The following is a 288,358-nucleotide window of genomic DNA, read 5'->3' on the forward strand; positions in this document are numbered from 1 at the left end:
TACAAATTTGAGCTTTTTTACATTTTTATAATAAAACTTTTGGCTATTTTTAAATAGTTTATCTAATAATTACTATACTATACTATATATACTATAGCAAAAACAAAGGTTTCAGCTGTTTTAGAAAAAATGGTTCAGCTTTGTTCAGCATTGCTTGTAAAATCCTTTCAGTGCTAAAACAGTCACAGTGCATTTTCTTTTTGAAGATGCTTTTGATAGTGTAACTTCATATTATCTATTTTATGAATAACTTGGATGGACAGATTTCAGCCCTTGTGAATCATGTGATTATTTGGGGTCAAAATCATACACATACTTGGTAATGAAACGGTAATAATCCCTCTTAACTTGTTCATTCATTTGTCAAATACTTTAAGTTGCTGAAATGTATAAAAAAGGCTTAACAAGAACGGCAGAAAAATATTTAAATTATCTCAGTCCCTGTTATTTAAATTCTAATGTTTAACAAATCCTGGTGTTAAGGTTAGGGTAAAATTTATTATTATTATTATTATTTTTGTATTTTAAATTATTCTTTATTCTAAAACTTATGCATTATTACTCTATCATTTATATTAATATATTTTCTACTGCCTGGGATGGATGAGAGTTTAAAATCTACTTATTAATCCTGTTTGTTCTAAGTACTGAAAAAAAAATTTTCCAGCCGAATTCTGGCTCTTCCTTTAGTTGCATCATTTGCACTTCCGTTCTTTATTTGCACTTTGCTCGTTTGTAAATAAAGTTTTCTTAAAAAAAAACAACTTCCGGGTCAAATCTCATTTGGCCATAGTCTGTTATTATTTAATGTGGTAAAACCACGTCTGCGATAAAATAAAAAAAATAAAAGCACTGCAGAATCTAATCGACCACAACCTGAAAAGACAGCATGGCGACCACTATCAGCACTCAGCGGGGACAGGTACACTGTGGTCTCGGGTTTAATTTCTCGCTATAGTAGCACTCATAGACAGAAAGCTATGCGGAACTAGCTGGGGTGTAAATTGTCAACATGTCTGATAACTAACAAAGTTCAGTCATTAAACAGCAGTATATTGCAGCACACGTAGGCCAACATCGCTGACATGACCAAATCCAGTGACAGTAAGTTTAATATCCTGATGAAGTTAGCTGGCTTGACATTCGGGTTTAACGTCAGTAAAATGCCCATTTGTACAGAATAACGCTGAGCAGCCAAAAAACTTCCTGGGGTTCTTCCTAACTCTTAATCTCCGTTTGGTAATTCGGTACTCCAGCCTCGTTAATTTAAATTTAAGTTAACTGACGTCGATGCTTTTAATTAGAGACGTTTTCATTCCATTTTCGTTTTTCATCAAAAGCTTCACCTTTTCTTCACCTTCACAAATTCTTATCAGTTCATATTTCTTTGAACAGCCATTTTATTAATTTATTTTGTTGCCGGTATTCCAGTGTCATCAGTGATAGAGCGCCATTTATAATGGACAAGACAAGGCACAAAAATGTAAACTATGTAAGACAACGCTAAAATGGACTTTGATTCGTCAGTTAAGAGATAAGTTGCGTTATAAAGCGACGTTATTGCACAGATTATTCTTGTTTTTGTGTTTAGAAATACCCAAAACAGTCTTAGCACTGTTTTGCATTGTTGTTCATAGTAAAATAGCTTACTTTATAGTTCAGTTTTAACAGTCGTAAAATTTAAAGCCATCTGGTAAAATGTTAATATCCCAGATTTTATGGATGTCTTTGTGAACATGGAGTTGACACAGATGACGTTTTGGACAGCTGCTCACATTGAAGACTTTTGGGTTTATTTCAATTTACTAGTTCGATTTTTTGGTGACATTTAAAAGCACTATGTTGTAGAAGAGTGTGTTTTATTGGTGAGATGATGAGAAAAATGGTTTACTACTCATTAAAATTAAACACAGTACAGGTGAATTGCTCGGGGGGTTAAATATAAAATAATCTGGTTAAGAACAAAGTTCAGGCAGCTTCTTTCTACTGCAGCAGAGTTTGATCTTTTAGAGGTGAAGAGGTATAAAGTCTGTGTCTGTTTGTTTGTTGATGCACCTTTCAGTTCTGTTTAGTTATTTGGTTGTGTCGTGAAGTTATGGTGCTCTACAATGAAATAAGATTTTAACCAGTTTGTGAGCATAAATCAATGTTTGGGGAAACACTGCAGATCATCATATTTAATTTTAACTTGCCAGATCAAGTGTACTTGTCAGGCACACAGGCAAGGGTAATGTCAAGTCCTGCCCCTTATTTTTTGTGTATTGAAAAGACAGAAATACTACAGTGTTATAGTGGAGCATAAATACTGATCACAGGTCATGACAAAACAATTAAATTATTTGAACATCAGTAAAATATAACATGTTTATTAAATGTGTATCTGACAGATTTGTAGTTTAATATCTGTACATCTGTAATAAGTTATATACAGGCAGAAGTGTTATTCCAAATTATTATTAGATGTACATTTAATGAACATCTACATTGTGATATTGTTCATCTTGCTAATACAATTAGCTGATTTATTTGCAGATTTTTCGTTGTTACAGATATCAGTAAATAGCAGACAGTCACTCACTGTACACACCAACAGGTGCAGAGTGCCTGCAGGTAATGTCAATGTTTTGGATGGTTATTCATGGTAACAAATTCTACTTTATAGTTGAGTCAGAAGATATTTAGCCATCTAGTAAAAATGTTGTTATACCAGAGTTAATGTATGTTGTTTGAGAACTTTAGGAGCTTTTACGTTTTGGTTGTGTTGACACAAATGAGAAAGGTTTAAATCTGTGTCTGTGACAATATATGCTGATTCAACTGTATGATCTTCTTGTTGTGTTGCGTTGATTATTTTTTTATATCAGTAAAGCTGAGCTAATTACAGTATCACCTCTCTGTGTAAGACAGTACAGGTCAACAGAAGTTTTTTTTCACAGTGATTATATATCAGCATGATCAACTCCTCATAAATAAGATTTAACTGTTTTACTTTGATTAACTAAAATTTAGATGAAAAATAACTCTGACATGAATTAATGGTTAGGCTTTAACAAGACTGAAGGGTATAGAAATCAGTAACTATTACTGACACTCTGTCCTCTCTAGTTTTTCCTCTCCACTGTTGCCTATGGCTTGCTCCAGGGGGAATTGTTGGGTTCTCTTTATATATCTTTATAATCTTTACTTTATTCTGTAAAGTGCCCTGAGATGACTTTGTTTTGAATTGGCGCTATATAAATAAAGATGTTACATGAAAGTATCACTTGAATGTAAACATGCCAGGTTGTAGGCTTAGGCTAATTTCCATGTGTTGTTTCCAAGGATCTCATGTTATTCTCTGCTGAGCAGATAGCTATTCTTGGCAGAGGAAAGGGTTGGGTTTGGGAGTGTGGGCTGCTGTCAGACAGAAAGTCCACCAGAATTTGCTCAGCTTTGAGATTTGTGCTAAACTGGGCTAAATAGAGACCGTACAGTAACCTACATACAGTCAGCTTTCGCTTTAGTGCATTAATGTTAATACTCTTTACATTTTACAGCTTTACATTTTCTTAGCTTCCTTCATATTTCTTTTTTTGTAGGTATGAAATAGGTTTTAAATTACATTCAAAGTTATTTTAAACGGTCGTAAAGTCATTAATTTAACCTGCAGAAACCCTGTTATACCAGTTGTGGGAATAAACCTGTTAATGTTTAAGTAAATTATAAGTCTAGTTATCTAATAATTAGTCTCTAGTCGTTTCTCTAGTCATTATTATGCATTAATTTCCCATGCCTAGTCTGAATCCCTGTATGTATATGTGTTCAGGTTTATATTGGGGAGCTTCCCCAGAGTTTTCTGAGGATCACACCAACCCAGCAGCAGCAGCAGGTTCAGCTGGATGCCCAGGCAGCAAGGCAGATGCAGTATGGAGGCTCCATCGGTGCTGTAGGGCGGCTCAGCATTACTGTGGTTCAGGTAAGTGTCAGTTTGGTAAAAATATGACAGTTTCTTTACAAGTCTCTTTCAATATTTTTCATTTTGAATTTTGAATTTGGCTGTAAGTTGGATTTACTCTTATATTTTTATACCTTGTGCCACCTCATTAGTCTTCACTTCTGTAGAAAAAGAAATAAAAACTTAAACTAAGGTTATAGCTAACTATCTGTATTCTGATTTTGTTATTAAAACTGTTTTATAAACAAGACTACCTGTGTATTAACATGAGCATCTCACCTAACTAAAGTCACCCTGTTTGTCTTGCCGTGTAGGCCAAGCTAGCTAAAAACTACGGGATGACTCGGATGGATCCATATTGTAGGATCCGGTTAGGCTATGCAGTGTATGAGACACCGACTGCCCACAATGGAGCCAAAAACCCCCGCTGGAACAAGGTTATCCAGTGCACTGTTCCTCCTGGTGTGGACTCCTTCTATCTGGAAATCTTTGATGAGGTGAGGTTTTTGCAAATGACAAAACGTGGAACTGTGTCAGTTTTTCAAATAATTTTTCCAATATGGCTTATTGCTGATGAAAGGTTTTAGATGTTCTTAATTATAGTGTCGGAAAAAGTTGGGGAAATTTAATGTATATAATGTATAATCCTAGCATAGTGGACCTTTTTATATTTTTTATATTTGATGTCTCTGCTTGAATGTGAAACAAGTTAAAGTCTTATGGCAGGTTGCCAGAATTCTGGCCTGGACTGTTTCTGGAAATGGTACAATTATGCCTGTTTCACATATGAACTCTGGACAGCGTTACGAGAATTCAACCTCAGACATTGTCCGGAATGGCATTTCACACGTAACACACAGCAGAAGATTGGCCGATTACAAAAAGTCCTCATGTGTGAAACTCTGGGGGGAACATTGTTTTGCTTGCAATCCTTCGAAGATTCGGGACAGACCAGGATTCTATATGCACAAGCTCATAGCTATAATACAGACATTGTACTAGAGGGCTCAAAGGATAAAATCCAGATAATGTTGGCAGCATCTCACTAGGAAATTTGCTTTCAAAGACTGTTAAAAAAGTTTTGCATTACTCTACCCTTAGAAACTATTTCTTGTCGTATTAATAGCTGTACTGTAAGAATAACTGCATTTTAAGAAAAACCTGTTGCCTTCTCTAGCGTTTTTCTAACTATTGGCACTCAAAGCACTTTACACTGCTTCATATTCATTCGCACTGACAATCACACACACAGTGGCTAACACTCACCGCAAGCAACTAAGTTGGGGTTGAGTTTCTTGCTCAAGGAAACTTCGAAATGCGACTAGAGGAGCAACTGGGGGATTGGTGGACAAAGTGAATATGGCATTATTTATTTATTTTATGTAGCCTACAGTCAGAGCAACCAAACAGACACTACAAAACCCATCTTTAAAAGATGTTTAAACCTATGAAAACCAAGAAATCCAACACATCTAATTCGGCAAAGCAGCATGCTGCCAGACATGCTGACCTTAAAGAGCAACAGGTTAATACATAATACATCAGCATTTTTTCACTCTGAAGTTTAACCATGTTACAATAATATCAAGTTTGCACTTCAAATTTGTAGGCTTTATTTGTAAATGCCAGAGAAAACCGGAACCAGGCTCCATCTCTTTTTCTATGGTGTGAAAGAATAGTTGTCCATTACTGTAATTGTTTGGTGTAGTTCTAATGGTCACATCATTTCAAGACCTTTTCAGCCTTAATTCTAATGTTTAATATTGTATCATTTCACTACAGCAGTGTAAAACCAAAAAAAAATACTGTTGGAAAGAAGTTTCCAGGCACATGGGAATAATAAGACCTGGTAATCTAACTTGTCTGGTTTTACAGGCAGCATACTGGGTTCTAAACAATGTGTGGTTATTTTGTAGTTGCCTGTTATTATTTTCTCACAATTTAATCAAGGTAAACACAGTAAATGGTTGCACGTAGTTGCCTATTAAAAATCTTACAAACTGCTTCACCAAGATCAGTAATTGTTTGCATTTATTGGTTATAAAGGAGTTATTATAAAGCATATATTCACAATTTAGGTATCGTTCTATTGTTTCTGTGCAGTGTTTTTTTTTTTTTTTTTTAGTTTGCTTGTTTGCCCAGCAGAGCGCAGCAGAGGCGCTGCTTCACAAACAGATTTGGCTCTTTATATGTCAACGCAGTAACACTGACAACTCGCTTTGCACTGCTTAAGTTAAGGAAATTTGCCACCTCTTGCAACAAAATTGCAAACACACAAAGGACATTTCAAGGGCAGGAAATGATGAAAGTATTAGTTATCTGCCATGCAGATGGTCTTCACTCACTCGGAGCAACTACTTCAGTGGGGTTCAGTGTCTTACTCCAGGACACTTTGACATGTGACAGGAGGAGGTGGGAATAAAACCAGCAACTCAGGAATTGGGGGTCTGCTGCTCCTTCTCCTGAACCACAGTCGCTTTCTTTCAAGCTTGACTTTATATTTTTGTCAAATTTGAGCTTTTCTCTTGCAAAAGCCGTAACTATGTGTAAGCAATAGGGACTGAAATGACTTATTCTTCCACTCAGTCCTTCGGCATCAATCAGTTCAATGGTCTATGGACAGTTTCATCTGACCTGTGCTCTCTTTTCTCCTTTGCAATATTTCAGTAAGTAAATACAGTTTACCATCTGTTATCTCCAACATGATTCAATTCAATTCAACTTTATTTATATAGCGCCAATTCACAACAAGGTCATCTCAAGGCACTTTACAGAATAAAGTCAAAACTATAAAGATGTATAGAGAGAACCCAACAACCTGCAGAAAGGGACAGAGAGAGGGAGACAGAGAAGGACAAAGACAACTATGGGAGAAAACACACAGCGTTAATGTCAAAATAGTCGTGACAATTGTGGGCTGAGAGGAGATAGGGTCAAGATGAGGAAAGGAGCTCAGGAGCTTAGTCCACCAGCAGTCTAAGCCTATAGCAGAATAACTATAACTTACTATAAGCTTTATTAAAGAGGAAGGTTTTAAGACTAGTAGAAAGTAGAGAGGGTGTCTGCTTCCTGAACCTGAACTGGGAGCTGGTTCCACAGGGGAGGAGCTTGATAGCTAAAGACTCTGCCTCCCATTCCACATTTGGAAATTCTAGTAACCACAAGTAGGCCTGGATTCTGAGATCAAAGTGGTCTACTGGGATGATATGGAACTATGAGGTCTTCTATATATGATGGAGCCTGACCATTCAGAGCTTTATATGTAAGAAGCAGGGTTTTAAATTCTATTCTAGATTTAATAGGAAGCCAATGGAGAGAAGCTAGTGAAGGTGAAATATGATCTCTCTTGCTGGTTCCAGTCAGCCCATCCTGAAAGTAGGGAATTACACTAGTCCAACCTAGAAGTAAAAAATGCATGGACTAGTTTTTTGGCATCACTTTGAGACAGGATGCTCCTAATTTTGGCAAATTTTCCGTAGGTGGAAGAAGGCTGTTCTAGAGATTTGTTTTATATGTGAGGTAAAGGACAAATCCTGGATAAATATAACTCCAAGGTTTCTTGCAGTAGTACTAGTGGCCAGACTTATGCCATCTAGAGTAACAACATGGTTGGACATCATATTTCTGAGATTTTTGGGCCCAAATACTATGACTTCAGTTTTGTCTGAGTTTAGAAGTAAAACATTGTTGGACATCCAGGCCTTTATGTCTTGTAGGCATGCTTGAAGCTTGATTACCTGATTATTTTTCGTCTGGTTCCATAGATAAATATAGCTGGGTATCATCAGCATAGCAGTGGAAATTTATGGAGCGTTTTCTAATAATGTTGCCTAAAGGAGACATATATATATATATATATATATATATATATATATATATATATATATATATATATATATATATATATATAAAGTAAAAAGTATTGGTCCTAACACAGAGCCTTGTGGAACTCCATAGCTAACCTTTGTGTGCATGGAGGATTCATCATTTACATGAACAAATAAAGTCTATCAGATAAATAAGATTTAAACCAACCTGGTGCAGTTCCTTTAATCCCAATTTCATGTTCCAGTCTCTGTAATAAAATGTTGTGATCAATGTTAGCGAATGCAGCACTAAGATCTAACAGAACAAGTATAGAGATGAGTCCATTATCTGAGGCCATGAGAAGATCGTTGGTGACTTTTACCAGTGCTGTTTCTGTACTATGATGAACTCTAAATCCTGACCGAAAGCCTTCATACTAAATATTCCTGTAAAGGTGATCACATAATTGTTTTGCAACTACTTTTTCAAGGATTTTAGAAATAAAGGGGAGATTAGATATTGGTATTTTTTAAGAGTAGGGTTTTTTTAAGTAGTGGTTTAATTACAGCTACCTTAGGTAGGCCTGTGATATAAAGTCTGTTTTTAAAGATAGATTAATGACATCTAATACAAACTTATCTATTAAGGGTAAAGCTTCCTTGAGCAGTCTAGTTGGAATAGGGTCTAGCAGACAGGTTAGGGTTGGTTTAGATGGGGTAATAATTGAAGTTAGCTCACCGAGATCTATGGGTAAAGTCTAAGAGGAATTGGGGCCTTATTGATGACTCTAGCACTGTTGTACGTGAAGATCTATCTGTAATATTTGGGGGGAGGATTTGGTGAAATCTTTATCTTATAGCTACAGTTTTATTCATAAAGAAGGTCATGAAGTCATTGCTGCTCAGAGTTAAGGGAAAACTAGGCTCAACAGAACTATGGCTCTTAGTCAGCCTGGCTACAGTGCTGAACAGAAACCGGGGGTTGTTCTTGTTTTCCTCTAATAATATGCTGTTCTGGAATCATGGAGAGCTTTTTTTGTACATTTTTAAGATTTTTTTTCAGGCTAAATGAGATTCTTCTAAATTTCTCGAACATAATCCATTCAGTTTTACTGACTGTTTGTAGAACGCCAAAAAAACTCCCTACAATGGCACAGAAACCCCACAGTCAACTACCAGTTTGATGGTGTAATTTCAGCGTGACACAGACACAGCAGTGCACAAGTACAAATACTCATAACAGCTAAAGCCACTTGTGGAGCCTACAGTGTTTACTGAACTTTATAGCAGCGGCATATAATATTTCAGAGAGTGAATGCAGAGGTGAGACAGGTGTGAGATGAAGTCAGGATGCTACAGTGGAGAAAGAAAGTTGGAGTTACAGAAGATTTCTTAAGCACAATGTAAATAAAAACAAAAAAACACAAATGATTTGAACCATCTATAAAATAGTTTAAGGATATTTTAGAACAGGAAGTGGAACTGTGTTTTATTTATTTTGATGTGCCATTAAAGGTATATTAATAAAGTTGGTAGTTATGGACCAAATGTGTAGGATACTCAGCATTACTACATTACTACTTATGCCTGCACTGAATTTGAACTAAAAAGTCATTAGTGTCCAATATTTTTACATATTAACTTGCGTATTAATTAGCACTGACACAACTGCTTTGATCCTGTTGAAGCTGAAAAATTCCTGGTCATTTGATACCAATGTTCAATGTTATAACACCCCATTGTGTGTAAATGTAAAAAAAAAAAAAGTAGGGGTGTGCAAGGACTTGGAATGCTGACTGATTTTCAGCCTTTTATAAGCACTTGAAGCAACCAGGGAGTGAGATTAGCAGATTGGAAATTATAGTTATGGTTTTAATGATGCAGTCTGTTCTCTTTGTGTCTTCACAGCCTTGCATTTTGGGGTTTGTTACTTTTTGCAAGTGTAATTGTATCTTCTTTTCCTTTCGGCTGTTCCTTTTCAGTAGTCACTACAGCGAATCATGCGCCTCCATCTAACCCTATTCTCTGCATCCTCTTCTCTTTTACCAACTAACTTCATGTCCTCTCTCAATATATCCATAAATTTCCTCTTTGGTCTTCTTCTAGACCTCCTGCCTGGCAGCTCTAACCTCAGCATCCTTCTACCGATATATGCATTTTCTCCTCTGAACATGTCCAAACCACCTCATCTGGCCTCTCTGACTTTATCTCTGAAACATCTAACATGAGCTGTCCCTCTGATGGACTCATTCCTGATCCTTTCCATCATCGTCACTCCCAAAGAGAACCTCAACATCTTAAGCTCTGCTACCTCCAGCTCTGCCTCCTGTCTTTTCTTCAGTGCCACTGACTCTTTGATCACACAACACACCTGACACTTTTCTCCAACTGTTCCAACCTGCCTGCACTCGCCTCTTCACCTCTTTTCCACACTCGCCGTTGCTCTGAACTGTTGACCCTAAGTACTTAAAGTCCTTCACCTTATTCACCTCTGCTCCCTGTAACCTCACCGTTCCACTTGGGTCCCTCTCATTCACACACATGTATTCTGTCTTACTGTGGCTAACCCTCATCCCTCTGCTTTCCAGAGCAGACCTCCATCTCTCTAGATTTTCCTCCACCTGCTCCCTGCTCTCAATACAGATCACAATGTCATCTTAAAACATCATAGTCCAGGGAGATTCTTGTCTAACCTCATCTGTCAGTCTGTCCATCACCAGAGCAAACAAGAAGGGGCTCAAAGCCGATCCTTGATGCAGACCCACCTCCACCTTGAACTCCTCTGTCACACCTACAGCACACCTCACCACTGTCTTACAGCTCTCATACATGTCCTGCACCACTCTAACATACTTCTCTGCCACTCCAGACGTCCTCATACAATACCACAGCTCCTCTCTCGGCACCCTGTCATACGCTTTTTCTAAATCTACGAAGACACAATGCAACTCCCTATGACCCTCTCTGTACTGCTCCATCAGCATCCTCAAAGCAAATACTACATCTGTTGTACTCTTTCTAGGCATGAAACCATATTGCTGCTCACAAATGTTCACCTCTGCCCTGAGCCGAGCTTCCATTACTCTTTCCCACAACTTCATTGTTTGGCTCATCAGCTTTATTCCTCTGTAGTTGCCACAGCTCTGCACATCTCCCTTGTTCTTAAAAATTGGCACCAGTACACTTCTCCTCCATTCCTCGCGCATCTTCTCACTCTCCAAGATCTTGTTAAAACAAACTATAAGGAAACTCTAATGACACCTCTCCTAGACACTTCCATACCTCCACAGGTTTGTCATCAGGACCAACTGCCTTTCCACTCTTCATGCTCCTCAAAGCCCTCCTCACTTCACTCTTTCTAATCTTCGCTACTTCCTGCTCCACACCAGTCACTCTTAGTTCCCTTTCATATACCTTATTGATCAACTCTTCGAAGTACTCCTTCAATATTCATTGTATCATTCAAAGAGACCCAGAAAATCCAGCAATATGCTGTAGACAATGGAGAATTTTCTGGTCTACTGTATCAAATGTGGCAGTGACATCCAGAAGAATGAGAACTGATGGGAAGCCCTGGTCAGCAGCCATTAGGAGGTCATTGGTGACTCTGACCAGGGCTGTCTCTATGCTGTTGGAGGGGCGGAAGCCAGATTGAAATTTTTGAAACAGATTGTATCTTTTCAAGTCCAGTCAATTTTTTTTTTTTTATATTGTCATTTTTTCCACATGTACAGTACATACATACAGAGAATTAAAATTGTGTTACTCTCTGATCCATCGTTCATACAGATAATACTAACAGTAGACCCTAAAAATCTAAATCAAATATAAATGTATAGTTGTATAGTTCGGGAGCGAGTTCCTGACAGCCTGATGAATGATGCTGTCCTTCAGTCTGCTGGTCCTGGCCTGTAGACTCCGCAGTCTCCTCCCTGATGGCAGCAGGCTGAAGAAGCTGTGTGACGGGTGAGTGGGATCACCTGCAATGCAGAGGGCTTTGCGGATGAGACGGGTTCCATAAATATCCTGGAGGGAGGGGAGAGAGACACCAATGATCTTCTCAGCTGCTCTCACTATGCGTTGTAGAGTCTTCCAGCAGGAGGCGTTGCAGGCCCCATACACAAAAAGTGATGCAGCTCGTCAGAAGGCTCTCGATAGTGCCTCTGTAGAAGGTGTACATGATGGGGGGCGGAGCTCTGGCTCTTCTTAGTTTGCGGAGGAAGTAGAGATGCTGCTGTGATTTTTTTTTTTTTGGCTAGTGCTGCAGTGTTTTCATTCCGGGAGAGGTCCTCTGTGATGTGCACACCCAGGAACTTGGTGCTGCTCACCCTCTCCAAAGTCGCACCGTTGATGGTTAGAGGAGCATGCTAAGTGTGCGCTCTCCTGAATTCAACAACAATCTCCTTCGTCTTCTTCACATTGAGAGAGAGATTGTTGTCACTGCACCACCTGGCCAGGCATCTCACCTCACTTCTGTAGTTTTTCTCAACTTTGTTGCTAATGAGACCCACCACAGTCGTGTCCTCCGCAAACTTAATAAAGAGGTTGGAGTTGTGAGACAGTGTGCAGTCGTGGGTCAGCAGAGTGAAGAGAATTGGGGGCTCAGCACACATCCTTGGGGGACCCCAGTGTTTAGTGTGATGGTGCTGGATGTGTTACTGCCGACCCAAACTGCTTGAGGTCTTCCAGTTAGAAAGTCCAACAGCCAGTTGCACATCAAAGTGTTGAGGCCCAGCTGCACCAGTTTGTGGATGAGCTGTTGAGTGATGATAGTGTTGAATGCTGAACTGAAGTCTATGAACAGCATTCTGACGTATGAGTCCTTTTATCTAGATGTGTGAGTACTGAGTGGACAGCAGTTGTAAATAGTCGCTTATGATCTGTTGTGATGGCATCCTCGGTCGAGGTTGGACCAATATGCAAACTGGAAGGGGTCCAGGGAGGGGGGGAGGGCAGACTTGATATGGTGCATGACTCAAGTTCAAAGCACTTCATGATAATAGGAGTAAGTGCAACTGGACTGTAATCATTGAAGCAGGATGAAGACGACTTCTTCTGGACTGGAATGAGGATGGTAGCTTTGAACCATGTGGGTACAACAGCCTGACATAGAGAGATGTTGAAAATGTCTGTGAAGACATTGGTGAGTTCTGCTGCACAATCTCTCAGTACACGCCCAGGAATGTTGTCAGGACCCAGAGCTTTACGTGCATGATCCTGCTGAAGGATCTCCTCACACTGTCTGGGGTCAGCGTCAACACCTGGTCACCGGGAGGAGGTGGCGTTTTCTGTACAGTGGAGAAGTTTTGTTTCTCGAAGCGAGCGAAGAAGGTGTTAACCTCGTTCAGCAGAGAGATGTTGCTGTCACAGGTCCGCGGTGGGGGCCTGTAGTCCGTAATGGTCTGTATCCCCTGCCACAGGCTCCGGGTGTCTCTGCTGTTGCGGACTTGATGGGCTATCCTCCTGGAGTACTACAAACTCCACACAATGGATGATCATGCTTCCTCAGCAGCAGCTCCACGGCTCTGGAACATTTTGCCTGAGAACTTGAGGGCACCACAGACCGTGGACTGTTTCAAAAAAAGTTAGACTTTTCTGTTCAGAAAAGCATTTTAAAGTGATCATTAAGTTTTTTTGCTGTTATTTTATGTTTTATATGCTTTACACGTTTTACTTTTATATTTTGTTCTTGCTTTTAATCTACTTGTGTAGCACTTTGAGATATGTCAACAAGCTTAAAGTGCTTTATAAATAAAATGAATTATTATTATTATTATTATTATTATTATTATTATTATTATTATCGTCCTATCACACTCCTGGCACCTGTCAATTCATTTTCATCCATATCTTTAATCACACTAACCTGCTGCACATCCTTCCCATCTCTATCTCTTTGTCTGGCCAACCTGTACAAATCCACCTCTCCCTCTTTAGTGTCCAACCTAACATACAAGTCCTCATATGCTCTTTGTTTGGCCTTTGCCACCTCTACCTTCACCTTACGCTGTATCTCCCTGTACTCCTGTCTACTCTCTTCAGTCCTCTCAGTGTCCCACTTCTTCTTAGCTAACCTCTTTCTCTGAATACACTCCTGAACTTCCTCGTCCCACCATCAAGTCTCCTTGTCCACTTTCTTCTTTCCCAATGACAAACAGAGTATCCTCCTACTTGTCTCCCTGATCACATCAGCTGTAGTTGTCCAGTCATCTGGAACCACCTCCAGACTACCCAGAGTCTGTCTCAGTTCCTCTCTGAAAACTACACAACATTCTTCCTTTTTCAATTTCCACCACTTCATCCTCTTTTCTGCCTTTGTCCTCTTCATCTTCCTCACCACCAGAATCATTTTACACATCACCATCCTGTGTTGTCTCGCTAAACTCTCCCCTACCAATACTTTACAGTCACTGATCTCTCTTTTAGATTGCAACGTCTACATAAGATGTCGTCCACCTGAGTTCTTCTACCTCCGCTTTTATATGTCAGCCTATGTTCCTGTCTCTTATGAAAGAAAGTGTTCATTACAGCCATTTCCATCCTCTTTGCAAAGTCTACCACCATCTGTCCTTCTGCGTTCCTGTCCTGAAGACCAAACCTGCCCATCACATTCTCATCACCTCTGTTCCCTTCACCTACATGCCCATTGAAATCTGCACCAATCACCACTCTCTCACCTCTGTGGATGTTCTGCATCACTTCATCTAACTCACTCCAGAATTTCTCCTTCTCTTCTAACTCACATCCTACCTGTGGGGCATAACCTCTAACAATGAACATCACGCCTTAAATTTCCAACTTCAGACTCATCAACCTGTCTGATATTTTTTCACCTCTAGGACATTCCTCACAAACTCCTCTTTCAGGATAACTCCTACTCCATTTTTCTTGCTATCCAACCAATGGTAAAACACCCTTGAACCCTGTTTCTAAGCTTCTAGCATTGCTACCTTTCCACCTCGTCTCCTGGACACACAGTATATCCACCTTCCTTCTTTGCATCATGTCAACCAACTCTCTAGCCTTCCCTGTCATAGTCCCAACATTGAAAGTCCCTAGTTTCAGTCTTACAGTCTTAGCTTTCCTCGTCTCTTTGCCTATGAACATGCCTTCCTCCTCTCCTTCTTTGACCAACAGCGGCCCAATTTCCACCGGTACTCTGTAGGTCAACAGAATTGGTGGCGGTTGTTGTTAACAGGCCCCGAACGATCCAGTATGGGAGTCATTTTTGGTGTGGAAGTTATGATTCGCATGTTTAATTTGGCATGTGTTTTACACTGGATGCCTTTTCTGACAAAACCTTCTGCATTTATGCAGACTTAGGACTGCCAAAAGAAGACACTGGCTTGTGTCCCCTAGAGGTTGCATTTGCATGTGTATTGTATGTACCATGAATTCTTATCACCATATATTTTACATGTGTTTGCTGACCCAAGAGAGCATTCTCCATGGATGACAGGATAGCGTGGACTCACGTCACCATCCCTGACGTCCTGCGGGAGGGCAAAGTGGTGGATGAGTGGTTCAGCCTTAGTGGCAGACAGGGCGATGATAAAGAGGGCATGATCAACTTGGTGATGTCTTTTGCTGTAAGTAAAACTACACATGTGTCACCCTTGGCACACAGCCGTTTGCAATTTCCTGGTTTTGTGCATAAATTGGTCATGACATGTGATCTGATCTGCTAACAAACGTCAACAAATACAATAATTCTAAATAACAAAACACAAAAAGTCATAATCTTTCATGTCTTTACTGTACACACCCACTAAACATACAAAGTGATGCTGGAAAAGTAATAGCCGGACTTGGAGTCTGATTCCACTGAACGTCAACTGAAGTCACATGTTAGCAATATTGTCCAATCAGTCAATGAAACATTGTCAGCTGGTGTGAATCATGCCTCGCAACAAAAGAGATCTCAGAATACCTATGATTTCTGAAGCAACCATTCAAAGAACATTGAATGGGCACATTGAACATGTTTAATGGCAGGACACCAAAGAGGACTCTCCACGACACTACTGGAAAAATTTCTTTTAGACAGATGAAACATGAGAATTGTGTGCCAACAAGAAAACAACCCAGCAAGTACAGTGGAGGGAGAATTATGATTTGGAGCTGCTCTGCTGACTCTGGAACACTTGCGATTAATTCCCGAGTTTTGTGTTTTTCAGGATCATGTAAGGGTGGCTTTCCACAAGCTGAAGCTCAGAAGAAGCTGGGCAATGCAGCAGGAAAAATGCTGTAAAAATCCAGTCCACCTTTCTGAGTGGTCAAGTCAGAGCCCAACCCCAACCTTAGCAGAATACTGCTACGTTCTAATGCCAAAAATGGTTCAATCAGTTATTAAAACAATGTGGCCATTACCCTTTTTACTAATCAGCCAGTTTGTTTAATGGGTGTGCTTGATAAAAATATGAAATATCATGACTGCTGTGAGGAACATGACAGCTTAGAAATATTGTATATGTTGATATTTAGGATCAGATCACAGATCTAGTGAGACCTACAACCAACTTCTGTAAAGTTGATTTAAAAAGGGAAAAAAAGCCATCTTGTTAAGATGGCACAATCAGGGGAATTTCCAAAAGAGATGATGAAGAAGTTGACTGAAAAATATCTGTCTAATAAACCACAAAGCCATTTTAATGCTCTGGGAGCCAAAAGCACGGTAATGACTCATTCAGATAATTACAAAAGAGCCAAAGAAAAAACAAAACTTGCAGACCTTTCTCACCTACTTAGTTTGAATTAATTGACTGAATTTTACCAAATTGGAATACCTTTTTTTCCTTGTACTTTCCATACTTTTAGAGATAGCCAAAAGAGAGTCATTAAATCAAACAAAATAATTTAATAATAAAACATTTAATAGAGGATTAATTTATCTGACAGTGTGTCAGAGAATGATCTTATGAATGCATTGAAGTGGTTTGCTGCTGAGTGTAAAGTGTTTGGAATTACTGTTAGGACTTTTACTAACTGAGCACTTCATTAGGTACACCCGTTCAATATATTACAATCCAATATAGCTGAAATAAAATTTAAATTTACAAGGTTATAATTCCTTAGTTTATAAATTGAGATGGTCAGAAAGCTTCTAATCCTACTATGTGTTTATTATTGAGATCATAATAGATGGCAGAGTTGTAGAATGGATTAGGTAATGAAGTGGCCAGTGAATGTAGATATTGCATGTTAATACACATTCAGAGCATGCTGTAAATCTTCTAACCTTGTCGCCTCTTTGTGTCAAGTCCTTGCCAGCAGGGGTGATGACTCAACCTGTTGTCCTAATGCCCTCTGTGTATCAGCAAGGAGTAGGCTATGTTCCTATTGCAGGTCAGACACTCTCTCTCACACACACACACACACACACAGTATATTGTGTTCTTTTGTTTACCACAGTGTATGAAAACAAGCTATGGGATAATGTAGCAATTTCTCAGTTCAGCCTTTTTGGTGTCAATACAGATCAGTTTTTTTTAAAATATCAGCTATTTACCAGTGCAAAACTACCAGGCTGAAATGGACAAAACACATTAGTGTTAAATAAGGTAAGGCACCAGGAATAACCTGTCAAATAACAATCAGTGTTTGAATGAAGGTTTAGGTGTTTGCCGTGTGACTGATTATCATTGCCACAGCTGATTTGGGATGCTAATCGAGACATTTTCTGGTTTTGTTGTAAGTGCACCTATAATTTGACTATGTGGATGGGTTTTACGTTAAAAGTAAGACTGCACATTCTGCCTCTTTATATCAGAGGTGTACCCTGTATTTGAGGCAGAGTGTACATTGTCCATGGTTAGGGACACATAAACCCAACTGATAGTTATCAAAAGACTTACACCTTTATGCATCCACACACCTGGAGGGCATACATATGCTTGATAACAAACCATATACAATAGGGCAAAAAAGTATTTAGTCAGCCACCGATTGTGCAAGTTCTCCCGCTTAAAATGATGACAGAGGTCTATAATTTTCATCATATGTACACTTCAACTGTGAGGGACAGTATGTGGAAAAAAAATCACATTGTAGGTTTTTTTTTAAGAATTTATTTATAAATTCCTGCGTAAAATAAGTATTTGGTCACCTAAAAGCAAGCAAGATTTCTGGCTCTCACAAACCTGTAACTTCTTTTTTAAAATGCTATTCTGTCCTCCAATTGTTACCTGTATTAATGGCACCTGTTTGAACTCGTTATCTGTATAAAAGACAACTGACCACAGCCTCAAACAGTCAGACTGTAAACTGAACCATGGCCTAGACCAAAGAGCTGTCGCAGGAAACCAGGAGCAAAATTGTAGACCTGCATCTGGCTGGGAAGAGTGAATCTACAATAGGAAGCAGCTTGGTGTGAATAAATCAACTGTGGGAGCAATTATTAGAAAATGGAAGACATACAAGGTCATTGATAATCTCTCTTGATCTCATCCCGTGGGGTCAAACTGATCATGAGAACAGTGAGCAAAAATCCCAGAACTACACGGGGAGACCTGGTGACTGTACCATCAGTAATACACTACGCTGACAGGGAATCAAATCCTACAAGCACATGTCCAGGGCCATCTAAAGTTTGCCCGTGACCATGTGGATGATCCAGAGGAGGATTGGGAGAATATCATGTGGTCAGATGAGACCAAAATAGAAATTTTTGGTAACAACTCAACTAGTCGTGTTTGGAGGAAGAAGAATGCTGAGTTGCATCCCAAGAACACTGTGAAACATGGGGGTGGAAACCTCATGCTTTGGGGCTGTTTTTCTGCAAAGGGGACAGGACGTGTTAAGGGAAGAATGAATGGGGCCATGTGTCCTGAAATTTTGAGCAAAAACCTCCTTCCATCAGCGAGAGCATTGAAAATGAGACATGGCTGGGTCTTCCAGCATGACAATGATCCCAAACACACCGCCCGAGCAACGAAGGAGTGGCTCCGTAAGAAGCATTTCAAGGTCCTGGAGTGGTCTAGCCAGTCTCCAGACCTCAACCCTATATAAAATCTGTGGAGGGAATTGAAAGCCTGTGTTGCCCAGCGACAGCCCCAAAACATCACTTGTTCTAGAGATCTGCATGGAACAATGGGCGAAAATACCAGCCACAGTGTGTGCAAACCTGGTGAAGACCTACAGGAAACGTTTGACCTCTGTCATTGTCAACAAAGGTTATATTACAAAGTATTAAGTTGAACTTTTGTTATTGACCAAATACTTATTTTACGCAGGAATTTATAAATAAATTCTTTAAAAATCCTACAATGTGATTTCCTGGATTTTTTTTTACATTCTGTCTTTGACAGTTGAAGTGTACCTATGATGAAAATTACAGACCTCTGTCATCATTTTAAGCGGGAGAACTTAGACAATCGGTGGCCGACTAAATACTTTTTTGCCCCATATATATAACGGGGCAAAAAGTATATACTAACTACACATGTGATGGTGGGTCCTTTAAGCTATAAGAGCGAGGAAGATTAAAAATTAAAAAATCTGTTCTGCTATGGCGTTTCTGGTGTTTTTGTCCTCCAGGTATCTGTGAAAGTCTTGTGACTGAAAGCTATGAATAACCAAAGTCAAACCAGATTAGGTATATCAGCCGTAGGCTGCAGAGGAGCAGGCAAAGAGCTGCATGTGGCTCGTGAACTGCACCATTGCCTTTCCAGCTCTACGCTAAAGCTAGCTCTTATATGACCAGTGTGTGGATTGTGTTGCTAGGTGTGCCTGCAGTGTACAACCAAGGCATGGTGCCCATGGCGATGCCTGCAGCCATGCCAGCTGTTGGGGGCCAGGGACCAGCTTGCAGCGAGGAGGACTTGAAGGCTCTGCAGGACATGTTCCCAAACCTGGATAAGGAGGTGGTTCGCACTGTGCTGGAGGCACAGCAGGGCAACAAGGATGCTGCAATCAACTCTCTTCTACAGATGGCTGAGGAGCTCTAATTGGAGGACACAAGCTCACAGTGGACATGTCAGCTTTACACACACATATGCATGCACACAGATGTATAAAATGTATAAAATGTTTCCTGCTGGGGCATAGACAGAATTCTTATTTTTTGCATTCAAACATGTTGGTTTATTTAGTTGTGAGAAAACTAATTGACCTAATGTAGTCAACTCTAACCTTACCCATCCCAAGGATACAACGGCTTGCAACAACCCTTGCCCTATTCATAACCCCTAACCCTGATTTAAACTCTAAAACCATGGCTTAACCCAAAAATAGCCCTTTGAAGTTAAGGACCAACCCCATTTGTGTACACAGTGTCAAAATAAATACTCACAGTATTAAAATAAATGTCAGGCAAAAATATGTTCCCTTCTAAGTAGGTTACATAGTGAATTTGCCATGATAAGTTGGTGCAAAAAAGTAGTAATAACAGTATACAGCTACTAACCAACAAAATCTAAGTTGGCAATAGTGTGAATTCATGAGTGATGTAAATCTTACTAGCCCAAAGGTTTTTTTGTTGTATGTTATTTACTGTATGCATGGTAACCCAGTCTGTATATCTCTGGAAATTAAACCCTGTGATCAGCACAGTTTTGTTTTTAGAGACTAATCTAGTAACCTAACTAATGTTTGTATTGATGTTGTTTTTGTTTGTGGAAACCTGATTGTAGTAACCTGCAGCCTCTGTTGCTTAAATAGCTTTCAAACGTTGAGTGCATCCAAAATTGAATAACCTATTATGAATGTATTTAATTATAAAGAACTATATGTTAATGAATAAAATGACCTAAGAAAATAGAGGTTTACAAAAAAAGATTCCTGAAAGCTACATTTGTCCACACGGTTATCTTTCTAAATGGAAACAGTGTAACACAGCTACGCAACACAATGTAATAAACTCTGTCAATCGCTTTCAGGAGCTTTCTTAAAGCGCTAAGATCTACATTGCTAGATCTGGATCAACTTTGTAATTTAGATGAACTGACCAGATCTTCTAAATCTTAATGTTATGACTTATTTTGCCCTTCTCATAGAATATACACTTTATTGTGTTTTTTGTTAATATTCATTATTCCACCAGGCCCAATAACAACAGTGACACAAGTGGTCATATTGCAGAAATATAATTTTAATAATTAGCATTCAAGAAACCCAAGAAAGTTTAATTTACAGTAACATCATGGGAAAAGGGAACAAGGGGAAAAAAGAGCAACTTAAAATAAGTTGAGGCTACTTAAAATAAAACCTGAGAAGAATATAAAGGTACAGGGGTCATCTTCCCAAAGGGTTTTCAAACAGGTGTAACATGGTAAGTGGGTGATCAGCGTCTTCTGCGGCGCTGTGGTAGGGATGTCATTCCTGCCGCACACTCTGCTTTGCTGCAGCGGCACGTCTCCACTACAGTGTAGCTATGCTGGATCTTGGAACCATCTGGGCAGGTCAGTTCCACCTGTTTCTGACTGGTGGTGCCTTCTTGGCAACACTCACACTGGTGCATCATCATGTTAGCTGCTGCCGAATAACTGCAAGTACAAAGACACATAAATACTTGAGCTCTTACACTGTGCCTAAATCTAGTTTTAATACCTAGTTGTAAAGTTGTTATTGCAGTTTTTTTCGAATTCTAATTCTTTTTGCTCATGAAATTCAAGATGGTATTTAATGCTCTCATTTAAGTCATCTTACATAGATGAGCTTCCACAGTGTCCAACGCAGGATGTCAGGTCGACCTTTTGTTTGCTCTTACAGCCATTAACCTCTATAACTGATGGCTTACTATGCACCTCACAGACACTCTTCCGCTTGCCTGAAAGACAAAGCAACTCAACCAATAGCAAAACACATTTTTTTTTGTCCTCCAAATTCCATTCTTTCATAAAATATCTTCATGGTTTTAGAGTTAGTACAGTACAACTTACAGGTTTGGCAGCATCCATTTGCATCAGTTGTCTCAGTGCCCTGGAGGAGAAGGATATATCAAGTTGTGTGTTAGACACGGATAGTATGTAGTAGGTCAGTGGACATGTAGAGGTGGAGGTTTGACAAACTCACAGGTTCACAGTCCAGGGGGTTAAAGGGAGGACAAGAGGACTTTGTTTCCTTTGTTAAAAAATGTCCATTGATCTCCTCACAAGTATAGTGCACACACTTGTCATTAGAAGGTATGAAAGTATTGTTGACCTGTACCAACAAAAAACAGAAGCAAAGTCAGTTTTAAATTTTTTTTTTTGGTCTTGTCCTAAATTCTATTACTTATGCTTACATGCATAATACCTACATACCTACATTTAAAAACAAAAGCAAACACAACCGTAAATAAGCTAATATTACTTTTATTATGTATTTAAAAATTATTATACTAATTAATTTAATATCAAATATTCATTTTAATTAATTTGAATTTAGTTTGGTTGTTTTTTGTATTTGCAGTGCAATCTTGTATTTAGTTTGTTAGTTATATATGTACTTTCTTGACTTTGCAAATGCTGCAAATATGTTGTAAAATTTATGAAGATTTTCTTAATTTTTACTTTTAAAAAGTGATAAAAAGACTGTGTAGCTTGAAGTAACATCTAATATTCTTGAGTTAACACACAGCTGTAATACTGACCGCAATGATATGTGTTGCATTGTCAGGTGTTGTGAAAATACAACTTTTCTGGACACAGGTTCCACAGCACATGTCAGGTAACATCTGATATTCATAACCCTAGAGACAGACATGAGTAAAAGTAGGTGAGAAAAAATGTTTTAGGATATATGTTCATACATTCTGTCATTGTGCTGGACTGTATTTTTGAACACCTCATCATTTTACCAAAACAGTAAGATAATGCTTTAAAACAATCCATGTACAATAGTTCAGTACTGTAGAAGATACTCCTTTATGCAAGATTATGGACAAAATAAAATATATGTATTATATTTTGTCCATAATCTTGCATATCTTTTATCACATAAGACACGCAAAGAATAAAATGCACTAAAAACAAAATAAAAGAAGAGTCAATCACATGCATGCATCAATTTAATAGGTACATGTGTAGAGTTGCTAAGACAAGATAGCAAAACAGATCTGTCATGCATTTTCTATTGAGTGAGTGAGTGTTTGTGTGTGTGTTTCATTTGTATGTTCTATGAATAAACTTACTTCAGAGCAGCTTATGTTGCAGATAATAGGTTTGCAAACAATAGTGTTCAGCTTGGTGACAGGATTCATTTCAGGACCACAATAACACTGCTGGCAAGGCCCAGGCTTAGAATCTGCTCCTGATTGAGGTGGTTTGGTTGTTGATGTATGTCCAGGTGCTTCTAATGGTGGTTCTGAAGGTGTTTCTGGTGTTGGTATTTTGGCACCAGGCTATAAAATATACAATTATGAATACTTAATTCACAAACATGCAGTATTAAAAGAAGCTTTTACACCAGCACTTAGGTAATTTGTTTCGGACCAGTTAAAATAAAAATCATTGGTTCATTGTTCTTGTTCTCTCTAGCTTATATTTAAGTTTTTATATAGAATTAGTACTAATAAAACTGTACCTTAGCTTATATTTGTATGTTAGACTGTTGTTTGATAGTAACTATTATTCTTGACCTGTTTCTACATTTCTCTACCATTATCTCTGTATGTGGCAGCAGTCAAGTCAAGCGTCAAACTCAAGCTCATCTGTCAGTGTCTGTATGTCTTGAACTTGGACTGTGTGCTTACCTGGTACTCAGTTTTGTCATGGACACATACACCTTTTGGAACTGTAAAGACAAAAAAGAGACACTAATTTATCAGAAATTTTAGTGGGAGCTAAGACTAAATAGTCATTTTCCTCCAAAGTATGTTTGCGAAAAAGCTCTTTAAACTGACACTTTATTGCTTCAGTATAACTATCTAAAAATAGTGAACCAATATTAATACTCCAATAAATCACCTGTACATTAGCAGATACTGCTATGTTGAAAAACTAGATTCACATACCACACTTGTAGGATTGGCAGCAAGTGCCGTTGGTGACACTGAGTTCAAAGCCCAGAGAGCAGGTGATGGGTGGTGGACACAGGTTTACATTGCATTCTGTTAGGGATAAGGATGTTAATATAGAGATTTGCCTTGAATTCTGACAAATAGAAACTAAAGTAAAAATGAATAACATAAGTTCTTTGTTTTTAGATGTTTAGATGCGGTTTTCCTTTATAAGACAATGTACAGATAATACTGAATGTGCAGACACAAGTAGAAAATGGTAATAAAATTAAAGCTTTTACACCAGTCCCATTAAAATAGAATTAGGTGCTGTGTGACTGTATGGGAGGTGCAACATTTTCACTAACTAAAAGCATGTCCAGTTGCCACTGAACAGTACTTTTGGAATAACAATGACCTTGAGGACTGAGAAGCGTTCCTGAGGGTTAAGGACAGTATGATCAGCAGCCGCTTCCACTGTCACCAACTATTCAATTGTATTGAAAAAAAATGTAAAATTAAATTACAATACAACTGACCACAAGTCTGCGTTGTGCAGCAGCCGTCTGTCTTATCGACCACCTGCTGGCCAGGCTCAGTGCAGTTAAGGTTTTGCACTGAGGGACACTTAATGGGCTCACACTGGATGCTCATAGAATCCTTGTCACACACACAGGTGTTGCACTCGCTCGTCCATGTGTCACCAGGCTGCCAAAGAGAAAGGAAGCAATTCAGACTTACAGCTAACATTTTGGTAGTGTGCATGAATGTATGATGAAAACAGATATCTCACCTCTTTGGGTTTTCCATCAGGTCCAACACAATCTAAAAAGTTAAACAAAAGCATTGGTAGATTTGTAGCGGACAGCAAATGTGAATAATATATGTATTATATTAACCAAGACAAATTTTGTCTGCATACCGCAGGAGGTAACACATGTGTCATAGACTGTGTTAAATAAGGTGGTGCCATGACGACAGAAACAACCCTCCTTAGTGTAACTTGTGGATTCGTTGTCATCTGCCTGAAACTTTTTGTTGTACCTGATGTGAGAAATGCATTCCTTTGTCATTTTTAATGATGAGGAGACTTCTGAACTTTTACACAAAAAATAAAGTAAATACAGTTTTTGATAGTATAGTTTTGTGAGTGTAATCAAAGAAAGAACATATAACATTTAAAGACATCCAGCTCATACACTTACAAAGAAGAAAACAACTATATTGCTCATCTTATAAGTCATTGCTTCAGTGACAACATAAATGCAAGATACATTTTTGTGCATTCATGCATAATTACGACATATTTGGTTAAAAGCATGACATATACTTTACCTGTCATTGCATGTAGGCTCTACAGAGGGGCCACAAGCTATGTACACTTTGTTACTTGGACACTTTGGCTCTGTAAGATGAAAATAAATTTATGTACACATTTCTCAGAACTTTTTCCATCTCATGTAACGTTTCACACTATCATATTTCTTACCACACTGCCCATTGGTAGCATTCCTCCAGTCAACACAGACTCCAGCATTAGAGCACTCAGTGGCATAGGCCTCTAGGCTGGAGCATGTATTATTGGCATCGTCACAAACGTCAGACATACAGGATTTAACAAATGGTCCAGGGGATATGACTGCATGGCATGGTGCAAATACGCTGGAGGAGACACAGATACCAGGACATTATATCATAAAAAGTGATGACATGAGTTTGCTTACACATGAGAACAGAAAATAAACATCATCTAAGATGTAATTTAAAGCAATAAAGTAAGCATGCTATAAACATCAACATTCATCTTTTAATTTCTACTTTTACTTTATATTCTTTAGTCTCTTTAGATTCTTCGGCCTCAGTTTAAAAACATAGTTATTTTTTTCTAGTTCCTTTTAATGTCATGTTTTGTATCACTTGTTTAATCATGTAAGCAGTGTATTAGACTACACTTAAGACCTGCACTCTCTACAGTCTGAACAGGTGTGTGTGAATGTTGATTAAATCTGTATCTGACAGGCTTAAATAACAGTATTATCCAAGTTAATCTGATGCACCATATTTTTCAAGAGCTATTTTCCTTGGCTTTTACTACATAGTGGAGTTCGATACTTTCCTTTTAGTAATGGTTGTATTTCTTCTGCATTCTTTTTGATTTTACTCCTTGTAGTTAATCTTATTTTACTTTGATTTATTTTAATTGTTGTGATTTTATTTTGTGTATGTACTTTGGTACTTTGGTCAACTGGATGTTCTTTATGTGCTCTATAAATCGGTTTGATTTAACCTTTAAGAGGAACACATTTGTCCTTAATGACAAAAAATTTCACCAAATACATTTCACACCATCAATCCAGCATCAGTAGTGACAAAGATGTATAATTTCATTTCACATTTTTCTGCACGCTTTGAACATGAAAATGTAGCACCATTTGGTGGAGAAGTATAAAATTAAAAAAGGAAGCTTGTATTCCAAAATAAACTCTTAACATAAATAATATTTAACATAATAGAGAATTGTTGGGGTTTCTCTATATATCTTTATAGTCTTGACTTTATTCTGTAAAGTGCCTTGAGATGACTTTGTTGTGAATTGGCGCTATACAAATAAAGTTTAATTGAATTGAGTTGAATGCATTAGTTTATTTTAAGATAAATTTGGGATCAAAATAGCATTTTCAATGGTTTTCAATAAGTAATTTTTTGTCGTTAGGATCAAATGTGTACACTTTTCTGTAGTTTAGCAATTTTAAACTAATTTAAGGAACTGACATGACAATTCTACACTTTTTATAAATGAATATCCTATATTCATTCAACACGGCCAAAATGGCTTAATGCCTCCTAACAGTTAATTTGATTCTATATTTTGAAGAGAATCTGGCAGAAACTTGGATGTGATGGTGTGCATATACAAATAGTATTTTAGAAAATTCAAAAGTACTTTCTTTCTGTAAGGAACTGTATAATAAAATACACCTAAGAAAATTACCTAGTTATTAGGAGATCACAGATGGCAGGTTTGCATGTGGGCTTTACTGTTGAAGATGGTGGTGTTGAGGTAGCAGTGGGTGGAGTAGGTGTAGGGGTGACACAGGGTGTATCTGGGACATGCCATTGGCCTGCAGAGTCTGAGCAGCTTTCCACTTGGCCATTGGGGGAATGGCACTCATTGTCCTTGGAGTTGTCACAAGTTCCTGGAAAAAGAAAGTCAGCAGGTTCAAGCTTTAGTATGGCACCTCAGTAAAGAACTAGCCATACCAACAAATTTTAAATTCAAAAGCAGCTTTGCTATAAAAAAATTATAATTGTTTATAAAATATTTTAAACAAAAAAGTGATTGTCAAATACAACCAGCTGACATCACCACAGTAACAGTTTTGGCTTGAACAAGTGATTTACAAGAAGTTTGTAAAGAAAGTCTGGTGAATCTGACTTGGGACACTTGAAAGAAAAAATGGAGGAGAACTGTAGAATAAGAAATAACTGAAGAAAATGTAATTTTTAAGAAAAGTATGAGGGAGAGCATCCACACTGTAACTTTAGGACTCTTCCGGCTCCTCACATCAGTTGCCTTTAAAGAATTCTCTTAATCATTTTAGAATATAAAACATTAGCCTAGCAGGGAAAATGTAGTGACAGTGGGAATCCTGGACATAACTGCTGTTTAACTGTGTCTAAGGTCTTTCCACCAATGATTTAAATTTCCTAAAGGTCACTGAGAGAAATTAGTGTTAGGATCACAGCTTCTGGTCACTCACCACATTGTCCCTCAGTGTTCCCACCAAAGAGTGAATAGGGAAGATCAATGCTAAATGATGAGCCCCTGTAGACCACTTCAGTGTTGATCCCAAATAGCTCCAATGTGATCACCATATCTGTGCCAGTCACTTGCAGAACAGAATTGGTGTAGGCGGGATAGATGCGTTTCTGATTTACATAAACCTAGGACAGAGATAGAAAGATCACAATTGAGAAGTACAGCAGCATCTCCTACTTTGTATTGTAGTTTATCTCTGATGTCTGGTATTCTAGGTGGGCACCAAAATCCTATGTTGCATGCATGCACTGTATAAAATGCCACACATTGGCCATTGGGAAAGCAGTACGCGCATAAAATAATCTCCCCAAAATTCAAATACTCAAAGAAAACAATAAAACCTAAATAAAAATCTATCCACACAGTAACATTTATGTTAACATATGCTTTGAAACACTCAACATTAAAACAGTTATCTCCAAATAATAATCAAGTTACATACTGAGACTGAAATGACACAAATTTCAGGCAATTTGAATCACTGCTTACCACATTAGATGTTGTTCCTTCAGTCATCAACTGAGTCAAAACCACACTGTAGTCTTGGTATATAACAGTTAGACTCTGGGGACAGAATGTGCTGTCTGAAGGATCACAATCATGCTTATTTACTGTAATAATTAGACCAAATTTAGCAATGATTTCTTTGACTAGGTAGTACGAGCAATTCTCATTGAAGCTGTATGATGTTCCATCAAATGTCATGTAGTGGGATTCACTCCAGACACTGCACACACCTGTAGGATAACAACAAATTATGAGTCACAGTGGGTAAAATCTAAAACAATCTGAAATTTTTATTTCCCCAACCAAAAAGCTTATGCTTCATTTTTGTGTCATCTCGTAATTGTTTACTAATACTCGAGCCATTTTCATTTAATGTAATGGACAGTCAGTTAGTTTTAATACTGTACATACAGTATATTAATCCATTAGTGCCACTGGAGTATGTGGAATGCTTATACCTGCTGAAGAAAAAGTCGTTATATATGCACTTGTCATTTTTATCCAATACTTACCCAGTTTTTTAAAAACATATTTAAATGAAAACATTTTATTCTTATTGTTTTTTATATATTTCAAAGCACTAAATAATACCAAAGTCATTTTACAAGGCCACCTACAGCCTGAAGTCAGACATTTGTAAACCTGTTTACAGGACACCTGTGCAAACAAGGTTGGAATTTACCCCTGCTATTTTCCAGTTTTAGTCAAGTAGGTTTTTATATTTGAAAAGATGTTTCCAGAGCATTGATAGTGGATTTTGGGCAAATGACAATATTGATTTCAAGCAAAACCAAACTGAAGCGCACAGTGTGTTTAGTTTACTGTATGGTGTAAATCTCATTCATCATACTTTTGTGTATTACTGTTAACACTGCTGTGTATAAAAATCCCTTTGTATTGAAAAGTTTAATTGTCAACTTACATTCACATTCATAGTGGAAGCAGCAGCCGTCATCATCATAGATCTTGGCAACTTTACGACCATTAGCACAGATTGGTTGTTGTACTGTAGGACAAGGAACAGGTGTCTCTGTGACCTTGCCATTTGAGCATGTAGCAATGGTACAGTTGCTGATCATCCAGGTCTCTCCATTCTGGATGTGGATTGAAAAGAAGTAAATCATATAAAAATCCATAGGTGTTTAAAATAAACAACAACAAAAAAGTAAAATTCAACAAACTGTTCAAAAAGTAGGGGTATGAAAATAGTTTTTCTAAATACAATTATTGTGTGTAATTTATGCATTGTTCAATCCGCAGACAAATATATTTTTGTATGATAATATCAGTACATAGTATAAAAGTGAATAAACAAGCTAAAATTGAAGAAAGAGGGTTATGTATTTTGGGATATTAATATGGGTTTGTCTTTTCCAAATAAAAAATACAAGTGCATGAAACTGGGTAAGGCACTTCCATTCTTGGCACTACAGGCCACACTATCTACCACTCCTCTTTTCTCTATGGACAACACACCAACCCACAAAAATAATAAACCTGTGCAGTTGAAGAAATGACTTCACTGTGCCATACAAATGTATGCACACCAAATGTTATGAGAGAAGTATCCAAGTGTGTTTCTGAACACTAAGCAGCTACTGTCTTATGCAAACACAGTCACAACTAAAACTAGATAGATATCACACCTTTTTTGGTGGATTGACATCATTACAATCCAAGGTAGTTGTAGACTCGATTGTTGATGCAGTAGAAGCAGAAGTTGGAAATGTTGGGCTTGAAATTTCAGCTTCTGTAGTGGTGGCAAATGCTGCTGTAGTAGAATGTGCAGTTGTAGGGGGTGTTGGTGTTGTAGGACATGGAGTGGAGTGTGTCTCCACTTTACAAGATGAATTGCAAAATGCAACAAAACACCACCCTAAGCCATCAGTTACATTGTACAGCATGTCCCCTGTGGAAAAAAAAACAGATAAATGTGTAGTACACAACAGTAAATGACTACAGATTCATAAACACATGTATTTACTAAGAGCAAAAACATTAATGATCAGACACTGGGCAAGTAATGTGGCATTATTAGTTCTTCTAAAAGGGGGTCATTGTCCTATTCATAGATAATTGTGCACTAATAATTATAAAATAATAATAAAATAATAATAAATATAGTTTTTTCCAATCTAGGTTCTAGAAACTCATCATTACCTACACTTTAGTTCTCAATTTAGAACACTCAGGATACAGCTAAAAACAATTGAAAAAAAAACCTATTCTGTCTAAGCAAATTCAATTCTGTTTGTGTGAGAGACAAAGCCTAGTAAAGGTCTTGAGAAGAAAAGAAAGTTTGGACAGTATCATGGCTATTTAAATGTTTTTAAACAATTTTTATTTTCGCTAATGAAAACAAAATGCATCTGAATAAGGGCTATGGTCAAACCTTTAAAACAGAATATTTGGAGTGTAGACTAGCTAAAAAACATTGCTTTGTTTCTATTACTTAGGTCATACACTACATCATGCAAAATGAAATTGATTATTAAAATCTACTATCTATCTGATGAGCTCCATAGCAGGACAGATAGCATGACAAAAATCCATGCACCTCATCTGCTGACTAACCCAAACTAAAAACAAAAAACAATTAAATGCAAAAAACAATTTTTAATTCACTTACCAGGATGGTGCACTGTACTGTTGAATTCACAGATGCACAAGGTTGTACTTGTGGTAAAAAGTGAAAGAGTAGAAACAACTGTTATAGGTTCAGTAGCGGTTGGAAGAGTAGTGTAAAAACTTGTGGTTGGTGGAAGTGTTTGTGTTATTGGACCAATTGAAGTCGATGCAATAACTGTTGTAACTGTAGTTGCACTTGATTCCTCAATAGTTGTGCTCAAAACTGAAGGTTTTGTTATTACAGTTGATGTTTCTTTTGTTCCTGTGACTACGCCAACTGTTGTTTCTTGGATTGTAGTGGGGAAACTAAGTGCTGATGTTGTAGATTCAATAAAAGGTGTGGTTAATGTTGTCTCTGGGCCTGTGGTGGTTTCTTCAGGTGACGTTGTAGTTGTCTCAACCGCAGATGTTCTTTCTGATATAGTGGTTTCTTCAGGGCTGGTTGAGGTTTGTCCAGTTGTTACCAAAGGTACCTCACTTGTTGTTGTACTAACGGATGGTGCTGATGTTTCAACGGTTGTTTCTGGAGATGTTGTCTCAGGACCTGGCACTACTGTGGTAGTTTCAACAACAAGTGTGGTTGATGTTGTCTCTGGACCGGTGGTGGTTTCCTCAGTTGGTTTTTCTGTTTCAACCTTTTTTGTAGTTGTTTCTGATATAGTGGTTTCTTCAGGGCTGGTTGAAGTTTGTCCAGTTGTTACCAAAGGTACCTCACTTGTTGTTGTACTAACGGATGGTGCTGATGTTACAACGGTTGTTTCTGGAGATGTTGTCTCAGGACCTGGCACTACTGTGGTAGTTTCAACAACAAGTGTGGTTGATATTGTCTCTGGGCCTGTGGTGGTTTCTTCAGGTGACAATGTAGTTGTCTCAACCGCAGATGTTCTTTCTGATATAGTGGTTTCTTCAGGGCTGGTTGAGGTTTGTCCAGTTGTTACCAAAGGTACCTCACTTGTAGTTGTACTAACGGATGGTGCTGATGTTACAACAGTTGTTTCTGGAGCTGTTGTCTCAGGACCTGGCACTACTGTGGTAGTTTCAACAACAAGTGTGGTTGATATTGTCTCTGGGCCTGTGGTGGTTTCTTCAGGTGACGTTGTAGTTGTCTCAACCGCAGATGTTCTTTCTGGTATAGTGGTTTCTTCAGGGCTGGTTGAGGTTTGTCCAGTTGTTACCAAAGGTACCTCACTTGTTGTTGTACTAACGGATGGTGCTGATGTTACAACGGTTGTTTCAGGAGATGTTGTCTCAGGACCTGGCACTACTGTGGTAGTTTCAACAACAAGTGTGGTTGATATTGTCTCTGGGCCTGTGGTGGTTTCTTCAGGTGACAATGTAGTTGTCTCAAACGCAGATGTACTTTCTGATATAGTGGTTTCTTCAGGGCTGGTTGAGGTTTGTCCAGATGTTACCAAAGGTACTTCACTTGTTGTTGTACTAACGGATGGTGCTGATGTTACAACGGTTGTTTCTGGAGATGTTGTCTCAGGACCTGGCACTACTGTGGTAGTTTCAACAACAAGTGTGGTTGATATTGTCTCTGGGCCTGTGGTGGTTTCTTCAGGTGACAATGTAGTTGTCTCAACCACAGATGTTCTTTCTGATATAGTGGTTTCTTCAGGCCTGGTTGAGGTTTGTCCAGTTGTTACCAAAGGTACCTCACTTGTTGTTGTACTAACGGATGGTGCTGATGTTACAACGGTTGTTTCTGGAGATGTTGTCTCAGGACCTGGCACTAATGTGGTAGTTTCAACAACAAGTGTGGTTGATAATGTCTCTGGACCAGTGGTGGTTTCCTCAGTTGGTTTTTTTGTTTCAACCTTTTTTGTAGTTGTTTCTGATATAGTGGTTTCTTCAGGGCTGGTTGAGGTTTGTCCAGTTGTTACCAAAGGTACCTCACTTGTTGTTGTACTAACGGATGGTGCTGATGTTACAACGGTTGTTTCTGGAGATGTTGTCTCAGGACCTGGCACTACTGTGGTAGTTTCAACAACAAGTGTGGTTGATATTGTCTCTGGGCCTGTGGTGGTTTCTTCAGGTGACAATGTAGTTGTCTCAACTGCAGATGTTGTTTCTGATATAGTGGTTTCTTCAGGGCTGGTTGAGGTTTGTCCAGTTGTTACCAAAGGTACCTCACTTGTTGTTGTACTAACGGATGGTGCTGATGTTACAACGGTTGTTTCTGGAGATGTTGTCTCAGGACCTGGCACTACTGTGGTAGTTTCAACAACAAGTGTGGTTGATATTGTCTCTGGGCCTGTGGTGGTTTCTTCAGGTGACAATGTAGTTGTCTCAACCGCAGATGTTCTTTCTGATATAGTGGTTTCTTCAGGGCTGGTTGAGGTTTGTCCAGTTGTTACCAAAGGTACCTCACTTGTTGTTGTACTAACGGATGGTGCTGATGTTACAACGGTTGTTTCTGGAGATGTTGTCTCAGGACCTGGCACTACTGTGGTAGTTTCAACAACAAGTGTGGTTGATATTGTTTCTGGGCCTGTGGTGGTTTCTTCAGATGACGTTGTAGTTGTCTCGACCGCAGATGTTCTTTCTGATATAGTGGTTTCTTCAGGGCTGGTTGAGGTTTGTCCAGTTGTTACCAAAGGTACCTCACTTGTTGTTGTACTAACGGATGGTGCTGATGTTACAACGGTTGTTTCTGGAGATGTTGTCTCAGGACCTGGCACTACTGTGGTAGTTTCAACAACAAGTGTGGTTGATATTGTCTCTGGGCCTGTGGTGGTTTCTTCAGGTGACAATGTAGTTGTCTCAACCGCAGATGTTCTTTCTGATATAGTGGTTTCCTCAGGGCTGGTTGAGGTTTGTCCAGTTGTTACCAAAGGTACCTCACTTGTTGTTGTACTAATGGATGGTGCTGATGTTACAACGGTTGTTTCTGGAGATGTTGTCTCAGGACCTGGCACTACTGTGGTAGTTTCAACAACAAGTGTGGTTGATATTGTCTCTGGGCCTGTGGTGGTTTCTTCAGGTGACAATGTAGTTGTCTCAACCGCAGATGTTCTTTCTGATATAGTGGTTTCTTCAGGGCTGGTTGAGGTTTGTCCAGATGTTACCAAAGGTACTTCACTTGTTGTTGTACTAACGGATGGTGCTGATGTTACAACGGTTGTTTCTGGAGATGTTGTCTCAGGACCTGGCACTACTGTGGTAGTTTCAACAACAAGTGTGGTTGATATTGTCTCTGGGCCTGTGGTGGTTTCTTCAGGTGACAATGTAGTTGTCTCAACCGCAGATGTTCTTTCTGATATAGTGGTTTCCTCAGGGCTGGTTGAGGTTTGTCCAGTTGTTACCAAAGGTACCTCACTTGTTGTTGTACTAACGGATGGTGCTGATGTTACAACGGTTGTTTCTGGAGATGTTGTCTCAGGACCTGGCACTACTGTGGTAGTTTCAACAACAAGTGTGGTTGATATTGTCTCTGGGCCTGTGGTGGTTTCTTCAGTTGACATTGTAGTTGTCTCAACCGCAGATGTTCTTTCTGATATAGTGGTTTCTTCAGGGCTGGTTGAGGTTTGTCCAGTTGTTACCAAAGGTACCTCACTTGTTGTTGTACTAACGGATGGTGCTGATGTTACAACGGTTATTTCTGGAGATGTTGTCTCAGGACCTGGCACTACTGTGGTAGTTTCAACAACAAGTGTGGTTGATATTGTCTCTGGGCCTGTGGTGGTTTCTTCAGGTGACAATGTAGTTGTCTCAACCGCAGATGTTCTTTCTGATATAGTGGTTTCTTCAGGGCTGGTTGAGGTTTGTCCAGTTGTTACCAAAGGTACCTCACTTGTTGTTGTACTAACGGATGGTGCTGATGTTACAACGGTTGTTTCTGGAGATGTTGTCTCAGGACCTGGCACTACTGTGGTAGTTTCAACAACAAGTGTGGTTGATATTGTCTCTTGGCCTGTGGTGGTTTCTTCAGGTGACAATGTAGTTGTCTCAACCGCAGATGTTCTTTCTGATATAGTGGTTTCTTCAGGCCTGGTTGAGGTTTGTCCAGTTGTTACCAAAGGTACTTCACTTGTTGTTGTACTAACGGATGGTGCTGATGTTACAACGGTTGTTTCTGGAGATGTTGTCTCAGGACCTGGCACTACTGTGGTAGTTTCAACAACAAGTGTGGTTGATATTGTTTCTGGGCCTGTGGTGGTTTCTTCAGGTGACGTTGTAGTTGTCTCAACCGCAGATGTTCTTTCTGGTATAGTGGTTTCTTCAGGGCTGGTTGAGGTTTGTCCAGTTGTTACCAAAGGTACCTCACTTGTCGTTGTACTAACGGATGGTGCTGATGTTACAACGGTTGTTTCTGGAGATGTTGTCTCAGGACCTGGCACTACTGTGGTAGTTTCAACAACAAGTGTAGTTGATGTTGTCTCTGGACCGGTGGTGGTTTTCTCAGGTGGTTTTCTTGTCTCAACCTCTTTTGTAGTTGTTTCTGATATAGTGGTTTCTTCAGGGCTGGTTGAGGTTTGTCCAGTTGTTACCAAAGGTACCTCACTTGTTGTTGTACTAACGGATGGTGCTGATGTTACAACGGTTGTTTCTGGAGATGTTGTCTCAGGACCTGGCACTACTGTGGTAGTTTCAACAACAAGTGTGGTTGATATTGTCTCTGGGCCTGTGGTGGTTTCTTCAGGTGACAATGTAGTTGTCTCAACCGCAGATGTTGTTTCTGATATAGTGGTTTCTTCAGGCCTGGTTGAGGTTTGTCCAGTTGTTACCAAAGGTACCTCACTTGTTGTTGTACTAACAAATGGTGCTGATGTTACAACGGTTATTTCTGGAGATGTTGTCTCAGGACCTGGCACTACTGTGGTAGTTTCAACAACAAGTGTGGTTGATATTGTCTCTGGGCCTGTGGTGGTTTCTTCAGGTGACAATGTAGTTGTCTCAACCGCAGATGTTCTTTCTGATATAGTGGTTTCTTCAGGGCTGGTTGAGGTTTGTCCAGTTGTTACCAAAGGTACCTCACTTGTTGTTGTACTAACGGATGGTGCTGATGTTACAACGGTTGTTTCTGGAGATGTTGTCTCAGGACCTGGCACTACTGTGGTAGTTTCAACAACAAGTGTGGTTGATATTGTCTCTGGGCCTGTGGTGGTTTCTTCAGGTGACAATGTAGTTGTCTCAACTGCAGATGTTCTTTCTGATATAGTGGTTTCTTCAGGCCTGGTTGAGGTTTGTCCAGTTGTTACCAAAGGTACCTCACTTGTTGTTGTACTAACGGATGGTGCTGATGTTACAACGGTTGTTTCTGGAGATGTTGTCTCAGGACCTGGCACTACTGTGGTAGTTTCAACAACAAGTGTGGTTGATATTGTCTCTGGGCCTGTGGTGGTTTCTTCAGGTGACAATGTAGTTGTCTCAACCGCAGATGTTCTTTCTGATATAGTGGTTTCTTCAGGGCTGGTTGAGGTTTGTCCAGTTGTTACCAAAGGTACCTCACTTGTTGTTGTACTAACGGATGGTGCTGATGTTACAACGGTTGTTTCTGGAGATGTTGTCTCAGGACCTGGCACTACTGTGGTAGTTTCAACAACAAGTGTGGTTGATATTGTCTCTGGGCCTGTGGTTGTTCCTTCAGTTGACATTGTAGTTGTCTCAACCGCAGATGTTGTTTCTGATATAGTGGTTTCTTCAGGGCTGGTTGAGGTTTGTCCAGTTGTTACCAAAGGTACTTCACTTGTTGTTGTACTAACGGATGGTGCTGATGTTACAACGGTTGTTTCTGGAGATGTTGTCTCAGGACCTGGCACTACTGTGGTAGTTTCAACAACAAGTGTGGTTGATATTGTTTCTGGGCCTGTGGTGGTTTCTTCAGGTGACGTTGTAGTTGTCTCGACCGCAGATGTTCTTTCTGATATAGTGGTTTCTTCAGGGCTGGTTGAGGTTTGTCCAGTTGTTACCAAAGGTACCTCACTTGTTGTTGTACTAACGGATGGTGCTGATGTTACAACGGTTGTTTCTGGAGATGTTGTCTCAGGACCTGGCACTACTGTGGTAGTTTCAACAACAAGTGTGGTTGATATTGTCTCTGGGCCTGTGGTGGTTTCTTCAGGTGACAATGTAGTTGTCTCAACCGCAGATGTTCTTTCTGATATAGTGGTTTCTTCAGGGCTGGTTGAGGTTTGTCCAGTTGTTACCAAAGGTACTTCACTTGTTGTTGTACTAACGGATGGTGCTGATGTTACAACGGTTGTTTCTGGAGATGTTGTCTCAGGACCTGGCACTACTGTGGTAGTTTCAACAACAAGTGTGGTGGATATTGTCTCTGGGCCTGTGGTGGTTTCTTCAGGTGACAATGTAGTTGTCTCAACCGCAGATGTTCTTTCTGATATAGTGGTTTCTTCAGGCCTGGTTGAGGTTTGTCCAGTTGTTACCAAAGGTACCTCACTTGTTGTTGTACTAACGGATGGTGCTGATGTTACAACGGTTGTTTCTGGAGATGTTGTCTCAGGACCTGGCACTACTGTGGTAGTTTCAACAACAAGTGTGGTTGATATTGTCTCTGGGCCTGTGGTGGTTTCTTCAGGTGACAATGTAGTTGTCTCAAACGCAGATGTACTTTCTGATATAGTGGTTTCTTCAGGGCTGGTTGAGGTTTGTCCAGATGTTACCAAAGGTACTTCACTTGTTGTTGTACTAACGGATGGTGCTGATGTTACAACGGTTGTTTCTGGAGATGTTGTCTCAGGACCTGGCACTACTGTGGTAGTTTCAACAACAAGTGTGGTGGATATTGTCTCTGGGCCTGTGGTGGTTTCTTCAGGTGACAATGTAGTTGTCTCAACCGCAGATGTTCTTTCTGATATAGTGGTTTCTTCAGGCCGGGTTGAGGTTTGTCCAGTTGTTACCAAAGGTACCTCACTTGTTGTTGTACTAACGGATGGTGCTGATGTTACAACGGTTGTTTCTGGAGATGTTGTCTCAGGACCTGGCACTACTGTGGTAGTTTCAACAACAAGTGTAGTTGATGTTGTCTCTGGACCGGTGGTGGTTTTCTCAGGTGGTTTTCTTGTCTCAACCTCTTTTGTAGTTGTTTCTGATATAGTGGTTTCTTCAGGGCTGGTTGAGGTTTGTCCAGTTGTTACCAAAGGTACCTCACTTGTTGTTGTACTAACGGATGGTGCTGATGTTACAACGGTTGTTTCTGGAGATGTTGTCTCAGGACCTGGCACTACTGTGGTAGTTTCAACAACAAGTGTGGTTGATATTGTCTCTGGGCCTGTGGTGGTTTCTTCAGGTGACAATGTAGTTGTCTCAACCGCAGATGTTCTTTCTGATATAGTGGTTTCTTCAGGGCTGGTTGAGGTTTGTCCAGTTGTTACCAAAGGTACCTCACTTGTTGTTGTACTAACGGATGGTGCTGATGTTACAACGGTTATTTCTGGAGATGTTGTCTCAGGACCTGGCACTACTGTGGTAGTTTCAACAACAAGTGTGGTTGATATTGTCTCTGGGCCTGTGGTGGTTTCTTCAGGTGACAATGTAGTTGTCTCAACCGCAGATGTTCTTTCTGATATAGTGGTTTCTTCAGGGCTGGTTGAGGTTTGTCCAGTTGTTACCAAAGGTACCTCACTTGTTGTTGTACTAACGGATGGTGCTGATGTTACAACGGTTGTTTCTGGAGATGTTGTCTCAGGACCTGGCACTACTGTGGTAGTTTCAACAACAAGTGTGGTTGATATTGTCTCTGGGCCTGTGGTGGTTTCTTCAGTCAACATTGTAGTTGTTTCAACCGCAGATGTTCTTTCTGATATAGTGGTTTCTTCAGGGCTGGTTGAGGTTTGTCCAGTTGTTACCAAAGGTACCTCACTTGTTGTTGTACTAACGGATGGTGCTGATGTTACAACGGTTATTTCTGGAGATGTTGTCTCAGGACCTGGCACTACTGTGGTAGTTTCAACAACAAGTGTGGTTGATATTGTCTCTTGGCCTGTGGTGGTTTCTTCAGGTGACAATGTAGTTGTCTCAACCGCAGATGTTCTTTCTGATATAGTGGTTTCTTCAGGGCTGGTTGAGGTTTGTCCAGTTGTTACCAAAGGTACCTCACTTGTTGTTGTACTAACGGATGGTGCTGATGTTACAACGGTTGTTTCTGGAGATGTTGTCTCAGGACCTGGCACTACTGTGGTAGTTTCAACAACAAGTGTGGTTGATATTGTCTCTGGGCCTGTGGTGGTTTCTTCAGGTGACAATGTAGTTGTCTCAACCGCAGATGTTCTTTCTGATATAGTGGTTTCCTCAGGGCTGGTTGAGGTTTGTCCAGTTGTTACCAAAGGTACCTCACTTGTTGTTGTACTAACGGATGGTGCTGATGTTACAACGGTTGTTTCTGGAGATGTTGTCTCAGGACCTGGCACTACTGTGGTAGTTTCAACAACAAGTGTAGTTGATGTTGTCTCTGGACCGGTGGTGGTTTTCTCAGGTGGTTTTCTTGTCTCAACCTCTTTTGTAGTTGTTTCTGATATAGTGGTTTCTTCAGGGCTGGTTGAGGTTTGTCCAGTTGTTACCAAAGGTACCTCACTTGTTGTTGTACTAACGGATGGTGCTGATGTTACAACGGTTATTTCTGGAGATGTTGTCTCAGGACCTGGCACTACTGTGGTAGTTTCAACAACAAGTGTGGTGGATATTGTTTCTGGGCCTGTGGTGGTTTCTTCAGGTGACGTTGTAGTTGTCTCAACCGCAGATGTTATTTCTGGTATAGTGGTTTCTTTAGGGCTGGTTGAGGTTTGTCCAGTTGTTACCAAAGGTACCTCACTTGTCGTTGTACTAACGGATGGTGCTGATGTTACAACGGTTGTTTCTGGAGATGTTGTCTCAGGACCTGGCACTACTGTGGTAGTTTCAACAACAAGTGTAGTTGATGTTGTCTCTGGACCGGTGGTGGCTTTCTCAGGTGGTTTTCTTGTCTCAACCTCTTTTGTAGTTGTTTCTGATATAGTGGTTTCTTCAGGGCTGGTTGAGGTTTGTCCAGTTGTTACCAAAGGTACCTCACTTGTTGTTGTACTAACGGATGGTGCTGATGTTACAACGGTTGTTTCTGGAGATGTTGTCTCAGGACCTGGCACTACTGTGGTAGTTTCAACAACAAGTGTGGTTGATATTGTCTCTGGGCCTGTGGTGGTTTCTTCAGGTGACAATGTAGTTGTCTCAAATGCAGATGTACTTTCTGATATAGTGGTTTCTTCAGGGCTGGTTGAGGTTTGTCCAGTTGTTACCAAAGGTACCTCACTTGTTGTTGTACTAACGGATGGTGCTGATGTTACAACGGTTGTTTCTGGAGATGTTGTCTCAGGACCTGGCACTACTGTGGTAGTTTCAACAACAAGTGTGGTTGATATTGTCTCTGGGCCTGTGGTGGTTTCTTCAGGTGACAATGTAGTTGTCTCAACCGCAGATGTTCTTTCTGATATAGTGGTTTCTTCAGGGCTGGTTGAGGTTTGTCCAGTTGTTACCAAAGGTACCTCACTTGTTGTTGTACTAACGGATGGTGCTGATGTTACAACGGTTGTTTCTGGAGATGTTGTCTCAGGACCTGGCACTACTGTGGTAGTTTCAACAACAAGTGTGGTTGATATTGTCTCTGGGCCTGTGGTGGTTTCTTCAGGTGACAATGTAGTTGTCTCAACCGCAGATGTTCTTTCTGATATAGTGGTTTCTTCAGGCCTGGTTGAGATTTGTCCAGTTGTTACCAAAGGTACCTCACTTGTCGTTGTACTAACGGATGGTGCTGATGTTACAACGGTTGTTTCTGGAGATGTTGTCTCAGGACCTGGCACTACTGTGGTAGTTTCAACAACAAGTGTGGTTGATATTGTTTCTGGGCCTGTGGTAGTTTCTTCAGGTGACGTTGTAGTTGTCTCGACCGCAGATGTTCTTTCTGATATAGTGGTTTCTTCAGGGCTGGTTGAGGTTTGTCCAGTTGTTACCAAAGGTACCTCACTTGTTGTTGTACTAACGGATGGTGCTGATGTTACAACGGTTGTTTCTGGAGATGTTGTCTCAGGACCTGGCACTACTGTGGTAGTTTCAACAACAAGTGTGGTTGATGTTGTTTCTGGGCCTGTGGTGGTTTCTTCAGGTGACAATGTAGTTGTCTCAACCGCAGATGTTCTTTCTGATATAGTGGTTTCTTCAGGGCTGGTTGAGGTTTGTCCAGTTGTTACCAAAGGTACCTCACTTGTTGTTGTACTAACGGATGGTGTTGATGTTACAACGGTTGTTTCTGGAGATGTTGTCTCAGGACCTGGCACTACTGTGGTAGTTTCAACAACAAGTGTGGTTGATATTGTCTCTGGGCCTGTGGTGGTTTCTTCAGGTGACAATGTAGTTGTCTCAAACGCAGATGTACTTTCTGATATAGTGGTTTCTTCAGGGCTGGTTGAGGTTTGTCCAGATGTTACCAAAGGTACTTCACTTGTTGTTGTACTAACGGATGGTGCTGATGTTACAACGGTTGTTTCTGGAGATGTTGTCTCAGGACCTGGCACTACTGTGGTAGTTTCAACAACAAGTGTGGTTGATATTGTCTCTGGGCCTGTGGTGGTTTCTTCAGGTGACAATGTAGTTGTCTCAACCGCAGATGTTCTTTCTGATATAGTGGTTTCTTCAGGGCTGGTTGAGGTTTGTCCAGTTGTTACCAAAGGTACCTCACTTGTCGTTGTACTAACGGATGGTGTTGATGTTACAACGGTTGTTTCTGGAGATGTTGTCTCAGGACCTGGCACTACTGTGGTAGTTTCAACAACAAGTGTGGTTGATATTGTCTCTGGGCCTGTGGTGGTTTCTTCAGGTGACAATGTAGTTGTCTCAAACGCAGATGTACTTTCTGATATAGTGGTTTCTTCAGGGCTGGTTGAGGTTTGTCCAGATGTTACCAAAGGTACTTCACTTGTTGTTGTACTAACGGATGGTGCTGATGTTACAACGGTTGTTTCTGGAGATGTTGTCTCAGGACCTGGCACTACTGTGGTAGTTTCAACAACAAGTGTGGTTGATATTGTCTCTGGGCCTGTGGTGGTTTCTTCAGGTGACAATGTAGTTGTCTCAACCGCAGATGTTCTTTCTGATATAGTGGTTTCTTCAGGCCTGGTTGAGGTTTGTCCAGTTGTTACCAAAGGTACCTCACTTGTTGTTGTACTAACGGATGGTGCTGATGTTACAACGGTTGTTTCTGGAGATGTTGTCTCAGGACCTGGCACTACTGTGGTAGTTTCAACAACAAGTGTGGTTGATATTGTCTCTGGGCCTGTGGTGGTTTCTTCAGGTGACAATGTAGTTGTCTCAACCGCAGATGTTCTTTCTGATATAGTGGTTTCTTCAGGGCTGGTTGAGGTTTGTCCAGTTGTTACCAAAGGTACCTCACTTGTTGTTGTACTAACGGATGGTGCTGATGTTACAACGGTTATTTCTGGAGATGTTGTCTCAGGACCTGGCACTACTGTGGTAGTTTCAACAACAAGTGTGGTTGATATTGTCTCTGGGCCTGTGGTGGTTTCTTCAGGTGACAATGTAGTTGTCTCAACCGCAGATGTTCTTTCTGATATAGTGGTTTCTTCAGGGCTGGTTGAGGTTTGTCCAGTTGTTACCAAAGGTACCTCACTTGTTGTTGTACTAACGGATGGTGCTGATGTTACAACGGTTGTTTCTGGAGATGTTGTCTCAGGACCTGGCAATACTGTGGTAGTTTCAACAACAAGTGTGGTTGATATTGTCTCTGGGCCTGTGGTGGTTTTTTCAGGTGTTGTCTCAACCGCAGATGTTCTTTCTGATATAGTGGTTTCTTCAGGGCTGGTTGAAGTTTGTCCAGTTGTTACCAAAGGTACCTCACTTGTTGTTGTACTAACGGATGGTGCTGATGTTACAATGGGTGTTTCTGGAGATGTTGTCCCAGGACCTGGCACTACTGTGGTAGTTTCAACAACAAGTGTGGTTGATATTGTCTCTGGGCCTGTGGTGGTTTCTTCAGGTGACGTTGTAGTTGTCTCAATCGCAGATGTTCTTTCTGATATAGTGGTTTCTTCAGGGCTGGTTAAGGTTTGTCCAGTTGTTACCAAAGGTACCTCACTTGTTGATGTACTAACGGATGGTGCTGATGTTACAACGGTTGTTTTTGGAGATGTTGTCTCGGCACCAGGCACTACTGTGGTAGTTTGAACACCAAGTGTGGTTGATTTTGTCTTTGGACCAGTGGTGGTTTCCTCAGTTGGTTTTCTTGTCTCAACTTCTCTTGTAGTTGTTTTTGATGTAGTAGTTTTTTTAGAGCTGGTTGAGGTTTGTCCAGTGGTTATCGAAGGTACTTCAGTTATTGTTGTGCTAACGGATGGTGGTGATGTTACAAAGGTTGTTTCTGGAGATCTTGTCTTAATGGTTGATAACACTAGTAAAGAAATTATATATATTAATATTTTCTCCACTTTAAACAAAAATTCATTTTGCCATTTCAGCTTTAAATAAATATGTAAAAATTTAATTGTTTATTTTTTGGTTTGTAAAAGAGTCAGTAGCAACATTTGCATATGACCAAATAATATATATAATTTTTATGTTTTTGTTTTTTTACAAGTTATCAGTAATATGAAAATAGGTTTCGTTTTAAAGTGCAGATTTATTTACCTGTTGTTTTTGTAGCTGTGCTGAATGTAAAGGGGGTTGTAGCAGTAGTAGGACTCGGGGTGGTATTAATGGGACATGGGTACATGCTCCTTGTCATGGTTCCATTAACCCCACATTCAGCTGTGATGCAGTGTCCTAGCCCATCTGTGGTGTTGTAGATGGTTTCCTCATATTTGTAGGTTTTTCCATTAACAGAGCATGTACAGGCTGTTGGTAGAGCACAATCTTTTAAGTATTACATAAAAGGAAAAGTATGTATAATCTGTGGTATGAAATATGTGAGCACATGCTGCACACTGTACATGTACTTACAGTCAACATTGTAGCTACACCTTATTCCAGATTCTGTACAGGAGCTTTGAAATAAATGATAAGAGAATATTTAAAATAATCATACATTTGTCATTGGCTTATATAATTAGCCCCAATATGTGCCATGAGCAAGCACAAATTGTTTTTTGATGTAGCAATGTTTTCTTAAGATGTAAATCCAAACTTAGTTAGTTTGTTTGGCTTCTGTTCACAAAGGAAGAGAGACCATTAGTTTCACTCAGCTCCAAAGCAGGTCTATATATACACAATGGTTGATAAAAACAATTAACTGACATAAAACATCTACAAATAATTGTCGTTATCGTTCTGTATATTGTTCAATTCAAGATCTCTAGGAGTCTGTTCTATGGTGTTAGCTGTGATGGTGAAGCTACGTGTTGACATAGTGCTCCAGGATCTAAACTCAGGCCTTATGAAGTAAAGATCAGGATGTCATGGAGAAAGTATGAAATCACTGTTGGATTAAAGTTGGAACACAAACTGTAAAGTTGATTTTGAAAGTCACCGTCAAATTCACCACCACATGCGTTTTTGATAGGAAAAGACGCAAATGTAATGATGAAAATGTATTAAAGGAACTGATCTGATTAGACTTTATGGAGCCTCACCCCAATTCTACCTGTTCATAAAGCATTCTTTCCAGTAATGTAGTACGGCTGTCAAGTGACGCCACCACAAGTGATCATGAAAATGTACACACACATTAAGTTTTAGTGTGAAGATATACAGTATGAGACATACCAAGTGTAACAGTTTTTCGATGGAACCTCATCTCCAATGCTGTAATGGGTGCCCTTGTCATCATAGCAACCACACTCATTCCAGGCAACACATTTCATGGTGTCTTCATCAAAGTAGGGCTTTTTTGAAGGACACTGTGGATAGCAGCCTGTGAAATCATTGTGGTATTTAGATGCCATGAAAATGCATGTTAAGCAAAATAATGAAATGCTTCATCCATTCATACATAGCCCTCATTATTTCTTGAGCCAGTGTTGCCTCAACACACATTCTTCTGGCAAAATCTCAAAGAAAACCGTCTCCATTCTATATATAAATCCAAGATATTAAAGTACTGCTGGGTGAGTGTTCAAAATGCTTTTTACTGTACCTTCCAGGGCAGTGATAAGGTTGGAACAGTTTCCCGATGGATTTCTGCATGTCTTCATACATGCAGCTCCACAAGGCTTATAGTGCCACTCACACCCATCAGGCAAGTTGTAGTAGTCACAGAAAATTGCTGTGAAACCAAACAAATACTGTTTCAAAATGCCCTAAATCTTCAATCAGCAAAGATTTCTTGTGATGTTTTCCAAACTTACGACACAGCTTTGGAGTTCGCCATTTAACACAGGCATGAACTTCATTACAAGCTTTGGCATAGGCAGCTACAGCTGTGCAGAAACACTCACAGTCCCCACCAGTGTCACATGCACAAGAATCTCTCACGCAAGAATCAAAGTATGGACCAGGGTCAACCTTGAACACACAATAATCTCTTTTTAGACAAATTATAAAACCTAGCTGGTAGCTATAGTAGTAAATTCACAAGTTTGAAGGTTAATTTCAACACTTGGATGGGTAAAGCAAAGATGGAGGCAAACAATTAATTCATGTAATTTTCTAAATACCACAGCAGAGTAAATATATAATGCTATCTATGTATATTTGTCTCCATGTGAGTTTGTTCGCTGTCACCATAATTACCTTGGAATGACAGTTCTCGAATGTTTTACTGGTGATGATGCTACACTGTTTCTGGGACCAAGCTGCCCGGTAGCGGTTGGAGGAACAGGGATCACTGATTAGATTGGCATTTTGGCAGCTGGATGAAACCTTCCAACTGTTTCCAAATGCTAAGACATCTGTCACAGTCTCCTGGGTGCGTGTGGTGAAGTCATTCTTACTGTTGCCATCATAATTTCCACAGAGACCACAGACATGACCCTGAGAGGAAGGAAACCAATGTGACAATTTATTAATCCAGCCATAAGTTTGCTATCAATGACATATGGTAAATGTTCTGCACTTATATAGCACTTTTCTACCTATTGGCATTCAAAGCACTTTACACTGCTTCTTATTCACCCATTCACACTTACAATCACCCATTAACAATCAGTTAACTGTAACAATCAGTTAACAACTCACACACAACTCACACATGACTCACACACAACTCAGACATATGACCAGAGGAGCCAGGGATCGAATCAACATCTGCAGGATTGGTGGACGACCACTCTACCTTCCTGCACCACAGGCGCTCTTAGCCTTCATCCTTCATTTATAGGTTTTATACATCTTTCAACTGCCTTTATAAAGTGATTGCACTTTTATAAGTTGTCCTTAAAAGTATTATAAAAAAGTAAGTACTATTTTTAACTCACACTTGCCAACCTTTCTTCAGTTTTTTGCAATAGATCTCACCTTTAATCTGTAACCTCTGGCCTAATATTTTAGATTTTTTAATTTAGACGCGTTGATTAACTTTTTGCCAAAACTAGTTGCAAATGAAGACATGCGAACTTAAAAGTTTACCTGGAACTGTGGTCCAAGTTTAATGAAAAGACTGGTCTTCTGGTCCCACATGAGAACAAGTCCCTCTTTGATTGTCACCACCAGGTAAATACCCATCTTGCGTACCTGGGCAGGGAGCACTTGGCTGTTTCCCTTTACCACATGGAAGCTCTCATCTGTAAGTTGGAATTCATTATCCTGTGGGTACACAAATTAAATAAAAATACAGTTTTCATTTAAAAGTTACATGATGGAGTAAGCATGGAACAGAATTCTGTTGTTTTTATTCGACATTGAATTATGGGCAGTACAATAGTGGAAGCTTAGTGGAGTTTATGTTATGTTCTCTACATGGTTGTGTGGGTTTCCTGAGGTATTCTGATTTCCTCCCACAGTTCAAAGACATGTGGTCAGGTAAATCGGTGTGAATATGAGTGGGAATGGTTGTCTTTGTCTCCCAGATCTCTCTGACCTATCTAATTCTTGTGTTCATTCACTAACACTGCTTACTGTTATCAATAATAAAGTGATACGTCTTGTTATGATACTTTTTACCATGATCCTAGTCTAAACTTGCTGTATTAACATCAGTATAAGTTTATTTTCTCTTGAATATATAGTATTTGAGGTGGAACATGTGCTTGTGTAAGTGTGTTGTGTTACCCCCACGAAGATCTTGATTGTCTTGGAACACGTGGTTCCTGTGGTTCCACATGGAACATTCTCAGTAATGATTCTGAAGGATCCTTCACCCTGACCTGTACCACAGTAGTCCTGAGGACGACACAGAAACATCATGCAATTACTGGTCGTCAATACTTTACAATTCATACATTTTTTATAAAATCAAGCCACATTGTCACTGATCAACTTTTTCTGTTGCTATTAAATCACTAAACGTTCCCACTTTAACTGTTCATCTGACATCTGACACTTTACCTGGAGGAGTGTGTATTCACACTGTCCATTGAAGTCAAACCTCTTGTCATCGAATGTGATATAGTGACCATCACCATAGACCGAACAGACTGCGTCACACTCATTGGTAGTACATGTAAATTGCCGTCCACTGCAGTAGCTGCAGAGACAAACACTTTCAGTTAAACTTTTTATGTAAATTTGCACCTAAATGGAAAAAGGAATTTTTTATACTGATGCTAGGCATTCTTTGGCCAGGGCTGGGGTGTGCTTATGTGGGTTTGTGGTGCAGGCCAAAATGCTCTCTAAGAAAGTTTATTACTTGTTACAATGCAAACATAATTTCAATGTAAAAATATTTCTTTACTCAAATATTTTGGATTTGAAACTATAGTTTTTAATGACTAATACAGTGCATCCAGAAAGTATTTACAGCGCTTAACTTTTTCCAGATTTTGTTATGTTACAGCATTATTCTAAAATGTATCAAAGTCATTATTTTCCTACAAACAATACCCCACAATGACAACATGAAAGAACTTTGTTTGCAATCTTTGCAAATGTATTAAAAATAAAAAAATGAAAAAAATCACATGTGAATACTTTCTGGATGCACTGTAAAAGTAATAGTTTAGCAAAATTTGAAACCCTGAAGAAAATTATTACATTAAGGCAGAATTCTTTATAGTATTGTGACATCAGGGTTCATTTTTTAAATTTATTATATCGTAACAAGTGAAATCAAAAGAAGTATAAAAGTACCTGAAAACACTGAACTGAGAGAAATATGTAGTGTGTCCATTTCCATGCAGTTGCGTACTATAATGGTGTCTATGTAAATCACTGTACAAACCAGGTATTGCAGTCCACAGTCAGTGTCTGTCCAGGCTGGTAGACCTGTCCATTGTGCAGACACGGACAGCTGGTTTCTTTGATACATCCTCCTGCTCCATCTGTCACCAGACCATCAGGGCACATGCAGCCTGATATACAGCCAGTATTGTACTGTATCCAACCAGAGTGGAAAGCATAAATAGGGGTGAGCCAGACAAAGTTCATATATTTACTTTAAATCTTTTGACTTCTGTGTGTGTGTTTGCTAAACTGTGCATACACAAGCCATGTCCAGAGTGCCACAGCTCTTTTGGCACTCAGTCCCAGTGGCCCCAGGTGGAGCAGTGGAGCAGTCAAAGTACACCATGGGGGCAATGCATGACGGTGAGGCTAAGTAATAAATAAGAAATTCAACTTCAGAGGAGATTTATTGGAATTACAAAGTGTATAATGATTATGTCAACATTTTCCATCAAAGTTCCATCAAATAAAAAGTTACAGGCCTCTGCAGTAACAGTGTTTGTCAACTAGATGTTAAGGAGATTTATATCAATATAAAGTAGCATTGCTTTGATATAGTATTGTGATACATCTATTGTGTGTCCATATGTGAAGACCTACCTAGTAATTCTGTTCCTCCTGAGCAGCTAAGAGCTCCTTGTTTGCAGATACTGTGAGAATAGGTGTGGAAAGGAAACGTGAGAAACAGAGGTAGTGTTATTAGCTTGCAACCAAAATGTATTGTTTGTCTATCTCTCTAAATAACATGCTGTGTGGATGTAGGTTGGTTATAATTACTTTTGAAGCAATTGTTCCTGATGTCTCAGACTGATGACTAACTGATAAATTATTCCAACTTGGGAGAATTTGCACAGTTTCCATTGTGTTTCAGTGTAAAATATTTGTTATGTATTGTCATAAAGTGGATAAAAAAAGTGTATCCATAACCTATATTTATTTTTGTGACCCCCTAATGCCCAGCTCTAGATCTCACTGTATTTACCATGTGGTGCCATCTTTAGTGACAGCCTGTCCAGCAGGAATAATGGTGTCTTTATCATAGCAAGGACAGTTTGCGCTCGTCACACACGTTCCCTCTTCATTCATGTAGGTTCCTTCAGCACAGCCACAGCCATCTACTGGGGTGGTGTTTTCCTGGCAGGAGTAGTCAGGCTGGCTGAGGGAGCGGCAGGTACGACCACAGCAGGTCATGTTGTACTCATATATTGTTTCTGCTGGACATGATTTACTCAGTTTGCCTGGTGAGAGAAATAGGATCTTAGTGGTAGCACGATTCTTCTGAATATTAAATTGTTAGTATAAGCAGAAAGGCAATTTGTGAGATTTATAGTAACTGACTCATGTTTATGAATCAATAAAGAAGTAATTTTATACATTTCAAAAAAGCACCCATCCCCAAGCTCTCTTGGTAAAACTAAAAGATTCTTGGTGTTTTGCTCACCACAGACTATTTCTCTCCAGCCACTTATCTGGATTCCTAGAGCTGCACAGGCATAGACGTAGGTGGAGACTGCAGCACACATGCAATCCTCACTTTTATCACAGCCACAGGTGTCATACATGCAGTTCTGTGAGGAAACACGGTGGACATGGTCACATTAACAAAAAATGTGGCACTTTATTTGTTACTACAGCTTTGTGTGTCTAGACTTACATCTTTGTATGATGTGGGACAAATGACAGAGTGACAAGGAGCAAACACTCCACTGGGATCTGTTAGTTTAGAGCACCAGTACTGGGCATAGCTCTCTATGAAAGAAATAAAGAGGTTATGAAAACATAACATGGCATTTACATGAAATCTTTTGAGATAAGGAAGAAGTCTAACTGTACCTTTGCTGATGCCCTGGCTGCAGGGATGTCCAAATTGTGTTGCAACGTCATCACATGAGGCTGTGGTTTTCAGTGTGTTGACAAATGCAGCAGGGGTTGCCTCCACCAGCCCACTCATTGTCTTGAAGTCATCACTCGTCATGTTGTTGAAGTTACCACACAAACCTGTTGGATTGAATGATACACTGATACAAATGCAACCCAAAACCAAACATTTTCAGTGCTCTTTTCTCGTGACTATGATAGAGGGGTTTTCCAGATACTGAAACAGTAAACTTAAGGCATACCAGCAGTGGTTCCCTTGAGTGATGCATCAGCTGTAATGAAGACCTGCATCATAGGGTTTAGCTGGACCATAAGTTGTATGCCCACCTTGGTGCTTATGGAGGTGTAAAAGGATGATGGTTTGAAGACACTCAGATCCTCTAGAGAAATCAAAAGGCATTGAAAAAGTCAACGTTAGCAGCAATTTCTACAATAAATCACAAACATATACAGTAAATATTATTACTGGGCAGACATTCCTTTGTCAGTGCTGACTAAAGTACAAGTGCCAAACTTTTCAGTGTGGGTCTGCATATGTACAGTAAGTGCATCTATGGCAGCAATACAAATTCTAAATTATTATCCCCCCTTGGAAGATGTGACCTTTATTATTAAGCAAAACTGAATTATAGCTAAATTAAAAGTTAAAACACAAAATGTACATAATGATCTAAATTAAAGAAATATGTTTGCACAAGTATTACCAGTAAGTGAACATTGCAGAGAGAGGTGTATTTTCATTAAAGTTCACTGCACTCAGGTGATCTCCATGTATCTAAATGTGTGACTTTTGAAACCAATTGGCTGTGCTGGTAATGATTTGGTGAGTTAGGTGAGTTATTTTAGTGAGGAAAACCCAGATTTAGTTAATTTCAATTTTCTGTTTTTTATCCATTTAAGTTACATTGTAGAGATTCAATTCTACTCAATTGAGCTCTATTTATAAAGCGCCAGAGAAGATGAACAAAAACAAACAGCAAGGGAAAAGGAGAGCAGAGGAGAGGAGAGGAGAGGGGAGGGGAGAAGCTTTGTGGGACTAATCAGCCTAACCTCACTCTTTAGCAGTAAGTAAGTAAGTAAGTAATGCAGAGCATGAACTCCATAACTAACATTTATGTGCCTGGAAGATTCATGAACAAATTGGAATCTATCTGATAGATCCAGTCTCTGTAATAAAATGTTGTGATCAATGGTATTGAATGCAGCACTAAGATCTAACAGAACAAGTACAGAGATGAGTTCATTATCTGAAGCTTAATAAAAGTCTTCAAACCTATTATTTCTGTACAGGGGGTCGAATACTTGCTTTGCAACTACTTTTTCAAGGATTTTAGAAATAAAATGGGCCATTGGATTTCTCTTTTTTAAATTGTTGTCAGAAAAGCCAAAATAAAGTGACCATAAATAAAAAGATTAAATGTGAAAAATTATAAGGGACTGAACACTTTTTATCACTGAAGATAACACTAACTGCTGACACTGAATTGACTTTGAGAATTTCTAAGAACATGTTTTGGCTGCTTTTGTAGTGTTGTGTGTATGTTTTGGTGTAACCTACATAGCAAATACTCACGTGTAAACAGTGGAAGCTGGGAAAGAATCTGGTTCACATATACATGCCCTGATGCCTGAACTTTAACGACCTGTCATTTTGTGGAAAAATTACAAACAAATTTTAGATTATAGAAAATATGAGTTAAGCTACAGTTTTTTTACACTACAAATTCATAGATTTTGTTAAAACCTTTAAGTTGATGTTTGGCAGATCATGTTCATGATCATGGACAGTACTGGGCAATTCTGATATTATCAGGTCAACCATTAATCACAAAACTTTAGCATTGTCAAAATAGAATTAATACAAAACATGAAATAACAGGCAATAACATACATATTTGATCTGGATCAATTCATCAGTACATTTTTTGACCAAATAATGAAAAGTCTATATGTGTGTGACCGTATGTGTGCACGTGTGTGTGTCCAAGTCTGGAATTACCAGAGAATTGTTGTATAGGGACAGAGTTACACTTCTGAGGCAGGTGCTTGTGTCACTCAAACCACACTTGACCAACTCCACCAGTACAGAGTATGAGGAGCCATAATTGTCCTGCAAACCACAACCGGACAAAAAATATCACCAACTACAAACGCTGTTTTAGGAAGCACTAGAATATATATTATATATATGCATTTCTGTAAGGAGACACAATGGGCACATTCATTAGACCATATTAAGCATGAGGTCAGTCATATTTACATGGTTCACGATACATGTTACGGGTGTGAAATAGTAAGCTTTAATGTGCAATATCAGCAGTGTTGCAGATGATGATGTGTACTACTGTACCTTAGCCATAACATAGGTGCAGACGCCATGGAAGGTGTATTGTTTTCCATCAAAAGTGCGGACATGAGTTCCTCCCTCCACAGAGCAGGTTCCTGCACAGTCATCCTCTGAACACTCCCACTTACCACTGTAACACGTACTAAAATGCACACACACAAAACAACAGTCACTCTTTTTGCAAAATTATGCATTACTTTTTTTGCATTATTGTAAAATACAAATTTTGGTGATAATTTTTTTTCTACACATGAACTATCCTGGAAACATGAAACACTAGTTTATTTATGGAAATTTAGATGAATTACAAATTAGTAAATGTAACATTTTGAATATAAGATAAGGCTCATCAGTTGCTGAGAAAGATCATCTGAATCAGATGATTTGAGTCAGTTCAATTTATCATTTTGGGTTTGAGAATAATCAGCTCAATAAACAAACTCTTATCTTACCAGGATTTACATTTGTCAGAATATGACTGTCCTGACTTGTAGACCTTTGAGTTGTGCACACATGAGCACTTTTTCAGTGGAATACATCCTGTCTTAGTGATGTCATCAAAGACAGTTCCTAAGGGGGGATGAAGAGATAGTATTAATAATTACTGTCTTGTTTTATATCTATGAATGAAATAGTGGATGAATGTGATGCAAATAAAGTGTAAAATGTGTGGATACCAGCAGGGCAGCTGCAGCCATCATGGCAGTGGCTGTCGCAAGTCTCACTGGTGTGAGGGGTGGAGCAGCTGTCAGCACATGAAGTGGTACACTCCAAGAACTCCATGTTGTATGGACATTCCTTGTCTGTGTAGACAAACACTTTTAATGGTGCTGTCGCAGTGGCAATCAGACAATTTTGTAAAACATTGGAGAACCATATCTATTATGTCTGTAATTTAGGACAGGAAAATACGAATGAATTGTTCTTAAGTGTAGTTATCTATGGCTGCTTACAGCAAAAAGTTGCATTCCTCCATTGTTGGGGCTTGCCACCTGCATGGGCACACTCTCTGGAGAACTCAGAGATGGTTTTGCAGAGGACAAAGTTTTTTTTTTTTTTTTTAGGTTTGCATGTATCAGCCATACAGGCTTTCTTGAAGGACTCCATGTCCAGAAGGTTTTTACAACTGCTGAATGGAGCACTGGTGAAGATTTGGTCGCAGAAAGCCTGAAAAATAGTAAACAATTTTGAAACATTCAATTTGGAGTCCTAAGAATTTAAGTGTTTTATTATGTTCTCATACTGGTCTCCAATGAATACACAATAAAGTTTTTTTTAGCCAAGTACTCTAAATTACTTTATCCAAAAACATCTGTTTTTTATCATTAGATCAAAACATAAATATTAGATTCGTCATTAGATTATAATACTCCTACTAGCAGTGTGGTCATCTACCGGAAACAAGTTTGCATTATGGAAAAATGTAGAACTCGTTTAATTTTCCTTAATATTAAAGTAGTACATTTTGTTTAGAACACAGCTCTAAGTCACAGGGTTCTTTTTAATCTTGGCACCTATAAGTAAATTTTGGGTATCCCACCCTTATCACTTTGTTAACTGTTTATATCTCATACAGGTCAAGGCAGATGGTCGTCCACCCTGAGCCTGGATCTGCTGGAGGTTTCTTCCGTTAAAGGGAGTTTTTCCTCTCCACTGTTGCCTATGGCTTGCTCCAGGGGGAATTGTTGGGTTCTCTTTATATATCTTTATAATCTTGACTTTATTCTGTAAAGTGCCCTGAGATGACTTTGTTGGGAATTGGGGCTATATAAATAAAGTTGAATTGAATTGAATAAAGGTATTCAGAGCATTAGAAATAGTGAAGATTTACCTTATTGCCACAGTTGCTGGGTGACTCTGCCTCTGGCTCTGCCTCTGACTCTGACTCCTCACAGCTTTCTGTTGGCCCGTTCACCTTCCAGTTCTCAGCATAGTTTACCACAGACAGTGGAGCTCCTACAGCAAAGGTCAGTCACACAGCAGCCGTTACTTTGATTATGCAATGCAGTTCTATTTGCTGAAATATTTTAATTAACAACTACTTTGCATGCATTCATCTATTATGTTTTTGAAGTTACTTGGGTTGCATTTGCTGAGTATGCTATAGGTTTAAGATACAGTATGGTACCTTGATTGCAGTTGATATAGCAGAAAGCTTTAAACACTTGCAGGGTTTATAAATTTCAATTGTTGCCCTTAAATGCAGCATTCCCAAAGTGTGACACCAATGTTAATGTGAAATTTATACTTATAGGGTAGTTTCTAGTACTAGTTTCTTTTCAGTGCTAAGCATAAATATTGTACAAAATAACTATAGTTTATCCTTGTATCATATACATTAGAATATCTGCATTGTACAGCAATGGATCTTACCATCTTTAAATAAATCATTGGATGTGCCGTCAAAATTTCCACAGAGTCCACATGTCTGGTTCTGGTATTTGTCATCTATTTCAATCTGTAAACATACCCCAAACAAGGTTGTTACTGTCAAAATCTCACGTAATTCCTCTTTAGTAATTTAAGAGAGGTTATATCACTGCAAACTAATGTCAATGATGCATGCGTAAAATCAATAGTTACTTAGCTTTTTCAAATGTTATCACACTGCCATTGCAAATTCACTCTCAGTCTCACTGTTTACAGATGGTTCTTATCTGTCAATAATGTGTCTATTTTAGGATTATGTCTAATCCTAAAATCTTTTAATCAACTTCCATCGCCATTAAATAATGCTCTCAAATGTTTACTTCAAGCAGCAACATTTGCATTGTGGTTTTCAGGCTTAGCTTATTCACATCGTTCACTATCTCTGCAGGACATGTCTTTATCCAGTGACTCACTATTTCATAAAACATTTATTAGAAACATTTCTTGAACACTGGAAATCCTTGAAGGTTGTTTGACTTTAACAATAAGCCCAGCAGTTATAAACAGTATTGGGGGTAATGTGATTCTTTGGTAACATGAATGTTGGATTTGAACCCCCATCATGAGTAAAACAATGTAAGTGACAAAGATAAAGCAGCCTATAGCTAAAAATGTGGTGGAGGATGATGTGCAGCCAATATCAACAGTGAAATCTCTAACTTTGTGTTGAGTTCATTAAGCTGCAGAAGGTTGTTGCAAAACCCAGGCCTAGTGTGTGCTGGTCATTTTTTAAATAGTTGTGTGCCCCCTTGCTAAAGATTGGCTCATGGATCAGTACAGATGTTGTACAGTGTTTACATATAGTAACTATCTATAAAGTTTTGAAAGAAAAACAACAGCTAATCTGGAACAGAGTGGGAATCTACATACACAATATATTCCAATTTATTAGGTAAACCTACATAAAACTAATGATGCAGCCCTGTAATAAATGTTTTGTAAATAAAAATGTTTTGTTACTGTGTTTTGCTGTGTTTTTATGTTTGCATATACACCTGATCACAAATCTCAGAATGTTTGCGGATATGTGAGTGTGTGCTTCATACATCCAGGGAGTCATCCAGGTTCCAAATAGCTCTGATTCCAAGCTTAGCTTCCACAATGATACTGGACGTGGTCCCTTTGACATTCACCCCGAATCCATTGAATGGCAGAGACACCCTGCAGCAATCACACAATTTGAAATGAGACAGAAAACAGCAGTTGGCACAGGATGTCATACTGCACTTACAGACAAAATACTAGGTCTTCTGTGAGTACATTCCAAAATAGCAGATAGTCAAAGTCAAAACAGAAACTCTGTAGGTGAGGAATTTAGCTTCATATGGAAAGCAGCTGTGGTAAATGGCCAAAAACTGCATTCATGTCCAAAAGACTTCACTCCCAGAGTGATGCAATGGGTCAGGAAAACATAACTATTGACTTGAACTCTTAGTTTCCCCAAATGTGTTTTTTATGCAACAAAATGTTTGCGAAAATGTTTATCTTATTTTGTTAGTGAGGTCACAAACAAAGAAACAAACATACGGGTTTTAGCTCCATTAGTGCTCGGACCCCTAAAAAGAAATGAATAAACTTACACTAAATCATTAACCCATCTTCACCCCATGACCCTTAAAAAGTTTAGGGGTCTTTTTTTTAATTAAAGGTTAATATAAATAGTAAATGGTCACTTAGTGCTTTTATCCAAAGTGCTTTACAATGTTGATTCCCATTCACCTATTCACACACCGATGGCAGTGGCTGCCATGCAAGGTGCTCACCTGACCCACCGGGAGCCACTTGGGGTTCAGTGTCTTACCAAAGGACACTTTGACATGTAACCAGAAGCGGGGATCGAACCACTGACCCTGTGGTCCATGGGCGACTGCCTTACCAACTGAGCTATGAGGTGAGATTTAACCTGACCTTACCTAACCTGTTATGCTGTTGTTAAGCTATTGTTCCACATTTGTTATTTTTTAATCATTGTTTTGCAGTTGTGAAGATTGTGATTTTTTTTATATATAATATAGTGTACGGAATAACTGACGGTAAAATATGTCAATAAACCAAGAGTGGTTGATAACCCTTTTTAATAGTAAGCCTTTGTGGCTTATAAAAACATTCTAATGTATTACAGTGTTCTCATGCAGCCTTTGTTTGCATTTCACACTTATCATAGTGTGAAAATGAGCTTGCAGCTTTAAACAGATATTTCTAATCTGTCCAGTCCATTGTTGTCTGCCACAGTTTTTAAGTTTTCTTGCCTCCACTGGGAGACAATGTATATTTAATATTATAATTTAAATTTTCATTGACATTAAATATTGAAATGTAACACTGAGGGGCGGCTATAGCTCAGTTGGTAAAGGCAGTTGCTTATGGACCACAGGGTGAGTGGTTTGATCCTCAGCCCTGGCTATATGTCAAAGTGTCCCTGGGCAAGACACTGAACCCCTAAAAGCCCATTCCCCCCTCCCCAGCAATGCAGTGCCGGTCTAAGCCCGTTAGAAATTGGGGAGGGTTGTGACAATGATCTGCTGTGGTGACCCAGAACTCACAGGATAAGCCCAAAGGAGAGTAGTGAAATGTAACACTGACAATCTCATAAGGTAAAGGCTAATAAGGCTACAGTCACACACTTATACACCAATGGAGCTGGGCAACACTGACTGGGATCAACTAAGTTGGGGTTCAGTGTCTTGCTCAAGGACACTCTGACATGTGATTGGATGGAACCAACAATTGTGAGATTGGTGGACAACTGCTCTACCTTCCTACACCACAGTTGCCCTGGTGTGATGTTGAACAAGGTCACTTTTATGCTTTAAGGTGTCCAAAAAGTAGTTCACACATTTACATTTACATTACTCAGGGACACCACACCCAAATATCACCCAAAGAAGTCATCAGCATTATATATCAAAGACTACCCCCCATACTTTTACAAAAAAGATCAACCTACAGGATAGAACAAGGCTTCTTAAACCACTGTGGAATGAATAAGAAGAAGAATCTGAACTCAAAGTCCATTTAGCTTTTTCACAGGTTAAGAAGGTGTTTTCAAGTTCAGCTAAATTGATTAGAACAAAATTGCAGATTGAGGTATAGTGTCTCAATGATAGTTGACTGGTCTAGACTGGACTTACATCTTTCCATTGACAATCACTGAGCTGCCAGAGAGCTCCACCACAGATCCTTCCATCCTCATCATGATGTTGCCAATCATGGGGATGTCGTTGACTACCTTGCGCCTCATTTGGATGATAAAGCTTTCATAGCTGCTCTTACACTGGGAGAGCAGGACATGGTTACAGCTGGTGGGGAGCTGAAAGTAATCCCCATCAAACGTCTTCCAGTGATAGTTTCCCCAAGTTGTGCACACTCGACCGATGTGGGATGCATTAACTACAACAACATTACCATATTAAAACATCATTTTGAACTGACATTAAGAGAAAACAGATTTATTCTTAATCCTTTACATAATTACCTGAATTCAGGTGCAGGGTGTTAAGTGAAGGAATGATGGTTACTGCTGTAAACAGAAGACATTAAAGTTTAGCAAAACTGTTTCCCACAGTATAAATTGTTAATCTGCAATTGTTCTGACCCATCACTGCATGTTATGCTAATGATGAGTGAAATAATCAAACGAGAGATACCACAGCCTTAAAAAAAAGTCAAATGACATTCAATCTATGTGCTTATGAGACCGGTCAGTGAGTCGATGTTGAGCTCTGTCCACCACAATATTAAAACCACCAGGAGGATTTAATGTTGTAGCAGATTTTTCTACATCTTCTGTAGATTTACATTTACACTTAGTCATTTAGCAAACTTTTAGCTTTAAAAAATGTGCTTATAGGTTTAACAGTACTTGACATTGTTTGCATGTAATGTGTCAGATTATTGATAATCAGCTGTAGTTTTGGATTTAGGTTCTGATTTTTTACTAAAAAACTAAAAACTGAAATGTGAAAATTACCGTCACAATATGTAACCACATAAGTTAAAATAAAATAGGTACTTTTTGACATTAAATGATCTGCGATATCAGAGTCCATAAGATGAACAAAATAAGTACATTTCACCATCCATCAAAATCATATTTGGTCACACAAACAACCTCCTTGCTTTTTATGACTTTTTGCCTTCCCCTTTTAGTATTTTTAGTAAATGTGGAGCAGTGAGCAGTATTGAAGTCATGACTCACCAGTCTGAGAGAGTGAGCCGACCACAAGCATCAGGTAGAGGAACCATAATGTGGACTGGAGTCCTGTGGTCCCCATGTTGGTGCTGAGGACTGAGAGGACTGACCAATATGAGAGAACTCACCTGTTGAACATATCCCTTTATACCAAATCAAGGTGGAGCTACACTAAGTAAGTGTTTGAGATAGAGGAGGGCGGGGGGAAGGCAATTCCATTACACCTCCAAGCTTCATGGAAAATATCCTCTCTGTGGTTGGCCTGTGACATTAGCTGTTAAATAAATACCTGACATTGTACATGAGGTTAATATTTGTTTGATCACCAAACATGTCCTCAACTCCATCACTATACTGAGCAGCTTGATCACACCTCCGGCCTCCGTTGAACTACTGAGCTGACTGATCAGCAAAAACACCAACAAATACTGCCAGCTTAGAAATAAGCATGTTGGCAAAAAGGCAGGAAATTATTTCAACATGATATGATGGGTAAATGGCATTTTAAGATGAAACTTAGCCACTTAGTTAAATGTTTGATAAGTTTCTGCACAGTTCACTTAACCTCCATCTTTCCAAACCTTAATCAAGTCTTAAAGTAACATAAAATGAGCAGTATCTGTGGCAGGGAACATAAACCCTGGTCACTAACAATAACCTACAGGAAGGATCTTTGTAGCTGAATGCCATAAAACTAAACTCACACTGTGACTCTGTCTGTAAACCTTTGTTTGTACTTTCTCACTATAGTTGCTGTTTGCCTCCTTGTTACTGTGTAAAGTTACTGTGACAGTTGGGTTAAAGGAAACTGATCCACATTTTTGGGCTTAAGATAAGACCTTCCGAAACTCTCCTATCTCAGTTAATATATGTAGAGTCTTTAAAAGTGACAAATTGAAAAGGGTAAATGTTCTGCACTTATATATCGCTTTTCTACCTATTGGCACTCAAAGCGCTTTACACTGCTTCTTATTCACCCAATCACACACACACTCATACACTGATGGGGGAGCTGCTATGCAGCTGGCCAACACTCATCGGGAGCAACTAAGTTGGGGTTCAGTGTCTTGCTCAAGGACACTTTGACATGTGATCGGAGGAGGTGGGGATTGAATCAAAAACTGCTTTACCTTCCTGCGTCACAGTCAGTTATGAACCTTTAAAATAATACTTGAATAATGACAAAACCAGGAAATGAATGCAAAGAGAAATAATGTTTTCTCACTTTACAGCTGTCTTGATGATCTGACTGTAAACTAACCAACTATATTAACCAATCATTTAAATAAACCAAATAACTAACTAAGTAATTAAGCATCTATATAAAATTTCACTAGTGTGGCTAAAATCCAGTTTCTGTGGCTACTGTGTTGACAGCTAATCTTAAAATTAGGTTTAGTTTAATCTTTGTTGAGGATTAGGTATTTAGACAAGACAGCACATATTAGTTTCTCAAAACTTAAATAAATTTGAGCTTTCTGGCTCATGGTGCAAGTTCTTTTTTTCTATGATATGTTGCCAGAATGTTACTAATAAAATCTGTGCAACATGATATTATCTCTGCAGATATACATGTGATAAATCACCACTGTTGTCATTAGTGTCTTAAAGCAGTTTGTCATTGTTAAATTGCGAAAAACCTTAAATATTTAAGTAACACAGTACAGTAATACTGGCATTTATTCAAGTTAGTTGTTCCTATTTTTAAATTAGTTTTACATTGGGATTGTGAATTAAAAAAGTATTTGTGGACCACAAGTGGGCACCCTATAAAATAAAGAACTCTCTAGTTTTACCCAGTCATCATGGCTGATGCTCCTTCCCTGGATGCTGTATGACCAAGATCAGCTACACAGTAAGGTCAATAGGTGATGTAAAATAACCCTTTACTTTGTAGACAAGACAAGTAAGAGAGAGTAACCTCTTTCCTCAAGTAAAAATGAAAAAGACAGTCTCACTGGATCTCAAGCCATATTAATATAATTTGAAGGTTATTAAACCATCTGATGTGAGGTGTTGCAGGAGGTAGAGCAGTTGTCCACCAATCCCACAGTTGTTGGTTTGATCCCCGGCTCCTCCAGTCACATGTCGAAGTGTCCTTGAGCAAGACACTGAACCCCCATTGGTGTTTGAGTGTGTGTGTGATTGTGAATGGGTGAATGAGAAGCAGTGTAAACTGCTAAATAAGTGCAGATCATTTAATATTAAATAACATTAAAAACACATAAACAAGAAAGAAAATAGTCTTAAGAAATAATAAAATTAATTACATCATTTAAAAAAAGTATAAGCTCATGTAAAAGTTGTCAGAAGCTGCTGCAGCAAAATGACAAGCCTAAAGTGCTAAGACTTTAACAAGCCCCCTGGCCACCCCCTAAAACTGCCCTTGGCATGTGCATACACTCATTCACACACACATACACAAACACACACTGCAACAAGTCATTATAGGGAAACCAGTAAAAACATATGCATTTAATTAATCTCACGGTTTCTCTCATACAACACACTAATAACACTTAACTGTGAAAGGCTGCCTGTTGCTACCAATCATGGAGAATCACAGAGAAAACATATTTAAATTCTAATTTCTAAGCAAACGTGCAAAGCTTTTTGCAGTTGGTGAGAACAGCTAAGTTCACGTTAGAATACAGCTTGGCTGTCAACACACTGTACTTGGCTACTAGTCAATACCATAAACCAATAAAATTGATCTCTGTGTTAAATGCATTAATCCAAAAGTAAAGAGGCTGTTTAAAAAATGTAACAAGTAGAAAGTAGAGATATTTACTTTTACAGAGTAAGAGTAACAAGTTGAATTTGTACTTCTTTACTTGATTAAAAAGATTTTGTACTTAATAACTTCCTACACCTGATGCTCATTAAACACATACTCAATGGCCACTTTACTAGGTACACCTGTAAAATCTAATGCAATCCAATACAATGTCTCTAATTCTACTTTTACTATAATTTCTCAGTTTTTAGGTTGAAACTGAAAGAAAGGTGAAAAGTCTACTTTCAGTCTACTTTCAGTCGTACTAGAACCACCTTTTCCTATAATGCACTACAATATGGCTCCACTAAGAACTTTGAGTTCAATACTAAAGAGAGAGTAGAATTGTCACCGGTTTCAACTTAAAAACTAAGAAATTCTATCATTGTAAAACAAGAATTTCTAGCAGTGCTGCTAGGGTAGTGAATTGTCTGTGAAAAATAAAGCAATTTTTAATGAAAAAAAAGAGAAGAAAACTTTGGCATAATACGAACATGATACACAAGATGCTTGAAAGGAGACTTTTTTGTAAAGGGGTCCTTTCCATTAGTTTGTTTATGTTGAAAGTCAATCTGTGCATTTACATCTTAAGGCAATGAGGGACTATGAACAGACCACCAAATGCATACGTGCCTCTTCTGTAGTTTAAATTATTATTACATATCAAGTTTACATGTCAATAAATAAAAATCACCCAGCAGTCTAAACATGTTGAAAAATGACAAATGAATGACAAATGCAAACATTGCACACAGCAAACATTACTTTGACAGTGAATATCTAATCAATGCCTTATTCAGAGTGTAAGACGTCTCAGTGTGCACCTCCACACCCATCACTCAGTTATCTATGGAAACAAGCTCAATATGGCACATTGTTCAGGTGACTTGTGTTGCTCTAAGGAGGAGAAGGATTGTTGGTATTGATGCAAATAATCCTGCGTAAATACACTTCACTGACTCAGCTGCCTCAGTCCAGGATATGCATCCTGTACTACTGTGAATTAAAACCTTTGTTCTGTATTACTAACTACTGTATGTGTTGTAGCATAAAGAACTGAACTGTGTGAAGGTAGAAACACTACATCCCCTGTATATTATAGCAAAAATTAATACATTTAATAAATAATAAACGTATACAGTATTTGCATGGACAAGCGACTGTGGCGCAGGATGATAGAGCGCTCGTCCAACCAATATCGCAGTTGTCACATCTCAAAGTGTCCTTGAGTAGGACACTGAACCCCAACTTAGTTGCTCCCAGTGAGTGTTGGTCAGCTGCATAGCAGCTCCCCCATCGGTGTGATTGTGTGTGCGAATGGGTGAATAAGAAGCAGTGTAAAGCGCTTTGAGTGCCAGTAGCTAGAAAAAATATAAATGCAGACCATTTACAAGCATGGATTAAATGACTTTTTTTGCAACAGCGTGATATGCTGTAAACTGTCTATTTAGATGTTAAGATTTATTTAGATTAAATTAAACATTAATTTAGTCAAACTGTTAGAGCTATTATTGACATGTACATGATACATTTCGTATGTGATATGTTCACATGGAAGATAGCAACAGAATTTCAGACTTTGCAATTGTATGTCCACACAGAAACTGGGTTGTTGCCTCAATCTACCAGATGCACAATTTTTGAAAAAAAGACAAAACAGTTACAGTGCCTACATGTGCATGTGTTAATGCTCTATTCTTCGTAAATGATATCATTCTGTAAAGTCTGAGACTGGGCTCTTAAGAGAAATGCATCTGAAAATGTTTCAGAATATTGGAGATTGTTGTGAGTCTTTTTGAATTACAGTCAACAGTCCCACAACTTGAATGAGATGCCACACTTTCAGAAATTAAGTGACAATATTGTATCCATAGGGGTTTGTCACTGGGGCTGTAACCTTAAGAAGGCCAAATTTATCCCCTTCACACTGGGTACTTATATGTACACTTGTGGTGTCATTGCTTTTGATTTAACAATGAAAATAGCATTATTGACTTGATTATTGTAATAACAGATTTTCATATCCAATAATTCTCTTTAGAACTGAAGTGTGTACTAAACAGGACCTAATATTTGGTACACATATTAACCTTTTTGGCCCTCAAATAGTTACCTTGAGGTCCAAGCTAACTAGCCCTAGTAGGTACATTAATGGAAAAAGTACCTTGGGGAAAAAAGTTACTCCTGTAGCACTATTTCTGAGAGTGTAGGTCTTTTTGTAAGTTTTTGTAATTGAATGTGAAAAGTGAATTTTATATGAAAATTCTATTGTCTGGAAGTTGGGTCATGTGACTGGATGTCTTTCTTAGTTATAAATGGTTAACTGATTTAGTAACTTTAGAAAATCTGTACTGTGCCAGAATACATTTGAGCCCAAAAGTCCACTTCATATGATTAGTGAGATCACTCTGTTCAGTGCTTGGACCCAGATGAGACTGCATTGACTTCAGTTCCACAAAGGTCTTGGAACTGCAGGGTAATGCTATTATGCCTCTATTCAACACACACACAAGAATCACATCATGATGATGTACACATACTCTGAACAGATTGCTAAAGGTACAATGTGAGCGTAGGCCAGCGAGGGCAAAGGAGAGGGGAGATAAAGTGAGAACAGCCTAATAGTCAAATGCCATCTAAAAACATGTATTAGAATAGTCCAATCACAGGTTTTAAGATGTTGAAATATGTGCATACTTGGAAATGTAACTGCTTGTGATTTAAGATTGTATGTCCTGCTTAACAGGCTTGAATGTATCACTGTAAGTAAAAATATAATCTCTACTGTACATTAACTTAATATGGACCATGTGCAACCAAAAGCTCACAGTCTTTGGTTTGTATTTATGCCTAATTTATTTTATATTATTTAAAGTAAGGAACTATTATCACATAGCACACAATGCCTCTAGAAATCAATTTCATTAGTGCTTTTCAGTTACTGTTTTAACATTTAGGAACTAATTGGGTGCGTCTTTAAATCATAGTGGTGTTGAGAGATAAGCCATAGAAATTTGCTATTATAGACCTAAATGTTTTGACAAATGTTTAAGTAAACATCCTTGTTTACCAAGATTTATATGAATACCTGTTTTCTCCACCCATTTATCTATGAAAGATCTGTCTGGGAATGTGTACTGTGCTGTACCCACCTAGCCCAAAGGCACTGTGTCATTCTGGGAGTGTTTGCAGTGACTCTGTGTGAAGCTGTTTGCTTCCAGGTGCAGTGTTTGGCTTCTCTGTCATGACAATTTTGCCACGATCTTTCTGTGAAACCTTTATCTGAGAGCTCCTGGGCAAATAGTGTTAAGAAGTAAGCTTGAAGCAGGATGTGGACACAGGCTGCATGTGTGAAGGTGATATACTTGTCACACAGCTAGTAAATTGATGGGCTACCGATGAATGAGTGATAGAGGCAAACGCAGCTTAACACACACAGACACACACACGCACACACTCATACACTCAAACAGGTCCATATTTCCATCCCCTCTCATATCCATAATACATTCCCAAGGCCCTAACCCTTACTGTGTGTTGAAAAAATGGCACCAACTTAGAAGCGACTGTGGTGCAGGAAGGTAGAGCGGTTGTTCACCAATCTTGCAGTTGTTGGTTCAATCTCCAGCTCCTCAGGTCACATGTCAAAGTGTCCTTGAGATAGACACTGAACCCCAACTTAGTTGTTCCTGGTGAGCGTTGGCCAGCTGCAAAGCAGTGGAAAGCGCCAATAGGTAGAAAAGTGCAGACTTTACCATTTTATTCTCTCAATATATTTTTTTTCCTCCATTACTGCAATTTTAAAAGTTCTTAATTTTCATTCCATAATTTGCCTGTTCCAAAACTTAACTAACTTTTTTTTTCAAGTTCTAGTTATGTATTGGATTTATTACAGATAGATTTTTTTTTTAATTCTTTTGATAATAGTCAATCACTTTCTCTCTCTTTTCTAACTAGTTTCTAACCACTAACTACGTATCTAAATATCACATTAACTACACTAATAGTTAATGTGATATTTAGATATCATACTAACTACATTCTAATATCTAAAACCCTAAATTCTAAGTTAAAACCTAGTCACTTACACTAAATTAAAAGACTTGGACACAATCATTCACACGATAGCAGACATTCCAAAAATTAACGTCCTTAATGGCAATTATGTGTCAGTTTTCACTGATTCAGGAGCTTCTCAGAACAAGCTGTATAAAGGAATTATTATTATGCCACACCCAAGACTAGGCCCCACTAACATTGTCTGCTAATGAACGACATCTGATGGTCCCAGCACCGCACAGAAGACACCAAGCAAAACTTTTTAGCTCAATGATCCCACAATGGTGATCTTGTCTATTACTGGTTTGATGTAAAGAAAGGACAGAACCACTGTGTCAGGTCATTAGAAAAGACACACTATGTCTGTAGAGTGAAGAACAGAAAACTGTGGGAAGACTGAAACACAGTTTGAGTAGTGACAGTGTCATGTAATCCTTTTAAGAGACCAGCCCTGATGGCCTGGGTCCAACTGTCTGCCAAAAAGAGTTCTGTGGGAAGTGTTAGTATGTAGCCAGAATCCAGCTCATCACAGATAAGGTTTTGATTTTCAGCCAATTAACTGTTAATGCTGCTAATGTTAATCTATGCTGCGATCTCCTACTAAAAAAACTAATGCAACTGTGATCAAATTATGAAATTCTGTTCAAGAAAGACAGTGTTGAATGGTAATGGGACCTATACACCCTTATAGTGAGGATCCAGCAGATTAGCTGAAGGTCAAATAATTGGATTTAAAGTATATGTTTTCAGATCAGAAATTAATTCCAAGAAATATTCACTTGTTTAACTGGAATCCCCAATAACATAGCATGATGAAATCACTGTATCAATGTAAACATTTTAATATAGTATTTAAAGACAAAAATAGCCCAATTTTTCTCAGAAGTCTCAAACCTTGCCTATGTTTTCCTAAACTGTGTCCTAATTAATAACACCATTAATAACCCATTAAATTGAACATCACCTGCCCCAACATTAAAGGCTGCTCTAAGCTCAAAAGCCATTTAGTGTCAGTTTTGGGGTAAAGAGATTGTCGCTTGTGACTGGATGGCTGTGCCACACTGTAATAATTTCTCCTCTAGTTTTGTTTCTGAAATTTGTATCACAATTAAATATTCAGAAGTAATACATTTCAGATCTTCAGTGATTCAATCTGTGATTACTTAGACACAAAACAAAGGCTTGGCAGCCTTTTAAGACAAAAACACAGATGCTCAGCCTGCAGCTACAGAATGATCTTTATTTTTGAGTTATTTCTGAGTTTACAATCTTAACAAGCTAAATCTATGTGTGCTAATACATTATATATAAATAGAGGACTTTTCTGTTATGTCCGCAAAGTAAAGTTTATTACAAGTTCCCTGTTGTATCTGTAACCCAGTTGTTTGCCTTATCTCCTGCGTCGATGTGACTTCTTGGGAGAGGGAGTGGTCACCATTTCACTGCGCCCAACTACAGAGCACTCACTCTTGAGGCACCCACATGCATCAATGTGTGTGTAGGTGTAGGTAATCTCAGTGTTGTCAGGGCAGAAGAGCTGGATCTGCCTCTCAGTTGTGGCCAATTCCTGGCAACAGGAGCAACTGTGCTGCAGGGATCTCATTTTGGTGGAGTACCTGACAGCCAAGAAAAAATGTATTATTTATATAAAAAATGATTATAAGAATTATTATATGATACTTGAATTTTATTTCACTTAATTCAAACTGAGACTTTAAACAGGAAGAGCTTACAAAATCTTAGATCATATTGCAAAACACAAAGAGGATTTGTAAGGACCTGCAAATATGATGGCAGCAACTTTAGGATGGCCAAAGGTCAGTTAACCATATTTGACATAATTAATTTCCTATTGTAGTGAAGATAAATGAAATTGGAGGGGAACTCACATGGTGAAAGTGCCACACGCTCCACTACAGGATGTAACGTTGACAGGGCCTTTAGAGTGGCAGCCCTGGCTCTCCAGTTGCACAGCAGTGGTGGACACACTACATGGACGGCCCTTTAGAATACCTGAAGAAGTCAGGAGAAACATGGCTAATAAGACACTGAATATGCTGAATGCTAAATAATAGTTTTTTGTAAAATTCGTTAAAAAAACAAAACAAAACTAAAACTAATGACAAACTTAAACTCTTCATTGTGTTTATTACCTTAGACTACACAAATCACTTACAGTGCCACCTTGTGGTCAGTTTTAGATTTGTTTTGTTGCATTTTGTTTTTTTGGGAAGAAAAATATATTTTAAAATTTTTTTTAGGATCAATAATCTCTACAAGAATAAAATAATGTATTATGGGTTACATGGATGCCTTTTATTCTAACATTAACTTCAAACCTCTACCAGACTTTGTTTAACCACAGAGAGAGGAGACTGTAACTAGGCAACAGCAGTGTAAAAATTAACTGAAACAATACATACAGATATGGCAACATCCATCTGGAGTTACGGTTTCTGTCCCCTGCAGGAAACACACATTTACATTAGGGCTGTTGGCAAATATTGACATTATAAAGTAGAAGTTCCTGTATAGATTCTTTTCCTGAAACAAGCACACTGAGAAGGACCAAAATCTTAACCCTAACCATGAATAAGAAGCTACAATGAAGATCTTTTGATTGTTTGTTGTGTGTGTCTGTCTATACCGGTATGCATTCATTAGGCTTGTAGGGGGGACAGGTGGTCTTGGCCTCAACAGTGATGAACTGATTGGCAATCTTGACACACTCATACTTCACACACGGGTTCCCAGGAGGGGTCCAAATGGTGCCAGGCTGAAAAGTGGAACAACAGGATTTTTGAACCTATTCCTCCAATTAGAGTTGTTGTTGTAATGGCTTTAAAATAATACGATCACTCCCCATGTTTAACTTTTGCTATTATTATTTCTAATAAACAATTATTATATAAACTGTTTTGCACTAAACATTTTTGCAAGGCTAAGGCTGAGCAAAGACTATAATCAATGACCCTTTGCCTATGCCAGGCACACTCTGGCACAACAGTAGCTATGCTATAGGTCCAAACACACACACTTCAAGCACACACACATACTGACCTTTATTGTGTGTGTGGAGTTGTTATACAGCTTGACAGTGCAGTTAATTTGAACACATTTGCCACAGCACTTGTTGGCGAGGATCTGGTACTCATAACCCTGAATAGAGGTACAAAACAGAAAAATCCAAAACATGTAGTAGATGAGAATACTGGGTTCAGTCAAGGGGTAGGCTTACAGTAGGGTTTTATTAAATGTGTAACTATAAATGAAAAGTTATATTTAAATAGACTTAGTAGGCAGTTTCTTAGGCATACTTAGCCAAAACTAATGCAGATTATTAAAACAGATTTAAAATGAATTGTCGCTCTTTTATTGCATTTTATTAATACTGTGTGTGGTCAAAAGACAAATCTGTATTCAAGAACTAATGAGTCGGTTTGGTATTGTGATTGATTGTGATTGATTGATTAACAGGACATTGGATGTATTATTTGCGAGTTCCTCGAGGGACTGATTAATGACTTAAACTATGCTTAGACCAGTAATTCAGAGACTAAGCTCTGGATTTTTTTAAACTGAGAAAGTCATCATGGAGAAACTTGCAAATTTAAGATCTTTAAAAAAATACATATAGATGTGGTCAGTCATTGTGCTCATTAGTATAGTCAGGATCTCATGTATGTAACAAAGAACAATGATATGTAGGAGTGTATATGTGTTTTAGAGTAGACTTACCAGAGGGCAGTGTGTCTCACACGGTATGGGCTGACATTCTATTATATGCCACTGGCTTCTGGCATCTGTTTGGTTACCACAGATGCACGTCTCACATGATTTCATGGGCACCTGATCTCCAACCTTATTGGACAGGGTAAGAAGATAAGCTAACATAAGAAAGATTAAGGAAAACTACTAATCACTTCAGCATATATAGCATCCTTTTCCACTGTGCCACAGTGTAGCATGCCAACTGCACTGCACATTGCCTGGTATTAAAAACAGCCCGGCAGACACACACACACACACACGCACACACACACACACACACACACACACACACACACACACACACACACACACACACACACACACATATACTTTCGCACACACACTTTTGGGTCAAAATATTCTAACCATATGACTAAATTCATGGGAATTCAGGGATACATCTATAAGTAACAAAGCTCTAAATATCACACCCACATAATTTCTGTTGCACTTTAGTCACACTAGAGCCCCTTTCAGACATGGACTGGAATTTTTCCAGACTTTCTTTTCCAGACTTTCTTTGGGGTGGGTGCATGTGTGAACACAAATGCCCAAGTCTGTTGCCCCTTTGACATTACAGATTTTACCTTCTGGATTATCTCCAACCGAGGTCATTTGTGAATAGAGGTAATATATTGGAGAATTCACCATGAGTGGGCATGTTGATTACGTCCATTTCCTGCCACTGTCACAAAATCGGGCAAATACAAACACCCAACGTTGGAAAACCCATTCATTCATACAAACACAACAACAATGTCATACTGGAAGAAACCAAATCTGGAAATCATCAAACAAGGAACAGCACAAGATTCTGTGGTATACGAGCTTTGTTTTTTTGTCATGTTCTGCCCCCTGCTCAAAATGCCAATGCACCACCCCTTGCCCAATTACACGGAGTGTTTCTTCAGAAGTGAGAATATCTTACCTGATATTCATGGTTGTTAAAAACACATACATTCGTTTTAGGAACTATAAAAGAAGAAGGAACAATCAGTGAAAGCTACAACAAACATAGTGGCAAAATATGGCCATGCACTTACAAAAACATAAAATAACTAAATAAAAACACTTGAGCACACTCACCACAGGAGTAATTGTGACAGCAGACTCCTTGTGTACTTTGTAAAGTATAACCAACAGGACAGGATGGCACATCACTGGAGCAATGGTTGCTATCACAACCTATTCAAAATGGTAAAGGAATGATTATCTGATACAAATTTCTTCCAAAAATTTCAAATTTTATTTTACACTGACACCAACTACTGTGGTTGTTTTTTCTAAAAGTTGGTCAGTTTTAAGTACTTTAAAATGCTTAAATAGACCCCTGCCTTACAGCCAACACAGCATGGTTTCTGAGTAAAATGTCCTGGCTGTTTTTTTGTGACAGCCATCACATGAGCTTTGTTTTTTTACATCAGGAAAGAGAAGGGCAAAACATCGTTATTTCTTTTTGTTTTCTTATTGTCATCCATACTGTATGATGTTTCTTATTTACCGTGACCTCTTGCAACCAACCTCAATCCTTAATTATCATGTGAATTTATGGTTCCACATTCTGTTCATTAATATTCACTGACATAGTTACTGTATATAAGAACTCTGGCTGCTTGCATATACTGTGTTAAATATCTGGTAAATAGAACAGTATAATTCATAAATGCAAAGTATGCTGAACAAGAAAGCAGTATCAAGAGTTGCTACATTGTTTGTGTTCACTTACGACACTCCTCAATTGGACAGCAGCTATCAGTGTCAGTGACCGGGACCTTGATCTGACCTTCTTCATCACAGCTGAGGGGTGGTAGTGTTGGACAGAACACATGATGGCAGGTGACCTGAAGTGTGTCCTCTTCACATATACACTCCTTACAGTCTTCTATCCATGTTGTATTTGCCTGTGGATACAATGTTTATTGTAGAACAGAAGATGTGGTGTTTTTTAGGCTTGTCAAGTGATTAAAAAACAAACTGGCAGAAATACACCTTACCTTAGTCCATTTTCCATTTGCCAGACGACAAATTTCTATTTGAAGAAAAACAAAGTTATTTCCATGCATTTTTTTTTTAACTATTCTTTGGTATTGCTTTCCAATTGTGTTGTATTAAACATTCATTTATAATCCCCACCCCTAAACAGACAATGCATTTTGCAGTAGCAAAAAGTGCAGGTTTGCAAAGATGGTTTAATAAACACAGTTTTAATGATTGATAATTCTTAAAATTGTTCATTTCAGTTACCCTTTTCAAAGTTGTGTCAAAGTTATAAAATACTGCCCAATGTCACCATGGCACAAACAAATAAAATTAACTGCTGGTCAATGATAAAGTAAAAAGCTGAGTTATTTGTTATGTGAATAGTTACAGTTCTTTAACCCATAGGAGTCTTGAATATTTGTTTTTCTGAATACGTTTTATTTTTACCAAAAAATGTTAAACCAGCTGTATGATCTGATCATGCTGGTGTGATTGAGGACTTTGTGAAGCCAAACCTTCACTTCCTACTTTGCTACAAATACTGTACACTTAAACTAGCTATTTCGATTACATGGAGTCTTATGGGGTCTTAGGCCAACCAAAAGCAGAAGACAGTTTTTGCCATAACTACAGATATTATAGTTATTATTTTCATTTAGATAAACAATATACTAGGAATTCATTTGATTGTTTTTTGCCTGGTGAATTTAACAAGCTATAAAATGGTTTATTGAGTAATTCACATTATAATTATTAGATTGAAAACATATGGTACTAAATTACTGAGTGCTTCTTTCAACACTGATTTCTTTTCTTACCACATGTGGGGACACATTCATTGGAGTTTGATGAGAGGAGGAAGGTGTCATCTGGGCAGTAGCAACCCTCCAGCTTTACATTTAACATTTCACTGAACTCATTAACAGCATAGATGAATTTCTGATTGTACCTGCAGAAACAATAGCATGCAGTTGAAGGCCACAGCTTTTCAATGCATAAATTAAAGAAAATAAATTGATTGTTGTGAGCAACAATGTGTTGGTGAATTACTGTACCAGGAATCACAAGTATGCTCCACCAGAGGACCACAGGCCTTATACACCTTATGGCTTGGACATTTAAAATCTATCAAGAGAAGAAGAGAGAATAGACATCACGTTTTAGTTGCAGCAACTGCTGCAATATTGTTAATGAGCTGTGAAATTAAAAGTATGTAATTGTTTTTGCCATAGATATTACATACCACAGAGTCCCTTGGTGCCACTTCTCCAGTCAATGCATATTCCAGCCTGAGCACAGGCGTCAGCATAGGTTTGTATACTGGTGCAGCCAATGTCATCAATGTGCATGTGACACACATCAAACTCACATGCCACAACAAATGGATTGTAGTCAATAATCTTGTGGCAAGCTTCAAAAATACTGGAGAAGATGAGATTTATAGTCAGAAGGAACACTGGACACAATTTGAATGCATCATTGAACATTATAAAGCTAAGACAGATGAAAAATTGTGATGGTTTAAACTGATTTCATTTTCCGAGGTTCCCATTCAATGGGTAAGGCTTTCCGCTTGGAGCCTATGTCAACCTCTTCCAACCCCTTAGAAAATAAAATAAAATCAAAACCTAAAATTTTGTAATTAAATAACAATACATGAATGGTGCAATTTTTGATATATTTTCCTCCTACCTGCTCTTAATGACCTCACAGATGGTTGTATTGCAGATATTGGGCACTGGCGTAGGTGTGGGCTGAACTGGATGTTCACACTGACTGTTGTTAGCATGCCACTCATGTGCCATATTAGGACATGAAGGATCAATTTTGCCACTGGGCAACATGCAGTCATCTGTTCTGTTGTTATCACATGTGCCTAGAGAAAACCTCATCATTAGCTAAATCAATATACAATCAGTTCTTTTTACAAGAACTAATTATACTGAATGAAGTATGTGTGAAATTGTTCTATGTTCTATGTAAGTAGTAAAATTACTTTAAGTATTGATTTTCATTTCATTAGTTGACCTTTGTCTGCTGATGTTCAAAATCTTCATACAGTTCATACAATGCTACTAATTTCTGCTGCATAACTCACCACACTGCCCCTGTGTGTTGCCACCAAATTCACTATAGGGCAAGTAAATGCTGAATATGAGCCCTGAGAAGGTGATCTTGGCATGGATTTTAGGGATGAGGAGAACTGTGTCAATATTAGTGGTGGTGATACGGAAGTCCCCATTCTGGTATGCAGGACTTACAGCCTTGTCATTCACAGAAATCTACAAACAAACAGTATTATAAAATTATTTCAGAAATAATCACCTTCAATAAAATAATTTGTAAGGTTGAACATAACTACAGAAGTGATATGACATGTTTCACAAATCATGCTCAGGTAAGGTCTACATGTACTGAGTTAGGTTTAGGGTCTTGTGCATCTTTGGGCATTTACAGTATTTAAATACATGTACTAATAACAGATATTACACAATGAGTCAAATGAACTTTGTGTTTAACTAACCTAATTAACTATATATAGGTAAATAAAGTGATAACACTAATTGTAACATGCCAAGGTTTAGGCATGCTACTTACCCTGTAATCCTCTACTGGGAGAGATCACAGCTAACAGATTTTTTTTTTTTTTTGTGTTCTATATTTAGGAACTTTCCCCATTGATTTTGTGACTGGTTACACTTAAGGTTTACTTCTAATGACTTCCATTTAGAGACTATTACTCCATTAAGACTGCACCGATGCTGTAAATGTAGTGAAAATTTAGATTTATAGCTGATTCCTTTTAAAGTCTCCAATGCTTTGTTGAAACAAAGTCAGCTTTATTGTCACTGCTTAAAGGAACCTACACCTGAGTGTTACTAGTTTAAAGGATGAAAATTCTTAATTATGATTCTTAACTTTGCCTTCCAAGAGCCAATAAGTATATTAGTGAAGTTTATCTTTACAATATTTTATAAAAAAAGGGTGCCCAAATGTTTTTACATGATAAAATTTCTGATTTTGTCCCCCTATATTACACATTAACATTTGAGAAAAGGCCCAAGATGTAAGCTTTAAAATTACTTTGACCTCCCTAAAAATTGACAAAAAACTTAATTTGCCCAGAGATGCCTAAGTGTTTGGATTAAATTTAAACTATTGCATTTGCAAAGAAGTGAAAAAAATGGTTTGGTGCTAGGATAAGAATTGAAATTGAATTTGAATTGAAAATTGACAGTGATTATGGTGGGATTAAAGCCTCTTCCACACATGCACTGGAATCTTGAAATTTTCTGGACTACACCAGAATTGGTGTAGGTGAGAATGCAAATGCCAAAGTGAGACGCTCCCTAGATTACCTGGAGTTTATAGTGTGAACCCCCTAGTACAATGTCCGAATTATGTGCGTGGAGCATGCTGTTCTGTCTGGAATTATTGTTTGGATTTAAAGCAAAGGAATGGGCAAGTTAATGACATCAATCTTTTGCCATGGTCATGCCTTTCTTTTTAGATGCAATGCTATGATATGCTGTAAAGAAAACACTGAAGACACTGTTTTCTGCAGCCTAATTGATCTATTATGTTGTGACTCACTGAATCCTCACTAAAAATAAGTTTTTCCTGTAAAAATGCTTCTTGCACAGATAATTTCCTACTGTTTCTTACATGTGTGAGAAAACAAACTCTGGGTAATGACCAGACCATATTTCTCCAGACAATTTCTGGGATCCATATATAAAAGAAGCTGTAGTTACCTGGTTTGAGAACATTCCATTGATATCTTTCTGCGTAATAAAGATCTTGTAGTTTTTGTAAAATACAGTAATGGACTGAGGACAGGACAAGCCATCCGGTGCTCCACAGTAGTAGTTATCAATCATAACACTGAAGTTGTATTTTGGCAAGATTTCTTTAACCAGCCAGTAGGAACAGTTGCCTTGAAAACCATAGTAGGTTCCATCAAAGGTGACATAATGAGGGTCTCCCCAGCCATAGCAGACACCTTTGAATATAATATAGGTATCACATTTTTGCAATGATATTTCAAGCCATCTGATGATTTCACTCCATTGTTAGAAATAAAGAAAAAATGAGACAAACATTGCTGAAGTGCAAATGCTTAGTAAATATGGGTATTTTATGACCTAACATTTTAGCAGGTAAGACTTACATTGGCATTCATAGTGGGAGCAGCATCCATCATCATCCAGCACTTCAACAGGTGGAAAGTTATTTGCACACACTACAGGCTTCAAAGGTGGACAGGGTATGTCATCATAGGTCACTTTGCCATTATCACATGTTGCTACACGACAATTACTTTCCTTCCAACTTTCACCATCCTATGGGGGGTATCATAGATTGGAATTAAAGAAGGACAGGGTTGTTGTCATACATTTCCATCTTAAAGCTACAACAAGGAACTCTTTTAGAATAGTTTTTAGTTCAGTTAGGATGGATAAGTTATTTTTGGAGGGGCTGTCAATGCCTGCTGTGACACAGACTAAAATAAATCACTGAAAGCAATATTCATTTCTGAAGATTTTTGATTTTTGAGCAACCAATCATGGAAAGCCAAAACATGAATCACAATCTAATGTGAAAGGATATCCTGCACATATCTATGAGATGCCACAGATTTTAACATACTATCAATATAGGATAGATTTCAAGTCTGGTGTTACAGCTGGCTTGATTTCCAATGTTGCATATTGTTTTTTTTTTTCTTGTACTTGTATTTCTCAAGTAAAAAGCATGACCTATTTAATAATAGCATTTTAAGGATTGGGAGATATTACTCAACAATTGTGAACAGAAACAAAATAATAGAAATTAAGAGTAGTAATTAAGAATTACCTTTCTTGGAGGAAATACATCAACACACTCCCGTGATGGAAGACACTTTTGCTGTATTATTATGTTACAGTTCTTATCGCAGTAACCAATGTAACAGTAGCCATCATGGTCTGTCTCATTGTAGACTACAGAGCCTGAAAATCACAGAGGTCACAGGAGGATTGCTAAAGAACTGTAGGCCAGATGTCACATATGTGATAGCATATACAGTATTAAAAAAGTTAGCACATTCCACAAATGTGTAATATATACTCACACATTTTTTCACATCAATTACTTTTACTTTAATATTTGAGAGATTTAGCTTTGAATTTAGCTGACGGAGCAGCTCTATACTCTACAAACTCATTATGATGATGATGAAGATGCTTTGGTAAATTACTGTGGCTGTTTAAACCTTTAACACACAAAGGTAGATATGGAGATATGAGGAATGACTGTGCAAATGAATAAGATAAAAATGATGGTAAACAAAGAAAAATCTATGAGCTTGAGGATGTACAAGTCTGGATGACAAAGAAAAAAATAGTGACTGTTCAGCAAGTCAAGGCTCTCCAAGCTGTAGATGAAGATGTTTTCTACTGTTTTTTCTAACGATCAAGACCTGAGAAGAGAGAATTTCTGGCAGGACACAAACCCTTGAAAGCCTCGAAACCATATTTCAACCAGAATCAGATTTTGTTTTGCAGCAGCATAAAACACAAAATGTTTTGGAACAAGATTCTACAATTTTGTGTAAAAATCAGACTTAACACCTATAATGTCACTACTAATCACTGCATAGAAAAAGTTTGCATAATTTACATAGTATTGTTTTTTTAATTATTTTAATTATTTCATTGTGTAATCTGTAACCAAACAGTTGTTTGTGTAGATGACAGATGACAAAATTAAATAAGTTACCATTAAGGGTGTCAGGTTATGTAGACCAATAATGCCTTTGTGTACCTGTACAAGTACTTGGAAAACTTTTCAGATACTGTGCATGAAACTGCGTTTACTTCAAATTGGTGGAGCAGATTGACTATGTATATCTGTGGTTTGGAGCTGTTTTAAGATAAATGACTATGACATCTTTACAAAAGTAAAGATGCCTGCCAAAATCAAATTCCTAACAGCTGTTTTTTAATTTCTCAAGATTATTTCAAACATGTTTATTAAGAGTGATTTTATTATAACGGACTTCTGCACCAACTAAGCGAAATCTACAGAGATAAGAAATATGTTAACTGTTTGTGAAAACAGTGGTTAGGTGTGAACTGTCTGGTTTTTGAAAGTCTTTGTTGGTCTTTAGGTGTGTCCCCACTACCATTTGGACCGGTAGCATCTGCCAATGTCTCTTGTAAGTTTAACTGTGTAGTGGAATGATGAGGACCTTACTGTCTAGCAAGTCATACTAAAAACAAAACAGTTTAATATTGTTATCAATACTCTGTATCATCAAATACTGAAATCTAAGTATTTGTACTGGGAAACAGTTGTTTTGGGACAGTCCTAGATACTGTAGACACAAGATACTGGAAAATACACAGCCCCAGAATGTTTACTATAACATTATATTCTTTATATTGTAACTTTCAGTGTTATATTATTGACATGTTATTGGCTACTTTTAGTTATGCTTGAAAAATTATGGTGCCAATATTCTATCACTGTTGCCTGCTTGAGGTAAGAAAAACAACAACTTTGAAATGGAACATTAAATGGTTCTTGTTATTATGTGACTCATCTTTAAAACAAATCTTAAAAGCCTATGTTGTTTTTTTCAGAACTTACCTGAGGGGAACTTTGTACCATTATGAACGCACTGGCATTGAGGTAAAGTGAAAACTGGTGAGGTGGATCCGGTCACTACAGGTAATTCTGGTGTAGTTGTTGCATTAGATGTAGTAGAAGTAGCAATACTTGTAGGTAGTTCAGTTGTTGTTGTGGATGGAGGTATAGTTAATGTAGTAGTGGTGGTTGGCGGCTGAGTTGTAGTTTCTGGTGTTGAGGGTGTAGTTGTTGTAGTAGTAGTTGTGGTTGTTGTCTGAGTTGTAGTTGGTTCAGTTGATGTCGCAGGTGTAGTTGTAGTAGTAGTAGTTGTGGTTGGTGGCTGAGTTGTAGTTGTTTCAGTTGTGGTTGAAGGTGTAGTGGTTCTAGTTGTAGTTGGTGGCTGAGTTGTAGTTGTTTCAGTTGTGGTCGAAGGTGTTGTGGTTCTAGTAGTAGTTGGTGGCTGAGTTGTAGATATTGAATGTGTTGGAATTAGACATCCACAACATTTAAACTTAATCTCATAATCAAAACACTCTTGCTGAAGCCCTTGTTGTTTGTTGATGCATATGAGACCAACATCTTTATTGCAAGTTACATCCTGTCCGACCTGTGAGATGGAAAGACCTGGGTAGAGAACTGATCTACACTGGACTTCTTCAGGATTGGAGCAAATGTGATAGCCTGCAGAAATTATTTTCTGGATGGATTCCTCTTCTCCACCATTAGGGCCTGGTGTGGGTTTTCCCAGATTGATCCATTCTGACCAACTACATGTCCTATTGTTTCCACCAACACAAGGTGTAGTCATCGGAAGGTGTGTCGTTGTCATTGGTTCAGTTGTGGTCAAAGGTGTAGATGTAGTAGTAGTTGGTGGCTGAGTTGTAGTGGTTTCAGTTGTGGTCGAAGGTGTAGTTGTTGTAGTAGTAGTTGTGGTTGGTGGCTGAGTTGTAGTTGTTTCAGTTGTGGTCGAAGGTGTTGTGGTTCTAGTAGTAGTTGGTGGCTGAGTTGTAGATATTGAATGTGTTGGAATTAGACATCCACAACATTTAAACTTAATCTCATAATCAAAACACTCTTGCTGAAGCCCTTGTTGTTTGTTGATGCATATGAGACCAACATCTTTATTGCAAGTTACATCCTGTCCGACCTGTGAGATGGAAAGACCTGGGTAGAGAACTGATCTACACTGGACTTCTTCAGGATTGGAGCAAATGTGATAGCCTGCAGAAATTATTTTCTGGATGGATTCCTCTTCTCCACCATTAGGGCCTGGTGTGGGTTTTCCCAGATTGATCCATTCTGACCAACTACATGTCCTATTGTTTCCACCAACACAAGGTGTAGTCATCGGAAGGTGTGTCGTTGTCATTGGTTCAGTTGTGGTCAAAGGTGTAGATGTAGTAGTAGTTGGTGGCTGAGTTGTAGTGGTTTCAGTTGTGGTCGAAGGTGTAGTTGTTGTAGTAGTAGTTGTGGTTGGTGGCTGAGTTGTAGTTGGTTCAGTTGTGGTCGAAAGTGTAGTTGTTGTAGAAGTAGTTGTGGTTGGTGGCTGAGTTGTAGTTGGTTCGGTTGTGGTCGAAGGTGTAGTTGTTGTAGCAGTAGTTGTGGTTGGTGGCTGAGTTGTAGTTGTTTCAGTTGTGGTCGAAGGTGTTGTGGTTCTAGTAGTAGTTGGTGGCTGAGTTGTAGATATTGAATGTGTTGGAATTAGACATCCACAACATTTAAACTTAATCTCATAATCAAAACACTCTTGCTGAAGCCCTTGTTGTTTGTTGATGCATATGAGACCAACATCTTTATTGCAAGTTACATCCTGTCCGACCTGTGAGATGGAAAGACCTGGGTAGAGAACTGATCTACACTGGACTTCTTCAGGATTGGAGCAAATGTGATAGCCTGCAGAAATTATTTTCTGGATGGATTCCTCTTCTCCACCATTAGGGCCTGGTGTGGGTTTTCCCAGATTGATCCATTCTGACCAACTACATGTCCTATTGTTTCCACCAACACAAGGTGTAGTCATCGGAAGGTGTGTCGTTGTCATTGGTTCAGTTGTGGTCAAAGGTGTAGATGTAGTAGTAGTTGGTGGCTGAGTTGTAGTGGTTTCAGTTGTAGTCGAAGGTGTAGATGTAGTAGTAGTTGGTGGCTGAGTTGTAGTTGTTTCAGTTGTGGTCGAAGGTGTTGTGGTTCTAGTAGTAGTTGGTGGCTGAGTTGTAGATATTGAATGTGTTGGAATTAGACATCCACAACATTTAAACTTAATCTCATAATCAAAACACTCTTGCTGAAGCCCTTGTTGTTTGTTGATGCATATGAGACCAACATCTTTATTGCAAGTTACATCCTGTCCGACCTGTGAGATGGAAAGACCTGGGTAGAGAACTGATCTACACTGGACTTCTTCAGGATTGGAGCAAATGTGATAGCCTGCAGAAATTATTTTCTGGATGGATTCCTCTTCTCCACCATTAGGGCCTGGTGTGGGTTTTCCCAGATTGATCCATTCTGACCAACTACATGTCCTATTGTTTCCACCAACACAAGGTGTAGTCATCGGAAGGTGTGTCGTTGTCATTGGTTCAGTTGTGGTCAAAGGTGTAGATGTAGTAGTAGTTGGTGGCTGAGTTGTAGTTGTTTCAGTTGTGGTCGAAGGTGTTGTGGTTCTAGTAGTAGTTGGTGGCTGAGTTGTAGATATTGAATGTGTTGGAATTAGACATCCACAACATTTAAACTTAATCTCATAATCAAAACACTCTTGCTGAAGCCCTTGTTGTTTGTTGATGCATATGAGACCAACATCTTTATTGCAAGTTACATCCTGTCCGACCTGTGAGATGGAAAGACCTGGGTAGAGAACTGATCTACACTGGACTTCTTCAGGATTGGAGCAAATGTGATAGCCTGCAGAAATTATTTTCTGGATGGATTCCTCTTCTCCACCATTAGGGCCTGGTGTGGGTTTTCCCAGATTGATCCATTCTGACCAACTACATGTCCTATTGTTTCCACCAACACAAGGTGTAGTCATCGGAAGGTGTGTCGTTGTCATTGGTTCAGTTGTGGTCAAAGGTGTAGATGTAGTAGTAGTTGGTGGCTGAGTTGTAGTGGTTTCAGTTGTGGTCGAAGGTGTAGTTGTTGTAGTAGTAGTTGTGGTTGGTGGCTGAGTTGTAGTTGTTTCAGTTGTGGTCGAAGGTGTTGTGGTTCTAGTAGTAGTTGGTGGCTGAGTTGTAGATATTGAATGTGTTGGAATTAGACATCCACAACATTTAAACTTAATCTCATAATCAAAACACTCTTGCTGAAGCCCTTGTTGTTTGTTGATGCATATGAGACCAACATCTTTATTGCAAGTTACATCCTGTCCGACCTGTGAGATGGAAAGACCTGGGTAGAGAACTGATCTACACTGGACTTCTTCAGGATTGGAGCAAATGTGATAGCCTGCAGAAATTATTTTCTGGATGGATTCCTCTTCTCCACCATTAGGGCCTGGTGTGGGTTTTCCCAGATTGATCCATTCTGACCAACTACATGTCCTATTGTTTCCACCAACACAAGGTGTAGTCATCGGAAGGTGTGTCGTTGTCATTGGTTCAGTTGTGGTCAAAGGTGTAGATGTAGTAGTAGTTGGTGGCTGAGTTGTAGTGGTTTCAGTTGTGGTCGAAGGTGTTGTGGTTCTAGTAGTAGTTGGTGGCTGAGTTGTAGATATTGAATGTGTTGGAATTAGACATCCACAACATTTAAACTTAATCTCATAATCAAAACACTCTTGCTGAAGCCCTTGTTGTTTGTTGATGCATATGAGACCAACATCTTTATTGCAAGTTACATCCTGTCCGACCTGTGAGATGGAAAGACCTGGGTAGAGAACTGATCTACACTGGACTTCTTCAGGATTGGAGCAAATGTGATAGCCTGCAGAAATTATTTTCTGGATGGATTCCTCTTCTCCACCATTAGGGCCTGGTGTGGGTTTTCCCAGATTGATCCATTCTGACCAACTACATGTCCTATTGTTTCCACCAACACAAGGTGTAGTCATCGGAAGGTGTGTCGTTGTCATTGGTTCAGTTGTGGTCAAAGGTGTAGATGTAGTAGTAGTTGGTGGCTGAGTTGTAGTGGTTTCAGTTGTGGTCGAAGGTGTTGTGGTTCTAGTAGTAGTTGGTGGCTGAGTTGTAGATATTGAATGTGTTGGAATTAGACATCCACAACATTTAAACTTAATCTCATAATCAAAACACTCTTGCTGAAGCCCTTGTTGTTTGTTGATGCATATGAGACCAACATCTTTATTGCAAGTTACATCCTGTCCGACCTGTGAGATGGAAAGACCTGGGTAGAGAACTGATCTACACTGGACTTCTTCAGGATTGGAGCAAATGTGATAGCCTGCAGAAATTATTTTCTGGATGGATTCCTCTTCTCCACCATTAGGGCCTGGTGTGGGTTTTCCCAGATTGATCCATTCTGACCAACTACATGTCCTATTGTTTCCACCAACACAAGGTGTAGTCATCGGAAGGTGTGTCGTTGTCATTGGTTCAGTTGTGGTCAAAGGTGTAGATGTAGTAGTAGTTGGTGGCTGAGTTGTAGTGGTTTCAGTTGTGGTCGAAGGTGTAGTTGTTGTAGTAGTAGTTGTGGTTGGTGGCTGAGTTGTAGTTGTTTCAGTTGTGGTCGAAGGTGTTGTGGTTCTAGTAGTAGTTGGTGGCTGAGTTGTAGATATTGAATGTGTTGGAATTAGACATCCACAACATTTAAACTTAATCTCATAATCAAAACACTCTTGCTGAAGCCCTTGTTGTTTGTTGATGCATATGAGACCAACATCTTTATTGCAAGTTACATCCTGTCCGACCTGTGAGATGGAAAGACCTGGGTAGAGAACTGATCTACACTGGACTTCTTCAGGATTGGAGCAAATGTGATAGCCTGCAGAAATTATTTTCTGGATGGATTCCTCTTCTCCACCATTAGGGCCTGGTGTGGGTTTTCCCAGATTGATCCATTCTGACCAACTACATGTCCTATTGTTTCCACCAACACAAGGTGTAGTCATCGGAAGGTGTGTTGTTGTCATTGGTTCAGTTGTGGTCAAAGGTGTAGATGTAGTAGTAGTTGGTGGCTGAGTTGTAGTGGTTTCAGTTGTGGTCGAAGGTGATGTGGTTCTAGTAGTAGTTGGTGGCTGAGTTGTAGATATTGAATGTGTTGGAATTAGACATCCACAACATTTAAACTTAATCTCATAATCAAAACACTCTTGCTGAAGCCCTTGTTGTTTGTTGATGCATATGAGACCAACATCTTTATTGCAAGTTACATCCTGTCCGACCTGTGAGATGGAAAGACCTGGGTAGAGAACTGATCTACACTGGACTTCTTCAGGATTGGAGCAAATGTGATAGCCTGCAGAAATTATTTTCTGGATGGATTCCTCTTCTCCACCATTAGGGCCTGGTGTGGGTTTTCCCAGATTGATCCATTCTGACCAACTACATGTCCTATTGTTTCCACCAACACAAGGTGTAGTCATCGGAAGGTGTGTCGTTGTCATTGGTTCAGTTGTGGTCAAAGGTGTAGATGTAGTAGTAGTTGGTGGCTGAGTTGTAGTGGTTTCAGTTGTGGTCGAAGGTGTAGTTGTTGTAGTAGTAGTTGTGGTTGGTGGCTGAGTTGTAGTTGTCTCAGTTGTAGTCAAAGGTGTAGATGTAGTAGTAGTTGGTGGCTGAGTTGTAGTTGTTTCAGTTGTGGTTGAAGGTGTAGTTGTTCTAGTAGTGGTTGTAGTTTGTGGCTGAGTTGTAGTTTTTTCAGTTGTGGTTGAAGGTGTAGATGAAGTAGTAGTTGGTGGCTGAGTTGTAGTTGTCTCAGTTGTAGTCGAAGGTGTAGATGTAGTAGTAGTTGGTGGCTGAGTTGTAGTTGTTTCAGTTGTGGTTGAAGGTGTAGTTGTTCTAGTAGTGGTTGTAGTTGGTGGCTGAGTTGTAGTTTCAGTAGTGGTCGAAGGTGTAGATGTAGTAGTAGTTGGTGGCTGAGTTGTAGTTGTTTCAGTTGTGGTCAGAGGTGGAGTGGATGGGGGGAGAGTTGGTGTAGTTGGTGTTAATATAATCTTAGTCGATTTTGGTGTTGTATTGCATTCAGCTGTTTTGCAACATTTGACTTTTATTTCATAATCCAGGCATATAGGAGGATACTGCAAATCGTTGTAACAGAGGAATCCTACTTCATTGTTGCATGTTACTTTTTGTCCTAGATGGCTTAGGGGAACCTCTGGATAGTGTACAGCTTGACACTCCACAGCTACTGGGTGCTCACAGATGTTATATCCTTTCTGGATGATTTGTGTGATGGTTTCAGTGTCACCACCTCCAGGACCATACTCAGGGTAATCTGAATTTATCCACTGTGACCAGTAGCATGTTTCTTGACAACGTATTTCAGTAACAAGCTCTGTTGTTGTAGGTTTGTGGGTTGTTGTAGGTGGAGGGGGTATTGTTGAGCTTTGTGGTACTGTCGAGGGAGGAGACTTTGTTGAGCACACACTATAGTCACAACACAGAAATCTGACTTGGTAGTTAAAGCATAAGGCCAGAGGTCCTGACTGGTCTTCATTTTTACATGTTAGCCCTTTAGCCAGATCACACTGCACTACTTGTCCAACATTGTCAGTTGTGACATTAGGGAATTTTTCAGCTCTGCATTGGATTTCACTCGGCTTGTCACATATTTTGTACCCTGCCTCTCTAATCTTTTCGTAAGTTTCACTGTCTCCTCCTGGAGTTCCCAGTGCGGGAAAGCTGGTATCATACCAAGGTGACCATTCACAGGGACTGCATGTGCCTGTCACTGGCTCTGTGGAGACACATAATTTAGGTGTTTGTTATCTGGCAAATGATATATTGTACAAGTGAATCTGTCTTTAGTTTCATAAAAAAAACAAAAAACATGGCACATACCTGGCGTGGTTGATGTAAAAACAAAGATGGTTGAAGGCTGGCTGGTTGTAGGAGTTGTTGCCGGTGTAGGTGCCAGGCATTTGTATGAATTCTTGTCAATGGTACCATTCTTTCCGCACACTGCTATCATGCAGTTACCATGTCCATCAGTTGTGTTATAGATTGTATGGCCAATGGGATATGTTTGTCCATTATATGTGCAAGTACAGACTGTAAAGAAAGGAGATGTACGGTATTATTAACATATTGACACAAACACAAATATGTTTTAATCCAAAATTATTTTTAAATCTTGGCTTACCTTGGGCATCATAATGACATTGGATAGTCAATGAACTGCATAAACTTCAGGAGAACAAACATGAAATAGATGATCAGTTTTATAGGTTTTTATTTCATTAGAAACCACAACAATGTTCTATTACCTTAAATGGCATATTTGATATATGCTAGACCTACCATGTATGACAGTTTTCACTAGTTGGCACTTTCTCACCACTATTATAGTGTCTCCCCTCTTTATCATAGCAGCCACATTGTTCTTTTAAAACACATGTCATTGTATCCTCATCAAAGTAAGGCTTAGCAGGAGGACATTTTGGGTAGCATCCTAAATAAAAAAACACAGCAAGGTACATGTTAATTTCAAACAAAATGTGCAGTTATCAAGTTATCAAGTTATTTAAGCCTTATCTTGTACCTTCTAGGGGAGGTATTTGTGTAGAGCAAATGGCAGTAGGGTTCCTGCAGGTTTTCCTACAAGGAGATCCACATGGCATGTAGTGCCATTCACATTCACCAGGGGGGTTGTAGTAATCACAGAAGAGAGCTGGAAATAGTAATAACAGTTACTTAGACTGAAAAACAGAAAAAGCATAATGGTATTCTTATTTGTAATTCTATTTATGATTTTTAGAATATTATGTTAAATAAAAACATTCCAAATCAACACAGGAACCTCTTTTTGTGGGAATGCCTATTTTATAGTTACACAGTTACACACGTACCCAAACATAGCATTTACCTGTTGTTTATGGGCTTTGCACTTATCACACTATGAAATTTTGAGCTTTTGGCCCAGTCAAAGTTAATCATAACAGCACAATAGGGAGGCACTAAGAACCAGATCTACACACACGTTATATCACACATGACAGCTTGCACCCCAGGCTCAGAGATAGCCCAACATATAGTGGAAGACGATAAGATACACACACCGAATGACACAATCAAGTGGATGGCATTATGTACAGCCATACACTGAGTATGGACTAAATAAGTCTCCCTCTTCATGAAGTCGTAAGGAAGAACAAGGCAAATAACCTATGGGACTTGCAGATTCAGATGGAGAGGAAGGTGCTGGCTTACAAACCAGATTGCAGTAGACAAGGAACAGATGATGGCAAGTGTGCTAGACTTAGCAGTTCCAAGTACGCAAAGAAGAAGAGTATGAAAAGCTGGAGAAGTACTGGGGACTGAAAGAGGAATTGGAGAGCATGTGAAAAGTAAAGGACAGAATTGTCCCAGTAGTGGTAGGGACACTCAGAAGTGTGAATCGTAGACTGGAAGAAGGGCTTCAAAATATCTCAGTAACAACACCAGAACCCTAAAAATTTGAGGAAGACACATTACTCATAAGATTGAGAAGGTAATCTATAAATAAATTATTACATTATTACATTTAAAACAAAATAATGCAGACCACCAAAATCCCATCCAAAAAAGATAACTGCTCTGTCTTCTTATCAGGTAAGCAGGCTGGTCAGTCTCAGTTTCTGGCTCTGTGTATATAAGGAATGGGTCCTATAGTTTCCAAGGGGCCTAAAGTATTGAATTATAGCTCGATGGTAAACGTCTCCTTTCCTGGGTTTAAAATTTTGGACCTGAAACACTTAAATTGTATTAAATTAAGAAAAACAAATATATAATATCCAACACAATGGGAACCTGATCCTGTGTAAAAGTTACACCTGGCTTCATATTTAGCTCTGAAGCATTCTTTATTTTTTGGACACAGCTAACAGAGCTTTTAAATGGTGACATCTTCTCAAAATCAACGTTTTTTTAGATTAGTCTACGTAAAAACTATGCCAGATGAGTACTTGGCAGTGCCTATAAAGAGTGACTAAGTAAGTGACAAGAATTTTTTGACACACAGTAGCTGGTTAAGAGTTTATCATCGATTGCCCATTTAGAAAATGGTTATTGTTGTGATTCATAGCTATTTGTGATTAAATCGTTATCTAGTCTGTTCTTTAGTAACTCATCCTTTTTTGCTATATGTTATAAAGGAACTCATTAATAATACATCCATTAATGATATTTGATCCAATCCTCCTTATAAATTCATAAAAAACCTTTTTTTTTTAATTCATAAAGTGCTAAGCTAGTGGGTATTTAGTTAAAAATGGGATGTTGTTGCTCTATCTTACCCACGATGCAAGAAAATGTTTAATTCTGCTTACTTACGGCAGATCTTAGGTGTTCTCCATTTTATACAAATGCCAGCTTGATTACAGGCTTCAGCGTATGTGGCCACAGCAGAGCAGAAACATTCACAGTCCCCACCAGTGTCACAAGCACATGAGTCAAATACACATGCCTCATAGTATGGAGCAGGATCCACCTACGGACAAATATATAACAATACATTAATTGGATAAATGCAAGAACAACTTCACATTACAAAATCTAGATATGCAGATGTTCAATAACACATCAGAAATCTTAGTACATTATGTAAGTAATTTTGAACGCAGGACTTTTGCAGAAGAAATGTATGACACCGTATATAAGAGAGTGGTTACACGTGGTTACGTGTAGTATAAAGCCTAACGGAAGAGCTCAGTGTGATGGAAAATAAAGTATTATTAAATGCATTTAATTTGCATTTTACTCTTAGCATTTTACCAAGTTGTAACAGCAACTTGTACTTAGTGTACTTTTGAAGGATGTTTAAAAGATTGTATGTTGTTCAAACTTTGTCTCATATATTTTTTTCTCTTGAAGTGTTTGCAGAACTGCTCCAAGGAGAGTTATTGTCTAACTTCAGAGTATCCCACACTGCTGTGACCCAAAGTCACTCCATGATCACGGGTGCTTATGAAAGTGCTGAAAAGGGAAAAGGTTTCCATAAATGGAGAAATGGGCTGGGAGCAGTAGCCTGAGGGTGGAGAATGTTCTGCCCAGTAACAGAAGGTTATAAAACTAATGTGTGAATGTATGAAGGTTAGAACTGCATACGATGGAGACTTGAAACTCTGTTGATGTTCTTCTCTCTTGCAAGATAATAAAACCCTAAAAGACATCCTGGATGTTGAAGCTTCTTTAATGATTACACTTGAGGTGTCTAAGACCAGAGATTGTCATTTTTGTCATGACATTCAGTCTCAAATGGTCTGATAAAAATTTAGGTGTATCATATCTACTGGTGTGAAATATCATATGCTACTAGAAAACATTTAGCGTTTTAACACAAAACAATGGATTAATTTCCTGGGGATCAGAAAATAAAATCTATTGTTTTGTCTTTGATACTCAATTTAATGGACAAAAATGACAAGTATAAAGCTTCAAATTGGCAATCTTATGCATTAGTTCCAAAAATAATAATCCATGTCTCTCATAATTTGCCTATCAGTTGGCATCTTCTTATTCTCAGTCTCTGTTGGATGAACAGGTAAAACAACTAAAAAACTCACTATAATTGGCATCACTAGATACTGCTGTTTGCAGTGTAACAACAGAACACTTTCACAGAAAAATCTTAAGTTGGACTTTAACTTACAATGGAGTGGCAAGCAGAGAAGATGTCACTCTGTATGATGCTGCATTGTTTCTGGGACCACGACTGTCTGTATGGGTTGTCTGTGCATGGGCTGGTGATGCTCTGAGCATCAGGGCAGCTTGGTAAATCCTTCCAGCTGTTGCCAAACACCAGAGGGTTGACCACCACAGCATGGCATCTTGTAGTGAAGTCGTTATTTGCATTGTCATCATAGTTGCCACATAGCCCACACACACGGCCCTGAAAAAGTAGAGCTCCTGTATCAGTGTTTAGTTTAAGTATCAAAACAAAACTTGTATTTGTTTGCTTATTTAAAGCAATACTGCTTTTTAAATATTGTGGTGCTACCTTATATTTTGGGCTGAGCTTGATAAACAAGCTAGTCTTCCTGTCCCAAATGAGAATGAGTCCATTGTTGGCTTCAATTACTAAGTAAATACCCATAGTGCTGTAATGAAATGGAATTGTTTGTTCATTTCCACTTGAAAGCAGCCGGTAGCTTCCCTCTGTTAGAATCAGTTCTGCACTCTAAACGAAAAAACAGAAATTGTTATTGATCATGGACTGTTGGTGAATTATACCTATACATAAATATCATGTCACCATCTACATTTTAACAATAGTTGGTTTTTAAAATTTCTGTTGCATTACTTTGAAACCTTGAGTGGGCTTTTTTTTAAAAAACATTTCACTACTTATTCAAGCTGCTTCTTCGATCTAAATAGGCTTGTTAAGTGGGAGGTGGGAACAAGGTGGAGACATCAAGATGTAATGATTACAACAATAACTCTCATATTGCTGTGAGTTAAAAAAGGATTTATGTTGATGTTGATTGTATATTATTGTGTTTACCCCTAGAAAGATCTTGATGGTCTTCGAGCATGTAGTTCCAGTAGTTCCACATGGCACATTCTCAGTGATCACTCTAAAGGTTCCATTAGTCTGAGCACTGCCACAGTAATCCTGAGGAAGAACACACACATGCATATGTACATAGTAATATCAATGTAGTTTTTTGATTTGACCATTTGTTTATTGTGTTTGTTGTATTCAAATAGCATTGTCTGTTTGGTTTATCCTTTTAATGTTTAACAACATATTAAACCTTAACATGGTGGTTTATGGTTGTTGTTGTTGTAATTTTTTTCAGGCTGACAAAATAATTAAATTGTATTATTGTATGTATTGAATGTATCCATTGGCGTTACAGATGTGGTACGATTGTTCATTAATTCAATTCAACTTTATTTATATAGCACCAATACACAACAAAATCATCTCAAGGCACTTTACAGAATAAAGTCAAAACTATAAAGATGTATAGAGAGAACCCAACAATTCCCCCTTGAACAAGCCCTAGGCAACAGTAGAGAGGAAAAACTCCCTTTAACAGAAGAAACCTCCAGTGGAACCAGGCTCACGGTGGACGGCCATCTGCCTTGACTGGTTGGGGTGAGTGGAAAGTGGAGAGAGAAAAGAAAAGAGCAACAAAAGCAACAACAGAACATTGGGCAGGTTGGTAGGACCAGTAGCTGCAGACTGGAAAACACACAGCTCCAAAGCCGGGGACAAGTGCAGAAAGGGACAGAGAGAGGGAGACAGAGAAGGAGAGAGACAACTACGAGAGAAAACACAGACTTAATTTCATACAGTGGTGACAATTGTGGGGTGAGATGAGAGGAGAGATGGTCAAGAGGAGGAAAGGAGCTCAGTACATCGGGGAGGTGGGTCCCCCAGCAGTCTAAGCCTATAGCAGCATGAGTATAATTAACTATAAGCTTTATTAAAGAGAAAGGTTTTAAGTCTAGATTTAAAAGTAGAGAGGGTGTCTGCTTCCTGAATCTGAACTGGGAGCTGGTTCCACAGGAGAGGAGCTTGATAGCTAAAGGCTCTACCTCCCATTCTACCTTTGGAAATTCTGGGAACCACAAGTAGGCCTGCATTCTGAGATCGAAGTGGTCTACTGGGATGATGTGGTACTATGAGGTCTTCTATATATGATGTAAGAAGCAGGATTTTAAATTCTATTCTAGATTTAATGGGAAGCCAATGGAGAGAAGCTAGTGAAGGTGAAATATAATCACTCTTGCTAGTTCCAGTCAGCACTCTTGATGCAGCATTTCGGATTAATTGCAGGCTCTTTAGGGAGTTACTGGGCATCGTGAAAGTAGGGAATTACAATAGTCCAACCTAGAAGTAACAAATGCATGGACTTGTTTTTCGGCATCACTTTGAGAGAGGATGCTCCTAATTTGGCAATGTTCTGTAGGTGGAAGAAGGCTGTTCTAGAGATTTGTTTTATGTGTGAGGTAAAGGACAAATCCTGGTCAAAAATAACTCCAAGGTTCCTTGCAGTACTGGAGGCCAGACTTATGCCATCTAGAGTAACGATATGTTTGGACATCATATTTCTGATGTTTGGGCGCAAATACAATAAATTCAGTTTTGTCTGAGTTTAGACATTATTGGGCTTACTTTTATTATATTGATCTGAATAGTATATACCCAGTTGATTTTGGGACTGCTAGTTCTTCATTCTTGACTTAAAATTCACTTCAGTTCCATTATTCTGCTCACTGACTGTGGGTTTATTTGTACCTGAGTGAGGATGTATTCACAGCTGCCATCAAAGTTGAAGCGTTTCTGATCAAAAGTCATGTAGTGTCCAGCACCATACACAGAGCATGTTCCATCACACTGTTTGGTAGTGCACTTCCATTTTCTATCTTCACAAGTGCTGTAAACAGACACAGTTTAGATGACACTGGGTTTGTAATAAAATACATATTTATGTTAATACATGTGAGTTGCAGATGTATGGGTGTAACTAAAAAAAAAAAAAAAAAGTGGCCACATCTTTCTTGCGTTGAACATCTAATTTTACTTGTTATTCAATTACCAGGTGTTGCAGTCCACCTTCACAGTTTCCCCAGGCTGGTAGGTGATGCTGTTATGAACACAGGGACAAGCCACTGGTTTGATACACCCTCCTTTATTGTCAGACACCATCCCAGATGGACACATACAACCAGAGATGCACCCTGTGGTCACCTGGAGAAAAACTTACGAACTTACAATTCAGTTATATGAAAACATTTTTTACTTTACCTCAGACCTCAGATTATCAAAATTTTTGTTCTTAGATATAAATGGGTTATTCATTTTTGCCTGTAAAATCTTCTTTATTGATAAAAAGTGACTTACACAGGTCATATCTAATGTGTTGCAACTCTTCTCACACTCAGATCCTTTTGCAGCTGGACCATTGGCAGAGCAATTGAAGAACACCATTGGAGGAGCACAGGCTATCAAGAAAAGACAATAACATGATCTGACATGATCTTGATAAGCATTTTTACATGAACACACCTCATTTTATCCAATTAATTAATTTGCTTACATTTCTGTGCCAAAGTCTCTAAACCACAAATTATTAAATTCTACCATTTGTGCTGTAAATTGCATATTTAAAGTCTTACAAGGAACTGTCACAGGCCATTCCAAAATATCACATTAAGGACACTAATTATATAGTGATTCTGTATCATGTTACTTACATGGCTGTATAAAAGGCTCCCCAATGCAGTTGAGCTTGCCTTCCTTACAGGTGCTTATGGAAAAATAGGCAAAAAATATTTGCAATCTATACTGTGTGTAATTTAAAAATATAAAAAGTTGTAAAACAGTTAATATGTGTCAAATTGGTTGACAAGGCACTAAAATTAGGTAGTAATGTTAATTATGATCTGTTTAGAGCTACACAAAATGCTTTTTCGTGTATGAGGTAAACATTTTATTGGAAAATGTGTAATATTTATGTCATAATAACATGTCATACCACATCCAAATAACATGTAAATGTCTGAGGGATAATGTATAATGTATAATATATTATTTTTATACCAAATGACTCCTTCCTTGTTAACAACCTGTCCAGGAGGTACCACTGAGCCTTTGTCATAACAGGGGCAATCCTTAGATGGGACACACTTCCCAGAGTCATCCAGATAGGTGCCCTCTGCACAGATGCAGCCATCGATAGGAGGGAAAGTGAAGTAACAGCTGAGATCTGTGGTGCTGATGCAGTGGCATGTGCGACTGTTGGATGTGATGTTGTAGGAGTAGACCATGTTGCTGGGGCAGGAATTAGCATATTTCCCTGCAGAGATCACAGGACAGAATCCATACAAACTGTGAGACTACACACTCACTACAGGTGCCAAATTTAAACATGAAATTTTATGGAAAATCAACCAATGCACAGACTATATTGACTTCTGGTATGGCTGATGATGATCCCTATTCTTTTGGTGAAACAAATCAGTGCAAGCAGCAAACAACAGTTTTGTGTTTTCCTAAAAGCAAATTTGCTTTGCGTGGTACTGTAGTATTCTAATTCAATTCAATTCAACTTTATTTATATAGCACCAATTCACAACAAAATCATCTCAAGGCACTTTACAGAATAAAGTTCAGTACCCTAAAGATGTATAGAGAGAATGCAACAATCTCCCCTTGTGCAAGCCATAGGCAACAGTGAAGAGGAAAAACTCCCTTTAACGGAAGGAACCTGCAGCAGAACCAGGCTCAGAGTGGGCAGCCATCTGGCTTGACCAGTTGGGGTGAGTGGAAAGTGAAGAGAGAAAAGAAAAGAGCAATAAAAAGCAACAACAAAACATCAGGCAGGTTGGTAGGACCAGTAGCTGCACACTGGAAAACACACAGCTCTAAAGCCGGGGACACCTGCAGAAAGGGAAGAGAGAGGGAGACAGAGAAAGAGAAAGACAACTACTGGAGAAAACACAGACTTAATGTCATGCAGTGGTGACAACTGTGGGCTGAGAGGAGAGGAGAGAGGGACAAGAGGAGGAAAGTAGCTAACTAACAATAATCTTTATTAAAGATGAAGGTTTTAAGCCTAGACTTAAAAGTAGATAGGGTTACTGGTTCCTGAATCTGAACTGGGAGCTGGTTCCACAGGAGAGGAGCTTGATAGCTAAAGGCTCTGCCTCCCATTCTACTTTTGGAAATTCTGGGAACCACAAGTAAGGCTACATTCTGAGATCAAAGTGGTCTACTGGGCTGATATGGTGCTATGAGGTCTTCAATATATGATGGAGCCTGACCATTCAGAGCTTTATATGTAAGAAGCAGGGTTTTAATTGCTATTCTAGATTTTATGGGAAGAAGCTAGTGAATTTGAAATATGATCTCTCTTGCTAATTCCAGTCAGCACTCTTGATGCAGCATTTTGGGATAAATGCAGGCTTTTTAGGGGATGCCCTAATACCCTGTACTGTTTTGGTTGGTAAATTTGCACCACTGTACTTTGTACAAATGCCATCCAGCTGCTTACGAAGCAAAGATATACAACTCCAAAAATTAGTACATAAAGCACTTTGTTATAAACTATTACAAAACACAGTAGTATATTTTTAGAAAGCAAACATATCATCAACATTTCAAATTTCCCTTTTTGAACAGTGGCGTAAAAATAAACGTAAGCATTTTGAAACATGCCACTATTAGTCTGATACTGCCCTCCAGTGGAGTTTCTGTGCATGCATTAGAATCTCTATTATGGGTTGAGTCACTACAGCCAAAGGTGATCCATTTAGCTTGATTCATTTTCTGTTGGTGTTTCAGGTATGTAATAAACAGTGTAATCTGATGAATGTATACTTGTTGAACACTGTTGTGTTTACATGTTGTTCCTTTTAATGACACATGTTGTGTGTGTTTGTGCGTATGAGCGGTTGGGTTGATGTGGGTGTTCTTACTCTATGTGTATCACATAAAGTCCATTAATAACTTATTGTAAAAAGCTCTTTTCATTTCTTCTAGACAGCTGGTTTAAATTAAAACCTTACTATAAACAATGCAGTACTATGTAGTACTATGTAGGCCCTGCGGCGCCCTGTAGGGCGGTTGTCCACCAATCTTGCAGTTGTTGGTTCAATCCCCGGCTCCTCCAGTCACATGTCAAAGTGTCGTTGAGCAAGACACTGAACCCCAACTTAGTTGCTCCCTCAACAGTGTATTAGTGTGGGTGTGAATGGGTGAATAAGAAGAAGGGAGCCAGAGATGGAATTTTTAACTGCGAGATTGGTGGACGACTGCTCTACCTTCCTACGCCACAGTCGCCCCATAAAAGGGAAATACATGTTTCAACAACGCAAAAGCAATTATTTCTGTTCTTATTTTGGTCAAATTATTAATCTTTGCATTATAACAAATTTGTAAAAGCCAACAAAAGTGGACACTGCAAGAAATAATTCTTGTAAAGTGCAGTCCTCAAAGAGTTCAAAAAAAGCCCTGATAGCCACAAGGGGAGAAATCATTTTGACAACCAACAGCACCAAAATATGCATAATACAAATACAAATTTTTATCCAGATTTATAAGGTGTCCACATTATATAATTTCATGATATTGTGTTTCATTGTTCATATTCCTAAATTAATTTGTCTTTAATCGAATTATGACAAACTAACATTTAGATGTTCATGTAGGGTTTCTGGGGCTATAGATGCAATATTATGAATTTGCAGACCACACGTCGAATTATCCCTTAACAAGACACCGAACCCCCAACAGCCCATCCCCATCCCCAAATGCACAGTACTAGTCCCGAGCCTATAAATTTGGGAGGGTTCCATCAGGAAGGGCAGCAAAACCTGCGCCAAATCAACATGCAGATTAAGGATCCGCTGTGGCTACAATGAACGTACTTGATAAGCTGACAGGACAAAAAAAAAAACAACAACCTATGAACATGAGAACTTGAAGGAGAAAAGGTGCGAAAACAATGGTCAGCGAGGTTGCGAGGTTGTCAGTCACTGTAGGTCTCTCTGTGTCAGTGCTGAGATAGACTGTCCAGGGTGTATCCCACCTTTTACTTAATGACAGCTAGGTTTGCACCAACAATAAACATATTTGTCTGAAATTTTTGAAGTGGTGCTGCTACTGTGTGTGAGCAGCCTAGTTTAACAAAAAAAGAGTGCTCACTAGCACTTTTTCTAATACTCCAATAAAAGAATCCAATTGGTCATTTGGACAAGCTAGTGACATGCAAATCAAATGGCATGCATGACACTCATTTTTACTGCTTACCACAGATTGTGTTCCTCCAGTTGTTGATCTTGATTCCTGCAGCTGCACAAGCATGGACATAGGAGGAGACTGCAGCACACATGCAGTCCTCACTTTTCTCACAGTTACAGCTGTCATACATGCAATTCTGTGAGGAAGCAAATTAAATAAATGGCACCATGAGGTCATATTGTAGGTCTGGAGACTGATCTGGGTACAGATCACAGAAAAAATTTAAACTTGTAGTTGTGAGACTTACGTCTTTGTAAGGTTCAGGGCTGATTTCTGGATGACAAGAGGCAAACACTCCCTGAGGATTACTCAACATGGAGCACCAGTGCTGGGCATACTTTTCTGTCATCAACAGATAAAGATCTGCATCAGAGGCACTGATCAGCAACAGTCATAATAAAGAATCTAAATAAGTCAGACCTACCATTATCCAGACTGAGACTGCATGGTTTCTCAAAGTTACTCTTAATATCTGGGCAACTACCATGTGTCTTCCAGCTGTTGACAAACCCAGCTGCCGTGGCATCTTGAACACCACTGAGCTTGAGAAAGTCATCAGCTTGGTTCTTGTTGAAGTTCCCACACAGACCTGCAGGCAGACCGCAACAGATCTTTTAAGGATACAGTGGTGTGAGACTTTTATTTGTTGCATGATTTAGAATTGCCATTGCTATGAGAGTATGTTATTGAGATGAAAGAGACTGCTGAACTAAATATGCTGGCTGGAAGTGTACTCCAGTTGCTGGTAGAGTTAGAGACCAGAGTTCTACCTGCATACATGCCCCTGTTTTAAAGTGAGTTAATCCTCTTTGGCAGGTTCATAAATTATAATAAATGATACAAAGTCTCTAGTTTATTAACATTTCAAGCCACCTGTGATTAGAAAAACCTTTTTAAAGTACCATTTCTCAGATAGGCTATAAATTGTAGGATGTCTGTAAGGTTCTCAATACAATTGCTAACTTTTTGTTGTGCTTTATCATTGTGTTATAGTGAGTAGTATTCCCAATGTTTATACTTGTGTTACTTTAAAATAATGTTTTTAAATAGAGAACATTGAATATAGTATGTTCTAATAATAACACCGATTCCTTTTATAACCATTAAAACAGTGGGTATGCTGTCTGTGGAATGACTTAGTGCTGTGTTGAACACCTATCGTCTATATTCTAAAATCACATTTAAATTATTTTAGTGTACAAACCACAGGTCTTGGCTTTGTAGTCAGTGTTCACTGTCATGTAGAGCTGCATGACTGGCTGAAGTTGCACTTCCAAAAGAACACCAACAGACGTCTGGACCAGTATGTAGAAAGATGATGCTCTGATGGCAGAGATCCCAGCTAAGGGTTAAAAGAAAGATTAGTCACTGACCAAACAGACATTGCTCATGTTGTTCCCAGCACCATGCTACACCCTTACCTATGTTTTGAGTGCATTTTATCTTACCCTCAAACATTACATCATAATGTGTGTGATGCAACAAGTAACTGAACAAATGTGTCAGATTTATGGTGGAGTGTTTTATAGTGTTTCACTACAGAATTAAACAGCCCATGTGGCCACACTGTGTGGTGACTGTGGCACAGTAAGGTAGAGCAGTCGTCCACCAATCCTGCAGTTGTTTGTTTGATACCTTGCACCTCCAGTCAAATTTCAAAGTGTCCTTGAGCAAGACACTGAACCCCAACTTAATTGCTCCCAGTGAGTGTTGGCCCCTGTATAGCAGCTCCCCCATTGGTGTTTAAGTGTGTGTGTGTGATTGTGAGTGCGAATGGGTATTTACATTTACACTACGTCTTGTTCTATATGTAAGATTGTCTAAGGTGAAGACTGTACTGTGGAGGGTTGCTCACCAGCTGCAAATGGTAACTGAGCGAAGATGCCATTCACAAAAACTTTGCCATTGGGCTGGATGGTGATCACCTTTATTTGAGACATGTTATTAGTGAAACTTTTACTGTCAGAATGTATGTTCAGGAGTAATTGCATCACGATCAAAAAATGCATACAAACCTGATTGACTACCTAACTTAATCGAGTTCCAAGATGCTAGTTTGTTTAAACTACATAGTAAAATAAACTGAAATCAATGGCTATCTGGAAATAGAATTTATAACTCTCTTTTGGGCTATGCAATGGAAAACTGTGCTTACCAAACTTCTAATCGAGAATTAAAACTAAAACATTTTTTTACTTGGGCAAAACACAAACAGAAGTTCCATCCACTGCGCTTCATGCTCCGGGCAAGTTTAATGATCAAGCAACGATCTAACACAGATTATTGTCAGGAACTGACAGTGCAGAAAGCTTAGTGTGCAGATCTTATGTTTGTTTTTTTGCATTTGGACTGTTTTTCCGTCAGGCACCAGCAGAGGTTTGTTTGGAAATGCAGGCTTTCTTTTCTATTTATTCTCCTTTGTTTTTACAGAAAATGCTAAATACACATGAAGTCATATAACACATTGATCACATTATACTATATATAGATAAAGGTTAATCTATATAAGATGTCTATTTTCTTCAAGGATCAAGTATCATACTCACATTAGCCCCTCCAGACAATCCTAAGGTGACAGACTTGAGGCAGGTTTCACTTTCAGTCAGTCCACACTGCACCAGTTCTCCTAGTACCACAAACCTGGTTCCATTGCATTCCTAAAAAAAAGTCAGAAAACGAATGAACTGCTATTGCATGGAGAAAACATATCTGCAAAGAGCAGTGCAGAGGGAAAACAATAAGAGCAAAAACGTGGCAGGGTACTATTAGCACCACTAACAATACTTTTATTGCAGTAGTGGTAATATTGATTTTACTAGTAGTAGTAATAATCATAATAGTTTTAGTAAAAAGTAGTTGCAGACTATTTCCGCCTACTTCCAGACTGATTCCACATTCCTGTTGTTTTAATCTATGTTCTTAAACTGGTATACAACAGTGTGGTAAAAACGAATCCGAGAGGCTTTCTGCATCCTGACTCATTACTCTTCCAGTAAGCCACCAGGCCGCCTATCACTGTTTATGAATCAACCCTTAAGAAAACATTGAACAGACATGACATACGCGACAGGACACCATAGAGGAAGCCATCGCTCTCCAAAAGACAGGTTTGCCAAAGACCACCGTGACACTCCACAACACTACTGGGAAAATGCTCATAATGACTTCAGAGAATCAAGATCTGACCACTGCTGCAGTGGACCAGTCAGAGCCCAGACCTCAACCCAATACAGATGCTCTAGATGCTGTAACCTCAAGAGAGCCAGTTAGACCAGACAACCTAAAAATATGGCTACATATTATGTCTAATCAATGATGTTTGCATTTTGTTGATTCATAAAGGGTTCTTTTTTATCTCACTCATCATTCTACATTGTGCCTCAATGCAGAATGTCACAATTCCCCAATATTAAATTGTATCTATTTATGGACAATATGTCTAACTGTGGACTGATGAATATCTAATGTGTTGAAGATTACTTTGTAACCCTTTCCTGCTACATGAAAATCAACATCTCTCGATTGCAGGTCTTCATCACCTGATGCTGCTAAAAAAAGCACCTTGACGTTTAGTGACATAAGCCTAGTGGTGCCATTATATCTCCCACCATCACTTAGTATAATTAACGGGTGTGTACAATAAAGACATTTCAGATCATGAATGTTCATGATCATAAATGTGTTTTATTAGCTTAGAATTAAGATTTTTGTTGATATTTGTGATTTTTGTGAAACTCAAATCACATGTAGTGATTACTTTATCCAGAAAACCAGAAAATGGGAAACAATGCCAACACTTGTTTTTGCCACTGTATATGGGATGTTACAGAGATCACATACAGTACATGCCTCCACAGCTCTAAACATATCCATCCCATATCTTTAACCACTCATAAGAGTTGCAGGAGGCTGGAGCCAATACCTCTTTGGGTTTGTATTTTGGTGATGTGCATTTTTACCTGTGTACTTGTGTGGTGATGGTGTATTGTACCTTAGCCAGAATGTAGGAGCAGTCCCCATGAAAGGTATAGACCTTTCCATCAAATGTATTGATGTGTGCTCCCCCCTCCACAGAGCACGTTCCTGAACAGTTCTCCTCCACACATGTCCACTGGCCATTCTCACACACGCTATTGGGACACAAAAATCAATCTTACTTGCAAGTGGACAGTTGATTTAGCAATGTCCAACTATCTTTAAGCCATTACTTTACATACTAGGCTTAACTATGCTTAACACACTCTGGACACACTGATAAAACATAATAGTTTTCTTAATAAGTTTTTTTAATCAAACGCATATATTTCCATAATACTGAGTTTTTCTTTAACTGCCATACTGTATATCATACCATTTTTTGCAGTTATTGGAGTATGACTCTCCAGGTCTGTAATTTTTACTGTTGTAAGTGCAGGAGCATTTGCTCAGTGGGACACAACCTTTCCCATTTAAATCATCCAGCACCATGCCTGAAAGCAACCAAAGTGTTATTGTAGTGAAATACGTTGTGTACATGCAATGCAATTGTACATTTGTACAGTGTGAGTCACTATGCTTTACCTGCTGGGCAGAAGCATCCATCGATACAGTGGCTGTCACAAGTTTGACTGGCCTCTGGATTGGAACAAGTATCAGTGCAGGGACTTCCACACTCGCTGTAGTGCATTTCATGAGGACATGACTTCCCTGTAAATACACAGGTTTTTTAATGCAACTTGACTTATATGATCTCTGTGACCTGTTTTTGGCTGCTGAATATGGCCTGCCCCCAGTTCAAACATGTTAAGGATGACCGTTCATTTAGTGTGATATCACTGTTTGGTTAATGAGGCACTAGGTGTGTAAGCGACTGTAAAATAAAATATATTGATATTAGAGCTGATAATAAAGCAAATAATAATTTAAATTCCAATTAATTACAGGACTGTCCATATTTAATGAATGGATCGTAAATTAATTGCACAGTTTTTTCTACTCAGAATTTATTGGAAAGGGACACTTTTCAAGTGTTAATATTCTTCTCCCTTCATCAAATCCCTGATCTCCCTGAAAGTCCTAGGAATTAAACAGCAGTTGGACCACGGCTTCATGATGAGATGCCTTTTGGAGTGGATCTGACTCCTATATTTTTTAAATACTGTTCAAAAACACAGTTTTGGTTATTAATTAGTTTTTATTGAGAAATGAACAGGCTGAGTTTATGAAATAAAACTACTGCGACTGTGGCGCAGGAAGGTAAAGCACTCATCCACCAATCTCGCAGTTGTTGGTTTGAACCCCAGCTCTGCTGGTAATATCTCGAAGTAGTTGCTCCCAGTGAGTGTTGTCCAGATGCATAGCAGCTCCCCCATCAGTGTGTGATTGTGAGTGCGAATGGGTGAATGAGATCAGTGTAAAGTGCTTTGAGTGCCAATAGGTAGAAAAGCGCTATATGAGTGCAGAACATTTGCTACAATAATTTATATGTTAATGTTTGGATTTTTATCAGGTTTATATCAGATTCAAACTTAAAAATCCCATAAATGAAATACATTAATTTTCCCATGTTTAAAACATGATATTTAGTCATAGCACCAGACCAAATATCAGTGCCTTGTAAACATTACACGCCTCCAGCTTCAGCTCTTTGTGTCTTTCTGATCTGTGGGGACTGCACACACACCTTCAGAGCAAAGAGGCCAATTGGTTTAGTCTAGCCTGCACAGGGTCCACTTGCGCATTTATTATTGTGTGTGATAAATAAGTCTAAATGGTATATGGTCTGCACTTATATAGGGCTTTTCTATCTATTGGCACTGCTGCTTATTCACCCATTCACACTCACAATCACACACAGACTCATACACTGATAGGGGAGCTGCTATGAAGCTGGCCAACACTCACTGTAAGCAACTAAGTTGGGGATCAGTGTCTTGCTCAAGGACACTTCTACATGACCAGAGGAGTTGGGGATCAAACCAAGAACTGCAAGATTGGTGGACGATGGCTCTACACCACAGTTGCGCCAATGATTGATGTTAGTGTGTTTGTGGAGGAGCTGAGCCCCACCCTTTGTCAGACACAGAGAGCAGAGAAACTGCATGATAAACACTATAACTGTAACTTCATTAGGGTTCTCACTCACTGCATTCCTCAAGAGCAAATACAATAGTGAGAGTAGGACAGCATTGCTACTTAAAGCCACTTGCACTATCAAGCCCTGCACTGGTTATTATAAGCTGCAAAAAAAAAACTAGTATGGTTCTAATTGTTTTAACACTGACAGCCCTAATTACTATATATGAATACAACAATCTACAAATAATAAATTAACTTGCGTTAATTAACCCTTAAACTCCACTTTCTCACTAAACATCAAAGGAGGAAAGGCACAAACTGCACAATGTGTAAAATATACACTGTATTCTGTACCTGTTTAATTAACATCTGAACATGACAACACATTTTAAAGGCGGAAAATTCTGACTGCCTTAATGAATACTTAATGACTGAAGCATTTTTATTGCATCTTTTATGTTATGTTGCTCAGTGTAGTTTAGAATTTCTTCCAACTTTAGTTTGATTTTTTGTGTTTCTGTCTTTAGATCAAGGGATTTAATATTTAAACACAATTTTATATGACTGTTAAACTGTACTCACAGCAGAGTTCTTTGGTTCTCCAGTTGCCTGGTTTGCCACCAGCATGGACACACTGTCTGGAGAATTCAGACACAGTGTTGCACAGGCAAAATGCGTCTCTATGGTTATCTATGCCATCGCCACAGTGGCAGAGGTCTGTAGCACAGGCAGAAGTGAAGGAGACAACATCCAGCAGACTGTGACAGCTGTTGAAGGCCGGTCCAGTAAGGATCTGCTCACATAGTGGTTTCTAAAGGACAGGGAGACAAGCAATACATTTATTTTGCAGTAATATATTGTAACAAAGACCATCTACATTATCCAGAGGCAATTCCTTCCGGTGGTGGCTGTTTACCTGGACACAAATTGTTTTGACTCTAACTATAAGGGGCTGTTGGTCAGTCACTGGATGAAGTTTTCAGCATTGACTGGAACAATTAGTTTTGATTATGACTTCCACATAATGAAATGAATTCTCACCATGTTATTGCAGCTTTGTGAAGATTCTGATGTGTGGTCAAAGCAGTTTTCAGTTGGCCCATCCATTTTCCAGAAGTTGGCAAAATCCATGGGAGATATTTTCACACCTGTTAGAATTACATTTACAGAGACTGTCTTCAGTTCTGTGGCAATGCCCTATGGGCTGAGGTTAGCAGAAAGGATCAAAGAGTACCATGGCTGTAGAACTCATTGTAGAGCTGGACCCCATTAAAGTCTCCACAAAGACCACAGGTTTGATTCTTGTATTTCAGATCTAGTTCCACCTGGAAGAAACCATGTCGCACATATAACACAGCTACACATGCTTGTCACTTATATATATAATTTATACATATAATTTTACCAGAAATGAGTCTTCCTCATTCCAGATAGCAACCAATCCCAGGTTTGCTTTGATTTTGATGTAGGTGGGGCTTTTCTCTATGAACACTCCTGCTTGACTGAATGGTAAAGTGACTCTGAAAAATGAAAAGTAGTCCCATTATTGAACTTTCTGCTCCTAGAGTCAAAGGGAGATACTGAAAGTAGCCTATTGCATTTTCCCAATGTCTTTAATTTTGAGTGTTGTAAATGATCTGCATTTATAAAGCGCTTTTCTACCTATTGGCACTCAAAGCACTTTACACTGCTTCTAATTCACCCATTCACACTCACAATCACACACACTCATACACCAGTGGGGGAGCTGCTATGCTGGTGTCTAACACTCATCGAGAGCAACTAAGCTGGGGTTCAGTGTCTTGCTCAAGGACACTTCGACATGTGACCGGTGGATTGAACCAACAACTGTGAGATTGGTGGACAACCACTCTACCTTCCTGCGCCACAGTCGACCCTAAAGATTTTCATTTCTGTAGCATGAGTGCCTGCAAAAAACTCTACCAAAACAGACAATTGTAAAAATCAACTTTAATCAACTTTAATTTATTAACTAAGTTACACAGTGTTACTGCAGTGTTTAAAAAAACGCCACAAATAGAAGTAACATACTGAAGCTGCTATGGCATCTCCCTAATAATGTAAGCAGAGTGGAAAACGTATATTGTTTATAGTTTATATCGTTTTTAGAGCAAACTTACGTTTCGCCATCAATGCGCACCAAGCCCTTGGAGAGCTCCACCACTGAGCCCTGCAGCTTCATAATGATGTTTTTGATGGTGGGGTGACTGTTAGTCTCCTGTCTTCTCATCTGGATGTTGAAATCCTTGTAACTGCTCCTGCATGAAGAAGTCAGGACATAGTTGCAAGTGGAGCGCAACTGGAAAACATCGCCATCAAAGGTCTTGAAGTGGAAGTTGCCCCACGTACTGCAAACCTGCCCATTGTGGATGGAACGCACACCTACAAAGGCAAATCAGGACATGATTTCACCAAAGCCACAATAATCTCCACACAAATAAATGTTCACACATTGCCTTCTTAAGAAACCAAGAAGTTTATGGTTACTACCAACACTTAACATGCTTACCTTCAATCTCTTTAGCAATATGGGACATGGACGAGAACCCGTTTACCGCAGATTTTGCTTCTGTTGAAAGAAATCACAGTTATTTGTCAAGTAATAATAATGAAATGTCAAACTACATTAAAACACAATAAGGCTCAGCTTTGCTGTAGTCCACAGGTAAACATTTGAACTGTTAAAACCCTGTTAGTGGTTTTGTCAGGTTGCCTAATGGAGTATAATGTATGTACCGGTGTGCCAGACGCCAACGATTGCAGACAGCATCAGCCATAGCAACCACTCTTTGGCCATAGCCATTTGCTTCTCCACAGGAACACTGAGAAAGGTCGGTGGGAGGTTCAACTTTTTATACTGGGGACAAGGTGTTAATGTTGCAGGTGAGGGAGTGGCATTCCCATAGCTGCACACTGTGTGCATAGTGCACTGTGATTCATTCAGCAGCTGCTGGTCTTGCCCTATATCCCATTTATTTCCATGGTCCCTGGTTCACCAAAGGGCTAATATAAGGAACATCAATTGCTTACAAAGATACTCCACTACAAGTAAAAGTACCACTTCACATTCTTTAATCATATTGAAGTACTGATTTTGAGACTTGGACACGTCTACTCCAGATTTATTTAATAACTAACAAAATTCTCCAATACAGAGAGACATAGACAGACAAACATTCACACCTACAGTCAATTAACCTAACGTGTATCTGTTTGGACTATGTGAAGAATGTTTGGAGGAATCTCACGCAAGCACAGGGAGAACAAACTCTACACAGAAAGGCCTCAGCCTTTCTGGACCTGAACCGGTAACCTTCTAGCTGTGAGGTGGCAGTGCTAACCACTCATTTAACATGGCCTGATCTCAAACTAAAATGGATACTTTAATTTGACTTGGTTTGTTTTTTTATTAATAATAAAGTGTGGTCCTGGTCATTGCTTCATTTTTAAATAGCTGCATGTTGTTGTTTTTCATTGTGCAACTTTATCAAGTGTAGCAGAACACCAATGGAAACGTTGAAAAAGTTTAAAAAAAGTAAAATCTCTATCACTAAGAAAAAGAAAAAATGCCAATTGAGAACCAATGATATTCTTTAATAAAGCACAAAAACCCATGTACTGATGGAGGGAAGGCATAGCAGCCATCAACAAACAATGGTGTCAATGCTTTGACTTCAACTGTGGCGCAGGAAGGTAGAGCAGTTGTCCACCAATCTCACAGTTGTTGGTTCAATCTCCGGCTCCTCTGGTCACATGTCGAAGTTTCTCACTTTTAAAGTGCATGCTAAATTAGTAATTTTAAGGTAATTTTTAACATTTGAACAGTCACAGTATGTCCTGTATTTCAGTAGATGTAGTTAGATTTTACATGTCAAGGAAAGGTTCTATCTTTTCAGGCTCAGAGACTCAGATTGAAGTTTCGCCATTATTCAAGCTTTAAGTAGGAACACCCACAACTATCAAATCTGATTTAGATGTTTGGGTATAGTAGACTCATATAATGAATACATAGCTTTTGATAAACAAAGACTACAACATGCTCTTCTGAGTTATTTTGTTTGCTTTGCTTTATCACATTGTGACTCCAGTGATAAGGGATAAACCTATTAAAGGTGTGTGAAGGTGTCTTTATTTTCTTATCACCACCAGTCATCTTTAACAATAGCAAGACTGAACAGTGACTCAACATGAATGGAAGGCTGAGATTATTTAAATTCACTTACGTTCATTATAGGTCCATTAGTATTTTAATGTCCACCCAAAATGAGATATTGTGGCTGCCTAAGTTGGTCTCCTGGATGCTGCACAGCCATGGTTGTATGTATGCTACACAACAGCACTAATGAGCAATTGTTGTCAGTCATGCTGTTGTTTTAAAGAAAGGTCTGTAAATAAAAATATATCTTATGTTCTGGTGATAAAAAGGTGAAATGGTTGTTTGACAATAGTATTTCCAAGGTGGCACAATGTATGTCTGAAGCCTAAACAAGAAGACAAAATGTTTTTTAAATTATGGGACAGGCTATTTTTGTATATTGGTATCTTGTAAGCCCATGAAGACTGGGCATTTAAAAATGCATAAAATTTTAAGAATAATCAATCAATGATGTAACGTTCACTGCTGTGAGCCAGACAAACTAATATTCACTAACTGCTGACACATATTTTATTTAAAGAGAAACACCTAAGCCTTAGTGAGGACCAAGAAAAGTATTTTCTTTACAAAGAGAGGACATTTTGGGCGGTCATAACTTGTTCAAGGCACAGGTTTAAATGGTAAATGTTCTGCACTTATATAGCACTTTTCTACCTATTGGCACTCAAAGCGCTTTACACTGCTTCTTATTTTACCCATTCACACTCACAATCACATACCTATGCAGCTGGCCAATGCTCACCAGGAGCAACTAAGTTGGGGTTCAGTGTCTTGCTCAAGGACACTTTGACATGTGACTGTAGGAGCCGTGGATTGAACCAACAACTGTGAGATTGGTGGATAACTGCTCCACCTTTCTGCATTACAGTCCCTAGGGTGACTTTTACGGTGGTTATATCAATAAGTGTCATCACATTAATAGTATAGTATATTTATGTATGTATTATATTATGTGTTTAGTATAGTGTGTTTGTGTGCATGTGCGTGTGTGTTTGTGTGTGTGGGTATGAACAACAGATGGTCCCCTGCAGCTGGTCCAATTGTTTATTGCCTCCAGTCGGGACAGTAAATGACACAACCCTTTGTGTCCGCATCTGAGCCAATCAACCTTATTGTAATATTGTTCTACTTTTTATTTGTGGAATTCTGTGGAACAAGTTTCCCATCAAGTTCAATAACAGTAACCCGGCTGTGTAGAAAATCAGTCCTGACCTGCAACTCAACAAATATTGCTTCAATTTAAAAATTCAAATATTTTTGTGTGGAAATGAACTGAGACCATTTTGCTTTGACATTAAACAACATTTCATTGTTTAATATAGTGTTACTTTCACCTTTACATTTACATTTACAATTAGTCATTTTGCAGACGCTTTTATCCAAAGCGACTTACAAGTGAGGTACAAGGCAGCAAAAATCTAAGTCAAGGAGAAAACATCAAAGCAAAGTCCTATCAGAAAAGTCTTCACAGTTCACGAGATGCAAGTGCATGAGAGCAGAATGGTTTTTTTTTATTATTTTTTTTATAAAGAGATTTAAGTGCATAGAAAGATGCGGAAGAGTTCAGTTTTCAGCAGTTTTTTGAATATTGGGAGAGAGTCAGCTGAACGTGCAGAGTTTGGTAGCTCGTTCCACCATCGTGGGATCATTGCGCTAAACAGTTTCGCTTGGTGTCTTCTATGTGGTGGTGGGACCACCAGACGTCGTTCGTTGGCAGACCGCAGAGGGCAGGAAGGATTGTAGACTTGAATGAGTGAGTTGAGGTAAGCGGGAGCTGTCGAGTTAACCACCCTGTAAGCAAGAGACAGAGCTTTGAACCTGATGCGAGCAGCTACAGGAAGCCAGTGTAGAGATCTAAAGAGTGGTTATATCCTGCTGGCTGTAAATGTTCTGCAATTATATAGCACTTTTCTAACTATTGGCACTCAAAGCGCTTTACGCTGGTTCCTATTCACCCATTCACACTCACAATCACACACACTCACACACCGATGGGGGAGCTGCAATGCAGCTGGCCAACACTCACCGGGAGCAACTAAGTTGGGGTACGGTGTCTTGCTCAAGGACACTTCAACTTGTGACCGGAGGAGCCCGGGATTGTCAAGCTGATCACACAAAAACATGCTTATGACTACATCTCACTCAAAAGTCTAATTGGGATTGGGAACCAACAACTGTGAGATTGGTGGACAACTGCTCTACCTTCCCGCGCCACAGTCGCTGTGGCCTTTCTCTATTGAGTTTGCATCTTCTCTTCCTCCCACAGTACAAAAACATGCATGTTTGGTAAATTGGTGACTCTAAATTGCCTGTGAATGGTTGTTTGTGTGTGTTTCTCTGTGTTGGCCCTGAGATAGACTGGATAGGTGAGGAAGCACTGGTGTAAGCCAGTATGATACTGGGTCTGCCAGAAGTGTGAAAACAGTGAAACGGTGTTACCTAGATCTTGAAATTTCTCTCACAGCAGCCAGTCCAGACAATATACAATATGAGTGTGATAGTGCATCTTATACAGTAGGTGCAACTATAGGTTGAGTAAAGCTCTGGACAAATACAGAAATCGATTGACCATTGACTAAATAATAAATGTAAAACCTTTGGCTGAGCACATTGAATAATAATACATTCTTATGATTTAGTAAATATGAAATGGTCTGCATTTATACACACTTTTCTACCTATTGGCTCTCAAAGCATGTATACTTTGAATGTTTTTTTTTTTATTTTAGACATGAATCTGATGTAGTCAATTCAATCTGGCATGGGTCTCATTCATTCTTGCTTTTCTTTTTGTCTTGGCTACTTGTGGTTTGATTCCTGTTTCCAGTATAGCTTCTTCATATGGGTTTTGGCTCAATCATAGAACAGATGCAAAAAGCGATCAGAAGCTTGTGCAATTAGAATGATAAATATAAACACCCAAGATTATGTTGAAAGTTGCATTACTGTAATCTAAAGGAGTACCATGCTGTTATGTTTCTATGCTGGTGACTGCCATTGCCAAAGGCACAGTGTTTATGGATTGTCTGGCTGGTTATTTTTAACACAGTTTCTCAGAAATAACTTGAGGGAATTTCTTTATAAAGAAATGTTCACCACTGGTCTTGGTATCTTGGTAGTCAAGCTGATCTCACAAAAACATGCTTATGACTACATCTCACTCAAAAGTCTAATAGGATAAAATGAAAATGTAAAAGGTCAACATATATTTAAATACAATATAAATATTCTGTAAGTGTAGACAAAATAATCCTTGATGAAAATTCTTCACTAAACCTATACATACAGTATCCATATAGGTATGAGTTCAAATTCATAAAAAACTAATAATATAAATGATATAATATGTAATAAGTAAAATTACCTCACATCCTTACTAAATTTATGAGTCTGGACAAACATCTATGTACGTAAACCCAAACTGCACTGGTTGGAAGAGACAATTTGTTGTAAATAATATAAGGACCACACTGAAAAAATAAATAAATCTCAGAAGAAGTAAATGTAGCATTAAATCTTTTATTTTAAAAAGTTTCTACATTCACTTAGAGTTAGAAGTTAATCTGAATTTGTTCAGAACACAAGACATTGTACATTATTTTCTTAAAATGTTTTCATGTAATCCCTGCCAATCTTCTTAGGTGCACGCACACTACAAGCAATCATGTTGTTGATTTTACTCTTTTTAAATAAAACTGCTATCCCACTGGGTCAGGTGTGTTTAGTGAACCAGAAGCTAAAAGATGTCAATTCACATTGTCTTTGCCCAATTGAACCTTACTGGAGATGGTATCTTACAGCTTCTGATTTACTGAAAACACCTGATCCATGTAATCAGTCATTCAACCATTGACGTTCACAATCTCACACACTAATGGGGGACACTCATCAGGACCAACTAAGCTGGGGTTCAGTGTCTTGCTCTAGGACACTTTGAACTATAGGAGCCAGGGATCGAACCAAAAACTGTGGGATTGGTGGACGACTGCTCTACATTCCTGCGCTACAGTCGTAGTTACTCTGTCCATGTGATTGTAATATATCAACCACCGGACCAGCTGGGGAATTTCTGTGATGAGCTTCACATGTTGCTGTCCCACTTCCCTGAAGATGGTCCTGCTCTCATCATCATGGGAGACCTGAACATCCAACTGGTCAATCCTGGGGCAGCTAACGTGTTTGCTCTTTTAAATTTGACGTGAGTTTGGTCTCCACTCCTCTAACCCACAAAGCTGGCAACAACCTCAGCCTCATCCTTACCCGGAACTGCACCACAGACAACATCTTGGTCACTCCTCTGCATTTATCAGATCACATCTTCATTCAACTCTCAGTCTTCATCCCTAGACCTTCGCATTCTCCCACCACACTTGTTACATTCCGCTGTAACCTGAGGTCTCTCAACCCGGACCAATTCTCTTCGCTGGTCTCGGCAACTCTGCCCCCAACACAGGACCTCTCTATCCTCGATGCAGATGCAGTCTCTGCAATATACTTTCATCTTGTCTGGATAGTCTCTGCCTCATTTCTTCTAGACCTGCTTGTCCCTCAGCTTCTAATCCTTGCCTCACCGACAGGATGCAACTCACCACGCTCAGGAGTGCTGAGAGGAAGTGCTCAAAATCCAAGACTCCATCTAGTCTGAGTATCTGCTTAGATCTTTTTCTCACAGTGTCACTAGGGCAAAGACTGATTACTACCAGGAGAAGCTCAGCAACACCACAGACACCAGAAAACTGTTTTCCACTTTCAAATCACTCATCTACCCACCTCCACCTCCGCCATCTACCTTTCTCACTGCTGAAAATTTTGCCGGCTTTTTCACTAACAAGGTGGCAACCATGAGCTCACAGTTCTCTCCTCAAGATGATGACATCCTGCTAACTTCTTCAAACACTGCATTGCTCTCATCATTTTCAACTCTGACTGTGGAGAAGATGATCCCCCCCTAACCATCTGACCACCTGCTCTCTGGATACAATCCCTTCCACTCTCTTTCAAGCAGTTGCATCCTTCACTCCACAGAAACGGCACTCCTGACTGTCGTGGAACCTCTTCGTGCTGCAAAAGCCGCAGGTCAGTCTTCTGTCTTAATACTACTCAATCTATTTTAGGCCTGTGACACTGTGAACCATCTGATCCTCTTGTCCACACTCTCTTACTTGGGTATCTCTGAATCAGCTGTAGTTTGGCTTCGGTCTCACCTATCGGGATGAACATGCAAGGTATCCTGGCGGGGGCATGTTTCTCATTCTCATAGCCTCTATACCGGTGTGCAGAGTTCAGTTCTTGGTCCTCTTCTTTTTTCTGTCTATACTAGTGGGTTCTATCATCCACTCACATGGCCTTTCCTATCACAAGTATGCTGATGACACACAGCTTCCTGTCCTTTCCACCGCACGACTCCACTGTCTCATCACGCATTTCTGCCTGTCTCTCAGATATCGCTGCCTTGTCCTTGTCTTCCTAGCCAGATCTTCAACGCAACACAACATCAGCATGAAAATTGGATCAACAGTGATTATGATCTGGGGGTCATCATTGACAATCAACTGAACTTTAAAGACCACATCTTCTCAGTCTCTAGGGCATGCAGATTTGCCCGTTACAACATCAGAAAGCTCAGACCCAACCTAACGGAATATATAACCCAAGTCATTGTACAGGCGTTGGTCGTATATCGTCTACCAAACTGTCCACGCTCAGCAAACTCACTCCCAATATTCAAAAAACTGCTGAAAACAGAACTCTTCTATATATTCTATATATTCTTTCTGCTCTTTTTTGCACTTGCATCTCCGGAAATGTAAACACTTTTCTGATGGGACTTCACTTTGATGTTTTCTCCTTGACTTAGATTTTTGCTGCCTTGTACCTCACTTGTAAGTCGCTTTGGATAAAAGCGTCTGCTAAATGACTAAATGTAAATGTAAAGTGTATTTATGATGCAATGTGTTGGTCTGATCACCACTCTCCAGCACATAGCCTGCAGTTCAGCACGGAAAGGACTCTTTTCTGTTATCCTATCCCAGCTGTCATAGCATGAGAGCCAGGGTCCACCCTGGACAGATCGCTAGTCTTTGTCCTGGCCAACACAGAGAGACACATACAGACGGACAACCGTTCACACACATATTCACACCTACAGGCAATTTAGAGTCAACTATTTACCAATTTACAACTTTTTGGACTTTGGAAGGAAACTGGAGGACCTGGAAGAAACCCCAACAAGCACATGATGAACATGCAAACTCTACACAAAAAATTTCATTTGGTCAGGGACACAAACCCACAACCTTCTAGTTGTGAGGTAGCAGCGCTAACCACTCCACCACTGTGCTGAACAGAGGAATAAGTAACAATCCACGTCTCTGTACAAGATAAAATGGCAGAACTTTGTGGACACTTAAATGCTCACAACACATCAGGATTAGGAGAAATAAAAGATGCAAATGTGAAGGTGATTCAAGAACTGTAGAGGAAGAATTACATTTTGTTGAACGAGGAGATGAAAGGGAATTGAGAAACAAAGATGGAATACTTCCGCACCAGCTTTAACATTGTTGTCCATAAGTTGAGCTTAGGTTTGTGAATGTGACTTCAAAACATACAATTGTGGAGACTGTGACTGAGTTAGGATGACGATGATGATAACGATGATGATGATGATAATTTCAAGCAGTGGATTGAAACAGTAGAGAAGTGGGTGTAGCTAATGCCACCTGTCAGAGGGTTACACCCTGGACAGGTTGCCAGTCTTTCTCTGTGCTGGCATAGAGAGACAAACAGAGATAGCAAACCATTTACCCTCACAATTTAGAGTTACCAAGTAACGTGACACTATGTATGTCTTCGGTTGTTGGTAGGAAATGCAGAGAAAACCCACACAACCCAAAGAACATGAAAACTCCACACAGAAACCCCCCAGTGGCCAGCCTTGATTCAAACTGCTGATATACTAGCCAAACTAATAGTCCTATTTCTCAACAATCTGATCATAAAAGATAAGAATCAATGAAATAAAAGGGAGTTTCCACTGAAATTTTTTTCATATCTACACACAATTTAAAGTTGTTGCTTTTGTGTGTTTTTTTTCTTAATCTTATCAAATATTTGCTGTGTAATCTGCAGTCATAAAAAAATACATTGATATTTCTCCAAAATATTCCAGGTCAAACCACCAGTGCTGGTTTATTGTGGTTGGGCTCAAACCACCAACTTCTCAGCCCATTTATCACTGTTGGTTAAAGGAGGCAAACACTCTCCAAACACACTTTGACCCAATGTTGTCACATCTCATGTTGACTCAGAAAACCTCAGAATTGTGTAACCATTTTTGTGTTACACACCAATCAGAGACAACTCTTGAACATAGAGGTATCGTTAAATAATGTAACAGAAACTCACCAATGGATATTCACCACATTTTATGCCAACTTCTTGCATTCTATCTATTCTATTTTCACATATCCCACATTTTCCCCAGTACAGATTCTCCTCTGATTGTTGGTGTTTCAGTTTTAAATAATAAAAATATTTTGCTGGTCTACAAAATTCATCGACCCTAAAGAAAGATGTATTACCAATATTGTCAATCAATAATGCCTCTTCAGATACAATATTACACCATCAATATTATGGGAAACAGGGAAAGCAGTTTAAAAAAATCATATCATATCTACCATAAAAAGCAGCAATAACTGGAAAATATCAAAGAAGTGGCAAACTTGTACTCCAGTAACACAAGTAAACAAAATGAACTAAACAACCTTAAAATACAAACACAAAATACATTTTTTAATTCCCCATATTAAATATGGAAAGTTCCGTGTCAACAGCCTGAAACTACAAATCACAAATTTTTTTTTTTTTTTCTAGCTTGATTTACTCAATGCAGGTTGCAATGTACATGTAAAAGACAAATGAAAATGAATTTAAAAAAAATAAAACTAGAATAACTGGATTTGGAAAAGGATCTCTGTCTTGCTTTAATACTTTTTGCTTCAATCACAGCCTTGAGTCTGTTTGGATACTGCTCATCAACTTCGCACACCTAGATTGAGCAGTGTTTGCCCACTCTTCTTTACAAAGCTGTTCAAGCTCACCCAGGATGGAAATGCCTGTGGTCTCCACTGCAGTCTTCAGGTCTTTTGCCAGATTTTCAATAGGATTCAAGTGTATTTTCTGACTAATTCATGCAGTACATTCACCTTTTTCTCTTTCAGCCACTGTTTGGTCAGTTTGCCTGTGTGCTTTGGATCATTTTCATGTTAATGCCTGCACCTTCTTCCAATCTTCAGCTTTCTGGATGAGCTTAGCAAGTTTTCCTTCCTAAAAAAATATGGTATTTTGTATCTGAAGAAAACACTTCCTTTCTGCCCTTTCTTGCACTTGCATCTCATGGAACTGAAACACTTCTTCTGATAAGACTTTGCTTTGATGTTTTCTCCTTGCTAGTCTTTCTTTTTGCTAAGATTCTTATTTTTTAAGTTAACAAACAAAAGTTTTTAGGATAATTTTTTTAGTTAGTCTTCTTTTGTAAATGGTGAAAATAAATTCTCATTTGCAAAACAAGAAAATAAATGGTTTTTTTTCATCATTATACAGAACAGAAGAAGCTATTTAGATACACATGTAGTAACTCATGTAATGTAAATGGTCTGTACTTATATAGCACTTTTCTAACTATTGGCACTCAAAGTGCTTTACACTGCTTCTTATTCACACTCACATCACACACACTTATACACTGATGGGGGAGCTGCTATTCAGCTGGCCAACACTTACCGGGAGCAACTAAGTTGGGGTTCAGTGTCTTGCTCAAGGACAGTTCGACATGTGACGGGAGGAGCCAGATATTGAACCAACAACTGTGAGATTGTAGCACAACCGCTCTACCTTCGTGTACCACAGTTGCATGCAATGTGACAATATTATATATGCTTTAATAGACTACATTATGCCCAATCTAGAGCTTGTATTTTGTTTATAGCTTTACTGAAATAAGATTATATGACATTAGCTTATAAAAAATATCTTATTTATCTTACAATATGCATCTGGGCTAGTGAGTAAAATAATTTATTACCGTTCTTGTGTCTTTAAGGTCCTCCTCCACCTAAGCCCACTTGGTTCCGATTGGCCAGCAATTGTCTTCCTTATTGGTGTAGTTAGTGGGCATGGTAACCCAAAACAGAGGCCCTTTTATGGACTTCCACACAAACGTATGTCACACTGCTGAGCATGTAAAAAAGCTGATCACACCCAAACCAACAGGGCAGTTCCTCGTTGTTTGTGCTTTCACTTTATATGAGCTTTGTCCACAGGGGTCACCGTGCATTCCGCTAGTACAAAGGGTCTTTCATCATTAGAAAGAAGAAAAATGGTAAACATGTTAAATGTTGAGGTACAAAGATATTTCTATATTAAACATGTAACTCAGTATGAAAAGTAAGATCATTTTGCATCAAATTGTTAAATTGTTTGGTTTTATTAAATACACTGATCGGGCATAACTTTATGACTGTTACAACATGACTGTTACAATATGATATAAGACAAAAAAGAAAAAGTTCTAATGTTTGGGCCATCTCATTCATTTCAAATAGGGTGGCCAAAACATTAGAACCACGTCTACTTATAATTTACTCCAGTACGACTGCACTACCCACTTTGGCCTCAATAATAAACACAAAGTCAAATTGTCATCTTTCTAATAGTCTCAACCTAATAACAATAAGGCATTAATACCCAGGTAAAATTCGTGGCAGAAAAACTGTATGGGATTTCATTAAATTGCACAGATGGTCATTCTGTTTTGCCTGATCAGTGTAAACTGTACCCTGCTGTGCAAGCAGCATTTCACTTATTAGTGTGAATAGTTTTGGCCAAATCTTAATTCAGCAGAACCAATAATAATAGTTGACAGTTACATTGTTGGAGTGTAGAAACTTGTAGTGGCGAGTAGTTGAAAGTAGTTTAGCACAAGTACCTGTACTGTACTCCATTACATTCCACCACTGGCATAAGCATATTATGTTCTGCCATAATTGTGCACATTATCGTTGTCTCTGGTGTTGCAGTTGTTGTAGGAGCAGGTTTCCATTAAGCAATGTGTCATTAATACAATTCACTGTACAAATGTATTCAGTTATTTGGTTATGCCTGTGACACATCAGGCTTTTGGCTTTACTATGTAAATTTAATAAATACAAATTGTGTTTTCTGCTTTTCAAGTGCAACTAGGAGACACTCTTTTTCTTCTGAAATGAACAGGATAAATAAAACATGAGACCAATTGAGACCTTATTGAAACCCTCAGATCACTATCTGACCACAGTACACAGAAGCCACGGGTATGGTTAAACTTTGCATGTGAGAGAGATAAGCCTGATATGTGTGAGCTGTTATCAGTGTGTATCAGCTTAGACTGATTACTGTTGGCAATGCAGGCTGCTAGTATTTATCTAGCAGGAGTGGTGCTGTACAGAGGAAAACCTAAAGAGTAAGAAGCCATCAGAAAAGCCAAATCTAAGAAATATTAAATATAAAACCACTGCAGAGAGAAGAAAAACTCAACCACATTTTTCCCCACAGCACACTCAAGAATTAGGATCATATGGACATTTGAAACATTCATTGTATTAATGTTGAAACAAAACCATAGGTGTAGGGTGTGTCCAGGTAGTGGCGAGTTATTCTAAAGATGGCTTCATGAAACTGACATCATTTTTACTAATAAATGCAAAAATACATTTTACTTGTTAATAATCCATGAATTGAAATGTATATGCTAATGATAAACAGTTTATAGGCCCAATGACCTTCCTGGTTCAACCCCCGGATTTTGTCCAGGCTTGGGACTGGCACCAAGGTCACACTTGATGGCCGCGCAGGGCAACACCTGGCTGGGTGAAATTTGAACTGGAGCTTTCTGTATCACAACAGTCTGCATTAATTGTCCATCTGTTGGCCCAATCTGCTGCTCCCACCAGAACCATTTGAAAAATACACAGATTAGCAAGACCACAACATGAAAACAAGCAGATAGGATTTACTATGTGTTGGTTTTCATGTTGTGGTAGACAGATATCAGGGTGGCAAAAATGTAATGCTGGCTTTTATGGACAGGTGCCACAATACACAATGCAGCACATCTTGCTGTGTATGGGAATATGTAGCCACACAGATAGCCATGTGTGCTATTTTTTTGTGTTTGTGGGCAGTTATCAGAGGTGACAAACAACTACATCACCCAAAAAAACTCAAAATCTCAAATTCTCAAAATCTCCTAGAGAATAAAAATGGCACATCAGTATTTGATTTATTCATTTAGATTCAATTAATATCAGTATTAAGACTGTGTTTATGAATTGCTCGTGACACACTCGTCTGTCTGAACTTTACAGCTGATTGCTGATGAAGAAAGCAACCCTGATTACTGAGGACCCCTCTCATCCCCTGCACAGCTCCTTTTGAACTAAATAGACACTTTTTCCTGTTGATGTGTTAATTGTGAGAAAACGTGAAACATGCGACAGTCAGCACTGACAGAGAGGAGCATCTGTGATGTTTCTGATAAGAACCAAAGAGTTTGATTAAGTGACTTCTTAGTAACACTGTTTACACACAGATACTTATTTAATTTATATGTTACTATACTTATCTTTTACCATCTGGGAACTTCGGGGAAGAGCAATATGTAACTAACACCCAGAAACACAACTTAAACAGAAACAGAAGAGTAAAGTTTCCTGGTCTGACTTACTCCACCTGTCAAATGGCCACAACCATTGTTACAAGTTCCACAGTAGAAACTGATAAAGTATTTGATATTCTGTTTTATCATAGAAACCCGATTCCAAAAAAGTTGGCACACTGTACAAATACACTGTACAAATTGTAAATAAAAAAGGAATGCATTAATTTACAAATCCTATAAATTTATATTTTATTCAGAATACAACATAATTGACATAACAAATGTTTAAACTGAGAAAATGTATAATTTTAAGGGAAAAGTAAGTTGATTTTAAATTTCATGGCATCAACACATCTCAAAAAAGTTGGGACAAGGCCATGTTTACCACTGTGTGGCATCCCCTCTTCTTTTTATAACAGTCTGCAAACGTCTGGGGACTGAGGAGACAAGTTGCTCAAGTTTAGGAATAGGAATGTTGTCCCATTCATGTCTAATACAGGCTTCTAATTGCTCAACTGTCTTAGGTCTCCGTTGTCCCATCTTCCTCGTTATGATGCCCCAAATGTTTTCTATGGGTTTAAGAGCTGGACTGCAGGCTGGACATTTCAATGACCGGATCCTTCTTCTACTCAGCCATGATGTTGTAATTGATGCAGTATGTGGTCTGGCATTGTCATTTTGGAAAATGCAAGGTCTTCCCTGAAAGAGAGGACATCTGGATGGGAGCATATGTTGTTCTAGAACTTGGATATACCTTTCAGCATTGATGGTGCCTTTCCAGATGTGGAAGCTGCCCATGCCACACACACTTATGCAACCCCATACCATCAGAGATGCAGGCTTCTGAATGGAGCGCTGATAACAACTTGGGTTGGGTCTTTAGTCCGGATGACGTGGCGTCCCAGTTTTTCAAAAAGAAAGAAATTTTGATTCGTCTGACCACAGAACAATTTTTCACTTTTCCACAGTCCATTTTAAATGAGCCTTGGCCCAGAGAAAACACCTGTGCTTCTGGATCATGTTTAGATATGGCTTCTTTTTTGACCTATAGAGTTTTAGTCAGCAACAGCAAATGGCACCGTGGATTGTGTTCACCAGTAATGTTTTTTGGAAGCCTGAGCCCATGTTATCATTTCCATTACAGTAGAATTCCTGTATGTGATACAGTGCCGTCTAAAGGCCCGAAGATCACGGGCATCCGATATGGTTTTCCGGCCTTGACCCTTACGCACAGAGATTGTTCCAGATTCTCGGAATCTTTTGATGATATTATGCACTGTAGATGATGATAACTTCAAACTCTTTGCAATTTTTCTCTTAGAAACTCCTTTCTGATATTGCTCCACTGTTAAACGCCGCAGCATTGGGGGAATTGGTGATCATCTGCCCATCTTGACTTCTGAGAGACACTGCCACTCTGAGAGGCTCTTTTTGTACCCAGTCGTGTTGCCAGTTGACCTAATAAGGTGCAAATTGGTCCTCCAGCGGTTCCTTATATGCACATTTAACTTTTCCGGCCTCTTATTGCTACCTGTCCCAAATTTTTGGGAATGTGTAGCTCTCATGAAATCCAAAATGAGCCAATAATTGGCAAGGCATTTCAATATTTCTTACCTTTAACATTTGATATGTTATCTATATTGTGTTGGGAATAAAATAAAAGTTTATGAGATTTGTAAATTATTGCATTCCTTTTTTATTTACAATTTGTACAGTGTGCCAACTTTTTTGAAATCAGGTTTGTATTATATCTGTGTTTTGGGATTACATAAACCTATAGCAGCACATTCAGTTAGTGTAATTTGCTCAGTGTTATAGTAAACGACCCTTATATAGATCTACAGGATCATCTGCATTCTCAATCTTTAGTCCTTCTAGTCCACAGTCAATTCCAGGTATTGTGAGATTTCACAATGCAATAGTGTCAGTTAATAGTGTCAGATGTTTTTAGTCATTGGGCCAAATCTGTGTGTCTAGTTGTTGAAGGACCTCATACTGTACATGGAACCATTACGTCTGTCTCCATATTGACAAACAAGTGATACAAAGGAGGCAAAACTGTTTTATAGTATTTAAGAAGTTGGACCTATAAGAAAAAGTCTGATCCATACCTCAGTAGATGCAGTAGCGTCTGTAAAGTAAATTTTCCCCCGCACAGTAGATGGCGCTAATGACACAAACTTTGGAAGCCAACGCGCCTAAACGTAGAGCGGAACAAGGGGAAGAAGAAGAAAGTATTATTCCGGCTAAAAGCGTGTTTGTAATAACGCGCGTTCAAGGAATTTCTTTTTTTTAAGTAACATAATTTCTTGCCTTCGAAATGGTGAAACTATCTGCGGAACTGATTGAGCAGGCTGCTCAATATACGAACCCAGTGAGAGACAGAGAATTGGATTTACGAGGTTAGTAAAGGTCTCTTCAGCAGTTCGTAGTGTGTGTGCTACGTCAGTTAGCCAGTTTAAGTAGCTCGGGCTAAATCCAGGCCTCAAGCCGCACTCAGCCAAAAAGCTGGAAGTGAAATGTTGTTTTTATTCTCTGTTCTAAAAATCAAAATGTATTTGATGTTTGCCTGAGATACTTTATGTTTGTGTTTTTATTTTTTTTTTTTATCGTGCCGCTGTTAGCTATATTATGCCGTTGTGTAAAGTCTGAAATTTACATGAGGATGTTTTTCACCCTTAGTTTATATTTAGTGTATATATACATAATGAGTGTATGTATGTATGTATGAATGTATATGTTATATTATATAATGTGTATATGTGAGAGCAAAAGAGAGTTTTGTTCTCGAAATATTACCTATTTTCCTCCAAAAAAAAAAAAATGGCAGTCTGTAAACAGAATTGTTAAAATCTCTTTAGCATAATTGGAATTGGAATCAGAATCAATAAAATTAAAACTATATCCAACAGTAGTAGCCATAGCTCATTATGGTAGACTGTATAAAAATGACTGTAAATCATGGTATTCTTGTCATATTTCATCTGTAGAGCTAAAACTGTAACTTATTGTTTCTTATTTTACAGGTTATAAAATCCCAGTTGTTGAGAATCTTGGAGCTACTCTGGACCAGTTTGACACAATTGAGCTTTCTGATAATGAAATCAGGAAACTGGATGGCTTCCCTCTGCTTAAAAGACTGAAAACATTGCTAATGAACAACAACAGAATTTGGTAATTCACTCAGTGCTGGTTTAATGGCAATTGAAATTTTAGATGTTTCACAACTTTTGTAAATTCGGGTGACTCCCCACTGAGTTACAGCTGAAAAAGCTTCTAAAAAAACGGTTACTTAATCCATTAATGTATATTTTGATCTTGTGTTTGTGTTAAGCTAAATAATTATTTCAAATTATTTGTTCCCACAAATTCCGCATTTCTTTACATCAGTCTCATTACTAAGTACATGGCCGCATGCTTATAACCTTTTAAATTTAATATTTTTTTAATTTTTTTTTTTTTTCCAGTCGCATTGGTGAGAATCTGGAGCGATCTCTGCCAAACCTGACAGAGCTGATTCTCACAAGTAACAATATAATGGAGCTGGTGAGTACATTTCAGCAGAGGATACTACAACAGAACCATGTGAATTTTACCAATAATGGGGGAGTACCAAGTTTTTTTCACTCAGTAGGGAAAATATTATTAGGAACAAAATAGAAAAACTACAAATGTGCACTTAGTATCAAAGTGATTTAAAGCATTAAGTAACGTTTAAAAATATTTTTAAATAGAAATATGATTTACACTGTGTCTTAATGTGGAGGTGCAACACTGGCAGCAGTGCAGGGATATTCCTTTCTACGGGTTTTTGAGCAAGGCTCCTTTTTGTAAGCAATCAGAGAAAAAGAAACCCTGTGGCACAGCATCAGCATTTGATGCTTTGAGTGGTTTACTCTTTCACACATGAACTCCAGTGTCCAGAGTTGTGTTTTACACACAGAGAGATAGTCTAAGTCAGAAGTGTCTCATAAAACTTAATTTTAGTGAGAGGCCAGAATGTACAGGAGGCAAAACATGATAGAAAAATTAGGCTGCCGGAAACAGTGTTTTGTTTGTTTACAGCACATCTGAACCTGAACGAAAACTGGCAGAAACATTGTCACAAACATCCTGCCCACAATTCCATACCGAGCAGTACGCTGCATGCATGACTCACTTACATAGTAAGGACTTTGTATTAAGGGGCTTGCAGGACACAGCCTGCCATATGTTAAAGAGGCTACATTGTAGCTTTAAGATTCACTTAAACACATAAGTTTAAGGTTTTTTTTTTTTTTTTTTTCTAGATTTATCATTTGGTTTAACAGATTTTACACATTCTGTTTTACACCTCTAGATAGGTGCCCTTTACTAGTGAATCACCTCTGGGTCTAAATTTAATGTGACTTTACTGGTTCTTCAGAAACTTCTGTTTAACCAGGATGTGTTTATTTTTTCTTTTCTCTATTCATCATGTGTAGGGTGACTTGGACCCACTGGCCTCAGTGAAGACATTGACTCTTCTTAGGTATGAATCATCAATACTCAGATAACTTGGATATTAAACCGTCTTGTGTGCCACTAAATTATGATTTTATATGTAACAATCACTGAATTTCCAGCTTGTTAAGGAATCCAGTGACAAACAAGAAGCATTACAGACTCTATGTCATCAACAAAATTCCACAGATCCGGGTGCTTGACTTCCAGAAGGTAAAACTCAAGGTATGTTCCAAGCAGGTAGTGTAAATTCTATGTGTTAACATGGGACATGTGACTATTGACCAGTTTTGAGTTACTCTGTACGGTAATTTACAGTTTAACTTTTGGGCAATGTGGTGGGTATTAAGTGTCCTACAGGGTCTTAGGCTTTTCTATCCTTGAGTTGAATGTCCATAGAAGTTGTGGTGTATTATGCTTTTTCCTTCCTGGCCTTGTCCACCCTTGGATAAAAGTTCAGTCTGTAATTTAACAGTGTGATATTATCATCTTAGGAGCGCCAGGAGGCAGAGAAAATGTTCAAGGGCAAGCGAGGTGCTCAACTTGCAAAGGATATTGCCAAGAGAACAAAGACGTAAGATAAAATGTCCATGTCCAGCAGCAGGTCCTCAGAATCACTAGATCTGGGCCGATGCCAAAAATTAAGTGTCAGGTCCCACAATATACATTGTATTTGTGTACATCAGGAAAGAATTTAAACCCTGCACAGACAAGGAATTCATTAGCAAAAATATCTGGGCTGTAATCCAAAAGATTATCACTCAATTCTTGTAAAAGCAAATTATGTTATTGTAATGTGTTTTTAAAAAGACATACACTGCTACTTATTTAAAACTAGAAACATCCAGTGCAGTGTTGCTCAGGACTGCTGTCGTTGGACAATGTGTCAGTTTATTTGACTTAAGAAAAGATACTACACATGGCTCAATTTGCTCAAAGGTCAGAGAAGTTCTGTGTGTTCATGTTGTCTAAAAAAGGTGTTTCTTTCAGATTTATACCTGGAGTTCCAGCACAGCTTGAGAAGAAAAAGACAGGGCCATCTCAAGCAGAAGTTGAAGCCATTAAGGTGCTGGTTGTTTTGAGAGCTTTACTTATTTTTTTTAACTTGCTGTCATCTAAAATGTGACATGAATGGAAGAAACCCCTATAGTGATTTCTGGAAGTTTTTGGATCCCTTCACATTTTTGTACATTTTACTTTGTGACTTTGGCCCACAAAGCGGTGGCTCATTAAAACAATGTGAAACAGTGGCTGGGACTTTGTCCACAGAGCGTGTAGGTTCTATGTTTAAACCTTTTTGGAAACGAGTTTCAAACACACTAAAGGAGGACACAGAAGGGCAACACCCTAAGATGGCACAATCTTACAGTTACTGAAACAGTAAAATTGTAACCTGGCTTCTTGAATGTGTCAGTAGGGCTGTGCGATTATGACTAAATCTATGGTTTTATGATAGACATCAGTCTTGTATTCAACTTTTATTTTGTTGCAAATTACCAATTTTGGCAGATCCTTTTATCATTTCTTTGAGACAATATAACACAACTACCTATGGAAGTGAATATAAATATAAATGTGACCGAACAGGTCAATTCAGAACAGGGGAACAGTCATCTAAAAAAGCTGGCATTGTTCGTAGACAGTTTCCTTCCCATAATAGTTTGTTCAATAGGCCATTTCCTAATGCTTTAAGTCATTTAAATGTATGTCGGCAGAATTCAAGCAGACTGTGACTTCTATCTATGCACCTATCCACTCTACCATGACTGCTCTGGATCACCACTCACTAGACTTAACTCAAGAATGTAAGAAAACAGGATGCATGTGGCCACAATTTGGAATCGCATGTTTAAAGGGTGTGAATACTGGGGCAAATTTGGACAGATTTCTAAATATGCTTTGAGTTTCTGTTACTGCATAAATATTGATATAGGGAAATTAATTACAATGACCTGTGCAAAAAGTGAAGAAAGTTGAATTGTAAATATATTTTTATCATTAAAGTTTTTGGTAATAATCTTGAACACTTTTATACATCACAAGTACAGAGGTCATGAGGTTCAGTAATGTACTAAAATAACCAGATTTAAAATTCAGATTTGTGGCAGTGGACTTGCAGATTTAAAGGGAATGGGAGTAGAATCTGTTATACCACATCAACTAATGTTAACAAGATTGTATTTCCATTTCAGAATGCCATAGCTAATGCTTCATCATTGGCAGAGGTGGAGAGGCTGAAAGGCATGTTGCAGGCTGGTCAGATCCCGGGCCGAGACCTCAGACAAGGTCAGTGCTAAACAAATGCTACAACAGAATCTGACTAATAGTTTAGAACCATATTGTTTAATTTTGTCAGTTCCTCACGTGGTGTAATTCAGAATTTGTGGGAAAACTGTGACCTCAGGAAGTACTATTGCTAGTATCAATAAGGAGTTTCGACAAAAACAAAAATCAGTTCACATCACTCAGCCCAGTACATGGACAAATTCAGACTTTTTAACTGTAGACACTTGTTATACTTTGATAGATAATTTAGATGCATGAATATATTGATTTGTAACATTAGTTCCAGCTGCAATGGTGGAGGAGGAAGAAGAAGAAGAGGGTGCCACTGTACAGATGAATGCACATATGGGTGAAGATCCTGGAGAGCAGATGGATGAGGGACATCAAGAGGATGATGAAGATATGGATAAAGAATCCCATGTTAATGGCTCCTGAGTTTTGTTGTCTTTTTTTATGTTGTTAATTATTGTGTTGGACTTTCACCAGGTCTGTTATATTTTGTAAAATCATACATTAAACTGATTTTTTTTTTTTAATTGCTATGAGTGTGTTTGCTTAATTAAAGCAGCAGACATTTTCTGCTGAATGGCAACCATCTGTTTTTTCTTCATTAATATATTTCATTCATAGACCCCCAGTGACATGGTTCACAAAATACTTGGACAGTTGTTTAGCTGTTCCGCTGACATGTATATCTTATTTCCCGTCCTTTCGTACATTACATCAATTATTTGGCATCTTTTTCCTCAAACGAAGGCACTGGTAAGCTCAGGAATGACAAAAGGGTTGATAAACAAATTTTACTATGGTAACAAAACAAAACAAAACTGCTGTCAAATCAACACCTTCAGGGAGGTAGGTGTGTCTGTCAATGTCAACAATCAAGAGGTCAATTCAGAACTAATGCCTCACACTGCCTACCCTCATCACATTCTCCAGGCCTGTGTCAACTTTGAAATCTTTGCAGTCCACTACACCTGCCACAGGAGCTGCTAATCCAGTTCTACATTTATATCACGGGGTCTGTCCTGTGCTCCTACATCAGAGTGTGGTTTGGAGCAGCCACCAAACGGTACAAGAACAGACAACAATCATTGTTGCTCCCCAGGACATCGAGAGCTGGAAAGTAGGCAAAGAAACCCCCCACTGACCCCTCTCACCCTGGACACAACCTCCTCCAGTTTCTCCCCTCAGGTCATTAGTCATTAACAGCTGACCTTGTACTTACTAATACATTTGTGCTATACATGCTACTGTATACATTGGACTTGTTTTTCCCTTATGTGCTATTTCTCATTTCATATTGTCTGTATTGTTACTGAAAGGACTTGATTTTATTTTTTATTTTAATTTTGATTTGTATTTTAAAATGTGTATATTAATTCTACAAATGCTTGGTAAATGGGGGACCACACCAAGTGAACTGCCACAGGGACTAACTTGTTAGCCCTCTTGTTTTCCAGAACTGGACTAATGAGGTTACTCCTAGTTTCGACTCTTTTATTGATTTTTAGTTTTAAGTATTTTTTGTTTGTCATGTCTTAAGTTTTAGTTTAGAATATTTTGTATTTGAATTTTGTTAAGGGTTCCTAAACAAAAAGGGATATAGTATAACTAACAAAGATGTTTGATCATTTGAAAGATTTGACTGTATAAGCGGTAATTAAAATGACTAAAAGGAAATGTTAACTAAAAGAAAAAAAAGACAAAAGAGAAACAAAAAAGCTTAAAAGCTATATTGTTCATAATTTTTTTGAGTAGACCCTGCGGAAATCAATGTAGGCTGTGTGTTTACAATATTGTATTGTAATAAATTACTTTACTTTACACAATTCTTCAAAAGTTCCTCCATCTCGTAACCCAGTCACCAGAGCGTCACATCCCTGAGCTTGGTGGTGCATTCAAGTCATATTTAAAAAATGAGCTTTTGTACGTAAATAAACACTTCGTTACTGGTTGATATTTGAAACAGTTTTCGTGATGAATAGAATTATGGCTTTATTGCAGCCGTATACAACCAAATACCAAACTTATTTTATTAGTTAATATACAGTACTGTTACAAGTTTACAAACTAAAGATGTATATTTCAGAATAAATGGGTTTAGTTTTCCTTGAATGCGGCACCAATGCGAACAAATGAGCGTGGTTAACGTGCCTCATCAACTTCCGGGAAAACAACGTGAGTAAAGCACGTCCATGTGTCTTACAAATGAGCTTAATTGGACAGTAATGTTGAATTCAAATCACCAAAGCAGCGTTGTACGTAACAGTTATGTTGTTGTCAAGACTTAGAAGCGAAGCAGACTCTTGTTCTTTTTTCTGGGGCAATCTCAGATAAAGCTAGCCACGGGATTAGCATGTCACCTGTCACCATGTACACACAGATCAGTGCACCTCATCTCCAGTCTAGTTTGGTTTGTGTTATAGTTTGTAACGATAGCTAACAAGCTACCGATGTTTTTAAACCACTCAGTGTTCAGGTTGCATTGTTCGAGTGTACTGTAAATCCGACGCTAGCTAACCGTTATAGTCAGTAACTTAAAGAAAGCCTGCTAACACAACTTCATGTGCTGTACAGTATTACTATATTATCATCGTCTTAATTCACTGTACTGAATTATTGCGAGAAACCTTAGGAAATTATAACTAGGTTACGCTACTCTCCAGGTGTTGTCCTGTGTTTTAGGCTTTTCGCCATGGAACACACCAGCCTGGAAAAGATCATTGCACTGCAGAGAAACCCTGCCAACATTAGAAACCTGTGCATTCTGGCACACGTTGATCATGGTGAGTTCACATGCTCACATTCCAAGTAAAATTATCATTTTTATAATACTACATATATGTGAAAGAATTGCTTAGATTGTTATCATTTGAATTACTCACATGTGTTGTTTGTGAATTTGATTGTAAATTTACACGTATTGTAATTAGGTACTTTACACCACTGAAATGAATATTGTCATAGCATCATTGTCTCCACATATTATTCAGATGTAGGACACTTTTGTGCTAAAATAGATTTTCGATGAATCTAAGTTTAAAAAAAAACTAACAAAAATAATAAACTGGTGTTACATTACTACCTCCTGGTGTGGGAGAGGATTTAGAGTCATTAGCCTCCTCTGATTGTTTTGTTGAAACTTCTCTATGTAATTATTTGCCCCATAAATATTGAAATCCAAGATGAATTATATTTTTTGTTATTTGTAATTTTGACTATTTTATATTTACTCTTATTCTAAATGCACTGGAAAGCTGTGCGCTTGTGAAACCATTCAGAATCCTCTGTGTTTGCAGGCAAAACAACTCTAGCTGACTCCTTCGTGGCAAGTAATGGTATCATATCAAGTCGGCTGGCTGGGAAGGTAAGAGACTGTATTTGCTAGGATGACTTTTTGTCAGTCCTCCTCTTTGACTTGCACATGTTGTGCAGGATTCAAGGTGTTAGTGTTGGTTTGTCAATATTTTTTATGTGTTAATCTACCAGCTGAGGTATCTGGACAGCAGGGAGGATGAACAGATCAGAGGAATCACCATGAAGTCCAGTGCCATCTCTCTACACTACAGAAATGGTAAGACCACTAACTGTAGGGCTATTTGAAGTAGAGCCCACACTTGTATGAGTATTTCTTACTGTTACATGTGAATCTGTTGTGTTCAGTATATTCCAGGGCCTGTTCTTCAAATGTTGCTGGATGTTCTTTACTGGATAATGTTCTCAGGTTACACCTGTAAAAGACTCTTTTACAGCAGATTTCCCATTATCTGCATGTTAATGACAAAAGAGGGAGAGAGAGAGAGAATGAGTGAGAGCAGATTTTGACCCCAGAAGCTGTGAAGAATTTAAAGATTTAAGATGCATCTTTTTATCATTGCATTGATTGATGTAAAATAAATACTTTCTGGTCTAACAGCTTAAATCTGATATGTTGATTGGAGTAAACCGAAGAAAATAAAATTGCTACTGAGTGGGTTTTAGATTGTAGCTACAGTATGTTGCTTAGACAACAAGGTCACTATGACTTTGGAAGAACCAACAGAATTGGGATTATGAGAAATCATTGGCAATAATATCGCCTAAGTTGCTAATTCACTTGAAGAATTAGGCTCAGGAGTCATTCTGTCATGGTTTGATATACAGTTGATCTTTAACCGCTTATCCTGTTCAGTATTGCCAGATAAAAATGCATGTTAGGTCAAAAGACTGTTTGTGCTCACCTTGTCTCCTCAGGAGATCAGGAGTACCTGCTAAATCTGATCGACTCTCCTGGTCACGTCGACTTCTCCTCTGAGGTTTCCACTGCTGTCAGGTTATGTGATGGTGCCATCGTAGTTGTCGATGCTGTAGAGGGAGTGTGTCCGCAGGTAAACTGTTAACTTACTATCTCGTTTTGTTAGCCATTGTAATTTAACAGTAAATTATTTTAAACTGCAAAGCTGCAATTTAAAAAAGTATTTATATTTTATATTATGCCATCAATTCTATCTGGAAAAAAATTGGCCTAAATGCCCACAATCTGACCTGGGCATTTACTTAAAAAAGCAGACCTAAGGCAGAAAACGTAGAGAGGCCATTGGTCCAACACTGTTTCTTTTGTTTAGTGCTCTGACCCATGAACAGGTCCCTCAGATCAAGCATGAAATTCAAAGGTTGTGGTGCAGTCAGCTTTAGACACAGCAATACTACCTGTTTTCAGCCTATATGCCAAGCTGTAGGTACACATTTAACAGACGAAGTCTGATCTGCATATTTATCAATGTCAAATTCTTCCTTTGACAAATCGTACCATCAACATTAAAGCTTTTTCATAGATTCAGAGAAACTGTTTTCATTTCATTTTCCAAATCTGAAACATTTCGAAGATAAGTTAAAATATATATTTTTAGAATTGATTACATTTTGTTATTTGTAGGAACGTTATGTTTTTCTACTTGTACTGAAAAATTTAAGTGAGCAATCTCGGTTATCGCCTATGTAGAACTTGTTTTAGTAGTTGAAATGAACATGCACTCTTGCAAAGTGCAAGAGTATACAATTGCAAATTTAAATACATAGATTTTTTTTTTTTTTTTTTTACATGTGTGTTTTGTGTGTAGACTCAGGTTGTGCTGCGCCAGGCTTGGCTGGAAAACATCAGGCCTGTTCTGGTCATTAATAAGATCGATCGCCTCATCTTGGAACTCAAGCTCAGCTCTCAGGAAGCTTACACCCATCTGCAGAAGATCTTGGAACAGGTCAGGGGCCTAACTCTCATGTGATACATCTAATGTTGTGCTGTAATGCAGACTTTAGTAAAACTAGATAATTTTTTTGCCATGTTTAATTATTGAACACCAACTACATAGCACCATTTCCAAGGAGGTTGGGACACTGTGTAAAATGTAAATAAAAGGAGAATGTAACACATTAGAAATAAATGACAAGGCAAAATATCATGGTCCACCCCAACATAAACTGCAGAATAAACAGATTCTGTAGTGGAAATAACTGCATGGGCTGAGAAAAACTTCTGACAACTACTGTCAGTTAACACAGTTTATTACTGCATTCACCCATGTAAATTAAAACTTTACTATAGAAAGAAACAACTAGATATGAACAAGACCCAGTGACACCAACAGCTTCTCTGAGTTCAAGCTCAATTAAAATGGACTGAGATGAAGTGGAAAACTGGTCTGATAAGTTAGAATTTTACATTCTTTTGAAATTTATGGGTGACTTGCATATCATTAAACACGCCATTAATGCTGAATGATATATACAGCTTTTGGAGGAACCCATACTGCCACCCAGATGTTGTCTTTTATAGGGAAGGCCTTGTTTAGTTCAGAACCACAATGCCAAACCACATTCTGCAGGTATTATAACAATATGGTTCTGTAACAAAAGAGTCCAGGTGTTAAAAAGCCCTGCCTACTGGTCAGACATGTCAGACCCGCTAAAAACCTTCGAAGCAAGCTTCGAGGCGAAATGTTTGACAAAGTAGGTCCTGAACTGTTAAGCACCTGTGATCCTATATTAAATGAAAAATATTTCTATTTCAAAACTAAAACATGCTGTAGTTTCAACATTTGAAACATTGTTTCATATGTATGTTTTTACCTCTAGGTGAATGCAGTGACAGGGGCATTGTTCACATCCAAAGTACTGGAGGAGCGAGCAGAGAAACAGAAGGAGGAGGAGAACCAGATTGAGATGTCAAGTGGAGATCAGGTTTACGACTGGAGTGCAGGGCTAGAGGAGGCTGATGACTCTAACCTCTACTTCTCCCCTGACCAAGGGAATGTGGTATTTGCCAGCGCTATAGATGGATGGGGTTTCAGGTGAGGCTGGGCTTTTCTTAAGCTGTTTTAGAGATGTCTGTGTTATGACTTACTTCTTAGATAAATTGAGGTCTTCATATAAACTGCAAAAGGCACTTTGAGTTTTTTCCCTATTGGTCCAGAGGATGTAGATATACTTAGGGCCTAATCATACAGGATATGTTTTAGCAGCCTGGGGCAGCTATTTAAATTATTTTCAATGAGATTGAGGCATTAGACACGCTGCTTTTTGCGTCGCGGTGTGCCTCACATTTCTCTGCTCTATGGGCCTCACGGTTTTTACAGTAACTGTCTGAATACATCCAGTTGAAAGAAGTTTAACTACGAGGTGAAGTGCACCTGACGTCACCAGCATTTTTTAAACCTAACTGTCCAGACTCATCCTAACTCATAATTTCAGTTTTTTATAAACATTTGTTTAAAAAGCTAAATCTATGTTGTGAAAAAACAATAGGGAAATCTTTTAGGAGGGGTGAATACTTTTATAGGCACTGTAAAAAATGCCCTTAAATAGTTTCACATAAACAAATTTAAAGAACTGCTTCAAATGTTCACTAGATGGTGCTCTTATCTTAGATTTAGAATCACTGACCATCATCATTACAGTCCTACAAGAGCCAAAAGCAGACCCCAACCCGGTTACTTCCTTATTTTGTCGAATGATGGACTTTGAAGGTAAAATACTCGTCCCTAACCTTTCATGACTTATGCCTGAAAGATAATCCAATCACTTTACAGCATGTGTTCTGAATTCAAACACTATGCTTTATTTATATTTTAGTGGATGGTCGTGAATGATAAGGATGTAAAGACTTAGTTCTGGGGGTAGCCGTGTCCTTCTCATTGTTCTGCTCTGAACCCAAGACTTGGGTTTATCATCCATAGCAAAGGAGGAGAAAGCTGAGACAACCACACAGTCATGTTTCCCCTGGTCCTGTTTTAATCTCTCAGCAGTTATCAAAGCTCCATTTACTCAAAACTGCTAAAATGTGCTGTTTTAAAAAAAGACGTACACTCTAGCTTTTCTTATAGTGGTTGACTGCGCAATGAAGAACGATGCTTTTCTGATTTCAGTTAAATAAAAATGGAAATAGAAGACTAAGAATTATTCTTTTATTGTAGCATCCAGCAGTTTGCACACATCTACAGCCAGAAAATGGGTATCAAAAAAGAGGTGCTGCTGAAAACTCTTTGGGGAGATTTCTACCTCATCGCCAAAGCAAAGAAGATAATGAAAGGAGCTCAGGTAATGTAATTATTTTGTCATTTTCATATGCAAGATTATCTTAAAAGTTAGTGATGATTTGTATTTTTTTTTTTTTAATGAATGAATAAATTATCTCCAGAGCTTCCATCAATGGGAGCACATGATTATGTGGTAATCTTTCCAAGATCCTAATGCTGTTCGTACACATTTTGGACTGAAGTAAATGGTTAAAATAAGGAATTGGTGGTTTTACCAGTTATGCATATTAATGGGCTCTGACAGTCTGAAACTAATGATTCATACATAAGTGATGTTTAGTTTTTACATCTTTATCTGTGGACAGAAGGTCTTTACATCCAGCTGGATCTAAATACATCTCTTAGCATTATGGCTGCAACGGGTTGCAGGTGGGGTCAGTCGTTCTACACCGAGAACCTTCTGGCCATTTTGAGCACAGATTCTTCTTATTATCAGATGCCAGTGCTAACCATTAAACCACTGTGCTGCCCCACACTGGCCCTTGACAACTTTTATCCTCAACAAAGCTATATCCTTTGTTAAGCTATAAAAAGTGGCAATTAGTTCATGAAATAAAGAAAACTGAACCTAATGTGTCCACAGGTGAAAACAGTTTGGGTGGTTCAGACTAGATATAGGAAGTTCAGCCAGGCTTTTGGCACCTCTTACAGCATTTTTTAAATGTACCTTGTCTACTCCCATTGACTCAAATTCTGGTTTGTTATCCCCCCTTTAGTTTGTTAATGTGACCAGGTCACACACAGCACTCAGATTTGGTCTCAGGCTGGTCCCAAATTAATTCTGCAGTTATTTGTTTGTGGTCATCACATGGCTTGACCTTGATCTGGCCTAAAAAAGAGATTTCAGCTATACAAAAAACTTCTTTGTAAAGAATCAAAGCTGTCACCTGGCTAACAGGTTTTTTGTATGTTTTTGGAAAATGAGATTCCACATTCCTAGAACAAGCTTACAAATGTGTTTCTGCCTCAAATGAAGTTTGGAGTCTAACTATCTTGGGATCTTTTCTATAAGTGATGAAAAAATTAGAGTTAGACTGACAGGTGGATTGGTGATGCATTAGCACTAATGCGGATATTGTAGTTAACTGTTGTGGGGAAGAGGGAGCTCAGTTGCAAGGCGAGGTGGTAAATTTATCAGTCTATGGTTCAACCCTGCGCTATAAACATGAGTAATGGTCGAAAGAATAAGATAACAAATAAAAGCGGCTGAAATTAGTTTCCTGTGTCAGGTGGGCAGGCTCAGAGATGGGGTATGGAGCTCAGACAATCCAGAGGTATCTTGGAGTAGAGCCTCTGCTCCTTCAGAATAAAGGTAGCCAGTTGAGGTGGTTCTGGCATCTTTTCAGAAGCCTTCTGGAAGCCTCCAATTGGAGGTCGTATAGCACACCTGAGTGGTAGGAGACCCCGGGGTAGACCTAGAACGTGCTGGAGAGATTATATCTGATCTGGCCTGGGTATGCCTCACAATTTCACCAATGGAGTTGAAGTCTGAAAAAACTTACTAAACCTGCTGAAAGATTTATATACATGTCCACAAGAATGCTTGTATATATGCAAATACCAGAATCATTTAGTTGATATGTTTAAGGTTAGGGTAGGTGTCCAGGAAATTAAGTCAATCTAATCTCCACTAAAGTTATATAAACCAGATTGTGTGTGTGTGAGAGAGAGATAGAGATTGTAGGTAGCTGTATGCCAGTATCACAAGATCTAAAAGGGCAAGAGCAAAAAATTGTACAAAACTCCTAGTTCTCAAGCAGAGACCATGCACTTCACTGTTACACTAACATCATCAGCACAAAAGTCCAAACACTTAACAAAAGAGCACAAACACTTAAAGTAACTACTGAGCTATTTTCTATCTCAGAAGGTTGAAAGTGGTGTATTTGAGTGGCATTTAATCGAAGCTCTGTAATTGAGTGGAAGTGCTCAGTTAATAGTCTTTATCTGATACATTTCTTTAAATGTGTTCTGTTTATCTCTTTCTTTGCTGCAGGCCAAAGGAAAGAAGCCACTGTTTGTGCAGTTTGTGCTAGATAACATTTGGAGTTTATATGATGCTGTTGTCATTAGGAGGTATGTGAAACATGGTCCTACATTTAACACACTTTTGCTTTTATAGTTGAATGCATTCGCCGTTTGAATGGATGTTTAAACATGGGGAACAAACTGTGGTACCTGGGGTGGGTATAACAGTCTTAATGTATCAGTGTGATGTGTACATGCTTTATTTTATAGTATGCAAAGAGGCTTAGGATTGCTGGGAATCTGTGATTGCAACTACTTTATACAATAAGTTGACTTTATACTGTAAGGTAACTAATCTGCTCTCTCTAAGAATCTATCTAGAATTACAATGTTAAGTAAACACTAGAAAATTGTTATGATGGTAGACAAAATTCAATGAGAAATGGTGTGTAGAAGATCAACGGAAGCAAGTGGGACACAGCACATTTGCTCCACAACACTGACACAAAATGAGAAGTTATAACAGAGAACAGTCACTTTTGCCTACAGATCACTGCATGCAGCTTTGTTCAGCCCTCGTGCTGTTATAACAAATTTGGTTCTTATTTGTAATTCACCCAGAGACAAGGAGAAGGTGGAGAAGGTGGTGACATCACTTGGGGTAAAAGTGATGGCCAGGGACTCTCGTCATTCTGACCCTAAAGTCCTCCTGTCTGCCATCTGCAGCCAGTGGTTACCACTGTCCCAGGCTGTCCTCTGTATCCTTTTAACTATGTCTATCTGGTATTGTCTAAAAGTGTGTGGAACACAAGCTGGATCGTTCCTTGCTTGGGTGCCTCAGTTGAGCTTTGTTTTGGGCAAGTTTGTAGTTTTCTTTGACAGACACTGTAGCCATGGTGTGTGAGAAGCTTCCTAGTCCATTAGATATTGCTGCAGAGCGGGTGGAGAAACTGATGAGTGTTGGAAGGCAACGATTTGACTCATTACCCGAACAGGCACAGGAACTGAAAAAAGGTAAATGCGCATTCATGCATACAGACACACACCGTCACTACACACTCCTGCCACTTTTTTAGGTACACCTTTACAATTCAATGCAATCTAATACAGCAGCTCTGCCATGAATTTTACTTTTACAGTGTTAGAATTGTGGAAACTGTCAGAAAGGTGAGGCTCCTTATTCTTTTTAAAGAGTTTAGCAAAAACATTTGAAACCCCTCTTCTTGTAGTACACTCCAGTATGACACCACCACCCACTATGACCTCAATAATAAACACAGTAGAATTTTCACCTTTCTGACAGTTGCAAGGTAGAAAATGAGAAATTATAACACTGTAAATGCAGAATTCATGACAGCTGCTGTATTGGATTGCATTAGATTGGACAAAAGTTAAAGTATCCACAAAATGACTGAATTTGAACAATGCACAAATTTACTGATCTTGGACTTAAATTAAGCTCTTGTCATTTGTTTTCCTCATTAGCAATGAAAATTCTGCAAGCTAGATGCTTTCTCATATTTAGCTGGCACCAACCGTCACCTTCTTTAATGACAACAAAGGCAGCTGTTCCTAATTAACTTTAATTCTGTGACTAACTTGAAGTTAGTTAAGATTCAAATTTTCTAAGAAGCTCCTGTAAAATAGATCACATTAACTTTAAAATTTGTATTATTTATCATTTCCCTGTTATTACACAGTTTTAAATACATATTTTACCAGTGCAGGCCAGTTGTTAAATTGATCTGGTCATTTTTGTTTTTCACTGCTAAGAACAGATGTGCAGTGGAAGATGGGGGAGGAAACAAAACATTTGAATTATAAACTAAAAAAGGGTTAATTGTGTTGCTAATGAAAAAACTATGAATTTATTGTGAGTGATGTTTGCATAAAGCATACTGAGTTCTGGAAACTGCGAACACTTCTGGTAAACTGTTGGTACTTGGTGTTTATCTGGCTAATTGTTGAAATATCAGATGTGTGTTTAAGTCTTGCTTCTCCTCTTGGCTTGTTTCCAGCGTTCCTGCAGTGTTCGAGTGGGGAAAATGCACCAGTCATCATCTTTGTGTCCAAAATGTTTGCTGTGGACTCCAAGGCCTTGCCTCAGAACAAACCGAGGTACTTGTGTTTGTGTGTGTCTACAGACAGTAAAGTCAGTAGATGGTGCTTCAGTCCTGTTAATTCCTCGGCCTCATGGTTGTAGATGTGCTTAATTTTCCTGCCTTGTTCAAGATCTAAATGAAGAAGAAGAGTTCACTCACAACATGCCTCAAGTTACTGAGATTATAAATGCTCATAAATTTGTACATTTAGGCGCTGCCCCCCTGTGCGATCTCTTTATGCATATGCAGTGGCATTAATATATTTTTTAATTTTGACAGTAAACATGAGAAATATTGACTCATTTAAATTGAGTTTTTTAATGATGTAGTTGTCTAGAGCTATAATGGTAATGTCAGCTTTTACCGTTTCCTTTGAGACAGCTGCATGTGTGTTGGCTTTTTGTGTGAGGCCATGCGATAGGATAGCAGGCTTTTGCAATCATTTGAGTTCATGTAGATAGAATATAATTTTATTGAAATTGCGTATCATCCAGAATAGTTTGTTTTGCACCCAACATAATTCTTCTTATTCAAGTCAGGTAAAGTTCCTTTGGTCTTATTTGTCCACAAAACATTTTTCAATTAGCCTTTGTTGTGTTGGGTTATCTTTGTTTTAAACTTTAATTAGGTTCTCTTTTAGTATCTTTTTTTAGGTTGTTTATCTTATATTTTTAGCTCATATATGCAGAAATGACATAAATTCTAAGAATATTTTCACATAATCTTTCCATACATAATGCCTTTTGTTTTGTATTTTCTTCTCCTCTCTTGAGTTGCGGTAGACCTGTTGGGGCACCAGCATTCCACATTTTGTAGACTGTCACCCAGTGGTGGATGAAGTACTCAAAAACTGTACTTAAGTAAAAGTATAAATAAAAAAGTAAAAGTAAGGGTACCTACTGAAATTTCTAATTAAGTAGAAGTAAGTACATGTTTTTTATTTTACTTAAAGTTTTAAAAGTGACTTGACTATTTTTTCCTCTGTCCTTTTCTTTGGAAAAGCGCTGCGTTATTTTTGAGGGGACATTACCTAATAAATGGTAATAGACATAAATGATAGGTTGAATCTGATTAACTGATGATTTGATGATTTTCTTAGTTTTATTTCTAAACTATTTATGTTGAGTGAAAAGAAGAGTTAGACAACCCCAAATTCAAGTTCAGCCAAAGAGTACAATTACTGCATACCAGGTCACTTTGACTACTGCTAATATGTCAAATAAGTCTTTTAAAAAGACCATGGAAGAAGCCACTAACACAATGCCTGTCTCGCTAGGGAATCGTTTTCATAACAAATGGAAAAAAGTGGTTTATTATGAAAAGTGTTTAAAATGATGTGATTAGAAATGTAGTGGAGTAATTTTGTACTTCGTTACTTTCCAGACTTTATCAACCCTGAAAATGTGATCTTGTTTTATTTCCGAAATCAACAGTAGACTGGTTTGCTCCCAAAGACAATACATTTATTATTAAACCAAGCAAACTCTGAACATCTGAATGTAGAAATTTGGACCTTGATGTAAAAACTACATTTTTACTTGTGTCCTTGTGATGAGATAAAATCCAGAAATACATAGTGATCACATAGCATATATACTCTGATCCCCATGCACTCAGTACATTTAACTCTGTTTTCAGCTTCATATCTAATGCAGAGTAGAAAGAACCTACTTTAGGCATCATCTTCACTTTCCTGCCACTCCTGTCACAGTACTGGATCCTAATTCTAGGCTGCTGATGCTGTCCTAGGAAAACAGAGCTGCAAGCCAGAGTAGAGGAGATGTAAACAGGCTGTCAGGTATGGGTTAGGTTATGGGGAAGAGGAGATACAGATTTGTGAAAGAGAAGAAAGGCATAGTTTGAGAAGGAAAGAGAGCTTATCTCAAACTGTGAGCCAGGAAAGAAAAAGCCTGTCCAAAATCTTCGCTAATGAGCCTGCAGGAGCTTCCAGTCTCCTTTGCCCACTACCTCTAGCAGGCACACTTAGACGCCACTGACTTTTCTGTGGCAGCCTAGGACTACAGTGACCTACAGAGCAGTGGTCTAATAATGTACTACCACTGCAAAAGTTTACAATTGTTAGTTTAACTGTGTGACACATTCAGCTCAAGAAATGGATCTAATAGAGAGAAAGATGGTGGAATGGTTCCAAGGTGCAAGGTTCAGGACATGGATAGGATGTTTTTAATTTATGAATCCATGAAATCATTCACAAAGACAATGTAAATGGTATTTGTTGTTAGATCCTAAGACAGTTGTTGGTTCAATCCCCGGCTCCTCCGGTCACATGTCGAAGTGTCCTTGAGCAAGACACTGAACCCCAACTTAGTTGCTCCCGGTGAGCGCAGCCAGCTGCATAGCAGCTCCCCCATCGGTGTATGAGTGTGTGTGATTGTGAGTGTGAATGGGTGAATAAGAGCTGAAAGCTCTGTAAAGCAGTGTAAAGCGCTTTGAGTGCCAATAGGTAGAAAAGTGCTATATAAGTGCAGAACATTTACCTGTTGCTAAACTGCTCACAGTGCTTGTCTCTAATTAATGCACACGTCCCACATTCTATGTAGGGCTGTAACAACAAATCACTGTAATCTATTACAGTGAGTTTTGTCTGATTGTTGGTTGTAACATTTAAGTATAAGTCCATAGAGAAACAGTAATCAGTAGGGTCATTTATTAACCCCCCAGTGGGGAAATTCAGGTGCCTCATCAGCAAAGAAATGCCATAGCAGGAAAAAAAATATTTAGATATAGTATATAGTCATATACACTGCCTGACAAAAAAAATCATCACTTGGATTTAACTAATCAAATGGATTGAAGCCTTTCATTGGGTATTTTTTTCATTGCAGTGATTATTATGCCTTAGCTGGCAACAACTTGTTTAGCCCTAACTGATGCAGTTAGTAGCTTCTCATTTGTTTATCAACCATGTCAGAAGTCACATCCTGTGTCTGGGGAAAAGATCCAACGCTGTAGGGTCAAATTATTGGCCTGCATCAAGCAAGAAAAAGAACCAAGGAGAATGCTAAAAATATGAAGTGATCTCCAATAATTCATAGCAAATACACAGTAAAACTCAGAGTTTGAGACATCTATTTCACACTTAGATTGGCCAGCTTAACCCATTTGAGATTGTTTGTGATGCAAAACTATCCTCTAAACACTGAGGGTGGAGCAGCTTCACTTACTTGTCCACCTTTGTGAGCTGAAAAGCATCTAAAGCATCAGGAAGTTAATTCCCGGCTCCTCTGGTCACAAGTCGAAGTGTCCTTGAGCAAGACACAGAACCCCAACTTAGTAGCTCCCAGTGAGGGTTAGCCCCAATTGGTGTGTGTGTGTGTGTGTGTGTGTGTGTGTGTGATTATGAGTGTTTTGAGTGCCAATAGGTAGAAAAGTGCTATATAAGTGCAGAACATTTACCATTCATTTACAACTGAATCAGGATTTAGTTAATTCACACTAGGGCTGGGCGATATCAAAAATATCTTATCGCAATAATTTTTAAAATTTCAGTCTATCAATATATATTACAATATAAATCAAATCACTTTTTGTCCAGCTTAAAGGTTACCCATTTCTCTTAACTTTTGTTTTATTATTCATTTTCTGTCATAAAATGAACATGACAAACAGACTGCAGAACATTATACATCAATTACAAATAATAAAAATAGGTATATATAATAAACTAAAATCTACAGTCTGACCATTCAGAAGGACAACACTATAAATGTGTTGGTCGCATGCTAGACTGCTTATTGTCATATTTTAAATAGCAAAAATATCTCCATGCTACCAAATTCCTCTAAACCTTCTTTTAAACCTGGGCTACGTCCGTTATGGTGTCTTCTTTGGTAATGCTGTCGCTCGAGTTCTCTTTCCTGTTGTAATTTTTCTGTTGTTATTTTCTTAATTAACTTGCTCCCACTCCTGATATTCCAGTGTTCACAGTTGCATTAGTCCAAACATTAGCATGTGTGGTCTCACCAGCTGTGACCCTACGCTCTCTGCTGTTTGCGTCAAACTAACAACTTGTGGCTGTAACTCTCATTATTATTGGCTGTTGATAATGAAATAAGTTCCATCGATATTTTATCGACCATGTCTTAAGTTTCTATGGAGGAAAGGTTATTTTGTAATAATGATAATTGTTAGTGTTTTATCGCCCAGACCTAATTCACACATCCTGAACTGGTCTTTGATGAGTAACAATGGCTCGTTGTCAGGGACCGAGCAGTTAGACACAGGACACATGAATCAAGTCTCGTAGAAAGGTGCACTTTTATTTATAGTTTAACAAAAGATAGCTAAACTCAAAATATCTAACCACGAACAAAGACAAAAACTGATCTCCCCTGAGTGACACACAAGGTGCAACATATATACTGGCTGGCCAAAGCAATAGGACACACAAGGGGTAGACAGTTTACTAATATTCTCCAGTTTTTAAATATACAAAAGCAATAACAAAAATAATATACCAAATAAAGTTTTAAATGATCTATAACGACTAAAGTAACACTTTTCCAATATTTTCCCCTCCCTGCATCCAATGCAGGGAGGGGACAGGCCCAGTAGAAAGTGTTTATAGTTCATAAGGGGGCCTCAATCCAATCTTTTGTTTGGATGTCCAACACCTCCGGACCAGCCAACTCAAGAAAAAGAAATTAAATGAATACAACTTAAATTTAACTACTCCAAAATTAATCAAATGTGCCTGCTATGTAGGCGACTGTGGCGAAGAAAGGTAGAGCCGTCATCCACCAATCTTGCAGTTGTTTCTTCGATCCCCGGCTCCTCCGGTCACATGTTGAAGTGTCCTTGAGCAAGACACTGAACTCCAACTTAGTTGCTCCCGGTGAGTGTTGGCCAGCTGCATAGCAGCTCCCCCATCTGTGTGTGTGTGTGTGTGTGTGTGTGTGTGTGTGTGTGTGTGTGAGTGAATGGGTGAATAAGAAACAGTGTAAAGTAATTTGAGTGCCAATAGGTAGAAAGGCACTATATAAGTGCAGAACATTTACCATATATGAACTAAATGTGTATGTCAAACAAACAAACCCAATACTGAAATAAAATATGCCGATTCCTTTTAATCATGAAAACGTAAACTTAATGGAAAGAAACTAAACTTAAGATAAAATTACTAGGTAAATGAAAACATAACCAAACAAATTTAGCGTGTGGCCAAGGTTGTGGCAATAACACCCCTTATTACTGGAGAGAGGTAACCCCTTCTCTTGTGTGTCCAAGACAGATGCTCATTCATTTTATCCAGGTGTTAAGTCAAGAAAAATTATGCACATTATGCTCTTGTGACATCAAATTAAGAATGTTTTCAATAAGAGCAGGCAACAGAGGTTTGTTTTATTTCCAGTTGCTTTGGAAAACTTAGACAGTGGCCACACGATATGTTGCTTGCTCGAGTAGAATCTATGGGTAAGGAGTGTAGGACAGTCTAGACATGCTAGACAAACTCTCGGAACAACTTTTGCTTTTGCTTCAGTTTTTCTGCTGCTTGTCTGCCTTTTCTGAAGACAGCTAAAATTTTGTGTTAGTTTGTGAGTGTGTGTGTTTGTTTGTTTCTATGTGTGTGAGCCAATGTGCTTCTTTATGTTAGTTTCTTTGGTGTGTTATGTCATGGCAAAAACTGTAAGGCAGGTTTAGGAGGCAAAAGGTGGCTTTTGCCTCCACAGTCTTGGTTATGGTGAGTTTAATCAGCAAGAGGGAGAAACACACACACTAAACAGAACTACACTCATGTGTGGGCCAAATCAGATTGTCAAGGTTTACAGGTTACGGGCGTCTTTTAACCACTCAGCTCAGAAGCTGAATTCACACAAGGACAATTGAATGACTCAATGCAAATCAACCTTACAGAACACATATACAGGTAAATACACAGTGGTCAGGAATCTAATTCTTCGAGACTACTCATCTTCTATTTGTTACCCGCTGAGACAGTTTCCCGATGAAGCTGTGGTCTAAAGACAGTGCAGACAGAAGGTCTGCTGAGGTGCTAAAGCAGCATTTCGTCACCATAAACAGGCATTTCGCATTTGTAGGAAAATTTCTCTCACATTACAGTAGAAATTAGGCACAGTGTGTATCATTTTTAGTTGGCAAATAGGCCCTAGAACTGTTCTTAGCTAGAGTATTCACCACAGCTCTCATGCCCTCCTCCTACGCTGCAAGGCCATTTATTGTGGACACACCCAGGAACGTATAAAGTCCTGAGTGCACATGGATATATATGTTACAGGCCCCAAACAACAGTGACCTGTACACAGGTTATATACCCTGTTTCAGACAGGAAAAAGTAGAGACGGGAGACGTTAGTTGTGTCCGTTCAATCAGGCTGTTTCTGTCTGAGAAGCAGAGGCCTGAAGGCTACGTTCAACTAGCGCTCATTTTGGTGAATACTCCACCTAGTGGCGTAACTTGACAATTACAATGAAAAGCTTGAAACTTAAAACCATGGTAAATGTTCAGAAATTTAGCCTCTCTGCACCAAAATACAAAAAAACACATAATCCTAATCAACAATTGTGACCAACCATTGGTGGGTGTCACATATAGCTACTGAGAAATAAGGGAAATTTGACAGAAAATGTACCATTGGTGTAAATGCGAGATGGATAAACATATTGGATATTGTTGTGGTGTTGCATGTTGCTCCACTGTTGAAATTCTCTGATTGGTTACAAGAGTGATACTTCCTCAAAAAGCTTTGGAAGAAAGGATCTGCCAGGTCTGTGGTCTGTTCTGGGAGAAAATGTGATCTCGCTGTGTATCCCCTGAGTCCTACACAACATCTACTGAGTATCTTAAACCTAAAGAGCAACAGGGCCAGCAAAAAGCACCTGAGAAGAATCATATGTGAAAAATAATTGGCGAAAAGTCCAATAGTCAAAATAAAAGCACCTAAGACCTAATATTGGCAAATTAAATAAATGGAAACTCAATAATGGATGTACTCAATTTTCTTTCACAAGTTGTTGTTAAATATGGACCTTTCAATGGAGTCTTACTAGTCAAACATTTCAGTTGAGTTAAGATAATTGGCTTCATATTCTTAGGCTTTGCCTAAGAACAGATTATATTGTACTGAGTTGTCATGATAATAAATAATTAACCTTCTAGTCAGTGTGACTTTGGCTGTTCTTACTTTTTAAAATTTTCCTTTATGTGGAATAATAAGGCGCTTTGAACAGCCTTTCCACACAAAGGTTAATTGGATGAAAAACTATTTTCAATATATGTGTTGGTTACTATCTTAATAGTGAACTTTGTTAAGTACGAGTAAAAACATAGAAAGGTTTGTTAACATGTGCCAACTAAAGTTCTTTCTTTGAAACTAAACCCAGACCAGTGCTTGATGGTATGCAGAGGTTGAAATTAAGTTCATCTCACATTCCAATTTTAAAATATTTTCAGTTTAAAAGCTCTCTAGAAAAAGTCTTTTTCCTCATTGCATTTGAACAACTAGCCCAGAGTTTTAGAAATTCAACCTTTGACTTACTATATTGTAATGCCATATATTCATTCAAATGTCAGAAAAATCTCAGACACTGTTCATTTACAATATTTTGCACTTGCGGCAGGATGTTTTTTTGCAAAAAGCTTTCATGTTAATATATTGTTGAGTTTTCCAGAACATTTTTCCTCCCTCTCCACAGTGCTCAAAGGTCTTTTTGTGGCTGGCACCAGCTCCAGTGTTTGGAAGGCATTACTTCATAACCAGAGTGGTTAGGCCAGAAACCAAGTTCTGGCTTTCTCATCATTACCAATGAGCGACTGATTTGACCTTTCGAGGGGGGAAAGTGGAGACTGTGGTCTGATGAGATGCATGAAGCCTGGTATGTGCCTTAATGAAGGGACAGCAGCTCAAGTCTCAAATAAATATCACATTAAATCGTTAACCTTCACTTAAAAATACGTTTACTTTTACTTTCCCTTATTTGGGTTTGGAGGAAATAATGTCAGAGAAGTGAACTGACGTGCGGTTTGAAGCTGTAAAGTTAGAAGGTGTTTGTTCTTAAGGCAGGCCATCGTCCAGTGGGGTTTGGTTTTTTGTGGATTGCTTTTGAATCCTGAATTTATCCTGTAGCCCCATTTATATCTTGCTTATGCAAAAGAGAGGTGCAATCAATCCTAGTAGGTCTGCAGGGCTGCTACTGTTGTCAGGGATAATTAGGGACTGTTTTAAGTGGTTTGTCATCATGGAGCTGAAATCTATGTTGGATGCCGTCACTCAGGCGAATTGTGAGCAGCTGTGTTGCTATAGTCACTGTGGTCTTTTTTTAAGAGGGTATGCACACGCACACATTATGACTACACATGTATACATATATACACACAGTCATATACAGTCTAAACTGATAGGGGTACAATTGTCTTCAGTTTCAGAGCTTGCCCCTAAGGAATGAGTTAGAAGTTCACCTCATCAAGAAGGTTTACTGAACAGAAATGTTTTCTGTTGTCATCCTACACGTCATGTTTTATCATTTTGTAGGTGACAACCTGCATGTCATACTGTTTCCTGGTCTAGGAACAGCTGTTATCTACAGCTCTCATCTGACTGTACTGAATGAAAACTTGAACTTACCTGCCATTGCATTTTAAGCTCAACAAGTAGAATAGTTTGAAGAAAAGGTGTAAAGAGAAAGCTGTTTAGCTTATTTTAGTTGTAAAATGTTGTTGTAGACCTAAAAATGTTTTGATATTATTTTTGGTATTTGGCAATGGATGTATTATGAGAACTGAATACAAGAATGAATGATCACAACCAATTATTCTTATGATTGTTGCTCAATAGTGCATAGTGCTGTGTTTTTGAGGCCATAAAACATGCATAGTGACACCGTCCAGTGAGCCCTTTCAGCTTATCACATGCACGATTGGAGATATAATAAAACAACGCTATGGCTTTCCTAGATAATCAGAAGAATGCGTTCAGCCTTTTCTATAACAATTGTCTATGAGAGTAATATTTTTTTGCCAATGTGTGCCACGTGGTTGCAAGTTGCAATAACACCATTGCTGGACACTATTCCAAAATTACCTCACTTACCAGTACTGATCCTGTGAGCTTAACTGTAGTAAGGTGGGTAGTAGGGCTGCTCGATTATTGCAAAAGCCATTAGCACAGTTATTTTGTTCAACATTGTTATCACAATTATTTAACCTGCTGACTCATTGATTTTACAACATCATGCATATTTTGTCCTTTAGAAGAAATATTTTTAACTGGTGGATTTCCTTGAGCCTATAATTATATTGAACAACACCTACATAAAGAGCTCCATGTGACATTCAGTTTTGAAAAGAAGCATTCCCCAATAATCAAATCATTGGCATCATATGCTGAACCGTGCCTGTGCACAGCAATCCAACTAGTCTAGTCAAACAAACCAGACTTTTGGGGTCAAACATGCTCGGGGATGGTAGGGTTTGCGTAGGACCCTTTAAGACTCTTAGTCCTACATAAACTCCAAAGTCTGAACGCAGCTTTCCACTCCTGTTCTGGTTGTTGCCTTGTGAAAGGCTTCCACATAATTAATATAATAACATGACAGGTTTTTTTTAACTGCTGTAATGTTTATACTAATGTACAGACAAGTGCAGAAACAGCAACAGTGTTTTTGCAGGAGATCAATTGTAGTCTAGTGAAAGTTTAAAAAAAAAAAAGCACTAAATTTGGCTTGAGTGAAACTAATCATTAAATGATGTAATGCAGTGTTGGACATGGAATAAAACAATTTCTTAACTGTTTAAATCTGAATGTGCTCACACCACAAACCAGGTAGTCTGTACCTTGTTGAGTTGCTAATTTAGATCTCCAGACTAGGGCTTGTGTTAATAAATGTTCTGCACTTATATAGCACTTTTCTACCTCTTGGGACTCAAAGCGCTTTACACTGCTTCTTATTCACCCACTCACAATCACTCTCACACACACACCATACACCAATGGGGGAGCTGTTACGCAGCTGGCCAACACTCACTGGGAGCAACTACGTTGGGGTTCACTGTCTTGCTCAAGGAAACTTCGACACTTGAGCAGAGTAGCTGGGGATCGAACCAACAACTTCAAGATTGGTGGACGACCACTATACCTTCCTGCGCTACAGTTGGCCCCATATAAAACATATAATACAGATGGGTCTGTTTGTTTCCTTCATTTTAGCCAAGTAGCACTCACTTGCATCCTTGATGAGTTTCTCTGTGTAAAGAATATTGTTCTTCATCTGTATACAGTCCAGTAAAGTTTTTCTTTTTTCTATCAATTTTTGTTATAAGCAGTGTCTGTTGAGGTGTTTCTCTTAAGATGTATCCTAAAATATGCCAAGACTTCTGTATCCCAACCGGATGCTCTACCTGACTGTGGCGCAGGAAGGTAGAGCGGTGAGTGTTGGCCAGCTGCATAGCAGCTCCCCCATCGTTGTGTGATTGTAAGTGTGAATGGGTAAATAAGAAGCAGTGTACAGTGCCAGTAGGTAGAAAAGCGCAATATAAATGCAGATTATTTACCTATTAAACCACCATGCTGCAGTCAACATCTGGTGTGTTGGAATAATTGCTTTGGACTGACTTGAAGTTTCTCTATGATTTATTGTTTATTCTATTGAATTACACAGTGCATGACTTTTCTTTGCATACTTGCTGTATATGTATTTGTTTGGCCTGTATACATGGACCAGCCACAAAACTAAAATCCCCTAAGGATTTAAAAAAATGCTATAAAAAAGAAAGAAGTAGAAATATTATTATTATTATTAAAAAGAAATATTATGAATTAATAATTGCTGTCCGATTGTATTGTTCTAACTTAATTTTATTAAACTACTTTTTTTAAATGGCGGTATAGAAAATATTTTGAACTGTTTTGATTGCAACCGTGTCTATGACATACATTAAATCAGCCACAACAATAATACCACCTGCTGGTTTTAATTTAAAAGAAATACTAAAACTGAACTAATAAATACTGATGTATCATTATGGTTTAACCACTTGTCAGCAAATAAAGTGGTTAAAATCAGTTCCGCCTTTACCAACAGTGACCTTTGACCCTTATATGTTTTAATTAGAGTACATTTTACCATAATTATGCTCTTTTGTTAGTCAAGTGCTTTATGTAAATTGTAAATATTTTGCTTAGTCTCTACTTTTAGTAAAGTTTTCAAGTGGCACCTGTAGTCAACATTTTTCTAGCTCAATATTTACACTTTTACTTTTAAGCTTGGGTACTTTTACCACCTCTGCACTTATGTAGTGCTTCTCTCCCTTTTGGCACTCAAAGTGCTTTATACACTGCTTCTTATTCACCGATCGCACTCACAAACACACACACTCATACACCTATGAGGGAGCTTCTATGCAGCTGGCCAATGCTCACCAGGAGCAACTATAAGTTGGGGTTCAGTGTCTTGCTCAAGGACACTTTAAGATGTGACCGGTCGAGCCAGGGATTGAACCAACAACTGCAAGATTGTTGGACAACTGCTCTTTCTTACTGCGCCGCCGTCACAATGTATCACATGTTGTTGTGTAGCCACAGACTGCTCAGAGTGGCCATGCTGACCCTGGTCCTCCATGATTTTATTAAGACCACAAGTGGTAATGTTGTGGCTGATTGTTGTATGTGTGTGTACCAGGTATTACTCACGTGTATTCTTATGTATTTGTGTTTAGACCGTTGAGCCAGGAGGAGATTGCTCAGCGCAGGGAGCTGGCTAGACAGAGACATGCTAAGAGGATAGCAGCTGATCAGGCAGTAACAGAAAGTCCCAAAGACCTCACCCACTCAGAGCGCACGCCACAGAACGATCATTTAGGGGGACTAAGTACAGGTACAGCTTTCCACCCAATTTTTTCATTACACGAATTGCCTTTTTATTTGTTTTAAATAGTACCACCATTGTTTAAGATTTTGGAGACTGTAGTAAAAGATTGGGGCAGGGCTTGAAATGTGTCTATTTTTGTCAGTGTCCTTCAACTGTCCTGAAACTTAGTATTAATTGTCCTGGACTTAACAAGCATTATCCCAAATTACAAATAGTCTGATGCCCAGTGACTAACTTATAACCAAAGTTTTGCTAATTATTCCATGTGCTTGTCTGGATAAAGAAAGTGCAGCTATATCAACATTCTTTTTACTATACCTGGCTTCCTTTAGTCATCGCTGTTTGGTTAAGAAAAATAACCCACTTCCAACAGTAAACTATTTCTCTACCTATGCTGCAGAGCGGCAATGCAAGTAAGCATAACAAATGGTTATATTAACTAAAGTAGAACCTGCTATCAGGAATAATTAATAAGGCATTGCATTGAAATTGCATGCAATATAACAATTTTTGTCCATTAATGTGTCCACCCATATAAGTGCATACCATTTACCACCCCATTTAGCATTTCAGTGAGGACTGGTAAATAAAATCTCTTGTCTGTACTACAGTTCAACAGCAGCACAACAAACAGCCTCTAAAATTGAAACACAAACTGAACTTTATCACCTCCATGAAGGAGCATTTACTGCAGGACTGCTGTCTTAGACTGACTTAGTTTGAACCTACTAAACTTACAACTTATCCATCCATTCTGCTGACAGTTTCTGCTGCTACTGGATCCTGCCTGCTTCAGCAGTGTGGGGGCTGCTGTCTCAGTAGCCACCAAAACTTGGCACATCAGGTTTAACAGTTGCATTAAGTACAGCACACACAACTTTAACACTACATTATTTACAGCTTGAGCTGTATGAATATACAGGTGTTAATAGCAATTAGCAATTAGCCAAAAGCCCTGTTGTGGTTAACACATGGTGGTGGATGGGAGACTGCAGGCAGAGCTGAAATTATCGCTTTTCTGCATTTATAAAAATTGTCCCAAATCGTTGTGTCCAAAGCGCTACTTTTATTGTACCTGGGACAATGGGGCAGTGTTAATTTTGAGCCCTGGCTTAGGGAATTCCACAGCTGGGTAAAGGTGCAGGCAACCAAAAGAAGCACTGGGGAGAGAAAAATCACATCCTAGAGCAAACTAGATGCTCTTTAAAAATGTTTGAACAGTGTTTAGAACAGGTAGGTGGATATAGTTATTAGAAAATGTTTCAGGCTTAGCTAAAAACAAAAGGCACACGGTGTGTATCTTTGTTTTCTCCGTCAGCTAAAATGGAGAGTCTGACATTGAAAGAGTCAAAGCCAGAAGATGAAGAGGAGCAGAGGGAGACCTTCATAGCTTTTGCACGGGTCTACAGCGGGGTGGTCAAGAAAGGACAGAAGGTATTTGTACTTGGACCAAAGTACAACCCTGCCCAGGGCCTAAACATGGTAAGCTCACAGTTATCCATCAGCTTTTAGTTTTTTTTCTCCACACTGAGGGTAATACAAAAGTCAGCTGTTTGCATCATTTTGCTATTGAAGTATTGAGTTATATTTTATTTACCACAATTTACTGTACAGTGTATTTTTCTTTTGAGGTCTGGCTAAGAAAACAAACAGCACTTGTCTTCTTTTAGAGAAGTTGTCAGGTTTTCTACAGACCAAGGAAAATGTTTTGTGTTGACATGTAATAAAAATAATGTGTGTAGAGTTTGGGTTTGTATGGTTATGAAAACATGAAAAAGGTGAAAAATAAGAAAATAGTTTTTCCAGACCTGGCAAACCTTTGATAAAAACAAACAAACAAACAAAAAAATAAAACAGAATTTGCCAAAAGGTTTTTTGAAATTCAAAGGAAAAATTATACATTTTTCAAATATAAAAGTTCAGTCCATCAAAGGACCCCGTGTCACAACATTTCTATATTTTCCCCAGTATCACAGTAATCCAGTGGTACTTAATTTCACAGTTAAACATAGTAACATAGTATACTTGTGATCTCCCTTGTTTCATCCCTTGCTCATTCCTTCTCTCATCTCTTCCAGTTGCCAGAGGGTTGCAGTGCTTCAGACTGTGTTCCTGAGGTGCCTTATCTGTCCTGCTGTTCAATGGAAAGCATCTACCTCTTGATGGGCAGAGAACTGGAAGAGCTGGACGAGGTGCCTGCAGGAAATGTTTTAGGTAAATGTGGCTTTCTTTTTTTCGGTTACTGCTGTGTTTTCTGTGGTAGCTGTTGATTTCTTTACTGGAAAGTGTCAGGGTCACTAACCTGGAACCTAACCAAGTTTTTATAATCACGTCAGTTGTTTAGCGAATAACTGTCGGCTGTTACACATTATGTGGTGCAGTGTTGTAAAGTACGTGGAGTGACTTTGGAATTGGTGGAATTCTGTCCAATCTGGTCAATGTTTTAAGACTGATACTGTTGTTTTGCTGCAATACATAACAGCTCTACAGTGCAGCTTTTTGATGCAGAAGAGAATAAAACTCAATTTTACTATCTGGAGATTGACCCCATGTTTAGACACTGATGTTGGTAATATTGCCAAAATGAATTTGCTGACATCAAACTCTTAACTAACGCATTTAATATATCTTTAGCAAATGAGATTGTACATTCATATTCAGCTAGCCTATTCTTAATTAGTACTGAACACAGCACTCAATGCTACTTCATCTTTTCCTTTTGGCTGTTGCCACAGCAAATCATGTGCCTCCATTTAACCCTGTCCTCTGTATCCTCTCCTCTCACAACAACTAACTTCATGTCCTCTCTCACTAGATTCATAAATCTCCTCTTTGGTCTTCCTCTAGACCTCCTGCCTGGCAGCTCCAACCTTAGCAACCTTCTAATGATATATTCACAATTTCTCCTCTGAACATGTCCAAACCACCTCAATCTGGCCTCTCTGACTTTATCTCCAAAACATCTAAAATGAGATGTCCTCTACTGCCACCTCTCCTAGACACTTCCATACCTCCACAGGTATATAACATCAGGAGGACCAACTGCCTTACACTGTTCACTGTCCTCCTCACTTCACTCTTACCAGTCTTTGCTACTTCCTGCTCCACACCAGTCACCTCTTCAACTCTTGAAAGTACTACTTCCATCTTCCCATCGCACTCATTGCACCTGTCAATACATTTCCATCCTTATCTTTAATCACTCTAACCTGCTCTGCATCCTTTCCATCTCTGTGTCTGTGTCTGGCCAACCTGTACAAATCCACCTCTCCCTCTTTAGTGTCCAACCTAACATACAAGTCATCATATGCTCTTTGTTTGGCCTTTGCCAACTCTACTTTCACTTTACACTGCATCTCCCTGTTCTCCTATCTTTCTAAAAAAAAACCTGCATTTCTGACTCTGCATTTTTCCAGACTTAGAACTTGCACAGGAAGACACTGGCTTGTGTCCCCTTGTGGGCGACTGTGGCATAGGAAGGTAGAGCAGTTGTCCACCAATCTTGCAGTTGTTGGTTCAATCCCAGGCTCCTCCAATCACATGTCAAAGTGAGCCCTTGAGCAACACACTGAACCCCAACTTAGTTGCTCCCGGTGAGCATTGGCCAGTGTTTGGTCGGTCTATGAGTCTGTGCATGGTTGTGAGTGTGAATGGGTGAATAAAAAGCAGTGTAAAGCGCTTTGAGTGCCAATAGGTAGAAAATCACTATATAATGGCCGACCATTTACCCTTGTGGTTGCTTTCCTGCACTTACTGGTTCAAATGAAAAATATGTCAGGTTACAGGTCTTTTCAGCTGTCAGTGAAGACAATTAAAATTTGATTTATTTTCTTGGGTTAAACTGCTGTTTGCATAGAGTCAAATATAGATTGTTTGTGAGATTAGACACTGCTCCATAACACTACCGAACAACCATAGAAGATGTCTTTCACTGTCTTCAGGAAATCCAGAGGAGGAGTACATCTGAACTCTCATCATATCATTTACAGAAGTCACATTGTCGCAGTTAGTTTTTCACTTATATAAAACATTTAAGCTTTGAAACATAATATTTTTAACCTGTGTTTGGATAATCCAGTTGCTGAAAAATTAGATGGTTGATTAGATGTTAGGGTTACAGCGGTTAGTTCACATGTCAGATACATAACATTTTATCGTATAATGCTATTTGATCACAATACATAAGATCAGATCAGATATTCCAGTCTGAATGTATCTGAGGCCTGTGGCTTAACAAAACACTCCCTATTGAATGAGTGCAAATGATATACTGTATGGATTTTATTCATCTTTTTTGGTTTTGATATAAAGCCAAAGGTTTCAGACATTGTATGTAATACAAGGCCAAGTTGTAGTTGTAGTTCAGGGGTTTCCCACACTTTTTTGCCTTGTGAGCTACTTATAAAATGACCAAGTCAAAATGATCTACCTACTTTAAAAAAAAACATATATTTATTCATGAATATATTGAGAATTCTTTATATGCACATTATATGTTGGTGTAGCTTGCATAACTGCATGAACCCATATTGCAGAATACAACTCTGTAATATTTGTTTTTCATTACCATACTCTGATGACTTGCACTGGATAGGATTAGCCAGGGATGCATAGTCCGGAGGCTATCTCGCTAGCTTGTTGGAGAATTGGTGCCATTGTATGCATGCGCATGGGCGGTGACCCATGTGTCAGAAAAAGTCAGTTTTAAGACTGGCTGCCCTGTACGTCAATCAAGTGACAAATTTCATAGTAAGGACGGATGATGGGCTGACGTCTACTTTGTTAAATACATGCGATCTACCCACACTACCTTTGCGATCGACCAGTAGATCGCGATCGACGTATTGGGAAACCCTGGTGTAGTTACTTGAATTTGCAACAGCTTAGTTGAGAAACAGTTTAGAAACAGCTGTTTTAAATAGTAGTTTGGTAGTAGTTTTGTGATCCCACCAGTCCAATGATGTTTCAGTCAATATGAGTGTCATTCTACTCTTAATTCATATCTGAAACTGTAACAATATATAGCAAGATGTGATACAGCCATTGGCACCATAATTTATTACTAGAATAAAACATGAGATGCTGGAAAACTGACAAGAAGAAAAGGAGATTATGACACACAGTATTAACATACGAGGGACAATTGCCGTGTTCTAACTAACTAGTTTGATTCGTGTGCGGATGTACTGGGTTATTTTATAGCACCCTGTTGTCATTTGCATTTGATTTAATGAAGGTTAACACACTAGAAGTCCAAATATGAACGGTTCAGTGCTTTAGCATGCTCATAGGCTGCTGATTTATCAACACATGCCCTGCTGTCTTCAGATGGTTGCAGACATTTAATGAAATGAACGGGGAGCTTTATATACAGTTTGAAATCGCTATAATAAACAGATACTTAGCTAATATAGCCACAGATGTATTTTAAAGGCCTAGCTCGTTGAATTCATGAAAATCAGTATAACAGATTATAATCATTTATCTCGCGTAGTCCTGACATGATATAGAAGACGATCAGACAGGTCACGGTTCACGGTTTCCTCACTGCATCCATATACACGTAGACTGGTGAAAAGAAAGTGACTTTGCAATAGCTGCGTTGCCACCACATACAATCTGTGAGGGCACCAATGCACCATGGTGGAAGAGAATAACAATTTGATTGGCTGCCACTGTACTTAATCTCCACAAATCTTATACATACAGGCGAGATTTTTAGTATTGGCATGAACGTTTCACCCTATAAATGAATTCATAGGCCTTTAACAATGTTTTCTATGGCTCTAGAAAGCTTTATCTTGCTGTATCATGAAATAATGATGATGTCACCAAGATTATCTCACCTTGGGTTTAAAACAAGTTGTGAAATTTGGGTTTAGGTGAGGCAGGTCTAATGCAAAGATGCCACTGTTACATTATAAATCCAGCAACTTTGGAGCTTGACTTATATTAGGGAGTACATTCTGGATAGGTCAGCATCTCAGTTGCTTAGATTTAGACCATGTTCTACTTTTGGTACCAGCTTTTATTTGTGTAATGAATTTCTAATATTTGGACCTACTTGTTTGATGTTTTGTGTAAGCTAAGTCCCTAACCACTGACTAATGTGAGTACAGATTTATAAGACAATTATCAAGCATGTGTTTATGTCTTCTGCATACTTCACTGTTAAAACTTCTGACCTAAATTTCGAGTTATGTTACTAAAATTCTGCATCCCTTCTTTGTGTTTTCTTGTTATGAATGACTAGTTGTTGCTGTAGATGATTATTATTTACACCCCCTGCAGGCTCCAGACTCAAAAGGATGTAAATATGTATAAATTATTTTTCTTTTATGTGTTTGTATTTGCTTTTACATTTTGTCCTTTGGCACTAACTCTTATCCATTTTTACAGTTAAAACGTGAAACCAGTGAAATGATTTGCATTCCCATACTTTGAAATGCCAAAAAGATTAAATCTCTTTTAGCAACACATGTAAATCACATTTAGCTATTACAAGTGTTCATCATCAGAAGTAACAAAGTGGTCAAAGAGTGTAGAAAACTATACTTATAGTAAAACAAAATAAATTATAGTAGTGCAAAAGTTTGCATCCCTTGTAATGAACCCCTCTAGGTATTTATTTTAAGTATGATAAATCTGGAGTGTGTTAAATGGGTTTGCATTTTCAATTTGCAATTGGGTAGATCTCCAGGGGTGGTCCCAAGCAGTTTGCTGAGGGCTACAAAAATATTGGGATCAGAAAAACAGCTTTCAGAAGATCTTAAAATAAAATCGATAAGCCTTTTATTAAACTTGTCTCCACAATATAAATATTTTTAAGCATTTACGGTCACAGTTACTTACTATGAAGACCATGTGATCAGCAGCAGCCCCCCCCCCTCCACTGCCACATCTGGATCACCCACACTGCTTCACATCTCACTGTCCCCCTCCCTGCCATCCCTCACACCTTTCACCTCTCACCCTCTAAGACATGTGAATAGACTGTTTAAAAGGGTGAACCCCTGGAAAGCCATGGGCCCGGAATCTGTCTCCCCCTCCACCCTGAAGCAATGTGCCAATCAGTTGCCTCTGGTGTTCAGATATTTTTAACACCTCACTGGAGTCCTGTCATGTGCCAGCCCGCTTCAGCAGGCCTCAGCCATCATACCAGCCCCTTAAAAGGTGAGGATCACAGGACTTAATGCCCGGACTTGTGTGGTCATGGAGTCTTTTTGAGCACCTGATCTTATCCCACCTCAAGGACATTATAGACGCTCTTCTGGATCCCGTACAGCCATAAAGATGGCCCTACACTTCATCCTCCAGCATCTGGACTCCCCAGGATCCTATGCTAGGATACTGTTTGTGGACTTCAGCTCTGCCTTCAATACAGTCGTTCCAGATCTGCACCAAGACAAGCTATTCCAGCTGAACGTGCCTGATTCTATGTGCCGGTGGACTTCCTGAATGACAGACAGCGGTTTGTGAGGGTGGGGAAGCATGTCTCTGACTCCTGGACCTTTAGCACTGGATCTCCCCAAGGCTGCATCCTTTATCCTCTGTTATTCTGACTGTATTTCAACAGCTGCACATCTGGACATCAGTCTGTCAAACTCCTGAATTTCGCAGATAACACCACCCTCATCTGCTTCATCTCTGATAGAGTCTATTAGGCCTACAGGAGTAGGATAGACCGCTGGTGTCTTGGGACAGCATGAACATTCTGGAGCATGATAGTGGATTTCCGGCTGCAGCCCCGTGCCCCCTGTCATTCTCTGCAGCACTCCGGTGACCTTTGTCAAGTCCTTTAGCTTCTTGGGCACCACCATCACCCATGAGCACAAGTGAAAGTGGAACATCAGCTCCCTCACCTAGAAGCCTCAGCAGAGACTATACTTTTTGCTGCATCTTTCACCTCCCTTCAAAGATGTTGGTGAACTTCTTTGCTGCCATCATTAAATCCATTCTCACATCCTCCATCACAATCTGCTTTGCTGCACCCATGACCATGGAAGCAAAGCTGAAGAACGTCATTTACTATCCTGAGAAGGTGATCGGCTGCAGACATGAACTATTTCAGCCCCTCCCCTCTAGCAATAGGCTCCTGTCCATCAGGACCAAGACCTCATGCCACAAGAACAGTTTTTTTCCCCACTGCAGTCAGCCTGCTGAACAGTGCTGCATATTTTATATTTTAGATTCTGTTTTTGTACTTTTTACCAAGACAAATTCTTAGTACTGTAAAGTACTAGGAATTTATTTCTGATTCTGACAATTATCCAGAAATGGAAGGAATCTGGGCACACTAAGCATCTTCCAACAAGTGAAAGACCAAGAAAAATAAGGGGAAAACAGTGCTTGGGAACTAAGTAAGAATCCAAATCAAACAGCAGTGGATCTGACAAGGTCCTTTGAGACAGCTGGAATAAAAGCCCACATCTCCACGGTCTAGCATAATTTGCTGGAAGTCTGTATTTTTTGGGATAAAAGCACACAGAAATTCATTGCTTCCTTCTAGACATAAGGCAGCATGCTTGGAGTATGTTAAGGAGCATGTGAACAAACCAAATGAGGTTTTGGAACAAGTTTATGTGGTATGATGAGAGACCAAAGTGGATTAATTCGGTCATAATTTGCACAGGTATACATGGCTAGAAAAAACTCTGCTTATGAGGAGAGCAACATTATTCCCACAGTCAAATACGGTGGAAGCTCACTGATGTTTTGGAGGTGTGTGTCTGCATGAAGCAATCTACCTCTGCATAAAGTGGAATAAAAAATGAATTAGCCAAATGTAAGATTTTAAAGCATCGATCAGAAAGCTAAAACTGAAGTGTTATTGGAAGTTGTAACAAGACCACTAGGCAAAGGAAAGCTTAAAAAAATAAAGTAAATGTTTAGTCTGGAGTAATATTTAGTCTGTAATGATATTTGTCTGAAATGAAACATTGAAAACCGTTGGACAGACAACCAAGTTATCTGGTACACTTGGAACAATTAGGAAGTATTAGAGAACATTTCATAAAGGTGATGCAAACCTTTGATATCATTATCTACTATAATAATATAGTTATTTTATTATAATGGTCTTTTTATACACTGACAGTTTTCATAACCTCTGATGATGAAGGAACACTTGTACTAGCTGACTTGTACTGCACAAAATATTTTGTAGATGGACAAAGTAAGCTGAAGAAAAGAACCCTGGGGGACCGTAGCGCAGACGCAATGATGGAGACATTGAAGCTGTGTAGTATGCTACCTTAACACCTTCCAGTTTGCCCAGACCGTTATTACTGAGCCAGCTGAGAAATGTACCTCAGGGGCCAAGGTCAGAACACGCAGACACGTCAAGCAGGATTAAATTGGAGCAGTAGGCCACAGCTGTTGCAGTCAGGCAATCTATGATCGTAAGGAGAGCTATTTCAGTAGAATGTCACTCCTAAAGCCATTTGGTGGTAAAGAAGTTGTTAGAAGATAGAATATCTGAGATTTGGTTAAAAACACATTCAAGAGTTTTGTCCAGAAATCGAGGGAGAAGGACTGGTCTGTGATTCTCCTCAAGTGATGGGTTGAGTGTTAGCTCTTTAAAGCAGTGGCTGACTCAGGGCAACTTAAATGTGGTGGGGAAAGTGCCTGTTGTAAGCATTTTCTTTGAGCTACGTTTGGACCATTTGACTCAGGCACTGTTAATATGGTTACTGGCACCTACTTTATGGTTCAGTAATAATACTTTTTTGGTTGCCCTTAATTTGATGGCTGACAACAATCATTACTGTGTCATGACAAATGACTGGATGAAAGGATCCCCATGAATGTTGTCATTGTTCGTGCAATTTGTCTAATTATCGATTGTGAGTGTTTATGTATATTATGGTTAATATGACACCCAGTGTCTACCGTCATTGTGACACGGCACAATTCCTATCTAAGTACCCTGACCTTACCCATCACAACTAAATGCCTGCCCTAACCCTGATTTGAACTTAAGTCTAACCTAAACCTAAAATTGAGTGTTAATTCTTATGAAGATTTTTTTATGTTGTAAGAACTGTAAAAATAGTATTGAAATACAATTTGTAATAAAGTTTTTTACACGTGCACAATAAGCAAACACACACACACACAAATATCAAACAGATTTTTTTGTAATAACTTTAGTGATCTCTCTCTCTGTGGCAGGTGATAGTTGTGTGGAGTATTAATGTGGGCTCACACTCATGTTTCTGGGCACTTTGAGCATAGTGCTTCAAATGCAGCTTATCAATAAGCTGATCCACCGTTGAGCGTGCATTACAGATCACACTGTTCATTATTTAGTTTGAACTATCAGTTCACAGATGGGCTCTAAATGGAATTGGGAGTGACCTGCACAATACAGATGATTCATTCTTCTGTACATCTTTACAGAAGCATCAGCATTTATCTCTTGAGCATTTAAGCTGCCAACATGTATAAAATATTATCCCCACCCACCGTTAGTAATATGTTCTGTGGCTTAGAAATACCAGAAAATTTAAAAATGAATGTATTTAATTGTAACAGTAGAACAGTGGAACTGTGCCTGTCACCTCACAGCAACATAGGCACGTTGTGCGTTCGAACCCAATGGCCGGGTGCCTGTGTGCATTGGCAGCAGAAGAGACTTTCAGTGGGAACTGTCTGGGAACTGCATGCTGGCCAAAGTACTTTAAGTGTGCTAGTGTTGTAATGTTAACCACTCCAACTTCCCAGACATGTTGTATATACAAGAGCATAAGTAACACATTTTGACCAATATTTAAATGAATTTGCATAATTTTTTTTCATACAGATGATCTCCAGAGGATGTATGTGTGATTGAAGACCTTCCTTCAAGGTTTTCTACCATTTGTTTCAGCAATCTTAGTTTTCCGGTGTACCCTCAAACACATCCTGTCAACTTGCCAAACAGGTTGCAGATTGTGAGCATGATTATACCGGCTAAACATCAGCATGTTGACACTGTCACAATAGGACTCATTCTCACTGTGCACACACAGATCTGTACTTAAACGATGTAATTATTGGTTCACAAACAGATTAAAAAATTAATAATAGTGTTTTTGTACTTGCGTTTACTGTCTTAGAAAATGTAAGTGCACACATTTGAACTAAATGTGTAGCATATTAAAACTTTAATTAAGAAAGGCTTTAATAGACAACATTTAAATCTGTGAATTTACTAATGCATTGGACAAACAGAATAAATAGAAATTCTAAATAAAATATTCAGTGGAGAATATGAGATGTACAAATGGAAAAGTTATGGTTTCATTTTTTATTAAGTTATTAATAACTTGGCCAATACACAAATGTACTTGCAAACATCATCTTACAGTTTTGGAATAACAAATGAATCTACATGTCAGAGATTTAAACTTGTTTAAGATGTAAAAGTAATAGAGCTGTAGAGAAAGATGTAATAGACAAAAATTAGCAGCTTTCATATATCTAGTGTGACTTTAAGTCTTTTCCCAAGTGGCTTCTTTGTAATTTAAAGACTCTAGTTTCATTGTCTGTCCCCATATATACACTGTAATTCTTAGTGAAAAGTGAGGGCCGAGGAGGGTTTAATGCAGATTGAAACCGTATAAAAATTAGTGATAACAGTGAGGGGTTTGTTTATTTTGTGTTGTACTGCAATAGTTAGTAGAACACAATTGGGTTGGTTCCCCAGGGATCTCAGTGCATGCTACAAAGAAGCTTGATTACAAAGCAGAAAGCTGAACTGGTGGCAGGGACTGTGGAAACTATTTCTGCCCAAGCAGATCTACAAAATCACACTCCGTCTCTCTCTAAGTGTCTAGGCCATATGGGAGCCATTATTCTTGTCCTGTTAGTGGACTGCGGGCAGGGAGGAAGTTGCCAGCGGAGCACCAATGGGTAAACCCCACCAGGCTTGGCCTTGATCAGACCCTCATTATTATCTGACGGCCGGATCAAGTAACTGGAGAAAAAATTGGGCAAAGAAGTATACACACACACACACACACACACACACACTTTATCTCATAATTTTACACACAAAGCAGCATTTGATGTGGTGAAACCTCATTTTCTAGTTGGCCAAATGACGGCACACTGCACTGACTGCATGACAAAGTGCTGTATTTGTGCGTGTGTCTGCAAGTTGGTGTGCCCACCCCCCACCCCCACAATGGCAGTTTCTAATGAATAACAGAAAGCATGAAGACAGACAAAGGAAAGGCAGCTGCTGTACTGTAAAACCTTCCCCTCCTCTGCTTCCTGCCAGATGTTGGTTTGGATGAACTGTAATAAGATTTTCATTGGTTGTTGAATCCAGCAGGGAATTTTTTTGAGCTTAATACATATTTGTGTATAAAATGTTTTATAGGAGAAAAAACTGAAATATATGTTCCAGCCTCACAAAGAATCCACGTCATGGGATCATCACATGGGATCTCAGCCACAATGTACCTTGATATTACCAGCAGATGGCACCAAAGTCAAATGCACAATGGATTTTAAACCACATATTTTTTTTATGGCTCACTGGGTGAAAGGATTTTACATAATTTTGGCCTATAAAGAGAGAGAATTATGATCCAATATTGCAGTTCTCCTCGGTTCTTTAGCCACTTTTAGATCACTTTTTTGTTTTTCATCCTCCCGCAGTTGTTGGTTTCATGCCGTGTCAAAGTGTCCTTGAGCAAGTCACTGAAACCCAACTTTGTTGCTGCCGGTGAGTGTTGGCCAGTTTCATAGTAGCTCCCCCATCAGAGTGTGTGTGTGAGTGTGTGAGATTGTGAGTGCGAATGGGAGAATAAGTAGAAGTGTAAAGCGCTTTGAGTGCCAAAAGGTAGAAAAGCGCTAAAGAAGTGCAGACCATTTACCATTTAGCTGTTTATACTAAATACATTGATCAACCATATTGTATACTAACTGCCCAGCATCAAACAATTGACTAGCTCGTGCACGTAGTATACTATGGGTGGAAACCAAAGACTCTAAATTAGTCAAAATGTTCTGATGCGTCATAGACCTTGTTTATTTTGTTCATAAAAACACATCATTTAGAAAAACCTGTCTACTAGGTGCCATATCTTAAATTTACCTTGGGGAAATAAAGTATCTATCTAGTATATTTCTTCATTCAAAAATATGTAGTTGACATATCATTAAGAGTTTAAGATCAAGTGTATTGGAATGGCAAAATATGTAATCCATTACTCTGTAAGTGAGTTTGAGTGGTTTTTGGAAAACAACATGGGTCTATAGCAAAGATAAAGAAAGATAATACAGGTGACTGGTGGTCAACTAACCAAATGTGAGTATAGAATTTTCCATGTTGGTTTTAGCGTCTGATGATTGTGGACCATACAATTAATTTAGAATATAAGTTAAATTATTAAGTCAAGTTAATATAACGTTCTGCATGCCTGATGAAGAAATGAAAGCTAAAACCTTTGGTGAGGGAAGTATGGCCCACTTAAGAAGAGTTGTGAGTTTTAATATTGACAGATTTGCTTTGAGACCCACGCTGGACTGCACCTTACTGTGCCTGTGTTTTTTTCAAACAGGAAATTTATTGTGTCTCTGCTGTTAAAATTTTTTTTGATTTTTGAAACATTTGATGTTTGTATATTTCCCCTGGAAAAACTGAATTTATTGGAGCTAACAAAGTCTAAACTACCTTAACAAAAGGCCTCTGTTAATTTCTCTTCAGTGTTTTCAATTAGTACCATACACCCAGCTACTATTGGGATTTATCAGTGATTGCAGTACACAGCCACCTTGATGGATAATGGTCTGCATTTACACTTTACACTTTACATTGCTTCTTATCCACCCATTCGCACCTACAATCTCACACACACACACATACAGGGTTGTTCAAAATAATAGCAGTACAATATGACTAACCAGAAAAATCAAGGTTTTTTATATATTTTTTATTGCTACAATGTGGCAAACAAGTTACCAGTAGGTGCGGTAGATTCTCAGAAATCTAAAAAGACCCAGCATTCATGATATACACACTCCTAAGGCTGTGCAATTGGGCAATTAGATGAAAGGGTTGTGTTCAAAAAAATAGCAGTGTGGCATTCAATCACTGAGGTCATCAATTTTGTGAAAAAACAGGTGTGAACCAGGTGGTTTGATTAAAAAGTTGATTGGAGTGGGGAAAACCTATAAAGAGGTGCAAAAAATTATAGGCTGTTCCGATAAAATGGAGAGATAAACCAGAGAGACATGGAAGAAAACGGAAGACAGCCATCAAAATGGATTGAAGAATAACCAGATTGGCAAAGGCTCAGCCAATGATCAGCTACAGGATGATCAAAGACAGTCTGGCGTTACCTGTAAGTACTGTGACAGTTAGAAGACGTCTGTGTGAAGTTAATCTATTTTCAAGAATCTCTCGTAAAGTCCCTCTGTTAAAAATGTGCAGAAGAGGTTAGAATTTGCCAAGGAACACATCAACTGGCCTAAAGAGAAATGGAGGAACATTTTGTGGACTGATGAGAGTAAAATTGTTCTTTTTGGGTCCAAGGGCCACAAACAGTTTGTGAGACGACCCCCAAACTCTGAATTCAAGCCACAGTACACAGTGAAGACAGTGAAGCCTGGTGGTGAAAGCATCATGATATGGGCATGTTTCTCCTACTATGCTGTTGGGCCTATTTATCGCATACCAGGGATCATGGATCAGTTTGCATATGATGTATATAATTTATAATACTGGAAGAAGTCATGTTGCCTTATGCTGAAGAGGACATACCCTTGAAATGGTTGTTTCAACAAGACAATGACCACAAACACACTAGTAAACGAACAAAGTCTTGGTTCCAAACCAACAAAATTAATGTTATGGAGTCGCGTTTTCTGAGAATCTACTGCACCTACTTGTAACTTGTTTGCCACGTAGCAATAAAAAATAGATCCTAAAAACCTGGATTATTCTGGTTAGTCACACTGTACTGCTATTATTTTGAACAACCGTGTACACACACACCGCTGGTGGATCAACTAAGTTGGGGTTCAGTGTCTTGCTCAAGGACACTTCAACATGTGACCGGAGGACCCGGGGATCAAACCAACAACTGCGAGATTGGTTGACGTCTGCTCTAGGACCACTCTACCTTCCTGCGCCACAGTCGCTCCACAACTGATGGTGTTTGATGGTGAACTTACCAAGGCCAACAGATTATCACAGAAGTTAATATGTGGTGCTGTCTGAAGAGATGCAACCACAACCCAAGTCATCCAAGAAAAAAATTACTGAGAAAAGTGAAACGAATGATGCTGATTCAACACTGGGCGACTTTATGAAAACATTTGCTTTTCATTAGGCTCCTATCAGCATGCCAGCAGTTGCTTATGACCCAGATCTTTAGAACTCACCAAATGAACACTTTTACTGATGTCAACCTCACCAGGGTAATGGCAGAGGCCAGCTGAGTTCAAATTGCAGCGCACAGAGAATGTCTCTGTAAAACACCCCGTACATCACTGCCAAAGTATGTTTTGACTTCTATTTTGGAATTGTGTTGTTTCAAAATCAATTTGTCTCTATTTTTTTCTGCTTAAAAAAAGAACATAGCTTTTTGAAGTTGTTCCTCCTTCTGATTTATGGTCAGTAGCTTGATCTACATATTTGTTTAATTGAAACAAGCCATGCGTGGAAACTCAGTGTGGCAGAGCAGGGAGAAGGAGTGCAGATTCATTAAGAACATTTGGTTATTGCCTTGAATTTGAGTTTCAGGTTACCAAAGGCAGGTGACCTTCCTTCCTTTCTATTTTTTGTTGAGTATAGTGCGACTGTTGTCATGTATTGACCTATCTTAGTTGAGTACAATGCTGCTGTTAATGAAGATATTTGTCAAATGTTAGTAATTATGTGAATAGAAATTTGTGTGTCTGTGCGTATGTGAGGAAGAAAAGGATGATTCACGAGCATCAGAAAGCTTCAGTTGTCCTTGACACAGTTTCCAGTCCCAGTTGAACCCAGCTGGAATCCCACAGCCATTAAGCATTCTCCACCGCATCAGTCCTCTGCTCTCCCCTCAGAAATGTATTGACCACCCTCCTCCCTTGCTTTTTCCATTACTCTCTCTCTCTGTTTAGGTGTGCCAGCTACTGCCTCTCATTCTGGCTTATATAGACTTTTCTTTTGCGCCTTTTCTCCTAAATTGTTGTCTTGGGTCTTTAAAGAAAATGTGTGGCTGGAAGAGCGAGGTAGCAAGAATAGGAAGAGGGATTTCCCTTTTAAGGCCTTTACAGTTACTGGGTGCCACTTTATTTACATGCAGACCTCCAAACCTTACACAATGAGCAAGAGGTTAGCTTCTCCAGTGTGCTGCATACAGTTAGATCATTGTCTTGCTGCATGACAAAGCTCCTCCCAATTCAATTTGATGCATTTCTCAGTAAATTTGCAGACAATATGTTTCTGTCTACCTCTGAATTTATTCTGCTGCTACCATTCATCAGTTTAAGTTAAATCATCAATAAAGAATTATAAACAGATTCTATTAACAGGCAGTAATCATTCTCACAGGGCAGGCGAAAGTCTCGTGTTCCTCTACTTTGTCACTTAAAATTTCACTGATCTGATGTAACAGATTCCATCTTCTCTGTCGCCATTACAGTAATTTTTGAGCAGCTATACCAACTTATTACAAAGAAATAAATTGTAAGTTCTTTACCAAAATGATTTGAAAACACCAGTTTGGTTGCACATTGTTTTCAGCTGCAAACAGCATTTTTTAGATTTAGCTAGATACTTTCAGACAGTGAGCTGTTCCCCCTGCATCTCCCTCCCGATGATGTCAGTGTTCTGTAATTTGAGTGGGCAGCAGCAAGTCAAAATCCAGCTACTAACAGCCACGTCTGATCTAATAACATGTACTTTAGGTTACAGGCTGCTGCTGTTCTCCTTCTTTAATCTTATCATGTAGTCAGCAGAGCTGTTTTGTAAAGCCTATGCGATGACTTGCAGAGGAAGTTTGGCGAGCAGATGTCAAAAACATAAACAGGACAGATAATCAAAGCTGATATTTTTGTGTATGTATGTGTTAAGTCATTGCTGGTTATGTGAAGTACTATCCAACAAATTCAAATACCAGTAACATTTTCCTCTGGTTTCTGTGGTTACCATGGCTACACAACAACTTACAGGGAAAATGAAAAAACTCTCCTATTGGCAGTCCCACTGAAAATGGTGATGATGGTGGCAGCAACAACCTTTCAGTGTCGAAACATAACTTTAACATAACTGGCTACACATTGTAGTAAATGCATGCAGTAAACACATGTACAACAAAATCCATCTAGTGAGAGAGTGTAGTTGTATAGCATACACAATTGTGAACAAAACTTTACACATCACGCATGTAATGGCAATATTAGCCTTTAAATGGTTTCTTTGAACAGTTTTTTTTCTTTTTTTTTTTTTTTTTCTTTCAAAATTATTTTGGTGCACATGGTTTATTTCATCTGGGGTTTTCTCACGTCACTACAGGGTTAAAATTATTTATACAGGGCCAAGACTACAAAGCCCACCTTGGTTAAATTTGGTTACATGTTCCTTATGAAGTTTTACCTTTAGCAGGTGATTTTGGTAGCCATCAACAAGCATAACCCCAATTCTGGTTGGATAGTTTCCACTCTTTTTGGCAGAATTGTTGAAGTTCCATTAAATGTTATGATTTTTGTGCCACCAATCTTTGGAAATACCATTTCAGGGGTCCACCCTGGAAAGGTCTTCTGTCTATCAGGATCAACACAGAGAGAGAGACACACAGACGGACAACCATTCACACTAACATTCACACTTTCACGCCAGTAGGCTGGAGGTATTGTAGACATGGATGAGGGTGTTAAGGTAGGACAAAGCTGTTGAGTTGACCACTCTGTAGGCGAGAGTCATAGCTGTGAACCAGCTGCTAGAAGCCAGTACAGAGATCTAGGAGTAGTGTAACATGTCTAATTTTTGGCTGATCAAAAATTTACATTTACATTTAGTACACTTATCCAAAGCAACTTACAAGTGAGGTATAAGGCAAGCAAAATTCTAAGTCAAGGAGAAAACATCAAAGCAAAGTCCTATCAGAAAAGTGTTCACAATTAATGAGATGCAAGTGCGAGAAAGAGCAAAAAGGAAGTTTTTTTTTGTTTTGTTTTTAATAGATTTAAGTGCATAGGAAGATGCGGAAGAGTTCTGTTTTCAGCAGTTTTTTGAATATTGGTCTGCTGAGCGTTTGGTAGCTCGTTCCACCATTATGGGATCACTGCGCTAAAAAGTTTTGCTTGGTGTCTTCTGTGCGGTGCTGGAACCACCAGATGTCGTTCGTTGGCAGATCGCAGCGGGTGGGAAGGATTGTAGACTTGAATGAGTGAGTTGAGGTAAGCAGGAGCTGTTGAGTTAACCACCCTGTGAGCAAGAGACAGAGCTTTGAACCTGATGCGAGCAGCTACAGGAAGCCAGTGTAGAGATCTAAAAAGTGGTGTGACATGGGTCTTTTTTTGGCTGATTAAAAATGAGGTGAGCTGCTGCATTTTGGATCATCTGCAAGCGACAAACTGAAAGCCATTTTTGGGGGTTGTAGGGGCAAGGCATCTCTCGTAATCCTGATCTTCAATCCAGAGATGTGATTCCAATATATTAATTTAAGAAAGATTGTCTACATTTAGTGGGACATAAACCTGAGTACCATCAGCTTAACAGTGAATTGTAAGTCCATAATTACAAATTATGTTGCATGTATTTTGTTATTATGTTGTATGTAGGGGAAATCCATTCTTGTCCCTTTTTAGGTTATCTGTTCATGGCAGTTGTGAAGAAAGAAAACCCTTTTATTGAACCTTCTTGTAGATCTTGTGACCCCAGGTTCCACTATCTTCTACATTCCTTTCGGCCTTACAACAACAAAGTGCCTATGGCCATCTTAAGCAGTCTTCTAAACATGACGCACCCTGTGACTTCTTGTCCCCTCTGTGACCTCTTCAATTAACCACTTTGTTTGCCTGTTTGCTAATTCTAACCATATGACTAAATTTACTCTATTCCCCCAAATTGTCACAGGTATTGAAAAGGCCTAAATATGTTATTATTGGACAAGTGTAATGACAGTTGAATTGAGACAATTTTCTCTAATATCTTTGAGGGGAATGGTAGATTGGAAGCAGGTTAATGATTATCTAAATTAGCAGGATCAAGGCAAGGTTTCTTAAAGCTTAACAACAGCAAATAGTGCAGATTTTAATTTATGCCATTTGGGCTTCTGACTCTTTAGATTCTTTGAGAATGTTTATACAATGCATATATCATCTTTAAAGCAAGGCATGGCTTCTCATGATTTTCTGGTTTTAGTGGTGCAATGTGGTCAAGATTAGCAAAATATCTAAATCCATTGTAATCTTCTACCTGAATCGGTTGCAGTAATAAAAGATAGAAGGGTTATAACAAGTTGTTTACTAAGATGATTATTGTTAAACTACTTAATGATACAGTGGTGATGTGGTGATGGGGTTAGAAATAGAGCTATTGTTAGAAGACACTGTGGCAATAAAAGTAAAAAGTCAATGACCAGATAAAATTTATGAGTTTTAAGAGACAGTAACCTCAGAGCTTGCAATAGCATAAGATAAATCAAATCAAGAGCATTTCCATAATAGGTTGGTTTATGTACCAGCTGGGTAAAACCAGCTGAGGGTCAGTGAGGGTTTGAAAGCTATACTGGGGAGTTAGGATGAAAATTAACCCATTATGATAATAATGTCACCAGACATGAAGTTTCCAAATTCATGTAGAGATAATAAATAAAGCCCAAGCGATCTGCAGTGTAAAGCACCAAAATAGAATGTTAAAAACTAAAGCCTTGGATGAAGGACTTTGCTGCCTGGGGAAATGATCTTAAGACTAGAGCTTCAAATGATTTGAAATGAACATTAGTAAAACAAGTCAATAACTTCTCTCTTCCTCTAGTTGTAAGCACAGTTCTACAGATCACCAGTGTTAGACAAACTACAAAAATGCTGCGGTGAAAATTCAGCGCACTGTAACAGATTGTATTTGAATATTCTTAAATGTTATGTGAATTACTGAGATTAGTTTTTATTCATCACAGGCTGCGGTCATGTGTTACTGTGCTGTTTTGGTTTTGGTGTCAGATCAGCTGGAGCAGCTCCTCTTTTCTCATCTCGGCATCGACTGTAGTGTCTTTTCCACAAATGATTTCTAAAAATATATATTTTTGCAGTTATTTTCCTTATAGTAGTATATTAGAATTCACTTAAAAGGGTCTTTCTCTTCTCCTGAAGTGATCACAGTTTACATGGCAGCCTCTAAGATGACAGGACTTAGCTGAACATGGACTAAGTTTGAGTAAATCATTTTATCAGTCTAAACTCAGTCTATAAATTTGCCCCTGAGATCCGAGCTTGGAAGATAAAGGGTGGTGTCACCTGTTGGCTAAACTACAGCAACCGCCTCACACTGCTGTTAATAAGCTCTTCTTTATCAGACTATTTAGTTTTTATGTACATTGTATATGCTGATTGGTTGTATCCTGGTGTCTAGGTTTGTTAGATCACCTGTTACGAAATCAATTGGCATTTTGTAAAAGCAGAAAGGCAGAAAAAAAACTTAATCACCATGGAATCCAACCATATTTGAATACAACTATCACAAAGTGGCCTGTAGAGTCTAAGTTTTAAAAATACACAAGAACAGTTATTTTAAACTAATCTAATCTTGAAAACTAATCTGAAGCTTTTTTGTACAGAATGATCTCTGGTTAATAAACTACCAGCGCAATCTGCTGCTTGTTTTAATGATCATGTATTGGTAACTAACCAGACACGGGAGAGGTGGGGGACCCTTTTCCAATTGAGATGGACATGAACACAGATTTAAAGGCTTTAAAAATACTGTCCGGTCTCAGTTTAGGACATATTTAATAATAATTTTAATTAATGAATTAATTAATTAAATAATAATAATAATAATAATCAGTTAATGAAGTTCCCGCTGTTCTGTGTGGATCAGTGTTTCAAATTTATTTAATGGCAAATTCCCTTAAACAAACTGGGCAGGGGGAGGGTAACCATGGAAATGGTCAACCGGCCTGGTTCTACTATTGTTTAGAGACCGATGAAATCCACTGCACTGCTCTGTTGTTGTGTCAGAAATAATAAAAAAAAGTAGAAAACTATTTAAATTTGGACAAGAAGCAGATTTACTAAAACCAGAGTTTCTGCTTGCAAGAGACAATAAGCATAGTTTTAACTGGAATCAGCTAAACCTCCCCCACCTTACATGTGTTTGTTACAGCAGCTCCTGTTCACGGCTGAGGAGACGATCACTGTGTTTTCCTGTATGTACACAGGAAAATCACCAAGGTTAAATTAACATTTCAGAATTGTAAATGTAACGCTAGTGTTTTTGCTGTGTACCTGTATACTTGGTTTGATGAGTCAAAGACTAACTGCTGTTTTTCAGGGAAACTAATCTCACGTGATCAGGCTGAATGTGCGCTGTCATTAGGATCTATAAGAGACTATTTCAACTGGTCATAGTGAGTGTCTGAAAACAGACACAGGCAGCAGCTGTTAAACCTCCTCTGTTCTTTAAGTTGGAGGAAAAACACAAACACAAATACGGAAACTGTACTACTGTAACACTGAATACACCCAATCTCCTTAAATCTATCTTCGTGAACAGATTCCATTTATTCTCTCTCCTCCTGTTTCTGTAAGCACACATATTAATGCATATATAACCACACCATGTCATATTATTCATCTGTTATACCAGTAAACTATTTAAGTTGCGGTTTATCTTCTATTTTCTAATCACATTTTTCTTGTTTAATGTGAATATAATGAGAGTAAAACAATTCACATTATCAAATAAATTTCCCCTTTGTCCTTCATGGTTTTTTCCATGGGTGGAAAATATTTCTTGACTCCACCCAGTCTCATTCAGCTGAATATTTAGTGCATTATCAAAATAACTTCAGCCTGATGAAGATTAAAAAACACCAACAGGCTGCAGTAATTCCCAGGTAAAACCAGTTTTTACTTTTTCATGTCGTTTTTTTCAACTCTAATGGATAAGGCATTAGAGATGATCTACAGAAGCCAAGACAGTCGCTTGGATTTTGCTAAATTGTCTCGTTATCACAAGAAAACCAACTTTGTTTTACCTAAGAAATTATCTTGTTATCATGAGATACTATTCTTGGCTTTCGTATTTGACCATGTGTTGTCGTCAGAAAATCCCTCCTGATCTTCCAGCCTTCTTGCAGTGGGTCTGCTCAGTTTTTATGTACCATAAGGCAATTTTTGGTACAGTTCATGTGCGTTTTACTGTCAGTTAAAGTGGTTGACATAATCTTGTTAAAGTGTTGTCTTGTATGTAACCTTTCTGATCATCATCAGAGCAGAGGTGCTAAGGTCCCACTATGTTCCCAGTTTTTAGCTATTTCGAATAGTGTTATTAGAACCAAAAAAGGCCAGAATTGTAAGACAATATTTTAATTCACAAGGTTTAATAGACCAGTATTATTCTACTACAAAAAATTATTTTTATTAGTTGTACACCACATGATAATCCTGTGATTATATAATGCCAATGTGTTGTTTTTGATGTGATTAATATTGTTGTTAGGGCCACTTAGTGCACATATGGTGTGTTTACAAACTTGGAAAATCAGGTGTTTGTGTTGTTATACAGGGTTTCACACACGTCCTGAAACAACTCTGATAGTATTAGTGGGAGTATGTGTATTATTGGTAGTGCTGGTGAGTGATTGCCCTGGAGTCTTCTGTCACAACATGTTCCTTCTGTATGTAAAGCTTTTGCTAATCAGTAGGAGAAAACTCCAAATGCAGGCTTTAGGTGGGTCACCTCTGAGCAGTGTAAAGTTAGAAAGTCACTGGCCTATATAGACATCTAGCTGTGTGTGTGTGTGTGAGTGTGTAAAAGGGCAGGAGGGAGGGTACCTACATTCCCTGCTAACCTATATTGTTTTGCATTTGTACAGCTGTGATCTAGTCTCAGGCACTGATCTAGGTCCCTCCTGACCTTGTCCCACAGAATCACAGACATTCCAGTGTGATGAGCCAAAATAAGCATGTTCATGGCAAGCTCCCACTCTGTCTTCTCCACGGTTCAGTATGAGCACTGCTGGCTGGCTGCCCTTATTCTTCCATACGTTCCGGGCATGCTGGCAGCAGTATAACACAGCCAATAGATGGTGTGAGCGAGCAGCATTAGTGAACTGGATATAACACTTCAGAGAAGAGCAGAGAACAAAGGCTGAGTCTGGCATCTAACACAGATAAAGACACTGAGGGAGCAGTGTTTACTGATGTGATCTAAACACAGATCTGTACCAGTGATGTCATGTCACATTCAACAATTACAGTAGATAGATAGATAGTGGTTTCACTGAACCGCGTTGTCAGTAAATGTAATAAATTATTGCTATAAAACTATGGCTATAGACATTAAAGAATGGCTTTTTTAATTGTAAAAGCAAATTTGACCTTGACATTGAACAATATTATATGTAGCTACGCTATCTAGAGTCACGGGTAGAAAGTAACTGTTTTTATATTTCAATTCTGCTACGGTTAAGAGGGTTATGTTGTAATCTACTACACTACTTTGATAATGTTTATACAGTGCATCCACGTTTCTTTGTGTGTTTCTGTTTGGATTTGTTTTTGTTACATAAACAGTGTCATGGTGAAAAGTTATGTTGTTGTTCATCTGAGATTGTATTTGCATAACACTAAGACTAAAGACTCTACAATCAGATAATTTTTATTGTTTTTATACAATAATACACGTGATTAAACGAGGGGGCACTAACGTTTGCACATGAATGTATATGCAGACGATTCAACAACCACTTCAGTGAAAAAGGATCCACTGTTTTGAACTGTAAAAGTAATGCACTTGCTTTGTTTTTTGTGATTCAGACTGTTGTTAGATCAATCATCAGATAAACTTGGGAATACATTTTTGCATAGAACCTTTTTGTTCTCACTCATGTACATTGTGTAGGGACCAGCATGAACAAGAGCAGTGATTAGAAGAGGGCATCACTTGTTCTGTTCACTTGGGAACTGTTGTTTTAAGCCAGACTTGACAAATATAAACCTCTCATTTTCTGTAAATGGGCTCAGTAGCTGTTTGTCAGACAGCTGACAGCTCACCACATATCATTAGCAGAATGAAAATTCCATTGCATGATTTCTTGAAAATTACCATCAGTATTATGTTGTTGCTACATTTCTACAGCTTATATTAATATTGATTTTTTTTTTTGTATGAGAAACCCAGTTTTGCAATACAATTTGGGATTAGAAGCAGGGTTAATTCTGGATACACTGCCTGATCATATACTGCTCATTTTGGAGCAATGTTCCCCTGTTGTACAAAAGCATAAATATATATTGCTCAGGTTGCACTGGAATTTACAAAAAAGTGAGATGTGAGAGTATGTGAGTAGCACAAGCTAACAGGAAATAATGGAAAAACGTACAGCAGGACATTTCATTGGTGGATATAACGCTGTACTAAACTCTCCATAGGAAAACAAACAGGATTTAGGACTAAGGACAGGTGGTTGTAGAGCTGCAAAGTTGGTTTGGTTCTTGCATGCTGTTTTTTTTTAATCAACAGGGTGTCAACGGAAATGAAGCTGTTGCATAACAGCTTACTGCAGAAGGTCAGTGTCGACATGACCCTGCTGTGCAGTCAGAGTAGTTTTAGTACTAGTTACTGTTTAGTACACTATTACTGTTAATCATTGTGGCATTTCAAGACATTGTAAATGCCACATTAATGTGAAAGGGGATGCAGTGGTGTAAAACAACCACAGTTTTATAATGATAGCATGTAAACAAAACCCATTGGCACTGCACTTTCATAGGCTGCCCCTGCCTTTACGACACACCAAAACACAGTGGACTACCTATTATCGCACTAACATCTGGGTGTTGATTGCAGCTTGCCACCCTGTGACCTGACCCTCAACAGAGTTAATGTCTCCATAGTCTGCGTATTGGCTATGTAAACTACTCCAAGCTGGGGATTAGGATATGAAATATGTTTTTATAGCCAGTGTTACAACTAAGACTATTAACCATTTACATTCATGTGTAGGCCCATGATCAAATAGCATTAAATATGAAAACAGTGAATTTCTGATGACTTGTAAGTAGAACAGATGGGATGAGAAAGGTAAATGTTCTGATTTTTTTTTTTCAGGCTAAATGTATGAAAGTATACGTTTCATATAAGACTACGGCTAAAAATCTCCAATCACCAATATCAAGTTATGGACAAATTATTAGAGGCAATGTTTCTGTATCTCTATGTACATTGAACATTAGCAGTATGTTAACTGTTACATCTCTCAAGTCCTGATAGCCCTGTACAAATTAGAAATCCACCACTGTGGCCTAGGAAAGTACAACAGTAATCAACCAATCCGGCAGTTGTTAGTTCGATCCCTGGCTCCTCCAGTCACATGTCAAAGTGTCCTTGAGCAAAACACTGAACCCCAACTTAGTTGCTCCCCATAGCAGCTCCCCCATAGGTGTGTGTGTCTGTGTGATTGTGAGTGTGAATGGGTGGATGAGAAGCAGTGTAAAGCGCTTTGAGTGTCAATAACTAGAGAAGCACTATATAAGTGCAGAACATTTACATTTACACGCAACACAGGCAGATTGGCAAAAAAGAGTAGAGAAACACAGCTCATACACACCATACATGGTGCTGTTTTCTTTCTGTAAGTTGAAATGCATTTAGCTCTCTGGCCCATCACACAACTGTTTCCACATCATTGTGGCAACTGCTCACCTCTGATAACAGTGCTACATAATACCTGGGTAAAACCACACCTTTGCACATACTTGTGGTCCTGACAGCACTGTTCACTAGTCCTACCTATACCCACCTTTAAAAGTTGTTATAATTAGGGTATAATTTCTGTCTTCCATTATGACCCAAAGTGAACCACAGCGTCTCCAGCTGAGGCCCAGACTTTTGCTGCATGTCTTTTCCCAAAAAACAAAAACAACACTTCAGTGCGCAACAATAAAATCAGTCTCAGCTACAGCAAGTTTACAGGTTACTCCTTAGTCAGAGTGCAGATTACAAAGCATGCATCTCAGTAATTAGAGCTATTTGGAGGCTGAAATGTTGGTGATTGGGGAAAACTATATTCATCAGACCCCAGCTTTTGAAAGCAAAGGTGACTGATGTGAGTTTATGGGCTGCTTTGTATGTTGCCTGAACATGCATCAGATTCTGTTTGACATATGTTACTTTTGCAGCCACTTTAACATCTAAGTTTCTCTCTTTTTTTCCTCGTCACACATAGACAAACATACACTGGTTCATATTTCTATCCTTGTTATAACTTTCATTGAAATAATGTTAATTCATCCCAAAATGCTTGGTTAAATGCATGTGAGAAACGGCCTTCCTTTGGTAACACACTGGAAGTCTAACACTCATCTTGAGAGGTAGAAACTAAAAGAAGACACTGATATGTTTGAATTGAGTGTTGGCCAGTTTGGACTGGATTGAAACCACAGAGAAACTCTTGTAATAATTACATTAAACCACCTCCCTAGCTAGATTAATACTATATCTTAACAGAGCTTTGTTGTTTCCCATAACCCAGCAATTATTCAGTGGCTGCCACTGTGTGCCAGTACAAATATAAATCTTTCCATTATATGGGTTTCTAAGGACCTAATTTATGCATCCCTGTGCATGGCTCTTACTTTGGTCCTCACTCGTCTTTTATTTCCTCCTGATTATACATTGTTTATGTACATTATGGTTAGAATATGAAGAAGATTTTGAAAACACACAATATGCATTGATGTGAGGTCCTAAGTGCCTTTATTTTATCCCCACATGTTTTGTGTACATCTGTTGAAGTATTAATGTTTTATGAAGTGACAACCTGATGAAGGCCTTTAACCTAAATGTGTTAGTATTGGTCATGTAATATTTTATATAACCCATTTTTCCCAAAAATGCCTTTTTGGTGGATGTCATCTTGACCATGAATTCCAAAGAACATGTGTTTCTGCTAACTTTGCTAGTCTTTTCATTTATTTGACTCTTGTGAAATGCAATGTTCTGGACTTTTCCAGGACACATAAATATATTATGATGCAGATTCTTTTTTATTAGAGAAGGTGAAGGGAAAGCACATGGCATACGATAAATACAGGAGTCACACAAAGTGACATGATGTATTGAAATTTCTTGTGATATTGTTTTCACCCATATTTCCAAGCAGTAGTAATACAGTAATCCATGATCACCAGCCCTGCCACTGTATTCACAGTATCCTCACATCAAGGCTACATGTACATGTGCTCACACAAACACACTCAGGCTCTGTGAAGCTTAAGTGGGACTTTCCAGAGCAAAGGAAATTCCATAGGATGTTAAAAGAGAGCAGATTTCCGAGACTCTGGCCTTGTACTTAATAAAACATGATCCACACAGGACATTTAACAATTGCCAGCCCCACATTGAATTTATTGCTTTTCAGTCTGCTGCTTTTCCACCACTGCAGTGCTTCCTAAAACGGTCTTTTTTCCATAAGGTAACAAAAAGTAGAGCCTAATGTTCCCCATACTTGTCTCTCTCGTGTCTCTGTGATGCATTGCATTTACATTTCCTCTTGAACATTTATGTGTGAATCCCACTCCCATAACTGTTCCAGTTGTAGCCCTAATGGAAAAAAAAAAAAACATTCAGTACAAACACCTATTCAGTCTCTTCAGTCGGAACAATACTCCTGTTCGTATGTTGAGCTCTGCTGTGCTCTTGTGTAAGCTTTACAAATACACTCCACATTGTTTTATTACATTAATTAATCTGAGCTAGTATAACTGAATGTCATACTCCCTCACACTCATTACTAGATATTAATTCATACTAGATCAAACTTGGGTTTAGTGGTGGTCTCATTTACTTACTTTGCTTTTGTACTCATGTTCTGATACAAAAATATTAAATCAAAAAAGCACATTTGTTATATAATAATTAATCTAAATACATTTAATCTATATATTTTATTGAAGTGATAATTTAAGAATAAATACATTTATAGACAAAAAAGAGAGACCAAAGTGATCAATCTAAAGATAATAAATGATTATCAGAATATTGGCAGATACATCTCATATTTTAAACAACAATAATTTCAGCTGGATAATTTTCTTTAACTTTTAAATGATTCACTGATATTTCATAAACGCTGTAAACTATCAATACAATTGCTGTAATATCTATCTCTATATTTATCAACATTTATCTCGGTGACAAAGTTCCCTCAGCTCTGTAGCTCAGTGTTTGTACTCGTTTGTCAGTATGAGTGAACAAGTCTTCAAGGGCTGTACAGAGCTACTTAAACAGTTGAACAACAATAAATCAGGTAGACCCAGCCCAAGACTGGATAACCACCCCAGATACTCTACCTCCACTCGCATAACCAGATCTTATCAGTTATATTGTTTTAGGACTGAGTGCATACAGTCAGTCCAAAACCAAGTTAGTCCTACAAAAAAATCTAAAAATATCTAAAGAAAATTAAAAAATAAATGATTGAAGGTCACCAACAGTTTAGTAGTGGCTAAATGGAAGAGCTCCAAATTTGGAAGCAGACAAAGGTGCCAAGGTTCACATTTATTTTTGTTTATTCACTGTACCTGGATAGGAGTCTAATGCCATAAGCCATTTTAAGATTATAGTATCACAGCAAAATCAGTTCAGTAATAATAATATGCATGCATACACAGCAAAATGTGAATTTAGACCTTTTTCTTGGCTTCCTATGTCATTTTCTGTTAACTGTGTAGACTTGTTTGAACCCTACATGCTCAGTCTCGACGAGAACAACCCACACTTCTTTTATGTGAGCAGCCAGTCACAGGTATTGTATGAATATAAAAGACACAGGAATATCACAATGTGGCACATTTAGACAGACAAAATTAAGACAATCATTACTAAGAATTTAACACAGCATGATGTCAACTTTACTTTCTCTAAACACACTTTTTACTTGGTTACCTGCTTAAGACCTCACTGAAAGACAATAGCATTAACCCAGTTAAGTAGTAACTGTGGTGGAAAACTCCAAAAGGCTGTGCACCCATCTATGCAAATAATCTCTCACATATTAAATAAACAATGTAACTATGAGAAAGGAACACTGTGATTTGACAAATTTAAAACCTGGTCACATTCTTCTGCAGATCAAAGGCCCCGTGATATGTTTGTCTTGTAATATTCCTCACAGAGACTCTACTGGCTCTGCTGTAATGCTATGGTAGTTATTGTTTGTTATACTTGAGGAAAGGTGGTGATTTGTGTTCAAATAACTCTGTATAGAGTAAAGAATAAATAAAGAATGGTAGAATGGCAGGGATTTTCCTGTGTTATACAGTGTTATACACATGCACACAATGATTTGAAAATGGATTGAGGGGGTGTGCCTCAGTCCTTAAGTTTCATAAACAGTGTACAAGAAAGCAGAGTTCACCACTGTGCAATATCACGACAATGACATTTAACATTAAACCCTCCTATAATAACAGTTTTTTTGTTTGTTTGTAATTTTCTAGTTTCTACCTGTAATTATGGAAACAGATAAAGAGAACTATTTCAACTCGAATGACCATCACATCCCACAGAGCTCTGATCCTGGCCCTTCTATGCTTCAAGGTCCCAGCATGGGCCCTTTATAGATTTTCGTGGTGAAGAGTTTGAGGTTCAGCTTTTGATCTGAAAACTTTCACAAACAGGATGGGAAAAATCCTCTTTATATAACCAGAGTCACAGCCAACTGTACTGGTGGTTGGAGGAAATGTCTTTAGACTTGAGTCATCCTGAGCTCTGCAGTCAGACATAACCAGGCTTGGTCCCCTGGGTGTGTGTGTGGATTCAATTGAATTCAATTCAACTTTTCTTATATAGTGCCAATTCACAAGAAAGTCTGTGCTGCCACACATAAGAAGGGAATGGGTTGTCATTTTTGTCTTATCTGACTTACTGTTTGCTTTGTAAACGAACGTTCTAGCGAATAGTTCAGCAGTCGGGAGACAATTTTTCTTTCTAACTTTTCCATCAGTCCCTAAAGAAAATATGTCTGTAAGTAGGAAGTCTGTTAGATTTAACACTCATATTATTTGCTCGTCTTAAGATGGTTTAGTTTGGGGTTTTTGTAATGACTATATAACTTTTATGATGCTAATGGCAGTAGCATATCTATGGGATTTTCAGTGTATGTTAGCATCAGGCTAATTTCGAGTTGACTTTGAAGACTTTGAGGACGTGCATTGTCAAAGCATGAAAAAGGATGATGCTTGGCACGCAACCACAGGCTCAATGTCTGACCTTCACCAAGATACTGAGTTAGCACATCCCATAGTATACCCTGCTAACCAGGTTCGGATGGACAGTGGTGAAAGCACAATGCATGACATGAGGAAAGATGACACACAGTCAAAGGAAGAATACGACTCCGGCGAGTTGCCAGTTTGCATGCATCAAAGCACAATGATCCTATCACAAGCAAAAAGTTTATCCAGGACCACCCACCTTCGATAAAAGCATGAAAATCACCAAAGTCCATGTACTTGTGAGTACAAAGCACTACCATATAACACAGACTTTCACCCCAAACACCCCAATGAGACCAGTTCATTTGCTACAACCGACTTAGCTATTTAATATGTTGAGAGTTGGTAAGCTCTGGACTATTAAAGTTTGATGATAAGCCAGAGAATTACTGGATATAAGATATATTTTCTCAGTCTTTTTTTTTTTTTTTTGTCCTTTCGGCTTATCCCGTGAGTTCAGGGTCGCCACAGCGGATCATTGTCCGCATGTTCATTCGGCACAGTTGCTTGCGGAAGTGTAAATGGTTTAAAATCCTGTGCCATGATCTGTTTGGTCAAAATGTATCCATCTGGGCAGAAAGAAAAGGCTGTCAGAACCTATGTGGTTTTTGATGATCAGAGTAATAAGTCCCTGGCAAAGACTGAATTCTTTGACTTTGCTTTTCGGCATCAAGACAGATGCAGCTATATAATACGCTGAAAACCTGTTCAGGAGTTGTGAAGACCGCAGGAAGGCGAGCTAACTATTTTATTGTGGATTCGTTAGATGTCAGTATTCCCCTTCCCACATTGATTGAGTGCGATATGCTACCAGATGACAGGTCGGAACTCCCAACACCTGAAGTTGCTAGACACTACACTCACCTATAAAAGGTAGCAGACAACATACCAACTCTTTATACGAATGCAGCTATCCTTATCCTCCTTGGCCGAGAAATATTAAGAGTCCACAAATTCAGAACACTGTAACAGGCTGCACAACGCCCCTTATGTCCAGCGCCTCGATCTTGGCTGGGTGATAATAGGGGAAGTCTGTCTAGGAGGAGCTCACTTGCCAGCCAACATCAACAGGTACAAGACCTGTGTGTTGAGCAATGGTCAAACATATCTCTTTGATCCCTGTAACAACGGTCTCCACATTAAGGAGAAGGTAAATACACCAGCCTCTTACACTCGTTCGCCAACATTACAGTCTAACATTACCAACATTATTGAGTCAGACCAAACTGATAGTCATTGCAGAGTATTGTTCAGAAGAACAGCCCATGAGGATATACCTACCATCTGAGGGACCAATTACCATCTCTGGAAATTCTGGACAAGGAGATGTTTTTGGATGAGTCAAACAGCTGGACAGCACCGACTCCCCAACAATCAAGACCAGGCAGTCAAGCGTTTCACAACACTGTGCCATATGCTCAAAAGAGTAGAAATTAACAACCATTTCTACACCTTCATGAAGAAGATCTTCTATTTAAGGCATGCAGAACCAGATCCACACTCAAAAAAGAACAATAGTGTTGGTATTTACCAATCTTTGGTGTTTATCATTTTCGCAAACCAGGTCAGATACATTTAGTATTTGACTCAAGTGCCACTCATAAGGGCACCTCCCTGAACAGTGTTCCGCTATGTGGCCCAGATTTGAACAACACACTTCTTGGGGTCCTTCTTCGATTCTGCAAGGAACAAGTCACTGTAACAGCAGACATAGCTGGTTCAGTTCTATTCAATTCAATTCAACTTTATTTATATAGCGCCAATTCACAACAAAGGCATCTCAAGGCACTTTACAGAATAAAGTCAAGACTATAAAGATGTATAGAGAGAACTCAACAATTCCCCCTTAAGCAAGCCCTAGCCAACAGTGGAAAGGAAAAACTCCCTTTAACGGAAGAAACCTCCATCAGAACCAGGCTCAGGGTGCACAGCTATCTGCCTTGACCATTTGGGGTGAGTGGAAAGTGAAGAGAGAAAAGAAAAAGGGCAACAAAAGCAACAACAATACATTGGGCAGGTTGGTAGGATGGGTAGCTGCACACTGGAAAACACACAGCTCCAAAGCCCAGGGACACATGCAGAGAGGGACAGAGAGAGGGAGACAGAGAGAGGGAGACAGAGAAGGACGAAGACAACTACGGGAGAAAACACACAGAGTTAATGTCATACAATAGTGACAATTGTGGAGTGAGAGGAGAGGAGAGACTGAATGAGGGGGTCTCACAGCAGTCTAAGCCTATAGCAGCATAACTATAATAAGTATAAGCTTTATCAAAGAGGAAGGTTTTGAGCCGAGACTTAAAAGTAGACTGGGTGTCTGCTTCCCGAATCTGAACTGGGAGCTGGTTCCGCTGGAGAGGAGCTTAATAGCTAAAGGCTCTACCTCCCATTCTACCTTTGGAAATTCTGGGAAACACAAGTTCGCCTGCATTGTGAGATCGAAGTGGTCTACTGTGATTATATGGTGCTATGAGGTCTTCTATATATGATGGAGCCTGACCGTTTATATGTAAGGATCAGGGTTTTAAATTCTATTATAAATTTAATGGGTAGCCAATGGAGGGAAGCTAGTGAAGGTGAAATATGATCACTTTGAGACAGGATGCTTGTAATTTTGGCAATGTTCTGTAGGTTGAAGAAGGCTGTTCTAGAGATTTGTTTTATATGTGAGTTAAAGGACAAATCCTGGTCAAAAATAACTCCAAGGTACTTGCAGTAGTACTGGAGGCCAGACTTATGTTATCTAGAGTAACGATATTGGTGGACATCATATTTCTGAGATTTTTGGGGCCAAATACTATGACTTCAGTTTTGTCTGAGTTTTGAAGTAAGAAATTATGGGACATCCAGGCCTTTATGTCTTGTAGGCTTGAAGCTGGATTAACTGATTTTTTTCATCTGGTTCCATAGATAGATATAGCTGGGTATCATCAGCATAGCAATGGAAAGTGTTTAATAATTCATCATTAAGATTCATCATTAACTTGAACAAATTGAAATATATCAGATAGCTAAAATTTAAATTTAAAATTTGCAGTTCCTTTAATCCCAATTTCATGTTCCAGTTTCTGTAATAAAATGTTATGATCAATGGTATCGAATGCAGCACTAAGATCTTTGAAGTTAGCTCAGCAAGATCTATGGGTAAAAAGCAGTCTAAGAGGCATTTGTGCCTTATTGACGATTCTAGCATTGTTGTACATGAGGATCTATCTGTAATATTTGGGAGGAGGATCTGCTTAATTCTTTCTCTAATAGCTACAATTTTATTCATAAAGAAAGTCATGAAGTCATTGCTGCTCAGAGTTAAGGGAAAACTAGGCTCAACAGAACAATGGCTCTTAGTCAGCCTGTCTGAGGCAACTGTGGCGCAGGAAGGTAGAGCGGTTGTCCATCAATCTTAGTTGTTGGTTCAATCTCCTCCGGTCACATGTCAAAGAGTTGTTGAGCAAGACACTGAACCCCAACTTAGTTTCTCTTGGTGAGTGTTGGCCAGCTGCATAGCAGCTCCCCCATCGGTGTATGAGTGTGTGTGTGATTGTGAGTGTGAATGGGTGAATAAGAAGCAGTGTAAAGTCCTTTGAGTAGCAATAGGTAGAAAAGCACTATATAAGTGCAGAACATTTACAGTGCTGAACAGAAACTGGGGGTTGTTCTTGTTTCCTTCTAATAATGATGATTAATATATTGTTTTGGCATCACAGAGAGCTTTTTTGTAAATTTTTAAACAGTTTTTCCAGGCTAAATGAGATTCGTCTAAATTTCTGAAACTTCCTTTCTAACTTTCGTGTTGCCTGTTTTAAGTTGCGTGTATGCGAACTATACCATGGAGATCACCTCTTCTGGTTTACTGCCTTCTTTTACTGCCTTTTTTTTTTTCAATTAGTCAAACTTGAAGTATGCCTAAAAAACATAAAGGCCTGGATGTCCTACAATTTCCTACTTCTAAATTCAGACAAAACTGAAATTATTTTGTTTGGGCCTAAAAAGATGAGAAAAATGCTGTCTTAACATTATAGTTACTTTAGATGACACAACTTTGGCCTCCAGTGCTGCGGTGAGGAACCTTAGAGTTATTTTTGACCAGGATTTGGTTTACATCACATATAAGACAAATCTCTAGAACAGCCTTCTTCCACCTATGGAACATTGCTAAATTATAAGCATCCTTTCTCAAAGTGCCTGCTTGTGGTTCCCAGAGTTTGCAAAAGTAGAAGGGGAGGCAGAGCCTTTAGCTATCAAGCCCCTCTTCTTTGGAACCAGCTTCCAATGCAAATTTGGGGGGCAGACACCCTCTCTACTTTAAAGACTAGGCTTAAAACCTTCCTTTTTGATAAAGCTTATAGTTAAAACTGCTCAGTCAACCTGAACTAGCTCCTACTTAAGATGCTATAGGTTTAGAGTGTTGGGAGACTCCCGCATGTGCAATGAGCTCCCCTCTTTTTCTCTATACATTTTTTTTGTCACCACTGTATGCTATTAATTTTGTGTCCTACCAACCTACATTATGTTTTGTTGTTGCTTTTTGTTGCTCTTTTCTTTTCTCCCTTCACTTTCCACTTACCCCAGCCGGTCAAGGCAGATGGCTGCCCACCCTGAGCCTGGTTCTGCTCTTGCTGAGTATCAGGATCTGCTTGGACCTTTTTCTCACAGTGTCACCAGGGCAAAGATCGAATACTACCAGGATAAGCTCAGCAACACCTTGGACACCAGAAAGCTGTTCCACTTTCAAATCACTCTACCCACCTTCACCTCTGCCATCTACCTCTCTCAATGCGACTGACGACTTTGCTGACTTCTTTACCAACACGGTGGCAGCCATCAGCTCACAGTTCTCTCCTCCAGATGATGACATCCGTCTAACTTCTTCCAACACTGCATTGCTCTCATCATTTGCAATACTGACTGACGATGACTTATCCACCCTCCTCCTCTAACCATCCGACCACCTGCTCTCTGGATCCAATCCCTTCAACTCTTCTTCAAGCAGTTGCACCTGCTCTAATGTCAGCTATTACACAAGTCATCAACACATCTCTCAGAACAGGGACTTTTCCAACTTCTTTCAAGCAGGGCATGATTACCCCACTGCTCAAGAAGCCTTCTCTTGATCCCTCTGTAGTGGAGAACTACCGACCTGTCTCCCTCCTTCCTTCTCTGGGCAAGACAATGGAACGAGCAGTCTTCAATCAACTCTCAGACTTTTTTTCCAAGAATAACTTCCTCGATGTCCACCAGTCTGGCTTCAAGAGGGGTCACTCCACAGAAATGGCACTCCTGACTGTTGTGGAATATCTTCGAGCTGCAAAAGCCACAGGTCAGTCTTCTGTCTTAACTCTACTTGATCTATGGTCAGCCTTTGACACTGTGTACCATCAGATCCTGTTGTCCACACTCTCTGACTTAGGCATCTCTGGAGCAGCTCTGGACTGGCTTTGTTCTTACCTATCGGGACGAACCTTCAAGTTATCCTGGCAGGGGCATCTTTCTCACTCTCATAGCCTCTCTACAGGTGTGCCGCAGGGCTCAGTTCTTGGTCCTCTTCTTTTTTCTATCTATACTTCATCCCTAGGTGCCATCATTCACTCACATGGTCTTTACTATCACTGCTACGCTTATCACATGCAGCTCTTCCTGTCCTTTCCACCGGACGACTCCACTGTCTCGTCACCCATTTTTGCCTGTCTCTCAGACATCTCAGCCTGGATGAGTGAGAGACATCTTCAACTCAACCTCTCCAAGACCGAAGTCCTTGTCTTCCCAGCCAGACCTTCGACACAACAAAACATCAGCATCAACATTCAATCTACAGTGATTGTCCCCACTAAATCGGCCAAAAATCTGGGGGTCATCATCAATGATCAACTGAGCTTTAAGGACCACATCTCCTCAGTCTCTAGGGCATGGAGATTTGCCCTCTACAACATCAGGAAGATCAGACCCTACCTCACAGAATATACAATCCAACTCATTGTACAGGCATTGGTCATATCTCGTCTCGATTACTGCAACGCTTTGTTGATGGAGTTACCGATATCCACAATCAAACCCTTGCAGATAATCCAAAATGCAGCAGCTTGCCTTATTTTTAATCAGCCAAAAAAGACCCATGTCACACCACTCTTTAGATCTCTACACTGGCTTCCTGTAGCTGCTCGCATCAGGTTCAAAGCTCTGTCTCTTGCTTACAGGGTGGTTAACTCAACAGCTCCTGCTTACCTCAACTCACTCATTCAAGTCTACAATCCTTCCCACCCGCTGCGATCTGCCAACGAACGACATCTGGTGGTTCCAGCACCGCACAGAAGACACCAAGCAAAACTTTTTAGCGCAGTGATCCCATAATGGTGGAACGAGCTACCAAACGCTCAGCAGACCAATATTCCAAAAACTGCTGAAAACAGAACTCTTCCGCATCTTCCTATGCACTTAAAAAAAAAAAAAAAAAAAAAACCCTATCTGCTCTTTCTTGCTATATAAATAAAGATGAATTGAATTGAATTTTTCAGAGGGGCAACATTATCGACTATTGAACGTAGTGAGGCTGCAGAATTGTCAACAAGATAATCAACTTGTGCAGGAGTAACATTAAGGTGGCTACTTTCCATTGTATTAACATATGGTGAAGCAAATTATGAAAGAATAATTTATTTAAATTTGTTTACAGCTTTTTCACTTAAGCATCTGATACAGTGGAATTTTTCTGTAACTGCTGTATAGTCCATTATTGTAAATTCAAATGTTATTAGAAAATGGTCAGACAGAAGATAGTTATGAGGAAGTATTGTTAAATTATCCGTTTCAATGCCATCTGTATGGAAAAAGTCTAAGGTGTGACTAAAAAAGTGAGTGGGTTTATTTACATTTTGGGAAAAAACAATAAAATTTAATAATGAATTAAATGAAGTGAAGTCACCTACTATAATGACTTTATCTGTACTAAGAACTAAATCAGATATAAAATCAGAAAATTCAATTAAAAATTCTGAATAAGGGACTGGAGGACAGTACACAAAAACAAATAATAGGGATTTTTGGGTTTTACAGTTTGGGTGTGGATGCAGTGTGTGTGTGTCTGTGTGTGCATGGTTGTGTGAATTCAAGCAGTTCAGACTTGCCTTAAATTTGGTCAGTAAGGATTAGTTTCTAATCAGGCTTTACTCTTAGAAATTACATATTGTATGTAAGTCAGGTTCTTTTAAGCCTAATAAAATTTTTAATATGAATTACTTTAATATGAAACTTGAAAATGTTCTTGCACTCAATTCAATTCAATTCAATTTTATGTATATAGCGCCAATTCACAACAAAGTCACCTCAAGGCACTTTACAGAATAAAGTCAAGACTATAAAGATGTATAGAGAATTTGCATTTAGAGGACTTTGTGGTTTTTCCACAGAGAGACAGATTTCTTTGTTCACTCCAGAACAAGCCCAATAGTGTAAGCATCACTTTGCTACGAGCATTTGTCTGAGCTTGCTTATTATGGTTCTACTTTCAGTAGGTGTTTTCAGTTGAAAAAGGGTTTAGTTTGTACATTTGGTTTCTTTATCCTTTTGTATTTTCTTAAATGTAAATTCCTGTGAGATTTGTTTTTCCAAAGCTACTGAAATCATTTACATCTTGACTTTCTATAGATGAACCAGAATTGCTGCTACAAGCTTTTTAAGCACTACTCAGTGTCAAAAAGCCAGTCTTATGAAACTGTCTACATCCCAGCTTGTTAGGGTTCAGTCGGATTTTCATCTCTAGCCAAAGTAAGTGATAAAGTCTTACTTATATTGTTTCATATCAAGTGTTCTATGAGCTACACACTGCTGCAACAGCACAGAGGCATGTGATAGTACTATAAATACCAGTACACAAAACATTAACAGGACCACTAAGCTAATAATGTAAATAATATAGCAGGGATTGGCTAAAGGCATAGTGACTATCAAAAAGTATTGTTTTTATTAATAATTGGTTATACTAACACACATTCTGCCACAAATGGTTGTATCTGATTCTCTTATTGAAACAAGAAAAAACAGATTCACCAAGATATTAAGTTGTATTAAGACTCATAAATACGTCTATGGTTAATTAGATATGGAGATTGTTTTTTCTTATTCAGTTTTACAGAACATATTCAAAAGAAAAGGTGCCAAAAGATGTAAATTAAGTCCATATATGGGGTAGATGTGTTTTTTATCTGCTCGTTTAGCCTTTGTCACAGTCCCATTTATAAATTAAGTGTTTAAATAAATATCAGCTGTCGGACTTGGAAGTAGAAATGAGCTCCAGAGACAATGTGAGCCAGTTTTTAACAGGGTCATCACATATATATAGAGAGAGACTGTGTGATTAGTGGAGACCGAGTGTCTGAGAGATGACAGGGACAAAAGGCTTTTCCATGTTTGTATTACAAACTGTGGACTTTTTGAAAGATTCTTTAATCCTTTTCTACTAAGAGACTTTAGATTCTGAGTAGTTGTTTCTCATAAATTAAATGAATTAAACAAACCTTTGCTGGAGCTGGCCCAATGCCTAGAGCAGAAACACCAAGGGAAACCCCAAAACTGCTGACTCGCACCACATGCACAGCAGCATGGAGACTAAACCCAGGTTTAGGCCAGACTCCAGATGTCCAGCTGCTAGAGACCAGTCACAGTGAATGACTGGTATGGAAAGCAAGATTAGAACCTCGCTCATCTAGTCTGACATTCTGCCTTGTGATTTTAGTCCTGGAGTTAAGAAAATGTATAGCATTACATGTCACATCACGTGTGACTGTGAGACCTTTAAATAAGCAATGTCCATGCTGATGTTTATGCACTTAAGATGATCCCTAAAAATCTGTTTCCTTTCCATCTTCTTCTTTTCTATTCAGCTGTTCCCTTTCAGGGGTCGCCACAGCGAATCATGTGCCTCCATCTAACTCTGTCCTCTGCATCCTCTTCTCTCACACCAACTAACTTCATGTCCTCCCTCACTACATCCATAAATCTCCTCTTTGGTCTTCTTCTAGACCTCCTGCCTGGCAGCTCCAACCTCAGCATCCTTCTTCCGATATATTCACAATGTCTTATCTGAACATGTCCAAACCACCTCAATCTGTCCTCTCTGACTTTATCTCCAAAACATCGAACATGAGCTGTCCCTCTGATGTCCTTATTGCTGATCCTGTCCATCCTCGTCACTCCCAAAGAGAACCTCAACATCTTAAGCTCTGCTACCTCCAGCTCTGCCTCCTGTCTTTTCTTCAGTGCCACTGTCTCTAAGCCAAACAACATCTCTGGTCTCACCACCGTCTTGAACACCTTTCCTTTCATTACACAAGAAACTTTTCTCCACCTGTTCCAACCTGCCTGCACTCGCCTCTTCACCTCTTTTCCACACTCACCGTTGCTCTGAACCGTTGACCCTAAGTACTTAAAGTCCTGCACCTTCTTCACCTCTGCTCCCTGTAACCTCACTGTTCCACCTGGGTCCCTCTCATTGACACACATGTATTCTATCTTGCTGCGGCTAAGCTTCATTCCTCTGTTTTCCAGAGCAGACCTCCACCTCTCTAGATTTTCCTCCACCTGCTCTCTGCTCTCACTACAAATCACAATGTCATTTGCAAACATCATAGTCCATGGAGATTCTTGTCTAACCTCATCTGTCAGTCTGTCCATCACCAGACCAAACAAGAAGGGGCTCAGAGCCGATCCTTGATGCAGACCCACCTCCACCTTGAACTCCTCTGTCACACCTACAGCACCTCACCACTGTCTTACAGCTCTCATACATGTCCTGCACCACTCTAAAATACTTCTCTGCCACTCCAGACGTCCTCATACAATACCACAGCTCCTCTCTCGGCACCCTGTCATACGCTTTCTCTAAATCTACGAAGACACAATGCAACTCCCTATGACCCTCTCTGTACTTTTCCATCAGCATCCTCAAAGCAAATACTGCATCTGTTGTTCTCTTTCTAGGCATGAAACCATATTGCTGCTCACAAATGTTCACCTCTGCCCTGAGCCGAGCTTCCACTACTCTTTCCCACAACTTCATTGTTTGGCTCATCAGCTTTATTCCTCTGTAGTTGCCACAGCTCTGCACATCTCCCTTGTTCTTAAAAATTGGTACTAGTACACTTCTCCTCCAGTCCTCAGCATCCTCTCATTCTCCAAGATCTTGTTAAACAAACTAGTCAGAAACTCTACTGCCACCTCTCCTAGACACTTCCATACCTCCACAGGTTTGTCATCAGGACCAACTGCCTTTCCACTCTTCCTCCTCTTCAACGCCCTCCTCACTTCACTCTTACTGATCTTTGCTACTTCCTGCTCAACACCAGTCACCTCTTCTACTCTTCGTTCCCTTTCATTTTCCTCGTTCATCAACTCTTCAAAGTACTTCTTCCATCTTCCCATCACACTCCTGGCACCTGTCAATACATTTCCATCCTTATCTTTAATCACACTAACCTGCTGCACATCCTTCCCATCTCTATCTCCTTGTCTGGCCAACCTGTACAAATCCACCTCTCCCTCATTAGTGTCCAACCTAACATACAAGTCCTCATATGCTCTTTGTTTGGCCTTTGCCACCTCTACCTTCACCTTACGCTGTATCTCCCTGTACTCTTGTCTACTCTCTTCAGTCCTCTCAGTGTCCCACTTCTTCTTAGCTAACCTCTTTCTCTGTATACACTCCTGAACTTCATTTTTCCACCACCAAGTCTCCTTGTCCACTTTCCTCTTTCCAGATGACACACCAAGTACCCTCCTATCTGTCTCCCTGATCAAATTAGCTGTAGTAGTCCAGTCATCTGGAAGCACCTCCAAACCACCCAGATTCTGTCAGAGCTCCTCCCTGAAAACTACACAACATTCTTCCTTTTTCAAATTCCACCACTTCGTCCTCTGCTCTGCCTTAGTCCTCTTCATCTTCCTCACCACCAGCATCCTTTTACACACCACCATCCTGTGTTGTCTGGCTACACTCTCCCCTACCAATGCTTTACAGTCACTGATCTCTTTCAGATTACAGCGTCTACTCAAGATGTAGTCTACCTGAGTGCTTCTACCTCCGCTCTTGTACGTCACCCTATGTTCCTGCCTCTTCTGAAAGAAAGTGTTTACTACAGCCATTTCCATCCTCTTTGCAAAGTCAGCCACCATCTGACCTTCTGCATTCCTGTCCTGAACACCAAACCTGCCCATAACAGTCTCATCACCTCTGTTCACCTACATGCCCATTGACACACCTTGCTCCTCTTCTTCTTCGTCTTCGACCAACAGTAGTCCAATTTCCACCGGTACCCTGTAAGTCAACAGCACCAGTGGCATTCGTTGTTAACCAGGGCCCCGACCGATCCGGTATGGAAGTCGTTGTCACGATTCGCATGTTTGATTTGGCATGTGTTTTACATTGGATGCCCTTCCTGCCACAACCCTCTGCATTTATCCAGACTTGGGACTGGCACAAGAAGACACTGACTTGTGCCCCATTGCGGTTGCATTTTCCTTTCCATCTTCTAATTGATTGAAATATTTCTTTAGTGCTGGTGGTTTTATTTTTTCCAGGTCAGCCAGATTAAAGTGTGGTGGGTGTGTGCTTGTTTTCAAATGAAACACATTTAAAAGATGCTTTGTTGAAAATGGTAGAAACTGGAGTCTTTCTGCTTTGTGTTTCCTTTCAAGTCAAGTTGTGTGTCTGTGTGCAGTTGTTGTGAACTGACCTGGGTCCTCTGAGTTAATTTTTTTCCGTCCTTCAATTTTATTGTTCTTTGTTGGATCTGAAGGCCTCTAGGGATCAAGTCACCTTAGAGTAATCACAGTGTCAAGTTTCACAGGAGGCAGCCAACAACATCCTGCATCTGCTGTAGCAGTCAGCCAGCTCAAACCAAGCCTTGTGTGTCAGCGTGTACATGTTCTCCACACACAGACACACATTTTTGTAAAATAATGTGAGCCTTTGTAAATGCGTGAGACAATGTGTGATAAAGTGGGTCTAATATCTGTGAAACAAAGATGAAAAAAGCTTCTTCGTCTTTGGCCTGAGAATTGGGGAACTCTTTAAGGATATCAGGCAGTAGATTTGAAGACTGAGTGATTAATAACGATCAGCACGTCAGCCCCTTGTGTATTGATTTACTTGATTTTATTATTATCACATCAGAAAGAATTAAGCTTAGAACTCCGATTAGAGGAAAGAAAGGTCAGTTAAAACCAAGGGGAGAGACATATGGTGTAAAGAGGTGAGGAGTTGTGCAAATTAAAGTTTTAAGTTACACTTTTCTTCTATTTGGCATGTGTTAAATTAATATTTGGGCTTTTGTGAGTATCTGGTTACAGACCAAGATGGCAGACTACCAATCTGGGCAGTAAGTAGTAGATATCAGCCAGGAGTTGTTAATGTTGGCAGAAGATGGACTTTATGATGGAAATCATTAGAAAAAAGCAGTAAGGTTGAGTGGTTACGATTAGGGGAAGCCATTGGTCAAGGCGATAAGCCCAAAGAAGATTCCAAAAAAGACTAGCTACTGGAAAAAGACATTTATCTTCCCCTGAAAGTTCAGCCATTTTTGTTCTCCTACTTTTTGAAACTTTATCTTATAATATTAAAAAACATGTAATAATATATGAAGGTAATTTCTAGCTGATACCGTTGACACAAATCCCACAACATTTGTCTTCAGTGCTCTTGGTTTGCTGCTATTATTAGAAAATGCCAACATGTTGAGTCAATTCTGAATCCCTCACACTGCGCAAATCTGGTATGTACACAAAAACCCAAATCTAACTTTTAAGTCAAAACCAGTGTGTTTATGCTGTTGTTGAAGAGCAAATCTAGCACAGCAAGTGTTTGTTGGTGCAACAGGTTAGAGGATGATTTGAGCAGCTGCCATTAAAAATCTGTGTCTGTGGTTTGGCACTAAATTGATCAGGTTTTCATTGTGTGGCAGGAAATGCTCACGCCTGAAGGTGGCAATTCTAAAATGTGTCTGCACTGAAGTATGCTTCGAGCCTTAATCAAGAATCAGTGGTACAAACAGATATATTTTAGGTCTGTGACTTCACCAAGCAGATGGTCAGGCCGTCAGTGAATATTCTTTAGCCTAGTTATTGTAGTGTTTCCTGCACCATCAGCACTAGTTGGACCCTAGTTCTTTGACATTCGCTGTTAAGGTCCTTAGCTGCTCACATTTACACTCACAAACTCCATCTTACCTTTATCTTCTTATCTTATCTTCTGTTAGGTACAGATGAATTTAACAGGTGGTCAAGACCTGTTTTACGGGTTTAATCAAAGACAAATCCACTTATTAAATCACTTAAACTTTACAGTGCCTTCTTCTGAATTGATTGCTGTCACCTTCACCTACTCACATATTAATCATGCAGCACTGCTTTACAAAGATGCACTGTAGGGTCCAACATCATGCAGTCTGAAACAGTCCCTCTTTATTTCTGTCACTACAGCTGCTCTACTTTAGATCTATTCATCCATCCATTATTTAAACCCCATAGACACCATATGTTTAAGACAGACACTGACTGAGTGGTGAAATGACAATGTCATTACTCTAGATTGTGTCATAAGGAGCCAAACCAGCTTGTTGGTGCTTGTATATGTTTAGACATGCAGCATTTTTCCCTAGGTGAGCTCCACTAGTCATTAGTGAGTCCAGTTACTCAGCCCAGTCAAATCTCAAAAGAGTCTAGGCCTAAGTCAGGTTTCCAGTTACCATTTTTCCTAATTAATGTAGGTCTGACTTGAGTTGAAATCTCACTTCTTAACTGAACAGCTCTAGTTCAGACTAGCAGTCACTAAACTAATTTTTATTAACGTCCTATGGTAAATCCAGGACTGATGAATACTTTGCATTGATTTATGTACAGGATTGTGTGAAGAACAGCTGAAATGCACTGAGATCTGCAACTGAGCTACTAGTAGTACTCTGCCTGCAGCACAGCATTCAGTTTTGAAATGAGTCATGAGAGGAGCTCGTCTGCACCAGTGTGGACCAAGGTGTTGTTAAAGGTTGGAGAAGAATCGATGAACACAAACGTCGGTCCTCTTGTTGATTCCTCTTATCCCTTTCCACATAAATCTCAGGATGTTCTAGCAAGTTCTGTCTGTATCTTGCTGTTATATTTTAGATTTTGCTTCTTTCTTTATTTTTTTGTTTTTTGTTTTTTGAGTGTCAAACCTTACCCACATAACACCCACGGCAAGTTGGCTCCTGCAAATCGGCCTAGTTAACAGCTTAGTTACCAGGGTCTTTGTATACTGTTCTTATGCACAATTTTCTTTATGAACTATGCATATTCTTATTTGTTTGTGCAGAAACTGAAAATTGCACTGTGTAATTTTTGGAGTAACCTAGTTATTAGTGTTTGATCCAGTTTTAAATTAGCTGATTTATTTTAATGCAGTTGCCAATCTTATGTATTTGTAGTACTGTGCCCTTAGAAAAAATAACCTGAGCAGTATCTCTGTTCTGTCTCCTTGTCCCTTCAGTCACTCTGAAATATAAAGTACGCCTTTTAAAAATCGGACAGTAGTAATATTACTCAAATGTGCACAGGGTTAATTTCAGTATATGTTAAGTTATTGTGGTATAGAAAGAGGTTCAGAACTGGAGAGTGGAAATTTAAAACAACCTTAGAGTCAATTAAGGTCTCAAAAGTACTTTCAGATAATTCATTTATCTGTTTACTATTTTTGATTCAGTTCTCATTTTCATCCAGTAAACTCTCATTCTGTTCTCCATGACAGCGGTTCCTGCAGTGTAAACTGCTACCTTCATCCTTAAAGGTACATTTGTTGAAAGTCTTACATAGCACAAGTGGGTGGTGAATTGATGCTCAGTGTTACCAGGATCAATGTTCTGAGAAGGGAATGTAATTTTACAAAAACGAGTGCTCATAGAATGTTCAGAGGAGATGCAGAGCGGTAGCAGCTTTAGTGCACTAATGCTTTTTCAGAGATTGAGAGTTTAAAGGGTGACACAGTGCAGAGAAAGTCTAAATTGCTGTGGTTACACAACTATATGAACTTTAAGCAATGGGGCTTGTCCCTTTGGCAGCAGCGGTAAACAGCATTTTACTACATATAATATACTGCGGAATATATACTGAAATACTGCTTAGATTTGTGAACATTTACTGTGTCCTGTTGTTGGACACGTAGATTAATTTTATATTTGAAATTTTAAAGATTTTAGTAATTTGTTTTTGTGAATTGTTTCATATGTATTTATTCTTTGTGCATATTATATTGGCTCTTGATTGATCTGATTAATGTGAGTTGAGTAGAATATTGGTTTATTACAAAGCTACACCTATAGTACTGTATATAGAAACTTACAGTACATCTGTTTGCCTCCAGAACAGCGTGGTTTTACTTGGGCTTTTGATTAGAGGCTGTGTTGTTGGTTACTGCACAGTTCATGGCTGCAAACACCCTTGTCCACATAATCCACAGATGCTTGATAGAGCTGAGGTGTAGTGACTGCACAGGCCACTGAACAGTGAAAGCTCACAATAATGTTTTTTGAACAAATCAGTCACTCTATGGTTTTGGCACCAAAACAAAAATTTACTTTTTGCTCTTCATTTTACAACACTGGACATCCACTAACTGCACTGTAATGTTTGTCCTTTGCGCTTTTAGGAGTCGGAGGTCTGGAGGATTACATCTTAAAGTCAGCCACTCTGTCAACCTCCCCCGCCTGTCCGCCCTTCACCCCACTCAACTTTGAGGCTACGCCTATTGTACGGGTTGCCATAGAACCCAAACACCCAAGTAGGTCTCATTTTTCACATCTATACAGTAATTTGTTGTTCAGTCAAGAACATTTCTATACCATGTAGAGATCACTAACGGGGATAAAAACTTCTCACAGCGTGTTCATATATTACTGCTCCAGTACTATTCCACCATGCATGTATTTTCTTTTACTTCACCAAATATACAATTACAATCTATTGTCACACTTCGACACATGTTCACACAGCTGTCAGAAAGACAATCTTGAGGACACTCTCACAGTAGCCATGACTCCCATATTCCCACTTTGTGATTACTGTTACTTAATAATAATAACAGTTTATGAACTCATTGGTACATGAACCAAACTAGCAGGTGGAAACACTCACACACTGTGCCAGTCTGGTCACTGTGCTTCGAGTATTAAAATAGAACCCTTACTCTTATTTCTTTTAATTTGCTGTCACAAAGTTATAAAAATATATTCATGGCCACTTGGATGATTAGGTTCAGTCAGGTTTAATAGATTTACACAGACAAACTTCATTCAAAGTACTGCAGCAGTTTTTTCTCCACAGTAGATGCTATGGCCAGTAAACCACTACTTTAAACAAATCAGTTTTGGTCTCCACCGTGTTTGTTTGTATGTTAGGTGAGATGCCAAAGCTGGTGCGTGGGATGCGTTTGCTGAACCAAGCGGATCCCTGTGCTGAAGTCCTGATCCAAGAAACGGGAGAGCATGTTCTGGTCACTGCTGGTGAGGTTCATCTTCAGCGCTGTCTGGACGACCTCCGAGACCGGTCAGTCTGTGTGGAAAATCTCAAAACATGTCGCTGTGTCTCTGCTTATCTCTTTATACTATTTCCAACCACAAGGAAAATCCCACATAGTGCATCTGTATTACTAACTATGCTCCTTATATGATATCTGCATTTTTGTATTAGAATTTCATTCTTTTTTATATCTGGCGTTTTCTTTCTTTGCCAGATGATTAGCTCAGGGTCTTTTCAGGGCTCCAGTGTAGTGACTTTGTCTATGTATATGAGTGATATGTAGTGCAGGATGAATGCAGTTTGTGTTCATTCAGCTCTGAAAAAAACAGAGAGCACATCCATTTCCAATCTTAGGACCATTGCTATCTGGCTACGTTACATATTGACTGCTGCCTCTCTCTGTCTAGCCTGTGCTGCTGCATTATCATATTACTTTTCAAATTCAACTAAAACTGCATTTGGAGCCGTTTCCAGAACAAATCTGGACTTTTTGTAAAAACACCAGTTCATCTTGTAACCTGCATTTTGAATTGAAGTGACATTTTCAGTTATTCGGCAGATGCTTTTATCAAAAGGGACTTACAAGTGAAGGTAAGAAAGGTAATTCCTTTTCAGCAGCAAATTTTTTGGCCCACTTCAGTAGTGAGGTGGACAACTGCAAAGGCTCTTAGGGACTTTAAATGTTCCAACAACCCACGATATGATTTTGCCACAATACAATATTTTATGATAGCAATCAAAAGTAATAAGACTGAAATGTGTTTCCTCAGTTGATATGAGCTTCAGCCTGTTTATTTAAACTTATTTCCTGTGTCATTTAGTTGGGGGAAGCTCTAGAACTGTGGCTCCCACACAGTGATTTCTTGCTATAACTTGTTTTGCTTTCTTTGGTATCAGTCTGTCAAGTCCCTCAGTAGTTTTTGCATTTGAGCAATGGTGGTGGCATCCTTGTCGCACTGTACTGTCTTATCCCACATTGTCCTCTGTGCCTGCGATTCAGGCTGAATTCGAGTGTCTGTGTCATGCAGCACTGCAGCATTGTTTATCCAGGTATGTTGAGCAAGCTGCTCCACTGTCTTTTCATGTACTGCAAATCACAAATCATCTTCCTTTTTTGTGTTACAAATTGAATCAGAAATGTAATACCAACAATCAATAGTACAAACTAAGTTAGGTCAGACTTTAGGGCTGCACGGTATTGGCGAAAACTGAAATGGCAATATTTTTTCCCCATGTTGGGATATGAAAAATACAAAAAACTTTAAAAGATAGGTTAAATAGCTCTAATTCACTTCATGTTTCTCTTACAATCTGTCTTTCTCCTTCTCCCGTTTGCCCCTATAACATAGATGGCGTGGCAATTTAATAGTTGCTCTGTGTTAAACAGGATGTGGTGGTCCTGAAGTCCCACATGCACAAAACTAAGCCAAATGAAGAGTAATTTTTGTGTCTCATACCACAAGATGTAAAAATAGTCCAGTTATTGAATCTGTATAAAGAGAAAAGTATAAATTGGATGTCTGGGTGAGGGGACCTTTTTTTTGGCTCTCCACTGGTTGCCTAGCAACTTCTGTGCGATCTCAAAACTACTGGATGTGTCTTAAACTGGCCAAGACGCCTGTCCCACATGTCTACCAAAAATCACAATATACCATCGCTTTGGTTTTGTATGAATTGAAGTTATTTTAGTAAACAATACATACTGTTTCAGTTTAGTGAGCTTTGGTAGGGAGATTGTTGCAGATTTAGACAGAACCAGGTGCTGGTAGAACTGTTCACAAAATTTACGGTTTGAGTCATTGTACTGTACTGGCAAGAGTTGAACCTTTGTTATATGCTAGACAGTTAGCTAAAATGTAAAGGTAAAGTCCTCCAATAAGCGCAAGCCGTAACTTTTCTTGGATGTTTAGTGGCTTACTTTCCTTTTCTCTCACTGTAAAACTGAAAACAAATAATGATGCAAATCAAAATAAAATAACATACATCTTACAGGTAAAATTCAAAGTTTCAAATATTGAAATAGAAATATGCTGAGTACAGCAATGCTCGCCACAATTTTCCATAGCTCTGAATTAACGATTTTCTATCTCTATTGAAGCAAAATAATAATGCTTAATAAATAATGTCCAAGGCAACAAAAAAGAAAATTAACAGCAGGCGATCAGTCACGCTCTGTCTTCTACCATGCTTTAGTAACTCTCGGGATTTCCAAGCTCTAAACCTACTCCTGCTAGCTGACGAGAAGGGGACACTGCAGTACACAAACCTCTATCCATAAAGCTATTTGAAGTTTTTTTTTTTAGCAGTTGTAAATGTACTCAAACAGAGGACAAAACAGTCATGTTTCTCTGATGTCACTTTATCCTGAAAGTAATGTCTTAGTGCTGTGTTCTAGGTTGAATGTAACAAAATGTTATCATTTTACCACTTTCCAAAAGATCACCAAGTATGAAAACAGCGAATAGTGAAAATCGACACCTGAGCCATGTTTTAATGTAAAAAAAACAACACATTTGTTAGGTTAATGTTTCCTGTTTCATCATGTGTTTGATTTATTGGCAAGTAGTTACCAACAGTTTTCCTTTAAATTTAGGATTAGAATATAAAGTTACACAATAATTATGTTGTCTTATCTAAATGTGAATAGGAGTTGTGGAAGCATACCCTGACACAAAGTCAATGAACAGCACTGGCAAAGTTGCATATTTACTTCTGAAAACTTTGTGAGCAGGTATCCTAAGTTTATTAGCATTCTTATTTATTGTGGTTTGTACAGCCCTTCAAGTAAGTATAGAACCCCAATTCCCAAAAAGTTGGGAAGATGTGAAAAATTTTATAAAAACTAAATGCAAGGATTTGCAAATCTCATCAACCCATATTGTATTCACAATATGACATAAACAACATATCAGATGTTGAAAAAGATATTTTACCATTTCATGGAAAATATTATTTCATTTTCAGAAAAGTGTTCCTTAACATGAAATTGCGAAGACTTTGAAGATCTCTCCATCTATAATATATAATATCATCAAAAAAATTCAGAGAATCAGGAGGAATCTCTGTGTGTAAGGGAGAAGGCAGAACTGTATGCACATGATCTTGGGGCCCTCAGGTGGCACTGCATTAAAACAGGCATTTTTTACTGGACATCACTGCATGGGCTTAGGAACACTTTCAGAAATCACTGTCTGTTAACACAATTTGCCTTGAAATCCACAAATGTAAGTTAAAGCTGTATCATGCATAGAAGAAGCCGTATGTGAACACGATCCAGAAATGCCATGTTCTCTGGGCCAAAGCTCCTTTAAAATGGTCTGAGGCACAATGGAAAACTGTTCTGTGGTCAGATTAATCAAAATTTGAAATTCTTTTTGAAAACCATGGTTGCCGTGTCCTGTAGACTAAAGAGGAGTGGGACCATCCAGCTTGCTTTCAGCGGACAGTTGTTAAAAGAAGAGGGGATGCTACACAATGGTAAACATCGCCCTCTCCCAACTTTTTTGAGATGTGTTGCTGCCATCAAATTCAAAATTAGCTCTTGTGTGTGTCTCATGTTAAAATTTCTCAGTTTCAACGTCTGATGTTTTGTTTATATTCTATTGTGAATAAAATATGGGTTGATGAGATTCTCAAATCATTGGTTTCTGTTTTTATTTAGGTTTTACACATCTTCCCAACTTTTTTGGAATTGGGGTTGTATTATCAGACTGTGGTGGAGTGCAAAGAGCTCAGCACAGCTGTTTCAGACGTGGGAGAAAGAGCAGACAGGACTGATTCTGGGTCCCACACAAGCACTGGACTAAGTTAACCACTGTAGCATTAATAAAACGTTTTTAAAAAAGCTACAGAGGCCAATTTTTATATTAAAATGGGCACAATAGGGATTAAACTCTAATGTGGTGTAGCATTAGTTAAACACACAATGCACACTCTGCAGTTCATTCTGTTTTTATTACGGTGTTGCTGATGTGTTGGCAAGATAAAATATTATAATTCAGTCCTATGTTAAAATCCTGCATCTTCTACAAGAGCAGATGGTTGATTATATCGAAAGTATTGCTATTAGCATTTAACCACAAGTGTTGCACATACTGTGACACAAAGTCGCTGTTTCATCCAGCACTTTTTTTCTATTATTAACATAGGTTTTATTAAATTTATAATGGTCCTATACTGCAGACTGAAATGATGTTGGCAGATCTTCTAAGTTTACTTTCTTTAAAGATTTTTTACTTAAACTATTTGACCTCTAGAGCTGTGCTGGCTGCTTCTCCCTTTCTGTTCTCAATTGGTACCTGTTCCTTTTCCTCATTGAGCTTCAGAAGATAGTGGACACCTGATTCTGGTGATCAACTCTTAGCAAGAACATAAATACTTTTTATACTTTTATACTAATGAATCAAATTATTTTATTCGCAGTGTTTTAATCCTTTCTGCACGAGTACATAGAAAATTATTACTGTAGATAGAGATGCAATTAGAGGATGCATATATTTGCATTTTTCTGTTACTGAAAAATGTTGTACTTGAAAAAAATGTGTTTAAAAGAATTAAATCCTTATCTCTTAAAGCAAGATTTAGCTCTCCAGACAGGTGTGTAGAATGTAAAGCTCATCAGTTAGCAGCCAAACAGAAACATGTAGACTAATAAATCCTTAACGTGCAGCTGCCTGGATAGAACATCCATCTAGTCAACAGCCAACTCTAAACACAAAATTCTGAGGATACCGCATCTCTCATAGCGTCAATATACAAATAAAACCTGCTGCTATATCATACAGGGGAAAAGATTACAGCCAAACTAACCTCTTCTTTCATAGCTTAGTTCCAAGTTAATATTATCAACGGTTGCATGTATCATAAGCTTTTGTACATTGTGCACAGTTGCTTCCCTTGGGTGGGACTAGAAATCAATCACTTCACACAAGAGTTAGAAGAGCCACTCTGCAGGTACTGCTTCTAAAATAATACAAAGCCTTCTACTATAATGTGTATTTTTGCAGGAATCGAGTGGTGTGTGTGTGTGTGTGTATGAGTATTCCAGTTGTGAGTTGCGTAAGTGACTTAATGCTGTTGCATGAGTGCTAACATGACACATGGAATAGTCTGCACAGGTTAAGTCAAATGCTGCTTATGAAAATAACTGCTGGCCCTGATTGTACATATTTTTTTTGATGCCGATGAATGTTAATGAAAAGGTGCCGCCCACAGGTAACTCAGTGCTGCAGTGGCAACATTATACTTACTGTACCATAATCTAAAGCATGCTGAGGGCACTTACACTGATTACACTTTCAGTCAGGAAAACTGACCAGAAAAGCTGTAGAGATCTAATACTAGCAATATACAGTAATGTACCAATATTAGGTGTCATTTGAACAAATATTCCACTTGTAAACACAGTGAAGAGGCAGTAGAAATTGATTTAAGCTAAACATTTTTGAAAGTGAGCAGAGGCACAGAAGGACACATTGAAAGCAAATGATTTGATGTAGCAGGATTTTCCTCGAGGAACTCTTTCTTAGTACTTGAGAGGCACCAAGCTCCTGTGGCAATTTTACTAAATCAGATATGGTTGGTGGCCTAAAATCTAAGAACATGGTGGCTACTTTTGCTCAGGATCTGGTGAAAAGGGTTCTTTAAAATGACCCACTTGGGTCAAAACGCATTCACGTGTGCTATGCCCTGCTCCAAGTGCATGCTGGCATACTTTTGGTATTTTGTGCACTAGGATACATATATTAGACAACATCACCAAAGATTGTAAGAGAAGTTTGCAGCTGGTGACAAATGTAATCAAAGACATTTCTGCCTTTGGTAGCTTAGTCAGTACCAAGATTCTCAAGCTAAATGTGCAAAGTTGCAGCTGTGGCAATCCAGATATTGAACTAAAGCTGAATCTTACAGGGTCTAGTTAACCCAGGTTTTGTCACATACAAAGAAAGTGAAAGCAGAAAACAGCTAATCTAAACTCTGTAGACCTCCATAACATTATTGTGGCAACAGTTCATTGTAAAGTACAGTAAGTATAAAAGTATTTCCAGCTTTGAATGTTCGTAGGAGCACAGTGGCCTAATTGTAAATTGAAAGACAGCCAAGATGACAGAGCTTTAGAGCTCCTGTGTGGAGATGAGAGTAGCTGCTGACACAATATCCACTTCAGCAGCTCTCTGTCAGTCAGGCCTTTATGGTAGAGGGGATGGGTAGAAGCCACAGACCATGTACAGTTTACCAAACAGCATTTAGCCTGAGAGCATGAAGAGAAAGATCCTCTGTTCTGATGTCCAAAAAACGGAACTTCAGGCACTGCTCCTCACCTGGCTAACACCAACTAATACAGGGAATCGTGGTAGAGCTGTAACATACAGCTTCTAATAATATCTTTTTCATTTTCTGGCACTGGTTTACCTTAGTGTATATTTGAATAAACCACATGAGCCACAAAATACGAATATTATTTCTTAATAACCTGACATCATAAAGTAAGAAAAACATGAACAAAGGTTATATTGGGGAATTAATGACATAACGAGATTACTCGATACATACTGCATTTTGTTATATCTTGTTTTGCAAAAAGTGACAATGTGATTTATTTTCCTGTTCCTAATTGTAGTGAACAATAGGTTGCTTACATTATTTGCAAGTACAGTTAACTCGTTCCTACAGAAAGCCCATCACTGTCTACAGTTTTTATAGGCCTTTTTTTTCAGTTCTGTGACAAAGAAGGGGCAGAAGATAACATACTGTAAATATAAATAATTGATAGTTTGGAGGACTAGTTGCGGTCTGAGGCATTATTTGAGAGAAAAGTTTGTCCCTGTCATGTCAGTGTTAGTGAACTGGATGGGGAGTACATTCTTCTGCCTGTTGCAGTGTATTTGTCGCATTCCAGCTGAAGAAAAAAGGTCCACGTGTTATGCCACAGCTATGTTTAGAGCCAGGCCGGACAGCTTAGGACAGAGACAACAAAGGAGCACAGGGGCTGGCCAGGCTGCCTGGCTACTTAGCTCCCAGGGTGGCTGGCTTGATGTCTGGGCAGATCACTTGATCACTGGCTTGTTGTTTAGTGTGCTGGGTTGTACAGGTAATTTGACTTGATGGCCCCTTCTAGGGTTTCTTAGCTAGTTGACTGGCCCATAATCAAGTGGATTGGCCGCTTGATGACAAGCTTGGTTGGGTGGCTCATTGATTGGCCAGATGATAGTCTAAGCTCTTTGTGACATTGCTGGCAGGTAGCCTGGCCTGCAGCATGTCATGCTCAGAATGAGGTCAGAGCTTTTTTGACATTCAGGCGAGCATGAGTTACTGACACCACAGCTCCAGTGGTCTGAAGGAGTCCTCTCTGTCTGTCTCTCTCTCTCTCTCTCTTATCACATCTTTGTGTTTTGTATTAATTAGATTTTGGAACACTGTCTATTGAATATTCTCTTTAAATAATGTCAAAAAGATTTCCAAATTTTTACTTGTGGCTTGTATTTCTATACATGCCGGTATCTTTATTTACTCAGAAAGATTAACTAGCTACAGCTACAGAACATGCAGCTTGATAGTCATCATTGTCTAAATGGCAGTGGAAGAAAATTTTCCGTGACAAAGACGGTGTGCAACTTGGATTGTCCAATTGCTACATCCAGCTGGATTAGACGATCGTGTATCTGTCTGTGTTTGTGTCAGTCTTTGGAATGATCCAGTCACCCCTGCTTGTGCCAATAAGCATGTGTGTTGTTGAGTAAAGCCTGTACTACAGACAGAGTTGCAGGTAGACAGGCAGCCTGATCAGTGTGGATTTTTCACCTCATGCAGAAAGCCGACATGGTGTTTGTGTACTGGCACTGCCGACTAAGTCACACTGCCTGCAAACAGTTTGCCTTTTTAGGGCAAGATTTAAAATTTTGTTGCTGTGGGATTAAATTGTTTGATGATTTAGTCATCATTCTATAAAAATGGATACTGAAGTATATTATTTCATACTTGTTTTTTAAAAATGTAAATTATTTCATACTTAATTACTCTCTACAATTTATGTCCCCATGAACTGCATATGCAAAATGGAACATTTAATATTAATAAATAGTAAGAGTACAACTAAATACATTTTTGGAATCTTTACAGGAAATTATCTGGAAAACACATAACATGTAAAACAAAAAAGCCATCTTTTTGTCAGTTACCTTTTTGTTTTTCTTTTCTTTTTGCCTCTGCTATGTCTGTGGTTCTTTGCCCAAGCCTTTTTAAAGCGGCCCACAGTGGATTTTAGCAAACATTACTCAAACATGTGAAAACTAATTCTCATTAGGTGCTCAGGTCACTGTTAATGGGGTAGCTTTAAAGAGGTCATCTTATGGATAATTTCATGTTTAGATTTTTATTCCAATGCTCTATTGAAATTGCTCTGGATAATTTACAATTCCATAAACAGCTTTTTCTTATAATGGGCCCATATCCAGTATTTCTTTTTACATCTCTGTGTGAAAAGGTTTGTTTTATCCTTTCTCTCTAAGGCCTCCTTCACCCCAAGTCAACTCTGCTTTGATTAGCCAGTTGGGCTGCTGTTGGGCGGAGCAGAGCGGTGAACCACGGGTGTAATTTAAGAGCAGGTGTGTACGACCCAATATGGAGGTACCTTTATGGAAAGATGATGTTCACATGAAGGCTTGTCGGAAAATTGTGTAAATTCTCTGTGTTTACATGCGTTTAGCATTATGTTTTGGAACTTTGCTGTTCTCTATATAGACAAAAAAATAATAATATGGCCTTTTTACTAAACAGTGTGCTCTTGGTAATGAGGAAAGGTGTCACTCAGTGCAACAGCATGGCTGACTGTGTTCACCTATGTGGCATAAAGGAGTAAGTAACAGTTATGCTTTTCATCTATAAAACAAGGAGCACAAGATTCTGCCACCAACCCAGATATATACTAATGGTCCTATTCTCATATTTGATAACCTTTAGTTAAACTAATGTATAATTTTCTTTGAAAAATTACTTAATTACTAAATTATTAACTCATATAAATCTAATTTGATTTTACTTAATCAGACAGTCATTTTAGTTCCGCATTTATCCATATTTAGAGACACTCAAGCTAGATAGCCACTGTTCAATTTCCCTAATTTGAGCCCTGATTTGGTTGTTCCCAAATGATTTTAGAAATGGCCAAAATGTAATTATAACCTTTTGTTATTGTTGATTAAATGTTATTGAAATTGTCAATGCCTAAACCTGGTCCACATTGTTGATAATTGGCTTACTCATCCATTGTGAGCAGAGACACCAGAGAGGACACACTGCATATTACAACACGCAGTGTGCAATAACACATCATACAAGATTAATAAATTCACACCATCTGCCCAGTTTCATCTAGCTGATTTAATGATGTAGGCACTTAAACCTGTATGTACTGTGTTTGTGGATGACTTGCAGTGCTAGGGAATTAGGGACAAAGGGTTGAAGAATGTTTTACAATGTGTTATTGTTCATATTAATGTTTAGAGCATCTGAAATGGATGACATCCAACCCTGTTCTGTGTGGTTTATAAGCCATGACTCCTTCATGGTAGATTTAAAGAAGAGATACAGCAAGGACATTTGCTGTTACTCTTCATGTCAGCAGGATATCTCCTACACATCAGACACAAGTTTGAAGGGATTCAGTGCGCAGAAACACACCTTTTTGATTCAATTTTTCTGTAAATTTGGACAATTATGTTTTCTTAGTTTACTCAACTATAACAGTAATTTAGATTTAAACTTGACCCTTAATTTTCATACTGTACCTTGGCATTATCTTCTTGTGCAGCCCTGGTTTGGTTTTGTTATCAAAGCCTACAATAGCTGTTTTGAAAAGAAAATAGGAGCATTTTCTTATTGGTTATAGATGTCTGTTTTCCCGCTGACTTCTTCTCTTGTTTTAAGGCTTTGCATAGTTGCTTTAATGGCCATACCCTCAGTACAGCTTGGTTTAAATGTCTGCTTTTGTGGAAATACTATCTAAGCTTGCCACAACTACCCTCCTTTACAGTTGGCTGCACAAGTTTTATTTCCCTTACTTTGAAAGGCCAAAAAGAATAAAACAATGTTTTTTTTCATTAACATCATAATTAATGCACATCATCTTCCTGTACAAATAGTAATTACCGAAATAAGGAATTTAAAGAAAGAAAGTAAATTTGTGATTAATTTAAAGTGGCACTTTGGTGGCAAAGCGGTTAGCACACTTGCTTCACAGCAACAAGGTCCCGGGTTCAGAAGGTTTCCTTCGGGTGCTAATGTTTCCCCTACCACTAAAAACATGGTTGTTATGGACCAGGTCAGGTTGGTTCTCATTCACCGTGGTCCAGGTCTGATCACCTGACCCAATTTCATAGTATAGTATGTATGCATAGTGACAAAATAAAGCACTTTACTGACTTTATTAAGGTGGGTGCCAACTTTTGCACCAATGTAATTTTCATTTTTTTAATATAAACAGTCTTGATCAGGAGCCTCAAACTCCCGGCCCAGGGGTCAATTGCGGCCTGTGAGAAGATATTTTGTGGCCTGCATGACGATATGAAAGTTTCATAACTGTTTACATGGACATAACTGTTTACATTGATTTACATTTTGCTTTTGCACATTCATTATTTCAAACTGCACTACCACACTTTTTATAACCTTTATTCAGAACTGCACTACCTCAACTTTATTGCCCTTATTTTTTTTCTTTTTTTTTTTTCTATTTTTATTTACTTTACTGTATGACATTTGTTGTGAGTGTCATTTGCAAAGTAAGAATTTCATTGTGCAGGGAAACATGCTTTTTGTCTGTGCATATGACAATAAACACTTTTAATCTTTAAATCTTGAATCTAATGTTAGAGGGGCCCGCGAGTTTTTATATGAATGGAACTTTATCACATTGTGTGTGGGAGGTTCCTTTTTTGTGCAAGCTGGAGCTGAGCGAACCTACCAATCACAGTGGAAGTATATGGCTCCCGACATGATCCCTTCTTCTTTAATGTGCAAGATGCCCCTCCTGTGCTTCAAATGGAGCTCATTGACCTGCAGTGCAACTCTGACCTTAAAGCCAAGTTCAGGGAGATGAGTGGAAGAGCAGACAAGCAATTTTTGAAAGAATTGACCCCTGGCTCCCCTGAGGCTGTGCCTTTTTGGGAGCACATATTTGTGCAAAACGTTCTCTAACTTGAACTTTAATAAGTCCAAGTACAGGTCCAGACTTACTGAAAATCATCTTCAAGCCATACAAAGGGTCTCAACTGATTCCTTCCTCAAGCCAAATGCGGCTCAACTATGTGAGAGGAAGCACTGCCAGGTCTCTGGCAGCAAGAAGTATGTAAGAGAAGCCATGTTCAGAAGAACACACTGAACTGATAGTAGTGATGTTTGAGAAGATTAGATTTTTTTAACAAAGCTTTTTTGGTGCAATACCTGATGAGGCCCAGCCTCACCCAGAATCTGCCCCAGGTAATTTGAGTTTGAGACCCCTGGTCTTGATGATGATATATTTGTACTAGTTGAATGTCATGTTATGGTTGGAGTTACTTACATGCCATTTTAAAGTAAAGGATGCTTTTGTACCTAGCTGTACATACTGGTCATATATGTTGTCATTGCTGTTTTCTCTGCCATGATCATGAGTTTTGCCATGGATTCTCTGCATGGCATAAGTTCAAGAGGTAGAACAACTGTTGACTTTATTCTGTAAAGTGTCCTGAGATGACTTTGTTGTGAATTGGCGCTATATAAATAAAGATGAATTGAAATGAATTGAAAAAATTGTCTGTTAGGAATGATAAGGTCCGAATCTATCCCCTCGAGGCCAACCTTTGAAATCATCCAGGTTGTGTAAGAAAAAACACACGCTGCTGTTACCCATTGGTAAACAGTAAGTTTGCCTGGGCCTTTACTAAACTTTTCAGGCCAAGTATCACAATATACCAAATCAATTTTAACAAGTACTTTCTTCATCGGTCCTTATTATAAGGAAAGCCAAATTTAATAATTTAATATCATAGCTTGTGTCCAAAACCCTGGTGAGCAGTCAGTTGAGATTTCTGACACTTACTAACTGCTGTCATTAAGCTACAGCTGCTTGTGGTGTGCAGTTATAATTTTTTCACCTTTAAATCATGGAGCATTATTAACATAAACTAGTGTACTTTTCTGTCTATCGGCAACAGGTTTTTTTATTTGTCTCTTCATAGGTTTGCTAAAATTGAGATCAGTGTGTCCGAGCCCATCATTCCATTCAGAGAAACAGTGGTGCGTCCTCCAAAAGTGGATATGGTGAATGAAGATCTGGGCAAGCAGCAGAAAGTAGCAATCATTCACCAGGTAAGCCAACTGCCTTGTCACTGAACTGTGTCCATCAGCTTGTAACCACTTCAGAGTTTCCTGTTTTGTTTTGGATTTTATATCTGCCAGTTCCTTACTAACCTAGCAGATGGCACATAGGAGATGTTGGTGTGTTGAAGCGACATGTTTTTATTACTACTGAGGAGGAATGTAGACAGTTGAACATTTGAGAGAATCAATGGCGCAAGGAACAGATTTATCCATTTATGAAATCACTGCTGAAATCTTTTAATTTACACTAACTAATCACTTCTCAATACTGCTTTTTGTTATGCTGTGTTACTGTGTTGCTAGGTTAAAGAAGATACTTCTCAGGGTCATTCATCTGAAACCCTATATGTGGACCCCAGTGGTCTGGTCACCCTCACCTCTCCTAACAGACTGACCACTGTCAGCGTCCGGGCGATCCCCCTGCCACAGGGTAGGACATGGACACATTAAATTAGTTTAAAGGCCAATCTAGGTATATATCTATATATTTAGGTCTAAATCTATATCTGTATATTTTTACAATATGACACAATTTTCTGAATATTGGCTCTGTATGCACTACAATTAAGACTTAAATGTGCTTAAAATTTAGACTGACAGAAGTGTTTGGTTTAAAAATTTTGCAAGAACTTATAAGCAATAAAGCCATTTGTGGTGCTTCAAAAATATTTGGACGACCTAACATAATCATCCATTTAATTCTCAGTGTTTTAGTGTTTTGTTGTAAATTAAATTTGTAAATTTCTTCCTCAGTGATGTTCTGCCAGACATTTACTGCAGCTCTCTTATACTTCTGCTTGTTTTTTTGGGTGTGCTGAAAGCCTCTATTTAAAACTTCTATTTATTTTGCTTAAGTGTTGTGTTGATCATTGACACTGACACAGACTCACAAGCCTCCTGGAGGTTTTTCTTGATCTGGCCACTGCGGTTTTTCTCTGCAAGCGAAAGAATTCTTGTGTCATCCACTGCAGTTGTTTACTATGCTTTTCCACCCTTTTGCTGTTTGATGAACTCTCCAGTACCAGTTCTTTCTTTTTAAGAATTTACAAAGTAGTTGATTTAGCCACAATGAATATTTTAATTATCTCTCAAATGAATTTGTTTTTATAGCCTAATGATGATGTGTTCACTGGCAGTAATTGGCAGAGTTTTTATTGGCAAGTAACAACAGCAGTTTCTAATCCTGATTTTATTCAAACAAATCATAAAGTGGACTCGGTTAAAATGTGCTATATTTTCCTTTTGCATGCGCATGAATCTACCCTGTTTTATTCTAGTAAGTCAAGGTGTTTGTAAACCCTGGAAGCCCAGTGAACACAGTTAGCACAGTTCACTGTTAGATCATGGAGAACAGGTTAAGGCCCTCTGATATTTTTTAAATTATGGAAAGTTTAATGAAGAGAGGCTATTAAGGCCTGAATAGCCTCATACAGTATGTTAATGTGACTGTTCTATGAAGCCATGTAAAATAATGTCAATTTTCCTGACAGAGGTGACTCGTCTGTTGGAGAGTAGCTCAGACCTGATTCGGACTTTGGAGCAGGTGAACTTGTCCCTAAGGGAGGGGAAGAGTCCAGACGTTAGTAACGGGACCCTGGAGGCCATTGCAGGATTAAAAGCCCAGTTGGAGTGTCTGCTGCAGGGGAGAAAATGGAGGAATGCAGTGGAGCGTATCTGGGCCTTTGGTCCTCGCAGGTCTAATATTCACATCATTGACATGGGTCACATGGAGCATGAAGTTACACTCTACTCACAACAACAAGAATAACTGAAAACAGAGTAGACTGAGCTTTATCTAATGTCCTCCTGTTTGATCTGCTTCTTTAATTTGCAATTGAGTCATTAACACAAACAAAACACTTCTTACTTTTTTGCCTGTTCAGATTAGCGTCAATTAATATTTTTTCATTATGAATTTCTATATATACTCTATGTAATTTGAAGTAGTTGCAACTATCTTCCAGATTTTCTCTTTGAATTAATATACCTCTTTTGTAATATCCCTCTGAAAGAGGGATTTTCTAAAAGGAAATTTAGAAAAATGCATGCAAAGAATGAAATTGTGAATGTTCGCTTGTGCTCTTCAGTACATACGTGAATATCAGCTAAATGCTACTATAATGTTAATTACATACAAATCAATAAGCCCATAGAAAAGTCCAGCAACTGTTTACCTCTCTAGAATAGGCACCAAACAACAGACAAAGAAAGTAACTGACTGATGAGCACAGTAGTTTGTTTTTATTTATATTTTTTACAAATATTTTTGTTTGCTACTGCAATTTATTTTCTCTAGTTAGGGTCCGTTTTCTTCCTTTTCATCTCTTCTTATCTCTTTAACTTTTGAATGATTTTATACAACGTTTTAGCCAAACAAAATATCTGCAGGTCAACCAATCTAAACACTGTAGCAGTCAGAGTAAACAGACCAAATGGGTCACAAGATGGCACAGCCATCCCACAATACTTGACCTGCCGTGATGTAACTTTACATTCTTCATACGATCCTTCAGACTGATGTTGCACTGCCTTCCCAATGTTTGTATGAATATGAATGATGTGTAGTACCTGGTAAAGTGTTGTTGACCATGTTGCTGTTGCTGTTTTTAGATATGGTCCTAATATTCTGCTGAACAGTGTGGAAGGCTACCAGCGGCCTTCTGTGTGGCAATGTCTGGCCAGAGGAGATCACCCCGCTGTTTTAAGAGATTTTGACAACAGCATTGTCAGTGGCTTCCAGCTTGCAACTCTGGCAGGGCCCATGTGTGAGGAACCCCTATTGGGGGTGTGCTTCTCCGTGGAAAGGTGGGACATCCATTTGTCAGGCCCGCCACAGAATCAGCACTCCATGGAGCAGCACTCTATATCCCATGAGGCTTTAGCAAAGAGCAGAGTGGAAGGAAGCAGTGAGATGCTTGTGGAGGTGAATGGTGCAACTGCAGGGCATAGCCAGGCCAGATGCAGTACAGAGTCTTCCTCCGCAGACTGTTACGGGCCAGTATCCGGTCAACTGATTGCTGCCATGAAGGAGGCCTGCCGTCAGGCCTTCCAGGCTCAGCCCCAGAGACTCGTCGCTGCTATGTATATCTGCGAGGTCATGGCCACTGCTGAGGTGTTAGGTAAGAAGTTATTACCGTCAAACATAATATATATGATGGAAGAAAATTAGCATGTTCAGTCATGACACAGCTAGGCCCCCATCCCTACCACACCATGCTTTCTCTTTGGAGAAACATGTCTTGAAACTGTTCCAGAATGAGAAATTCCAGTATGAGATAAACAGGTGATCTCTACTTTACAATACTAATAAACTGTTGTCCTCTCAAAGTTATTTAGATAAGTATGGAGCTTGAAATGCTGTATCCTATGATAGTAAACAGTATCTCCAGGCTTATTAGAACCCACAGCTGCTAGTTGTACAAAGAACCACTTTGTCAGCTGAATCAGAGCAACCCAATAAAATCAATTGGTAATGATATCCAAACATTATTGTAAATGGTCTGCACTTTTCTACCTATAGGCACTCAAAGCACTTTACACTGCTTCTTATTCACATATTCACTCTCACAATCACACTCACTCACTCACCGATGGGGGAGCTGCTATGCAGCTGGCCAACACTCACCGGGATAAACTAAGTTGGGGTTCAGTGTCTTGCTCAAGGACACATGTGCCCAGAGGAGCTGGAGATTGCACCAACAACTGCAGGATTAGTGGACGACCGCTCTACCTTCCTGCACCACAGTCGCCCAAAATTATCTGTCTGACTCTGTTTTAGAAGCGTCAGTACCTTTGCTGATGCTGAATCTAACCTGTATCCAGTTACAGTAAATTATCTACTTTTATAAGCTGCATAGATTTGAGTCCTTAGTTTGAAAATGCTATATTGAAATTTTACATGTTGGTGTAAATGACTAAAAAGCTCCTGTGGCCAATTTTAGCTTGCAGGTAATATTAATGTATAGTTACATACACCAGAGACTGCTGAGTGTATCGATTTACCTTACTTGATACTGAATGTAACTATTGTTACATGATTGCAGACAGTCAGTATTCAGCTTAAAAGAATTGATTAGTCCTTTAGAACATAACTGAATAATTTTATTAATAAAACAGTTTGATAGAGTAACCAGTAGTCAGATACTACCAAAATCTTATTCATTGCACAAATAAATCATTCAGATCATCATCATCATAGTTCTGAATCAAGACTTTCAGCATTTTAAGCAAGTAGCCACAGGAAAAAAGGATTGACACAGTCAGAGAGATCCTGTAAACAAAGAATAAATAATACTTGATGCCCTGGGCTTCTGTGTATGCAGTAACCATAATTGAATAACAGTAATATTATCAGGTTTGAATATAAACATTTTTCATAAGTTTAATAATGTCACAATCTCAGTGAGGGGAGTGAAAGGACTTAAAAAGCAGTCAGCACCAGATTCTGGATTACATGTTCTTCCTAGGGTTGGCTGTGGTGCAGGAGGCAAATCGGTCATTTATCTTTACCGATCACTGAACCCTAAGTTGTCCCAGCACTTGTAAAGACGGAGAGCTATGAAAAATCATTACAACGTCACTCGTGTGTTATGAATTCTTCACTGTGATCAATAAAGTACAGTAGCTTTAAAATAAAAAGGTCACAATGAATCTGCAGACTCCCGTAGTTGTCTTTCTCCTTCTCTGTCTCCCTCTCTCTGTCCCTTTCTCCAGGTGTCCCCGGCTTTGGAGCTGTGTGTTTTCCAGTGTGCAGCTACTGGTCCTATCAACCTGTTTTGTTGTTGCTTTATTTTTTTTCTCTCTCCACTTTCCACTCATCCTTAGCAGTCAAGGTAGATGGCCGCCAACCTTGAACCTGGTTCTTCTCTACTGTTGCCTAGGGCTTGCCCTTGGGGGGATTTGTTGGGGTTTCTCTATACGTCTTTATAGTCTTGACTTTATTCTGTAAAGTGCCTTAAGATGACTTTGTTGTGAATTGGCGCAATATGAATAAAGTTGAATTTAATTTAATTTAATTGACTATGCAGACCCTATGCTGTTAGAGAAGGACAGCATTCATTGAGGACAATCACCACTTTCGTTTATTAGGGTTTCAAATTCTTCAGTAATGCTCTAGTTACATTCCAGTGTTACACATACTGTTCAACTTTATTATTCAACTGGAAAACACGCAGCTCCAAAGCCAGGGACAGAAAGAGAACAAAAAGACAACAACGGGAGTAAGAACACACAAAGTTAATGTCATACAATGGTGACAAATAAAGTGGGGTGGGAGGAGAGGAGAGAGGGAAGAGAGGAGGAAAGGAGCTCATTGCATTAGGGGGTGGTCCCCCAGCAGTCTAAGCCTATAGCAGCATGACAATAACTTACTATAAGCTTTATCAAATAGGAAGGTTTCAACCCTAGACTTAAAAGTAGAGAGGGTGTCTGCTTCCTGAATCTGAACTGGGAGCTGGTTCCACAGGAGAGGAGCTTGATAGCTAAAGGCTCTGCCTCCCATTCTACCTTTAGAAATTCTGGGAACCACAAGTAGGCCTGCATTCTGAGAGCGAAGTGGTCTACTGGGATGATATGGAACTATGAGGTCTTCTATATATGATGGACTCTGACCATTCAGACCTTTATATGTAAGAAGCAGGGTTTTAAATTCTATTCTAGATTTTATGTGAAGCAAATGGAGAGAAGCTAGTGAAGGTGAAATATAATCTCTCTTGCTAATTCCAGTCAGCACTCTTGCTGCAGCATTTTGGATTAATTGCAGGCTCTTTAGAGAGTTACTGGGGCATCCTGAAAGTAAGGAATCACAGTAATCCAACCTAGAAGTAAAAAATGCCTGAACTAGTTTTTCTGCATCACTTTGAGACAGGATGCTCCTAATTTTGGCAATGTTCGATAGGTGGAGAAGGCTAGAGATTCTAGAGATTTATGTTGTGTGTTTATATTTTATATGTGAGGTAAAGGACAAATCTTGGTCAGAAATAACTCAAAGGTTCCTTGCAGTAATACTGGAGGCCAGACTTATGCCATCTAGAGTAACAATATGGTTGGACAGCATATTCCCAAATACTATTCTATTAAATTTAATTCAATTCAGCTTTATTTATATAGCGCCAATTTACAACAAAGTCATCTCAAGGCACTTTACATAATAAAGTCCAGACTACACAAGAATTTAGAGGCAACCCAACAAATCCCCCTTGAGCAAGCCGTAAGCAACAGTGGAGAGGAAAAACTCCCTTAACGGAAGAAACCTCCAACAGAACCAGGCTCAGGGTGGGCAGCCATCTGCCTCGACCGGTTGGGGTGAGTGGAAAGTGAAGGAGAAAAGAAAAGAGCAACAAAAAGCAACAACAAAACATTTTACAGGTTGGTAGGACACAAAATTAATAGCATACAGTGGTGACAAATAAATGTATAGGGAAAAAGAGGAGGGGAGCTCATTGCACTTGCGGGAGTCCCCCAACACTCTAAACCTATAGCATCTTAAGCAGGAGTTAGTTTAGGTTGACTGAGCAGTTTTAACTATAAGCTTTATCAAAGAGGAAGGTTTTAAGCCTAGTCTTAAAAGTAGAGAGGGTGTCTGCCCTCTGAATCTGGATTGAAGCGGGTGCCAAAGAAGAGGGGCTTGATAGCTAAAGGCTCTGCCTCTCATTCTACTTTTGGAAACTTTGGGAACCACAAGTAGGCCTGTATTCTGGGATCAAAGGGGTCTAATCGGGTTATACGGAACTATGAGATCTTTTAAATATGATGGAGCTTGACAATTAAGAGCTTTGTATGTATGCAACTGTGGCACAGTAAGGTAGAGCGGTTCTCCCCCAATCCTGCAGTTGTTGGAAATTAATGTTAACAATGTGGTGGGGTTTGAATGCTCTCTGAAATTGGCATGGCACCACTGTGTGTAAAACAAAGAGACCTTTATGAGATGAGATACATCACTGAACATTAAGGGTGGACTACTATGTCGTTTTATAACAAACTGTCTGTTCTCACATCAGCTGCCAATTAAATGTTACCATTTATGAGCATCGAGGGTTGAAGGTCCATTCTCTAAGGTCTCTCATATTCTTTGAAAAACACTGTTTGGCAAATAGCTGTATGATGCCAGATATTAGATATGAAGTCAGAAACAGTGTCACATTACAAATTTAATTAACAGATCATAGTTGATACACTATACAATATTTGATTTATATTTTAATATTTATTGAAAACCTTCGGTAACTTAAATGTGGTATTCAGATAAATGCATGAGCATCATCAGAAGAATTTTCCATTCCGTGACCCACAAACTGTGATGCAATGTAATCTGTGATTTTTCTTATCCGTTGCACCCCTGTAGTGAGTAAAGAACCCTGAAAATAGACTATATCATAACCAGGATTTCAAATGGAGAATGATTTCTTAAAAAAAAAAAAAAAAAAACAGTCTTTCAGGGAATGTGATTTGTGTTGTGTACATGTGTGACCTCACCCTGCGTCTCTTCTTGTATCAGGCCGAGTTTATGGTGTTCTGGGGAAGCGAGAGGGCCGCGTCCTCCATGAAGAGATGAAGGAAGGGACAGACATGTTCATCATCAAGGCCGTTCTGCCTGTGGCTGAGAGCTTTGGATTTGCTGATGAGATCCGTAAGAGGACCAGTGGATTAGCCAGTCCACAGCTGGTCTTCAGCCACTGGGAGGTGATTATAATTCAGTAACAAAAAACAATGTGTGAGTGTAGCAGATTCTGTGTCCCATCTGCCTTAATATAAAAAAAATTATTTACATAGATATCTGCACGATGTATCTTGAATAGTGTCAATAATCAGAGCTCACAAGCCTTTAAAACTAAAACTGCTGTATCTGCCAGGAACCAGATCCAGACGATTTTCAGATTGTTTTATTTTAATTAATTGCACAGACCCTAATAAGATACCCAGATGCAAATAGAATATTACCAGATGGAAGTCGGGTTCATGTCTCATAACTATCAATTTCCTGGGGAAACTTTTTAGAGCAAGTCCAAAAGGTGTGTTGCTGCATCAGCATTTTCCTTCTTTAGAGCTTTAAACTGTCACTCTACAGTTTGTGGTCTGTAGTCATCCTCTTCCATATATTTGGCCAATTTCTTGCTAGAAAACTGAAACTGTATTCTGCAAGTATAAAATAGGGACCTTATTTAGTAACTGTTGTGAAGACTGACACAAATACATCAGGAGAGGTAGAAGAGGTCATCAAATGTGCTCTCCAATTTTCTCTTTTGAACCAAATTTTTAGACGGTAATTGTTTATATTTTAGCAAGTTAGTGATATTAAAAGTAAACCAAGTTTGGTATTAGCAGTTCCTGTTTGCTGACTATCTGTTGATTGACATCTATCACTGCATTTATTCAATTCAGTTCAATTCAATTTTATTTAAATAGCGCCATTTCACAAAAAAAATCATCTCGAAGCACTTTACAGAATAAAATCAAGAAGGAAGGGAAAGAAAAAGAGCAACAAAAGCAACAACAAATCATCGGGCAGGATGATGGTACCAGTAGCTGCACACTGAATAACACACAGCTCCACAGAAAGGGACAGAGAGAGGGAGACAGAGAAGGAGAAAGACAACTATTGGAGAAAACACACAGAGTTAATGTCATACAGTGGTGACAATTGTGGGGTGAGAGGAGAGGAGAGAGGGAAGAGAGGAGGAAAGGAGCTCAGTGCATTGGGGGGTGGGTCCCCCAGCAGTCTAAGCCTATAGCAGCATGACTAACTAACTATAAGCTTTAGTGAAGAGGTAGGTTTTAATTCTAGACCTAAAAGTAGAGAGGGTGTCTACTTCTCGAATCTAAACTGGGAGCTGGTTCCACAGGAGAGGAGCTTGATAGCTAAAGGCTCTACCTCCCATTCTACTTTTGGAAATTCTGGGAACCACAAATAGGCCTGCATTCTGAGATTGAAATGGTCTACTGGGATGATATGGTGCTATGAGGTCTTCTATATATGATGGACTCTGACCATTCAGAGCTTTATATGTAAGAAGCAGGGTTTTAAATTCTATTCTAAATTTAATGGTAAGCCAATAGAGAGAAGCTAGTGAAGATGAAATATAATCTCACTTGCTAATTCCTTGCAGTAGTACTAGTGGCCAGACTTATGCCATCTAGGGTAACAATATGGTTGGACATCATATCTCTGAGAATTTTGGGCCCAAATACTATGACTTCAGTTTTGTCTGAGTTTAGAAGTAAAAAATCATGGGACATCCAGGCCTTTATGTCTTGTAGGCTTGAAGCTGGATTACCTGATTATTTTCATCTGGTTCGATAGGTAGTAAATGACTTGATAAATGATCATCAAATTGATTTATTTTGTCTCACTGAAACGTGGTTGCAGCAGGAAGAATATGTCAGTTTAAATGAGTCAACCCCCCCAAGTCATATTAATTATCATGTTCCTAGATGCACAGGCCGAGGTGGAGGAGTAGCAGCAATATTTCACTCTAGCTTATCAATAATTCCTAGACCTAAACATAGTTATAACTCATTTGAGAGCCTTACTCTTAGCCTTTCACACCCAAACTGGAAAACTCAGAAACCACTATTATTTGTTATCGTGTACCGTCCTCCAGTCCCTTATTCAGAGTTTTTGATAGAATTTTCTGATTTTCTATCTGATTTAGTGCTTAGTACAGATAAAGTCATTATAGTGGGTGACTTTAACATTCATGTAAATGCTGACAGTAACTGCCTGAGCACTGCGTTTAATTCATTATTAGATTCAATTGGTTTTTCCCAAAATGTAAATAAACCCACTCATTGTTTTAGTCACACCTTGGACCTTGTACTTACATATGGCATTGAAACTGATAATTTAATAGTATTTCCTCATAATTCTCTTCTGTCTGACCATTTTCTAATAACATTTGAATTTACAATAACGGACTATACAGCAGTTAGGAAAAAATTCCACTACAGCAGATGTTTATCTGAAAATGCTGTGAATACATTTAAAGAAATTATTTCTTCATCTTTTTCACCACCATGTGTCAATACTATGGTGAGTAGCCATCTTACTCCTGTGCAAATTGATTATTTAGTTGACGATTCTGCCGCCTCACTGCGTAGGATACTAGATACAGTTGCCCCTCTGAAAAAGAAGGCAGTAAATCAGAGGAGTCGACCTCCATGGTACAATTCACAAATGCACAGCTTAAAACAGGCAACACGAAAGTTAGAGAGGAAGTGGCGTTCCACTAATTTAGAAGAATCCCGGTTAGCCTGGAAAAACAGTTTAAAACATACAAAAAAGCTCTCCGTGATGCCAGAACAGCATATTATTCCGCATTAATAGAGGAAAACAGGAACAACCCCCGGTTTCTGTTCAGCACTGTAGCCAGGCTGACTAAGAGCCATAGTTCTGTTGAGCCTAGTTTTCCCTTAACTTTGAGCAGCAATGACTTTATGACTTTCTTTACTAGTAAAATTGTAGCCATTAGGGAAAAGATTCACCAGATCCTCCCTACAAATATTACGGCTAGATCTTCATGTACAACAGCTATAGAATCCTCAATAAGGCCCCAATCCATCTTAGACTGCTTTTCACCCATAGATCTCATTGAGCTAAGTTCAACTATCGCCTCCTCAAAACTAACAACATGTCTTTTAGACCCTGTTCCAACCAAATTGCTTAAAGATGTTCTACCTTTAATAGACACTTTCATATTAGATTTGATTAACCTATCTTTAGAAACTGGCTATGTACCAAAGGCCTATAAAGTTGCTGTAATCAAACCATTACTTAAAAAACCTTGTCTTGATCCAGGTGATTTAGCCAACTATAGACCAATATCAAATCTCCCGTTTATTTCTAAAATCCTTGAAAAAGTAGTTGCAAAACAATTATGTGATCTCCTTTACAGGAATAATTTGTATGAAGACTTTCAGTCAGGATTTAGAGCTCATCACAGTACAGAAACAGCACTGGTAAAAGTCTCCAATGATCTTCTCCTGGCTTCAGATAATGGACTTGTGTCTGTACTCGTCTTACTAAACCTTAGTGCCGCATTTGACACCATTGACCACAACATTTTATTACAGAGACTAGAACATGGATTTGGGATTAAGGGAACCACATTACATTGGTTTAAATCTTATCTGTCAGACAGATTCCAACTTGTTCATGTTAATGATGACTCCTCTTTATGCACCAAAGTTAGCTATGGAGTTCCACAGGGCTCTGTGTTAGGACCAATACTTTTTAATCTGTACATGTCACCTTTAGGCAAAATCATTAGGAAACATTCCATAAACTTCCACTGCTATGCAGATGATACCCAGCTCTATTTATCTGTGAAACCAGAAGATACTAACCAATTAGTCAAACTTGAAGCATGTCTAAAAGACCTGGATGTCCTACAATTTCCTACTTCTAAATTCAGACAAAACTGAAATCATCCTCTTTGGGCCTAAAAACATGAGAAATATGCTGTCTAACAATATAGTTACTTTAGATGACATAACTTTGGCCTCTAGTACTACGGTGAGGAACCTTGGAGTTATCTTTGACCAAGATTTGGCGTTTACGTCACATATAAGACAAATCTCTAGAACAGCCTTCTTCCACCTACGGAACATTGCTAAAATTAGAAGCATCCTGTCTCAAAGTGATGCCGAAAAACTGGTCCATGCATTTGTTACTTCTAGGTTGGACTACTAAGTCTACTAAGTAATTCCCTACTTCTGGGGTGTCCTAATAACTCTCTAAAAAGCCTTCAATTAATCCAAAATGCTGCAGCAAGAGTGCTAACTGGTTTAGGAAAGAGAGATCATATTTCACCTTCACTAGCCTCTCTTCATTGGCTTCCAATTAAATGTAGAATAGAATTTAAAACCCTACTTCTTACATATAAAGCTCTGAATGGTCAAGCTCCATCATATTTAAAAGATCTCATAGTCCTGTATCGCCCGATTAGACCACTTCGATCCCAAAATACTGGCCTACTTGTGGTTCCCAGAGTTTGCAAAAGTAGAATGGGAGGCAGAGCCTTTAGCTATCAAGCTCCTCTCCTGTGGAACCAGCTTCCAATCCAAATTCGGGAAGCAGACACCCTCTCTACTTTTAAGACTAGGCTTAAAACTTTCCTTTTTGATAAAGCTTATAGTTAAAAATCCTCACTCAACCCTAACTAGCTTTTCTCTATACATTTATTTGTCACCACTGTATGCCATTAATTCTGTGTCCTACAACCTGTACAATGCTTTGTTGTTGCTTTTTTTTGTTGTTGTTGCTTTTTGTTGTTGTTTTGTTGTTGCTTTTCGTTGCTCTTTTCTTTTCTTTCTCCACTTTCCACTCACCCCAACCGGTCAAGGCAGATGGCCGCCCACCCTGAGCCTGGTTCTGCTGGAGGTTTCTCCCATTAAAGGGAGTTTTTCCTCTCCACTGTTGCCTACGGCTTGCTCAAGGGGGATTTGTTAGGTTACTTCTACATGTAGTCTGGACTTTATTCTGTAAAGTGCCTTGAGATGACTTTGTTGTAAATTGGCGCTATATAAATAAAGTTGAATTGAATTGAATTGAATTAAATATAGCTGGGTATCATCAGCATAGCAATGGAAATTTATGGAGTGTTTTCTAATAATGTTGCCTAAAGGAGACATATATAAAGTAAAAAGTATTGGTCCTAACACAGAGCCTTGTGGAACTCCATAGCTAACCTTTGTGTGCATGGAGGATTCATCATTAACATGAATAAAACTGAAATCTATCAGATAGATAAGATTTAAACCAAACTAGTGCAGTTCCTTTAATCCCAATTTCATGTTCCAGTTTCTGTAATAAAATGTTGTGATCAATGGTATCAAATGCAGCACTAAGATCTAACAGAACAAGTATAGAGACGAGTCCATTATCTGAAGCCAAGAGAAGATCGTTGTTGACTTTTACCAGTGCTGTTTCTTTACTATGATAAACTCTACATCCTGACTGAAAGTCAGGACTGAAAGGTGATCACATAATTGTTTTGTAACTACTTTTTCAATCATTTTAGAAATAAAGGGGAGATTAGATATTGATCTGTAATTGGCTAAAATACCTGAGTCAAGACATGTTTTTTTTAAGTAGTGGTTTAAGTACAGCTACCTTATAGGCCTGTGGTACATAGCCTGTTTCTAAAGATAGATTGATGATATCTAATATGAATGTATCTATTAAGGGTAAAGCTTCCTTGAGCAGCTTAGTTGGAATAGGGTCTAGCAGACAGGTTGTTGGTTTAGATGAGGTAATAATTGAAGTTAGCTCAGAGAGATCTATGGGTAAAAAGCGGTCTAAGAGGGTTTGGGGCCTTATCGATGACTCTAGCACTGCTGTACATGAAGCTCTATCTGTAATTTTTGGGGGGAGGATCTGGTGAATTATTTCTCTAATAGCTATAATTTGATTCATAAAGAAAGTCATGAAGTCATTGCTGCTCAGAGTTAAGGGAAAACTAGGCTCAACAGAACTATGGCTCTTAGTCAGCCTGGCTACAGTGCTGAACACAAACCGGCAGTGTTTCTTGTTTTTCCTCTATTAATTAATTAATTAATTCTTCTTCTTCTTCTTCTTCTTCTTTTTCTTTCGGCTGTTCCCTTTCAGGGGTCGGCACAGCAAATCATGTGCCTCCATCTAACTTTGTCCTCTGCATCCTCTTCACTCACACCAACTAACTTCATGTTCTCCCTCAATACATCCAGAAATGTCCTCTTTGGTCTTCCTCTAGACCTCCTGCCTTGCAGCTCCAACCTCAGCATCCTTCTACCGATATATTCACAGTTTCTCCTCTGAACATGTCCAAACCACCTCAATCTGGCCTCTCTGACTTTATCTCCAACACATCTAACATGAGCTGTCCCTCTGATGTCCTCATTCCTGATCCTGTCCATCCTCGTCACTCTCAAAGAGAACCTCAACATCTTAAGCTCTGCTACCTCCAGCTCTGCCTCCTGTCTTTTCTTTAGTGCCACTGTCTCTAAGCCGAACAACATCGCTGGTCTCACCACCGTCTTGAAAACCTTTCCTTTCATTCTCGCTGATACTCTTTTATCACACAACACACCTGACACTTTTCTCCACCCGTTCCAACCTGCTTGCACTCGCCTCTTCACCTCTTTTCCACACTCTCCGTTGCTCTGAACCGTTGACCTTAAGTACTTAAAGTCCTGCACCTTCTTCACCTCTGCTCCCTGTAACCTCACCGTTCCACCAGGGTCCCTCTCATTGACACACATGTATTCTGTCTTGCTGCGGCTAAGCTTCATTCCTCTGTTTTCTAGAGCAAACCTCCACCTCTCTAGATTTTCCTCCACCTGCTCCCTACTTTCACTACAAATCACTATGTCATCTGCAAACATCATGGTCCACGGAGATTCCTGTCTAACCTCATCTGTCAGTCTGTCCATCACCAGGGCAAACAAGAAGGGGCTCAGAGCTGATCCTTGATGCATGAAACTTTTCTCCACCCGTTCCAACCCGCCTGCACTTGCATCTTCACAGACCCGCCTCCACCTGTCACACCTACAGCTCACCTCACCACGGTCTTACAGCTCTTATACATGTCCTGCACCACTCTAACATAATTCTCTGCCGCTCCAGACGTCCTCATACAATACCACAGCTCCTCTCTGGGCACCCTGTCCTACGCTTTCTCTAAATCTACGAAGACACAATGCTCCCTATGACCCTTCTCCATCAGCATCCTCAAAGCAAATACTGCATCTGTTGTACTCTTTCTAGGCATTAAACCATATTGCTGCTCACATATGTTCACCTCTGCCCTTAGCCGAGCTTCCACTACTCTTTCCCATAACTTCATTGTTTGGCTCATCAGCTTTATTTCTCTGTAGTTGCCACAGATCTGCACATCTCCCCCTGTTCGTAAAAAACTTCCTGCTCCACACCAGTCAACGCTTCTACTCTTTGTTCCCTTTCATTTTCCTCATTCATCAACTCTTTAAAGTTCTCCTTCCATCTTCCCATCACACTCTTGGCACCTGTCAATACATTTCCATCCTTATCTTTAATCACACTAATCTGCTGCACATCCTTCCCATCTCTATCTCTTTGACTGTTGTATTGGTCCAGGTATCTGGAAGCACCTCCTGACCACCCAGAGTCTCTCAGCTCCTCCCTGAAAACTACTCGACATTCTTCCTTTTTCAACTTCCACCACTTCGTCCTCTGCTCTGCCTTAGTCCTCTTCATCTTCCTCATTCATTTTACACATCACCATCCTGTGTTGTCTGGCTACACTCTCCCCTACCAAAACTTTACAGTCACTGATCTCTTTCAGATTACAACGTCTACACAAGATGTAGTCTACCTGAGTGCTTCTACCTTCGCTCTTGTACGTCACCCTATGTTCCTGCCTCTTCTGGAAGAAAGTGTTCACTACAGCCATTTCCATCCTCTTTGCAAAGTCTACCACCATCTGTCCTTCTGTGTTCCTGTCCTGAAGACCAAACCTGCCCATAACAGTCTCATCACCTCTGTTCCATTCACCTACATGCCCATTGAAATCTGCACCAATGACAACTCTCTCACCTCTGGGGATGCTCTGCATCACTTCATCTAACTCACTCCAGAATTTCTCTTCTCTTCTAACTCACATCCTACCTGTGGGGCATAACCACTAACAACATTAAACATCACCCATTCAATTTCCAGCTTCAGACTCGTCAACCTGTCTGATACTCTTTTCACCTCTAGAACATTCCTTACAAACTCCTCTTTCAGTATAACTCCTACTCCATTTTTCTTCCTATCTGACCCATGGTAAAACAACTTGAACCCTGCTCCTAATCTTCTAGCCTTGCTACCTTTCCACCTGGTCTCCTGGACACACAGTATGTCCACCTTCCTTCTCTGCATCATGTTAATCAACTCTCTAGCCTTCCCCGTCATAGTCCCAACATTCAAAGTCCTTAATGTCAGTCCTACATTCTTAGCTTTCCTCTTCTGTCTCTGCCTACGAACACACCTTCCTCCTCTCCTTCTTCGTCTTCAACCAACAGTAGCTCAATTTCCACTGTAGGTCAACAGCAACGGTGGAGGTCGTTGTTAACCCGGGCCCCGACCGATCGGGTATGGAAGTCATTGTCACGATTCGCATGTTTAATTTAGCATGTGTTTCACGTCGGTTGCCCTTCCTGCCACAACCCTCTGCATTTATCCAGACTTGGGACTGGCACAAGAAGACACTGGCTAAATGCCCCCTTGCTGTTGCATTTATGACATCACTATGTGTTTCATGTTTTATTCGAAAGGGTTATGACTGTTCAACTCCGACTCACATCACTCCCCTTTATACTACCTGCAAATCTCTCTTGGGGACTATATCCTACTGCTTTGGCTTTGTTCAACTGAATGTCCATTTTATTGCAGACCAAGTCCTAAATTTTCAATGATTAAAATCGTGTCTGGGCCTATGAGTTGCATCACAAAGGAGCGCAGTAAAAAATTCACCCACTTCTCCCTATGTTATTGCTCCAGTTCGAATGGGCCATAATCTAACAGTCTGCATTTTTTCATTTGTTAATTTTAAATTTGGTCTGTAAGACAACAAATTATGTTAAAGCCAATATTTTCTAAAGTAATTGTACACATGTACACACATGCACAGACACACACACAGCTGGAGTGCGACTGAGCTCGTTTTGTGTGGCTGTAGGTTATCAAAGCCGTATGGTTAATGAGACGCTTCCCTCAAGGGAGTTGGGAGATAAAGCTGTGATAGACAACATGCGCAATAGGCCGTTATATCTCCCGCTTGACTGACTCACACACATGAACCTTGGAGGCCATATGGGCATTGTCAGATGGGGTAAAGGGGAAGGTTGTCTGTTAGGAGGGAGACATGATTTCTACACTGTCGTCATACAGTGATTTGAATGACTGAAAAGTTTCACAGTGTATATTTTAAAGCCTGGATGTGCTGATTTTATTCATTAATATTAATAATTTATTAACTGTAGCTGATAAAAAATAGATGATGGTGGTGAAGCCACGATGGCACATGACACTTGTTTTATGACTTCTGGACAAAATGCAGGTTTGACTTGTGGTTAATTTATGGAAGAATTTTAGAGTGTAGAGTAAGTGGAGCTGCTGAGGAATATGTTTTCTCTCACTCTTTGCGTCCAAGCTGTGACAGAGGGCTGACATTAATTCTGCTCACCTGACATCCTCTGGAGCAAACCCTTAAAAGGGAAAAGCTTTAAATACATATCTATCAATTCTCACTATCATTGAATTATCAATAGAAGCGAAATGAGTGAACTAACTCAGCTGTTCATTTCTGGATGATCTGATTAAACAAAATAATCAGTGATCAACATTATAAATATATACCGTTTAGTGAACATGTATCCTAAACCTATAACTGATGTTATTTGTCAGTAGTATTCTAGGCAGTAGCCAGTCATATTCTCTATCTCACTTGAAAGTTGTATTTAATTGGCACCTTCTCAAGTGGGATTTTTCTTACTTCCGTATCTCAGGAAATGGATTTAACTGTGCTCCTCTAGAAAATTATCAGTTGAAATGTAGTGACTGACAGAGTTGACTAGAGTGTTGTTTTGTCTACATGGTGTAGTTTTTGGACAGGATACTAATTCACCAGTAACTGGACCTTCCAGATACAGGTTAATTTATACTACCATCACCATTTATTTAACTGTGTAAAACAAGTTGGCTGCACTAGTGATGATTCACTTGAGTCAAAGAGTCTGTGTTTATTTCAGAATACCCCAATTTAAACCCCGTGCACCAAATTCTTTTTTTTCATAGAGACGTGTGTTTTACAATCACTTTACAACTTACTCTAAATATTTTAAAGCTCAATATTGCCATGACAGTCATGTGCATTATGAGTGTAGGTAAACTGACAAAATGCACTGGGGATTTGTTAATGGATGTGTAGTCTAGACAGTAAAGTATTTTTTCAACTACTAACACTGCAGTTGTAGACCCTTAATGCAGTTTTTTGTGTATGTAAGAAAGAGGGCATGTTGGACATCCCCATTTCTATCTGTGTGTGTGTGTGTGTGTGTGTGTGTGTGTGTGTGTGTGTGTGTGTGTGTGTGTGTGACAAATTATGTGACCTAATTGGAATAATTACCTAAGTGGTCACCAGTGAATGTGTGCTCCATCTGAATCTTAGCTGTCATGACCCATCATCATTTTCAGTGCCTCAAATCATCCTCATCCATCATCCTCTGTCTGTCACACCTTTATAAACGTTCGTCTTCTGTTGTTTTTCATCATTTGGACACCACATAAATCCCACTATTACCACAACTAACACCACCACATCCCCTCACTAAAATCAAAGTACACAAGATGTTCCAAAGGATCACAGTTGATCTGGACTGGAACAGAGGGAAGCTGGCTTCTTATTTCGAAATTTAGAGTTTGTATTTTGGAATAAGAATGTAATTTCATACATATTCAGTTTATGTTTTTGTCTGGAAGCAGCATCTAGAAATGATTGAGAGTTAGGGAAAGGGCAATTCACAGTACTGCTTTCATCAGGTTTAGACTTTGCTTTATAAACCTATTTTCAGTTTTAGCAACGGCTGTGTCCCAAATGTTTAGAAGGCTGAAAATAAGAAACTATAAACTTGAATGTACAGGACATCTAGACTGACTTAATGTACACTTCTTAGCTGTCCAGCCTGCTTCTAAGGACTCAGGTTTACTTTCAGATTTTCAGCCCCCAAACATGAGAAAAAAACTGCAGGAAAGTTGTTCATAAAGCTTTATTATTTTTAGTATATTTATCACTAATAAATCCTTTAGTCCTTCAGTTTACAGAACAAAATTCTTTTTCAAGTTTAATTTTCACTCATTCAAACACAGAGGCTGCATAAAGATCATCTGCATCATTATTTTGCATTAAGCCATAACTCTCGACACTATTTTAGCACAAATGATGATGCTACAAATCATACATATCCAAAGCACACACTCACTAAAATTGCTGGCTATCTAAACACAATAAAGCATCCTGTAGCATCCCTGTGATAGATAGATAGATAGATAGAAGCCACAAAGGGAAATTATTGCATTAGAGCAGTCATTACATTTAAGAAAAAATGTAAAAAGAACTTCTCCGCTGTTTGACCAGCAGCTTGTGAAGAAGATTTGAGCTGTTCTCCATGAACAGTTTGTGCAGCATCGTTCTCTTCACTACCAACTCCAGAGTTCCCATGGAGGTTCCAGTACAGAGCCAGGATTCCAGTTTATTCAGCTTATTAGTGTCACTAGCTCTGATGTTGCTGCCCCAGGGGATAGCAGCAAAAAAGTTTGCACTGGCCACAACTGACTGGTAAAACATCTGCAACATCTGGCATCACACATTAAAGGGAGTAGAAGTAGAGCCTGCTCTGAGCCTTTCTGTAGACACCTGCTGTGTTGCATGTCCAGTCCAGTCTCTTGTTGAGGTGAACTCCAAGATATTTGTATCTCTCCACCACCTCCACATCCTCACCCAGAATGGAGATGCTGTTGACTCTGCTCCTAGTCAACCCAAAGTCAATGACCATCTCTTTGGTCTTTGCCACATTCAAGATAAGGTGATTGTTTCTAAACCAGTCCACAAAAATGACCACTAAACGTCTGTTCCTCCTCACCACCACTGATACATCCCACCAGGTGCAAGGTGACAGGAGTTCACGTTTTGCTTGAAATCAGAGGGTAATCGGACAGACCCCTGAGGTGCTCCTACGTTACTAACCACCCACTCTGACACACATCCCTGCAGCTGCACAAATTTTGGTCTGTCGGTCAAGTATTCAGCAACTAATGAGGTGATGGAGCGGTAGATCTGCATCTTAGCAGCTTCTCTCTCAGCAGGACAGGCTGGATTATATTAAAGGCACAGGAGAAATCAAAGAACACGATCCTCACACTGCTGCCTACTTTGTCCAGCTGAGAGAGAGCCCCCTGTAGTAGGTAGATGATGGCAGCTGATAAGCAAACTACAGTGGGTCCAAAGAGTTTCTCACATGGGGCCTCACAAGTGGCAGTACCAGAACTAAGTTGAGGTTCGGTATCATGCTCAAGGACACTTGAGGGATCCAACAAGCAACTGTGGGATCGGTAGATGATCACTTTATCTCCTGCACCACAGTCACATTGACCTTCTGAGTCTTCCCATGCTCTCCTTCCATGTCCCTGGAATTAAACAACGGCTTTTAAAATTTGTATTATGTTCTGCACCAGCTGGACAACGGAGTCTAGACAGACAAGGACTAGCTACCAACTGGTTACAAAAACTTTTCTGACTTCTTCTTGAACAACTTCCTGTCACTGTTACGCAGTCTCCCCAGATATTTATTTTCTTTATTCCTCATTATTTCTTCCAATTACCATGTTTCTTTTGATGATCAATGACTTTCGGCTTGATTTTGATTTGGCTTAATTTGGTTTACTGACATTTACTGACAACATTTTCAGTCAGAGGGACAGCTGCAAACATTTATTTAGGAAATAAGAGCATCTGGTACCATTTAGTTTGCGTGGGCACTGAGATGGCTACAGATTTTCCAACTGAACACACAAGGTCATTTCTTAAGCTGTTTTCAGACCTGCACTGCTACCATGAACTTGCCTAGATATTGCTGTGAGAGGCTTTTTGTGAAAACAAGATTTACTTTAGCATATGAACAAAGAAATTAACTGGAGTTCTACCTATTAACTCCCGAATATAAAGTCTGTGCAATGTCTAATTAAGCCCACATGTGAACAAAGGTGGTCATTGTCTAAATTCAGACATTCAACTGGCCCTGCTTAGATTTGTTTTAAACAAAGCACTGTGAATATAGTTTTTGAGTTTGGGAGTGCTGCCCACTCCACTTTTCACCTAAACCAAAAAGGGTATTTCAAGAGGGTGAAAACATGCCTAACACTGATATGTCACATGGCAACTCTAAGCAAGTGCATTTATGTGCACGTAAGTAACCAGGTTACAGGCCGCTTTCTTAAGAACGATGATTTCCTAATTGTTATGTAATGTATAAACAAGTCACACTCCACCAGGAAGCAGTGTATTTCCAATACCTGTAGCTTAAAGCTGGAACTGGTAGAGATGGAGTCCTAAGACTGAAGAACAGGATCTTTCGTTGTCACGACTAAATCACATTCATAATATCTCTACAGTTGCTGTATGGTTGCCCACCTTTGGCAGATGAAGCTGAGCTACAGCAGCAAGAGCCAAATTTGTAAAAGGTTTTACAACACACTGTGAAGATGTTTGCCAAAAAAGCATCAGATTCATAAAAATCACATTCCCTTTATAAACCATAATTAACATTAGAATGTGCTCACTCAAAACATTCCCACAGTGAACCAAATATGAACCGTGTAACATGTTTTCTGTATAGTGTTGTGTGCATTAATGTGCTACAAGAATCCTATACAGTAGAGGGTAGGTCAGTTGTGTTTTGGAAGTACTAAGAGCCCAGTGGTCTCTTATCAATTACACAGGTCTTTAATACGTCACCCTTCCATGCCAACAAACAAATATCTGATAGAAATAAAGTTTTCGCGTGTAAACTAAATTGAAGATTTAACTAGTTTTTGTGAAGTGTGAACTTGCAGACATAAAAAGTAATTTAGCCGTAAATTGTGAGGACAATCTGCCAGTGAGCCTGAGTCCTTCCTCTTCCTCATGCTGTATTATACTGAGTTTAATAAAAGAACAATTAAACTACATGTAGAGCCTTTGTGTAGACCTTCTGTAGAGCAAAACCAGGTCATTATTTGTGTGCCTCTTCGCATGCATCTCTCAACACCCCAAACCCCTACCCCTCTTCATCTTTCAGCCATTGTCTTTGTCTCATTAAAAGTTGTCAAATTTCATTTATGTGCAGATGCTTCTTCACAAAGACTTCATCTTTGCCCCACCACCACCCCACCTGGCCCTCATGCCTACTTAGTTTTAGGACTCATTTGGTCCTTAGTGCTGATGTCAGCATCCCTCCTGACAGCGATATGATGTGGCCAGGATATTGAATTACCATATGAATGATGGAAGAGGCACAGAGAGCAGAAAGCCTGCGTTGTATTGTTGTGTAACTGCTGGGTTAGTTGCTCCTGTGGGGACGTTTACATCAGATTTCCATCAGAATGGAGCTTTTGTTCAACTGCAGACTGCAGAACTGTGTGAATAAGTCTTGTATTGATCAGCCAAAGCATCTGTCTGACACTACAACTGTTCACTCTGCACATAAGTAACAAAGCCATGGAGTTTAAAAATATTGGCCAGTGTATTAAATTTTTTAACTTCAAAAATAAATAAAATGTTTCAAACTCCCCTAAGAAACAGATTTTATTTAAAAAATATATTTGCTGTAATCACCATTTTATACAATAATCAATATAACATTTGATAATTTCAATTCAATTCAATTCGACTTTATTTATATAGCGCCAATACACAACAAAGTCATCTCAACACACTTTACAGAATAAAGTCAAGACTATAAAGATGTATAGAGAGAGCCCAACAATTCCCCCTAGAGCAGGGGCAGGGGCAGGTTGGAAGGACCAGTAGCTGCACACTGAAAAACACACAGCTTCAAAGCCGGGGACACCTGTAGAAAGGAACAGAGAGAGGGAGACAGAGAAGGAGAAAGACATCTACAGGAGAAAACACACAGAGTTAAGGTCATACAGTAGTGACAATTGTGGGGTGGGAGGAGAGCGGGACAAGAGGAGGAGGATCCCCCAGCAGTCTAAGCCTATAGCAGCATAACTATAACTAAGTATAAGCTTTATCAACAAGGAAGGTTTTGAGTCTAGACTTAAAAGTAGACAGTGTCTGAATCTGAACTGGGAGCTGGTTCCACAGGAGAGAAGCTTGATAGCTAAAGGCTCTGCCTCCCATTCTACCTTTAGAAATTCTGGGAACCACAAGTAGGCCTGCATTCTGAGCTTTATATGTAAGAAGCAGGGTTTTAAATTCTATTCTACATTTAATGGGAAGCCAATGGATAGAAGCTAGTAAATTTGAAATATGATCTCTCTTTCTAATTCCAGTCAGCACTCTTGCTGCAGCATTTTAGATTTATTGCAGGCTCTTTAGGTACTGGGGCATCCTGAAAGTAGGGAATTACAGTAGTCCAACCTAGAGGTAACAAATGCATGGACTAGTTTTTCGGCATCACTATGAGACAGGATGCTCCTAATTTTGGCAATGTTCCGTAGGTGGAAGAAGGCTGTTCTAGAGATTTGTTTTATATGTGAGGTAAAACACAAATCCTGGTCAAAAATAACTCCAAGGTTCCTTGCAGTAGTACTGGAGGCCAGACTTACGCCATCTAGTGTAACAATATGGTTGGACATCATATCTCTGAGATTGTTGGGCCCAAATACTATGACTTCCGTTTTGTCTGAGTTTAGAAGTAAAACATTGTGGGACATCCAGGCCTTTATGTCTTGTAGGCTTGAAGCTTTATTAACGGATTTTTTTTTCATGTGGTTACATAGATAGATATAGCTGGGTATCATCAGCATAGCAATGGACATTTATGGTGTGTTTTCTAATAATGTTGCCTAAAGGACACATATCAATTAAAAAGTATTGGTCCTAATACAGAGCCTTGTGGAACTCCATAGCTAACCTTTGTGCTAAAATGCACATTGATATAGTTCCCTCATATCCATGCGTAAAAAATATATATTATCCTTAAACCTAAAAATGTGTGTTCTGAGATAACAAATGAAAACAACAGCAACCCTTTTTATAGGAAATCACTGACTGGATTATGCTCTAATGGAGATCTAATGTTTTTTGAAGGAATAAAACCTTACATTTATTATTGCAAACCTTAATAATGATGATGGGCATATTCACTTCTAAAAACATTTGAGGGAGGCTCACTCCACTGTCCTATGAAAAAAGAGCCGCAATTTATGCTTTATTAGTAAGTTTATTGTCATTGGACAACTACGGTTACCTGAAGGGCTCTGCAGAGTGTAAAAAGCAAAGCAAAACTGTTTCAGAGCAGGGAGAGGGAGGACTGGGCAGCGCAGAGAGGACTGAACTCCCACATTAGCACTAGCTGACGTTACACATTATAACTTTAGTCGGAAAAACTGGATGTTGTTTTGGAAGATCAGATACTATAGCAGAAAATAAATACATTGTCCGGAATGTTTTGTTTATATGTTCAGCATCAACATATTCGTAACTTCACATAAATTAACAGCATATCCATCTTACGTTAATAGGAAACAAATACACACAATCCTCTTCTCAAACTGTCCTACCAACCGTTCTTTAGATCCTATTCCTTACACTCTCCTTCAAGCAACTGCCACTGCACAAATACATCCCTTACAACAGAAACCTTCTCTATCACATGAAAACAGGTCCAAATTACCCCACTGCTGAGGAAGCCTACTTTCAACCCCTTTGTTGTGGAAAATTACAGACCTATCTCTCTTATTGCATTTTTGGCCAAGACCATATAACCAGCAGTCTTTAATAAAGTCTCAGAATTTATTTTTCTATACAAACTCCTTTTCGTCAACCAGTTTGGATTCAGAAGTGGTCATTCTACAGAAACACCTCTATTAATGGTGACACTATAAACCACCAGATCCTCCTGTCCACACTCTTACTTTGACATGTCTGGTACAGCTCTGCACTGGCTCAGGTCTTATGTATCTGGACAAAACTTCCTGGCAGGGGCATTTCTAACCCTTAAGGCCCTTCCACCGGTGTGGGGCGTAGTTCTTGACCATCTTCTTTTTTCCACCTATACTACATCACTGGGTTCTGTAATTCACTGACACTCTGCTTTTTCTATCGTTGATATGCTGATGACACAAAGCTCTTTGTCCTTTCTACCAGATGATCCACTGTCTCATTTTACAGTACTGTCTCTTTGACATGTCTGCTTGGATGAGAGAGGAACATTGTAACCTCAACCTCTCCAAGACAAAGTGCTAGTCTTCCCAGCCAGACCTTCATGGTAAATGGTCTACACTTATATAGTGCTTTTTTACCTATTGACACTCAAAGCACTTTACACTGCTTCTTATTCACCCATTCACACACACACTCACACATCGATGGGTGTTTCTATGCAGCTGGCCAACACTCACCAGGAGCAACTAAGTCAGTGTCTTGCTCAAGGACACTTTGACATGTGACCGGAGGAGCCGGGGATTGAACCAAACTCTGTATGCTCAGAAGCCTCACTATCAATATTAAGAAAGTTGTTCCATGACTTCCTATGCACAAAACTGTCTAGTTACAAAATTTACTTTACCTTTTTGTCCTTTATTTCACTTGTGTCTCATGAAATTTTAAATTTTTTTAATAAAATGTTTCAATTCAACTTTATTTATATAGCACCAATCCACAACAAAGTAATCTCAAAGCACTTTACAGAATAAAGTCAAGACTATAAAGAACCTACACTGCCTTTTTTCACACTTTATGTTTGTTGCAGATCTTCAGATGGTTCATGCACCAACATGAATTCAATCAGCTGCTCAGTGAAGTAATTGACTGTTGCTGGATGCCCCCTCCCTTCTTACCATCCACTAGATCCCATTGTTCTCCAGCATATGCTGCTCACGTGCAATGTGTGTTGTCTCCTTTAGTCCACCCATTGTCGTTGCTTACTCTCTACCATCTGTTCTCATGTAACCAAAGCCAGGTGCAGGACTCTACCGTCGTGCTATCACTGTAATTGTTTACAATGTGTGTATGTGTGTGCATGTGTAACGAATCAGCTCTTTGTCTCGATTTGACTCATGCAAACAGTGAATGGCACAGATAAACTGTGTGTGTTTGTCCGTCCATCCATATGGCCATTTCTACAGTTGATCTATACTCAGTACCCGATAGTGACAAAGTAAAAATTACATATTAGAAATGTCTGAAAATTTAGAAAGGGGGTAAACTGAAATATGATGTGTACTTTGGACCCATTACTCAATACCTTGTTGAGGCAACTTTGGCAGCAATTACAGCCTCAAGCATTTTTGTGTATCACACAACAAGCTTTGCAGACCTACACTGGAGTATTTTCTGCCATCTTTCGTTCCAGTCCTTCAGGTGCGTTTTTGCAAACTCCAAGTGGCTTTCATGGGTTGAAAACAGAGGGAGCAGCATCTTCCGTCTAGCCACTCTGCCATATAGCCCAGATCAGTGAAGCGCTGCACTAAAGGTTGTCTCCCACATTTACACAGGACCTCTGAAGCTCAGTCAGAGTGGCCATTGCTTTCTTGGTCACATCTCTTACAAAGGCTCTTCTCCCCCCATGGCTCAGTTTGGGCGACCAGCATTCAGTAGCATCCTGGCTATGCCAAAATTCTTCCATATGTGCTTTCAAATAATCCTGTCTCTGTAAAAAGTTCATGCTACAGTGATGTTATATCATGAAAGTAGGGCATTTAAGTAGAAGCATGCAGTGGTAATTTTCTTCATCTTGAACTATGTATTGAAACAAGCGCTAACAACAGCGGTGGGTATACCACAACAAAGAAATGTCAATGTCTCAATAACTTGTCATATGTTAGGTGTTACTTTGGTCTCATTATGTCAAAATGTGAACAGCCTGATGAAGAGGACTGTTTAAATACAAATTGTCAATGAAACAGAACATTTAGTGCTCGATTCACATTGTGATTTTTGTGGTTAATCATCTTGTAAGAGTACAGCATGTTATGCAATAAGTAGTGAAACGTTATACAGTTGGACATGTGCATTCAAAAGGTTAGAGACGGTCAAACTATGTTCACCTGTAAAGGTTATAGTGCACTTTAGGTGCATTCTGAAATTTCACTCGAAAGTAAAATATCCCTAACTTTTGTGAGTAGTGTAATTATAATACAAATATTTTTGACAAAGTGTAAACAGTTAAAGATAGTAGGTCTGCACTTCCCGTCTAGCAAATATCAAAATATATCACTAAAAAGGAATTGTCTTGTACTAATACTCACCATCACATTTCCATCCCTCTGCTCCTCTCCGTGTCCCAGGTGATTAATAGTGATCCATACTGGGTTCCTACTACAGAGGAAGAATATCTGCATTTCGGTGAGAAAGCCGACTCCGCCAACCAGGCTCTTAAATACATGAACGCCGTTCGCTGCCGCAAAGGTCTCTATGTGGAGGAGAAGATAGTAGAGCATGCAGAGAAGCAGAGAACACTCAGCAAGAACAAATAGACAAGAGACCACACAGATCCAGAACAGAACGGAAAAGATGCCTCCAGCAGTGCTTCTCCTGTCAGGCTGAGACACAGCTGACGTCCATCCAGGACTGCAGACAAACACTGTGTGTGTGTGTGTGTGTGTATATATATGTATATATATGTATATATATATGCACTGGGCTCTTCCATAACAGACATTATTAATAATTGGCAGAGGGACAGATGTCATGTCCAAAAGCAGAGTCACGGGGTTTTCAAAGATCTTTCTTTCCCTGCACCATTGGTACTGTAGTTACAAACACCCAACTGCAAATCCACAATGCAGATTTTAGGGATTGTTGATTAATTAGTGGTCCGGTATATATATCAGATAGACTGAGAAAAAAATATGTGCAGCTTATCATTAATGTATCACAAATTTTTTATGAGATTTTTTCTTTTAGTTTTTAAAATTAATTATATGTTTGATGCATAAATATGGTAAGTGCTATTTAATACTGACCAATAAAAAACCCTATTTGATGTTACGTGATAAAGAAAATACATAGAGATGTTGCAGTTTAGATATGGGCATTATTCTTTATTCTTCATTACTTTACAGATTATTATTGTATGACTTGGCATTAAGCATTATCAAATTGAAGGTTTATATTTCCAATTCTTGTAGTGATAGAAACATCCCATGCCCACATACAGAATTCTCTTTCCTACTTACATATGTTAGGGGCCATGTAGGGGAGACAAAATCTGACATTTTGAAAGTAGATGTGTAACTTGGAGAAGGAATTGTGGTGTTTAAGGAATAAAGTATTTTTGGAATACAATATTTTGCGATGAAGACTTGCATTTTGACTGCCATGTTACACTCATTTGGTCATTATACAGGTCTATGTCTTTCTGTGGCCCTGGCTGCACTAACCAAAATACCTGCAGAATGTTTCATATTCACACAGTGTATTACTATAATAGTTGACTCCATTTCATTTCATGCACTGTGCATCATCAAGCACAGTGACTTCAAGTCTTTTCTGACATTTTGAACTTGTAGAACTTTGTTCCAGGAAAATAATTTGCTACAATTTAAACAAAAGTGACAATAACATTTGATTATTTATAATAAAATGCATTACTGCACTCAATTTAAACCAGAAAGTAAAAAAGGTCAGATCAGAAATTTTTACTAGAACCCCTAAATAAAGTCGGATTTCTGTCGCAGGAAGTTGGAATAATGGTGCATTACATTTACCTCAGGAGTTGGAAGTCAGAGCTGGGATTTTATGTTGAGGTAAACATCATATCTAATGATAGATTTCTATATTGCTTATCAGAGTGGTGTCTTTCACTGACCAGCCTGATGATGTCAAAGAATTAGCACAGATAAAGACCAACTGCTGCATCAGGTCAGCTTCATCTGTATTATAAATCTATATTGCAATATTACTAAAAAATGATACACACCTTTCTCAGAAGGAAAACAAACCTCCATGACGTTTTAAAAATACAATACAGTCTGAGACGTGTAACTCTCTGAGACGAAGTCTCAGACTGCTCTAAACTGCATTTTTCAAACTCACTGCTCATACCAAAAGTATCTGGTTGCAGACAAAGCTGGAGGACTACCAGCCTTGACAGAAACCACTCAATATTAGCTGAAAGTTGTTAGTTCTGGTAGAAAACGGATGTTTTGACAAAAATGTTTAGGGTTAGAGTATTTTCAAACTTGCCGTCAAACAATCCTCAATTTCAGATTTTCAATGTAAGAGTTGAGACAGACCGAAGCCGATGATCAGCCCAGTCTTTGTGCACTATGTCCTGCACCATCACTGTCAGTCAGACCACCTGCAGCTTTTTGTCCGATTTGACATGGTAATTTGTTATCAGTCAGCACCGGGTTGCCAGTAAAAGAGACTGTGGACTGCTAAATGCTCAGCTCTTTTCTTTGCTTTCATAGCACCACTTGTTGGTGAAGCTGACCTGGCTGTTCATGATCAAATCAACAAAAATGATGAGAATAGAAAATGAGAATATCATGTATATTTTAACCCCTCTAAATAATGTATTTCAGAGTGATACTGTAGCAACAGAATGTGTGCTGACATGGTAAGTGATTTTCATGGCGACTGATGCTTCTTCCCTCCTCCATTTGTGCAATAATGCAATCACATACCACATCACTGTGCAATGTGTTCATGTGTCACACTTTCACAAAGTCTTATCCGGTTGAGAGGCCAGTGCTGCCAGTTGATAATTCGGCCCCTATTTTCCACTGGCTGCTAATGGCGGGCGAGTTCCTCCTGTGAGACCCTGGCTAATGCAACATATGGGATGGGCTAGTCTTGCATCACAGAATCAGTTACAGTCATGCATAATTGAAGGCCACTTTTTTTTTCTCCAGCAATATCAGCAGTTTGTCTTTAGTCAAGTGTCTCACATGAAATTCAGAGCAGAGAGAGTGGAGGGCACAGTGAACTGTCTGCTAGCAGCCAGGACGGCTTACATGTTACAACCCTAAACTAAAGTTAAATTATGTGTGTTGTGGTGCTTTGCACATTCCAACAGAATTAATGACTAATGGTTCTCTTACTTTAGAACAGCGTAATGAGGAATCTGTTGCACTTCCTCCTCTTAGCTATCATCAACTCTTCCCCCCTTTTCCATGGATCTATTTTTTCTTTCACAGCTCATTCTCATCCACCCACAATCATCTTTATTTCTCTCTTTCCCTCCTCATGTACATACTGCTTAGTGTTAGATTGATGTATCGTCAGTATAAACTTGTTATGCAGCAACCAGTCACTGTGATTCACTGCTAACACGGTGGAGTTGACTTCATTCTGCTTACACACCTTCAGGTGGGATAAAAGAGGTGACTTTAGCCCTATTGCAACAGATTTAATAGATTTATAATATATACTGACACTTCGGTCTGTGAAAGCACCATAATGTAATATTAATGAAGCTGATTGAGGTCACCTCCCTTCTGTATCTGTCTCTGGACGTATAGCGAGCAAGGTGCCTGCAGCAGGACTAAACACAGCAGCTCACAGCAGGTTGGCTCTGTGAGCAAGGTCTTCATGAATCAGACATGAGACAGACATGAGCTGTGCCTGTTTACTTGTGGTTACATACATTGCACATGATCAGAAAATGGGTCCCTGGGCACCGACAGTCAAACGACACCCTACCCTTTCTGCATAGGTCTCTGTCTTTTCTGTCTATTTTTGTCCACATCAAGGGTATTATAGTTAACTAAAACTGAATGGAAATTCAATACAAAAAGTATTTATTTAAATTACATTTAAAACAAAATTCTCTATAAAGAAGGGAATTTGCCTTTTTTTTGTTCAATTCAATTTAACTTTATTTATATAGCACCAATTCACAACAAAGCCATCACAAGGCACTTTAGATAATAAAGTCAAGACTATAAAGATGTATAAAGAGAACCCAACAATTCCCCCTTGAACAAGACCTAGGCAACAGTGGAAATGAAAAACTCCCTTAAACAGAAGAAACCTCCATCAGAACCAGGCTCAGGGTGGGCAGCCATCTGCCTTGACCAGTTGGGGTGAGTGGAAAGTGGAGAGAGAAAAGAAAAGAGCAACAAAGGCAACAAATAAACATCAGGCAGGTTGGTAGGACCAGTAGCTGCACACTGGAAAACACAGTTCCAAAGCCGGGGACACCTGCAGAAAGGGACAGAGAGAATGAGAAAGAGAAGGACAAAGACAACTACAGGAGAAAACACAGTTAATTTCATACAGTGGTGACAATTATTGGGTGAGAGGAGAGGAGAGAGGAACAAGAGGAGGGAAGGAGCTCAGTGCATTGGTCCCCCAGCAGTCTGAGCCTGTAGCAGCATGACTATAACTAACTTAAGCTTTATCATGCTATTGTTTACTAAACTAACTAAAACTAAAAAGAAATGAAAAAGTTTTTAAAATAAAAATGCCTGTCAGAGGCCAATTTGGGACATGAATTTGGGAAGATTCATCAGTCCTGGAAAACAATGGAGGCTGCTTTATGTCAAGTTAGTCCCTATTAAACTTCTCTTGATGAGGTGCCATACAAACCAATCAACTGTAAAAAAAAAATGTATTAGTCTATAAAAGTATTTTAGTTTTATTTTAATTTTGATTTCCACTTTTAAATGTATATTAATTATACTTATTAATTATAAAATATCTAATAAAAATCAAAACTAGATTTCATTGAAAAACAAAATTTTAACTAATGCTAAAAAACTAATTCTCCAACAAAATACAATCTAAATAAAAATAACCCTGCTGACCTTTTTTGTTAATTAGTGGTAAATATTTGTTTGTTTTTATCAGAATGTGTTATTTCTTCTTCTTTTTATTGTTATTATGATTTTTTTTTACATAGTTTATGAAGTGTAAAAATAAATTTGAAAAGTTTTTGTTCCCTCAGTAGGATTTCTCAAGTTTGCTACTGATTAGCATAAACAAACTTTTCTCATTTCCTTTGATTCCTGTTGTCTGCTTCTTTCCTCCTTTGCACTTCTGCCCCCCCAACACTCCCACCCCCATTACCACTCAGAGTAAAGAAAGCAAAGGCCGAGATCAGTATCAGTGTGTGTATGAATATGTGCACAGGTAACATAAGAGCACCAACACATGCACATACACAGAGTTGTGTTGCTGATTGATGAAGGCCGTGTGTGTCCCACTTACATCCGGGTGTCTTTGTGTAAGTGTTCCACTAAAGGGTGAAGCTCAAGGGCCACTCAGGGGTCAAACAGAGAAAGATGTCCATGAGTATAACTGTGTGCTAGTGTGTCTGTGTTTGTAAGAGACAAACAGGAAGGGGTTATGTTTGCCGGTGATCTGTGTAATGTGACTGAGTGGTTCCTAATGGGGCTCTCACAAAACAGTGTTTTTTTTTCTTTTTCTATCCTTTTTTAGAACCTTTAACCAGGTAAAGGTCAGGATCTTCTATTTTAAGAGTGACCTGGTAAAGTAACCAGTGGTCTGTTGTCCTATTCATTCAAGATTCATTGTTGACCAAAATGATCACGCACACATAACAACAACCCCAAACCAACACTTTCTGACCAAAAAGAGACAAAACAAATGCAAATTCAAGACAAAGAAGCAAAAATAACCACATAACAGTACAAGATAATCACAAAGATACAACAAAAACAAAAAACTTTGGCCTTTTGTAGTTGTTCTATGTGTCTTTTAGTCCGAGGTTCCTATATGGGAAGGGCATGGGTCATTCTGCCTGGTTGTGCTCAGGGGCCAATTTTTCATAACCTGTCTATGGTTGGGATAACCACGTCTTGACCAGCTCTTCCATCTCAAACTTGTCTCCTAAAAATTACATACAACTAAACAACACAATTATGTTCTCCTGGGAATGTAATTTCAATCATTTTATATTTCCTGAGACTATGTAAACATGTAACATAAATCCCGAGTTGTAAATACCTTGATACTTAACATATTATTGAAATGGAGTTACCAAAAAACACACAGGATTTTGGTCTGTCAAAAAATATAATTTGCAGTAAATTTTTGGTTTCATTTTCTGCCCTAATATTCAAACCTGCAGTACAACCTCCAGTTTGTGTGACCAAAGTGTTATTAAAGCATTTTATGGTTGTGATTAGGGCGATACAGCAGCTGGTTAGAGTCAGAGGAAGATTATGGGCTGTTGTAAAACAGGAAAATCTAACAATGTTTTAAACAAAATGTGTTTTATTGCTTTTAAACATATCCACAAGCTTTATCTAACCATAACCTCAGTGGATTTCTTGTCTGAACTGAACCAGACACAGGACTCAGAAACTGAACTTGCATCCTTGACTTGACACTCCTCCAGGCAGTTCCCAGACAGTTTAATTAAAAAAATAACTCCAGTGGAACATAATGAATAAATCCTTACATTTGCTAAGGAAAAGTAAGGCGTAACGTAATGCATTTGCAGTTTAGTTGTGTAGGAACATATTTTTAGGGAGACAAGGTTGTCGAGCTCTGTGTGTGTATCATCACACTCTTTCAGATAAAGATGTTCCAAAATAGTAAAAACTGTTTTTATGCTTTAATAATAATTAGAACCCGTATCCACTGCAATTAAATAGGGAAAACTGTAAAGACACATATATAAAGAATAAAAGATGGTTACGTTTTACTGCTTTTGGTTGCTCCAGTTTCAGCGCTCATGCATCCCACTGTCAAGACTTACTAAGAACCTTATAGAGAACAAAACAATAAATTTTAATGGCAATATATCACCAGCCCAAATGTCTGCAGTGGTAAAAAGCTTTAGTTTATCATGATAGAAATTCTAGATGATGTTGTCCAGCCTTAATGTGTACTTGGCTCTTTGACAGCATCTTCTAATCTACTGTCAGGACCACAGCAACACTCAGCCAGATATACAGCACATACTTTGAATTTTTCCTGAAAGTCTGACAACCTGCTAGATGTTCCCTCTTCAGCAGTGGAGTGTCAGCAAAAGCATTAAAATGTCTCGGGAAAACGTGAGACTAGACAAATACACTGTAGAAGAATCCTTTGTAAAACACAGTGCAGTAACTATCTATTTATCAATTATCTTCACCACTTAGGCTGTTAAGGGTTGCAGGGGGACTGGAGCTGATCCCAGCTGTCATTGGGTAAGAGGCGACAACAAATACTCTTCATTGCCAAATTTCCCCATAATAAATAGGAAATAGGGCAAGTAAGAAAGTAGAAATGACACTTTCTATGAATCCAGCCAACATTCCAATGGCCACAGCCTACATGTTTGTTGGGAAGCTGCTTTAACGTTTCTATTAAAGGCAAAAGCCAGGTGCTCATCTGAAAACTAAGAGAAAATTTTGATGGGCAGTCTTGCTGTTCATACTAGCAATGAAGAGGTCGCCTCCTAAAGCTGTTACAATGCAAGAAATGGGTTCCAACATGTACAGTCCTTGTTGATGTTTGTTGTTGTTTTGGAACAATTATTTAAAGCTAATCTGATGCTTCAACAAGTGGAAATGTGACTAATTTAAGAGTTTAAAGCCTGTGGAAGATTAATGTTTGCCTCACATTTGCACATTTCTTTGCTGTAACATGGAAATTCCACACTGTGGAATGAACAAAGATTTATCTTACCTTAGATTCAATACATTTTAACATATTTATGTACAGATGGAGGACTGTGGATATTGGCCCCCATTCCTTACATAAGAGCCATTTTGTGGATGAATCTATTAACATCCTGTATGAACAGGACGAATGACAACAAGTGGTGAAACAGCTTTTACTGTTCCTGTGGATGCCTGACAGTTGTTTGATAGGACAATTGAAAAATTGTTTTGGGTTTTGAAATGTCAGTTTTCATGTGCACCGGACTTCTCCTTCAGTTTAATTTAGAAGCTCGGCTGTCTTACTGCACAGGAAACTAATTTCATAAGCAAAACATGTGCTTTGTTTTTGGTCTTCCTGAAGGTCCTGTCTGGTTGCTGCACCACCTGTTCAGGATATTTCCCCACATCGAACTCTGCTCTGAAACTAAAAACTGCCATAAACAGAGGAAAAACACTTTTTCCACTCCCCAGTAGAAGACAAAAGGGTTTTTGGGTTTTTTTTTTGCAGAATCAGCGCGGACAGTAAAAAAAAAAAAAATACTCCTCTTCCTGTCTTTACAAGCTGCCAGGGTATATACAGGAATAGGTATTTTTTCTACTGTATAGCAATGCATTGAAAACATATTGAAGCAGGTTATTGTGTTGAGAGTGCAGCAGACTGCTCTCATGTGTTCAGAGAGGGTGAGGTAGGGGGAGGTAAAGCCAGACCCGATTGGAGGTTGCCACTTTTAAATGAATTGCTTTTAAGTCCTTTGAGCTGAGCTGAGCTGAGCTACAGTACCTGTGCCACTACCTCATTCATCAACCCCTGTCCTTTTTTTTTTCCTAGCACAAACCACTCTGGCTGTTACTGAGTTGGGCATGGTAGGGTGAGTATCTGTGAATACTGGATATTGGAAGCTTAAAGATACGTTAAGGGTCAGATGAACAGAACAACAAAAAGCATACATTTCATGTTTCACATGATATAAAGTAGCAGGACTGAGATCCAGCCTATAGTTACATAAGAGCGATTGTTCCTGCACTTTGAACCGAGTAGAGGTAGTTTTTCGCACAAGAAAAATCTGTTGTGTTGCGTAGTTTTTCATCTGTTAACTATAGAACTTTATCAGCAGGTGCCATCTCTTTGTTCCAAGGGGCTTTTTTGTGATCTGATTATAGTGGCAGTGTCTCCCCATCTTGCCCTTTCTTTCTCGCTCTCTCTTCTTTGATAAATTCAGTTTTTCAGTGTTTACAAACTATGAATTTAATGTAAGAGAATGTGTTTATGCTGCTGTGTAAAAGAAAAATGTTAGCAAAATCGGTTTGGATGTTAAGGTTCACATCATTCGCAATCCCCCTGGACTGCTGGTTTTCTAACTCAGGGTCTCTCAAACCTGGTACTCAAGTACCACTGCTGGTTACCTGCATCAGGTGTGCTCAGTCAGTCAGAAGCTGGAATATACCAATTCACTTAATGCCACTTTGTCCAGTCCCTTCTGTGTTACATGCTGACATGCTTAAGGTGCCCATCTGTGTTGGTTGCTGACTCTAGGACCTTTCAATGTAGTTAAATAGAAACCCTGGCACTTCAATATTTGATGCCTAAATAAATGATATAAAATATGAAGAGAAAAGGTCTCATCAAGAGGTAGACGGGGTGGTGGATAGTCCAACAACACAGAGGACCTTTCCACAGGAGACCACTAATTCAAGATGTTCTGCACTTTAATCATGGTTGTTTCACAACATGCAGCACATGGTTACTATACTGAGAAAGGTGGTGTGTGCCGTTGTCACTGTTTGTAGCATTTTGTTTTAATGTACTTTTTCTTACATTTACATTTAGTCATTTAGCAGATGCTTTTATCTAAAGCAACTTACACTACAAGGTACAAGGCAAGCAAACATCCAAGTCAAGGAGAAAACATCAAAGCAAAGTCCTATCAGAAAAGTTTTTACATTTCACGAGATGCAAGTGCGAGAAAGAGCAGAAAGGAAGTGTTTTTTAAATATAAATAGATTTAAGTGCATAGGAAGATGCGGAAGGAACGTGCAGTGTTTGGTAGCTCTTTCCACAATCATTATCATTGCGCTGAAGTTTTGCTTGGTGTCTTCTTCACGGTGCTGGGACCCACCAGACGTCACTTGTTGGCAGACTGCAGAGACACAATTTTACACCTTAGGAAGAATCAATATCTGACGCCATGATATGAGGTACCTGTCAGATCCACCCTGGACAGGGGTCACATTCACCTGTTAACCTAACATCCATGTCTTTGTAGTGTGGGAGGAAATCAATGTTTCCACAAGAAAAACATGCTAATTCCATGAGAAGCCAGGATTTACAGGCGGGACGTTTTAGCTGTGAGGTGGCAGTGCCCAATTGTGTCTTAATAATTAGTGGGAGAGCTGTAAGCACAGCTCTCATTAGTGGGAGAGCTGTAAGCACAGCTCTCATTAGTGGGAGAGCTGTAAGCACAGCTCTCACACTTATGAGATCCTTTTCTTTATTATTATTATTATTTCGCCGTTTTTCGGTCACTATCTCCTCCTAGACGGTTTGTCGTAGAAACTTCGTTCCACTTCCTAAACGTAGGTCTCTTTTAGGAGATCTATGCTATTACTTTTCTTATTAATAACTTTTATACTTTTTATTATATTTCACTTTTTATCAACTTTTTTTCCCATTGAAAATGAATGGAAGCCACTTAAAACTTCCCTTCAACTTGCCACTTTTCATCTGCCTCTTGTGTCATCATACTTTGGAGTAGAAACTTCATTTAAACTTTATACGGGTCTAGATCCTTTCAACTTTTTCTGGGTGGATCAGCTTCTTTGTATCTTTTATACTTTTTGAATAATCGCAGTTTTAGTTTTAGGCAACTTTTGGAGCTTCTTCAACTTTTCCATTAGTGTGTATTGCGGAATGTTGGAGCAGCTAGAGTGGGTGACATCACACGCACTCTAACTTTTCAGCTTCCACTTTTAGCAACTTTTTTCCTTCTTTTCCTTCTTTCCTTCAATCAACTTTAATCTTACATAAACAAACTATACATCAGAATGTAGGTATTTTTGTCTTCTTTCAGTAAATATAACTCTCATAGTGACAGGACTGACGGTTCTTTCTCCAAGAGTCCAGAAGCGGAGAGAGTGCCGTCTGAAACTCCCATTGGAGCCCATTATAACAGAGGTTCTTAAATTCTCCTCAAATCACAAACGGGGGGCTGTTTTCAAATTGCCACCACGCCTTCATTTTATGGAGTATATTCAAATAAAGTACATCAGTGTGTTCATTGAAGCCTTTTGTCACTCACAGTTTTTGAATTGTTTCGATAGGACTAATACTTTTTCATATTTTGAGCATTTTGCGAGGCATAGTCTCAGTACTTTTCCAGCCTGCCTTTGCATTTGGCTCACATGACTCAGCAGGCAGGCAGCAGTCATTGTCATGGTAACGGACACAGCTGCATGACGTCATGTAATCAGCCTCAGAGCTGTGTCCACACACTTTACCTGAGTTTTTCTCCCTCAACATACACAGTGGAGACACACACAGACACACACCCTCACAGACAGGAAATACCCTTTCAAAATAAAAGCCTTTCATAATATTTTATCCACTTTTTAGCATTTAAATGCTAAAATGACTTTGTGGTGAAGTTTCCCTACACACACACCCTCACAGATAGGAAACACACTTTCAAAATAAAAGCCTTTCATAATATTTTATCCACTTTTTAGCATTTAAATGCTAAAATGACTTTGTGGTGAAGTTTCCCTACACACACACACCCTCACAGACAGGAAACACACTTTCAAAATAAAAGCCTTTTATCATTCTTATTTTAATTATTTAGCATTTAAATGCTAAAATGAGTTTGTTTTGAAGTCTCCCTACAGTGGACACACAAACTACCACACAGACACAGACAGGAAACACACTTTCAAATTAAAAGCTCTTTTCAACTTTTTTTTCTCAACAGTTTTTCAGCATTACAATGGTTCCTTCATTTCTAAGTAGTTACTTCTAGCTTTTTTCTTTACACTTTAATAGCAACTTTTTTACTTTGCTTCTTTTTTTGTTTCTTTTAACTTTGGGAATATTTACCTTTTCCTTTGTTTCTTACTACTTCTTTCCACTTTTGTTAATCAAGTTGTTGCTTTTTCACTTCTTCCTTTACACTTTTAATAGCAACTTTTTTACTTTGCTTCTTTCTTTGTTTCTTTTAACTTTGGGAATATTTACCTTTTCCTTTGTTTCTTACTACTTCTTTCAACTTTTGTTAATCAAGTTGTTGCTTTTTCACTTCTTACTTTTTTCTTTACACTTTCAATAGCAACTTTTTACTTTGCTTCTTTTTCTGTTTCGTTACACTTTAAATATCAACTTTTTACTTATTTACTTCCTCCATTGTTACTTTCTACTTTTTTTTTCTTTTCTGAATTCAACTTTTCTTGGGATTTTGGATTTTTTCCTTTTATTGTCATCTTCTTTCTTTCTCTTTTTGTTCGTATTTATCTCTCTTCAGCGTTTGCGGCTTTGAACGTGCAAACGCCTCTGCTCTCAGCAGCTTCTGAGCGGTCGGCCTCTACCGGGCGACTTAACAGCTCTCCCACGTAATTTCCTTGGAAATTGCCTTTTCTAGTTATTGGTATTCACTGCTCTCAAACATCATACTGTAACTTATCAATACCCACTCTGTGGCAGCTTATTGGTAACCACATTCCCACAGTTAGTTTGTATAGTTACAGAACTTGGTTCCCGAGATAGGATGGTTCTTCGCTCATTCCAGCAGTTTGAGTGTAAATGGCTGCTTCAGCAGCTCTCACACTGTATATGATAAAAATACAGACAAATCCATATATGGGTCTATAAACAAATGTGTACAGGCTTGAAAGGAATTACAGATGCTGGTTATATCTATATAAAAGACTTGTTTTGTCTGCTGCCACAGCGGAAAGACCTTTCTGTCTATATTACTACTTATTCACCTCAGAGTCAGAGGTTTCCATTCATCTCTCTCTATCTCTTTGTCAACTGAGACAATAATTTTCTAATGGGTTCTGTAGAGCTGTGTTGATTTTCTCATCTAAAAAAAAAAGAAATAGAAATATCCTTGAAAGTGCTCTGACAAGTCCTTCCAGTCAATACATATAAGATCCATTACACTCTGTTGCCCTTCTGCCAAGACAACACGTGCTGGGTGCTGCATTGTTTGCTGGGCAAATCTTTGGCTCGTTCCGTTTACATGTGCCAGCTGACTCTGCCTTAATTCACTCTCTGTCCATTTGTTCAGGCTGTATGGAAGTGGAGTGAGTCAAGAGGCCAATTACCAACCTGGTGTGCCAGCTTGTGCCTGGTCAGAAGGCCAGTGTTAGCAGTGCATATGTGATTTCTCCATAGCAGCCTCCTGTGTGCTGCTGTACAACTGCTCCACTGCACACACTAAAGTTTCAAAGAGTAACAGCCAAGAGTCCACATTAACTATTAAAGACAGTGCATGCACATCTGCAGGGGAGCTTGTGAACATTCTACTACAGCAAGATGCAGGTTTGAGGCTTAAGAGATAAGTTTTAGAATAGCAGTTCTGACAGTCTACTGGCATTTGTGGCTATTAAAAACAATTTTTCAAAAGGATACACTTTGACTTTATTTGAAAGAAGCAGTTGATTAAATCAGTGTTAAGCCACTTTCAGACCCGCACTTAATACATAGATGTTTTATTTCATTCACCCTTGACGCAGGCCACTTTTCCACATTTAGTCCAAATAAATGACACAATTTGTTCTTTGTAGCCACTCTGTGAAAACTCTTAAAATGATGTCCCTGTACAACTAAACTGAAAACCGCAAAAACAGTTTAGTGGGACACATAAACTTGAGCTAGATTATATTCTAATTCAGCCTGTAGTTTTAAATTAATGAAGCACTGCTTTTATTAACAAAGACAGTGTCACAAGGAGGGTGACTGAACAAATGAATTTTATGAATGAAATTTAATTTTATAATGCAATTTAAGGAGAACTATGGAAATCGTGACGACATTTGAATGGTTAAGACCTCGACATAAACGACAATATAAGTAGTTTGTCCCTACTCTGTCAGACAACCTGGGAAACATTTGATTTAAAAAAAATGACTCTAAACCTGCAGGCATCTATTAAAATTACATCACTTTCGTCATTTCTTAAAATGACATTAAAATGGTGGCAAGTGTAACACTAAATACTTGAAAATGGATTACAACTGTGCAAACATTGCAGTTTGGTTGTTTTTAAACGCGATTATTACTTTTGTCTAGTCTACATAGAGACTATACAACTGTGGCTGTGTCGCGCTGCAGTGACACCACCAAATGGTTAATTGGTTATGGAGATTCTGTGCCACCACGTTAAGTTCCTTCGCTTCTGAGGTTATTTTGCATTTTTAGTTTCTACAAACAATAGTGACTGCACCTGAGTGTATAATGTTGAGTTGGAGCTAACAGATCTTAAAGAGCAGTTACTTTTACTGTAATTCCTGCAAAGGAAGAAAGAGACCAGCATGGAAGAGAGATGTTCCATATGACCACTGAACATATTGAGGTAGAAGGACTAAGTGGACCAGTCATAGTTGTTGAAGTTTATATTGCTACTACGCATAGTAAGATTTCTATGGATGTGCAACTATGCAAATTATTACATGTACATGCTTTGTTGTCACAAAGCAACAGAAGGTTGTCTTACACTGGACCTGATGTACAGTCTCCGGTGGGACAGTCCTCTGTTTTGTATACGAGTCTGTGAGTGTAAAAACAATATGACCACTGTACAGTTACCCAAAAGTAAGTACAATACATGGTAAATGTTCTGCACTTATATAGCGCTTTTTTAGTGATTGGAACTCAAAGTGCTTTACACCACTGCTTCTTATTCACCCATTTGCACTCACAATCACACACCGATGGGGAAGCTGCTATGCAGCTGGCCAACACTCACTGGGAGCAACTAAGTTGGGGTTCAGTGTCTTGCTCAAGGACACTTCCACATGTGACTGGAGGAGCCGGGAATTGAACCAACAACTTTGAGATTGGTGGAAAAGTGCTCTACCTTCCTGCACCACAGTCGCCCCTGTATGAACATCCTTGTTTGGTTTTTTTTTTGTTTTTGTTTTTTTTGTCCTTTCGGCTTATCCCGTGATTTCAGGGTCGCCGTGGTCCGTGGACGACTGCCTTTACCAACTGAGCTACAGCCGCCCCACCCTTGTTAAATAAATGAAATAACATAATTAAAAAGTAGACCAATGTTTGAAAAAACAGACCTTTCTGCAAACCAGTAAATTTCACATGCTGACATTTGCTTGCGTTAAATCTATTTACCCTGCTGGTAATTGGAGTACTTCATCAATTTGAAATTGACAGAAGAAAAGTGCCTCATATTTCCTCTGTTAATGTGATTGCTGATGGGTCTGTGTAGATAGTGATGGTGTTGGTTGGCATGTAGTCTGCACTGCAAACACTGACCCTGAGGTCTTTTTTCTGTGGACAATAATGTGTTAATTATCTGATGGTTCAATAATGTAGATGTGAGTTCCATCAGTTACACCGACAGCAATGGGGAATCGATCTGTTTCACAATATAAGAATGAGAAAGACCTGTAAGAGTTTGTGTCATCACTGTTGATTGAAGTCATCAGTGAGTCTGTGTCCTGTAATCTGCACTATCATTCAGCATTGGGAGGGTATATATTCCTTCTCTATTTCTGCCATTTTTTAACACTCCAGTCTCTCAAAAGTCCCCCCTATTTACTTTAAAATGTAGGGATTCCACAATAGGTTAATTGTTTGACACGTGAGATATGCTATGACCAACCGATCACTTATTGATTCCTGTTGTGGTTACTGACCCTCATTTATAACTGTTGCACACACGCAAAACAGGGCCTGAAAGAGAAAGGGAGAAATGGATTCCGCTAAATAGCAGAAAATCCTATATAGATAATTCTTGTACTACATTAAGAAGGTGAATAAGAGAAGCTTCATTACAGGACAGAGATTCAAGGCACACATCTACCAAACTCCACTATGAGCTACTGGAATGGCCCCTCATCAGAACCTTATTAAAACCCTTAAGCATGCTGCATGAGCAGAGCACAACTGGAATATATCTCACTTGAATTGATTTGCAGGACGTGAGTGAAAATAGCTATATCAAGGCTTTTTAGTGAGCTAACACCACAATAGTGATTGCTCAAGGGGGAATTGTTGGGTTCTCTCTATACATCTTTATAGTCTTGACTTTATTCTTTATTCTGAGATGACTTTGTTGTGAATTGGCGCTATATAAATAAAGTTAAATTGAATTGAATTCCTTTTGAATTCCTTTTCCTTTTGATTAGTTAGTTAATGTAATAAACAGTAACAAACCATTAACTATTTAATTTTTAATGGTTGTTTGTTGCAGAGATACATCTTTGAAATCTTGAAATATCTGTTTATTTTGAAAACAGGGCCACTAATGGTGTTTATGGTATTTAGGGATATTGTGTAATAGTGATGTCACAAAATCATGTTACATATTCATGTTTAACTGAAGTTAAACAGAGGTTTAAGGTCAGCACTGAGGAACTGGAGCAAAGTAACATGAAGTCTTACATATTTTTGATAGACATGATCTTTATTGTTATAGTTTCTCTAATAACTACAAATGTATAGCAAATAATTACATAAGATATTTTTTTCTTTTTAAGTGGAAAAAACAAAATGCAGATTTACACACATGTAAATGTGTGTAAATGTGGAAGCAGCCACAGTGTGTGCTGTTACTCTGCTCCTCCATACACAGTGTTTTAATGGATTCAGTTTGAGGATGGTTGCCTTAATCTGGATCCATTAGAACAATCCCTTTAGTAAAGTAACTTATCAGAATTAAAATCCCTAGTAAACCACATCAGAATATAATTGTATACCCCTATAAATACCTGAAAAAAACAAGTTAGGTATCTGCAGGAAATATAAGTGTGCATTTCATTTCAAATATCCTAGAGTTTAAACTTGGCTGTGGAAGCTGCACACTTGTAAAATCTGACTATCTGATGTAGCTCATTTGTACCACAGGAGGTAGAGCAGTCGTCCACCAATCCCAGGGTTCGATCCCCTGCTCCTTTGGTCACATGTTGGCGCAAGACACTGACCCCCAACTTAGTTTCTCCCAGTGAGCGTTGGCCAGCTGCATAGCAGCTCCTCCATTGTGTTATTGTGAGTGCAAATGCGTAAATAAGAAGCAGTGTAAAGGGTTTTGAGTGATAATAGGTAGAAAAGCGCTATATAAGTGCAGACGATTTGCCTTGTATTTATCTTTTTATTGGCTAGAATCTAGAAATACAATAAATCATTTTGATTCAGATATTGTTATAATGTAGGTTATGTATTGCAATTTATTTTCAGTAAAATTAATGAAAAATTAATGAAAAACACACCACCATATGAATAAAATCTTTACAAATCTTTACATTTTGTGCAATAAGAACGGCAGAAACACTAGTCTACTTTGAAAACAACATTTTGCAATCTGCCACAATTTAGCATGTAATCTATTAATTAAAAAAACAATAGTGTTTTTGAGAATCAATACACTATCAAAAGAAAAAATATTGTTGATACTCGAGGTATATGGAATTTTTTTCCCACATGTCTATTTGCCACAGGACACTGGAGCCGATGTGAAAAATACTGCTATAGCTATTAATATAACCGATCATGTGACATTATAGAAGCAGTGATTTTTGTAGTATCTTTTACTAACCCTCACCATCCTTATTTAATACCTAAACATAAGCCTCATGTCTCTTTGACCTGACCATTAACAAAAAGCTCTGTTTGCACAGTTGTAATCCAGACTTTTTGACTGTTTAGGGAAAAAAACAATGTTACACCAGGCGCCATTTTGGTGCCATGGTAAGAATCTGTACTCAGATGTGCACTGAGCTGCTTGGACTTTTCCACTTTATTGTGTGGTTGGACCTGTCAAACAAACCCTTTTCATGTTGGCACAGAGAAGCCACTAGCTGTAGTCAATCATCATCACTAAGTTAATGAGCTTAGCTAATTAAGACATTTCAGAGCTTTCAGCACTGTTGAATAATAATCTAGTAGTTGTATGAGTAGGTTTGATCCTGTTGTATAAGTTTAACTTTTGAACCCGGTGGTTTCTTTTATAAATATGTATGTTGTACAATTATTAATGCAACCACAAGGGGACACAAGCCAGTGTCTTCTTGTACCAGTGCCAAGTCTGGATAAATGCAGAGGCTTGTGTCAGGAAGGGCATCTGGTGTAAAACACATGCTAAATTTAACATGTGAATCATGACTTCCAAACTGTATCAGCCTGGGTTAACAAAGACCTCCATCGGTGCTGTTGATCTACAGGGTGGTGGTGGAAATTAAGCTACTGTTGGTCGAAGAAGGAGAGGAGGAAGGCGTGTTCGTAGAAGAGAAGACGAAAAGCCAAGAGCTAGGACAGACAATAGGGACCGGGTGAAAGGAGAGGTGCTGTGGTATTATATGAGGACGTCTGGAGCGGCAGAGAAGTATGTTAGAGTGGTGCAGGTCATGTACGAATCTGTAAGACCGTGGTGAGTTGTGCTGTAGGTGTGACAGAGGAGTTCAAGGTGGAGGTGGGTCTGCATCAAGGATCAGCTATGAGCCCCTTCTTGTTTGCTCCGGTCATGGACAGGCTGACAGGTGAGGTTAGACAGGAATCTCCATGGAGTATGATGTTTGCAGATGACATTGTGATCGGTAGCGAGAGGGAGAAAGGTGTTCAAGATGGTGGTGAGACTAGCGATATTGTTCGGCTTGGACAGTGGCACTGAAGAAAAGACAGGAAGCAGAGCTGGAGGTATCAGAGCTTAAGATGTTGAGGTTCTCTTTGGGAGTGACAAGGATGGACAGGATCAGGAATGAGGACATCAGAGGGACAGCTCATGTTAGATGTGTTGGAGATAAAGTCAGAGAGGCCAGATTGAGGTGGTTTGGACATGTTCAGAGGAGAAACTGTGAATATATGGGTAGAAGGATGCTGAGGTTAGATTTATGGATGTAGTGAGAGAGGACCTGAAGTTAGTTGGCTTAAGAGAAGAGAATGCAGAGAATGCAGAGGAGTTAGCACATGATTTGCTGTTTGCTGTTCGGCTGTTCCCTTTCCGGAAAGGGAATAACAAGAATTGAAGAAAAGAAGAATAAGAAGTTGTACAATCATTGTGACTCAGGATAAAATAATAATATTTTTTTCAAGAACTAATTTAAAGCTCAATATTGCCACGATAATGTTCACGATGCGTGTATGTAAACTTCCCATCAACATGTGTGAGTATTGCACAGGCATATATTTGTAAAACTGCATATTCCTGTCTTATAGGCTATCTCATATTTAACTCCTAATAAATTCAAGTTTTCATTTGTATCATGCCTGCTTTTAACTGTACATTTCCGTAGTAAAGCCCTTGAAAAGATGCTAGCAATGTTTAAAAGCTGCAGAAACCCTTACTACGACTAGGTTCAAAAGGTAAAATTATGTGTAGGTGCGCGTGAGACGCTTTCTGTGTTCTGCACAACAGTCTCAGAGGAGCAAGAGCACACACACACACACATGAACACACAAAACACTCTGGCACAACTAAACCCATGCTCACTGTGCCAAACTCTGCTAGGCCAGCTCTCCCACACTCTCTGAAGACCCCACCTGCTGGCAGATTGCTGTCTTTCCAAATAGCCTAAACTCAACATGGATCTGCTTTGCCTAAAACAGAACCCCTGACACTGGTTTTCTGCACCATTAAACACTGTGCTGTTCATGTTTCACATTGCTTCTATTCACACAAAAAAATGGAATGGAAAGAAACTAAAACTGAAAAAACGCATCCTACAGTATGTATTGGGTTACAGTGGCTATTGTGTGGCTGCAAACATGATGAGTGGTTGTGATGGAACCAGATGAGCTGCAGCGCAACGTCAGGGTAATGGACTGTAAAGTAAGTTGTCCGTAGAGTAAAGACTGCAGAGAATAGAGCTGTGACCTCTGCTGAGAGATACACAAATACACTGTGTCCATGCAGGCAGTTGTGTGAGTGCATATCATGTATGTGAACTGTAAACAAGCTGCTGAAAGACCTATGAAGGCCAAGTGATGGTTTCTGCTTGACCTCATTTTAAAAACAAGTTTTATACAGTACACAGACATTCTACACATGCACACTAAAAACATGATGGTGACCTCCCGGTAGTGAGAAATAGCCTTAACAGCATGATAAAAAATGAGCAAGAGAAGGATCGAGGAGAGGAAATTAACAGTATATACAAATGGACTGTTTAGTTTAGATGTCAGACATGAATCCACACACAGACACAGAAAAATATACCTTCTCCAGGTCAACATAAAAAGAAGTAAATTACCTTGACACAGTAGTATTGTTCTACTGAGCCAAGTGTAGTTTGTCTGTTTTTGTGTGTGTGTGTGTGTTTGTGTGTATGTGCATGCACGCTTGTGTGTGTGTGTAGTTGTGTGGATAACCTCTGCAGGCAGACTGTGTGAAGGGTTTGCACTGAGCTCCTGTCCTCTGCAAACCCTGATGCTCTGCTGGTTAAGGCATATAATTAGCAACAGCATACAGAGACAGAGAGGAGTTTCTGGTGTTGGTGAACGCTGGGCCAATGTGACCAACTGTACAATTCTAGTAAATTTAGTGAAATTCCAGTCTTAAAATCTGTGATCAGGATTGTAGTAATATTTGATACAGATGATGCTGCTGTTGCCTGTGAGTACACATTGGTAAACAGCAAGTATACGTAAAGGCCAATACCTAGAAAGCATTTAAACACAGTTTTCACATCTGTGACTTGCATGTCTCATTGAGTAGATAGAATTCCATCTCATCAAATGTATTAATCCACATTGTCAACGGGTTACATGCATAAGAAGCGCTTCACCTTTGGAACCCGAGTGTAATCTCCACAGACATCTGATTGACAGACGGACAGATGCTGTTCTGAAGACAGAGATGCTGCACACAGGTGGAAGTCAGTGTGAACTGAGTATAACATAAGTTGTGTAACACTTATGCATTGCTTACATTTCACTTACAGTGTGAACTCCCAGTAAGGCCTTGTAAAACAGCACCTGAAGTTAATTCATAGCTAAAGTCAGTTTCTAGACTACAGACTCAAGACTATAAAGATGTACAGTATTGTTCAAAATAATAGCAGTACAATGTGACTAACCAGAATAATCCAGGTTTTTAGTATATTTTTTCATAGTTTGGGGGTCGTCTCACAAACTGTCTGTGGCCCTTGGACCCAAAAGGAACAATTTTACTCTCATCAGTCCACCAAATGTTCCTCCATTTCTATTTACGCCAGTTCCTTGGCAAATTGTAACCTCTTCTGCACATGGCTTTTTTTTAACAGACTCTGAATTCAAGCCACAGTACACAGTGAAGACAGTGAAGCATGGTGGTGCAAGCATCATGATATTGGCATGTTTCTCCTACTATGGTGTTGAACATATTTATCGCATACCAGGGATCATGGATCAGTTTGCATATGTCAAAATACTTAGAGGTCATGTTGCCTTATGCTGAAGAGGACATACCCTTGAAATGGTTGTTTCAACAAGACAATGACCCCAAACACACTAGTAAACGAACAAAGTCTTGGTTCCAAACCAACAAAATTAATGTTATGGAGTCGCCAGCCCAATTCCCGGACCTTAATCCAATCGAGAACTTGTGGGGTGATATCAAAAATGCTGTTTCTGAAGCAAAACCAAGAAATGTAAATTAATTGTGGAGTGTTGTTAAATCAAGAATCATCCAGTGGAATAACAGCTGAGAGGTGCCACAAGTTTGTTGACTCCATGCCACACAGATGTGAAGCAGTTTTAAAAAAGTGTGGTCATTCAACTAAATATTAGTTTAGTGATTCACAGGATGCTAAATCCTAGAAACAAAAACCTTTGTACAAAATAGTTTTGAGTTTGTACAGTCAACAGGAGACACTGCTATTTTTTTTGAACACACCCCTTTCAACTAATTACCCAATTGCACAGCTTTAAGATCATGCATATCATGAATGCTGGGACCTGTTTGTTTTCTGAGAATCTACTGCACCTGCTGGTAAATTGTTTGCCACATAGCAATAAAAAATATACTAAAAACCTGGATTATTCTGGTTAGTCACATTGTACTGCTATTATTTTGAACAATACTGTATATCATGGAGATCGCCTCTTCTGGTTTACTGCCTTCTTTTTCAGAGGGGCAACACTAGTATTGAGTATTGTACGTAGTGATGCTGCAGAATTGTCAACAAGATAATCTAGTTGTGCAGGAGTAACATTAAGGTGGCTACTTTCCATTGTATTGACATATGGTGAAACAAATTATGAAAGAAATGTTTCTTAAAATTTTTTTACAGCTTTTTCACTTAAGCACCTGCTATGGTGGAATTTTTTTTAATCTAATAATGAATTAAACGCAGTGTTGAGGCAGTTACTGTCAGCATCTATGTGAATGTTAAAGTCACCCACTATAATGACTTCGTCTGTACTAAGCACTAAATCAGATAGAAAATCTGAAAATTCAATCAAAAACTCAAAGGATGTTTTGAAATTAATCTGTTGATGCTGAACTGATCAACAGCCTACTCCCAGACGTGTTTTTCTCTGCTTGACTATCTGAACTTGCAGCCTTGCACTTGAACCCTGAAGGTGTGGCTTAATACATTTTACCTTGGTCGGACCTGGATGATCAGGACCGAGTCTGTCACCTTGGGGCTGAACTTCTTAAATCTTCTAAACAAGTAAAAATGTTGCAATGAAACACATGATGCTGCCATTGTCTTTGTGTACACTTGGTTAAACAGTAAGTACATCTCAACCCTAGAGATGTACTTGCTAGAGCATAGCAGATCCTTAGAAATTAGAAATTTTATCCTTAGATATTTGATAACATTTAAACAAAATATTTACAAAGCATAGTTATGAGTGTGTTAAAAATTTAAGCTGTTACACTGTATGTAACATTTTTAAGGGCCACTGGCAATGTAGTGCATGTTGCACACTTTAAAACACCTCCAATCTCGTCCAGTCAAGTTGTCTGGCCTACACTAAACTCAGGTATGAGTATGTGTATGAAGCTGCCTGCGAGTCAACACAAATGCCCTGTAGAACCAAATAAATGAGCTCAGCTGTTTAACTACTTGATTTGGAAAAAAAATCTGAAGCATTTTCCCATTTTCCGGGTTCTCTGTTCTTCTCTTTCTGTACAGATCCTGTCCCCTTACTTTCTGGGATTCTTGCACTCTTAATATTTATCCCCACAAATGGCCGGATCTCTCCACATGCTCTCTGTCCACCCACATGGATGCATTTATGCGAGGGCTAGCCTTCTTTGTAGAGTGAAAAGAATGTGTTACTGAAGTGACCATTGCATGAAAATTATCTTTTATACCATGCAAAGTGGAAGCTGTATTTGCATTTTAAAGAGCTACAAATTATCCAGAGTACCCTCGAGTACCCCTCCTTCAGATTAATTTGTTCTGAAACCGAATTGCCGTCATTTCAACAATAGCATTTGATACCTTAGAACATTTTACATATGCTCAGTGTATGGTAATATAAAATCAACTCATTGTGTACACTGAATGGAAGGAATTCTTCAGTGAAGTTACAATAACTGCCAATTAGGAAATCATCTGTGGATACTTGGATTCATGATGTGGGTTCAAACCATGTTAGAAAATGTGCCCCTGCTTTTCATTTTAAGATTTTTTCCTTATTTGTTTCAGGTTTGTCTATTCTTCAATTTATGAATATTTATTTTTATTTTTATTTTTCACACAAACACACACACACAGAGAGCCAGATTTGTATTTATGTGTGTGTGTATTGTGATTATTAGTTTGTCATTTATGACTCAACTAGCGCTGACCCATAAATTGTGTTTTCATCATCATTGAGATATGAAAATGTGCATTAAACATATTTAAAAGAAAGCCTCAATCAACAATCAACAATCATTTTATTTACATGCACCGTGCACTAACACTCCTTATGCAAACATTCGATCAGTCAGATTTTGTTACATATGCAGCTGAAAATGAAAGAGGTAAATGTAAAAACGTAGCTTTAATTAAACCACTACTTAAAAAACCCTGTCTTGACTCAGGTGTTTTAGCCAATTACAGACCAATATCTAATCTCCCCATTATTTCTAAAATAATTGAAAAAGTAGTTGCAAAATTATGTGACCACCTTTATAGGAATAATTTGTATGAAGACTTTCAGTCAGGATTTAGAGTTCATCATAGTACAGAAACAGCACTGGTAAAAGTCACCAACGTTCTTCTCATGGCCTCAGATAATGGACTTGTCTCTATACTTGTTCTGTTAGATTTTAGTGCTACATTTGATACCATTGATCACAACATTTTATTACTGAGACTGGAACATGTAATTGGAATTACAGGAACTGCACTAGGTTGGTTTAAATCTTATCTATCTGATAGATTTCAATTTGTTCATGTTAATGATGAATCCTCCATGCACACAAAGGTTAGCTATGGAGTTCCACAAGGCTCTGTGTTAGGATCAATACTTTTTAATTCATATATGTCTCCTTTAGGCAACGTTATTAGAAAACACTCCATAAATTTCCACTGCTATGCTGATGATACCCAGCTATATTTATCTATGGAACCAGATGAAAATAATCAGTTAATAAAGCTTCAAGCCTACAAAACATAAAGGCCTGGATGTCCCACAATTCTTTACTTCTAAACTCAGACAAAACTGAAGTTTTCGGCCCAAAAATCTCAGAAATATAATGTCCAACCATATTGTTACTCTAGATGGCATAAGTCTGGCCTCCAGTACTACTGCAAGGAACCTTTTAGTTATTTTTGACCAGGATTTGTCCTTTACCTCAAATATAAAACAAATATCTAGAACAGCCTTCTTCCACCTATGGAACATTGCCAAAATTAGGAGCATCCTGTCCCAAGGTGATGCTGAAAAACTATTCCATGCATTTGTTACCTCTAAGTTAGACTATGCCCCAGTAACTCCCTAAAGAGCCTGCAATTAATCCAAAATGCTGCAGCAAAAGTGTTCATTGTAACTAGCAAGATAGATCATATTTCACCTTCACTAGCTTCTCTCCATTGGCTTCCCATTAAATGTAGAATAGAATTTAAAACCCTGCTTCTTACTTATAAAGCTCTGAATGGTCAGGCTCATATATAGAAGACCTCATAGCACCATACCATCCCAGAAGACTACTTCGCTCTCAGAATGCAGGCCTACTTGTGGTTCCTAGAATTTCCAAAGGTAGAATGGGAGGCAAAGCCTTTAGCTATCAAGCTCCTCTCCTTTGGAACCATCTCCCAGTTAAGATTTGGGAAGCAGACACCCTCTCTACTTTTAAGTCTAGGCTTAAAACCTTCCTCTTTAATAAAGCATATAGTTAGTTATAGTCATGCTGCTATAGGCTTAGACTGCTGGAAGACCCACCCCCCAATGCACTGAGCTACTTTTCTTGGAGCTGGCTTGCTCCAGCAGGAATTGTTGGGTTCTCTCTATACATGTTTATAATCTTGACTTTATTCTGTAAAGTGCCCTGAGATGAGTTTGTTGTGAATTGGAGCTATATAAATAAAGTTGAATTGAATTGAATTATTTTGGGCATACCAGTGTGAGTTCTGGTGAGTAAGATTAGCAGAGCTAAAATTGTAGTTTGGCCTCTCTCTGTCTTTCTCTCCTTTGTGTCGTTGGACAGCAGACTGAGAGGCAGGCTGGTGGAGTTAAAAACATCTACACCCGATTATAAATGAAAATCTGGAAAATAAAACAACAACACAATTAAAAAAAGACATCATAGCTACTGTTTGGCATTGCTACTAGACGCTCCAGGTGCGCCACTATTTGATGCCCTAAGAACAAAAACTTCTGGTATTAATGCTGCAGGTGCCGGAATTGAACACTCCAGGAGCATCACCTTTTGACATATATACAAATTGCTTTAGGTTTAGGGAAAACAACGTAATGGTAATGATACCTTAAGAAACAACAATGGTTAGGTTTAAGCACAAAATCTCCAGGGTACGTTTAAGTTAGAAGACAAATTACATAAAAACAAAACACAGTGACAATAGCACACACGTGCTTCCATTTGTGGCATGTTGTGTAATGATCATAGTTAAAGTGAACATCTCATACTAGAGGTAAACCCTGGTCTCCTGTGGAAAAGTTCTAGTCTTGTACCATCCACCACCCCGTCCACCTCACTATGAGAACATCATATTCTATGTCATTGGTTTAAGCATCACATATTGTCTGGTTTAAGTGTCCGGGTTTTTATTGAACTACATTGAAACCTGTGTGTCAGTGTTGCCAGATATATGATAATTATTATAGTTATACAACTCTTATAGGGCCTATTTGATATTTGATAAATACTTTTGAAAAAGGGCAAATATACGATCGTTTTGGTGTTTCTGTTTGTGTGGATGCATGGCAACAAACATACAAATAAGTGAACATGACTTTGGACTAAAAGAAATGAGTCTGGCAGCACGGACATGGACACCGGAAAGAAAAAAAAGCAACCCTGCCGGGCACAGCCACTTTATTACCCTGTCTGGGAGTTAGACCGTACGTTTAAGCGATGACTTCAACCTTTTGCCGTTGCTGTGGCATTCAAGCAGTTTTGGACATTACAGTTTAATTCAAATAGCCGAGCCTCCGTGTTGTTTAAGTTATTGCAGTTTCATGCATATAAAATAGCATTGTTTTTAAATGCAGTGTCCTAGCATGTTGTCTTTCAAGTTGTTTTAGTACATACAATCGTTTGGGTCAAAATATGATAATTTTAAAGCAACAGTAATATATTTCTTAATATCTCATCTGGCAACACTGCAGAGCATTGATCACTGACACAAACGTGTACCCTGAGTGCCAGCATGTAATGCAGAAGCAACTGGACATGAAATGCTTTTTGCTTCAGGAATGAGAATGGTCTGTCGTGCTCTCATGGAAAGCTTTGCTGTCTTCATCTTAGAGGATGCAACTACAATGGAGAGCGTGGTAAAAAAAAAACTGTTAAAAGTAAGTGTTTTACAATGACATTATTAAACATCATTCTAAAGGTTCCTAAAGTTTCTTACTGGATTCCCAAAATACAGTTGTATTCCTACTAAATTCCCACACATGAACAGCATAAAAATTATTTACTGGTATCACTGTTGGTGATTATTGTTTAGGTATGTACACTGCAAGCATTTTTTTGGCCAGTATGTGCCCCATGACCTGCCATTCCAACAGTGGCTAAAATCTCCTCATAGAGAGTGCTTTTATTAATGGACGAGGTTGCTAACAATTATGTTAGCTCTGTTCCCCTTTCAGCCATGTGGACTTGCATTTTATAGCAGTCTTTCATATAGGGATGTCCCAATCAAGTTTTTCGGCCATTATCTTCAATAAATATATTTAAGATGCTTAATATCTGTTAGGCATCTTACAACAACATACATCTTTGTTTTACTTAATTTGATTTTTTTTTAAAAAAAAGAGCTTATTGGTCCAAAGTTTCTGGTTCGAAAATGTTTATTCTATAAGTTTAAACCAATGTTGTTGGAAAGGACATGGCATGTGTTCCTCTGTGGAGCAATACAAATATTTTTGAGCAAGAAAAAGTTACTGACTGGTCCCTAAAAGTACGATATCCTAATGATTTATTTATTTATTTATTTCAATTTGATAGAACACTCTGTTTAATACCACGGGAGAAAAACTGACACAAAACTTTGCAAAATTAATCAATTTTCACATAAAACTAAGGGTTTAAAATGTGAATTTTCTATGAAAAAATGAATACGTGTCCGCTCCTGCAGCCCTGCTCAGTTTCTTAGCATCATACTTTCTTTGTTATTCAACGCCACAGTACAGCTTGTAGGGTAGATAGACTGTGTACAGCTCAAGGTTTTCTTTGGTCTTATACTTTTACTGAAACGGATTTTTCTCTTCAAATCAAATAAAAGTATTTACTGAACTGCTGAAAACTGCTGAGAGTTAATTATATTGCTAAATATGTTTAAAAAGTAGCCAAAGGCTTTTATACTTCAATAAATATTGATCTTTTTGATAACACTGGTGACAAGAAGACAAACAAGTGTGTGTAGGCATGTGTGTGTTTGTGTATACGTGTGTGTATCCATAGTGCAGAAAATAAGTACTGTAAATCTTTAGAATATTCTGTATGGACATGCAATGAAAAATGTATATTGTTGATAATACTGGGAGCAACTAAGTTGAAGTGTCTTGCTCAAGAACATTTGACATGTGACCAGAGGACCCGGGGATCAAACCAACAACTGCGGGATTAGCGGACGATCGCTCTGACTTCCTGTACCACAGTCGCCCAAAGTGATGCAGAAAAACTAGTCCATGCATTTGTTACTTCTAGGTTGGGCTACTGCAATTCCCTACATTTGGGATTCCCCAGTAACTTTTTTAGGGACCACGAGCAGATTTTGACCTGATGACTTCAGTGCTCTAAAGGAGCAATAAGGGGTCAACAGGTCAGAAATGTACTGACCTGTTGCAGCTGCATAGCAACTTCCCCATCGGTGTGTGATTGTGAGTGCGAATGGGCGAATAAGAATCAGTGTAAAGCGCTTTGAGTGCCAGTAGGTAGAAAGAGTTATATAAGTACAGACAGTTTACCATGCATTGTATGTTACTTTTGGGTAATGAGATGATAGTGCACAGTGGTCATATTGTTTTTACACTCAAAGACTCTTATGCAAAGCAGAGGACTGTCCCAAAGGAGACTGTACATCAGGTCCAGAGTAAGACAACCTTCTGTTGCTTTGTGACAACAAGGATTTTGTACATGAAATAAGTTGCATAGTTGCACATCCATAGAAATGTTACTATGCATAGTAGCAATATAGACTTCAACAACTATGATTGGTCCACTTAGTCCTTCTACCTCAATAAGTTCAGTGGTCATATGGACCATCCCTCTCCCATGCTGCTCTCTTTGTGTTGGCCAGCTACATAGCAGCTCCCCCATCAGTGTATGAGTGTGTGTGTTTGATTGTGAGTGTGAATGTGTGAATAAGGAGCAATTTAAAACGCTTTCAGTGCCAATAGGTAGAAAAGCATTATATAAGTGCAGACCATTTACCAATTGATCACAAACACCAATATGTCCAGTTAATAAACACTGTTTAAGAACTGTTTAGGATGAATTGTGGAGTTCAGATAAGATCACTCTAAGGATTAAAGTTACAGTTTAATCTGTATGTATATGATCTTGGTACAATGTAAATTTTTTAGAGACATTTGAATAGTGGCTGAAAGAGATGGAGACACAAACAGTAAAAAAGTGCTTTGATATCAATAAAATATAATTGAATCTTGCTAAAACAAAAATTTAAACTAAATAAATCGATGGTGTTGACATTGAAAGAGTAAATATAATAACGTTTTTTGGAGTCATTAATGAGAATAAGCTGTGTTGGAAACCACACATATAAGTAGCGAAATCAGAGTTATTAAAATCAAATGCACTTTTATTCTACGTAAAAGATCTTCTCCATGAGAGATCTACTGTATTGGTCTTTTATTGTTCCATACATCATCTACTGTTTACATGTTTGGGGAAATGCCTGTAAAACTCACACTATTCAAATTTGTATTTTACAGAAAAAGCTGTAAGAATTATTAATTCATGTTCTTATTCTAAACAACTTCAAATTATGGATAATGAAATGTAATGATATAGTAGACTTTTAAAATGCTTAGATATTCTATAAAGCAAGAAGAAAGTTACTAACAAAAATTATACAAAAGAGATTTAGAGAGAGTGAGTTTTAAAATAAAAAGACAATAATGTGTAATGTTGAATATTATATTGACAATAATTATTAGTGAATAAGGTAAACTTTTTCCTTGTCTTTGAAGAGGGACAGAAAGTGGAGTGGGTCCATGCATAACAGAAGGTATCAGATGTGAATGATGTCGGAGGCCACTGTAAAGCGTGAGGAGACATGGGAGTATGAGGAAACAATAGCTGTCACACTTACCAAAAAGAAGGAGATGAAAATGATGTTGTAGGTCATTTCACATTCACACTAACATGTCTTTTGAGATGCCTCCAGTTCAAAGAGTCCTATCCACCGAGCCCACAAATACCACACCTGCATGTGGTCAACAATTTTTAGGGACCAAAAGACAGTTCTTTAAAACTGTCTGTTTTGTGATGCAATATGCAGAAGTGGAAAGTATTTCTAGTGAGGAGAAAAATGGGTCATTTTCTGGCACTTTGACAAGCAGTAAAGTAAAAGCAAACCACTGGGAATAAAAAATATTTCCTTTGTGTTTCGCTGCCTCAGGAGTTACAATTGAGCTGTCAGAACTGGAGCTGTCTGGAACTAGGAGTTTGCCATTTCAGTCAACTAATCACTAACATATTCAATTATATTTTAAATTTGATGAACAAGAGTCACAGGGTCATTTACACTGATTGAATAATCCAACAACAACTGACTCAAACAACAACTTACTCAAGAAAACTGATTTACAATCCAGGCATTCTGAATGCCTCATTTGGCAATTTTCTGGATTTTGTTTAAATGGAAAACTGTGGAACTTCAAGGTCCATGCATAATCTGACGGAGAACAAGGGTCAGCACGTCCACTCTGATCTACACAGCATGTATGAACACAGCAGCATGTGATACATTGTGTACAGAGGGGATACAACTACACAAACTCAGTACTCAAGTAAAAGTCCAAGTATTGGACTAAATAAATTCTCCACTACAAGTACCACTCCACTCAAGTAAAAGTAAAGATTATGTCCATTTCACCTACATTACTAAAGTATAAGTACTCCAATAAGAAAACAAAATATTTTAAGCAATAGTGATTATGGTTATTATCGTAAAACATGTAGAGCATTTGATAAAAAAATAAGTCAAAGGTCACTATTGTTAAAAGTGTAGATGATTTTAACCACTGTCTGTGCTTACAGGTAGTTAACCAGAAATGATACATTAACATTTATTAGTTAATCATATTTCTATATTAAAAACCACCAAGTGGTTTTAAAGTTGTGCATGATAGCTGTAAAGTTGTATAAAATCTGTGTAAGATACAGTTGCAATCTTTAAGATCTAACGTGTATTACAGTTTGATTATTATTTCATGTTTTATGTACAGTAAAAACTAATTCTTGTTACACATTTATGACAGTACAGCCCCATAATATCTATTATATAGTTAATGCTGAATTTATTTTTGGTAGGCCGAATTTTTTAAAAGACAAGTATATGTTAAAGCAAATATACAAATATTTATGTGTCTTGTATGGGTTTTCTCTCTGAAAGACATAACACACAAAGTGGATATTCAAATAGTTTACACTTGTAATTAAATGTCATTTTTGCATTTACTTGCAGTTAAGTGTATTTTACCATTGGTGGTCAAATGGATCAACATTTTCTCATTTCAGTTCCTTTTGCTTTGCCCACCTCTCCTTCTGTCTGTACCAATAAGTGGTGTAATTAAATGATCCCACTGACCAGTTTGAATCATTTCCCTTATTCTGCCTTTTTCATCCGTGTTTTCCGTTTCATACATTCTCCTAACATTTCCCCAAAACTCTCCGACAACTATTAGTTTGTACCGTGTTTCTGATTCACTCCACAAGTAAAAAGTTGCTAGATCACACATCTCTCTGCACAGTTCAGGGAGACAGAAAATAAAAACACTGTTATTATGTTAGATTCAGAATAGATATGTAGCCCAATGTGACAGCTGAGATTTCATGACTCCCAGGTGAACTTTGAAGTGCAACTTCTCCATTGAACAAGGGCTGTAAATGTGTGGCCCTTCTTCCTTATATTGTAGTCACGTTCCTAGGGGAACAACATCTAGAATTTTTAAAATGCTTGCACTAAAATACTTGTACATTACATCCAAAATGCATCAGTCTCTGTTTTGGTCTCTGAACCTTGGTAGAAAGGTAGGATGAGGAGAGCTGGTGGCTCAGAATGTAGGGAACAATAGCTGCTCACAATCATCCTGCATGTGCACTTACCACACTTACCTTGACATTATTTGGTTGCAAATGCATATGCAACTTCACAAATTTTCAACTTGCTTTCTATGCTTTTAGTTTAGGGTGCAAATGTACATTAATGCTTAAAATTCCCTCTGACTTTTCTTCTTCTTCTTTTCCTTTCGGCTGTTCCCTTTCAGGGGTCGCCACGGTGAATCATGTGCCTCCATCTAACCCTGTCCTCTGCATCCTCTGACTTTTCTGTATTAAACTATTTCTCAGCTTCCAGCTGAAAAACTACTTTAGATAACATCATTTGGATGAGGTTTCATCATTAGGAGTTAAGATGATGTCGTCTGGAGGCGCTTTGGAAAAGCAGGTTCACCATGAATACAAACTTTATAGTACAAGCAACAAAATGGCATAATCTGAACTGAAGGTTCTTCCAAGTGATGTCACCTAGAGGCGTTGTTCAGCTAAAAGATATTTTTAATAAAGGGAAATCAGAGAGAAGTTTAGTGGCGTTCAATTAGTCAAACTAAAAGCAAAAGAAGCAAATTCGGCATCGGTGATGACGTCCTTTAAGCTAAACAGCCATTGTGTCAGTTTAGGTTTCAGCAAAGAAAGGATTAGATTTTGATCTCTAATGTCAATGATGGGCATATTGCAATTTACCCTTCCTGTGTTTCTGTTTTTGTTTGGAAAAAAAGACAATCAGAGTAAATCATGCCATTAATCATATCCACAGCCCTCCATCTATGTTCCACACTTCCCAGTCCTTTTGCATGCCTGAACAAAACACAGTCCTTGCTGTGTTAATGCCAGCTTATTTATAGTTTTCACAAGCATGACGTCCTGGCTCTGGCTGTGCAGTGCAGAAAATATTAAAACAAAAAGCAAATGGCATATTTATTATTGTTCACTGCTGCCATGAGAAATATTTCACATATAAATAAAAATATCAGTCATGGCCACCCTGTCCATGACTGGGCCCTTTGTGGTCTCCTATATTGCCTTATGGATGGACATGATCTCATCACACTCCCTCATACTATCAACTTATGCAACATTGTGTGGTGAAAACTCTCCCAAACCTATATCTTAATCCTGCTTTTGAAGTTTTCATATTTACTTGTGTCCGAAAAAAATTATTAATAGGCTGGTATTTAAACTAAAATATGCTATATACCAAGATTATTTGGAGAATTCTATGTAAAATCATAAGTTTCACACTTGCATATAGCTGAAATGGAATAAACCTTGTTACGTAACCACATTTTGCAAGTACTTGACTGAGATTGGGAGTTGAATGCTGATCGAGTGAGTGCTGATCCTTCCCTTCCTTTTGTTGCTATTTATAACCGTTACAAATTGTTGTCATTTTTTCCTTTGTAAAAAATGATTGATGCTGCTGTTATTGTTTTTATATAATCTACGATTAAAATTTCGGGGGCTGGTGAGAAGCTATGGAGCTTCAACTCCAACTAAGAGAAGCTGCAATAGGGCTGGACACTCTTAGTGGGAGTGTGTGTGGGTGGATGAGTAGGTGGTAAGTGAATAGACAGAGTAAGCAGGAGATTGGGGTAGCAGTGCTTTTGAGCATTGCTCATGTGTTAAAAAAAAAAAATGGCTCACAGTTATGCGTGCCATGTGAATGGGAATACTGTTCATAATCTGTCAGAGAATAACAGAAAGATGCAAAGCAAGATAAATGAAAAAATAAAAGAACAACTTTATATCAATTTTTGCATCCAGGCACCAAAATGCTAGCTCTCTTATAATGACCACTGGTGTAACACTATTTTTGCCCAAAACAGTCAAAAATAAAGAAGCATAACAGTGCAAACAGGGGTTTGTTTAGTTTATAGGGATGGTGTATGGATTCTTTGGCATTGATACTTAGATACCAGCCGGATGATATTTTGTGTCAGCTGTGATTATGCCTGTACTGATGATGTCATTAATGATATCATATAACTGCCTAGAAGTTTGTTTAACTAGTTGTTGTAAAAACTGTGTATACAGACAGTTTGTGACAAGAGATTTAGTTCAACTCCGCCTTTGGAAAGAACAGACACAGGAGCTACAAGTTACAGGTATTAGAGATTTAAGTACAGAAAGAACAGACTACAAGGTATTGGGGACCGTAACATGATAGAAGTGAAAGGTTGTGTGGAGCTTTGGAGGATTTAGGAATCACTTTGAGAAACTTGTTTGATGGAATTGATTTGTGAACGTGTGTGTGAAATTCCTATTTGTAAATGTGTATTATGACTATTATTATTATTGTATAAGTCCATTATCAGCTAAGTTAGGAATTTGGAATACAATGTATGTACCCGTTTCACATACTAGCAGACACAATAGGTTATTATCATGTGATATTATGCAGCACAGTCTTGAATCAGAAACATAGTGCATGCTAATATTTGTGTAGGACAACAGAGACCATTTATTTCTCTCCACTTGCCCCTCATCAGCTGTTAGTTGATATTACAGTCTCACGCATTGTGAGAAATAGTCACGATCCAGAATCTGTGGAACACTTTCATCCATTGTTTCTTTCTTTCAAAACAACAGATAAAAACCAAACATAATCCTTGTTGGAAATTAACAAGTCCATGTTGTCTGGATGACAATTGAAGAAACACTGGAGAGAGAGCTGGAGAGTGTCCCAGCTGTGTAATTTAGTTGTTGAATCTCCAGCCTACAAATACGCCACAATGTTTGTACCATAGCAGCAAAGGAACTACTAGGGAGGAAGAAAAAGTCACATTTTGACTACCTACAGAACCCTTGATTAACTGTTGATGTGGTTGTTACTCGGCTACATTCGCAGTTAAATATATAGATACAGCTGTGGCAGCTGATTACTCTTTGTTGCCTCACACACAGTAGTTAGTTTTGCATTCATCACTAACAAATGTGTAATAGCCATCATCATAGCAACCGTTGCACAGCCAGCCATAATCACATCTTCAGTCTGTCTCAATCAGCCCTGCCAGCAGCTTGCTCCAACCTAATAAAAGTGCGGAGAGCTGGGTTAACTACAGGTGCATTTCCACTGAAAAGTTCATGTTACTTTTCTTTCCCTGGTACTAAACTCTGGAAACCTTCTCTGGGGTTAAAGTCCGTTTGAATTATAATTTACATTTCTACAGCTGAGCCAAAGCCTGGGAAGATTAAGTTGCTTGGCTATTTTTTCTATTCCTCCAGGGCTCTTTTTATAAGATAACTTGACTTGTATCTTAAGTCATAGTATTTGGGCCTACAAATCTCAGAAATATGATGTCCAACCATATTGTTACTCTAGAGAGCATAAGTCTGGCCTCCAGTACTACTGAGTTATTTTTGTCCAGGATTTGTCCTTTACCTCACATATGAAACAAATCTCTAGAACAGCCTTCTTCCACCTACGGAACATTGCCAAAATTAGGAGCATCCTGTGTCAATGTGATGCCGAAAAACTGGTCCATGCATTTGTTACTTCTAGGTTAGACTACTGTAATTCCCTACTTTCAGGATGCCCCAGTAACTCCCTAAAGAGGCTGCAATGAATCCAAAATGCTGCAGCAAGAGTGCTGACTGGAACTAGCAAGAGAGATCATATTTCACCTTCACTAGCTTCTCTCCAATGGCTTCCCATTAAATGTAGAGTAGAATTTAAAACCCTGCTTCTTACATATAAAGCTCTGAATGTTCAGGCTCCATCATAACTTAAAGACCTCATAGTACCATATCATCCCAGTAGACCAATTTGATCTCAGAATGCAGGCCCAGAATAGTTCCCAGAATTTTAAAATGTAGAATGGGAGACAGAGCCTTTAGCTATCAAGCTCCTCTCCCAGTTCAGATTCTGGAAGCAGACACCCTCTCTACTTTTAAGTCTAATCTTAAAACCTTTCTCTCTAATAAAGGCTATAGTTAGTTATAGTTATGCTGCTATAGACTTAGACTGCTGGTGGACCCACCCCCCAATGCACTGAGCTTTTATCCTCTTGTCCCTCTCTCCTCTCCTCTCACCCCACAATTGTCACTACTGTATGACATTAACTCTGTGTGTTTTCTCCCGTAGTTGTCTTTGTCCTTCTCTGTCTCCCTCTCTCTGTCCCTTTTTGTCACTGTCACTGTCTTTTCCAGTGTGCAGCTACTGGTCCTACCAACCTGCCCGATCTTTGTTGTTGCTTGTGTAGCTCTTTTCTTTTCTCTCTCCCCTTTCCACTCACCCCAACCGGTCAAAGCAGATGGTCGTCCACCCTGAGCCTGGTTCTGCTGGAGGTTTCTTCTGTTAAAGGGAGTTTTTCCTCTCCACTGTTGCCCAGGGCTTGCTCAAGTGGATTTTTTGGGTTCTCTCAATACATATTTATAGTCTTGACTTTATTCTGTAAAGTGCCTTGAGATGACTTTGTTGTGAATTGGCGCTATATAAATAAAGTTGAATACCACATTGTCCAACAGATGATCCATGTGTCTATGTGTCAGCAGGTGCTTTTACATTAATATTCCTTTTCGTTTTATTCAGAAAATTCTTCACTTTCATGGAAAGAGTCATGTGCTTGCAGAGTATTTGGCAGCTGGTGGTGGGGGAGAGAAACAATAACAAAGTGCTTTTTTTGTGTGTGAGTGTGTGTGTGTTTCCCGAGCTGCATTGTTAATAGATTTTAAAATGTGTTTTGCTGTTGAACCCCTGATTAATGACCTCTGTAAGCAATTAGAAAGATGACTGCCCCTCCCACGGCAAATTAACTGAATTATTCTCAAAATTTATTATCAATTCCAACATTTAATGATATTAGAGATCACACCTAAACCCAGATGCTTGTTTTACAGGATGGTAAATTGAAAGCTTTATTGGTAATTATTGAGTATATATACATTTACACATAGATGTTACAATAAAATTTGATCTCTGCATATAACCCATCCTTCCCAGTAGAAGCATTCCTCTCTCAAACCCAACAAGCCCCAGAAAGGTTGATACAACTGCAGGATTAGTGGACAACTGCACCAGTATGTCCCCTGAGTGTTTTTAATAATGATGTGTACAGTTTTAAATGAGAAGAGCTCATGTTGACACAATGTCCTCACAATGTTAATTTGTATTAACATCTTTCTCTAACCTCTACTTTCTTCAAATACACACTGTCTCACAATATCTCTTTTGGATATTCAATTAAGCAATTGAAAACGTTTTATGGCATGTCTCTTTTTGGCTTTTCCTAATCCTACCAATAAAGCTACTTCTTCACATAAAAACAACCAAGCAAAAGAGCTACTTGGTAAATTGATATGATAGATATAGATATAGATAAGAGATGTAGTTTCGAGGATACTCACTGAGTGGAAGGACACTACTTCATGTTCTCCTTGTGTTGGATTGCACAATTACAGGGGAACCCCACTCATTTAGTAAGATGCACCCATAAAGTTGGCAGTTCACAAGTGAATGAATTTGTTAATATGAATAGGCATAATAGGAGCAACAGGTGCTGCACCATAATGTTTCTTGAGGATTAAACTAAAGTACACTGAATCCTACAATTCCTAGAATTCCACCAATAGCATTTTTTGTTAGAACCTTTGTTCTAATACAAATGTTTGTTTATTTGATAAATGTTGTTCCAACTCCAGAGTTAATGGTAATGACTCCACCACCCTACAGTCATCTTTTACAACTGTCACAATTTTAGCAGTACTAATCATGATGAGAAAACTGGCTGTTATGTGTGAATGCTGACTGTTTTTGCCAAATGAAGCAGCAACTTTATGTTTAGAAACATTGTGCTTTTCGCCACATAAAAAGTCATAACTACCTGATGACAGACTAGGGAAACCTAAAAAAAAAGGCTGATTACTCTAAAACATGTCTTTTCTGCTACTTATACAACTACTGCAACTACAGTAATAAAATTATAAATTCTTTAAAGAACTAATTCAAAACAAACCAAAACTCCAGTGCATTTCTTATGTTATGGCTACCTACCAAGAAAGGGTTTCCGCTACTTTAAATGGTGGGAAGCTTTGAAGGACCTCTTTTCAACCATGTACCCAATAATTAATTACCAACTAAAGGTCTTGTTTATGTTGCCTACACAATTTTCAGTTGAAACAGAAGGGAAGTCTATAGGCCCCATAAATTGTTCCTTGGACTTGTAAAAAAGTTCATGTGATGAAAGTGCAAGGTAAATGGGACGACTGTGGCGCAAGAAGGTAGAGCAGTTGACCACCAATCTCACAGTTGTTGTCACCATTTAAATGGTCTTTTTCTAGCCATTGGTACTCAAAGCACTTTACATTGCTTCTCATTGACCTATTCCGACACAAAAAGAGGGGCTGCTATGCAGCTTGCTTACACTCAGTAATTAAGTTGGGGTTCAGTGTCTTCCTCAGCGACACATTGCCATGTGACCAGAAGAGGCGGGAATTGAACCAACAACCTTGGGTGTGGTGGATGACAGCTCTGCCTACTGCACCACAGTCACCCCAGGTCAGGGTAACAGCCAGCAAAGGTTTGGAAGTTTGGGAAGGTATGATATAAATTTGTTTTATAAATAATATAAATTTTGAATCTTGTGGAAATTATTGGGTAACAGCTCAGAAGTCAATTGCCGGTAATAAATCAGTGCTAGTTCATGCCCAGGGGACATGGATGGGATGGGGGTTGTGGGAGAGGTAAGGTATCTAAGAGTATAGTCAATAGTAGGGGCCTAAAAGGAAAAATTATGACGTCCCACTTAAACTAACAAAACACTTCAAAAGGAGATGAGTGACGTTATTCATGCCACCAACTGATAACAAAAATAAAATTCTGCACTCACAATTAAACTTTGGTAGGTAAAGGAGTTGAAATAACCAAACAATAACATTAAAGGGGCTATTTAAAATATCTAACTGGATATATCTGAACAAAAACTACCTAAGAGCTGAAATTGTTGGCTTGACTTTTGTAATAACCCAAGACCTGGAATTCCTTTTAAAAGTATGTGGAATTTGGTTCATAAAATATGTTATAAGTAGCAAGTAACGCTGGCAACGAAATTTCAGAATATCTATAGTTCAAATAATGTAGGAGAAGAAAGCAGTAAAGGGAAGAATGTTTTAGTTTTAGATAAACAGCAGAATAGATTACAAACCAAAGCACTAATGCAATCAGTGCTTTCTTTACTCTAGAGGAGTTGAAAAGAGCTATAAATAAGGGCATAGACTCCACTCCAGGAAGAGATGGATTAGTATATCAAATATTTAGATATATTGAGAGATGGTACAAGAGGAAACATTAGACCTAATGTGAGGAAAAATTGATGTCTTTCAATAGAGTGGAGACATGCAGTAATAGTCCTTAAAACCTGGGAAGGCACCTAATAATCCAAGTTCCTATAAACCAACAACTGTAAATGGTAAATGTTCTGCACTTATATAGTGCTTTTCTACCTATTGGCACTCAAAGCACTTTATACTGCTTCTTATTCAACCATTCAGACTCACAATCTCACACACACACTCATACATCGATGGGGAAACCAACACTCATGGGGAGCAGCTAAGTTGGGGTTCAGTGTCTTGCTCAAGGACACTTTTACATGTGACCAGAGGAGCCAGGGATTGAACCAAAAACTGCAGGATTGGTTGACCTACCTTCCTGCGCCACAGTCGTGCCAAGGTAACTCTGCATCCTAAGTCTATCGACTCCTTATTAAGGTTGAATTTTTGTATTTCTAGATTCTAGCCAATACAAAGATAAATACTGGGCAAATGTTCTGCACTTATATTGTGCTTTTCTATCTATTGGCACTCAAAGTGCTTTACACTGCTTCTCATTCATCCATTCGCTCTAACAATCACACAAACACTCAAACAACTATGGGGGAGTTGTTATGCAGCTGGCCAACACTTACCAGGATGACCGCTCTACCTTACTGCGCCACAGTCGCATAAAAACGTCACCTCTGTTTTAATGAAAAAGATGATAGCTGGCAGGTAAGTTCAAATGCTGGAAAAGAGTTATTAGAATGGATGTAATCAGTTTAAACAGACATTATGTAACTCAGGAAATAAAGATACATTTTTTCTGTTGAGTTTGAAAAAAGCATATGATATACTATGGGTGGAAGGTTATTCATAGTTTTATATGATGCTGTAATTAAAGAAGCGTGTTTAAATGATATTACTATATACAGGTGAAAGTCAGAGCCTAGTTGTCAAAGGAATTTGAAGGAGAATGATACACCCAGAGTGTTATGATCCCTGTCCACTTTAACAACTTAAATAATGGAATTTTTATAATATGTGAGTTTATTATTTATGTTAGTAAATGTTAAACAACCAATACTGTACAGGTAGTCCAGCAGTTCCTCTGTTACCTTTAGCTGTCCAAATTAAGTAATGTAGACCAAAAACTCTTTCTCCAAGCTCTTCCAGGTCTCTGTATAGCTCCATCCTCAGTTCTTTGTGTCTCACTGTTTACAATCCAGGTGCTTTCCAGTCAGAGCCAGTCCACCTCTGGGCCCTTAGTGCCCCAGCCCTATCCTTGTAAAAATTATTCTCTCTTAGTCTTTTCTTTTTCAGAAAAGAATATTTTTTGGGGCAAATTTACAGTATAATTGTGAAAAATTATCTCCCTTCACCACATGTCGTATGATTATAGGATTTTATTGTTCTCTGTAAATATGTGTCAATTACCTGTTTTCTGTCAGTCCCTTTCTGCAGGTGTCTACAGCTTTGAAGCTATGTCTTTTCCATTGTGAAGCTACTGGTCCTACCAATCTACCCTATGTTTTGCTGTTGTTCTTTTCTTTTCTCTCTCCACTTTCCACTAATCCCAGTCGAGGCAGATGGCCGTCCACCCTGAGCCTGGTTATGCTGGAGGTTTCTTCCGTTAAAGGGAGTTTTTCCTCTCCACTGTTGTCTAGGGCTTGTTCAAGGGGCAATTGTGGGGTTATCTCTATTCATCTTCATAGTCTTAACATTATCCTGTGCCATAAGATGACTTTGTTGTGAATTGGCGCTATATAAATAAAGTTGAATTGAGTTGAATATTGTTGGTACCTATAAGAAGATGATTCCTCTAATTGTACAGAGCACATGGAGTTCAGCTGTGTGTACATGGTTAATTTGGGGTTTGTTTAGTTTTCTCTTACTTATTTTGGTGCATGATGATCATGGTGAAACAGCTATGAATATAATCACCCTATTGTTTTTTTACCTGTGAAGACTTTTCTGCACAGGAAGGAAGAGAAGTTGTCCACCAATCCCCCAGTTTTTGGTTCAATCTCTGGCTCCTCCGGACACGAAGTGTCCTTGAGCAAGACCCTGAACCCCAAATTGGTGAGTGATGGCCAATTGGTGTGTGTGTGATTGTGAGTGCAAATGGGTGAATAAGAAGCAGTGTAAACCGCTTTGAGTGCCAATAGGTAGAAAAGTGCTATATAAGTACAGACTTTACCGTTTCATAAGCTTCCTCAGGCTGCACACCAAACAGTTATTCTCAGACTAATTGAATGGTCTTCACATATGTAGCACTTTTCTACCATGTCAGTTTCCAAAGAACTTTATACTGCTGATTCATGGCACAACTGTCGTGCAGCTCACCTGATCCAACAGAACTTCTCTACTTATTGAGCCAAAGTCGCACCTGTTCAAACCAAAAAAGATGTGGCCTGCTAGCAGTTATCTGTAGCCACCTCCTGTAAAAAATCAGATTGACTGTCCCTGACATTTGATTGTCAAAGCCAAATGCTTGTTTTGGGTGTAAATATTGAGATTATGTAGCATTTTATTTACTTTGTGTAACTTGTCAACTTTATCGGGGCAACTGTGGCGCAGAAAGGTAGAGTGGTCGCCCACCAATCCCACAGATGTTAGTTCAATCCCTGGCTGCTCCACTCACATGTCAAAATGTCCTTCAGCAAGACACTGAGCTCCAACTTAGTTGCTCCCAGTGAGTGTTGGGATGCCATCGGTGTATGAGTGTGTGATTGTGAGTGCGAAGTGGTGAATAAGAAGAAGTGCTTTGAGTGTGTATATGTAGAAAAGCATTATATAGGTGCAGGTCATTCAGGTCTGGACTATGACTGGGCAATTGTAACACATGAATATGCTTTGATCTAAACTATTCCATTGCAGCTCTGGCTGACTTTCTGAATGCACAAACAATAGTTGTCCTGTGGACAGATTCTCCCACCTGAGCTGTGGATCTCTGCAGCTCCACCAGTTTCACCAGGGGCCTCATGGCTTCTTTGATTAATGCTCTCCTTGCCCGGCCTGTCAGTTTAGGAGGACGGCCATATCTACCATGTCATGGTAGGTTTGCAGTTGTGCCACACTCTTTTCATTTTCAGATGATAGATTGTACAGTGCTCCGTGAGATGTTCAAAGCTTGGGATATTGTTTCATAACGTAACCCTGTTTTAAACTTCCCTACAACCTGACCCGTCTGATGTGTTCCTTGGACTTCATGATGCTGTTTGCTCACTAATGTTCTCTAACAAACCTCTGAGGGCTTCACAGAACAGCTGTATTTATACTGAGATTAAATTACACTTCGGTGGACTCTATTTACTAATTGGGTGACTTCTGAAGGCAATTGGTTCCTTTGGATTTTAGCTAGTGGTATCTCTTCAGATATTTATTTTTAAAACATTTTGAAAACCGTTTATCATTTTCCCTACACTTTACAATTATGTAGCACTTTGTGTTGGTCTAGGACATAAAATCACAATTTGTGGTTGTAAGGTGTGGAAAATTTCATTGACTATTAATACCATATATATTTTTATCCATCCATTATTTCACACTTGTCCTGTTGAGTTGTCCTATCACAGCTGTCATAGGGCGAGAGTTGGGGTCCACCCTGGAAAGTCTCCAGTCTATGTCAAGGCAAACACTGATAGACATACACAGACAGACAACCATTTACACTCAGATTCACACCTATGGGCAATTTAGAGTCACCAATTAAATATAACATGTATGTCTTTGGTGTTATGGCCCTGGACCAATCAGCTTCCTGGCATTTTTATTTATTTTTTTGTCCTTTTGACTTATCCCTTGAGTTCAGGGTCACCACAGTGGATCATTGTTCGCATGTTGATTTGGCCCAGTTTTTACACCAGATGCCCTTCCTGACACAACCCTCCCCTATTTCTACCGGGATTGGACCAGCACTGCACAGCTGGGGAGGGGAATGGGCTGTTAGGGGTTCAGTGTCTTGCCCAGAAGGCAGAGACACTTTGACATATAGCCAGGGCCGGGGATCGAACCACTGAATCCGTGGACGTCTGCCTTTACCAACTGAGCTACAGCCACCCCCAAGGTGCTTCACTTAATAACAAAAGAGGTTAATGTTAGAAAATGAAGTCAAATTACTTGATATAAAAGGTGACTGCCTGGGCTTTAGAATCTGCCCCACAACAAAACCCCATACCTCAAAGGGGTTTTGGGACTTTTTTGTTTATTTAATTTAACAGGGGAAAACCATGGGAGGAACTGTGTGGAGGCATGTTGTTTTATTTTCTCAATGTGACAATAAAATCTGACCCAGAAAGTCCAACTGGAAGAACAGAATAAGCAATAGTTTGGAGTATGTCAAAAGAATTCCAAGGTAAACAGAAAAAGAGCATTCATGTTTAAAAAGTAATCTAAAAGGAACTTGCATGGATTCAACTGGACTGTGTCAACAGTTGACCCAGGTTTTTTTTTCCTGGAATACCCTTGGTCTTTGTGGCCAAAGCTTCTTGCATTAGCACGCCTGCTTCATCTTTAAACTGACTCTATTCAAATGAATGGATGTTTAGTTTAATTTACACAGAGTGCAATGTAAAAATGGAAAAAAATATTTGTGACGGATGTTTTATATGCAACAATAACCTAATATATTTTAAATAATTATGGTCAAATACAATATATAAACACAGTATATAAACAACAATTATTAAAGTACATTTAACCCCAAAGGACCTTTAACTGTCATCTAAGCACAATCTGTAAAGCGACCACAACCACACAATACAAAGTAATTCACCTGTGCAGTATAAGTAAGGGAAGTGGTCTATTAATATGTGAACCCATTGAGCCAAGCAGCAATTGACCCCTGGCAGAGGTGGCTGAATATTTGTTTAAAAAAATGTTAACTCCTGACTTGCACATTTAGAAGTGTTTGACACAATGATACACATCAAAAACTACAAAATCTGTCTAATCACATTTCAGTCCAATCCAATGGGTCATCTATCCCTAATTGTGCAGGTTTTTCCACAAATCTCTTCCTGTTTTCACCATCCAGATGAGCGGCCTCAGTATACAGGGTAGGAGTCCAGCCATAATAAACTTTCCACAAAATCCTCACCACCTAATAAGCCCTGTTTGTCAGAAAAGCACCCATGACAAGTCCACTCAACAGTCTACTAAATGACAATTCCCACCCTACAGTTGAAAACCTGAACCACAGGCCAAATCACTCAGCAGACAGTATCACATGTGCATTACAGTCCAGTCACATCCAAATTGGTTACCAAAACAAAGTATCACATGACTTGGTGATGTGGGTGAAATAAACCCTTTATTGGTCTTTAAGGTGAACCTAATTTTTGAGACTGGGGTATTGGAATAATATTAACCAGATATATTTTGTTAGAATAATAATTACCACCTGCCATCATTCATTATTATTTCTCTGCATTTATTCATGGAAGTAAATACTCCACAGATTATTTCAGCTCACTGCCATTCCACTTTCCATGACTTGATCAGATGTAGTGTATTTCCTGTTTGAAGGGCTTGTGTGGGCTAGTACTGTGTGGGTTTGACTTAACTTCACGTCAATTTATGTGCGGCTGTTCAGGCCTTTTTCTGCCAAAGCGCTGAAACAAGAGAAGAAATTGATGCCTTCAACTAAACTGACATCCTCTGCTGACTTCCGTTGCTTTGTACTGTATATCCCCTTAGGAAAGGAGACAGAGTTTACTGGCCATCCACCGAGTGGTGAGGCCCGCAAGGTTATCAGATGATGGTCTGACCCACATGTAGAGAACAAGCCCAGCACTGAACTGCTGCTATACCTTTCTGGGAGAGACAAGAGGCCAGGAGACTCACCTCATCATGGATTTCTGCCAAGCAGCCAATCAATGCAGCCTGGAGTCAATACAAAAAAGATTCACAGCTCTGTGTTTCTGTCCACCCATCTCTTTACGCAGTAGGGATATGTAACACTCTTGTTGGAGGAGCTTCACTATTTTTCACTTATATTTCTCTTTTTTTTTTCAGAACTACCCTGTTTTTATTCCTAATCTCCACTGGACAAACACGGAGTCTTGGTTTTCTCCTTTTATTGTATGATGACTAGCTAGTGTCATCAGCACAGGGAGAGACCTCCATTATTTTAGTCATTGACCTAATTCCACTTTGAATGGAAAAAAAATTGTAATCTGACAATTTTCATGGCTCACTCTTGAGGGCCTGAAGCCAGAGTAGAAGTCAAAGCAATAAGCTATTCTAGGTTCATGCTGTAATCTACAACCCAGAGAAACGTGTGCATTTTCAATTGAGGCCTGTTTGACCAATGTGAGGTAGTAGTCTGGCTCTAGTTGGGTGAATGAATCTCCAGTTAAAAACCATCGATTAGACTACAATAGTACCGAGAGACCATGGCACTGCAACTTGAGAAATATGCAAATGCAACATTAAAAAACAGGCTGCACCCACAACATAGCAAATGCGTTGCAAGTAGCAGAAATGACAACGAAGCCACCAAAAAGACCGGTCAACTATTGTGTTAACTATGTGCATATCCATTTCGTTAGATTAACTTTGTTAGCAAAAAGCTAAAACTAGGTTTACAGGAGTCATCAGAAATATATAGTAAAAAAAATCAATGTCATGTCTCTAGGGGCCACTAAAAATGGACTGATACTTAGATTTGTAGATGTATATTTGGTAATATTTAATAGACTTAGTGTTGACCTTTATGCAATTTCATGTTTTCCAACAGAAAACATCAAACAACAGAACCAAATGAATCCACAAATGGAAACCAGTGCACAGAATTCGGGTCATTGGATACGACAAAGCAACCACTGGGATCCGAACATGTGTGTGGCAAGAAATCGCTTTTTCTATTATTTTAAAGTGCATTTGTTCCTAAAGATGGTGCCTGTGATTTTATCTTCTTCAAGGTCTTTCGAACACTCCAGAACAGTTCAAAGCTGTGAGCAGAGCCACTCAATGGAACAAAGACTGGATTCATGCCGCCCAACCTGCTGCAGTCAGGTTCCCATTAAAAAAACAGTTTTAGTAACAGCAAAATGTGGGAATAAATTGGGTGCTTGTTTAAGTGCAGGCCTGGCTGCTGCTGAGTTAAGGGTGGGGACCTTTTCATGCTCTGCACCTAAGGGTACCCACAATAGGTGCAAGTAATTAGAGCAGGGCCAGACGATGCTTCCAGTCAGAATGCTGCCCCGCGACTGTGGCGCAGGAAGGTAGAGCGGTTGTCCACCAATCTCACAGTTGTTGGTTCAATCCCCGGGTCCTCCGGTCACATGTCGAAGTGTCCTTAAGCAAGACACTAAACCCCAACTTAGTTGCTCCCGGTGAGTGTTGGCCAGCTGCATAGCAGCTCCCCCATCGGTGTATGAATGTGTGTGTGATTGTGAGTGTGAATGGGTGAATAAGAAGCAGTGTAAAGCGCTTTGAGTGCCAATAGGTAGATTGGTACATTTACCATTTACCCTGAGCAGGAGCTACTTAGAGCTCAAACAATGAAACTACACTGCTGCACTGTTTCTCATAAAGGATCACTGTTAGAGACAGACTTGGACCCCAAATATGTGTCTTTAAATTGAATTAAAATGTAATTCTTTTAATTCAATTCAACTTTATTTATATAGCGCCAATTCACAACAAAGTCATCTCAGGGCACTTTACAGAATAAAGACTATAAAGATGTATAGAGAGAACCCAACAATTCCCCCTTGAGCAAGCTTAGGCAACAATGGAGAGGAAAAACTCCCTTTAACAGAAGAAACCTCTAGCAGAACCAGGCTCAGGGTGGGCAGCCATCTGCCTTGACCGGTTGAGGTGAATGGGAAGTGAAGAGAGAAAAGAAAAAGAGCAATAAAAGCAACAACAAAACATCGGGCATGTTGGTAGGACCAGTAGCTGCACACTGGAAAACTCACAGCTTCAAAGCCCAGGGACACCTGCAAAGAGGGACAGCAAGAGGGAGACAGATAAGGAGAAAGACAACTAGAAAACACACAGAGTTAATGTCATACAGTGGTGACAATTGCGGGGTGAGAGGAGAGGAGAGAGGGACAAGAGGAGGAAAGGACCTCAGTGCATTGTGGGGTGGGTCCCCTAGCAGTCTAAGCCTATAGCAGTATAACTAGAACTAAGTATAAGCTTTATCAAAGAGGAAGGTTTGAGCCTAGACTTAGAGTAGAGAGGGTGTCTGCTTCCTGAATCTGAACTGGGAGCTGGTTCCACAAGAGAGGAGCTTGATAGCTAAAGGCTCTGCCTCCCATTCTACCTTTGGAAATTCTGGGAACCACAAGTAGGCCTGCATTCTCAGATCAAAGTGGTTTACTGGGATGATATGGTGCTATGAGGTCTTCTATATATGATGGAGCCTGACCATTCAGAGCTTTATATGTAAGAAGTAGGGTTTTAAATTCTATTCTACATTTAATTGGAAGCCAATGGAGAGAAGCTAGTGAAGGTGAAATATGAACTCTCTTGCTAGTTCCAGTCAGCACTCTTGCTGCAGCATTTTGGATTAATTGCAGCACTTTAGGGAGTTACTGGGGCATCCTGAAAGTAGGGAATTACAGTAGTCCAACCTAGAAGTAACAAATGCATGGACTAGTTTTTCGGTATCACTTTTAGACAGGATGCTCCTAATTTTGGCAATGTTCCGTAGATGGAAGAAGGCTGTTCTAGAGATTTGTTTTATATGTGAGGTAAAGGACAGATCCTGAAATTCAAAAATAACTCCAAGTAGTACTAAAGGCCATCTAGAGTAACAATATGGTTGGATATCGTATTTCTTAGATTTTTGGGCCCAACTACTATGAGTTTAGTTTTGTCTGAGTTTAGAAGTAAAACATTGTGGGACATCCAGGCCTTTATGTCTTTTAGGCATGATTTTTTCCCTCTGGTTCCATAGATAGATATAGCTGGGTATCATCAGCATAGCAGTGGAAATTTATAGAGTGTTTTCTAATAATGTTGCCTAAAGGAGACATATATAAAGTAAAGTATTGGTCCTAACACAGAGCCTTGTGGAACTCCATAGCTAACCTTTGTGTGCATGGAGGATTCATCATTTACATGAACAAATAAAGTCTATCAGATAAATAAGATTTAAACCAACCTAGTGCAGTTCCTGTAATCCCAATTTCATGTTCCAGTCTCTGTAATAAAATGTTGCGATAAATGGTATCGAATGCAGCACTAAGATCTAACAGAACAAGTATAGAGATGAGTCCATTATCTGAGGCCATGAGAAGATCGTTGGTGACTTTTACCAGTGCTGTTTCTGTACTATGATGAACTCTAAATCCTGACTGAAAGTCTTTATACAAATTATTCCTATGAAGGTGATCACATAATTGTTTTGCAACTACTTTTTCAATTATTTTAGAAGTAAAGGGGAGATTAGATATTGGTCTGTAATTGGCTAAAAGACTTGGGTCAAGACAGGGTTTTTTAAGTAATGGTTTAATTACAGCTACCTTATAGGCCTGTGGTACATAGCCTGTTTATAAAAATTAAAACAAGAACAACCCCCGGTTTCTGTTCAGCACTGTAGACAGGCTGACTAAGAGCCATAGTTCTCTTGAGCCTAGTTTTCCCTTAACTCTGAGCAGCAATGACTTCATGACTTTCTTTATGAATAAAATTGTAGCTATTAGAGAAAGAATTCACCAGATCCTCCCCCAAATATTACAGATAGATATTCACGTACATCAGTGCTACAATCATCGATAAGGCCCCAATCCCTCTTAGACTTTACCCATAGATCTCACTGAGCTAACTTCAATTATTACCTAATTTAATCCAACAACTTGTCTGCTAGACCTTATTCCAACTAGACTGCTCAAGGAAGTTTTACCCTTAATAGATACGTTCGTATTAGATATCATCAATCTATCTTTAGAAATAGGCTATATACCACAGGCCTAACTAAGGTAGCTGTAATTAAACCACTACTTAAAAAACCCTGTCTTGACCCAGGTGTTTTAGCCAATTACAGACCAATATCTAATCTCCCCTTTATTTATAAAATCTTTGAAAACGTAGTTGCAAAACAAATATGTACAGAAATAATTTGTATGAAGACTTTTAGTCAGGATTTAGAGTTCATCATAGTACAGAAACAGCACTGGTGAAGGTCATTAACGAGCTTCTCATGGCCTCAGATAATGGACTCATCTCTATCCTTGTTCTGTTAGATCTTAGTGCTGCATTAGATACAATTGATCACAACATTTTATTACAGAGACTGGAACATGAAATTGGGATTAAAGGAACTGCACTAGGTTGGTTTAAATCTTATCTATCTGATAGATTTCAATTTGTTCATGTTAATGATGAATCCTTCATGCACACATGTTAGTACCAATGCTTTTTACTTTATATATGTCTCCTTTGGGTAACATTATTGGAAAACACAAATTTCCATTGCTATGCTGATGATACGCAGCTATATCTATCTATGGAACCTGGTGAAAAAAATCAATATCATTAATCCCAGTAGACCATTTTGATCTCAGAAGGCCTACTTGTGTTTCCCAGAATTTCCAAAGGTACAATGGGAGGCAGAGCCTTTAGCTATCAAGCTCCTCTCCTGTGAAACCAGCTCCCAGTTCAGATTCAGGAAGCAGACAACCTCTCTACTTTTAAGTCTAGGCTTAAAACCTTCCTCTTTGATAAAGCCTATAGGTATACATTTTTTATAGTCTTGACTTTATTCTGTAAAGTGCCTTGAGATTACTTTGTTGTGAATTGGCCCTATCTATATTAAGTTAAATTGACTTGATTGTCTTAACAATTATTAGCTTGATACTTATGTAGAGACATTTATAGACCTCAGAGTTAACTGATGATCTTCTTACATCTTCTTCTATTAGCAAATAGTGCCACAGCCTTTTTATTTTAAAGAATGGACTCCGTTGTTGTTATTCCCATAATTATTCATCAGAGGGGTGCAAACTGCACTTACTAGTGGGCCAGAAGGTGCATATCATCAATAATGCTTCTGTCCATCGAGGAAAAATGTGTGATCTCTAGCATCCATAGTAATTATGACAGGATCATATATCAGATGGTGTGGATGGTCTTGTATAAAGAGCAACAAAACCATCAGGGTAAATTAATTTAATGAAAAAACACATCATATTTCTTGTTTCTTGGATCAAACAGACTATGAGTGCAATTACTTGTTCTTGTTTTTGTGCCTTTGTTAGTGAAACTGTGATGATAAAGTCTAGTAAGAGATGCCAGAATTATACAAATTTAAAACTTACATAAAAGTACAAGATTGCCTAAAATTTACTTCACTTCAAATTCCTAACTCAAGTTGAAATACTAAGTACTTTGTTAACTTGTGACGTTGTGTAGATTAAAACAGCAGCAGGTAAAGCTGGTAAATTTTAATGGACTGGCTAGTGATTATATTTTATGTTCTTACATAAATTGTAAAGGAGGTACAATATTTTCCTCTGAATAATGGTGGATTACCAGTCAAATTAACATTAAGTAGATATACCTTTCTAAAGTACAAAACCCCATGAAAAGAAAAAGAGAAAACAAGCAGTACTGTGTGTTTTACAGCCAAGCTCTGTTGCTTGAAGACTATACATAGAGTAAGTGTACATGTTCAGAAAAGTAGTATTAGCCAAATAGTAGTATTTCTTAGCTATTTTTAAAAACCCCTAAGTGATTTCATGTTTATTTCTTTGCCTTATGATTACTGTACTGTAATTTACTGCACATGTGTGCTACCTGACTTATAATAGCACCATGCAGTGCAGACCTAGAGTAAACAATCTTTCCCCTGTGATGTAAGGTGTCGCCAAATAGGCATTAAAGATGACTATATGTTATCTCTATTACACACTAATGGAGGCAGCCTCTCTCCTCACTGTGTTACAGAAGCCTCTGAGCTCTACTGGAACTTGCCCACTGGTGCCATTCTCCAGTCCATTAGGATCTCATTTCCACCATGGAAATATCACTAAGAGCCCATTCTCTGTTTCCACGCCTGCAATGTACCGTCACTGCTAGCTTGCCCGGAGCGATCATCCATCCTTTCATGCGTCCACCCCACCATCCCTTCATCTCCGTGTGCAGCTGGGCAGACAGCCCCACCCAGAGTGAGCCAGAAACCATGATCTAATGTTTATATAAGAATGCCTGCAGCTCCAGCTGAGGAAGGGGAATTTAGTATTAGGTCCATTGCAGACTTTTTAAGGCCAGGACCAATATATACAGTTCTAATTTAATTGGTGCATAATGTACAGTAGCACTGAAAGTTTCAGCCGCAGCAGTTTTTTTCTGAATAATACTTTATTGTACTAAAGTTACCAGAGTTTATGCGTTGATAGTATCTTTAAAGCTACAATCAGTGAAATGTAAAACTCCTCTTACAAAAATTACATCAGTGTGATTTTTTATTTTATCACAGCTTTTACAATGCTTTTCTGTCATCAGCTGTTGTTGGTTTTCTTTTGTTAACCAGTGCCCTGCTCTTGGTATGTGGATTAACAGGTTAGCTGCATAACTTTGTTGACGATATGACATGATTATGGTTTTGTTGGGTCTTCCAACATCATGTTGAGCAACGGGTTCAGGTTTTTTTCTCAGGTTTAGTCTAAACAACATAACCTAATAGATTTGAATGGTAATGATGCAGCTTTCTAACGTGAGCAAACTTTTGCAATGATAGTAAGAGATGTGTATGCAACAGTATGTTGGTCTAAATAGATTAATAACCATAACAATGAGGTGAAGCTAATAAGATAACATATTTGTGTCAGCAGGTTATTACATCCACAACATGCTATAGTATAGTTAGACAACTTCCAACTGATGTTGGATATACTGTGTATTTTTCCCTATAGTATTTATTACTCAAATAAATAGATGAAGGTACACAAAGTCCACTATACTGTAGTTAATAAGGTATGATTCACACAGCTATTGCCACAGCCAACATACATATTGGAAACATGTTAAGGAAAATCCTGAATAAATGATTGGCGTTAGTAATGCAGATGCTTCAACACTGTTAGAATGCATGGTACACAGTTGACATCCAAACATGGTCTGTGGCAAGTATAAAGATACTGCTGCTTACCTTTAATGTGCTATTCCTCTGTGGATTTGAAAATGATGTAATGCAGTCTGTATTACTCTGTTACATGCTACCGATTTTATAAGTAGCATGTGATGTCATCGATGACGCAATCAAAACTTAAACTTAAACACAGTGTGACTACAGGGAAAACAAAAGCAGAACAAACACAGAGAAAATCCTGCTGGCTCAAACAAGTATCATAGTTATATATCCCCCCACAGTAAAGAGCTAAACATTTTGAGACAGTCTCCAGTGGAAATCTAGATAAGTATAATATGAGCAGTCTGAACAAGAGGTTTGAATAGAATCAGTTAATCAGCAAATGCAAATGAAACACTGACAATTATATAAAGAAAACACATCTGGACTCTGGTTGCAGAGCAAAACCTCTGTTTGAAGCCTGGCTGCCTTTTTAAAACATGTATTTTGCTTTTACCCTCTAGCCCTGCTCCATTCATGAGTGCTGGCCACTGGTCTCTGCTGAGTCAGGAGACATGATGGAGTGTTGTATTTTCTCCTCCCTAAGCTGTCACTGTTTATACACTGGCCTTGTATATTCATTTGGCAGAGGAATTGGAGACGAAGAGAAAAGGGGTTTCCCCCTGGGCTGCCTGGTGACCAGCAAGCAATCAGGGTGGGGGGACTGACTAGGCTGTGCAGAAGTTGAAATGTGTGCTTCTATCTGGGTGAAAACCTCACATCTACATCTGTTTGGAGTTTCCAGGATAAGGAGGTTTGTTGTAGATCCTCATACTTACAATATGTTTATGAACATCAACATCTCGTATATTGTGTACATAGGCTACACTGGTACTATACCTGTCTTCACATCTCTAGAATGATCCACATGACTTGTCTATAATTTTGGTAGGTTTAGACTAGAAAACACATGTTTAAATACCGTGATCTAATAAAAAAAAGAATAGCTGCAACAATACTTGATCACACTAAAATAAGATTGTGACAGGAAACAATCACAATCCTGATTACTGAAAAATTACTTGGTTAGAAAATGATTGCAATAATAGGTAAAATTTTATAGAAGGACTGCATCATAATGTAGCAAAATGGAGAAAGATCACAGTTTGGGTTATAAAAAACACAAGGACCAGGAATAAAGATACCAGTAATATTAAAAAAGAAATTGCATTGATTATAAATGTAATATTTGTGGTCACATAGCTGAAAGAGGAATGATTGTAATGGTGGTAAATGACCCAAGGTTAAGAAAAAATTGCTGTCATTGTAGAAAAACTACTCTTGTTAGAGTTAATAAACCTCTGATTATGTCTAAAAAAGGGGAAAGGTCCTGAAAATAATTTTTTAAATGGAACGACAAAAATGTGTTTAAACAGTTGTTTAAACTGTTGTTTTAAACTTAAGAAAGAAAAATCTCAGCTCTGCTTAAAAACTTGATAATGATCTCAGATTTCTAATACTGCATTTTCCTCAGTTTAGATTGAGACTTCATGTGTGTCCAGAAAAAAATTAATCTACTGGACAAATCTGAAATGTAGAGGTAATGTTTCAGTAAGGTTCTATGGGGAAAATACAAACAAAGAGGACACATGTCTGCAGTGAAATCCTTTGTCACTTCTGTTCATGATGTAGCGACACTCTGTTAAGTGCAAATATTATGACAAATTGGGAAGCGTTGGTGGGTGGGGGTGGGAAGGTTCGGATGATGTAATCTGCAACTGCAACACTTACCACACTCTACCTATAAGTGTCAAACAAATCATGATAGGAAGTCTACTATTACACTAGTTTAGTTTCTGTAAAAATTAAAGGAAACCTTACTTATTTTCAACTTAGTTCTTTAGATTCACTTTGGGTAGTACATGTACATAAATGCCATTAAACTTCCCTCTAAGTTCCCTATCTTAAAATATCTCTATATATCTACCTGAAAATGCCTCCATATGACACCACTTGGAGGAACCTTTACTTAAGATTAATTTCATCTTGTGCTCACACTGTGGAGTTTGCAATCAGGGTCAAGCTGCTTTTCCAGAGGTTCTTCGGATGACATCATCTCAACTCCTACTGTAGCTACTCAGCTGTTATCTGCCAGAAACAAAGAAATATTTTATTATATGGAATTCAGAGGGAGGATTAAAAGCATTCATGTACATTTATATCCTAAACTAAAGCCATGGAAAGCTATGTGAAAATTGGTGAAGTTGCCCTTTAATATAAATAATATAATACCTTTATTCAATTAATTTCAAGTTAAAGATTTCAAGCCAGAACAATGCATGTTAATAAGCTCAGACAGTAAAAACTAGAAATCTTACCTTAAAAATATAAAACTGTTAATAAAAGAAAAATGTAGTTCGCAGCTCAAAATTTATGTATTGAGAGTTTGGGGTGTAGGAACATAATTTTTTGGAGAC

The 288,358-nt window shown here is 38.7% G+C and overlaps 5 protein-coding genes across 12 annotated transcripts; 3 read left to right on the forward strand and 2 right to left on the reverse strand.

Moving 5' to 3' along the window:
* Positions 1 to 750: 750 nt before the first annotated feature.
* tollip (toll interacting protein) lies at positions 751 to 20,610 on the forward strand. Its single transcript, XM_067493439.1, has 6 exons — positions 751 to 922; positions 3,806 to 3,955; positions 4,249 to 4,431; positions 15,177 to 15,329; positions 17,001 to 17,085; positions 19,462 to 20,610. Exons 1-6 carry the CDS (start codon positions 890 to 892, stop codon positions 19,683 to 19,685), a joined length of 828 nt encoding a protein of 275 aa, XP_067349540.1. The 5' UTR covers positions 751 to 889; the 3' UTR covers positions 19,686 to 20,610.
* Positions 20,611 to 20,806: 196 nt separating this feature from the next.
* Positions 20,807 to 58,833, reverse strand: LOC137108376 (mucin-2-like). Its single transcript, XM_067492855.1, has 48 exons — positions 58,721 to 58,833; positions 57,998 to 58,042; positions 57,654 to 57,912; positions 55,569 to 55,683; positions 54,466 to 54,550; positions 53,924 to 54,048; positions 53,046 to 53,259; positions 52,770 to 52,895; positions 52,545 to 52,662; positions 52,096 to 52,234; positions 51,745 to 51,855; positions 51,319 to 51,388; positions 49,988 to 50,125; positions 49,701 to 49,865; positions 49,522 to 49,616; positions 49,309 to 49,435; positions 48,850 to 49,105; positions 48,468 to 48,517; positions 48,127 to 48,236; positions 47,866 to 48,017; positions 47,034 to 47,172; positions 46,758 to 46,868; positions 46,116 to 46,292; positions 45,282 to 45,521; positions 44,897 to 45,053; positions 44,686 to 44,814; positions 44,316 to 44,463; positions 43,554 to 43,597; positions 43,242 to 43,448; positions 30,613 to 43,005; positions 29,630 to 29,892; positions 28,906 to 29,077; positions 27,966 to 28,213; positions 27,418 to 27,601; positions 26,649 to 26,853; positions 25,146 to 25,318; positions 24,992 to 25,061; positions 24,579 to 24,700; positions 24,450 to 24,481; positions 24,196 to 24,364; positions 23,672 to 23,767; positions 23,411 to 23,451; positions 22,850 to 23,059; positions 22,310 to 22,408; positions 21,751 to 21,879; positions 21,618 to 21,657; positions 21,385 to 21,505; positions 20,807 to 21,221 (listed from the first exon to the last, which is right to left on the reverse strand). The coding sequence occupies exons 1-48, from the start codon at positions 58,794 to 58,796 to the stop codon at positions 21,020 to 21,022; spliced, it is 18,897 nt and encodes a 6,298-aa protein (XP_067348956.1). The 5' UTR covers positions 58,797 to 58,833; the 3' UTR covers positions 20,807 to 21,019.
* Positions 58,834 to 66,765: 7,932 nt separating this feature from the next.
* Positions 66,766 to 104,633, reverse strand: LOC137108597 (mucin-5AC-like). Of its 6 annotated transcripts, none has more exons than XM_067493405.1 (49): positions 104,559 to 104,633; positions 104,332 to 104,391; positions 103,943 to 104,204; positions 103,207 to 103,321; positions 103,036 to 103,126; positions 102,843 to 102,949; positions 102,384 to 102,612; positions 100,305 to 100,430; positions 100,096 to 100,213; positions 99,736 to 99,874; positions 98,291 to 98,401; positions 97,600 to 97,669; positions 96,949 to 97,086; positions 96,169 to 96,333; positions 95,992 to 96,086; positions 95,754 to 95,880; positions 92,544 to 92,799; positions 92,198 to 92,250; positions 91,845 to 91,945; positions 91,540 to 91,691; positions 91,239 to 91,377; positions 89,493 to 89,603; positions 88,989 to 89,168; positions 88,641 to 88,880; positions 87,323 to 87,479; positions 85,554 to 85,682; positions 85,313 to 85,463; positions 85,155 to 85,198; positions 84,854 to 85,063; positions 82,590 to 84,749; positions 77,934 to 82,523; positions 76,158 to 76,291; positions 75,472 to 75,643; positions 75,056 to 75,303; positions 73,399 to 73,582; positions 72,993 to 73,176; positions 72,544 to 72,722; positions 72,356 to 72,425; positions 72,119 to 72,249; positions 71,315 to 71,349; positions 71,047 to 71,221; positions 70,407 to 70,505; positions 70,249 to 70,292; positions 69,288 to 69,410; positions 68,610 to 68,708; positions 68,197 to 68,325; positions 67,973 to 68,012; positions 67,439 to 67,562; positions 66,766 to 67,165 (listed from the first exon to the last, which is right to left on the reverse strand). In XM_067493405.1, exons 1-49 carry the CDS (start codon positions 104,623 to 104,625, stop codon positions 66,940 to 66,942), a joined length of 13,089 nt encoding a protein of 4,362 aa, XP_067349506.1. In that variant the 5' UTR covers positions 104,626 to 104,633; the 3' UTR covers positions 66,766 to 66,939. The 6 variants fall into 6 exon arrangements, with proteins under 6 accessions (XP_067349506.1, XP_067349496.1, XP_067349489.1 ...); XM_067493395.1 differs by having other exon boundaries at positions 77,934 to 81,035; positions 81,102 to 84,749; XM_067493388.1 differs by having other exon boundaries at positions 77,934 to 79,973; positions 80,031 to 84,749.
* Positions 104,634 to 119,895: 15,262 nt separating this feature from the next.
* Positions 119,896 to 124,983, forward strand: snrpa1 (small nuclear ribonucleoprotein polypeptide A'). The gene is made up of 9 exons (XM_067493536.1): positions 119,896 to 120,081; positions 120,706 to 120,853; positions 121,147 to 121,225; positions 122,143 to 122,189; positions 122,284 to 122,386; positions 122,656 to 122,735; positions 123,152 to 123,227; positions 124,354 to 124,447; positions 124,728 to 124,983. The coding sequence occupies exons 1-9, from the start codon at positions 120,000 to 120,002 to the stop codon at positions 124,880 to 124,882; spliced, it is 864 nt and encodes a 287-aa protein (XP_067349637.1). The 5' UTR covers positions 119,896 to 119,999; the 3' UTR covers positions 124,883 to 124,983.
* A 1,618-nt stretch (positions 124,984 to 126,601) lies between these two features.
* efl1 (elongation factor like GTPase 1) lies at positions 126,602 to 235,251 on the forward strand. Of its 3 annotated transcripts, none has more exons than XM_067493516.1 (23): positions 126,602 to 126,628; positions 127,136 to 127,236; positions 127,750 to 127,817; positions 127,940 to 128,024; positions 128,684 to 128,817; positions 129,550 to 129,687; positions 130,562 to 130,776; positions 131,899 to 132,022; positions 134,018 to 134,097; positions 134,611 to 134,747; positions 134,881 to 135,003; positions 136,008 to 136,107; positions 147,783 to 147,940; positions 149,253 to 149,416; positions 150,013 to 150,148; positions 194,025 to 194,156; positions 194,773 to 194,920; positions 207,109 to 207,238; positions 207,554 to 207,680; positions 208,741 to 208,945; positions 209,861 to 210,369; positions 214,746 to 214,930; positions 234,255 to 235,251. In XM_067493516.1, exons 2-23 carry the CDS (start codon positions 127,146 to 127,148, stop codon positions 234,441 to 234,443), a joined length of 3,378 nt encoding a protein of 1,125 aa, XP_067349617.1. In that variant the 5' UTR covers positions 126,602 to 126,628; positions 127,136 to 127,145; the 3' UTR covers positions 234,444 to 235,251. The 3 variants fall into 3 exon arrangements, with proteins under 3 accessions (XP_067349617.1, XP_067349609.1, XP_067349625.1); XM_067493508.1 differs by having other exon boundaries at positions 126,613 to 126,628; positions 127,117 to 127,236; XM_067493524.1 differs by lacking the exon at positions 126,602 to 126,628 and adding an exon at positions 126,640 to 126,708.
* The last annotated feature ends 53,107 nt before the right edge of the window (positions 235,252 to 288,358 follow it).

Source organism: Channa argus, chromosome 2 (assembly GCF_033026475.1).
Source record: "Channa argus isolate prfri chromosome 2, Channa argus male v1.0, whole genome shotgun sequence".
Lineage (NCBI taxonomy): Eukaryota > Metazoa > Chordata > Actinopteri > Anabantiformes > Channidae > Channa > Channa argus.

Coding starts and splice junctions, on each gene's coding strand:
- tollip (XM_067493439.1), top strand. CDS start 890: ATGGCGACCACTATCAGCACTCAGCGGGGACAG. Junction 923..3,805: donor TCAGCACTCAGCGGGGACAG/GTACACTGTGGT, acceptor ATATGTGTTCAG/GTTTATATTGGGGAGCTTCC. Junction 3,956..4,248: donor TCAGCATTACTGTGGTTCAG/GTAAGTGTCAGT, acceptor CTTGCCGTGTAG/GCCAAGCTAGCTAAAAACTA.
- LOC137108376 (XM_067492855.1), bottom strand. CDS start 58,796: ATGGGGACCACAGGACTCCAGTCCACATTATGGTTCCTCTACCTGATG. Junction 49,436..49,521: donor GTCCCACATCATACAAAGAT/GTAAGTCTAGAC, acceptor GTTTCCTCACAG/AACTGCATGTATGACACCTG. Junction 48,237..48,467: donor AGGAGGAACAGAATTACTAG/GTAGGTCTTCAC, acceptor TTTATTACTTAG/CCTCACCGTCATGCATTGCC.
- LOC137108597 (XM_067493380.1), bottom strand. CDS start 104,625: ATGGCTATGGCCAAAGAGTGGTTGCTATGGCTGATGCTGTCTGCAATC. Junction 97,087..97,599: donor TCAGTTACCATTTGCAGCTG/GTGAGCAACCCT, acceptor TTTAACCCTTAG/CTGGGATCTCTGCCATCAGA. Junction 72,426..72,543: donor TGGCACCAAGGGACTCTGTG/GTATGTAATATC, acceptor TTCTCTTGATAG/ATTTTAAATGTCCAAGCCAT.
- snrpa1 (XM_067493536.1), top strand. CDS start 120,000: ATGGTGAAACTATCTGCGGAACTGATTGAGCAGGCTGCTCAATATACG. Junction 122,190..122,283: donor AAGACATTGACTCTTCTTAG/GTATGAATCATC, acceptor CTGAATTTCCAG/CTTGTTAAGGAATCCAGTGA. Junction 122,736..123,151: donor ATTGCCAAGAGAACAAAGAC/GTAAGATAAAAT, acceptor TGTTTCTTTCAG/ATTTATACCTGGAGTTCCAG.
- efl1 (XM_067493516.1), top strand. CDS start 127,146: ATGGAACACACCAGCCTGGAAAAGATCATTGCACTGCAGAGAAACCCT. Junction 150,149..194,024: donor GCCTGCAGGAAATGTTTTAG/GTAAATGTGGCT, acceptor TTGCGCTTTTAG/GAGTCGGAGGTCTGGAGGAT. Junction 194,921..207,108: donor CTGGACGACCTCCGAGACCG/GTCAGTCTGTGT, acceptor GTCTCTTCATAG/GTTTGCTAAAATTGAGATCA.